Source organism: Apium graveolens, chromosome 9 (genome assembly GCF_009905375.1).
Source record: "Apium graveolens cultivar Ventura chromosome 9, ASM990537v1, whole genome shotgun sequence".
Taxonomy (NCBI): domain Eukaryota; kingdom Viridiplantae; phylum Streptophyta; class Magnoliopsida; order Apiales; family Apiaceae; genus Apium; species Apium graveolens.
In genome coordinates, this window is record NC_133655.1 from 77,669,220 (window position 1) to 77,957,577 (window position 288,358).

The window sequence follows — 288,358 nt, forward strand, 5'->3', positions numbered from 1 at the left end:
AATTATTTTTAATTCACAAATAAATCTAAATTAATTAGTTAATTAATTTCAGTTAATTTATAATTGATTAATTGGTCAATTAATTCGAAAATTAATTGATTAATTGATTTAATTAATTATTAATTGATTTTAATTAATTATTTAATTAGATTTAATTATTTAAAAATGATTTAAAAATTCTGAAAAATAGTTTCGAGCTTTAAAATATTATTCCAAATTATTTCCAAGGCTCGAGAATTATTCTAAAATTATTTCGGAGCCAGAATGGGCCAACCGAACCCTGTTTATTAACCCGAAATTGATCCAATAACCCGTTTTAATTTCGAAAAATGTTTTAAAAATCATTTTAAATACCAGAAAGCCTATTTATGACCCGAGACTTCTTTATAAATAATATATCATTGATTACGTGATGTATTATGTGCTATAAGTGACTTGTTAATTGACTATCGGTCTATATATTCGGTGTTTACTTGATTATTGCATAACTTTCAATCCGTTAATCGGATTTGGGTAAAACGAAGGGTAGATAGAAGTATGTGTTGAATAGAATTCCATGAGTAAATTATTGATAGATGCTTATGATATGTGAGCAGAAGAGGCAAGACGTAAGAAAAGGAAACAGATAGTTGAAGAGTAAGACGGTTGTGATTGGAAATGAGTGCAGTGTAGTAAGCTAATATCAGGCAAGTGTTCTGAACTTTCTCGAGATATTATAGTACTTGATAATCCTGTGATATTGCAAGTGCTTTGAAGCACAAAAACCTAAATCCTGATTTCAGTTATTATTCTTGAGCCATGAATCATATTCTTTCTAATCCATTGATTATTGTATACCCAAACAAGAATCACAAATCTACGATACTACTCCACAAATACATACAAACTAAATACCAAACACTGAAATGAACTATTATATACTCAACCCATGGTATCTTATACTTGGAAAGACCAAATCCTTGAAACCTTGAAATGTTGATTCATTTGTTATCCAATTCTTTCATTACCCAGCATCCAAGCTTTTAAATTGCCTTATTGATCCTTACAAGGATTGAAACCCTTTCATTGTTAAACATTTATTGTTGTTAATGATTTCGGTTATTGTTTATTATTGTATATTCTGTTATTATGTTAGAATTGGATTGTTTTTATAAAATTATGGACCAGATTCGTGGTCAGACCATATAATGGTCAAGTTAGGCCAATGTGTGCCTTGAATCCAGTAGTTAGAGCAATGTTGTGTGCCTTGCTCGGGGTTAGTGCGTGACTGATCAGCAGCCTAACCTTGGTTTTTAAATTAAAATTATAATATCCAATTCTAAATCATAATCCATTGTTCACTTGATATCATAACCATATTCATCTAATGATCATTATTCTCAGTTTTGTCATTGTGACTTGCTGAGCTAGTAGCTCATTTGTGCGATGTTGTTTATATTCTTTCCCGTTAAAAAGGAACCAATTGGTAAAGAGGATCCCCAGTCCAGCGCGAGAGCTAGGGGTTCAGGTTGAGAAATTGGAGCTAGTAGGCTTCTTTTGGAATAATTTAAGTTTGTAAAAGTTTGTAATAATGTTTAATACTCAGTTTGAGTTTGAAATAGTTGGGATTTGAACGGTTTGTAATATATTAGTGTGTTTGGCTTGTGTGCATACTTTAACCTGTTGCGGTCCATGGTGGTTGGTAAGTAGGGTCACTGCATATATTATTATTATCTTTATTATTGTTATAAACAAGTTATAATTAAGGTGTATCTGTGGACCCCAAACTTCTGACCCGGGTTTGGAGGGCGCCACAGGTTTGGTATCAGAGCTACAGGTTATAAGTCACTGACACAAGCCTAGGTTGACGGGAATGGGTAGAGGGATAGGATTAGAAGTAAGGTATAGGATGATAGAACGTCGAGAGGTTGAGTTTTATGGTATAACCGGTATTAGTATAGTTTATGTCGTGGTACGAGATTCTTATATTACGATATGATTTCAGATAGCAGAGATGGCCGACTCTTTTATTCCCGTATCAGCTGATCACTCAGAGCCTTCAGTTGGAGCACCAGCATCGGATCCACGTCCTGTGATTCCACCAGCATTAGCTATTCTACCTCCACCGATGTTGCAGCCCGTACCATTGCAGGCTATTCCACCTCCAGGCATGAGGCCACCTGTCAGAGGACCCCCACATACTAATTCAGGCTTTACTAGTCATTCAGTCACAGGAGTACCTTTCCAGTTCTCTTCCTATCCTGTCCCATATCATCAGTTTGAGGCTTGCCTTATGGAGCAGCGATTCCTACAGGGTCAGATCCAGGAGTTATTGCATATCATGCGTACCAGAGAGATGGGGAGTGGTGAGAGGCGACTTAGGGAGAGGCTCCAGGCGTTTCGTAGAACAGCTGTTGTGAGGATTGCTGAGGCTACCCATGGGGACATCACCTCTGATTTCCTAGTGGAGTGGGCTAAGTGGGTTCTAGAGGAACTTGAGGAGATAGGAGGTCCAGATTTGCCATGAGTTAGAGATTCTGAGATGGAGATGCTGAGCAGTGTTGTTATGGTTATGTAGTATGGACAGTAGTGTGTAGTGTGTATCAGTAGACTTTTGAGTTGTATTTATAGACTAGCGATGCTGACTAGTGAGTAGGTTGTTGTACCCTTTTTGATTTTACTTTCGAAGCGTCTTTACGCTTGTACTACCTAAAACTTTTGATCTATATATCAGTACCTTTTCTTTTTCAACACTGTCATTTACTTTATCGTACCTGTTTTACTTTACCTTATTTATTGCACCAGTATACCCTGTGATACCATGTACCCTGTTTTCCATAATTGTTTATATTCTATAAATAAGCATGCAATTTACTTAGTTACAACTGTTTTCAAACAGAGATATTTCTATTTTACAAAACTTTTCTTTTATACAAAGATTTGATTCAAAAGCTAAATAAATTGATTGATTCTTTACAGAAAATGCCTCCCAGAAGAAATACCCGCACCAACACCCAGAATGAAGAAACCAACAACAATAACAATAACAACCAAGATGAAACAAACCAGAATGTGAACCCAAGACCCATGGACCCAACAATAGCCCAGATTCTTCAAATCTTGGCCCAACAAATAGTTCACCTGGCACAACAACAGCAGAGACAGACCAATCCCCATGTAACTTTCAAAACTTTTCAGGCAGTAAACCCACAAGAATTCAAGGGTTCCTTAGAGCCAATTGAAGCAAATGTGTGGTTAAAGAAAATAGAGAAGGCATTTGCCTTGGTAAAAGTGAAAGAGGAGCAGAAGGTTGAATTTGCAAGTTACTATCTGAAGAATGAGGCCACCTATTGGTGGGAGATGGTGAAGACATTGGAAAGCACAGATGTTATTACTTGGGAAAGGTTTAAGGAATTGTTTTTAGAAAAGTATTTTCCTCAGTTTGTTCAGGATCAAATGGAGCTGAAGTTTTTAGAATTAAAGCAAGGGAACATGTCGGTAACAGATTATGAGGGGAAGTTTGAGGAATTGTCAAGGTATGTGCCGTCGTATGTTGATACTAATAGAAAGAAAGCTAAGAGATTCCAGCAAGGCTTGAAGCCATGGATCAGAGGGAAGGTAGCTATTTTTGAATTGGATACCTATGTCGGGGTTGTACAGAAAGCTATGATCGCAGAGACGGAGAGTGAGATGTTCCAGAAAGAAAAGGAAAGCAAGAAAAGGAAAGTTGAGGGAAGTGAAGGTCAGTCACAAACAGGGAAGTTTCCAAATTTTAAGAAGAGCAAGTTTCAGCCAGGGAGAAATTTTAATTTCAGGAGACAAAATGCAGGAGACGGAGGCCAGGGCAATCGTCCAGCTAATGTGAATCAGTCGAATCAGTTGAGATTAACTTTTCCAGATTGTCAAGTATGTGGAAAGAAGCATGAAGGAGTTTGTAACAAGTTGAATGTGGTATGTTTTAAATGCAACCAGAAAGGGCACTACTCGAGGGAGTGCCGAAATCAGCCAGCAAGAGAGCCAGCGAATAAGGATCAGCCTATCCGGAATCCAGCAGTGAAGGTTCCAGCCATTGGATTTACATGCTTTAAATGTGGGAAGCCAGGACATATGGCCAGGGATTGCAAGACACCAGTCTCAATCAGTAATGCATTAAGGATTATGGGATCTACCCCAACAGTGAATGAGACTCCGAGGGCTAGAGTTTTTGACATGTCGGTGAAGGATGCGATCCAGGATACAGATGTCGTGGCAGGTACGCTTAATGTGAATTCTTTATGTGCCAAAGTGTTAATAGATTCGGGAGCAACTCGATCGTTTGTTTCACAAGATTTTGTTAGTAAGTTAAATTGTCCAGTTGAGTGTTTAAATGAAATAATGACGGTGGAATTAGCAAATCAAGAACGTGTAACTGTTAACCAAGTTTGTGGGAATTGTGAGATTGAGATTTCTGGTAGTAAATTTTGTGTAGATTTGATACCGTTTAAGTTAGGAGAATTTGACGTTATATTAGGGATGGATTGGTTATCTAAGCATGATGCCCAGATAGATTATCGAAATAAGAAAGTAATGGTGAAAACGCCAGACGAAAGAATAGTATCGTTCAAAGGTCAGAAACAAGTAAAGAAGTTCTTAATGATGATTCAAGCCAATAAGTTACTACGACAAGGATGTGAGCATTTCATGGCATATGTGATCGACAGAAGTCAGGAGCCAGCAAAACTTGAAGATATTCCAGTTGTGATGGAATTTCCAGACGTATTTCCCGACGAGTTACCAGGACTTCCTCCAGATAGAGAAATTAAATTTACAATCGACTTAGCACCTGGAACCGAACCAGTATCCAAGGCCCCGTATAGAATGGAGCCCGTTGAGATGAAAGAATTAGCAAAACAATTGCAAGAGCTGTTAGAAAAAGGAGTAATTAGACCCAGCGTATCCCCGTGGGGTGCACAAGTATTATTTGTCAAGAAGAAGGATGGAAGCATGAGACTGTGCATCGACAATAGGGAGATCAACAAATTGACGATTAAGAATAAGTATCCGTTACCCAGAATTGATGATTTGTTTGACCAATTGAAGGGAGCCAAGTATTTCTCCAAAATTGATTTAAGATCGAGATATCATCAACTGAAAATCAAACCAGAAGATATACCAAAGACAGCTTTCAGAACAAGGTATGGACATTACGAGTTTTTAGTGATGTCTTTTGGATTGACCAATGCCCCAGCAGCGTTTATGGACCTGATGAATAGAATTTTCAAGGAATATTTGGACAAGTTCATTATAGTATTTATAGACGATATTTTGATCTATTCAAAGACGGAGGAGGATCATGCGGAACATTTAAGGACAACTTTGGAGATTTTAAGGAAAAAGAAGTTATATGCTAAATTGTCGAAGTGTGAGTTTTGGCTACAGGAAGTTCAGTTCTTAGGACACATAGTCAGTAATGAAGGGATCAAAGTGGACCCGGCAAAGATCGAGGCAATTACGAATTGGGAAAGACCGAGAACACCCACTGAGGTAAGAAGTTTCTTGGGATTGGCAGGATATTATCGACGATTCGTTCAGAATTTCTCAAGAATTGCAACACCATTGACAAAGCTTACACGAAAGAATGAAAAGTTTATATGGAATGACAAGTGAGAAGGAAGTTTTCAGGAATTGAAGCGGAGATTAATCACAGCACCTGTTTTGTCACTTCCAGACGATCAAGGGAATTTCGTAATTTATAGCGATGCTTCTTACAAAGGATTAGGATGTGTTCTTATGCAACACGACAAGGTGATTGCGTATGCATCAAGGCAATTAAAACCACATGAACAGAAGTACCCTACTCATGATTTGGAGTTAGCAGCTATAGTTTTTGCTTTGAAGATTTGCAGACATTATTTGTATAGAGAAAAATGTGAGATTTTCACGGATCATAAAAGTTTGAAATATATATTTACCCAGAAGGAACTTAATATGAGACAAAGGAGATGGTTAGAATTGATTAAGGATTATGATTGCTCGATTAATTATCATCCCGGTAAGGCGAATGTTGTAGCAGATGCGTTAAGTCAGAAGGAAAGGTTAAATGTGTTATCCGTACCTGAAGAGATATATAAAGAATTTCAAAAATTAGAATTGGAGATTAGAATTTGCAAGCCTGAGGAAGCAAAAGCGTACGGTATGATTTTCCAACTGGAGTTATTGGAGAAAATAAAGAAATGCCAGAAAGAGGTAATGGATCAAGATATAAATAGTTTGGTAGGTGAGGAATTATGCACGCAACAAGATGATCAAGGTATTCTTAGGTTTTCTTCACGAATTTGGATTCCACCAGTAACGGAACTGAAAAATGAAATTTTACAAGAGGCACATAGTTCAAGATATTCCATCCATCCAGGGAGTACCAAAATGTACAGAGATTTAAAGAAGAATTATTGGTGGCCAGATATGAAGAGGGAAATTGCAGAATGGATTAACAAATGCTATACATGTCAGAGAGTTAAAGCAGAGCATCAGAGACCAAGCGGATTGCTACAGCCATTGGAGATTCCAGAATGGAAGTGGGAACATATTACCATGGATTTCATAGTTGGATTACCAGGACAGGGACTAATCATGATGCCATTTGGGTTATAGTAGATAGACTTACCAAGTCAGTTCATTTTCTGCCTATAAATGAAAGATTTTCGCTCGATAAGTTAGTTCATATGTACTTGAAAGAGATCGTAGTTCGTCATGGAGTTTCAGTGTCTATTGTATCTGATCGAGATCCAAGATTTAATTCAAGATTTTGGAAGAGTTTTCAAGAATGTTTGGGAACAAGATTGAATATGAGTACGGCCTATCACCCCCAAACGGATGGCCAAAGTGAAAGAACGATCCAGACAATCGAGGACATGCTACGTGTTTGTGCTATTGATTTCAAAGGAAGTTGGGACGAGCATTTACCCCTGGTAGAGTTTGCTTATAACAACAGTTATCACGCCAGCATTGGGATGCCACCTTATGAAGCCCTTTATGGACGCAAGTGTAGATCTCCAATATATTGGGACGAAGTAGGAGAACGCAAAATACTCGGACCTGAATTGGTGCAGCAGACAAAGGAAGTTGTTGAAATTATCCAAAAAAGATTAATAGCCGCACAAGATCATCAAAGGAAATATGCAGACAAGTCAAGAAAAGACATGGAATTTGAAGAAGGAAGCTTGGTATTATTGAAAGTATCACCGTGGAAAGGACTAACGAGGTTTGGGAAGAAAGGGAAGTTAAACCCAAGATATGTCGGACCTTTTGAAATCCTAAAGCGTATTGGCAAGGTAGCTTACGAGTTAGCGTTATCTCCGCACATGGAGCACATTCACAATGTTTTTCACATATCAATGCTTAAGAAATATAATCCAGACTCCAGGCATGTAATAGAATATGAGCCAATAGAACTTCAAGCAGATTTATCATATGTAGAGAGTCCAATAGAGATTCTAGAGGAAAGAGAGAAAGTATTGAGAAATAAAGTGGTAAAGTTAGTAATAGTATTGTGGAGAAACCCAAAGGTTGAAGAGTCAACCTGGGAGTTAGAAAGTGATATGAGAGAAAAGTACCCTCATTTGTTTTCTTAGAGATTCTGAGGACAGAATTCTTTTAAGGGGGGAAGGATGTAATATCCGGGATATATCGTGTAATTATTTTTGCTATTATATAATTATTATGTGTGGTCAGTATCTATTCTGTGAGCTAATTGTTAAGTGTTATCTGTACTTGAATATTCAAAAATAATATTAATTGAGTATTTTAATTTTTATATGTCCAAAATAAAATATAGATAATTGTCATATCTTCCTAATTATTTTTATGTTGGTTTATGGATTTATAAGAATCATATGAAATTTCTAAAATCTTTTTCCGGGTAATTAAAATCTATTTTATAAAAACAGCAACCAACCGACGTCACCCGTTATTACATTTTTGAAACCCGAAACTCTTTCGAGAACTCCTTCTTAACCTAATTGTAATATTCCGAGCATATTCCATGTTTCGACTTTTTCGATCCGGCGTACGGTTTGTCCTGCGCGGGTCCCGGCGCAACATTTTCGATACAATATTCGTTTCGGTAAATCAATAAAACCCATATTTTCGATAAACGGGAGCTTTTTATTAAACTATCCCAATTATCACTTCGTAATACGTGTAACCAGGCGCTGAGACCAAGACCGCAGTACAAATTGTACTGATTTGGATAATTATCTCGAAAACCGATACCGTTTGGATCAGTTTTTACAAATAAACGTACCGTTTTATATCTGGAATGATCCAACGGGATACTAATTTTTCGTAAATATAAATAACCTTTTACCGTATTTTATTTCGTATCAAAATCATTTGCAGACAGATAATTATATAATTTTCAGAGAAAAGCCCTAATTACATAAACTGTTCTAAGAATCAAACAGCAAAACGAAGGCGTTACCGATCTCTATTTTTAAAGCTTGAGTAACCAAAACGAAGGATTTGAAGTGTTCTATCAGATTCTGAGTTTTGTTTCACTGCAGAAATCAAGGTTATTTTTCTAAAAATTTATTTATTTTCGAATTTATTTTATTAAAAATATGAATTTTTGTTCGGATGATTGTTTGTATGATTTGATGATTGCATGTTGTAGAGCTTGTTTTCTTGATGATTTTCATATGTCATACGTCTGATTTGGAGTTCAATAACATGTTCAAATTTGAGTTTGATTTTCGAATTTTAAAATTAGGGTTTATAACCCGTATGAATGTTCTTAATTGAAATTTGGGTGTTTCTTATTCTGTGATAGATTGATGGTTTGTTATAGTGGGTTGTGTTCTCTGTGAAATTTGCAATCTAGTCGTATAAGTTTCATGAACCAACGAGGTCTGTAGAGAAGGGAGTTGTGTTTTGAAGTTTTCCGATGTTCGCCGGAAACTGGGAAATTTCACGGACAAATTCCGGCCAACTCAGGGATTGTTAGGATGAATTGATTGCATGGTTGTATTCCTGGTGTTGTGTAGATGTGATCTGGAGGTGTTGGTGGGGTGAGGAAGCCGGGAACCTGTTCTCCGGCCACCTCTGTGTTTTCCGGCGACGGGGTGTAAAAATTACAGTTTGGTCCCTGGACTTTTGAAAACGATGCAGTTAGATCCCTGAAGTTTCCAGACTTTGCAAATTTAGGATTCCTGTTTATAAAATGTTTAAAAATCATATTTCCTATTTATTTTTATTATAAAAATTCATTTTTAAATTCTGAAAATTCTAAAAATTATTATTTTAATTCTGAAAATTATTTTTAATTCACAAATAAATCTAAATTAATTAGTTAATTAATTTCAGTTAATTTATAATTGATTAATTGGTCAATTAATTCGAAAATTAATTGATTAATTGATTTAATTAATTATTAATTGATTTTAATTAATTATTTAATTAGATTTAATTATTTAAAAATGATTTAAAAATTCTGAAAAATAGTTTCGAGCTTTAAAATACTATTCTAAATTATTTCCAAGGCTCGAGAATTATTTTAAAATTATTTCGGAGCCAGAATGGGCTAACCAAACCCTGTTTATTAACCCGAAATTGATCCAATGACCCGTTTTAATTTCGAAAAATGTTTTAAAAATCATTTTAAATACCAGAAAGCCTATTTATGACCCGAGACTTCTTTATAAATAATATATCATTGATTACGTGATATATTATGTGCTATATGTGACTTGTTAATTGACTATCGGTCTATATATTCGGTGTTTACTTGATTATTGCATAACTTTCAATCCGTTAATCGGATTTGGATAAAACGAAGGGTAGATAAAAGTATGAGTTGAATAGAATTCCATGAGTAAATTATTGATAGATGCTTATGATATGTGAGCAGAAGAGGTAAGACGTAAGAAAGGGAAACAGATAGTTGAAGAGTAAGACGGTTGTGATTGGAAACGAGTGCAGTGTAGTAAGCTAATATCAGGCAAGTGTTCTGAACTTTCTCGAGATATTATAGTACTTGATAATCCTGTGATATTGCAAGTGCTTTGAAGCACAGAAACCTAAATCCTGATTTCAGTTATTATTCTTGAGCCATGAATCATATTCTTTCTAATCCATTGATTATTGTATACCCAAACAAGAATCACAAATCTACGATACTACTCCACAAATACATACAAACTAAATACCAAACACTGAAATGAACTATTATATACTCAACCCATGGTATCTTATACTTGGAAAGACCAAATCCTTGAAACCTTGAAATGTTGATTCCTTTGTTATCCAATTCTTTCATTACCCAGCATCCAAGCTTTTAAATTGCCTTATTGATCCTTACAAGGATTGAAACCCTTTCATTGTTAAACATTTATTGTTGTTAATGATTTCGGTTATTGTTTATTATTGCATATTCTGTTATTATGTTAGAATTGGATTGTTTTTATAAAATTGTGGACCAGATTCGTGGTCAGACCATATAATGGTCAAGTTAGGCCAATATATGCCTTGGATCCAGTAGTTAGAGCAATGCTGTGTGCCTTGCTCGGGGTTAGTGCGTGACTGATCAGCAGCCTAACCTTGGTTTTTAAATTAAAAGTATAATATCCAATTCTAAATCATAATCCATTGTTCACTTGATATCATAACCATATTCATCTGATGATCATTATTCTCAGTTTTGTCATTGTGACTTGCTGAGCTAGTAGCTCATTTGTGCGATGTTGTTTATATTCTTTCTAGTTAAAAAGGAACCAATCGGTAAAGAGGATCCCCAGTCCAGCGCGAGAGCTAGGGGTTCAGGTTGAGAAAGTGGAGCTAGTAGGCTTCTTTTGGAATAATTTAAGTTTGTAAAAGTTTGTAATAATGTTTAATACTCAGTTTGAGTTTAAAATAGTTGGGATTTGAACGGTTTGTAATATATTAGTGTGTTTGGCTTGTGTGCATACTTTAACCTGTTGCGGTCCGTGGTGGTTGGTAAGTAGGGTCACTGCATATATTATTATTATCTTTATTATTGTTATAAACAGGTTATAATTAAGGTGTGTGTGTGGACCCCAAACTTCTGACCCGGGTTTGGAGGGCGCCACATCAAAGCCCAAGACAAGATCCCAAGTTGAGATTGATCCCAAAGATAAAGGGAAATGAAAAGTTGATGAACCAACAAAGCCACAGGAGATGAAGATTCCTCAAATCCTGACGAAACTTGTGTGCAAAATGGTTCAAGTTTATGATGATATTGCTGTTGAAGATGAAACTGTTCAAATTCTGAAAAGAAGGAAGATAACTGAAGAATCCAAGACAACCTCTGATAAAGCTCAAGTTGTTCAGAATGAAGAACAGCAAGCTACAGAAGAAACAGCAAATTCTGATCAAGTCATCCAGAAATCAACCTCTGACAGTGCTCAAGTTAATTTAGACAAGTTGAAAGTTGCTGATAAGAAGAAACTCCTATGGAAGAATGTCGAACCATCAAATCCAAAGAAAAGCCAATTGTTATCTGATTTCATGACTGTTGGATTGAAAGCCAGAGAAGCAAGAGACAGAGCTGGACTAGGTTCTGATGAAGCCAAAATCAAGACAGGAGTTGAAGTGCTTACAAGAGATCCATTCTTGTTGACTGACAAACCTCTTGAAGAAGTTACAGAGAAACACCTTGGTAAGGTTATATCTGTCAAGTGGTACTGGATGCTCATGATAAGCATAATAACAAAGAAAATCTGATTCTATTTCTTGAAGATGGAAGAACATATTAAATGTCAGAATCAGATGTGCTGAACAAATCTCTGAAAGAACTTCAATTCTTTTATTATCTTTTAGAGATAAAGTCTGAGATTACCAGGAGATGGTCAAATTTCATAATCAAGACCATAAGTGTAATAACCCCAATTTTTGGGAAATTTTTGAAACCCTTATGAATAGTGTTTTTGCTGAATGAGAAAACTTTTCATGCCACACTATGTAGGGGTTCTGATATGGATATTCTGGGATATTATTAGTACTCTATGAAGTATATAAGTGTATGTAAAGATCGTCAGAATCCAATTCCGAACACTTTGATTTTTCCCGGAAATCCACAATATACGGAGAGAATTGAGTATAAGGTAACAGGATAAAAAGGATTTAAATTAAAGGATTATAAAAGAGGATCATAGAAGGAATATAATATATTGAGAAAGGTTAAGGGAACCTAAGTAATAAGATCCCGGGTATGATCCTTCAAACGATAAAACGAGAACGAAAGTTAAGCGAACCGTATAGCAGATCAGCGGTCATTAGGCAAACGATTAGGAAGTTAATCAAAGGGATTAATGGGAATGATGTCATCCAACCAATAGAAAGAAGACAAGGAAGGAAGGATGACATCATGTGGATGAGATAAGCATGACATGGGAAGGAGGAGGTGTGGTGGCTTTGTAACCACACAAATCCAAGGGCAAGAAGGTAATTCACTAAATCAAAAACAAAACCAAATCAACCAACCAAAAGATCAAGACAAGGCAAAACACAAAATTCTTCTTCTTCTTCATGAAGCTCTCGGGTGAGTTTCTTAATTTTTGAAAGTCCAAGCTCCTCCACTTGTTATTTTCCAAGGTAATTATCCTAGCTTCTCCTAGTTAAGTTACATACTTCCTATAAGTTTAAGCTTCTAATTCCAAGCCAATCTTTTTCTATAAATCATCAAAGAAGATGGTGAATAGTGTTTTCAAGAACTAAAAATTGTGTTCTTGAAGTTGTGTTTAGATTAAGCTTGGATAAAGACTTTAAAGGTGATTCCAAGCCATCCCCTTGATTCTCCACTCTCCAAGGAAGGTATAAACTACAAACCCTAGCTTTAGTTTTGAGTAATTAGGATTGAATGTGTTTGATATAGCATATGTGAAGCATGATGCTTGATTGGTTGAAGTTTGGTTGAGTTTGTAGAGATTAGTTGGTTTTGTTGAATTGTTGGAGTTGTAGATCTTGGTAATTAGTTAAAGAACCTAAGTAAAGCTTTTAGTTCATGTGAGGAATAAGTATAAATGGTTAATGTGGATTTGTTGGGGCTGTTATGATGTGGTTTGGAGGGATATTGGTTGTATGATTGATTTGGGGTTGATTTGTGGTTGGTATTGAATGGTTTAAAATTTGGAAAACGCGTAAACATAGCCGTCGTAACGTCCGATTTTCTTTAGACTGTTTTTGTGCATAACATTAGGACCCGAGAACCCCCTGCTAGATTATGACCACTGCCATGATTAGATAGCTCATGTTACGAGCTTCGTTTTGATATGTAGTTCGTTCGATTCCGATGCACGGTTTAGGAGAAACGACCGTTTCAAGTAACGGCGTTTCGCGAACGAAACTTTTTCCCTCGCCTTACTTTGAAACATAGATTAAAGACCAAAAAGGGTTAATTAATGTATGAAACATTTATGGTAAGTGTGTTATGCAGTTGGTAAGACACTCGCGAAGGAATCGCTTTAAAACTCGTAAAGGTTAAATTATTAAAAATGGTGGAGCCGAGGGTACCCGAGTGACTTAAGCGAATCGGTGAGCGCAAAACGAGCGTTAGAGTCTAAGTTAGTTAAAGTAAAGATTTACAAGTGATTTTGGTTTAATTCCAACTTACTTGTTGCTTATAGGTTACCAGACTCGTCCCGAGCCATTCGTAACCCCCAGTCGCTCAGGCAAGTTTTCTACCCGTTATACTGTTGTTGTGATGTAAATATATTTATATGCATTATCTTGTGATATTGCATGATTGTTATTAGCAAATTTTGCGATATATTGGAGCATGCTAATATGGTATACATGCATGTCTGTTTCGTAATCTGGTTATCTATCTGTTGATTTCAATGCTTATAGTTGCATAATACCTATGCTAGAAATAAGCAAGTAGTTGTGTATACCCTTAGTATAGGGGATAAAAGGTGAACATATTTCTAAACCGGGAGTCGATGTTCCCGAGTATATATATATATATATATATTTATATATATATATATGGATATAGTTTTTAAAACTATTAATCGAATAAGGTTTATTCGATAACTTTAACTTTATTTTATTATTGAATATTATTTCAAATATTATTCGAAGGCGTATGACTCCTTTACATTATTTATTGAATATTATTTATAATATTCATTTGAGGATGTATGACTCCTTTATTTTATTTAATGAATATTATTTATAATATTCATTCGAGGTATTATGACTCAGCTTATTTTATTTATTGAATATTATTTGAATATTCATTTGAGGATCTATGACTCCGATTATTTGCTGAGATATATTCTTTAATTTATTAAAGAATAAGGTGTCGATAATCAAACTTATTTTTGATTATTCAAATAAAGATATTACTTTCGTATAAGTATATCTTTGATTATTTGCTATTCATTTCAAGTATAAGTTTTAATACTTCTACTTCAATTATTTTATAAAGATTATTTTTATGGGAATATTATTTAAATAATAATATTCAGACATTTTCTAAATATTCTGGGGACTGATTTACTTCATTAAATCAGTTTTACTCCAAACACTCTTTAAAGTGTTTTCGAGTCTTTAAAATGATTTTCAAAAGTTAGAGCGGATCCCAAAACTATTTTTTTTATATTTAAGATCTTCCTTTTGAAAAGGGGATTTAAATACTCGCTCAAAACCTGGGGGATCCGGCTCGGTGGTGTGTTTTATATTCGCAACAAGGTTGCTGTCTTGGTAAAAGAGTTTTTGATTACTTACCCAATATTCGGGAAGTAAAATTCTTGGAACAAGTTAATCCATTAACAGGCATCGCCTGGGAAATATCGGTGAGTTTTCCTTTCCAACTAGGTACGACTTCTTGGTGGAGCCGTATCAACAAGTTTCTACTTGGGGAAAGGGGGAAACGAGCTTTACGTTTCAGAGTCATGGATTTCATCTGAACTAGGAGTGGCGTAAGTGGTCGAGTAGCGCCGGCCCAGCCTTATTATATTGGCCCAAATGGCCTGGAAGTTCCGCTAAGGCGGTCCATTCCTTAGGAGTTCAGTGTTCGGTTGACAAGTAAATCCGACAGGTTCTCCTCTACATGTAGAAAATGGTGGGGTTGTACTACTACGACTGATCATCGTAAGTGGTCTTCCTGGCGCGGCAAACTCCCGTAATGAGTTCATCATCCAATTGGATAATTTCTGCAACACTACCCAGAGCACTTCGATGGAAAGGCTACGGTTGGGCGATTGTTGAGTGTTGGCAGGGTCAAGTTTTCAAAATGATGTTTACATCAAATGAAGTATCTCGTAACTTCATTTTATTTTGATAATATTTTAAAGATTTAATCTATTCAAATCTTGCCTTATAGTCTCATCTATGTGATGAACTTTTGAAGCTAATTATAACTTGAACGGTGGTAGTTCAAGTAGTATTTGGGAAAGATATAAGTATATTGGGGTATCTTGTAACTTCATCTTTTAAACTTATATCTAATTAATAATTGTCTTATGAATGACTAAGATTTTCAGAAAAACGTTGAGACAAGGTTAGATATATGAGATCACCTTGCAACGATATTTTTATACAGTTATACACTGGGACTTTGTGTATATTATGCATGGAAGAGGACTTCCAATATTTTGAAAAGTATATATGTATATATACTGAATATTTTGCGACTTCATCGCATTATGATATCAAACTTGGTTTATTTCTTTTGACCAAGACTTTCATGAGTATTATGAGTAGGCTCATATATTGTAAATCATTATACATATTATTTTGGTGGGCTTGCTGCTCACCCTTGCTTTCTTCTTTCATCACACAACAACAGTTAGGAAAGATGGCCAGACTCCAGCAGACCCAGCGCAAGCGCGTGGGAAGCATCCCGCGTCTTCCCGATGATGTTGTGGCTGCTATAGCTGCAAAGGTAGATCTATTGGTAGATCAGGCATTCTATTTTTGAGAATCAATTATGTATAATTATAACTTGTGGCAGATAATGGCAATTAACTGTAAATTTATCAAGTAATCATTTTGGGTTGTAATAACTTTTAAATTGTGGATTCAAAGACTTGTACTTATTTAAATTTCATCTCTGAGACTATAACGGGTTGTGGTGTGTGTTAGTGTGGGGTCACAGCATAAGGTTATTTATTAATTAAGTGAAGTGATATTGTGGAAAGAAAGACCGTGACGACCCGGATCCCCGACCCCGGATCTGGGGGTGTTACAGAAATGGTATCAGAGCCAAGCGTTATAAACCTCAGAGATGATGGGACGTTAAGATAATAAGTTCACTAAGATAATAAGAACTCTTGCCAAGTTCATAGTCGGGCTACCTAATGTAGCACTGACAGTTAAAACCCTTATGGGAACCCTTATAAATATCGTGATAGGAGCGTAGTTCGTTATCGTATATGGTAGCGGGACTCCGAACCCGGAGGTTGAGGAGCTACAGCGCGATGATGTTTTATTACTAATTGGAGATCGGATTGTGGATCCGATAGAGTGTCCTAATGCAGGACCGGATGATGTTGATATTGAGGATTTAGCGGTTGAGGATGTTATCCTAGAAGGGATAGTTGTTGAGGAGGATCCCATGGAGGATCCTGACAAGATTGGATAAAGGACCACTGATAAATTGATGACCATGGTTAGGTCGACTACCAGAGGTAGGATTGGCCGGTCACTACCGGAGGTTCGTTCAAGTTTGTAAAGATAGTAGCCCCTTTAACGCGGCTTACTCGTAAGACTGAGAAGTTCGAATGGACAGAGAAATGCGAGAACAGCTTTCAAGAACTGAAGCAGAGGTTGGTGATGGCCCCTATGCTGGCATTGCCGGATGGAAAAGGTGATTTTGTGAAGTGTAGTGACGCTTCGCACAAGGAATTAGGGTGCTTCTTATATAGCACAGCAAGATAATCGCGTCTGCGTCAAGATAATTAAGGGAATTTAAAATTCGATATCCCCACCCATGAGCTTGGGCTCGTGGTAATAGTTTTACCCTAAAGATTGGAGGCACTACTTGTATGGAGAGAAGTGCGAGAATTACCTAAGCCATAAGTGCTCTAGTACATTCTTACGTAGAAAGAGCTCAACATGCGCCAAATGAGGTGGTTAGAGCTAATCAAGGATTACGATTATGAGATTCTTTATCATACGGGGAAAGCCAATATGGTGGCTGATGCCCTTAGTAAAAAGGAGAGACTCAAGATGATAATGTCTTTTGGAGAGTTATAAGAGATTTTGAGAAAATGGAAATAGTAGTGAAGGTAACCGGAGCCGGTACCGAAAAGCTGTTTGAGATAGCAATACAGCCCGAATTATTGGAAAAGATCATATTGTGCCAGAAAAAGTTATGAATGAAGGCAGAGAGCCAACAAATAGATAAGAGGTTAATACCGAGAAAGATGAGAAGGGAATAATGAGGTATTCCTACAGAATTTGGGTTCCAAATGTTCAAGAGCTTAAAGATGAGATCTTAGATGAAAGCTAGTTTGAGGAATAAGATTTAGAGCAAACCCTGAACGTGATAGTCAGGGAGGTCGCCATCAAGATAGAAGGAACCCATGACATAATAGAGTGGAAAATGAGGATTTTAAATTAAAAGATGACCCCAATTATGGGGAGTAGGATGAAACATTTCATACTAAGAAAACAAAAAGTCGAGCGAGATAAGGAGACCCGAGACGGTACTCCTATACGGAAATTCATGGACCTGTCTAAAGAGAACTTAGACTATTATCCCCAACCACCACCCTGAGGAGACAGTGCGGTGGGAAATTCTTTCAGGACCTTTAAATCGCTAAGCTCTCAGAGTTCCAAGGAACAAGCTGACCCAGTCGAGGCAAGAGCCTGGCTAAAGGAAATATAGGAATCATTTGAGATTCTAAATGATTGACGAATCACAAAAGACTATTTTTATCACTTACCCTCCTAAGAGAGAGGCCACCCGCCGGTGAAAGGCCAAGGAAGGCACGGAGCAAGAGATTATAATAAACTGATTTAAGTTCAGTCAATTGTTTTCGGGAAAGTAATTCCCAAAGATAAGGAGATAGTGTAAAAGCTTTAGAGCCAGAACAAAGGCAGACGAGTATGATAAATTATGAGTCTAAGTTGTAAAAGTTGTCAAGATTCATTCTGAAGACACGAATCCAGAATGACGGGATATTTGAAATCAATGCTTATGTTGTGTTGGTTCATGAAATAATGATAAGAGAAAGGAAAATAAAAAGGAATTGAAGTGGAAAGGAATATAAAGGCAACAGAGTTTGAGGAATGATAAGGGAGTTGGGTATGAGGAAACCCTAAAGACTCATATTAATAGAAATAGAAAAGTATATGATCGTCAGGATGAGGGTGATTCACCATGAGTTAAAGTTGACGGTTGAAGGCATAAGAGATGCATATATTTTATCCCCTGTAAGTTGGGAGGATTCGAGGAAAACCTTGAGATAGTTCGAAGGATAAATATTGAGACGCGGATAGACTGAGGAGACAAGGAAGTAAGAAATTAAGAAAATTGGGTGAAGGAAGTGACCTTCAAGAAGGTAAAGTGTAAGACCGGTGGCATGATACCCAGAAAGGGAGACGCCAGATATGAAAGATATCTCAACATTGAGATGACTGTTGAGATAAACAACAAAAGTAAATAAGGAATTATTAAGAAGAAGTTCACGTTGAACATGACCAATATCTTCCAGAACATCCATGTTATCATTACCAAATCAAGAAAGAAAAGTGGATGACCATTGTTATCTTTTGGAGGCCATATGGATTGACCTCAATTTGAATAAGGATGCTATTATGAAGTTAGGTATAGACTATCGAGGTGGGAATGATTGAATAAGACACCCTTATCAGGGATATATGACTTGATTTATCCATGGAAGGATGCAGGTACCTTTTAAAGGTGGAATTAAGGATAGAACATTGGTAACTTAAAATGAATCCTATGGGAATGCATAAAGGTTGGAATTTCACCCTTAATAGGGACAGTATGAGTTTTGACAGTATGATTTGGAAAGGGTTAATGTAGCAACAACCTTTAAGAATCAGTGGAGAAATTTTTCAGAAGTATATAGACAATGGTTCTAGTAATAGTAAATGGTATTTTAATATGCCCTGTATCTAGGGAATACAGGAGGAACGATTGAAGGATAACCTTAGAGGTTTTACAAGGAGAAAGGTAATATTCAAAATTTTCAAGAATAGAAATGTTGATAAAGGAAATATGACGTAATTATAATGTTGCCAAGTGGGGCACGTGTTAAACCACGAGAAAGTATGGATCGAACCAGTAATGGTCGAAATTATTCAGGGCAATTAGGACTTAAGATAAAAGATGTTCTAATTATGATTGAGAGTCAGTCATGACAGTGATTAACCTCTAAAGACTGAGGCAATAACTTATGGAAAAAAAATGGTGATTTTTTTTTTTACTCATCAGATTTTAAGGAAAACATCTTCACATAAGCTGTGATTGAAATGAGGTAGAAAATTATTTGGAGGTGGTTAAAATGACATTGACTGTAAGGAAATTTTACTATCAGGAAAGGCCAAAGAGGTGGCCGACACTTTAAAGGTAAGAGGATAATTATAGGCGCTTGTGCCAAAAGAATACAGTGATGATGGTTAAAACTGTGAAGGTTGTATTATGGTTTGGAAGATTGACATTCCTTCTGATGACTGTGCAATACCCAACCGTAATAGTAGTTGGTAAAGGTTTAATTCGTGTAATCGCCATGAACGGGCTATCTATCTTAGAAGGTCCTATCTTGAGATAAGCCAGGACCATGTTTCAAAAAGGACTAGACGAACCTTTGAGTAAGTCTTCTATTTAAGGCATATGATTTAGAATGGTATTAACCTGCTATCGTTGCTTTGATTGAAACTCTTCTGCAATTTTATCTGCTTCATGTCATGTATGTATGTCAGGATCAGGAGTGTTCTTCATGAATCATGAATGGTGATTATGTTACCTCCTTAGAAGAATTCGATACGATATGTATAGACTCCGTATAGTTAGCTATTAAGACTTAAAGGAAAATGAATGACTACAGTAGGTCAGTGGTGGACCATAGTGAGGCAGCAATGATTCTGCGAGTATTGAGCTGATTACAACCGTGAGAGTTGTATTGGAATGGGTATTGAGATTGAGTACCACTAATCAGGTCGTGGTAGTGTATAAGTTATCATTGATAGACTAATTAAGTAGAGTATCTACCTAGTGAATATTTATTCTTTCTTATCAACAGAGAGTCGTATTATTATACGAGGAAGGTTGCGGTACAAGCATAGAATCCTAGTAACGGTGATATATAGAATGAGATCCCAGATTCGATTTTCGATGTCGAGGGAGTTTCAAAGGTGATTGTGTATAAGCTCGAGGAAGAGCATGGGTCCATAGAATGATGGACGGAATGGCAAAAATATTTAGGCATGTGAAATACGATGCTATAATACTTGATGTTGATATAAATACGTATATGTTTTGTTCTCCTATGACAAACCTCTATAGTTCAGAGGTAGATTCCAAGCCAGATATTTTGTGGCAGTATATTTTTTCATATATACAATTCTCTTCAGTTCGTTCTTTTCTCTTCTTTTCATTTCATGTAAGCTGAGAAGAACAACCCTTCCGGAAAGGGGAGGTATTGCCGAATGACTATCTATCTGTGTGATAGAAGCCTAGTAGGATACCAGCTATTGTTTAATTGCTTGTCAAGTACTAAAGGCTGGCCACCTTCTGTACTAACTATGCGATATAACAAGTGTTCATGATCTTAGTGATCTCTCAACAAATTCCTTTACTTCTATTTGATTGATCAAATTTTGGAAAATAGAAGCAACTGAAAAAGGAGTAATAAAGTGGTGGTAGTATGCGGAATGGGAACACATTCATGATACTAAGGTTGACGTGGTTATTAAAGGGTTATAGAATGCTAACGAGCAAAAGTATAACCAGTATAATATTAGGAACGGAAGGTAGTAGCGATTACGAACTGGAAAAGAATGGGTATTGAGAAGCAGAAGCTCTAATGTTAAAAGCAATAATGAGAGTCTGTGTAATAGACTTGAAAGAATTTGGAATGATCACTTAATTCGGATTGAGTTATCTTACGACAATAGATCATATGTCATTATCGAGATGTCGCCTTATGAGATCATTGAGGGAAGACAATGTCGATCTCCCTTATGTTAGGATGAAGTTGTAGAGCGCAAGATGCTCGGACCCGCAGTAGTCCAAAGGACCAAGGATATGATAGATCTAATCAGAGGACGGCTGGTAGTAGCCCAAGATGGTCATGATAAGTATGTTGATTTGACACGAAAGGATAAAGAGTATGAAATAGGGGACCTAGTAATGTTATAGGTATCCCTTGGAAAGGATTGATGAGGTTCGGAAAGAAAGGAAAGCTAAGTCTACAATTTGTTGGACCCTTGGATATATTAAGACGTTTGGGAAGTTAGCATATGAGCGCATAGATATGCAACCCGACGTAACCTATATGGAGCAACCAGGAAGGGTTATAGAGTGAAAAGGAACGAGTGCTTAGGAGAAGGGTTATCAAACTAGTAAGAGTTTGATGGTAGAACCACAATGTGGCAAAATTGACTTGAGAAGTTAGAAAGTGCAATACTAAGAAAGTATCCCTATTTATTTCTATCCGATTCCGGGACGGAATCCTTTTAAGGAGGGGAGACTGTAATAACCCCAATTTTTGGGAAATTTTTGAAACCCTTATGAATAGTGTTTTTGCTGAATGAGAAAACTTTTCATGCCACACTATGTAGGGGTTCTGATATGGATATTCTGGGATATTATTAGTACTCTATGAAGTATATAAGTGTATGTAAAGATCGTCAGAATCCAATTCCGAACACTTTGATTTTTCCCGGAAATCCACAATATACGGAGAGAATTGAGTATAAGGTAACAGGATAAAAAGGATTTAAATTAAAGGATTATAAAAGAGGATCATAGAAGGAATATAATATATTGAGAAAGGTTAAGGGAACCTAAGTAATAAGATCCCGGGTATGATCCTTCAAACGATAAAACGAGAACGAAAGTTAAGCGAACCGTATAGCAGATCAGCGGTCATTAGGCAAACGATTAGGAAGTTAATCAAAGGGATTAATGGGAATGATGTCATCCAACCAATAGAAAGAAGACAAGGAAGGAAGGATGACATCATGTGGATGAGATAAGCATGACATGGGAAGGAGGAGGTGTGGTGGCTTTGTAACCACACAAATCCAAGGGCAAGAAGGTAATTCACTAAATCAAAAACAAAACCAAATCAACCAACCAAAAGATCAAGACAAGGCAAAACACAAAATTCTTCTTCTTCTTCATGAAGCTCTCGGGTGAGTTTCTTAATTTTTGAAAGTCCAAGCTCCTCCACTTGTTATTTTCCAAGGTAATTATCCTAGCTTCTCCTAGTTAAGTTACATACTTCCTATAAGTTTAAGCTTCTAATTCCAAGCCAATCTTTTTCTATAAATCATCAAAGAAGATGGTGAATAGTGTTTTCAAGAACTAAAAATTGTGTTCTTGAAGTTGTGTTTAGATTAAGCTTGGATAAAGACTTTAAAGGTGATTCCAAGCCATCCCCTTGATTCTCCACTCTCCAAGGAAGGTATAAACTACAAACCCTAGCTTTAGTTTTGAGTAATTAGGATTGAATGTGTTTGATATAGCATATGTGAAGCATGATGCTTGATTGGTTGAAGTTTGGTTGAGTTTGTAGAGATTAGTTGGTTTTGTTGAATTGTTGGAGTTGTAGATCTTGGTAATTAGTTAAAGAACCTAAGTAAAGCTTTTAGTTCATGTGAGGAATAAGTATAAATGGTTAATGTGGATTTGTTGGGGCTGTTATGATGTGGTTTGGAGGGATATTGGTTGTATGATTGATTTGGGGTTGATTTGTGGTTGGTATTGAATGGTTTAAAATTTGGAAAACGCGTAAACATAGCCGTCGTAACGTCCGATTTTCTTTAGACTGTTTTTGTGCATAACATTAGGACCCGAGAACCCCCTGCTAGATTATGACCACTGCCATGATTAGATAGCTCATGTTACGAGCTTCGTTTTGATATGTAGTTCGTTCGATTCCGATGCACGGTTTAGGAGAAACGACCGTTTCAAGTAACGGCGTTTCGCGAACGAAACTTTTTCCCTCGCCTTACTTTGAAACATAGATTAAAGACCAAAAAGGGTTAATTAATGTATGAAACATTTATGGTAAGTGTGTTATGCAGTTGGTAAGACACTCGCGAAGGAATCGCTTTAAAACTCGTAAAGGTTAAATTATTAAAAATGGTGGAGCCGAGGGTACCCGAGTGACTTAAGCGAATCGGTGAGCGCAAAACGAGCGTTAGAGTCTAAGTTAGTTAAAGTAAAGATTTACAAGTGATTTTGGTTTAATTCCAACTTACTTGTTGCTTATAGGTTACCAGACTCGTCCCGAGCCATTCGTAACCCCCAGTCGCTCAGGCAAGTTTTCTACCCGTTATACTGTTGTTGTGATGTAAATATATTTATATGCATTATCTTGTGATATTGCATGATTGTTATTAGCAAATTTTGCGATATATTGGAGCATGCTAATATGGTATACATGCATGTCTGTTTCGTAATCTGGTTATCTATCTGTTGATTTCAATGCTTATAGTTGCATAATACCTATGCTAGAAATAAGCAAGTAGTTGTGTATACCCTTAGTATAGGGGATAAAAGGTGAACATATTTCTAAACCGGGAGTCGATGTTCCCGAGTATATATATATATATATATTTATATATATATATATGGATATAGTTTTTAAAACTATTAATCGAATAAGGTTTATTCGATAACTTTAACTTTATTTTATTATTGAATATTATTTCAAATATTATTCGAAGGCGTATGACTCCTTTACATTATTTATTGAATATTATTTATAATATTCATTTGAGGATGTATGACTCCTTTATTTTATTTAATGAATATTATTTATAATATTCATTCGAGGTATTATGACTCAGCTTATTTTATTTATTGAATATTATTTGAATATTCATTTGAGGATCTATGACTCCGATTATTTGCTGAGATATATTCTTTAATTTATTAAAGAATAAGGTGTCGATAATCAAACTTATTTTTGATTATTCAAATAAAGATATTACTTTCGTATAAGTATATCTTTGATTATTTGCTATTCATTTCAAGTATAAGTTTTAATACTTCTACTTCAATTATTTTATAAAGATTATTTTTATGGGAATATTATTTAAATAATAATATTCAGACATTTTCTAAATATTCTGGGGACTGATTTACTTCATTAAATCAGTTTTACTCCAAACACTCTTTAAAGTGTTTTCGAGTCTTTAAAATGATTTTCAAAAGTTAGAGCGGATCCCAAAACTATTTTTTTTATATTTAAGATCTTCCTTTTGAAAAGGGGATTTAAATACTCGCTCAAAACCTGGGGGATCCGGCTCGGTGGTGTGTTTTATATTCGCAACAAGGTTGCTGTCTTGGTAAAAGAGTTTTTGATTACTTACCCAATATTCGGGAAGTAAAATTCTTGGAACAAGTTAATCCATTAACAGGCATCGCCTGGGAAATATCGGTGAGTTTTCCTTTCCAACTAGGTACGACTTCTTGGTGGAGCCGTATCAACAAGTTTCTACTTGGGGAAAGGGGGAAACGAGCTTTACGTTTCAGAGTCATGGATTTCATCTGAACTAGGAGTGGCGTAAGTGGTCGAGTAGCGCCGGCCCAGCCTTATTATATTGGCCCAAATGGCCTGGAAGTTCCGCTAAGGCGGTCCATTCCTTAGGAGTTCAGTGTTCGGTTGACAAGTAAATCCGACAGGTTCTCCTCTACATGTAGAAAATGGTGGGGTTGTACTACTACGACTGATCATCGTAAGTGGTCTTCCTGGCGCGGCAAACTCCCGTAATGAGTTCATCATCCAATTGGATAATTTCTGCAACACTACCCAGAGCACTTCGATGGAAAGGCTACGGTTGGGCGATTGTTGAGTGTTGGCAGGGTCAAGTTTTCAAAATGATGTTTACATCAAATGAAGTATCTCGTAACTTCATTTTATTTTGATAATATTTTAAAGATTTAATCTATTCAAATCTTGCCTTATAGTCTCATCTATGTGATGAACTTTTGAAGCTAATTATAACTTGAACGGTGGTAGTTCAAGTAGTATTTGGGAAAGATATAAGTATATTGGGGTATCTTGTAACTTCATCTTTTAAACTTATATCTAATTAATAATTGTCTTATGAATGACTAAGATTTTCAGAAAAACGTTGAGACAAGGTTAGATATATGAGATCACCTTGCAACGATATTTTTATACAGTTATACACTGGGACTTTGTGTATATTATGCATGGAAGAGGACTTCCAATATTTTGAAAAGTATATATGTATATATACTGAATATTTTGCGACTTCATCGCATTATGATATCAAACTTGGTTTATTTCTTTTGACCAAGACTTTCATGAGTATTATGAGTAGGCTCATATATTGTAAATCATTATACATATTATTTTGGTGGGCTTGCTGCTCACCCTTGCTTTCTTCTTTCATCACACAACAACAGTTAGGAAAGATGGCCAGACTCCAGCAGACCCAGCGCAAGCGCGTGGGAAGCATCCCGCGTCTTCCCGATGATGTTGTGGCTGCTATAGCTGCAAAGGTAGATCTATTGGTAGATCAGGCATTCTATTTTTGAGAATCAATTATGTATAATTATAACTTGTGGCAGATAATGGCAATTAACTGTAAATTTATCAAGTAATCATTTTGGGTTGTAATAACTTTTAAATTGTGGATTCAAAGACTTGTACTTATTTAAATTTCATCTCTGAGACTATAACGGGTTGTGGTGTGTGTTAGTGTGGGGTCACAGCATAAGGTTATTTATTAATTAAGTGAAGTGATATTGTGGAAAGAAAGACCGTGACGACCCGGATCCCCGACCCCGGATCTGGGGGTGTTACAATAAGAGATAAAGAAAGAATTTCTGGTTCAAGGGATACATAATTCATTCCTAATATAGTTGAAGATGATGAAAGTAAAATTCCAATGAAGAAGGATTCTGCTAAACTTGAAATGATTCTGAAAGAGAAATATCTGTGCTACAATGAAGATTCTTCTCATCCAAGGATGATCAGACTTGGTGATGGTTTGGAAAGAAATCACATCTCAGCATTAAGGACTGCAATCTACCAGATTGGAAGTCAAGATGAAGAATTGAAGCAAGTAAAAGCTACACTAGCTCAAGTCCTGAGGAATAAAGAAGAAAAGCTGATATCAAACTTTGTCAAGAATCACTTTGGATTCAGATTGACTCAGTGAGATTGGTAAAAGCTACAAGGACTGTAAGTTGTAGTTAGTTGTCTAATTAAACTCTCATTGCATTTGTATTTAAATATTTTTGATATTATCAAATCTATTAACTTGTATATTTTTCATAATTTACAAGTTGGGGGAGATTGTTAGATATATTTGAGATGTCATGTCTAATCTGATTTGTATTTAGTTTTCAGAACTTAATAACAGGACTTATCAGGACTTACTGAAAATTAGAACTTACTGAAGTCAGAACTTAATATCAGAACTTAAGGCGTCAGAAGATATATATCAGGACTTAAGTTCGGGAAGACTTCAGATAAGGAATGCGGCTGATTTACAAGAGAAGATCTGGACTAAAACAAAAGAAGATATGCATGAGGAGTTAGAGGACTAGAATACTTGTAGAAGATATCTGATTGATATATTTTAGGAGACATAATTATATTCCATATCAATTAGAAGATATCTTGTAACTGTGTACTATATAAACACAGCTTAGAGTTTACACAATATGTGTTATCATTATCGAGAAGATTATATATTGTAACCTAGCAACTCTTAGTGATATTGTTCATCACTGAGAGAGAACAACAGTTCTATTGTAACAGAGTTTATTTGAATATACTTGATCTTTGTTACATACTTGTATTGAAATCGATTTGATTGTATAAACACTATATTCAACCCCCTTCTATAGTGTTGTGTGACCTAACATGGTATCACATATCATAGTTCAGACTATATAATCAAACACAACATATTTACCAAAATTCAAAAAATTAAAATCAGCTTTCTAAAAACTAAAAATCGCTGTTTCGAAGCCTGTAACGACATCCAATGGCTTAAATCCGCGAACCTGAATTTGTCAGTCTTTCTCAGTGACCCGATTCCAGTCAGAAAACACATATCGTTTGCAAAAATCGGACACTGGACTCAGATTTCACCAAATCTGTTCAACTTTTTTCAGAAATCGCATCGTATAAAATCTCCATAATAAAAGCAAAGTATATCATATATACTCACACAGAGATACATACAACTATCACATGATTATAAAATATATCATGAATATCATATATATATATAGGCATATACACGCACCAAAAATTATATACATGCTCACTTATATCAAAATTATAAACATACAACCGAATTAAAACATTTCGCAAGTAGCTCTAATGCCATTGTTGGGATTCATGACACAAACGTAGAGGAAAAATAAAAAATAAATATAAAAAATGAAACCCCAAATACAGGATCCATGTGAAATAAGACATTTAATTCGGAGATTAGATGTTTACCTTAATAAAACTTTTCTTCTGATGTGATGAATGTACAGATCTTGATGAACCAACACAGCAGCCCTCCTTTCGAAGATCTGTTCTCCAAGGTATCCACACGAACGGCCGATCGTCCAACGATAACCGAAGCCGGTACTAGCCGATTTGGTTGCCTCTTTTCTCTCTCTCTCTAGCCTCTCTAAGATGCAGAGCTGCTAGGGTTTTCTCAAAATGTGATGTATCAACTAAACCCTAAAAATATATATTTTAATGTATATATATATATGTGAGAGAGGATTTGGGCCTAATCCTAATCTTACTGGGCTTCTAAAAGGACCCATTCTGATTTTGGATTTATACTATTATTAAAGTCGAATTCTAATATATATAAAATTAATCAAGTCTCACTTAATTAATTATATAATTAAATTCGAATTAATAATAAAATATTTAAATTCATAATTTAAATAACACTCCGTTTTAAACGTTCTTTGTGTGTGACCCTTTAGGTTATTATTACGTTGGCAATAATTTTATTTTCTAAAAATAAAATTATAAGCAATTAGTGGCATCTAGTAATACATCATTGCTCCCCAAGTAGTAATAATAATTGGTGATTCAATTAAACCTTTCGTGAATAATATACAATATAATATAATCCATTTACCCTTATATTATAGATCAAACTCGAGGCATGCATTGTGTCATCCTCTGCAAGCGTTAAATCCTTCTTTCCTTGATCAATGAGTAAACTATTAAATAAATCACTATTTGAGCACGACCATGCATTTTATAGCCTTACTCAATCAAGGGGCCAGTAATATCACTTCTTTAATAAAGGAGGGCTAAATCCCATCTAGATCATTCATATTTCTCATACGATTCATAATATACCCAATGTCTACTTTTATTATTACCCGGTCAAGGATAACTTTTAATAGTATCAAAGTATATTAATTCTTGTATAGAAATATAATGATTTCAGGTCAAAGGACAAATACATCATTATCACTGTGAGATTAACTTATGACACTTTTAAACATATAGTATCATGTATTTAATACATGTGCCTGTGTTTTGACTTTAGTATCACCATACCTATGATCAATGAGATGTGATCATCAGTCAACAAACACACTAGTCTCAATGTATTTATTATCGTCCCTTAACAATAATACTTGACTAGGGACCATTAGGAATATCAATACTATTCTCATAATCTCATTTCTAAGTCACGTACTTAAAGATATAATAAATTACTAAAGAATAATCCATAAAATCATAATTAATAATCCATATGTTTCATAATATAAACATAATAGTGTTGTCTCTAGGACACAAACACTAACAAATTCTTCCTCTGGTGAATCCATGTTTAAGCAGAAATTATGACAATATGTTATACCAAGCTCTAGGTGCTTGCTTTATTCCATAAAGAGCCTTGAGTACTTGATAAACAAAATCTAGAAATTCTAGATCTTCAAAGCCAGGTGGCTGTTGCACATAAAACTCTTCTTCCAACTCACCATTCAGGAATGCACTCTTTACATCCATTTGATACACCTTAAACTTTGAGTGTGTAACAAATGCAAGAAAGATCCTTATTTTTTCAAGTCTTGCAACTGGAGCAAAATTTTCATCATAATCAATTCCTTCTTCCTGTGAATAGCCTTTTGCAACCAACCTTGCTTTTTTTCTTGTTACAATTCCACTTTCATCCATTTTGTTCCTGCATACCCACTTTGTTCCAATTATGCTTTTGTTCTTTGGGGCATGAACTTACTTCCAAACTTTATTTCTCTCAAATCGATTCAACTCTTCTTGCATGGCAGCTATCCAATCAGGATCAAGTAGAGCTTTCTCAGCTTTCTTAGGCTCAATTTGTGAAAGAAAGAATGCATGTAGACATTTATTTACAGTTGCACTTCTAGTCCTCACTCCAGCATTTGGATCACCAATAATTACATATCTTGTATAACTCATATCTCATTTTTTGGTGTGATTTTGTTGACTTGAATTTTCTGCATTTTCTTCACCATTGGCATGACTTGCAGAACTTTCTTCTCTTTCCCCCCTGAGTTTGTGCCATCAAATTCAGGTGTATGAGATAAGTTTTCATTCTCATGACTCACTTGCTCAGTTGACTCTTCATTCATTCTGTTGCTTGTTGATCCCAGCTTCATCTTCAGAATCACTATCAGTGTGTAGATTTTCAAACTTAAGGGCTTCAACTTCATTCTCATCAAGGCACTCTAAGTCTGGACACTTGTCATTATCAAAAGTCACATCTGTGCTTTTCATAATCTTCCTTTGTTCAAGCACATAAATCCTCTAGGAAGTTCTTTCCAATGAATATCCCAGAAAAATTGCTTCAAAAACTTTAGAGCCAAATTTTCCCACATATTCAGAGTTGTCTTTTAGAACAAAACACTTGCTTCCAAACACATGCAGATGCTTCACAATAGGCTTCTTTTTTGACAAGATTGAGTAAGGTGACTTGCCAAGACTTTTGTTGATGAGATATCTATTTTTAGTGTAACATGCAGTGTTGACAGCTTCTTCCCAAAAAACTTGTAGCCGAGTTGGCATCTTGCACCATTGTTCTAATAGCCTCAACTAGAGTTCTATTTTTCCTTTTGACTATCCAATTGTGTTGAGGTATCATTAAAGACGAGAACTCTTGAACAATACCCTTGTCTTTGCAGAATTCAGTTAAGATTGAATTTCTGAATTGTGTGCCATTGTCACTCCTCAATCTTTTCACACAATTTTGATCTTCAGTCTGCTTCTCAATTTTCTTGATGTGTTCAATAATGATGTGTGGTGTTTCATCATTTGAATGCATAAAATCTAACCATGTGTATCTTGAGTAGTCATCCACCATCATAAGTGCATATTTCTTTCTAGAAATTGATAAAACATTAACTGGTTCAAACAGGTCCATGTGAATATGTTGTAAATGTGCACTTATGGAATTCACAACTTTGCTTTTATGACTAGACCTTTTCAGTTTTCCTTTTTGACAAGCCTCACAAACTTCATCTTGAGCAAATTCCAGGTTTGGTATATCTCTCCCTAATTCCTTTTTCACCAAGGTATTAATAGCTTTGTAGTTGAGGTGAGAGAGTTTCTTATGCCACAACTTGCTTTGCTCAATAGATGCCTTGGTGTTGAAGCAATATAAGAAGCAATATACCATCCTTATTTGCTGAGTATAAATATGCAACAAACAAGCTTCCCTTTCTTGCTCCTTTCAAAGCAACGTCACCAGTGCTACATCTTCAATGACAATATTTCCAGAAATTAATTTGCCATATCCTATTGTGAACCCTTTGCTTTTGTCTCCAAAAGTCACCAATGGGCCAACCATCTCCTCAAACTGTGATAGCAGGGCCTTATCACCTGTCATATGTCTGGAGCATCAACTATCAATGATACATATGGCTCTCTTCATTTTGTCCTGCACACAATGAGGATTAAGTGTGTATAGCTACCCAAGCAGCGTTGGGTACTTTCTTTATTTTAACAAAAGTTGCATAAGTAGAATTTGATAATTTAGATTGAAGAGTGTTCAATGATTGATTTGCATTTTCCTTTTTGCTGTAGATCCAAGATTAACTTCTTTAAATCTACTCTCAATTTATGACAGCTTTTCATCACTTTCATATTGCAAGGAATGCAATCAAATTTATCACATAATGAATAGGTATCTTCATCCTTTGCTTCATTATATTTGCATGCTCCCACCTTTGACTCACTAACAGCCTTTTTAAATAGGCGAGTTAGGTGATTTGTAGAGCCACACTTCTGATATTGTGTCCTAGGAACATCTGCAACAATTGTAAAGTTATTGCTCTTGTTCACTCCAATTTTCCATTCCTATTCTTCTTCTTTTTTCTTGTATTATAAGTTTTGATCTCCTTTATTAGTGTCTTAGAAACTTGGTTGACTATGGGCTTCTTCTTAATTTCGGCAATAGGAGTGGTTTCTTCATTTTTTTCTCATTCTCTTTATCTACAAGTTCTTACTTGATGACCAACTCAACTTCACTAAAATTAACTTCACGTACCTTGAACACAGGTGCATCAACTTTCCTCAGTATTACTGGGACATCTTGATCAACAATTGCTTTCCTTTGTCACCTTCACTTTTCTTGTTGTTGTTCAATGCATCATAGTCCAAACCAATATCTATGTTAGCACATAATTTGTTCTTCTCATGGTACTATCCAACCAACTGAGATGTATTTATGAAAGACTTCAGTTTTACCTCATTCTTCTCCAACTTTTCCCTCAACACAGCTTCAATTTCACATGCACACTTAAGTTTTTTTTGCATGTAATCATTTTCTTGCTTGAATGTTTCAAGCTCAACAAGCCGCAATTCCAATTCTTGTTTTTTGGTCTCAAGCTTCTCATTTGTTTTTGACAGTCTACTAACTTCCTCAGTAGCTGCCACCATGCTTGTTTGGATATGAAACATCTCTACACTCATCTTTTCAACAAATCTTTATTTTGACTTATATCTAAATCAATAGTGGTTAGAGTTGGTACCTCTGATTTTGAAGAAGATGATTCTCCATGCTCAAGAGCCATGAGTGCATAATTTCTAAATTCTTCTTTGTCATCCTCTTCATCAGTGTCATCATAACTTTTACCTTCATCTATATAAGCTTTTCCCCGTTGTTTCTTCAAGATAGCTTCATATTTTGCTTCCTATTCCAGATAGGCTTTATCCTTCTTCACTTTCTTTGTCTTCCTGCACTCAATTGCAAAGTGGCCCAACTCATCGCAGTTAAGCACATTATCTTTGATCTATCAACAGATCCAGTTTTGTAACCACCTTTGCTAGCTGGGTTAAACCGAGTTGTTGATTTCCAGTTGCTGCTATTTGAAAATTGTCCCTTATTCTTGAAAAACTTTAGCTTTTTAACCCTAATGTTAGAGAATTTTCTATCCAGGTAAGTCATAGATTGATCCATTTCATCTAGCTCATCAAGGGTGTAGTATTCATCTTCCTCTAACTCTAAAACAATTTGTTTCTGAGGTCCCTTGTTCTTTTGTTCAACAGCACGACTAACTGGAGCCTGAGCATCTTGTTCATCTTCACTTGCTTCACTACCATTGACAACGAAGGCACTGGATCCATCAACTACATGTCCTTGGTTTTCCCTTAATGACTTCCTTTGCAGCATCTCAAGTTCATATGTCTGCAAGATTCCATACAATACTTCCAGTGTCATTCGGCTCAAGTCTCTTCCTTCTCTTATGGCTAATATTTTCTATTCAAGGTGGTTTGGAAGAGCTAGCAAAAACTTTAGGTTAACCTCCTCAGCTTCATAAAAATTTATCATGAAGTTGCAAGTCATTTATCAGTTTGTTAAACTTTTCAAAAACTTCAGTAATTCCTTCTTTAGGCTTGGCCATGAAACCCTCATACCGAGACGCCAAAATTCTCCTTTGATTAGACCTTACTTCCTCTGTACCCTCACACAGAATCTCAATCTTCTCCCAAATCTGTTTGGTTGTGTCAAAATTTACAATATTGTTGTACATAACATTGTCAAGTGACTTTATCAGAATTAGTTGCAGGCCATGTCCAGAGAGAATTTTTCCTTTACAGGTTCAATGTATTTTGAGGAGTCTTTAGGGGAAAAATGAGTTGGAATGACCATATCACCATCAGTAGATTCATCAACCCTTTCCATGGGAATAAAAAGGACGTTCTTGAGAATCTGTATGTACATGGGATTGGCCATCCTTATAAACAACATCATCTTCTTTTTCTATAATGTGTAGTCGGCTTTGTCAAAGGCTGGTATCTTGATGCTACTTAATTTTTGTGCACTCAAACTTCCAAGATCTTTATCTGTTTACTTTCAGATTTTGCTCTGATACCACTTGTTGCGTATTGAATGCAACACATGGGGTGAATATGTTTCTTGAATTTTTAGCCTTTTTAAAACTTGTTTGGATATTGTATGAACAAAGCAGTTTATATTTGCAGAGATATTGTTTTAGAGAAATAAATCAACAATCACAATATTTTAAAACTCACTTAATTTATATTAATTAAGTTTTCCTTGCTACAAATTCTGTGTTCTTAACAATATAAGAACTCGGCTTCTTTCTTGAGAGAATACAAGAAAATTATGAATCTTTTTTTTTATTTCTGAACTAAGGACCAGTGCATGCTTTATACACTAGAAGCAGGGGTTTACAAGACTTGCACTAAAATTTACTAAACTATTTTCTAAAGCAATCTTTTTATATTTCCATTTTTAACTTAGCAAATCTGTACATAATCTTGCAGGTCTGTGACCATCCTTTGTTCAGTTAATCTTGGCCCTTGATCTTGTAATCTTCCAGCTACTTTGTAGACTTTTCAATCTAGTGAATAGATCATTTGTTGACTAATAATCTTGAATCTTCAACTTGTCTGCATTCTCAATTTGAGAGGCATATCAAGATCTCCAGTTTGTTCTATAGAGAAGTGATATCTCCATAAGTATGATGACTTATCAAGATCTCTGAGTTCTCTATAAGTGTACTTGACTTGTCAAGGTCTCTAGATACTTGCATTTGAAATGACTTGTCGATATGTCTGAGATCTCTATATGTAAAAATGACTTGTCGATAACTCTGATATCTCTACATACATATTTTGACTTGTCGATATCTCTGAGATCTCTAATGAGAAATTGACTTGTCGATATCTCCAATTCTTCACATCTTCATTTATCTTGTCGATATTTCTGAATTCTCTACATGCATAAATGATTTATCGATATCTCCAGTTCTCTACATCTTCATTTGACTTGTCGATATCTCTAAGACTTCTCTATAAGCCATTTTGGACTTCTCGATAAGCCATTATGAACTTCTCAAATGACTTCTCCATATAACTTGATCTGTGACTTGTAGATATCTTGATTTATAACATTTTTCATATAACAGTTTTATTCAACTCCAAGCTTCTACACTTTTCTATGAGGCATGATCATGGCTTGATCTTCTTCCATAGTTTATTTCTTAGCTTTAACCTGTTCACAGAAAAATACTCCAGTCTAATCTTCTAACTTTTTTACAGACTCAAGAAATACAATACAGAATACAAAATTAATTATCAAACAACTAAATCTCAGGGTTGTCAAAGTGACTTAGTCTTTTTATTATACAAGTATGTCTTGCACAACATGCACCCATTGTATTTGCATAATAATGATCAACCAGGAATGGTCTTGATTTCTAAGAAACTAATTGGTTCTGAGAATTACGTATTTTGAAAATGCTCTATGCAAATAACTTTATCTGCTAAAAATAAGCTAGTAATTGTTACCGGTGAATCTCTCGCACCTAATGTCAAATCAGCTTTGTTTGCTCAATGGAGACGTGTTAATGACATGATAATAAACTGGATCCTGAACACTGTATATGAAGATATTAGAAATAGTATGAAATACTTAGATAGTGCACAAGATGTTTGGAACAAATTAAGTGAATGTTTCTCTGCTGTGAGTGGACATAAGTTCTATGAAACTCAAATGGAATTTTTCAAGCTTGAACAAGGAAATGAATATGTCCAGATATATTTTCACAAGGTGAAAGGTTTTTGGGATGAAATTAAGTCACTACAACCTATGGTTAAATGTACTTGTGGAGCAAGTAAGGAGTGTGAGGCTCAATTGGAGAAAACAAATCTGATACAGTACCTTATGGGACTTATTCAAGTTTTACTTTAATAAGGGGACAATTATCGATGATAAATCACTGGCCTTCTGTAAATCAGATGTTTATGTTAATCAAGAAGGAAAAGAAATATAGACAGTCTCAGCATATCAGTCTTATTGCTATGATGGTGAATTTACCTAAGTCACAACATAATACTCGTTTCCAGTCATCTAAGTTTTCTAATAGGACAACTGTTGAGTGCACATATTGTCATGTCAAGAATCATACAAAGGAAAAGTGTTTCAAAGTTGTTGGATATCCATAGGCTCATCCATATCACCTAAACAATAAGGGCAAGAAACAATCGTATACTAAGCCAGCAACATCTGGACAATAATTACCATCTGTGAATCCTAGATCTGGTCATGCCCTCCAAGTTTCAAATCATTCACAAGAATTGGCTTCACCTTTAGTTCAAGAGACCAGTATTGTTTCATTTTCAAAGCAGATGGAGACACTCCAATCTCAGATGAATGTGCTTATGCAAAATTTTCAGAAGACTTCACATTTGCGTCAAGGCTCTCAGAATCAGTTTACTTTTGGTCATCATAATATTGCAGGTACTGTCTTATCATGTACCACTATTTCTGATAATTCTCAAAATATTTGGGTCCTGGATACTAGTGCAACAAACCATATGTGTTGCAATCCAGCTTTGATGCACAATGTTACTTTTATCTTGTCCAATCACTGTGAAATTTCCTATTGGGGATTCCGCCTTAGTTACGCATACCGGTTCAGTCTATCTAGCACTAGTATGTCTAGTATCCAATTATGTGCTTTTAATTCCTTCTTTTAAATTCAATTTACTTTCTATTAGTAATTTGTCCTTATAACATAACTCTAACATTTATTTTACTCCAAATAAATTTATTCTTCAAAAGAGTGATGAGAAGAAGCTAGTTCTTGGAATTCTAGTAGATGGTTTATACAAGCTAGATTCTGCTTCATCGACTTCAATTTCTTGTTCCTTATATGTCCAAAAAAATCCTCCTTCTTTGTGGCACCAATATTTAGGACACATCCGTTTTAATAGTCTTATACAAATTCCTGAATTAGAGGTTGAATTAGAGGTTCCTAAAGATGAACATCTCCCACACTATTCTGTTTGCCCATTGGCTAAGCAGTGTAAACTCCCATTTCCTATCAGTTCTTCTCCATCGGCTAATACTTTTGATTTGGTCCACTATGATGTTTGGGGTCCATATCAATCTAGATACATAGTAGTTGTAGATATTTCTTTACCATCCTTGATGACCATGCAAGAGCTCTATGGACCATTCTTCTTCCTATAAAATAACATCTTCGAATTTTTGGTTGTTTGGCATACATGTCACAACATAATTCTGAAAAATTTGATTCTTTAGCCGTCTCAACTATTTTTGTTGGTTATCCTTTGGTTATCCTTTAAATCAAAAGGATTATAAACTTTATGACCCTGTTTCTCAAACTTTCTCAGTATCACACCATGTGGTATTCTAAGAGAATGTTTTTCCATATTCTGCTTCATCTTCACAGTCCACATCTCTTTTATATTTTCCGTTTACTCCTGGATTATCTGATGATTATGCTCAAAGTCCTCCAAATGTCACCATAGAGGCTTATCCTCCAAATGACAATACTTATTCTCCACCACACTCTGGTGATACAACTTTTGATCCCACTTTTCCTCAAGATGATTCTGATTCTCATATAATTGAATCAGTCCTGTAATTGATTCTGACCACATTTCATTGTCACCACCACATTTGAGAGTCTCTACTAGGGAAAAGATACACTTCTTGGATGAAATATTACCATATTTTCAGTTCTATTCCCACCTCTCATAATGTTGCTGTCAGTAATGCAGTTCTCCTTGATTGTCGAATAGATGCGGAGAAGTTCAAATCTTCTCATAACCCATATGCCTCCATTTTTTCTTGTAATGTTTCTTCATCCACACATTACAAGGAACCTTTTAATTATAATCAAGCTACTATTGACCAGAGGTGGATTGATGCAATGCATTAAAAGTTACAAGAATTAAAAACTAATTAAACCTGGCCAGTTGTTCCTTTACCACCTGGTAAGAAAATGGTTGGTTGGAAGTGGGTTTACAACGTCAAGTACCTTATTACTTGTGAGCTCAATAAATTTAAGGCTCGTCTTGTGACCAAAGGTTACACTCAGACTAAAGGGGAAAACTACCACCATACTTTTGCTCCAGTTGCCAAGATTGAAACTATTAGGACCTTATTATCCATTATAGCTATTAAATGATGAATTATTCACTAATAAGATATTAATAACGCTTTCCTCCATGGAGATCTTTATGAAGACTTCTATATGAAATTGCCAAAAGGACATCCCCTTATTGTACACCTAATTTGGTCTGTAACTTCTCAAGAGCATATATGGCTTACATCAAGGCAATGGTTTAAAAAATTAGGTTTTGTTTTGTTCAGCCTTGATTTTGTGCAGACTAAAGCAGATTATTCTCTGTTTACATTAACTTTCGGGGAGCATTTCATTGTTGCTCTTGTTTATGTTGACGATATTAAGTTAACGGGTAATGACACCTCTATTATTCTTCATGTCAAATATGTGTTGGATGCATCTTTTATTATTAAAGATCTCGGACTTATTAAGTATTATCTAGGCTTGGAAGTCAGTACTTTACCAAATTGTATTTTCATTCATCAACACCTCTAATTCATTAAATATGATTAATTAATTAATCATATTTATTCTACATCGTGAGGGATACTTCTCAGCATATCACGACTATCCGGATAATACGAATTCACTGCTTCGAATACCAAGAACCTATTCAGTGAGTAGTTACCATACAATCAATTCCTTCTACCCTGCAATGTCACGATTAAATAGAAGGCATGGAACTTGTGTCAAGCCAATCTTATTTAATCACTTGCTTTCCCATTCACTATGCTTAGTTCTATTTAATGTAAATTAGAAACTCCTTTCTAATTTCATTCACTCTGGCCAGAGATTCCTGAACTAGCATAAGTGGATCAGCCTTAAACATTCTCTTCCTTCACTGGAAAGGGTAGATCCTTTATTGATCATACACTATCTTCGTGTACAAATTCCTATACCTAGTAGAGCCCTTATAATTGTCCCTTGAGACTAAGAACTAAACCAAAGCATAGTTCACTGTACACAAGATGACTATGATGACCTCAAGTCTAAGGATACTTGTACAACTATCACTATGTGAACAACCGCTGACACGTGAGTGAACTCCATCAGTTGTTGAGCTGTGTGAGTCATGTTCAGTGAACTTATTCTATAATAAGCACCTACATACTAGCTCTAGTGTCACCACACAAATGTCTATGAGAACTAACATCCTTCATAATGAAGCAAGCATAGTCTGTACCGATCTTCACCTGGATTGGACTGATATCTGCTCGTCACACTAATTGAATAAGCAACATCAGGCCTTGTACACAACATCGCGTACATGATAGATCCTATTGCTGAAGCATATCGAATCTTACTCATACTCTCTCTTTCCTCAGGTGTTTTAGGAGACATTTTTTCGGAAAGGGACACTCCATGGCTCATCGGTATGAGACCTCTTTTGGAGTTTTCCATGCTAAACCTTTTAAGCACTTTCTGGATGTATGTACCCTGGGTAAGACCTATCATTCTTCTAGATCTATCTCTATAGATCTTCATACCGAGAATGTAGGATGCTTCTCCCAAGTCCTTCATGGTGAAGTTCTTTGATAGCCATACTTTGACTGATTGTAGCATCGGTATATCATTTCCTATAAGAAGTATGTCATCCACATACAATACAAGAAATGTTACCGTGCTCCCACTAACCTTCTTGTAGACACATGGTTCATCTATGTTTTTGATAAAACCAAACTCTTTGATTGTCTCATCAAAACGGATGTTCCATCTACGAGAACCTTGCCTTAAACCATATATGGTTCGCAGCAGCTTACACACTAGGTGTTCATTTCCTTTGGAAAGAAAACCCTCTGGATGTGTCATATACACTTCCTCCTCAAGTTCCCCATTGAGGAAGGCCGTTTTCACGTCCATTTGCCAGATCTTATAGTCATAGTAAGCAGCAATCGCAAGCAAAATCCGAATTGATTTTAACAGGGCTACATGCGAAAAAGTTTCATCAAAGTCAATCCCTTGCCTTTGTTTGAATCCTTTTGCCACGAGCCTGGCCTTATAGGTCTCCACCTGGCCATCTGCTCCAATCTTTCTTTTGTATACCCACTTGCACCCAATAGGCTTAATACCTTCAGGCGCCTCAACCAGAGTCCATACTCGGTTGGTATACATAGATTCCATTTCGGATTTCATGGCACTATGCCATTTCTCTGAGTCAACACTACTCATAGCCTCATTATAGGTCACAGGGTCGTCATCATCAATGATTGACAACTCATTGTCATTCTTAATGACAAGGCCATAATACCTCTCAGGTTGGCGAGACACTCTCCCTGTCCTACGAATGGGCTGTTCCACAGAAGGTTGTTCAGTCTGAACAGGTGTTTCCACTTGATCCGTAGTAGTTTGTGCTTCTTGAACTTCATCAACTTCATTTTTTCTCCCACCGTTTCCTTCAAGGATAAACTCCTTTTCCAAGAAGGTAGCATGTCTGGAGACAAACACCCGATGATCGGTGTAAAAGTAATACCCCAAAGTCTCTTTAGGATATACGAGAAAATTACATTTTACGGATCGAGATTCCAGCTTATCTGGGTCAACTTTATTGACATAAGCTGGACATCCCCAAATCTTAACGTGTTGAAGACTCGGTTTCCTTTCTTACCATATCTCATATGGTGTTTGAGGAACAGATTTGGAAGACACCTTATTCAGTAAATATGCTGAGGTTTCCAATGCATAACCCCATAGGAATACTGGAAGATTCGCATAGCTCATCATGGACCGAACCATGTCTAACAAAGTTCAATTTCTCATTTCAGATACCCCATTTAACTGCGGAGTATGTGGAGGAGTCCACTGGGAGATTATACCATTTTCTTTGAGATAATCTAGAAACTCTCCATTCAAGTATTCACCACCTCGATCTGATCGAAGAGTTATAATACTGTGTTTGGTTTGTTTCTCCACTTCATGTTTATATTCTTTGAACTTTTCAAAGGCTTCAGACTTGTGTTTCATCAAATACACATATCCGAATCTAGATCTATCATCTATGAAAGTAATGAAGTACGAAAATCCACCCATGGCTTGCGTAGACATTGGTCCACATACACCTGTGCGTACCAATCCTAGCAAATCTGCAGCCCACTCTCCATGTCCACTAAATGGAGATTTGGTCATTTTACCCAATAGACAAGACTCACATGTAGGATATGATTCAAAATCAAAGGGGTCAAGTAACCCTTCCTTATGCAACGTCCGCAGTCTATTTTCACTAATATGACCCAGCCTACAGTGCCATAAATAGGTCAGATTTTCATCATCTCATTTTCTTTTATTAGTTTGTTCAATATGAAGTAAATCATGCTCTACGTCACATACATATAGACCATTATTTAAAATCCCACGTCCAAAAAGAACATTATCTCTAAGGATAAAACATTCGTTATTCCTAATAATAAATGAAAAACCATCCACATCCAACATATGAATAGAAACAATATTCCTCACAATAGAGGGAACGTAATAACAATTATTCAAAATAATAGTCTTTCCCGTAGGCATATGTAAACTAAATGATCCTACAGATATGGCCGCAACCCTTGCTCCATTGCCCATACGTAGAATCACCTCATCTTTTTCAAGAGTCCTACTTCCCTTTAGTCCTTGCAATGAATTGCAAATATGAGAACCACAGGCGGTATCTAATACCCAAGTAGAAATTTGACCTAGTGGCATATTAACTTCGATCATGAACATGCCTGAATCAGAAGCGGTAGTCTCACTACCCTTCTTCTTCAATTCTGCAAGGTAAACCTTGCAGTTCCTCTTCCAGTGCCCCAACTTGTTACAGTGAAAACAAACAGCTAAATTAGGACCAGTCAACTTGTGAGCATCTAGTATGCTCCAGAGTGATAGTGCAGAAGATATGACGAATATAGTAAATCTGTAAATGATAAACACATAACAACACTTAGCAAATATTCAATTTCATTTCAAAAACACTATATGAATCGGGTCTTTATTTATAAGTGTCTCCCACTAGTTTATCTAATTTTTTCAACCCCTAAGTGAAAATTAAGCATTCATAATGCCAGTGGGAATAGGGATCCTACATTCCATCACACAACCTCGGCTGTGGCACGAAACGTCATGTGATGTTCAATAGGCATACAACTCTTGTCAATTATATCTTATGTTATTCCCTAATATAAGTTTAGCCTCTTGAATAATTGAGTCACGGTTGTGGCACAACAAACTCAATATTCTAAGTCAAGTCTAACCCAACTTTTCGTACAATTGAATCAGTCTCCAACGGCCCACGGCTGTAGCACGTACCGACCTTTAGATTCTAATTCAATGTACACATCTCTATGTAATAAACAAGTATTTCTTATTTCGAAATCAAAGCCCTCGGCTGTAGCACGAAACGACAATAATTTAAAAATAAGAACCACTTTCTACTATGTTGGAAGGCTATGACCGACACAAGCCCGTTGTGTCATTGGCCAATTACTACTTGATATTATTTAATTTTAGAGGGATTATATTACGTTACAATCATAATCATATTATAAAGAGATTCTTCCTTTTAAATTAAATATTTCAAATCAATAATCGATAATCAGATGATTCCCAGATCGGGTGGAGCATTGTCAAGAGGCGTCACTTAATAACTCTTTCTTACAGATAGAAATCTATTGTTGACAGAATCATCCTTTCTCTCAATATTGAAAATTCATATTCAATTACGTGTTTCATAAACACAAGAATCTCATGATCGTATTCATAATATTTATTGTTAAGGCAAGAAACGATTCCTATTCTAGATTTTCTAGAGCACGTCTTATATTGATTTAAGTTCACCTAAATCTATCATCGCATGGTAAACATAAGCATATATCTCATACATAAAATTAAATAAACAAGTAAATGTAAAGTGCAATAAAGTAATTGTGTTTGGTTATGGTCCCATCCTATGTGATCTTTATCAAGCTCATGATAAAGATCAAGGTCAATCTAATATGGTGATGGAAATAAATATAACTACTTATTACATAAATCTTCTTCTTTGTTTAGACTTCTTGTATGACTCATCTTCTTCTTTGTATCACCTCCATTGGATAGCCTTCTTGAGTCTTCAATTACATTACATGATTAAAAGTAAAACTAATCTAATGAACTTACAAGAATAACTCGAGTTACATTCGAGATTTATGATTACAAAGATTGACGACATGCAAGTCGTATTTAAAACCAAAACCAAAACCATTACACTAAGGTCGAAAGGCCATAACCATCCACCATGCTCATACAACACATAAAAGCATGTTAAAACACACAATCTGATCTTAACATATCATATTATCCATGATCTAATTATAAAAAGAAAATATGACAAAAATCAGAAAAATCAGAATCAAATCAGAAAAACAAGAATCACTGTTTACGGGCAGTAAACAACGTCAAACTCCTTACAGACGAGTTGTTGATAGCTTAAGCTATCAGTTTTGTTCAGACGCTCGTTTACCTATGGAATAGGGTATTCGTTTGCGTAAATCGGACACCAGACCCAGATTTTAGCAAATCTGCAGCAGCCAATTCAGAATCTGTATCTAATATGATTCTCATAATTAGAACAAACATAAATCATGTATATATCAGTATATATACAGATTACATAATCATCTTATGATTATACAACTCACATGAATATCATATATTCAAAACCATACATATATAAGCATATTATATCAACATCAAATCATGACGAATCACGTACATGCTCATATATCGAAAACAGTTAAACACATAAACGAATTAAAAACTTTTCGCAAGTAGCTCTGATGCCATTGAAGGGTTTTTAGCTCATAAACGCAGCGAAAATGTAAATTTAAATCTTAAAAAAAAAACGAAACCCTCCGCAGGATCCATGCGAAAAATAATATTTAATTCGTAGTTCAGTATGTTTACCTTAAGAAGCTTTAGGTTAATGGAAAGATCGAGGTCTTTAATGGCGATCCGAAAATGATGAACGGAGACCCTTAGCAGCTGCTCCTCAAGTGTGAAGCACTCCACCGGTATCCACCAAGAAAACGATGTAATGAAGGAGGAGGAGATGTAGAGAATTAGGGTTTGTAAATCTTTTTTTGTTGAGGCAAAAATAGGGTCTATAATAGTATATTTATAGGCAAAATTTTCAGCTAAAAATTTTCCCATAAAATATTATTATTATTAACCCTTCATTATTCTCACTAATAATTAAAACACCTTTTAATTATTAATACTTTTTCTAAACTCTTTAGAAATAATTCTCTCGCTTGATTTAATTTCCAAAAATTAAATTCTTAATTAATAATATTAAGAACCTTTTCTTAATTAATTTATAATCAATTAAATCTCATTTAATCAATTATTAAATTTGCCAATTAATTATTTATTTCATAAATAAATAATTATCAGCCATTATTAATTAATTCCTCCACCATTAAATCATTCTCTTTTATGGTGTGACCCTGTAGGTTCAATATTAAGCCGGTAGTAGAAATAAATAATAATAAAACTATTTTATCATTATTTATATAAATTCTCTAATTCATTAAATATGATTAATTAATTAATCATATATATTCTACATCGTGAGGGATACTTCTCAGCATATGGCGACTATCCGGATAATACGAATTCACTGCTTAGAATACCAAGAACCTATTCAGTGAGTAGTTACCGTATAATCAATTCCTTCTACCCTGCAATGTCACGATTAAATAGAAGGCATGGAACTTGTGTCAAGCCTATCTTATTTAATCACTTGCTTTCCCATTCACTATGCTTAGTTCTATTTAATGTAAATTAGAAACTCCTTTCTAATTTCATTCACTCTGGCCAGAGATTCCTGAACTAGCATAAGTGGATCAGCATTGAACATTCTCTTCCTTCACTGGAAGGGGTAGATCCTTTATTGATCATACACTATCTTCGTGTATAAATTTCTATACCCAGTAGAGCCCTTATAATTGTCCTTTGAGACTAAGAACTAAACCAAAGCATAGTTCACTGTACACAAGATGACTATGATGACCTCAAGTCTAAGGATACTTGTACAACTATCACTATGTGAACAACTGCTGACACGTGAGTGAACACCATCAGTTGTTCAGTTGTGTGAGTCATGTTCAGTGAACTTATTCTATAATAAGCACCTACATACTAGCTATAGTGTCACCATACAAATATCTATGAGAACAGACATCCTTCATAATGAAGCAAGCATAGTATGTACCGATCTTTGCGGATTATTAATTACCAGTTAGTAATCCTACGACTAGGAACTATTTAAGTTTAGAGTTATCATCTTTTAGGTCTCATTATTATGATCTCATCACAATCCATAAAAAGCTTTACTCTAAACTGTGGTATATCTTATTTAAACATTTAAATAGATAGAGCCCGCAATAAAAACAAAACAAGTCTTTTATTAATATCAATGAAATCAAAACAGATTACATAAAAGTTATTCCTAAATCCTCATACATGATTAGACTTAGGACATATCTCTTTCACCGTGTCTGGTTATTGCTTGTTACTTGGTACTTCTCTAGTTAGTTCGCAATCCAAGAACACATAAGGTTGTTTCATGATCAACTACAGAGTCTGAACTTTGTTCTTTAGCTGACACTACTTGTGAATTGTCTTGGATGCATCTCCTTTTATCTGAACTTACTGTTTCACAACATTGTCCTACTGTTATATATTGTGATAATCAGGCAACTTTGGATATTGATGGTGATCCGGTTTTTCACCCTAAGACTAAACACTTTGCTATTGATTGTCATTTTATCTATGAATTGGTCGAACTATAGAAGATTCATCCAGTTCATATCTTTAGTGCTCACCAGTTGGCAGATATCTTTACTAAAGGTCTTAACGGGAGAGCTCATTGGTTCCTTTCCTGATTAAATGTGCTTTCATCTAATCACATTTCATCTGTGGGGGGAATACTATCTAATACACAGTTAAGTAGTGATAATACAAAAGAAGAATGATGTCATTGCTAAAGTCACTGGGTCACTATGTCATTCTGTTAGTTACAACAACTGTTAAATAAGTTTGTCATGGTTTCAATTCTAGCTAGCTACTATATAAGTACTTCTCTGTAATCTCTCTGGATAAGTGGTTCATTTTTATCATTTTCTTTTCATGTAACAGAATATAGATATTGATTATATACAAGACTTACATCCTTGAATCTTCATCTTCTTCATTAAGTTTTCTGCAAATTATACACGAATACTTTACATTTCCGCAACTCTAAATATTTTTTGTCACTTCATAATTAAATGTTATTTGTAATTTATTAATACTTAGAAAGTAAAATGAATACAAGTGATTATGCATGCTTGATGTATAACAATCACTCTAAATATAAAAAAATTATTAATTTGTTTTTAAATTATTTAATGTATTTATGTGTTAGAAATGTGATTAATAAGTCATATTATATAGGCCAATGACGTTAAACAATAAGTTTACTCACTGAATGACATATGATAATCTCCGTTCCAATAACTTTTTATTTTGGGTTATTCCAATCAATTGTTAATATTTTCTAAAATAACATATAATCTTTATAATGGCTCCAAAATTTACCCCCCGCTTTCTTAATTTTTCTTCAACATAACTCATTTTTTTATTTCTATATCTAAAAACGATATTAACAACCTATGGGAAGGTGGGCGTTATGATATATGTCATAAAATGATTAATAGTGAAGTATAAATCATACATATATGTATAAATAGTTTATTTTATTTTTTTATTTCATTATTGTTTTTAAAATATTTCGCCATTTCATTATGTTGGAGGACGAGTTTAGATTGGTGACAAATAAAAATATACATGTATGTATATATTTGTGTATATCCTGTATTAATTTATATATATATATGTATATATTTATTATATGTTTGTATGTATGCACATATTAATTATACAATAATTGATAATTTCTAATAAATGAATAAAGAAGTAAAATAAATATTATATAAATATTAATGTAGGGGTATAGTTGTTATATGAATTAATTTGCTCAACAGGCCCCCTGACGATGTTAACAAACTATGGGAAGGTGAGAGTATATGATATATGTCACATAATTATTAATAATGAAGTGTAAATCGTATATATTTCTATAAATTGTTAATTATATTTTTTATTTCATATAATTTAATATAGTATTTGGACATTTCATTGTCTTGGAGTCCGGTGTTAAATTGATGACAAATAAGAATATATAAGAATGTATCTTTGTATTTATGTGTGTATATACGTGTGTGTATGTGAGTATATATGTGTGTATGCATGCATGCATGTATGTATGTTTGTATGTATGTATCTATGCATGTATTAATTTATATATATGTATATATTTATTGTATTTATGTATGCATGTATGTATATATTAATGTATGTATGCACATATTAATTATAAAATAATTAATAATTTTTAATTAATGAATGCTGAGGTGAAACAAATATTATATAAATATTAATGTAGGGGTATAATTGTAATATCCCATATTTTCAAATATTATTTTTATGATTATTTTGGAATTGTTTATGTGATTTTTATGTGAATTTTGGTGAATTATCGGATAATTGGAGTTGATGTTTTGGATGTTAAATATGATATTTTTTGAGTACTCTAATTTTAATATATCCAGAATAAAATATAGATAATTGTGATATTTTTCTGGTAATTTTTGGACTGTTATATGATTTCATAATGATTTATGAATTATTAATTATTTTCTGAATAATTACCAAAATTATTTTATATAGCCGGGAATCGTTCGACTTCAACTGTTTTTGCGTTTTTACAACCCGAAACTCTTCCGAATACTCCTTCCTAACCTAATCTGGTAATTCCGGACATTTTCCATGTTTTGACATTTTCGATCCGGATTACGGTTTGACCCGTGCGCGGCCCGGCGCAAGATTTTTGATACGGTACTTATTTCGATAAATCAACTAAACCCGTATTCTCGAGAGACGGGATATTTTTACATTATTTTCGTATATAGTGTTTTATGAACAGCTCGGTTTTGATAATTATCCAAATCTGATATTAAATTGTATCGTTTTTGTAGTTACTTAGCAGCTAAGTAATCTATTTTTGGATCGTTTTATAGTTATTTAGCGGCTAAGCAACTAATTTATCGATCCAAAATGATCCAGAACGAACCAATATTCCGTAAATATTAATAGCATATTTCTTATTTCATTTATTTCGTCTATTCATTTGCAACCAGTAAAAATACAGTAAATACAGAGAAAACCCCCAGCATCCGATACGTTCCTAAGAATCAAACGCGCAAACGAAGGCGTTATCGAACTCCGATTCGGGCGTGCAGCATATCAAAACGAAGCTCTCGAAATCTTTTTTCTGAATCAATCATCCGTTTTACCCAGAAATCAAGGTATTTTTCCAATTTAATTATTTTAATTCGAATAAAATATGGATTAAAATATGAATTTTTGTTCTTGATTTTGTTTGTGCGATTTGATGGCATAATTATGTAGATATTTTCTTCCTGGTCATTTTGGTATATTATATGATGAATTTGGAGTTCAATAACATATAAAAATTTGAGTTTGATTCCCGAATTCAAAAATTAAGGTTTATAGAGTTTGAATGTTTTTAATTGATTTTGGGTATTTCTTTGTTTGGGGTTATTCGTTAAAATTGATTGTGGCAACTGGTAGATCGTCAAAAGACGATTCGAATGATATATATTTGGTTTACAGACGATAGCCGGAAGGGCTTCGTCGGAAAATCGAACCCCGCGGCGGCGGGATTTTCAAGCGACGTTTCCGGGTGATTCTTCAGTTATTCAGGCGATTTGATTCTGCAGATGTGTTCCTGGATGTCTCAAGAATATCCCCTGTTAATTTTTCCGCGTTCTGGGTTGTTTTTGTGTCGTCGGAAAAGCTCCAGTCGCCGTTAATAGCGACTGGCCGGCTGGAAGGTGGCAAAACGAGGAAAACAACGAAATTACCATTTAGCCCCCTATTTTGCAGAATTTCTGTTTCAGTCCCTGAGTTTTTCAAAAATCCCAAAAATCATATTTCGGTTTTATAATTTTCAGATAATGTATTTTCTCTTTATAATTATTTTCAGAAAATGTTTTTAATTATTTTAAATTCCCAAAGTTTATTACTTTTAATTCTAAAAATTATTTTTTAATTCGAAATTAAATCCAAATTATTTAGTTAATTAATTTTAATTGATAATTAATTATTGAATTAGTCAATTAATTTAAATTTTTATTGATTAATTGATTTAATTAATTATTAAATAATTTTAATTGATTATTTAATTAGATTTAATTTTTTATTTTGATTTAAAAATTCTGAAAAATAGTTTCGAGCTTTAAAATATTATTTTAAATTATTTTCCAGGCTCGATAATTTTTATAAAATTATTTTTGGGTGTTCGAGCCCTATTATTTAATTATTAAATGAGTCGGAGACCGTTTTTAATTCCGAAAAATGTTCAAAAATTTATATTAAATCAACCTTTCGTCCGTTTAATACGAAACGAACGCCTCTAGACTCAGAAAAATATTCCGCCTTCAATAAAAATACTTTCGAGACCTAAATCCTCTTGTTTCGAAAGGTCGCTTATTTTACGAAACATTCTGAGTCAATTTTTGATCGATAAATCTTATTTTGACCAGATTTCTGTTTTAAACGTATCGAGTCGAACCTTTTGATGAATCGAGTCATATGTGATATGAATTATGTGATACGTGGCTTATATGATTATGTGTTTATAAGTTATGTGAAATACATGTGTACATGAGTCAAGAGTCCTGTGTTTGTCTGTTATATTTATGTGTGAGCTATCGTATGGGTAGACGATAGGCTTTTGACGCGCATTATATCAAGTTATTATCATTTAGATGATTAAATTGTGATCTTTTAATTATAGATGCGAGTCTTTCAACACGATCTGGACCAGATGGAATGGATGTGGGCTAGAGTTGAATTGTATGGAATAATGGGTTGCAGCACTACATGAGCAGCAGATCAGAGATTTAGCGAAGTAAAAGCGGTGATGCATTGAGATGCCAGACTGAGATAATTGCGTTTATACGAGTGTGACTAATTACTAAATCTCAAAGGCAAGTACCCCTGACTTCACTTATCGTTCAAGTGACGTTTATTTCGAATCATATTATGCAAGTATTCCTATCATCACTTATTGTTCAAGTGATATTTATTTTGAATCTTATCATGCAAGTATTGCTTTCCCTATTCTCAGTTTAGAATTGATAAATGTTTTACATATCGCTGAATTAAATGATTCTGTTTATGCAAGTACTCATCTGCTATTCTATGTTCAGAATAGCTAAGTGATTTTACTTATCCAATTATCGGATTTATAAATGTTTTGGATTTTGAGAAAAATGATTTAGTTGCGAGTTTCCTGCCCAAGTGAATGGGCGAATAAAATTATTTCGGGTGTCGATTATTATGACCCCATTTCAAAAAAAGGTTTTAAGATTGGATCATAATTGCGTAAGTGACCGGGATGGACGGTCCAGTGGAGGGCTATTTCTAAGTGTCATATGAAATATTATGACACAATTTTTGCCACAGGCAGGTATATTGCCTTTTTATTTGAGTACTCGTATTTTTGGGGTCATGTTTCTACGAATCATGACTCACTGCTATCACACGGGCTGATTAGCATGTGATAGTACGTCCGTCGGAGAATGATCCCAATCCAAATTATCATATCGTTTTTGATATTCATAGAATAAATGATTTATCAACTGTTTCTGTTTTGGATTAACGATGAAATGCAGTTTTGATTCAGATTCTGATTTATGCTGATACTTACATTGTTTTTAAATATCAGAGGTGGTATTAGTATAGATGATTGATGTTGATTTCAGTATGGGATGTTGTGAGCATCAAAGTTCGTATTGATATCTAATTTGATATGACAACAAAATAAGTATTAATTTCAAGAGTTCGGTTTTGAGTAAAGTTTATGATTCAATCCATAATCATTGTTTCATATTATTGTGGTTTACGATATTTCCGTAAACACTATTTTAAGTTTTATTCTCGTCAAGATTCAAAGTATTGCTGAAGCATTTCGCTCAAAAATATCAAAATAATTTTGAATACAATTAAGGAATCAATTCTGGGATTCCTCAACTAAAATTTTATGACTCAACAATTATGGTTTTAAATGTTCTGCTCTAATGCAGATGTTGGTTTTATATCAAAAGACCCTATATATATCATAATGATCTTGCTGAGCATTTCTTACGCTCATACTTGCCTGTTTTCAAATTTAACCTCCAGTGAGGATTAGCTTGCGCTGTTTAACTGCGTAATTCGAGGAAGCAAAGAAGAAGCTCTTGGAAGGTGGTTGGTCCAGGGTTTGCGGGCTAGTGTAAGTTCTTTTGTGTAAAGTTGTTTATATTATATTATATTATAATTGTGTTATTTTATAGTTGGGCCTAGTATACTTCTTTTCGAAGTTATACTAGCGGGTTAGTATTCAATTAGAATTTGTTGAAAAGAATTTTAAAAGAAAGTGAAAAATTTATTTGCGGAATTTGGATATCTTGTTTCTAAAACTGTAACCTTCAAAGATCTTGGATTAGTTTGGGGTCATTTTTGCTAAATATCTTCCGCTGGCATTTATTTATTGATTAAACAGGTTAATTTAGAGTGAGATTTTATAGTGACGACCAAATCATCTGACCCCGGATTTGGGGGCGTTACAATAATTGTCCTATTAATTAAATTGCTCATCAAATCCCCATGTTGTTGTATTATATATTTTATTCTTTGAATTTAATGTAATATTTTGTCATTTCATTATGTTGGAGGACGAGCTTACATTGATGACAAATAAGAATATACGAGTATGTATATGTGTGTGTATGTCCATGTATTAGTTTATATATATGTATATATGTATATATATATATATATTTTGTTGGATTTTAATCGCAGCGGAGCCATGGTAAAACACTTTTACACATATTAAATCCAAATAAAAGCATATAAATCGTGGTAAAAATATAGGGATCGATTACTAACCTTTAATATGCGATCCAAAAGCAACGATCGGAGATCCTTAGCAGCTGCTCCTCAAACGTGAAGCACTCCACCGGTATCCACCAAGAAAACGACGTTAAGGAGGAGGAGGAGGTGGAGAGAATTGGGTTTTATAAAATTTTTAGGGTTAGAATAAAAATAGGGTTTATAATAGTATATTTACAGGCAAAATTTTCAGCTGAAATTTTCCCATAAAATATTATTATTATTAACCCATTTATTATTCTCATTAATAACTAAAACACCTTTTAATTATTAATCCTTTTTCTAAACAATTTAGAAATAATTCTCTCTTTTGATTTAATTTCCAAAATTAAATTCTTAATTAATAATATTAAGAACTTTTCTTAATTAATTTATAATCAATTAAATCTCATTTAATCAATTATTAAATTTGCCAATTAAATATTTATTTCATAAATAAATAATTATCAGCCATTATTAATTAATTCCTCCACCATTAAATCATTCTCTTTTTATGGTGTGACCCTGTAGGTTCAATATTAAGTCGGTAGTAGAAATAAATAATAATAAAACTATTTTATCATTATTTATATAAATTCTCTAATTTATTAAATATGATTAATTAATTAATCACATTTATTCTACATCGTGAGGGATACTTCTCAGCATATCGCGACTATTCGGATAATACGAATTCACTGCTTAGAATACCAAGAACCTATTCAGTGAATAGTTACTGTACAATAAACTCCTTCTACCCTACAATGTCCCGATTAAATACAAGGCATGGATCTCGTGTCAAGCCTATCTAATTTAATCAATTGCTTACCAATTACTATGCTTAGTTCTATGCAAATTAGAAACTCCTTTCTAATTTCATTCACTCTGGCCAGAGATTCCTGAACTAGCATAAGTGGATCAGCCTTGAACATTCGCTTCCTTCACTGGATGGGGTAGATCCTTTATTGATCATACACTATCTTTGTGTACAAATTCCTATACCCAGTAGAGCCCTAATAATTGTCCCTGGAGACTAAGAACTAAACCAAAGCATAGTTCAGTGTACACAAGATGACTATGATGACCTCAAGTCTAAGAATACTTGTACAACTATCACTATGTGAACAACTGCTGACACGTGAGTGAACTCCATCAGTTGTTCAGCTGTGCGAGTCATGTTCAGTGAACTTATTCTATAATAAGCACCTACATACTAGCTATAGTGTCACCACACAAATGTCTATGAGAACAGACAGCCTTCATAATGAAGCAAGCATAGTATGTACCGATCTCTGTGGATTATTAATTACCAGTTAGTAATCCTATGACCAGGAACTATTTAAGTTTAGAGTTATCATCTTTTAGGTCTCACTATTATGATCTCATCATAATCCATAAAAATCTTTACTCTAAACTATGGTATATCTTATTTAAACACTTAAATAGATAAAGCCCGTAATAAAAACAAAACAAGTCTTTTATTAATATCAATGAAATCAAAACAGATTACACAGGAAGTTATTCCTAAATCCTAATAAATGATTGGACTTAGGACATATTCCTTTCAATCTCCCACTTGTACTAAAGCCAATCACTCTGGTATCTAATACCCATCTAGTCTTTATGACGATCAAAGTGACTTTCAGAAAGTAGCTTTGTGAGTGGGTCTGCTATGTTGTTATGTGTGTCAACTCTATTTCAATACAATACAAGAAATGTTACCGCGCTCCCACTAACCCTTTTGTAGACGCATGGTTTATCTACGTTTTTGATAAAATCAAACTCTTTGATTATCTCATCAAAACGAATGTTCCATCTTTCGAGAAGCTTGCTTTAAACCAAATATGGTTCGCATCAGCTTACACACTAGGTTTTCATTTCTCTTGGAAAGAAAACCATCTGGCTATTTGCCTGATATCATAGTCGTAGTAAGCAGCATTCGCAAGCAAAATCCGAACTGATTTTAACAGGGCTACAGGTAAAAGGTTTCATCAAAGTCAATCCATTACCTTTGTTTGAATCCTTTTGCCCCAAGTCTGGCCTTATATGTCTCCACCTGGCCATCTGCTCTAATCATTCTTTCGTATACCATATACATAGATTCCATTCTGGATTTCATGGCACTATGCCATTTCTCTGAGTCAACACTACTCATAGCCTCATTATAGGTCACAGGGTCGTCATCATCAATGATCGACAACTCATTGTCATTCTTAATGACAAGGCCATATTACTTCTCAGGTTGGCGAGACACTCTCCCTGATCTATGAATGGGCTGTTCCACAAAAGGTTGTTCAGTCAGAACAGGTGTTTCCACTTGATCCGTAGCAGTTTGTGCTTCTTGAACTTCATCAAGTTCAATTTTTGCTCCCACTGTTTCCTTCAAGGATAAACTCCTTTTCCAAGAAGCTAGCATGTCTGGAGACAAACACCCGATGATCGGTGTAAAAGTAATACCCTAAAGTCTCTTTAGGATATCCCACAAAACTACATTTTACGGATCGATATTCCAGCTTATCTGGGTCAACTTACTTGACATAAGCTGGACATCCCCAAATCTTAACGTGTTTAAGACTCGGTTTTCTTTCTTTCCATATCTCATACGGAGTTTGAGGAACAGATTTGGAAAGCACCTTATTCAGTAAATATGCTGAGGTTTCCAATGCATAACCCCATAGGAATACTGGAAGATTTGCATAGCTCATCATGGACCGAACTATGTCTAACAAAGTTCGATTTCTCCTTTCGAGATACCAATCTGGAGGCGTCCACTGGGAGACTATACCATTTACTTTGAGATAATCCAGAAACTCTCCATTCAAATATTCACCACCTCGATCTAATCGAAGAGTTATAATACTGTGTTTGGTTTGTTTCTCCACTTCATGTTTATATTCCTTGAACTTTTCAAAGGCTTCAGACTTGTGTTTCATCAAATACACATATCCGAATCTAGATCTATCATCTATGAAAGTAATGAAGTACAAAAATCCTCCCATGGCTTGCGTAGACATTGGTCCACATACATCTGTGTGTACCAATCCTAGCAATTCTGCATCCCTCTCTCCATGTCCACTAAATGGAGATTTGGTCATTTTACCCAATAGACAAGACTCGCATGTAGGATATGATTCCAAATCAAAGGGGTCTAGTAACCCTTCCTTATGCAATGTCCGAAGTCTATTTTCACTAATATGACCTAGCCTACAGTGCCATAAATAGGTCAGATTTTCATCATCTCGTTTTTTTTATTAGTTTGTCCAATCTGAAGTAAATCATGCTCTACGTCACAAACATACAGACCATTATTTAAAATTCCACGTCCATAAAGAACATTATCTCTAAGGATAGAACATTCATTATTCTTAATAATAAATGAAAAACCATCCGAATCCAACATAGGGATAGAAACAATATTCCTCACAATAGAGGGAACGTAATAACAATTATTCAAAATAATAGTCTTGCCCGTAGGCATATGTAAACTAAATGATCCTACAGCTATGGCCGCAACCCTTGCTCCATTGCCCATACGTAGAATCACCTCATCTTTTTCAAGATTCCTACTTCTCCTTGGTCCCTGCAACAAATTGCAGATATGAGAACCACAGGCGGTATCTAATACCCAAGTAGAAATTTGATTTAATGACATATTCACTTCTATCATGAACATACCTGAATCAGAAGCGGTAATCTCACTACCCTTCATATTTTTTAATTCTGCAAGGTAAACCTTGCAGTTCCTCTTCCAGTGCCTTACCTTGTTACAATGAAAGCAAACAACTTTGCTCTCGGGGTCTTCAGCTTTTGGTGGAACCGGCGTTTTTTCACCTACTTTCTTCTTCTTGGAAGGGTTCCTCTTCCTTTTCTTAGGATTGGAACCTTCACCAATTAGAAGAACAGAACTCTTCTTAGGGGGAAAATTCGATTCCGTAGTCTTCAACATGTTGTGGAGTTCAGGCAGGCTGACATCCAACTTATTCATGTGAAAGTTCACAACAAACTGCGAGAACGAACTCAGAAGCGATTGCAAGACCAAGTCTTGGCTCAGCTCCCCATCCATGGCAAAACCAAGTTGTCCAGGACATTCAATCAAATTGATCATCTTAAGTACATGGTCATTCACAGATGATCCCTCAGACATCCTACAACCGAACAGCTCCTTCGATATCTCATATCGAGTTATCCTCCCTGCCACATCATACAACTCTTGTAGATGCATGTGGATAGTGTGAGCATCCATATGCTCATGTTGCTTCTGTAGTTCAATGTTCATGGAAGCTAGCATGATGCATTGAGCAACATTTGCATCATCTATCCACCTACGATACACAACATGTTCATCATTATGTGCATCACTAGCAGGTTCAGTAGGCTTAGGTAAGTCAATCACGTATTCCAGCTTTTCAATCCTGAGAACAATTCTCAAGTTTCGAAGCCAGTCAGCATAATTAGGACCAGTCAACTTGTGAGCATCTAGTATGCTCCTGAGTGATAGTGCAGAAGACATAACGTACAAAGTAAATCTATAAATGATAAACACATAACAACACTTAGAAAATATTTGATTTCATTTTAAAATACTATATGAATCGGGTCTTTATTCATAAGTGGCTCCCACTAGTTTATCTAATTTATTCAACCCCCTACGTGAAAAATTAAGCATTCATAATGCTAGTGGGAATAAGGATCCTACATTCCATTACACAACCCCGGCTGTGGCACAAACCGCCATGTAATGTTCAATAGGCAGACAACTCTTGTCAATTACATCTTATGTTATTCCCTAATCAAACTTTAGCCTCTTGAATAATTGAGTCACGGCTGTGGCACGACAAACTCAATATTCTAAGTCAAGTCTAACCCAACATTCCGTACAGTTAAATCAGTCCCCAAAGGTCCACGGCTGTGGCACGTACCGACCTTTAGATTCTTATTAAATGTACACATCTCTATGTAATAGACAAGTATTTCTTATTTCGAAATCAAAGCCCTCGGCTGTAGCACGAACCGACAATGATTCAAAAATAAGAACTACTTTTCTATCATGTTGGAAGGCTATGACCGACACAAGCCCGTTGTATCATTGGCCAATTACTACTTGATATTATTTAATTTTAGAGGGATTATATTACGTTACAATCATAATCATATTATAAAGAGATTCTTCCTTTTAAAATAAATATTTCAAATCAATAATCAATAATCAGATGATTCCCAGATCGGGTGGAGCATTGTCAAGAGGCGTCACTTAATAACCCTTTCTTACAGATAGAAATCATTTGTTGACAGAATCATATTTTCTCTCATATCGAAAATTCATATTCAATTATGTGTTTCATAAACACAAGAATCTCATGATTGTATTCATAATATTATTATTAAGGTTATGAAACAATTTCACTATACTAGGTTGTCTAACAAACGCCTTATGTTCATTTAAGTTCACCTAAATCTATCATCGCATGATAAACTAAGCATATATCACATATATAAACATAAATAAACATCAAGGTAGGCATGTTACATCATCTAGCATATTGCTCTAAGCATTATACATCTCTATGTATCACATGAAGCATTTAAAAGCAATTAAAACAGTTAAAACAGCTTTAAAACACTTTCGGAAATATAAACAGTTCAAAACTTTTATGTAAACTAAAATTTGATCACACCATTAGATCCGTCTCGGAAAAACAAATCCAACGATATATTGCACGCCCAAAACGGAGTTACGAAACTCCCAGAAAATCAAATTTAATGTGGACAGTCGGGCTGTAACGCATTACAGGAACGCGTTACAAGCCCTGTAATGCATTCCGGTGATGCGTTACAGCCCTTTTAAGCCATTAAAAGGTGTAACGCATTCCGTGAATGCGCCACAGGGTGTAACGCATTCCCAGAATACGCGACACCCCCCCGCGCGCGCGTGCGCCACAGGCGCCTGCAGCAGCCGCACCTGATCTGTCTTCTTCTCGAACAGCGTGCCTGACAGCTTCTGTTCCTTGCTTTGCTTTTTCTCCGTGCAGCAGCATTCAACCGTACAGCAACCAACACAGCCATACAAGGAACAGCAGCAGATACAAACATATATATATATATATTCTATATATACATATATTTACTTATTTAATTACGAATTTTAATTACAAGAACTTCAAAAATTCATAATAAAAAATCTATACATCATAAAATTATGAAAAAAATATCCAGACGATCTACAACACTTGTAGAACCCAGATCAACATTCAAAATTATTCTGAGTAACGATTTCTCATCAGACAATATTAATCCATGATATAACTTGTAAAAATCATAATTAATTCATACAAGCACATAAAATTCTAAATTTTTTACCACAGATCTATATGCATACAACCTAAGCTCTGATACCATTGTTGGATTTTAATCGCAGCGGAGGCATGGTAAAACACTTTTACACATATAAAATCCAAATAAAAGCATATAGATCGTGGTAAAAACATAGGGATCGATTACTAACCTTTAATATGCGATCCAAAAGCAACGATCGGAGATCCTTAGCAGGTGCTCCTCAAACGTGAAGCACTCCACCGGTATCCACCAAGAAAACGACGTTAAGGAGGAGGAGGAGGTGGAGAGAATTGGGTTTTATAAAATTTTTGGGGTTAGAATAAAAATAGGGTTTATAATAGTATATTTATTGGCAAAATTTTCAGCTGAAATTTTCCCATAAAATATTATTATTATTAACCCATTTATTATTCTCATTAATAATTAAAACACCTTTTAATTATTAATCATTTTTCTAAACACTTTAGAAATAATTCTCTCTCTTGATTTAATTTCCAAAATTAAATTCTTAATTAATAATATTAAGAACTTTTCTTAATTAATTTATAATCAATTAAATCTCATTTAATCAATTATTAAATTTGCCAATTAATTATTTATTTCATAAATAAATAATTATCAGCCATTATTAATTAATTCCTCCACCAGTAAATCATTCTCTTTTTATGGTGTGACCCTGTAGGTTCAATATTAAGCCGGTAGTAGAAATAAATAATAATAAAACTATTTTATCATTATTTATATAAATTCTCTAATTTATTAAATATGATTAATTAATTAATCACATTTATTCTACATCGTGAGGGATACTTCTCAGCATATTGCGACTATCCGGATAATACGAATTCACTGCTTAGAATACCAAGAACCTATTCAGTGAATAGTTACCGTACAATAAACTCCTTCTACCCTACAATGTCCCGATTAAATACAAGGCATGGATCTCTTGTCAAGCCTATCTAATTTAATCACTTGCTTACCAATTAATATGCTTATTTCTATGCAAATTAGAAACTCCTTTCTAATTTCATTCACTCTGGCCAGAGATTCCTGAACTAGCATAAGTGTATCAGCCTTGAACATTCGCTTCCTTCACTGAAAGGGGTAGATCCTTTATTGATCATACACTATCTTCGTCTACAAATTTCTATACCCAGTAGAGCCCTAATAATTGTCCCTGGAGACTAAGAACTAAACCAAAGCATAGTTCAGTATACACAAGGTGACTATGATGACCTCAAGTCTAAGGATACTTGTACAACTATCACTATGTGAACAACTACTGACACGTGAGTGAACTCCATCAGTTGTTCAGCTGTGCGAGTCATGTTCAGTGAACTTATTCTATAATAAGCACCTGCATACTAGCTATAGTGTCACCATACAAATGTCTATGAGAACCGACATCCTTCATAATGAAGCAAGCATAGTGTGTACCGATCTCTGCGGATTATTAATTACCAGTTAATAATCCTATGACCAGGAACTATTTAAGTTTAGAGTTATCATCTTTTAGGTCTCACTATTATGATCTCATCATAATCCATAAAAAGCTTTACTCTAAACTATGGTATATCTTATTTAAACACTTAAATAGATAAAGCCCGTAATAAAAACAAAACAAGTCTTTTATTAATATCAATGAAATCAAAACAGATTACATAGGAAGTTATTCCTAAATTCTAATACATGATTGGACTTAGGACATATTCCTTTCATATTTATTGTATGTATGTATGTATATATATGTATGTATGTATGCACATTTATACTATTATATTAAAGATGAAACATTAAAAGTTTGGTCCTTGGTCACTCAATCCAGAGCTAGATCAAACTAGTGAGAACTGTTAGATATAATCTTAAAAAATATTATACAAGAAGTATAAGGTTCAAATCCTACCAACAATATATTAAAATTAAAATTTATAATATATAATGATAAAAATAACCGTGATGCATTATAGAATTATTATAATAGGGGTATAAGGTTCGAATCCCAACAACAATATATTAAAATTATATTTTACAATATATAATGATAAAAATAACCGTGCATCGTACGCGTTATATACTAGAATTAATTATACAATAATTGATTATTTTTAATAAATGAATGGCGAGATGAATTAAATATTGTATAGATATTAATGTAGCGGTATAATTGTCATATGAATTAATTTGCTCAAGAAACCCCTGACAATCTTAACAACCTATGTGACAGTGGGAGTATATGATATATGTCACATAATTATTAACAGTGAAGTATAAGTCGTACATATGTGTATAAATAGTTTATTTTATTTTTTATTTCATAATATTTAACATAATATTTGGCTTTTTTATTGTGTTGGAGGACGATGTTTAATTGATGACAAATAAAAATATATGAGTATGTATCTATGTATATACGCGTGTCTGTGTGTATTTGCATATGTGTGTGTATGTACGTGTGTGTATGCGTGTGTCTATATATGTGTCAGCATGTATATATGTATATATGTATGTATGTATGTATGTATGTATGTATGTATGTATGCATGCATGTATGTATTAATTTATATATATGTATATTTTTATTGCATATATGTATACATGTATGTATGTATTAATGTATACACATATTAATTATAAAATAATTAATAATTTTTAATAAATGAATGATGAGGTGAAATAAATATTATATAGATATTAATATAGGGGTATTATCGTCATATTAGTTAAATTGTTCATCAAACACCCATGTTGTTTTATTATATATATAATAGATAGATTATAATATTTTAATTTATAAAATAAAATTTATCGTGATATTTTTGGGAAGAAAGTGTTTTACTAGGGAAAATTAATAAGTTAACGTGTTTTAGTTGAAAAAAGGTATTTAATTCAGATACAAACTAAAATTAAAATAGATGTTATAAGTAAATTTATTATATTATTTTAGTAAATATAATTTGTTGTAATATTTTTTGAAGAGTCGGTGTTTTAGTTGAGAAAAATAAATTAGTTTATATGCTAGTTAGGTTATTATAGATTTAAAATAAATAGTTTTAAAATTAATTAAATAAGTATAACAAAGTTATAATAAAAATAATAATTAAGTAAGGATAATTAAATAAATTCAAGAAGTATTGTATGACCGACCTACCACAACACTTTTAATATTTCGTCTATTATAATAATGTAGCACTAGATGTACCAAATTGGGTCCCAGAATTTGGTTCCAAATGATGTGGCATTGGTAATTTGACAATTTGAGATGTTTTAATTGACGAAATATATGTCAATGTTGGAGGGTCCACTATTACTAATTGATTTGTAGTCAATCAGATAACGACACATGGCATTTGGATCCATTTTGGATACCGATTTGGGGCCTCCAGAATTATTCATTATAATAGTAAAGAGGATCCTACTCCACTATATATATATAATCCCCTTATAATAAAAACTAAAAACTAAATTAAATAAGTTCTAAATCGTGTCTAAATATAGCAAATATGGTATGAAAATTAATCGTTGGGAGATCGAGAAAAATACAGTGAAGTTGGAATTAAAAAAAAACCCACTAATTAAACGAAAAAATCAAAATTAAAGATGGACCGGATTAGATGAGATTTTTGTGAGAAGATGTATGTTAGAGTATCTCCAACATGATGCATTATTAGTTATCAATAAAATCTAGCTAGCAACAAAAAAATTGAAAATATACCTAATATGTAAAAAAGAGAACTCTCCAACGGAGGCACCTATTAGCAAATTTTCTAGATAATGAGAAAACAACACGCTACATATATTGAATCAGAACCCATCACTATATCAAATCCACCTCATTTCCCTCTAAAATGAATATATTCTCCCGCTATAACCCTAGTTATGTGTGTGAGTATACATGTATAAATATTTATAATTTAATAGTTATAATATATAAATATATGTGGTATTACTTTTTAATATTATATTTTAATTTTATTTAATGTTAAGCGTAAAATTATTTTATTATAAAATTATAAAAAAATTCATTGTTAACTAAATTCATTAATTACATTTTATAACTATTTTAGTGTACATTGATTATTTATAAAATCATTAAAATTTGAAAATAACAATCAATATAATTTTTCAAATATAGCTAACCATTATAGCTAAGTCCATTAAAGAAATTTTTTTTACAAGTTCAACAAATTTTAGATAATTTCTATTTTACACTGTTTTAGCTAATGAAAATATTTGCTCCCATTGGAGATACTCTTAATCTTGTGTGGTACTTATAGTAGGCCATTATTGGTATAAGGGTTTAGATTAGTTTTTAGTTTTTATTTTAATGGTTGTTTATATTTGATCATCTCTCATAATATAGATATGTTCCGTAACTAAATTAACTCTTTAGCCTGTGTAAGGCACGAACATGTTCCGAATGCGGAATGAATTATCAATGATATATATATATATATATATAATGTATTTGATGTGTTATAAATTTTAAATATATGATGTATCTGCATTCTTAAAGTGTGATAAAAGTTAAATGATTGTTGATATCAACGAAAGTATGTGTTATGAGATTCGAGATCTCCTAATTTGTTCATGAAAGTTCGATATCTCTTTTATTCATACAATATAATTTATGATTTCTTTTAAAATAATAACTTGTACTCACACGCACACATATGAGATTCAAGCTATCGATATGGAGTACACACACAACAATATATAATGCAGAAAAATCACGTCCCAACTTGTATTATTAATCAAAACAATTATCAATAATACATTCAATACATAAGACCTCAATGGTGTCCCAAACTTAATACTTAAGTCAAATAATGCTCAAACATACAGTCAATACGATAACACCTCAGTGGTGCCCCAAGCTGATATTTGAGCCAACTAATGCTCAAATATCTCCTGAATGATACCCAAGGTGGTATTTCTTGATTATATATATCAAACATAATATGGCTATGCATATATAGCCATACAAAACTTAGCCACCAAGACTTATTGATGTGTAAAATAATAAGAACTGCAAGCGCACAATGTTTAGTTGTAGCAATTACAGGTCGATCCACAGATACTATAAATTTTCGAAACCCTAAAAATTTAAATTAGGAAAACTAGATAGATAGATTTGAGAGGAGTTTTAATTAACCTAATTAGAAAATAACAAATAATATGGAAAACCTAGGAATCTGAATCCGTTAATCAATCACAATTAATATGAACATGCCCTAAAATCAATTCTTTTTTCTTTACAAAAATAACGTATATCAATTAACGAGACACGTATATACTATGAAATTTGTTATTTAACAATAACCCATCAAAACTTCATGGAGCAAGCATAAGTTATGAAAAATAAATCCGGTAACAATAATATATCAAAATAACTTTGTCAATTGTACAATTAAGCACCTAGAAAAATCATGAGAATCAAATAATAGGAACGAGAAGATATCAAAGCAATTAAATTAACTTCATCTTCATCCTATAGAACAAATTTAGCTATACATAATAAAAAGAAGAATAAAATAAATAACTAATTGGGTGTCTTGGGGTGTTGGGTGTCTTGGGGTCTGTAATATACAAGAGGGGAGACCCATATATAGAGGGAAAATATGAGGTTTTGGTTCTTGGAATACAAGTAGGATTCTAAAAGTATTTCCTTCTTCTTCGGCAATAAGTATTCTATTTATCTTCCAATTTCTTTGACTTCAAGAATAGTCCACCTCCTTCTTTATTTGCACCTTTTCCAACTCAAATTCTGATTTTATTATTTTTCATACAATACAAAGTAAAACAATTTATTTATTAATAAAATTATGAAAACGAACATAAAATATGTATTAATAATATGCAATTATTTGGACTTATCAAATGCCCCCATACCTATCTTTTGCTCGTCCTCGAGAAAAATCAAAAAGAAAAATGCTAACTAAGAAAAGTCGTGTGCTCCTTCTCGTAGGTGTGACGGGAAATTTTAGGTTTACCAACCCGTTAAACTCATAGACGATCTCTACAAGAGAAGTGTTGTCTCCTAAGGGTTTATAAAAGATATTCCCATAAAATCTGTGAAATACTTTAGTAAGTGTCCAAATTCTATCAACGATAACATTCATCAGTGTCAACACAATAATATTTTGGAAAAATACATGCCTTTAAGACTCTCCTAATTATAGCCAAAATGTAGGTATCAATAATCCACTTATATCGACTCTGAACTTTTACAAAAAATCCCAAAGTGTGTCATGAAAGTAGGTCTTTGAAGATTCAATTGAGTAAGTATTTCCTCTTTTTCAATCGATATTGAACGGACCTAATCTCTATCAAAATAAGTATCTAGCCAAAATTCACAGTTTTTTTAACTGACTATGCAATGTCTATTTTCTTAGGCTTTTTATGTTACCCATGTAGCGTGTTTTGGGTCAATGACTCCCAAACCAGTTGGTCTTAGGGCACTAGGTTTTAAAATACCCCTACAGACTTAATTACTCGAGTAACAAAGGCCACAAAACAAGACTAGTCAATTATACTACTTGTGCCCATCATCTCAATCTTTTTTGTATTTATGAGGAATATTGGGTATTGAAGTTGTTTATTCAAGCATTTTTTTTATTTTTCTCTGTTTTTTCTTTTTTTCCGCAAAATAATATTTGACATTGTCTCAACATGTGGGTTATGTCTCAGATATCGAAAACTTCCCTCAACAATCTTTCCTACAAAGACCTTGTGCAAATGTGCCGTCTTAGACTCTTAAGAAAAAAATCGTTCGACACGATTTTCATGAAGACAACTTTACTCAACTACGTTCAAATAATCTCAAGACATTATATATATAAGTTTTAAAAACTGCTAACACTAATTAGTATTAAAGTACAAGAGTGGACTGTACAACTTAGCTAAAATATTCCTGTTTTTTTAGATTTTTTCAGTATACATAAATCATGCATTGTCCTCAATGAATACAAATGAGAGAAAAATGATAAAGTAAAAGGACGAGAATACCCGATAAAGACATGACGGAGAATCATAATTACTTATAACACACACACACATTCCACACACATAATTAATCACCTATACCTACACATTATTATGGGAGACACACACACAAAACATTTTTTAACCAATACCAAAGCGTGGGAAAACTACCTTCGTAACACAATCAACACACATGTGAAACTCACCCATAAGAACATTATTATCCACTAGAGAGATAAGATCATGCATCAAAATAAAATTAATAGCACTAACATAATCTATAGACCAATTAGACACTTCTTTATATTATTTATGTAGATTAATGACTTGAAATTCTTGGTTATGAACTTTGCTATTAGAAATAAGAATATCATAAGTTTCATTATCAACTATCAAAGACTGATTAAGGGTGAAAAATGGTAGAATATGATCAAGAGTGGGTGGCTCATCAACAGTAGTATTAACAATGGCTCTAGGATTAAAAGAAATATCCTCTAGTTGAGTTTCATATTTAGAACAAATCACATTAAATATCTCTAACATCTCATCACAAGTGAAATTCTTATACAACTCATGAAATTCTCTATTGTTCTCATAATCAAGTGAAATATGTTCCTTAAGAAAAGAATCAATTGAACTATCATCAAGATTCGAGAAAGACACAACCTCATCTATCAAATTAACTCCTACTTCAAAAAGCTCATTAGGTTGATTTCCTACATTAAAGATATTCAAATCAATCGACATGTTTCCAAATGTGAGTTTCATCGAACCATCCCTACTGTTAATCAAAGCATTAGAGGTGGAAAGAAAAGGCCTTCTTAAAATTATAGGGATTTGATTTTTGAGATTTTTGACTGGTTCAGTTTCTAGAACAACGAAATTAAAGGGGAAGACAAAATCACCAATCTAAATCAACACATCTTCAACTATACTCTTTGTAATTTTACTGAAGAGTGATACAACTATTTTTCAATTCACCTAAACCCAAGGCTTGATAGACAGATAATGGAAGAAGATTCACACTAGCTCCTAAATCGAGTAAAGCTTTATCAATGAAGGTGTTAGGAGCAATTGATGATATCAAACAGAAATTATCAGAAGCATCAATGGATGATGATTACAAGCATCAACGAATGATGGTGATATCAACGGATGTTGATATTCGATGAATAATGGTATCAACGGATGATGATGTCAACGGATGATGAATTCAGTATTTGTCACATCAATTGATCTTTGAAGAGGAAAAGGAAATGTGAATTTTAAGTCGGTGGAGGACTTTATCTCAGAAGCAATAGTATAGGTTTCCTTGTTGTTAATAGAATAGGATTCCTTATACATTGGTAGTTGTGCTCTATATAAAGCATAGTTTAGGTTCATGCTATAAGCATTGCGACATTGTTATATCTTTCGAATAACCTAGCAGCTCTCAAGGATATTTATTCATCCTTTTGAGAGAGTACTTGTGTAATATGTTTTTATAAGACTGATATAAAAATTGTTGATTCTGTTTGTCTAGTTAATCATATAAAAATCGTTGATTCTGTTGAAGCTTTGTCTAGTGTCAAGAGGCTGCAAGGAAAAGGACTTTTTCCTGGATAAGCACACAAGAACCTATATCTCAAAGGGGTACAACAACTACATCTTCTGATCCAATCACACAAGAACCTGCATCTCAAAGTGGTGTAGCAGATATTGAAGCACAAGAGCCTCTGATTGAATCTACTCAGGAGTATATTACTGCAAATGTGGAGACGAGTACACAGGAACCTGGTTGTCAAAGTCATCCAGCAACTTCTAATTCTCCAGCTACACAAGAACCATTGCATCAAAGTTGCAATGCAAGCCTTACTCCTGCTGTAGTAACTCTTATTATTGATGCTAAAGGCAGAGTTCATTGGTCTCAAAGGTCTACTGATATTCTATCAGTACCACAGCTGAATGTTCGCACGAAATCTGCATCTTCAGATTCACAAGGTATAAATACCGGTGTTACTTAATCAATATTTGATTTAAATACTTATTTAGTTCTTTCAGCATTTATAATATGGTTTTAATGATATAAATCATGTTATTATGATTTTATCTAGACCTTAGTTAATGACTACCTATAGTTGTAAGATCATAGATCACCGTTCTTTAGCCACCTCTTATTTTTGTAGGACAATCTTTCTGGGCCTTTTTCTGTGAGATGTGTAAAAAGATTGAGAGAAAAAAAAATTAAGAGAGGCAGGATCCTTCCTCGCAAAAGGAGAGGTAAATGATATATATGATTTAGTAATCCTTGTGAGGAAACTCTGACTATTAAAAGTCATGAGATGTGTGGTGTGAGGAGTAGTGAGACTACTTTAAAAGAATAGAGAGATTAAGTTTAATTTGCTACATGTTTGCAGATGCTGAACAACTGTCTGTTGTATCTCAGGAACACTCTGATGTATCAAAGGCTATTGATCTCCCTGCAAGTCTAACTACTGATACTTTCTTGTAGTCCATACATTCTACTATTCCACCACATGAGATAATCCCTATTTTTGTCGAAAAATAGTCCATTCATTCTTCTATTCCATCAAATGAGATAATCCCTGTTGTTGTTGAAGATGTAGTAGCACAACAGTCCATTCATAAAGATTCATCCATTTCAGAATCACCATAACATTCTACATGACCTGAGCTCCTGGAAGTTCATTTTGAAGCTCTGATTCATTTATCTACAATACTTGAAGATGTGGAGATAACTGCTGAAGGTGTTGAAGCTTCTGAAGCCACGGGATCAATTTCTCATTCTATTCTACATACTGAAGCTGACGATAAAGTTCAGAAATTAGTGCAAGATCCAGCTGCTATTGAAGAATCTAATGATGGTAAAGAAACTCATGTATCTAATGATATATTAGATGTGACGGCCTCAACCCCGGGGTCAGGAGTTGATGTCACCAACAACAATAATAACAATCATAAATCAGTCCAACTCATTAATAATACATAACTTCGACCCCTTTACCAAGACCTTTTCTAGGTTTAAGTATGACTTAGGTTACTCATCTAACACAACTCGAATTACCTTACACAATCCTGGCCACTAATTTAATGCAGCAACTCAACATACCTCATCTGGTCTGAGCACAACTACCTCAGAGGAGCCTGATACAAAAGCAACTGGAACTCTGCCCTGACTACCGCGCAAGAATCTCCTAGGCATCTGCAATACATGTATAAAACATTCTGCAAGGGTAAGCAATTGCTTGCTCAGCAGCACCACTATATGAATAACAAGTAAAACAGTTTAAAGTAAAGCAGTTATAGGAACAGAATTCATATCTTGCCAGAAATATGTAAAACAGATATAAACTGGATATCAAAACTAGCATGCTCTCTAAAACAAGATCAACAGTCGTGTGTTGTGCATAAAAACCATAGTTCAATTTTTAGCATGCTATTCCATTTTCAAACCTTCCATTCCACTACAGGAACCATAACCATCTGTCCCATTACGGGGGCCCAAAGATATTTGTTCCATTACCGGAATCACCAAAAATCACAATCAGATATGTATTGTATGTTATCTAGGGACGGCTGATCAGGCCTCCGCACAAATTATCTAGGATAGTTGGCCGGCTATCACACAAAATGTCTAGGAAAGCTGATCGGGCTTTCACACAAAATAACCGGATCCGCAGAGACTAGCTAGGTCTCTGATTATCTATGCTGGACTAATCGGTTATGTAATGCGCGCAACCGAATTAGCCACTTACGCAACGTTATCCAATATCTGATTCGTTTTATCCAGTTTCAGAATCACTTTTACCTAACTCTTGTTAAAAATCAATTATATCACAGCACACTATTCAAAATCTCTTTTTTCATTTTCAATCACACTTGAGAGATAGATATTTTCAGAAGTTACTTTTCCCCAAAAACACATATTTAACAACATTTTCAAACATAGGGGATACGTAACTTAAAATGTTTCTGTTCCATTACGAGAATAAAACATTTAGTTATTCACATATACTGAACCATAAAAGAATGGTCAGGGGTACTTGCCTTGCAGAGCGATACAACTATCTCTGATTGACCTTGAACCGATTCGGGACACTCAGCTTTATCGCTTTACTGTTTGACTATCTGGATCCGACTTCAACGCCCAGGTCCTTCGCTTAGGAACCTCGCTGCGCTTGTCTACTGATCACTAGATTATCTTTAGTTCGATATCACTTTTTGAGTCCTTTGACTAATACCTACAGAGCGGAAATACCCTACGTTAGACGTCTAGGTATGCTTGACATATCCTCAATAACACATCTACCCATTCGATATCAAATCCCGACTCATACTTATATATATTATTATAATACACACATCAATTTAGGGTTCACGTTCTCAAAATCGGTTTGGTATTCATTTTCAGAAACTACGCATACTCGTCCTTTTACGAAATTAGGGTCATTGAGTTTTAACAAAACATTCACCACAACATACAATCACGTTCCGCACAAAATATATATTTATATATATTTATTTATTTATACTCGTTCGACCTTCCGATAATTACAGGGTATGTCCCGAATTTCTGAATTTAATTTCCAAAAATTCAGGCAGCACCCCCACTGTTTACCGGCCTACCCGTCGAACAACTCGACGTCTCAATCAGCAATCTCAAACCAACAACACAATCACAAGTCACAAATTCCCAAACGTCAATCCAAATCAATTAATTATTATTATCCAATTATTTACATCTCAAAAATAATTTACGAACTACATTAATATTTTAAAATTTTAGGACTCAGATATCGATCATCACGGTCCACCGTCGACTCGCCGAGGCTCATCGCCGACGGCGATAAAATATACGGGTTTTCGACTATATCGAATATCCTTCACGAATTTCATCGATTTTTAAATAAATAATATAATCCCCGCACAACACTTGTTTATATCACGGAATATGAATCATTTATGATTATAATTACAAAGAAAATCCAACTGTCTCAATTTGTTCAAGCCCAGCAGTCAACAATTAACATTAACAGGGGCAACATATGCAACCGAAATAGCAGTGATAAAACACGCAGCACAGCACCCACTCCTCTACCCCACCGGTCACCTTGCCGGAAGTTCAAAGCGATGGCAACCGGAGCGGCAGGGGCGGCACATCACAACATGCATAACTGATCACTATACGCCTCTACATACACATAAATATATGTACATAGGCCTAACAATCAACAAAAACCAAAGCAATCAAACTGAGAATTCAATAGTGACTGGAGGAGTAAAGAGACCAGGCGGCCGGAAGCTCACCAAACAGGGAAATCCGGGGAAACAAACGGGGAACCCAGGGAGAGATGGAAACAAAAAAAAGGAACGATGCAAATGGATGAATACTGATTGAGAGAGATTCCCAGAGAGACGAGAGCCAAGAGATTAGAGCGGAAAGGGAAAAACAAGAGAGAGAGAGAGAGAGAGAGATAATGAGAGAGAGATGTATAAAAATGATAAGAACGGGTATCTTTATCCCAATTTTTAATTTTATTTTTATTTATTCTTATAACAGCAATACACAACAACAAATAAAATGCTGCCACGATGTTATGAATTAACAGAGAAGCCACACGCGTCCCACTACTTACTGTAGGTCCAATTTCTGACCCGTGTTTTAAAATTAATAGACCGAGGTGAACTTAAAACGACTTCCGAAAATTATGGAAACAGTCTCAAAATATTATAAATATCCCGAAGTTCATTAAAACATAAATTTTGAAATTTTTTAAACAATTTCTAAAACACAACTTGTTCCCGCTTTTCTCAATTAGACGAACCAACGTGCGGGTGAAATTAATCTCAAAAATCCCTAAAATAATTTTAAAATTCTCAGAATAATATGAACTTAATAAAATATAAGTTTCATAATTTTTGAAGATTTCCATAATTAAATATGGATTTTACTATTAAACACACTCAGAAAATCATTTAAAAATAAATAATTACTAAAATATTGATTTCTCAATTTTATAAAGTCCTAAAAAATAATTATTGAAATTATAAAGTCATAAAAACAATTTAAGAGACAATCCAAGTATTTATGGAAATAAAACTGCAATAATACCCCTTTTTAACAACTATCCAAAATCATACAATTCATCAATTAACCACACAATTCAATTACATGCACTAGTAATCACATTCACATAGTGACAGAGTAATAACCCACTGACTGAACCCACACAAATATTTTATTTAATTATTTTTTCCATAATTACACATTTAAATAATAATAAAATATATGGGTCGTTATATTAGATCTTAAGAATGATCTTTTCTTTCTTGAAGATATGCCTATGCATGTGAGACAACAGAAAATAAAAGAGTTAGATGCTAAGAAAAAGCAGGATTATTCTGATAATCTCTGGAATGCTTATTGGAAAGATAATACATATCCTATTTCCAGAACACGTGCAATTGAACATCTGGAAATAGCTGAACAGAAGATTACAAATCCTAATATGCTGAATCATTTGAAAGCATCAACTTTGGTTGTCAGATCCCTACACACAGCTCATGAAGCAACTACTACTCAAATCAATCAGATTAAAGAATCATTGATTTCTTCAAAGCTGCTTACTCATCAGGAAATTCATAAATAAATTTCACCAATAGTTACCAGATAAACTGCAATTGAAGCCAGTCAAGCTAGATTGGAAGCTCATCAAACTCAAATGTCTGATCAACTTACCGAAGTACATAATTCATTGGAGCTGATTATTTCTCTACTACTTGGTGATGATGCCAAAAGGGGGAGAAAATTGATAAATCTAAATGCAAACAGCTGTCATTGATAGGTACTGATGATGAAAATCCTGATGGAGGCAATAAGGGGGAACATAAGGAGAGTAAAAGAGGAAGCAAGATGAATGAAAGAAGAGTTGAAGAATTGACTGTGACTACTAAAATGCTACAATCTTCACAAGTCACACCTGTTGCTGATGAAGACCAAGGTATTCTGGAGAAAGAAGCCAGTGCTGAAGCATGCCAATATCTTCAAACTCTGAAAGTTAAAGGAAGAAAGATAACTTTATTCTACAAGAATCCAAAGATTCAATTATTTGATTCTAAGGTGAGTAGAAGAATATTTACAAAGGAAAATCCTGGAATTGATCTTGAACAGCTAACGCAAATGGAGGAAGACTTTAAAAATTCTATGAAGATAACAAATGCTGATATTATTATTGTTTCTCAAGTACTTTATGAAGATGATCCTTCTAACAGACCAACCAGAGGTATAGTTATAAGGAAAATCAGTCAGGCAGAAGATGAAAGATCTCTCAGATCACAAGCTATTACAACTGCTGACATGAAGTTTAAAGGAAATGAGAAGATTGAAGAAAAGTGAAGGATTTCAAAGTCTAAAGCCAAAGATGGAGTCAGTATCTGAGGAATTTTAAAATCTTAAACTCTAATAGAGTAATTCTATACAGTAGTTCAAGATCTTAATAATGACATTTTTTTACTTGAAGCATAAATCATTCAAGCTAGTCAAAGAAGGAAGATTTCTGGAAGCATTCTGAGCTGAGGAAGTGAAGTTAACCTCTGACATTGCTCAAGTTAAAGAAGCAGTCCCGGATGAAGAGTTAAATTATGATATCCACTGAAGCAACATCATATAAACCATAATTTAAAGAGGCTTCCATATTGTTGAGGGCAGCTATATATAAATAACTTTAGGTCATTTTTAATAGATATCAAGTTAGAGATGGACCATAGTGCAAGGAGAAGACGACAAGAGACCTTTAGCACAATTCAACAAAGGCGAAGACGATCTAGTTTATTCTTGTGAATCTTTGTTTTGAGTTGTGAATTGGATGCTTGTTTCTTGTTTTTCTGAACCTATACTCTGGTTTGTACTTGGTTTTATTTATTTGTATAAATACTACGTTTGTTATATCATGTTTTCATCGGAACCTACGTTGATGATGAATCTGATTATGGGCTAATCATTATCGTGGGGTTCTAGCGGATTTATTTATGGATTTCTTTAGTTAAATTGTTTGATGCCTTAGTATATGGTGATTGTATGATATCCTAGTATTGGTTGTGCGTATTCGTCCTATGAGCGTCGCGAACTTATAAGATAGTGTGTTAATTCTTAATGAAGCGAAAGTGAATTTAAGGATTTAGAACTTGCCATGCTAGCATAGGTTCATGTATGTGTTTTGCATGATTCATAGGTAATTTTAACCATCTTACTTGCCATATATAATCAAGATCGATAACTTGTGCTTAAATCATTATGTTATCAAATTCTACAGATATATAGGGTCTCAATATAATTGGTGCCTATTCAGCTTCTATCTCTTTTATGGATGTCTGGTAGAATGGTACTCGTGCAACGAAAGTTGGCGTTTATCAGTTTCATGTTATCTGATTAGTGTCATCACCATTACATGCTAAGGTTAAGAATAATAAAGCTATTGAATGAAGTGTTTAATGAAGTTAGAATCCCATATTTGTCATATATATCAATTCAGTCAATTTTATTCTCGTAGTTATAATTGTTAGCGTAATTCTTAGTTATAAACAATCTCAATTTGTTATAGTCTTAGCATTGGATAATAACCATATATTGTTGCTTAGGTGCATAAATTAGATAGTTAACCAATACAGTCTATGTGGGAACGAACTAGAAAAGATTCTATACTACTTGCGAACTCGTATACTTGCATATATTATTAGCGCATGTTTAGCGACTAACAAGTTTTTGGCGCCGCTGCCGGGGACTGCAGTGTTAATTTATAGTTTATGCGCTTTCCATCAGTGGCCGTTAAAGTTTATTGACTCGAACATTGTTACTTATTTGTTCCTTGTCTGGTTTTAGGTACTCTAGGGAGGGTGTATGCATACGCGTTCGCGTACTCGTAAGAGAAGACTGGATAAAGCCGATGAAGAACTTGTTGTAGTTCGTAGGGAAGTTTCTGAGGAAGAAAAGAAGTTAAAGGAAGAATAGAAAGTTCAAGAGCCAATTGTAGTAGGTATGGGTGATCAAGCAGAAAATCTGAAGGCTTTGATGGACTATTCTAAGCCTAAGATTAATGACATACAGTCTAGCATCATCAGACCATCCATCAAGGCTAACACTTTTAAGATTAAGTTGAGCATGATTCAGATGATACAGAACTCAGTTCAGTTTGGGGGTTCTCCTACTGAAGACCCCAACATGCACATCAGGGATTTCATCGAGATCTGTGACACTTTCAAATTCAACGATGTGACTGAGGATGCTATTAAGCTACGACTCTTCCCATTCTCTCTGAGGGACAAAGCTAAGTGCCGGTTACATTCTCTACCAGCAGGGTCTATCACCACTTGGGAAGATCCTGCTTAAAAGTTTCTCACTAAATTCTTCCCCATGGAGAAGACTACAGCAATCAAGAATGCTCTTACTCAGTATGCTCAACAAACTGGAGAATCTCTGTGTGAGGCTTGGGATCGATATAAGTGCCCACACTATGGCATACCTGATTGGATGATTATAAACTATTTCTATAATGGATTGGGTCCTACTTCTAGGCCCATGCTTGATGCAGCATCAGGAGGAGCCTTGTTGGCTAAGAGCTACGATGAAGCTTATGAACTTATTGAACTGATGGCTGCTAATGAGTACCAGAATCCTTGCCAAAGACTGACTCAGGGAAAAGTAGCAGGAATTCTGGAGTTGGATGTAGCAACTGCTATCGCTGACCAACTTAAGGCTTTAACAATGAAGGTGGACACTTTGGCTAATTATGGAGTTAATCAAATCACTAGTGTCTGTGAGTTTTGTGCTGGTGCCCATGAGACTGATCAGTGTGCAATTTCTAGTGAATCAGCTCAGTTTGTGAGCAACTTCCAGCGATCGCAACAACCTGTGCCAGCCATCTATCATCCTAACAACCGTAATTATCCTAATTTCAGTTGGAGCAACGCTCAGAATGTGGTTCAATAGCCTTATTAGCAGTATCCAACTAAGCAGTACAACCCCCTGGTTTTCAGCAACCGCAGTATGCACCAAGACAACAACTTCAACTACAACAAGCTAATGAAAAATCTGAATTAGAGGAGTTGAAGCTTATGTGCAAGAGTCAATTTGTTTCTATCAAGATCTTGGAAAATCAGATTAGGCAAATTGCCAATACCTTGCTAAATCATCAACCAGGTACATTGCCTAGTGACACTAAAGTGCCAGGAAAGAAGTAAGCTAAGGAGCAGGTAAAGGCAATCACCTTGAGGTCTGGGAAGGTTGCGAATCTCGAACAAACTCAAGAGTTGACTGAAGAAGCTGGGGCTGAGAAAGAAGCAAAGGAGCAGGAGAAAGAAGTGGAACCAAGGAAGACTACTGTTGAGCACACTCCGCCTGAGGGTAATACAGAGGAGAAACGGATATATCCTCCACCACCTTTTCCTAAGCGGCTGTAGAAGAAAAAGCTGGATAAGCAATTTGAGAAGTTTTTGGAGGTGTTCAAGAAACTTCATATCAACATACCTTTCACTGGGGCTCTCGAGCAGATGCCTAGTTATGCAAAGTTTATGAAAGTTATTCTCTCTCGGAAAGTGAAGCTAGATGATTTAGAGACTGTCGCTCTCACGGAGGAATGCAGTGCTGTGCTGTAACAGAAGTTGCCTGCAAAGCTTAAAGATCCAGGAAGCTTCACTATTCCATGTACTATTGGAAAAGTGTCTTTTGATAGATGCTTATATGACTTGGGAGCTAGCATCAATCTGATGCCTTTGTCAATTTTCAAGCAGTTGGATCTACCTGATCCCAAACCAACTTATATGACCTTGCAGTTGGTCGACCGTTCTATTAGATATCCGCGAGGTATTATGGAGGATGTCTTGGTCAAGGTTGAAAACTCATCTTGCCTGCTGATTTTGTAATTCTTGATTTTGAAGAGTATAATAAGATTCCCATAATCTTGGGAAGACCTTTCTTGGCAACTGGCCGAACCTTGATCAATATGCAGAAGGGTGAGTTATAATGCGAGTTCTGGATCAGGATGTTACTTTTAATATATTCAATGCTATAAAATTTCCTACTGATAATGATGAGTGCTTAAAAGTAGAGTTGGTCGATTCGGTGGTTACATCAGAACTTGATCAATTGCTAAGGTCTGATGCCTTAAAAAAAGCCTTATTGGGAAATTCACACAGTGAAGATGACGAAGGTGAAGAGCAATTGAAATATTTGAATGCTTCTCCCTGGAAAAGGAAGATTGATATGCCTTTTGAATCTCTTGGAATGGAGGAATTGAACAAAGCTCCTAAACGCTTCAAGCCTTCTATTGAGGAAGCCCCCCCTCTTGAGCTTAAGCCTTTACCTGAGCATTTGAGGTATGTATTTTTAGGTGATGCATCTACTCTGCCTGTTATTATTGCATCTGACCTTTCAGGTAGTGATGAGGAAAAGCTTTTGAGGATTCTGAGAGAGTTTAAGTCGGCAATTGGATGGACTATAGCAGATATCAAAGGTATCATCCCTTCTCACTGTATGCATAAAATTTTGCTAGAGGAAGGTAGCAAGCCTAAAGTTGAGCAGAAAAGAAGACTTAATCCTATCATGAAAGAAGTAGTGAATAAGGAAATTCTGAAGTGGCTAGATCCAGAGATCATCTATCCTATCTCTGACAGTCCATGGGTAAGCTCGGTTCAATGTGTATCAAAGAAAGGTGGAATTACTGTGGTAGCAAATGAAAAGAATGAGCTTATCCCTACCAGAACAGTCACAGGGTGGAGGGTATGTATGGACTATCGAAAGCTGAATAAGGCCACTAGGAAGGACCACTTTCCATTTCCCTTCATTGATCAGATGCTTGACAGGTTGGCCGGTCATGAGTATTACTGTCTTCTGGATGGCTATTCGGGTTACAATCAGATTTGTATCGCCCCAGAAGATCAGGAAAAGACTATGTTCACTTGTCCATTTGGTCTATGTAGTGCACCAGCCATATTTTAGAGATGTATGATGGCCATCTTTTCTAACATGATTGGCCAGAATATGGAGGTGTTCATAGACGATATCTCAATCTTTGGTGATTCTTTTGATAAATGCTTGCAAAATCTTGGACATGTTCTCAAGAGGTGTGTTGAGACCAATCTGGTTCTCAATTGGGAGTAATGTCATTTTATGGTGCGTCAGGGCATTATTCTCGGGCACAGGGTTTCTAATAAAGGCTTAGAGGTGGACAAGGCCAAGGTGGGGGTCATTGAGAATCTTCCTCCAACAATTTCTGTTAAGGAAATTCACAGTTTTCTTGGTCATGCGGGTTTCTACAGGCGTTTCATCAAAGATTTCTCAAAGATGTCAAAGCCTTTGTGTAGTCTGTTAGATATAGATGTTCCTTTTAAATTCGATGATAAGTGCCTTGCAGCTTTTGAGACATTGAAGAAGAGTCTAATTATGGCACCTGTCATAACTGCACCTGATTGGAATGAGCCTTTTGAGATGATGTGTGATGCAAGTGACTATGCAGTTGGAGCAGTTCTTGGGCAGAGAAAGAACAATATATTTCATGTAGTCTACTACGCTAGTAAGACTCTAAATGGTGCTCAACTGAATTACACTACTACGGAGAAATAACTTTTGGCTATTCTCTGCGGTTTTAAGAAATTTCGATCTTGTCTACTTGGGACTAAGGTGACAGTTTTCACTGATCACGCCGCCATTTGATATCTCGTCTCAAAGAAAGACTCGAAGGCTATATTGATTCAATGGTTTTTTTTTGCTCCAAGAATTTGAACTAGAGATCAAGGACAGAAAAGGAACTGAAAATCAAGTTGCTGATCATCTCTCACATTTAGAGAATCCTAATGCTACTTCATTGGACAAGACATTGATAAATGAGTCTTTTCCCGACGAGCAGCTGTTTGGAGTGCAAGAAGAAGAACCGTGGTTTGCAGACATTGTGAACTATCTTGTGAGTAATATCATGCCTCCCGACTTATCTTATGCTCAAAGGAAGAAGTTTCTTCATGAGGTCAAGTGGCATTTATGATACTTTATTATGCTCTAATAAGCTTTGAATTGGTGTATTTATACTCAAGTTGTTATGGGTTTTAATATAATTTCTAGTGTTTTTGCATTTCAGGCACTATTCAGGTAATTAGGTGAATTAGCATTGTTTTGGTGCTAATTTGGTGTCCAGGTAGTGTTGGAATAAAAGCTCGTGGAAAGCCGGCTCGAAGTTGCAAGATTTAAGAAGAAATCTGAGTATTTCCAGAAGGACGGCGCGCCCGCGCTGTGATAGCGCGCGGCCGCACCGAAGCCGAATTTCAGAATCCTGTTTTTACTACAATTCTAAAAGGGAAGGCTTCCATATTGTTGAGGGCAGCTATATATAAATAACTTTAGGTCGTTTTTAATAGATATAAAGTTAGAGATGGACCAGAGTGCAAGGAGAAGACGACAAGAGACCTTTAGCACAATTCAACAAAGGCGAAGACGATCTGGTTTATTCTTGTGAATCTTTGTTTTGAGTTGTGAATTGTATGCTTATTTCTTATTTTGCTGAACCTATACTCTTGTTTGTTCTTAGTTTTATTTATTCGTATAAAGACTACGTTTGTTATATCATATTTTCATCGGAACCCACGTTGATGATGAGTCCGATTATGGGCTAATCATTATCGTGGGGTTCTAGCAGATTTATTTATGGATTTCTTTATTTAAAATTGTTTGATGCCTTAGTATGTGGTGATTGTATGATATCCTAGTATTGGTTGTGCGTATTCGTCTTATGAGCATCGCGAACTTATAAGATATTGTGTTAATTCTTAATGAAGCGAAAGTGAATTTAAGGATTTAGAACTTGCCATGCTAGAATAGGTTCATGTATGTGCTATGCATGATTCGTAGGTAATTTTAACCATCTTACTTGCCCCATGTAATCAAGATAGATAACTTGTGCTTAAACCGTTATGTTGTCAAATTCTATAGACATATAGGGTCTCAATATAATTGGTGCCTATTCAGCTTCTATCCCTTTTGTGGATGTCTAGTAGAATGGTACTCGTGCAACGAAAGTTAGCGTTTACCAGTTTCGTATTATCTGATTAATGTCATCACCATTTCATGCTAAGGTTAAGAATAATAAAGCTATTGAATGAAGTATTTAATGAAGTTAGAATCCCATGTTTGTCATATATATCAATTCAGTCAATTTTATGCTCGTATTTATAATTGGTAGCATAATTCTTTGGTATAAATATCTCAATTTGTTATAGTCTTAGCATTGGATAATAACCATACATTGTTGCTTAGGTGCATAAATTAGATAGGTAACCAATACAGTCTCTGTGGGAACGAATTAGAATATATTTTATACTACTTGCGAACTCGTATACTTGCATGTATTATTAGAGCGTGTTTAGCGACTAACACATTGTTATATCTTTCGCATAACCTAGCAGCTCTCAAGGATATTTGTTCATCCTTTCGAGAGAGTACTTGTGTAATAAGTTTTTATAAGAATGATATAAAAACTGTTAATTATGTTGAAGCTTTGTCTAGTTGATCATATTAACTGTATTCACCCCCTATAGTTGATTAAGGGCCTAACAGAAGGTATTACATATGACACAAGAGATGGTAGGACAACCAGGATCCTTATACTTCACAGGGATTTGATTTGACAATATAGAACTAACATACGAGGTTAGGAAAACTTTCTTAGATGAGTGGTTCTCTTATGAGTACAAAAATCTTTTAGACATTTAACATAAGAGGGAACTTTTTGAATTGCATCTAAAAGAGGAATGTTAATCTTGACTTGATTAAAGACTTCCAAAATCTTATCTAACTGAGCATATTATTTGTTTGATATAAGTCTTTGAGGAAATGGAGTTTTTGGCTTAAAGACTTTTTCACTAAACACATCAGAGTGGTGTTTTGAAGGTGGTTCTTTGGGTAGTGATGACTCATTAGATTCAGAATTTTCAGAATTTAAAGATTGTGGAAAATTATGATTCAAGAATAGAGGATTTGGTTCAGATGTTAGCTTATCTTCCTGATGTGTATTAACAGAAGTATGATTGTTGAATTGATTGCCAGACCTTAGAGATATGACGGAGTTCATATTTTTATGAGACTTTTGGTTTTGTTGAAATTTAGGATTAACCCCGGGTTGACCAGGGAAATGATTTTTCTCTCTCTCACTGATTTTGTTTGCCAGTTGACTAACTCGGACCTCTAGTTTAGATATGGCTTGTGTGTTTGAATTTAGCAACTGCCTATCTTGGGTCATAGCTTAGATGAAAGATTGTTGAGACTTAAGTAATGCCTCCATACTCTTTTCAATGGAATTCAATTTCTTATCAGATTCACTAAAACCAGGAGGATTCAAGGGGACCCAGTTATGATAATGACCAATATTTTGAGGAGGATATGGGTTGGGATTTTTTTGTTGGGCATGGACCAGGATTGGGCTTTTGAAAAGCAGGTTGAAAATTTTGTTAAACTGATTGTATTGACCTTGGTTCCATGAAAATTTTGGGTGATTCTTCCGACCAGGATTGCATGTGGGTGCATATGGATCATTCCTAACTTTAAGTTGAAACATGGCATTGACTTGTTCAATTTCAGGGCAATTGTCTATTACAAGATTATGAGAACTACAGTTTGCACAGATAGAAAATTGAGAAGACACAGTGTTTGTTTCTAAGGATTGTAGACGTATAGTGAGTGTAGCTAACTTAACTTTGGTTGTAATAGAATTACGAACTATGTGTAAGCCCTTAGTAAAGGGTTATGAGCATATAAATGCAACGTAAATGATGTAAAATTAAATTAAAACCAGTATAAAATCGAAACCCTACGCATGATTCATGCGAAAATAGATAATGAATTTGTAGTAAGAATATTTACCTTAAATAAGCTTTAACAGTTTATTAATGGAGGATTAATGGAGTTCCAAACTTTGTTGAATCACCACGTATCCTACTCTCTCGATCTACGCTCAATGGTATCCACAAGAATGCTTTTCTCGAAGTATTGATGTGTACTAGCACCTGAAAACTCCAACTCTACTTCTCTCCCTCTTTCTCCTCGAACGACTAGGATTTTGTAAATCATGTATCCTTATATATAAATCAGCCCTCAAAGAGTTTATATATAGAGAAAAATGAGTTTTCTAATTTTAATCTAATTATAATTAATACTAATCCGAAATCCATTTTATTATTTAATTAAGTCACACTTAATTAATTAATAACTTATTTCAAAATTAGTTTAAGTAATTTCTCTATTTATTTATTTAATTAATTAAGTCATACTTAATTAATATCATTAATAAAAAAATTACTTATTTATGGTTTAAATTCATAATTTAAATTATTTCTCCTTCAAGCATTCTTTGTGTGTGACCCTGTAGATTATTATACGTTGGCAATAATTTTAATATCTCATATTAAAATTATAAATAATGAGTGGCATCTAGTAATAAATCATTGCTACCATAGTAATATATTTAAATCGGTGATTCGATTAAACCTTTCGTGATAATGTACAATCTAATATAATACCTTTAACTAAATATGTTATGGATCAAAAACTAAGATGTATAATTGCTGTATTTATTACTAAGGAACGTGAGCTTCGAGGCTCGATTTGACTGTTCTTGTGTTTCGTGACTCAATCTGCCTTAACAAGATGCCTACGTACCTTGCTGATTGCCAATGATCAAGTCAAAAAACATAGTTCTGATCTGTGGGGTGAGGCCCCTTATATAGATGTTGGAAGTCCCTGAATTGGACTTGGTATAGGAGACTTGGTGGTCAAGTCTCTGAATTAGAATGGACTTTGGAGTCCTAGGAAGTAGGAAGCTGATTCCTTATCCTATGAGGTTCCGTGGAGTCCAATCTAGAAGGATTTATATCCCCACTAGGACTTATCTTACTAGCTGTTTTTCTCCCATATTAATTAATTACGAAATTAATTAATAATCAGGGTTTTGGGCCTTCTTTGTTCCATCAGGCCTGATCTGATCCATTAGGCCTGATCAACGTGTTTAACCTTTTTGGTCTGAATATCCTACATCTTCTTATTGGGCTTTGCAGCCCAATTCATACGTAATTAATGCAACATTAACTACGTAATCATGATTTATTTATCCCTATCATTTGCCCCCCAACTTTTGGGAAACAATGACTAGGTTTCGCAGAAGTTAAGTTCTTTCGTTCCCTTCCAGGGTGTCGTTTTTGCATAAAGTGTGGAGCGACCTACATATTTATAACGATTTTCTTTTATTCCTTTTATTCAGGAATAATCTTAATTTTCAGGCATTTTTCCCTAAATTCTGGGATTTTTCCTTGATTTTCTGGATTTTCCCCTTAATTCTGGGATTTATCCTTAATTTTCTGGATTTTTCCCTTAATTCTGGGATTTATCTTTAATTTTCTGGATTTTTCCCTTAATTCTGGGATTTATCCTTAATTTTCTGGATTTTTCCCTTAATTTCTGGGATTTATCCTCAATTTTCTAGATTTATTCCTTATTTCTGAAAATATTAACATTTTTCAGAAAATATTTTAAGGAATTTCCTTAATTTCTGTAATTTTCCTGGAATTTTTCTTCTTTTTCTTCCCCCTTTTTCCTTTTTTCTTTTTTTTTATACAAATTTTGACCAGGAATCCCATTCGACCAGGATCCTGGTCGAATTATCCTTCATTCAGCCCTGGTCGATGGTATTTCGAGGAGGATAGGTTCGAGCAAGAATCCTGGTCGAATTTCGGCCAGGATTTTTTCCTATATTTTTTTTTGAATTTTTGAGCAGAAAATTTTCGAGTAGGAAATTTTAATTTCGGTCAGGAGCCCTAGTTTTGACCGAATTAACTTCCCTTAGTTGCCCAGGTCGACAGAAATTCGGGAAGGATCCACTCGATCAGGATCTTCTCTTGATTTCTAGTCGAATGAGTCTCAATTCTGGTTGAATTAAGCTTATTTTTCAGCCTTGATCGACAAGATTTCGACCTCAGGAACTTCGATCAGGATTCCTTCGTGTTTCCTGGTCGAATGGGTCTTAATTCTGGTCGAATTAAGGCTATTTTTTTAGCCTTGATCGATAGGATTTCGACCTCAGTAGCTTCGATCAGGATTTCCTTATATTTCTGGTCGAATGGGTCTTAAATATATTAATTTCTTGCATATATTTCTGTAATTTGGATTTGGGTCCTTAAACCTGGGCTTGATTTTTTTGGGCCATCCTTTTTTTTTGGTTTATAACTTGGGCCCATTTCAACTGGGTTTTGTATTTTTAACTAATTGGGCCCTTTTCTGGGCTGGTTTTATTGGGCTGACCTTTGGGCCCACTGTCTTTATTAATCCTGGGCCTGAAGATTTCGCTTTTCTTAAAAATCATTTGGGCCTCAAACAAGGCTTTTTCTATTTGGGCCTTGGTACTGGGCCTTGGGTTTTTCAAGATATTTCTAGAATTGGGCCTTATTTCTGAGCCCAAATTCCAAACTCTTCTAAGGTTTTTCTGGATTCTTCCAGAATCTTCAAAAAATTCAAGTTTTTCTCTTGATTTTTCCAGGAATTTCCTGGATAATTCGAGAACCTTCTTATTTTTGGGCCCAAATGGGCTTTTCAAGGCCCAAATCACCTCCTTCTTGGCTATATAAAGGTGGGATGAGAGTGTGATTTCCTCACACCTCTCATTTCACCTCTTCACACGATCTTCAACTCTCAATCACTTCTCTTCCTTAAGTTTTCCAGCCACCTTTCTTTCCAAGGTTTTCAGGTTTTTCCCAGCTTTACTAATGGCTGACAAGAATTCCGAGAGGGCGGCCAAGATAGCCTCGGCTTCAAAACGAGGTAAGGATATCGAGATCCGTTCTTCATACATGTCTTTAATCGATATGATTAACACTTAGGGGGATGAATATCCCTCTACTGCACATCTCAATTCTTTAAATCATTGTAACACTTGGCACAACATTGATTTCGATAAATTAAATGCACGTTATAATGTTCTTCCTCCTCTTAGATTAGTTCCAGTTTTTGGTGGTGACCGTACTTGCCACTGGAAACCCAACACTCTCTTTATCTATACAGATGCCCTTGATGCTGGGCTTAGGTTCCCTTTTCATCCCTTCATCCCTCATCTTTTATCCGATTTACAAATCAACCCATGTCAGCTTCCTCCAAATGCTTGGAGGATCATTTTATGTTTTATGGTTTGTTGCCTTAGGGAAGGTTTTCCCCTTTCTGTAGCTATTTTTAGGAAGGTTTTTCAATGTTACAATAGTGCTTCTGGTAATTGTGGTTGGGTCTATGTCAAACAAAGACCCAAATGTAAGCATATCTTTAACGGCGCCTCCAGTTTTGGTTATTTTATTGGGTTATGTTGGGAGAATGGCGACTGGGGCACACTATTCAAATCTTCCTTCGGGAAGGTTAGTGATGGTAGCCTCAAATCCATTCACTTAACTCCCGAGGAAACTAATATCTATAATGAGCTAACTCGGGACGACGACACTACTACTAGTTGGACTCTCTTAGAGGAATTCTCCCTCATTCATGTGGGACTATCCTCTGTTTCTCAACAGGGTATTTTTCTTCCCTTCTCAATTTTATTTCATTTCATGCATTATTGACACCACTTATTTTATTTTTTATCTTGTCTTGCAGCTGCCAAGGAGATCAACGAGGAGAACGTGCCCCTTGTTGAGGAAACTGCTAGAATGAAGAAAGCTCGCCTTGCAGGCCTGGACACTCGAGGAAAGGCCACGGAGCCTAACTTCTTGAGGAAGCACAAGGAGCCCGTGGGGGAGGCTTCAGCTGAGGGAGCTGAGGGCCACAGTGCTCCTATTACTGCTGCTGCCCCTGCTGCTGCTGCGACAGGCGCCTTCCAGCCTCTCTGGGGATTCCGCCGAGGAGATACCGTGGTTGGATCCATGAAGCATGCTTGGGATTGGTCCTACCATGGAGTGACTCCCAAGGATTTTACTGATGTGGTGGCCACCCCTGATCTTGAGAGGATAAAGCTCATGGGAGCTCAGTCTCTGGCTTCGGTATGCCTCCCTTCTCTTTTTTTATCTTTCTTACTTGTAGCATTTTCCTGCCTTACACTTCGTCAATTGTTTTATTTTAGTCTAACGCCTATTTCCAAGGCACTGTGAGGCAAGCTGAGTCGTGGAAGCAGGCTTCTGACAAGGCCGACAATGCCCTCAGGAGGCAGCAGAAGAAGTATGCTGCTCTAGAGAATAAGTTCAAGCACAAGGAGGAGGAACTCGGAGAATCTAATGCCGAGCTGGTGGTACTTCGGGCAGAGAAGGATAAAGCTATAGATAACTACCTGGACTCGGAGGAGTTTGCCCAATCCATGAGGATTAGGGATGACTCAGTCTTCCCCGGGTTTTTTAGGACTAGTTGGGACACGGCCCTTGGGACAGTGAACGAGGCTTGTCCTGACATTAACCCGATGGACTATGTCTGCCCTGATGACGAGGCTTTGCTACAGAGGTTTCGTACTCGAGTAGTTGTCTCGGGTGACGTCCCTTAGGACCCGCTTCTCCCTCCTCCTGAGTCTTCTTCCAGACCTGCCGAGGATGACAGCTCTTCCTCCTCCTCCGAGACGATAGAGACATCTAGCGAGAACGGAGGGGATGACGATATGGATGCTGAGGGCACCTCAGCTCCTTAGAGCTTTTCCAGCCCTACGTGGCTTGTTTACTTCATCTTATTTTCGAGACTTTATTTATCAAACTCTTGTAATATTTGATCTACTTTATTTATCAGAATTTATGCATGCATTTCATGTATTTGGTTTTACTTGCCTTGCCATAGAGATTCAAACATATTTCGAAAACTTTATGAATTTTCATAAATTGTTTGGGATTCATCCCTTACATGAGTCTAAATAAATCTCAAAATAAAACTAGAACATATAAATCCTAAGCAAGCAAAGCTTCAAGGTGCTTTTTAACCTACTTGTCATCTTGACAAGTGAGAAATGTATTTAGCTGCCCTACACATAGTAAACCTTCAGGTTTTATACATGCCAAGTTCTCGGGACTTCAAAACCATCCATAGTCTCCAGCTTGTAGGTTCCTCTACCTTGAACACTCTTGACTTTGTATGGCCCCTCCCAATTCGAGGCAAGCTTCCCTTTCTATCCTACACCAGAAGCTTCTATCTTCCTTAAGACTAGGTCACCTTGTTTGAAGAACCTTTCTTTAACCCTTAGGTTGTAGTAGAATGAAGCCTTTTTCTGATATTCCATTATCTTCGCATGTGCCTCATCTCACACTTCATCAATTAAGTCCAGGGCTAACCTTTGTCCTTCTTCATTCTCCTCAGCATTGAAACCTTGAATCCTGGGAGACGAATGTGATATCTCCACGGGAACAACTGCTTCTGCCCCATATGCTAACATGAAGGGAGTTGCTCCAATCATGACTCTGCAGGTAGTCCTATAGGCCCATAGTATTGGAAGTATCTCATCCACCCAATTATTCCTCGATTTCTCGATCCTCTTCTTCAGTCCATCCAGGATTATTTGATTTGCTACCTCCGATTTCCCATTGGCTTGTGGGTGAGCCACAGAGGTGAACCGTAACTCAATTTCATTTTCTTCACAGTACTTCTTGAATTCCTCATTGTTGAATTGTGTTCCGTTGTCGGTGACTAGGATACGGGGAATTCCATACCGGCACATGATATTTTCGCACAGGAACTGTGCAACCTGCTTAGTTGTGATTTTAGCCAAGGGTTTGGCTTCAATCCACTTAGTGAAATAGTCAATGGCTATAATCAGGAACTTCCTTTGTGTCGTGGCCATGGGAAAAGGCCCCAGAATATCCATTCCCCACATAGCAAAGGGAATGGGCGAGTTCATAGAGGTCAGCATCTCGGGGGGTTGTTTAACAACAGGTGCATGCTTCTGACAGTGATCACACTTCTTCACATATTCTTTGGCATCAACCATCATTTCCAGCCAATAGAAGCCTAAACGGGTTATCTTATGAGCCAAGGCCCTGCCCCCCAAGTATTGCCCACAAATACCTTCATGTACTTCCTCAAGAGCCAAGAGTGCCTTATCGGGCCTGAGACAACTTAAGTAAGGAACTACGAAAGATCTTTTGTACACAATCCCCTCTATCAAAGAGTACCTTAGTGCCCGAGTAGCTAACTTCTGTGCTTCAGTAACATCGTTTGGCAACCAACTGGTTTGAATGTGGGCCTTAATGGGATCTATCCATGACGTCCCTAGGCCTACAGGAGCTACGAGCTTAATATAAATGCTTCGTGTCTTCAAAATGCGGAAGTACACACTTCCTGAACTTTCTTCTATCTCGGATGAAGCAAATTTTGATAATGCATCTGCCTTAGCATTTTCCTCCCTTGGAATGTGCTCAACATGGCATTCATTGAAATGGGTCATCACAGCCCTTACTAGGCGGACATACTTAGCCATCATATCATCCCTTGCCTCAAATTCTCCCTTTACTTGGGATATGACCAGCTTCGAGTCTCCACGGACTTTTAAGTTTTTGACTCTAAGTGTCCCTTCTAGGCCGAGGCCAGCTATCAGGGCTTCATATTCTGCCTCATTGTTTATGGTTGGGAAGTCTAATTTCATGGCATACTCAATCAAGAACCCATCAGGGCTTTGTAAAACCAATCCTGCTCCACTTGAGTTTGTTTTTGATGCTCCATCAAAATAGAGAACCCAATATTCTTTCTCCTTATCAGCCTTCTCTTTGTTCCCATTATCAATTTCCTTGTCTTGAGGTATGGTATCTTCCCACCCCCCGACTTCTTGGTTGGTTATGGTACATTCCACCATGAAGTCAGTTAATGCCAGGGCTTTTATTGCTGTTCGTGGCTTGTACTTAATGTTGAACTCTCCCAGCTCTATTGCCCACTTGATCAACCTCCCACTAGCCTTGGGACTATGAATGATATTTCACATGGGCTGATTTGTTAGTACCTCAATTTGATGAGCCTGAAAGTAGGGACGTAACTTTCTTGAATCCATCACCAAGGCTAGAGAAAATTTCTCAATAGTTGAATAATTCAACTCAGCACCATGCAAAATTTTGCTGACATAGTATACGGGTTTCTGGCCTTTCAATTCCTCCTTAACCAATACAGCGCTCAAGGCACTTTCTGAAACGGCTAAGTACAAGAATAAAATTCATTCAAAGCTGGCTTGGCCAACAACGGGGCCTGGGACATATATTTCTTTAATTCTTTGAATGCTTTCTGGTTTTACTCATTCCATACAAAGTCCTTAATGTTCTTTAGTGACTTGAAGAATGACAAGCACTTATCTCCTGACTTGGAGATAAATCGTCCCAGCGCAGCAACCCTTCCTGTGAGCTTCTGAACATCCTTGACAGTTTTTGGTGATTCCATGTCCAGGATTGCCTTTATTTTATCGGGGTTAGCCTCGATCCCTCTCTTGAAGACCATCAATCCCAAAAAATTTCCAGATCCTACTCCGAAAGCACACTTTGTAGGATTTAACATCATCTTGTGGTACCTCAGGATCTGAAAAGCTTCCCTCAAATGGGTTATATGATCAGTCTTTACTAGACTCTTGACTAACATGTCATCAACATAGACTTCCATAGTCTTACCAATAAGATCCTTAAAAATTTTATTTACCAACCTTTGATAGGTGGCTCCTGCATTCTTAAGACCAAATGCCATAACAAGATAACAATAAACACCAAAGTCAATGATGAATGATACCTTTGGAATGTCATCCTTGTGCATCTTAATCTGATTGTATCCGCTAAATCCATCCATGAAGCTCAGCATCTCATGCCCAACAGTGGCATCAATCAAAGTATCAATTCTTGGCAACGGAAAACAGTCTTTAGGACATGCATCATTCAGATCAGTGAGGTCTATACACATCCTCCACTTTCCATTGGCCTTCTTCACCATTATAGGGTTTGCTAACCATTCCGGAAATTGAATCTCCTCAATGAAACCAGCCTCTAAGAGCTTTTCTACTTCCTGTTTTATAGCCTCTTGTCTTTCCGGGGCAAAGTTTCTTTTCTTTTGTTTCACTGTCTTCCGGTTTGGGTCCACATTTAACTTATGAGTAATCAGCTCCGGATCTATACCTGGCATATCGGCTGCTGACCATGCGAACACATCACTATTTTCTTGTAAAAATCTCACCAACTTCCCTCTAAGGGGCTCCTCAAGTGTGGCTCCAATAAAAGTCATCCTCTTAGGATTCTTGGGGGCTAAAGAAATCGAAACCAAGTCTTCTGCTGGCTTTCCTCTTTTTTCATTATTCTCTCGGATATCCATATCTTCAATAGGAAGAACCTGCCCCCCAACTCCATCTGCCCTCAAGGAGGCTACATAACAGCTTCTAGCCATTTTTTGATCTCCTCTCTCTTCTCCAATCCCATTCCGGGTGGGAAACTTCATAACTGAATGGTAGGAAGAAGGGACTGCCTTGAAGGCATGTATCCCTGTTCTTCCCATGATAGCATTATAATTTGAACTGGCCTTTACCACCACAAAGTCCAACATCTGCGTTGCTTACCTTGGTTCCTGGCCTATGGTGGTATGCAACTTGATTATCCCTTCCACAGGACATTCTACTCCCGCAAATCCATATATCGGCATGTCGGTTGGGGTCAATTGGGAGTCGTTATATGCCTTCCTTAGAAAGACGTCATGGATCAAGATATCCACTGAAGCACCATTATCCACAAGGACCCTCTTGACCGGGCTATTTCCTATTATCGGTGTTCTGACCAGCGGGTCGTCATGAGGAAATTTCACACCCTCTAGGTCAGAATCATCGAAAGCCAATGTTACTTCTGTCCTGGCCCTCTTCGAGGCTTCTCCAACAATATGCATAACCTCTCTAGTATATGCTTTTCTGGAGTTTCTGGATAATCCAGCAGCGGTTGGTCCTCCAAAGATTGTGTTTATCACAGGCCCTTGAGGTCACGGCCCTCCATAAATTGTGTTTATAACCGGTCCTCTAGGCTAGGGATTCCGCCCCTGATCGTCTTGGTTCCTCCTACGATCTTCAAAGTTCTTCCTTCCATTGTTATTCCTATCCCCTCCTTCTCCAGTGTATTTGTTCAATCTTCCTTTTCAAATGAGGAACTCTATTTCATCTTTCAGCTGTCTACACTCATCGGTGTCATGACCAACATCTTTGTGAAATCTGTAATACTTGCTCTTATCTAGTTTGGCAGGATCAGCCTTCAAGGGCTTAGGCCAACAAATATCTCAATCTTTTTCGATTTCCATCAGGATCTAGCTTCTAGGAGCATTCAACTTAGCATATTCAGTGAACTTTTGCTCAGGTCCTCCCTTCTTGGGGTTTGAATCAGGGTTTTGTTCGGTTCTAGGATACTTGTCCTTAGCGATATACTCCAGATCAGTTTTCCGCTTCTTGCCTCCAGTTGGCTCATTACTCACTACGGTCTTCCACATGCTTTCTTCGACCTTGATATACTTCCCTGCCCTATCCTGGAGCTGCAACATGCTTTCAGGGGGACGTTTGGCCAAGGACATCTTAAAAAACTCATCTCTAGTTCTTTGTTGCAGTGCTATCATGGCTACCTTATCATCAAGGTCTGGGACTTTTAAAGCCTCCTTTGTGAAACGATTCAGGTAGTCTCTCAAGAATTCCTTTGTTCCCTGCACAATGCTCATAAGATATGCTGAACTTTTCTCGTGAACTCTCCCACTAATGAATTGCTTAATAAAAGCCTGACTTAATTCTCTGAACGACCCAATAGAGTTTGGGGGCAAGCGACTATACCGCCTTTGAGCCATACCCGACAAGGTTTGAGGGAAGGCCCGACACTTAATAGCGTCATTCACGGGCTACAACAGTAGTGCATTAGAGAATATCCTAACATGATTAGCGGGATCTCCCGTGCCATCATAAGCTTTGATAGTTGGCATCTTGAACTTCCTTGAGATATGGGCATTCATTATTTCTTCAGTGAAGGGGGGAGTAGGATTATCAGGATCCCCAAGGGGAAGAAGATTGCTTGGATCAGCCCTTGGGACAACAACCCTTCTCCGTAGTAGACCATCCAGGTCTATGACAGGAGGAGGATTTCTCCTGGGAGGTAGTGGGGGTCTGGTAGTCTGGTGCGCCTCCAAGTCGCGCCTCAACCTTTGAATCTCAGCCTCATGAGCCCTGATCCTTTCCTGCACTTCTTGAGAGTTTGTCACTTGGGTGCTTTGAGGACATTGGCTTCCATCAGCCATCGGTTCTTTCCCAGCACGTCTTCTTCTTGGGGCAACTTCATCATCCGAAGATTCAGAGTCTCTCTCAGTGTAAGGACCAGAAAACTCCTGATCCTTAGGAATAGGAGCCAAACCTCGTATGTAGGGGGCGATCACCCTCGTGCTTCAGTCCGTCCAGCATGTCCACTTCCTCCCACCTCAGGGTGAAAGGGCATCCCATAAGGGGGTTAGTGGTCACAACAGTTGAATACTCGTACCCAATGGGTCGAGAGTTCACAGGTGCATGTAGTTGTTGAACTTGGGGATTCGTACCTTGAATAGCCGGGGGAATCGTCTCTTATGGCTGAGGTTGAGTTGTCCCTGTCTGGGCTTCCCCTTGGGTAGGTGCATAAGTTGAATGAGGAGGTATCTCCACGGTTGATGAAATCACCAGAGATGTCCCCGATGGTGTTCCTTCCTCCAGAGCTCTAATTGTTCTCCGTGTTCTCGCCATGGTTGTTGTTGTGCTTCCCCATAGTCGGCGCCAAATGTTATGGATCAAAAACTAAGATGTATAATTGCTGTATTTATTACTAAGGAACGTGAGCTTCGAGGCTCGATTTGACTGTTCTTGTATTTCGTGACTCAATCTGCCTTAACAAGATGCCTACGTACCTTGCTGATTGCCAAGGATCAAGTCAAAAAATGTAGTTCTGATCTGTGGGGTGAGGCCCCTTATATAGATGTTGGAAGTCCCTGAATTGGACTTGGTATAGGAGACTTGGTGGTCAAGTCTCTGAATTAGAATGGACTTTTGATTCTTTATCCTATGAGGTTCCTTGGAGTCCAATCTAAAAGGATTTATATCCCCACGAGGACTTATCTTAATAGATGTTTTTCTCCCTTAATAATTAATTACGAAATTAATTAATAATCAGGGTTTTGGGCCTTCTTTGTTCCATCAGGCCTGATCTGATCCATCAGGCCTGATTAACATGTTTAACCTTTTTGGTCTGAATATCATACATCTTCTTATTGGGCTTTGCAGCCCAATTCATACGTAATTAATGCAACATTAACTACGTAATCATGATTTATTTATCCCTATCAAAATATTATAGATTAAACTAGAGGCATGTACTGTGCCATCCTCATCACAGTTTAATCCAAGTTTTCTTGATCAATGAGTAGACTATCTTATCAAATCAATATTTGACGGTGGCCACACATTTCATAGTCTAGCTCACACAAGAGGACAATAATATTACTCCTAAAATAGGGAGTTAAATCCTATCTAGATCATTCAAATTTCTCATACGATTCATAATATATCCGATGTCCACTTTTTATCATTACCCGGTCAAGGATGACTTTTAATGGAATCAAAATATAGTAATTCTCGTATAGAAATATAATGACTTCAGGTCTAAGGACCATTTACATCATTATCACTGTGAGAATAACTTATGACACTATAAACATGTAGTATCTCACAACGGATCAATCCAACACCATGTATCTAATACATGTGCCTGTGTTTTGACTTTAGTATCATCATACCTATGATCAATGAGATGTGATTATCAGTCAACAAACATACTAGTCTTAATCCATTATTATTGTCCCCTATAATAATACCCGACTAGAGACGTTTAGGAATATTGATACTATTCTCATAATCTCATTTCTAAGTCACGTACTTAGAGATATAGAATTGCATATCATATTCCAAGGACATTTATTAATCTAACATTTATATTGTAGTAAATTAAGAATTAATAAATTATAAAAGAAATAATCTATAGAACATAAATATTAATAATCCAAACGTCTTAAACTAAAATATCATAGTGTTGTCTCTAGGGAAGAAACACTACCAATCTCCTACTTGCACTAGAGCCAATCACCCATTTATTTGATACTCATGGAACTAGTATGACCATTGTGCTTCTACTATGACAAACCCTTAGTTAGTGGGTCTCCAACGTTATCATTATTATACACTTTACATTTATATCTCCTTGATTATTAATCTCATTAATAAGGCGATATCTCGTTCGAAAGCATCGTTATATCTGGCTTACATTATAGAATCATCAATGTTCTTGCTGTGAACTATTCCATCTAACATCACTTATATTTAGACAAAATACAAAACAGACATAAACACATAATCATCTTTGTCTATCCAAAAATTAGGTTCAGAAACCAGCATCAGTGTAACCCTTCACAACTAGTTCCTTATATTCTCCATACACCAAAAATAAATCTTTAGTCCTCTTTAAGTACTTAAGAATATTCTTGAAAACTATCAAGTGAGCCTCACCTGGACTAGACTGGTATCTGCTCGTTGATAAGTGGAATTTATATCCACTTGGAACGCTTCATATCGGCTTAATTTGGTGTCTTGGACTTAAGTATGTGGTGTTTTTAATGTGTTTTTGCGTTAAGTCATTACAGGGCTCTAGTCAAAAGGAAGGAAGGAGTTTTGTAATGTTTTTATGCTAATAAGAGGTCAGGAATGGAGTTTCAGAAGATCGCACGAAGAAAGGAGCGCAAAACAGCAAAAATCAGTATTTTTGTCAGAAGCACGGTGCGCCCGCGCCATAAGCGGGGAGGCCGCGCCAAGTGATCCAGTAAGGTAGCGCGCCCACGCCATAGGTAGCGCGCCCACACTATTGCATTTCTGTAGAATCCTGATTCTAATGCGATTCTGATTGTTTGAAAGTCCAGGTCCATTTGGGGCTTATATATAATGATAAACAGACGTTTTTAATAATAAGGAAGCCATGGAGAACATTAAGAAGACCTAGAGCACACGAGAAGGATAAGGAGAAGAGGATTTAGTTTCATACTTTTGTATTCTTCAATTTAGGAGATACTTTTGGATGCTTGTTTTTGCTTTGTTCTAAACCCTAGTACTTTTATATTATCTCGTAGAATTCTGAACTTATTTATTACCATGTTTTTATTGGAACCCATGGTGACGATATGCTTGATCATGAACTAATCATTGTCATGGGGTTCTAGCGGATTTATTTATGGATTTCAATAGTTGATTGTTCTAAGTCTTTAGTGTGTGGTGATTTATGATTCCCTAGTTTGGTTGTGCTTATTCGTCTTTGATGCATAGCTAACATCTAAGATTGTTTGTTAATATCTATTGAAGCGACGGTGAATATAGAAGTTTAGAACTTGCCATGCTAGCATAGGTTTATGTATGAATTGACATGCATAATTCATAGTGTAATTTAACCATCTTACACACCCTATGTAATCATAATAGATAACTTGTTCTTAAACCATTATATTTTCAAATTCTATAGACATTTAGGGTCTAAGCATAATTGGTGTCTATTTGGCTTCTATCTTGATTGTGGATGCTCAGTAGTATGGTATTTGTATATCGAAAGGTAGCGTATAATAATTTTGTGGTGTTATCTAATTAGTTATCATCACCATCGCATACTATTGATAAATACATAAACTTTGGATGAAGTATTTAATGAAGTTAGAATTCCATGTTTTATTCTCATATAAGTATATCACTTTTAATCACTTAGTTAATGCATGCTAGTATAATCTCTTAAGTAGTTAATCAACTCAATTTTTATACTTGTCTTAGTTGTGAATGATAATCATACATTGTTGCATATGTGCATAATCTAAACTTAACCTAAACCAGTCTCTGTGGGTACGAACTCGACTTACATCTTATACTACTTGTGATCACGTACGCTTGTATGTATTTTCGCGTGTGTTTTAGTGCGAATACTCGTCATGCTCAAAGCATACAAAACATCAAGATAAATACATATTATTGTACACATTATAGATCCAATTGCTGAAGCATATGGAACTTTCTCAAACAGCCCTTATCATCTAATGATTTAAGGGGAAATTATATTCTGAGATCACTATCCTATGAGACATCGAAATATATCCTTTCTTTGTCTCCTGCATTCTAAAATGATGCAATACTTTATCAATGTATGTACTCCGGATAGGTCGATTAATCTCTTCAATTTATCTTTATAGATCTTGATCCCTTGTATATAGGTAGCATCGCCTAAGTCTTTCATCAAGAAACTAATTCTCAACCAAGTCTTAACAGCTTGTAGAGAAGGTATGTCATTCTCTATTTGTTATATGTCATCTACATATAATACTAGGAATGTCACATGGCTCCCACTAACCTTCTTGTAAACACATGGTTCATCTTCGTTTTGAATAAAGCCAAACTCTTTGACAATATCTTCAAAATGAATATTCCATCAACTTCAGGCATGCTTCAATTTGTAAATAGATAGAAGCAACTTACAGACCATCTTAGCAAACTTTGGAACGAAAAAACCCTCAGATTGTATCATATATACATTCTCTTTAAGGCTCCCATATAAGAAAGTGGGTTTGACATCCATTTGCCAAACCTCGTCATCAAAGTAAGCAGTTATTTCTAGCAAAATTCTGATGGAGTAGACCACAGTAACTAGTAAAAAAGTCTCATCATAGTCTATACCATGAATTTGTTTGAAACCTTTTGCCACTAGTCGCGCCTTATAGGTCTATACTTTACCATTCATGTCAGTTTTTTTCTTGAAAATCTACTTGCACCCTATAGGTTTTACCTCTTCGGGTGGATCAAAAGTCAATACTTTATTTTGATATATGGATTCCATCTCAGATTTCATGGCCTTCATCCATCTCTAGGAGTCTAGACTGTTCATAACATCTTGGTAGGTGAGAGGCTCATCATTATCCGTAAACATCACATCACCATCTTGAGTCAAGAGATATCCAAAATTTCTCCCGAGATCATGGTGAATCCTACTAGATCTACGAACAACTTTTGTTTCTTGAACAGGGTTACTTTTAACATTTTGATGTACATCCCGATCTTGTTCCAACTCTGGTTCAATATTATCATGTGGTTCTTGATCATCATCGAGATACATTATCCTCCCACTGGTGTACTTGATGATAAGCTTAACAAAACACCTTAGTAGATTTAACTTAGTGAATTTTGTAGCACCCGATGGATGATCAGTTATAGTCCCGATGGATGATTCAATATAGTCTCGACGGATGACTAATTGATATTCATCTGGTGAGTAGCTTATGTAACAATAAATCATGTAGCACATTTCTGCAAACAACTTTGTATAATATTCTGTAGTAGCTTATGAATCATGTAGACTACTAGTAGATGTGCAGAATAGGTTGATTAAATGTAAATATAAGATGTCTTGTAATTCTGCACAAATGAAATGGAGTCAAGTGATAAATGACTACCCGAAGGATGATCAACAAAGCTACCCGACGAATGATCAACAAGGCTACCCGACGGATAACAAGCATGTACCCGATGCATGATCAATTCAAATATCCGTTGACAGTGACAACACAGTCACATGCGTCGAGTGTTTGTAAAAGGAATGTAGCAGCCTATTTAGCAGGATTTTGAGAACGAAGAAGCATTACCATTTCCATGCAAGTTATGATGATTTTCAAAGATGCTGGAATAGAGTAGTGAAGCAGCATGGAGTTAGACTTGATAGGTTTTGTTTTATTATCTTGTCTTATTCTATGTAAACTTGGTGATATATAAACCAAGTGTAGCAAGTAGAACAACAACAACTAACAAACTAAGAAAACACATTTTTAGCAGAGAAACATTTGTAAGCTGTATTCTGTAGAATTTCTCTATAGTTTGTTTGTTCACTTGTGAAGCAGCTGTGAGCTATTCAAGCTTCACAGGGTTCTCTTGATATATATATATATATATATATATATATATATATATATATATATATATATATATATATGGTAGATACATTCAAATCCACCAGAAAGTTTTAAAGACTTGAGTTTTTATTACCTTATATTTGATTAATTTAACTATGTATTCCGCACTTTGCAAATCAAACAGGTAGATATAAATTGAGTTAGAACCATTTTTCATAAATCTCAAAAAGAAGCCAGAATTACATTCAACCCCCTCTTCTTTAATTCTTTTTGTATTGTTAGGGAATAACAATTGGTATCAGAGCAAGCTCTTGAACTACAAAGAGTTTAAAGATCACAACAAAATAACAAGATGAACAAGAAGGATATTGTAGTCAAGATTCCATTTCTGGACAAAGACAATTATCACCACTGGAAGGTGAAGATGCACCTACATCTTCTTTCTCAAGATGAGGCCTATGTGGATTGCATAGAGAGAGGTCCTCATGTGCCAATGAGAGCTGCAACAGGCAATGAACCAACTGTTCCCAAGCCTAGGCATGAATGGTCAGATCCTGATATTGAGCAAGTCAGGAAAGACAAGAAGGCCATGAATATATTATTCAATGGAGTTGATGGTGATATGTTCGATAACATAATTAACTGCAAAATAGCCAAGGAGGTTTGGGACATAATTCAGATTATCTGTGATGTTACTGAGCAAGTAAGGGAGAATAACATGCAGCTGCTAATTCAGCAATATGAGCACTTTCATTGTGAAGATAGTAAGTCTCTCACTAATATTTTTAGTAACTGCTAAATGCTCTGAAGTTGCATGGAAGAGTCTATCAGACAAAAGACTCCAATCTCAAGTTCCTTAGATCTCTTCCAAAGGAATGGAAACCAATGACAGTCTCATTGAGAAACTCTCAAGATTACAAGGAGTTTACTCTAGAGAGACTGTATGGCATCCTGAAAACTTATGAGCTTGAAATAGAGGAAGATGAGAGGATGGAGAAAGGAAGGAAGAAAGGAGGGTCCATAATACTGGTTGCTGAGTTGGAGAAAGAGAAAGAGGTGAAGGTAGAAGCTGTTGAGTCTACTTCAAAGGTCTGTGACAACAAGGGCAAGGGGCTGGTAGCTGAAAATGAAGATTCTTTGAGCCAAGATGATATGGATGATATTGATGAATGTTAGGTCACACACACTGTAGAAGGGGGTTGAATACAGTGTTTACCACAATCAAATCGAATATAAGAACTCAAGTAACAGAACACAGATTTTATTCAACACAATAAACTCTGTTATAAAGAACTATTCTCTCTCAGTGATGAACAAATTATCACGAGAGCTGCTAGGGTTACAATGAATAATAATTTCGATTAAGATAACACATATAGTGTAAACCCTATGTCTGTGTTTATATACTACACAGTTACAAGATAATCTTCTAATTGATATCGAATATAATTCTGCTTCCTGATATATATCTAGTTATCTTTTCTTCCAAGTATTCTATTTTTCATAGAATTCTTCTTCATGCATATCTCTTCTTATATTTGTCTTGATCTTCTTTCCTTTGAATCAGTCGCCTTCCTTATCTGAACGTCTCCTTAAGTCCCGATATTATCTCCTGATAAATATCTCCTGATAACTTAACTTCTGATAACTTAAGTTCTGATAGCTTAAGTCCTGACTTCAGTATAAGTACTGATTTCCAGTTAAGTACTGATTTGTCTTGTTAAGTAAGATCTGAAAACTAAACACAAATCATATTAGACATGACATCACAAATATATCTAACAATCTCCCCAACTTGTAAATTAGCATAATATACAAGTTTAACAGATATTTGATGATGTCAAAAACATTAAGTACAAATGCATGAGAATTTGACTACAACTTACAGTCCTTATAGCTTTACCATCCTCAAAGTCTGATAACAGCTTCAGTCTGTACATCCTTCAGAATTTAAGCAGTTGTAGATCTTTGACTTGGCTTCAATTTCTGATCTCTTTGATACCAGGAGTTGTTCTGAGATAGTTCTTCAACAGACATCTCTCAGCATATTCAAGTTCATTGACTATCCTCCTTTTATCAATTTTTAGTTCAACTGTATCTTCACCAGTTTGAAAGATAGCAGCCCTGAGATCATTTATTTTAGCTTTCCTTATATCCTGATCTAGTCTGATGATATAGGCTTTATCAGACTCTAGATTGAATTCAAGTCCCTTAATACCAGAAAATGTAGTGATGATTTTAGCAGTATTAGGCTTCATTTCAACAATTTCTCCACTGTGAGATCTGTACTTAGGACAGTATGGGATGTCAGACTTTACAGAGTAAAGCTTCTTCTGTCTTTGAATATTTGATTTTAAACACCGTGCAGCACTATCTGTTGATCTGTTTTTCACTTGAAGTAGAAATAGAACATGTTCCAGTTCTTCAAAATACTTCAATGAAATAGCATTCTCCCTGATCTGGAATACCCTCCTATCTGTCATAAAGTATAACATGATATCTTCTTTCAAAACAGAGTGGTAAACCATTTGTACAGATTCAAGTTGATTCAATCTCTCAGGAGTTGCTCCTACACCTGGTTCACTTAAGGAAGTTGGATCATTGGTAGTGTTGGGTATTCCCTTCTCTTTAGAACTACCCAATCCTGATTTGTCTCTTGCTTCCTTTCCTATAACAACTCTTAATTCAAAACCACTTGATGTAGTCTTCAAAGGTTGAGTCTCTTGAGCTTCGGTGAATCCTGGTGGTAGAATCTTTGAAGGTTTAACATGAGCAATGTTAGAGGTTTCCTTTTTCTTATCTTCTGATATCAAGCCAACTTGAGCTATATCAAAGGTTGCTTGCTTCACTGTCATATCAGAACTTACTACATCTTGACTCTAAACAACTTGAGCCATGTCAGAGGTTGGTTGAGTAATCTTCTTTTTCATCAGAGTAAGACTATCATCTTCTTCATCAATTATTTCTTCATCCATGATTGGCACATATACCTTTACAGGTTCACCAATTTTTTCTTTGCCCTTGGATTTTGGATCTACCTCCACTTGTGATTTAGCTTTGGTTGCCTCATAATTTGTCCTCTCCTTAATCACAATACCCTTAGGTTTTGGAAGTTTCTTTTCAACAACAGAAGCTTTAGACTTGGAGTTGACATTTTCTGCTTTAAGTCTAGCTTCTTCTTCCTTTAGACTTTCAAAGTCCATTCCTGGATTTTCTTTGAGAAATAATCTTTTTGAAATTTCTTCATCAAGCTCCAAATGTCCAGTAGAACTTATCCTTTTACCAGTATCAGAACTTATTCTTCTCCCAGCATCAGAACTTGTTCTTTGTGTAGAAATTTCAGTTGTGTTTGATGAAGAACCTTTACCTTGACCATGACCTCTACCCTTTCCAGAGTTTCCCTGGTCATCATTTCCATTATCCTTACCCTTCAGTACTTGACTAGATTTGCATTTCGACTTAATTACTTTCTCCCCCTTTTTGGCATCAGCAGGTAAAAGAAGAGAGACAAGCAACATCCAAATTTTGATGCCCACCCAAAATCTGATCTTCATCATCTAGATTCAGAACTGGTATTGATGGAATATCTGTATTAAAATCAGCATCCAAAAGTGGTGTTGTTGGTGGAGTGAGTTGAGTTGGTGGAGCTTCCAAGTACAGAACCTCAGGCACAATCAAGTTATGAATATCAATTTCAGCACTTGTACCTGGATCTTCAGTATGTACAGGATCAATTATTAGAGACACAGGAGGTGTAGACACTTGGTCTGGAATATCCTCTTGCTCATGAATAGGAGACTTTGGAGCTTGAGTAAAGTCTGATTCGGCCGTGGGAAGTAATACAATGACTATAGGTTCTGTTGGGATCAGAGATTCCTGACCCCCTTCCTTAGCTTTTGCTTCCAGAATTTCTTCAGAGTGTGATGATACACTTACAGCCCTCCTGGCTATTTGCTTTTTAAGTCTCTTTACAGAATTGGAGACTTTGGGAGCTTCATCATCAGAATTTAGCTTTCTAAGCCTTTTGAGGGGCCTAGAACTCCCAGTTTCAGTATCTTTCTGAGAAGAGATCTTCTCAGGTTCTACAACAACATGTTCTGATATTAGAACATGTTCCTCATTATCTGACTCATCTCTTAGAACAATTCTCCTTCTCTTCTATTGAGACTGAGGTACTATCTTAGTCCTCTTGGGTTTTGAAGATGAAGGCTTCACTGGATGTGCTGAAGGTTGAGGTTGAGATGACTGTGTTGGTTTGTAATATGTCCTGATGGAGGGTTGAGTTGTTTGAGGTTGAAAAGTTTGAGGTATTTGTGTAATTGTAGTATGTTCTGATGGCTGTTGTGTTGGTTGTGATGAGTTGGTGGGTTGAACATCAGGATAGACAGATGTATAAGTTTGTGGATCAGTATTTACCAAGATCTGTTTTACTAACTGAGGAATCTGTAAGGGTCTCAGCACTGGTTTCTTATTGTCAGCATTTAACAAATCATTAAAAGCCCTTTTTGCAAGCTTAAAGGGTGGAATTAAATCACTGGCTAGTGGGGTCTCATCAGCACAACAAAAAGTATATATAAGCTGACAGAATCTAGCAAAGTATACTACATTCCCATCCTCTGTCATCCTATCCCCTATGAAACCTAGCACAACACTTGCAAAATCAAAATGAGTTTGATGAATAAGGGCATACCCGATTTGCTGACTCATGATGGGAATAACATCAAAGTTGGAGTATTTATTGGTGAATGCCTTTGTGATACAATCAAAGAAAAAGCTCCATTCCTTTTTGATATTTGATCTTTTCAGTTGACCCAGCTTTCCCAAACTCTTCTCATAGCCCAGACTGGCCATAAGCTGCTGTAAAACAGGATCCTCCACTGTTGAGAATGTGCAACCTTCAGGTAAGTGGAGAGCTTTCGAACTGCTCCAGGAGTAACCATATGCTCGACATCTCCTGATGTGAAAACAATGCTTGGACTACCAGTAGCACCACCATCATCAAAAAGCCCAGTTCGCCAAAATGTCAGCACTTGTTTGCTTGAAATAGTTTGAGGTTGGGTCAAAGCATACCCAATCTCACTATTGGCTAATAAATCTTGCACAAAGTGCAGATCTGATGGAGCTTTAGCCTTATTCAAGATTGCAGCATAGTTATTTGGTACCAACTTGGCTCCATCAACAATTAAATCCTTGGGCGCCATTAGAAATAAGTGAGAGGTTAGAGTGCCTGTAAGGTGTTTGAGAAAATGTTTGTAAAGAAAAATGTCAGAAAATGTGAGAGAGAATAAGAAAAGAGAGACAATGAGTAGAATAAAAATGAAAATAAAAGATTTGAAAATCTTTTATCTCTTTTATTTAGACACCCCACGTGACAGCAGTTAATGAGAAGTGGAATAGACCTTTACACCTGTCAGGCATGCATCCGTTAAGGCAAAAGTTAATGGGCACGGTAAATAAGTAATGATAATATTGCACGTTCAGTTTTTAAAAAAAATTGTTCCCACTAAACAAATGATTATTACTGCTTTATCTCACATAAACCAATATTCTGAGAAAATATGACCGTTCAAGTAATGACCAAAAATAAACCAAGTAAATAAATACTGTCACGTCAGCATCAGAACTTGATTATTATTAGGATTTAAAAGTCATCAAAATATGGCTCCTTAACTCGAAAAGTGAATGTGTATTTCTATAATTCTTCACATAAATACTGATATGATTTCATCAAAAATTAATCATCAGAACTTCCATCAGAACTTGTCCTCTAAAATAACATTTATCACCACAGTAATTTTCATCATTCATATGGTGTGTAAGTGTGTGCAATAAGCTAAATATCAGACAAAGAGTAAATCTGATTCACTTCAGTACATCTTAGAAATAAGGAATAACTAAGAAATTTACTTAAAAACTGTCATTAGTCTGAAGCCTACGATAGAATGAGTTCATGCATGAGTCCACCTCAACTGTTTTGTGCTCATTTTATGCATCTTTTGAAATTCCTTTTTACAGTGGCTTCACAGTGTAAGTGAGTCACGACGGCTTATCAGAATTTATGCTATTATTAGAGTATTTCTCCAATAATCAGAGAATGTGAAAAGTCACCAAGAAAATTTTATTTTGATTTTCTAATGCATATTACTTAATACCGGCAATGCACTTGGGTCTTCCCTTCCACATATATTTTTCTCTAGATCTCAAAGGAGTACCTGATATTTATTTATTTTCTTTTCTTTTTCTTTTGATAAGTGAGGCTTATCAGCACTTAGTACATCCATCAGATTTACTAACATCAGAACTTAACAGATAAGAAGCACAATTCTAGTTTTTGACTTAGTAATAAGATACACAAAGTAAACTTTAACCAAGCTCAATATCAGAATTTGTTTGTGTTAAAAGATTTCCACATAAACAATTACTTCAAACATGGGATTATTAGTATATTAAAGACTACTACGGCAACATCTAGCACAATTATCCTTATTGGATTGAATAGTCACAAAAACATTCATATCACTATCAGAGTTTAGAAATTCACATCAGACAACAATCAGCACTTAGAAAATTTCAATTTTAAGCACATAATACACAAAGATAGTAATATTTGTAAATACTGATCATAAAGTCTGATGTATCAGAACATAAACTAAGTAGATTTAGAGAAAGAACCTGAAACCATTCCAAGTTCATTTACCAATCTTGTAAAAGTAGCTTCACACAGTGGTTTTGTGAAGATATCTGCTAGTTGTTGATCCGTTAGAATAAAATGCAATTCCACTGTACCTTCATCCAAATGTTCCCTTATGAAGTGGTACCTAATGCTGATGTGCTTTATCATTGAGTGCTGAACTGGATTACCTGTCATAGCTATAGCACTTTGATTATCACAGTAAATAAGGATTTTAGAATATGTTAACCCATAATCCAGTAACTGATTCTTCATCTAAAGAATTTGTGCACAACAGCTTCCTACATCAATGTACTCTACTTCTGCAGTTGATGTGGAAATTGACTTCTGTTTCTTGCAAAACCAAGAAACTAATCTGCCTCCAAGAAATTGGTAGCTTCCACTTGTGTTTTTCTTGTCAATTTTGCATCCTGCAAAATCTGCATCTGCGTAACCTATTAGCTTAAAGTCTGATTCCCTAGGATACCACAATCCTAGATCAGCTGTACCCTTAAGGTACTTGAAAATTCTTTTTACAGCTGTTAAGTGAGGTTCTCTTGGATCTGCTTGAAATCTTGCACAAAGATAGGTAGCATATATGATATCAGGTCTACTTGCAGTTAGATAGAGTAGTGAGCCAATCATACCTCTGTAATCAGTAATATCTACTGATGTACCAGTATCTTTATCCAATTTTGTTGTAGTGGCCATAGGAGTGGATGCACTTGAACAGTCTTGCATTCCAAATTTCTTTAACAAATTTCTGGTGTACTTAGATTGACAAATAAAAGTTCCTTCTTCATTCTGCTTGACTTGAAGGCCTAGAAAATAGCTAAGTTCTCCCATCATACTCATTTGATATCTTGACTGCATTAGCTTGGCAAACCTTTTCCAAAGTCTGTCATTTATAGAACCAAAAATGATATCATCAACATATATCTGCACCAAAAGTAAGTCCTTTCCATGGATGAGATAAAATAATGTTTTCTCAATAGTCCCTCTGTGAAATCCACTTTCCAGAAGAAACTGAGCTAATGTCTCATACCATGCTCTTGGAGCTTGCTTAAGGCCATAAAATGCTTTATCAAGTCTGTAGACATGATTAGGAAATTTTGAATTTACAAAAGTTGGAGGTTGTTCAACATATACTTCTTCTTCCAATTCTCCATTAAGAAAAGCACTTTTTACATCCATTTGAAAGACTGTAAACTTTTTGTGAGCAGCATAAGCCAAAAATATCCTTATGGCTTCCAATCTAGCAACTGGTGCAAATGTTTCATCATAATCAATTCCCTCCTGTTGAGAATATCCTTTTGCAACCAGCCTTGCTTTATTCCTTGTAATTATGCCATCACTATCAGTTTTGTTTCTGAACACCCACTTTGTACCAACAACAGATCTGTTCTTTGGTCTTGGCACCAGGGTCCAGACTTTATTTCTTTCAAATTCATTTAACTCTTCCTGCATTGCTTGCACCTAATCAGCATTTTGAAGAGCTTCTTCCACTTTCTTTGATTCAGTATAAGAAAGAAAAGAGTGATAGAGACATTCATTTGATGTTGCTGTTCTAGTTCTTAAACCTGCTTCAGGATCTCCAATAATCAAGTCAGATGTATGTGCTTTAGTCCACTTCCTTGCAGATGGAAGGTTATCTCTAGAACTGGATGCTCCCCCATGATCCATGTTGTCTCCATCAATATTTTCTAATGCTCCCTCTGAAACAATGCTCTCTGAGTTGGATCCTTCAGAATTTGAGTTTCCAGAATTATCAGAATTTGGCCCATCAGAACTTGATGAATCAGAATTTGAGTTTCCAGAATTATAAGAACTTGGCCCATCAGAACTTGAAGAGCCTGTTCTAGATTCTGATTCTTCTTGAGATGTGGTTGTATCTTCAATATGCCCCCCTGCACAAGTGCATTTTCCTTTGGTGTAGTTACCACAGTTTCAATAACATCAGAGTTTAACCCATCAGAGTTTGCAGTATCAGGATTTAGACTGTCAGGATTTACAAAATCAGAATTTAAAACTTCATTCTCAAATCTCAGCTTATCATGATCATTGAAATCTTCAAGTCCAGTAATCTTCTTATCATCAAAAGAGACATTGATAGATTCCATGACAACCCTTGTTCTTAAATTGTAGACTCTGAAGGCTTTTGTGGAAAGTGGATATCGAACAAAAATTCCTTCATCAGCTTTTAGATCAAATTTGGATAGCTGGTCAGGATGAGTCTTAAGAACAAAACACTTGCATCCAAATACATGAAAGTACTTCAGATTTGGCTTCTTTTTCTTCACCATCTCATATGGTGTCTTTCCATGCTTGTTGATAAGTGTTGCATTCTGAGTAAAATAAGCAGTCTGCACAGCTTCAGCCCAAAAATAGGTTGGTAACTTTGCTTCATCAAGCATAGTTCATGCAACTTCAAAAAGAGTTCTATTCTTTCTTTCAACAACTCCATTTTGCTGTGGAGTTCCAGGAGCAGAAAATTCCTGCTTAATTCCTTGGTCTTTGCAAAACTCTTCCATGATCAAATTCTTGAACTCAGTGTCATTATCACTTCTTATGATTTTCACAGAGTCTTTAACCAATTTATCCAGTTGTTTGACATGATCAATCAAGATAGATGCAGTTTCACTTTTTGTCTGGAAGAAATACACCCATGTGTATCTGGTGAACTCATCCACTATGACCATAACATATTTCTTCTTTACAATAGATATGGCATTCACTGGACCAAATAGATCAACATGTAGTAGGTGATAAGGCTCAAGAATCGAAGATTCAGTCTTGCTCTGGAATGAAGATTTTCTTTGTTTTGCCTTTTGACATGAATCACAAAGGCCATCAGGAGCAAATACTGATTTTGGCAGTCCTCTCACAAGATCTTTCTTGACTAGTTCATTTATATTGTTGAAATTTAAATGAGAGAGTTTCTTGTGCCAATTCCAGCTTTCTTCAATTAATGTTCTACTTAACAGACAGATTGCAGACACTCAGCAAATTGTGTTTAAGTCCTGAGACTAGAGCTACTTTTGCAATGATGACATTCCCCAGATTTATATTGCCATATCCCAAGGTTTTTCCCATGTTTCCATCTCCATAAGAAACACTTGGGTCAGCTTTCTCCACAAAGTCTGATAGCAGGGCTTTATTTCCAGTCATATGTCCTGAACATCCACTGTCCAGAACTAGGATGTTTTTCCTGTTGCCCTGCAATCACAAAGACCACTAATGATTAGTTTTAAGGACCCGGACTTGCTTGGATCCTTTGGCCTTATTAAGTTTGTTAACATTTGCAGCGGATTTAGCATCAGAGTTTATGTTAATAGTTTTCTTATCAGAATTTACAATATCAGATTTTGCATCAGAACTTACACTAGAAGGAATAATGCTAACTTTTTTAAAGAAGGTTTTATTTGATAATAATTATAGTACAAACTATGATATTCCTTACAAGTATAAATGAAATGCCATAAACTACCATAATGAAAACAAGGATTTTGTGGCCTATATCTAACAGACTGACACTTAACTCCTAATTTTGAAGGTAAGGAGTTTATGTTCTTATTCTTCCTGCAAAAAGAAGCCAGATGGTTAGAATTTCCACAGTTATAACATTTCTTTCTAGGAGCATTAGGAACAGGCTTATAATCATTGCTTTTATTCACACCTACCTTTCCATTCCTATTTTTCCTAGGTGGCTTTACCTTATTTATATTTTTAACATCTTCCAGCTTATGCTTAAGCTGCTTCTTTGTCATTAAGCCTATGTTAACGTCAGTTGGCTTATCCTGTTTTGGTTTGTCAGAAGTTAATTTCTCTTTAACTTCTGATTTATCAATATCAGATTTTACAGCTACAAACTTAACAGGATTTACCTTTGTCTTTTGTTTAACAACTATAGGCTCAATTTCTACAGTTCCTTTATTATTCTTATCATCTCCCTAACCTTAGCCCTCTTTCCAATTTCCACTACTTAACAAATTCTGAGTTGTTCTACCAGAGTTAATCCCAGTCCTGATAATCTCTCTTTCCTTTTCTAACTCAGTTTTTAGAGATTCATTCATTTTAAGCACTTCATCTCTAACATAGTAAGCATCATCTCTATCTTTCGGAGTTTGATGGAACATAACTAACTCTTTTTCTAAATAATCATTCCTCTTTTTATAAGCAAGATTTTCAGAAGTTAATCTTTCACATGTTAAAGTTTGATCTCTATAACTAATGAACATGGTTTTAAGATATCTTATCAACTCAGTAATATCATCAGTATGAAAAGCATAAGTTGTTTGAGGTACCTTTAACTCAGCAGCTTCAGAACTGCTATCAGCATTTGCCATCAAGGCATAGTTCACCTCTCTTTCAGAATTTGAAGTGTCTGTCCAGCTTTTCTTCTTTGTGACAAGAACCTTGCCTTTGTCACTTTTTCCTTTCTTGCAATCAGGAGATATGTGGCCTTTCTCACCACAGTTATAGCATTTGACATTTGAGTAATCTCCTCTATTAGACTTTCCTCCTTTGCCTTCAGATTTTCAGAAACCTTTCTGATCAGAACTTGCACCTTTCCTGGAAAACTTCTTTCCCCTTCTGAATTTCCTGTATGCAATCTTTGAGATTCCTTTCACCATAAGATCACACCGCTTCATCATCTCTTCATCAGGGTCCATCTCAGATAGACTTTCGGTTTCTAAATCCTCATCACTATCAGGACTTGATGACTCAATATCAGACTTTGTGATGAGAGCCTTTCCTTTGCCTTTCCTTGAGACAACCACTTTAGGGGATTCCTCCTCAGCCTTAAGAGCAACTGTTCTTTATTTTCTCCCATGCCTCTTGCTTCTTTGATCCATCTCAAGTTCATGAGTTTTGAGCATTCCATAAATTTCATCAAGAGTAGTTTCATCAAGAGCATATTTGTCTCTTATAGTTGTGGCCTTCAAATCCCAACTTTCAGGAAGAGCTAAAAGGAATTTGAGATTAGTATCAAGATCATATTCCTTATCCACCAGTGACAGATCATTCAAGAGTTTGACAAATCTATCATATAAACCAGTTAATGACTCATCAGGTTTTGAGTCAAAGTGCTCATACTCTTGAGTGAGTATAGTCCTCCTGTTCACCTTAATTGAATCAGTTCCCTGGCATCTTATCTCCAAGGCATCCATATCTCCTTTACAGTCTTGTAGTTAATTACCCTGTTTGACATGACATTATCAAAGGCACTGTGCAGCAAATGTCTTACCTTTGCATCCTTTGCAATAGATGAGATATCTTCAGCTGTATATTCACTTTTCTCCTTTGGTACAGTCTGTGCTGGCTGATCTGCAACTATAACAGAGAGCTTGGTTGGCTTATGTGGTCCTTCATTAATTCTGTCAAGGTATTCTGGATCTGTAGCTTCCAAAAACATAGACATCCTCACCTTCCATATGGCTGATTTGAGTCTTTGGAGTTTCTTCAGTTTTAGTGGGCTTGGTTGGAGTTTGTTCTTCTTCAGACATGATTGTTTTTGGATCTTTACTGTATGTATGTTAACAGATTGCTCTGATACCACTTGTTAGGTCACACACACTATAGAAGGGGATTGAATACAGTGTTTACTATAATCAAATAGAATATAAGAACTCAAGTAACAGAACACAGATTTTATTCAACACAATAAACTCTGTTACAAAGAACTGTTCTCTCTCAGTGATGAACAAATTATCACGAGAGCTGCTAGGGTTATAATGAATAATAATTTCGATTAAGATAACACATATAGTGTAAACCCTATGTCTATGTTTATATACTACACAGTTACAAGATAATTATCTAATTGATATCGAATATAATTCTGCTTCCTAATATATATCAACTAGTTATCTTTACTTCCAAGTATTCTATTCTTCATAGAATTCTTCTTCATGCATATTTCTTCTTATGTTTGTCTTGATCTTCTTTCCTTTCAATTAGCCGCCTTCCTTATCTGAATGTCTCCTTAAGTCCCGATATTATCTCCTGATAACTTAAGTTCTGAAAACTTAAGTTCTGATATCTTAAGTCCTGACTTTAGTATAAGTACTGATTTCCAGTTAAGTACTGATTTGTCCTGTTAAGTAAGATCTGAAAACTAAATACAAATCATATTAGTCATGACATCACAAATATATCTAACAATGAACATCTTGCATTTCTTTCCAGAAGATTTGCCAAGCTCAAGTTCAAGAAGAACTTTGGAGTTGCTAAGCCAAATAGAAACATGGTGGATAAATCAAAATTCAAATGTTTCAAATGTGGCTTAGCATGGCATTTTGCCAGTGAGTGTAGAAAGTCAGATTCTGGAAAAAAGAAGTTTGAGCATGTGGATTATAAACAGAAGTATTTTGAGTTGCTCAAACAAAAGGAAAGGGCTTTCATTACACAAGATAATGACTGGGCAGCAGATGGACTGGATGAGGATGAAGATGTCAGCTATGTCAATCTAGCCCTAATGGCCAAGTCTGATGAAACAGAAACAAGCTCTTCAAGTAATCAGGTAATCACCACTAACCTAGCACATTTATCTAAAGCTAAGTGTATTGATGCAATAATGACATGTCTACTGAATTATATCATTTGTGTGTTACACTTAAGTCTCTCACTAAGGAAAATGCTAAAATCAAAGAAACCAATCTATTTTTAAGTGAGAGGAATAACGTGCTAGAGTCTCAGTTTATTGATTTTGAGAAATTGAGAATAGAATGTAAGATTGCTAAGGAGGAATTAACTGAGATCTTGAAGAAAGAAGAGATTTTGAAGAAGCAACTTGAATGAGAATATGAGGTGATTAAGGCATGGAAATCATAGAGATGTTCATGCTCAAATTACCAAAGTTCAAGGTATTGAGTCCTTTTGTGATGCAGCCTGGAAAAAAAGTAAGGAGAAGCTGGAATCCAATTTGCTTGAAGGATTGCTAAGAGATGTGGACTCGACGGATGATGAGAGTCACCCGTCAGATAATCAAAAGGATTATCCGTCGAGTGACGCAAATCCTCATCCGTCGGATGTGGGCAAACCTGTGAGCAAAGCCAAACTTGCCAAGTTAAATGAAAAGTATGGATCAGTCTCCAAAAAATTTGTTTCAGGAGAACCTAGTCAACTGAAGAAGGAGAAGAAAGTGAATGTTGGTCATCTGTCTATTAAGCAATTGAATGACATATTAGAAAAGATCAAGGTTAAAACAGAAACTAAAAAGAAAAACAATAGAAATGGGAAAGTAGGGATTAACAAATATAACAACTACACACCTGATAAATATGCTCCAAGAAAAATCTGTGTTAAGTGTGGTAGTGTTAATCATCTGTCTTTTAATTGCAAACTTGCTATGCCTACTCTTATATCTGTACCATCTTCTTTTCCCAACATGAAAGCCATGCCTTCTATGCCTATGAATGCTATGTCTGCACAGAATATGAATGCACAATTTGTTAATATGTCATTTGCACCTAATCCTTATTATGTTGCATTTAGTATGCCTCAAATGTCATTTAGCATGCCCTACTGGAATAACATGTTTGCAAACAACATGCCTTTTCCTGTTATTGAAAATATGCATGATAATTCTATTTTAATGACTGGTTTCAAAGGTCCAACTCAGATGACTAAGGATAAATCTGATATCCCCAAGTCAAATGAGATCTAACCTAAGAAACAAAAGAAGAAAGCTAACAAGGCAGGACCCAAGGAAACTTGGGGAGCAAAATCAACTTGATTTAGTTTTGATGTGTGCAGGGAAATAGAAAGAATTTGTGGTACTTGGATAATGGCTGTTCAAGACACATGACTGGAGATTCTACCCTGCTCACAGAGTTCAAGGAGAGAGCTGGCCCAAGTATTACTTTTGGAGATGACAGCAAGGGTTATACTGTGGGATATGGCTTGATTTATAAAGATAATGTCATCATTAAAGAGGTTGCCTTAGTGGATGGTCTCAAGCACAATTTGTTGAGTATCAGCCAGCTTTGTGATAAAGGCAATTCAGTAACCTTCAATTCAGAAGCCTATGTTATGACAAACAAAAGGAGCAACAAAGTGGTTCTCACTGGAGTGAGAAAAGGAAATATGTACCTAGCTGACTTCAACTCATCAAATGCAGAATCTATCACTTGTCTTCTCAGTAAAGCAAGTCAAGATGAAAGTTGGATGTGGCACAAGAAGCTGTCCCATCTAAACTTCAAGACCATGAATGAGCTTGTCAAGAAAGAACTGGTTAGAGGTATTCCTCAAGTGGAGTTTTCTAAGGATGGACTGTGTGATGTCTGCCAGAAAGGAAAGCAGATTAAAGCATCATTCAGGAAGAAGCTTGATTCAATAATAGAAGAACCTCTGCAATTGCTACACATGGACTTGTTTGGACCAGTCAATGTGTTGTCCATCTCAAGGAAAAGATTTTGCCTAGTAATTGTAGATGATTTCTCAAAGTTCTCTTGGACATATTTCCTAAAGTATAAAGATGAGGCTAGTGAAATCATCATCAGTCACATAAGGCAAGTCAACAATCATCCAGATTTCAAAGTTAGAAGAATCAGGAGTGACAATTGAACCGAGTTCAAGAATTCTGTTATGAGAGCATTTTGTGAAGAGAATGGGATTATGCATGAGTTTTCAGCAACAAGAACTCCACAACAAAATAGAGTAGTGGAAAGAAAGAACAGATCACTTATTGAAGCTGCAAGGACAATGCTTGAAGAATCAAAGTTACCAACATACTTTTGGGCTGAACCTGTAAATACTGCATGCTACACTCAGAATATTTCTTTGGTTAATCAAGTAAAGTGTATGACACCCTACCAATTGTTCAAGAACAAGAAGCCAACTCTAAATTTCTTCATGTCTTTGGCTGCAAATGTTATATCTTGAGAAATCAAACTAATCAAAATGGAAAGTTTGATGCTAAAGCAGATGAAGGAATTTTTGTTGGATATGCTGTTGGTAAAGCATATAGAGTCTACAATCTACGAACAAACATTTTTATGCAATCAATACATATTGTGTTTGATGATAAGAAGATTGAAGGACTGCAAGATTGAGATTACCATGACAGCCTCAAATTTGATAATGTAGAGATGGTTAGTAATGATAGTGATGATGAAAGTGATCAAGAAACAGTATCGAAGGATAATGCAGAAAAATCTACTACCAATGTAGCACAAAATTCAGCATCTGTAGCGAAATGCTTCATCCATCGGGAGACAATCTGCCTTATCCATCGGGAGATAATCAGCTTCATCTGTCGGAACTCAAAATGCACCATCCATCGGGTCATCAAAAGAAGCTGAAAATTAGAATAGATCACTTATAAAAAGTTCCCCTTTCTCAAATCAAAGATCCATAAACTCAGGGGGAGTTTCTAATATTCAAAACTCAGTTACACATCAAGACAACAATGAGGCCTCTTCATCTAGAGCTAATCTACCTCAACAAAGAAAATGGACAAAATATCACCCCTTTGAGCTCATAATTGGTGATGTATCTTCTAGAGTTCAAACAAGGAGAGCAACTCAAGAAGAATGTCTATATAGCAGCTTCATATCTAAGGAAGAACCAAAGAAGGTAGAAGAAGCTTGGTTGGATCCTGATTGGATTTTAGCTATGCAGGGGGAGCTAAAGTAATTTGAAAGGAATAAAGTATGGAAGCTGGTACCCAAGCCTAAAGGAAAGAATCCAATTGACACCAAATGGGTATACAGAAACAAGATGGATGAAAATGGCATAGTGGTCAGGAACAAAGCTAGATTGGTTGCTAAGGGCTATTGTCAACAAAAAGGAATAGATTTTGATGAAACTTTTGCTCCTGTTTCCAGACTTGAAGCCATCAGAATTTTTTTTAGCCTATACAACCCATGCCAATTTCAAGGTCTATCAAATGGATGTCAAGAGTGCTTTTCTAAATGGAGATTTAGAGGAGGAAGTCTATGTCAGTCAGCCTCCTGGTTTTAAAGATCCAAATTTCCCGAATCATGTCTATTATCTTTTGAAAGCACTCTATGGACTGAAGCAAGCACCTAGAGCGTGGTATGACACTTTATCAAAGTTCCTTTTGGAAAATCACTTCACAAGAAGTACTGTGGATAAAACTTTATTATTTAGAAATGTTAATGGCCCTAGTATACTTGTTCAAATTTATGTAGATGATATTATATTTGGCTCTACAGATAAAAAACTTTGCAAAAAGTATGCCAAATTTATGCAAAGTAAGTATAAAATGAGCATGATGGGAGAACTAACTTACTTTCTTGGTTTACAAGGTAAGCAAGTTAGTGATGAAATATTCATTAGTCAAACTAAATACATTCATTATCTTTTAAATAAGTTTGATCTAATGGATTGCACATCTGCAAAAACTCCCATGGCCACTGTAACTAAGCTTGAATTAAACACTACTGAAAAGTCTTTGGATATTTCAAGTTACAGGGGCATGGTTGGCTCACTTCTATACTTAACAGCTAGTAGGCCAGATATAATGTTTGCTACTTGTCGTTGTGCTAAATTTCAGTCTGACCCTAGAGAATCTCACCTAGTGGCTATTAAGAGAATTTTCAGATATCTCAAGGGAACACCAAAACTTGGCATTTGGTACCCTAGAGATTCTGGTTTTGATCTAACTGGTTATTCAGATGCAGATTATGCAGGTTGTAAAATAGACAGAAAAAGTACAACAGGAACCTGTCAATTTCTGGGAAACAAGCTTGTGTCCTGGTTCAGCAAGAAGCAAAATTCAGTTTCTACTTCTACAGCTAAAGCTGAATATATTCTGCTGGTAGTTGTTGTGCACATATTTTGTGGATGAAAAACCAATTGTTGGACTATGTATAATGACTCGTGTATTTTTGAATTATCTAAAAATGTGATTATAGAAATTATTAAATGAATAAAATATGTGTATTGGTTTTGACCGCTATATGTTGTCTGATTAATGTGTGATTTATGGTGTATCGGGTTGTCCGCGTGATTAATTATGGAGTTGTATTGATTTATTTCAAATTTTAAAAGTGGATTTAGTGCAAATTTATTTGCATAAATTTTTGGAATGTCTCTAAAATTGTTTTTATGGTTTTATAATTACATTAATTATTTTTAGGGTTTTATAAAATTGAGAAATCAATATTTTATTAATTATTTATCTTTAAACGATTTTCTGATTATATTTAATTGTAAAACCTGTATTTAATTCCAGAATTCTTCATAAATTATGAAACTCATATTTATTTAAGTTTGAAATATTTCGAGAATTTTAAAATTATTTTGGAAATTTTTGGGATTAATTTCACCGACGTGTCGATCCGTTTAATTGCTAAAAGCGGGTATAAACTACCTTTCAGAAATTATTTTAAAATTACGAAATTTACGTTTTTATAAACTTTGGGATATTTATAACATTTTAAGATTACTTTCGTGATTTTATGAATTTGTTTTAAAGTGCAGCTCGGTTCGTTAATTGTAAAATACGGGTATGAGTTACGTTTCAAAAATGTTTTAAAAATTATGAAAATTTCATTTTCTTAGTTTCGGGATTTTTTAGGAAATTTTAAGACTATTCTTGTAATTTTCTGAATTCGTTTTGAGGGCAATTTAATTCGTTATATTGTAAATTTTGAATTAAAAACCGGACTTTCGGGAAAGACGGGACACGCGTCTTGTTTTTTTTGTTGAGCAGCAGATACGTGGCAGCCTCATAAATAAAAAGATAGAAAGAAAGAAACAACACAGACCATGTGGTCTTTCCTCCCTCACTTCCATTCTCATCCCTTTTATTTTTTCAATCTCTCTTGCCTACATCTCTGCTCTCTCTCCCTAGGCTTCTCGCTCGTTGTTCTCCTGATTCCCTATGGTTCGAGGTCACCGCCGCCGTTTAAACTCCGGTGAGGCTGGTGGTTTCACCCGATCGTATATATATATACTGGTGTATCTATATATGTGTGCAATTTTCTGTGTGTGCGGCATGTGTATGTGTGTTTCTCTGGGTATTGTGTGTGTTCAGCGGGTGGGTGGACTCTGTGTTGTGGCCGTTCACTAATTTTCCGGCGATACCCTGTGTTTCCGGTTGGCGCGTGTAGCGCGTGTGTGTTGTGTGTTCTGTTGGTTAATTCCCTGTGTTGATTTGTACAGTTAATTCCAAACGGAATTTTTAATTCTTATTACAGAAAATTATTGATCAATTATTCGTGATATAATTATTCTTCATGCGGAATATTTATTTTATCGGTGAAATTTTGTTGGAAACCCGAAACTGATCGGGTACCCGTAAATTTTACCGCCGTTGACGGTGAACTTCAGTGAGTCGATGGTGGACCGTGATGAATTAATTCTGACTCCTATAATTATAAAACAATATTTAGTAATTGATTCATACTGTTACTTTCGATTTGTAAATAGTCGGATATAATTATTAAGGTCCGAACCGAAATGCGAATAATAGTAATAATAAAGTAGTTCAATCGGTGATTGGGATTTGTGATGTGGATTTCAGTTATGGTACTGGTTGAAGTAATTATTTTATTGTTTGCTGTTGAATTGACGTCGATTGATGTTTCGACGGGTAGTCCGATAAACAAAGGGGACGCTGTCCGATTTCCGGGGAATCGAACTATGGAAATACGGAAGCGTATTCGAGGATTATCGGGACGTCAAGCGAGTACAAGTAAATACATGTACGTATGTTTTATACCAAACCTGATTGTATGTTGTAGTGATACGTTTTTCCAAAACCAATAACCCTAATTTCATAAAATGACGAGTATACGTATTTTCTAAAAACGAACACTGAACCGATTTTGAGAATATGAACCCTAATTGTTGTCTGTGTTATTCTAATATGAATAATTACGAGTCGGGTTTGAATATCGTTCGGTAAGAATTATTATCGAGGATATGTCATGCATACCTAGACGTCTAACGTAGGGTATTTCAACCCTGTAGGTTATAGTCGGGAACCTGAAAGAGGATAATGAACTAAAGATAACCTAGCAATCAGTTGACGAGCTCAGTAGAGTTTCAACAGAAAAACCTGAGTGTCGAAGTCAAATCCAATAGAATCTAGTGGTTGGACGTTAAAGCCTGAGCGACAGAGTTGGTTCAAAGTTGATCAGTAATAGTTATAAAGCCCTGTAAGGCAAGTATTTCTGAACTGTACTTCAAGATTTATTACCAATGTTTTCGAACTATTCCATAACATGTCACTATTAATCAAAATAACTCTTGTTTTATATTGCAAGTACTTTAAACTATTTAACCTTGTACCCTGATTTTCTTGATCTTGAGCCATATGCCTTATTCTTTATAAACCGTCCTTTGTTGCCAAATCATACAAATATAATACTACTCCCCAAAGGTATAACTACCAAACACCAAACACTGGAAGAGAATGGTTTGAAAACACATAAACTTTTATACTCCAATCATTCTTTATAACATCAAAGAACCATATCCTGAAAAATCATTACTGGTCTAATACCTGACCCTTATGCAAACTGAAAACCGTTTTTTATACATACCCTGATATACCCTTGAGATATCCATGAGTTTCCTTACGTTTTTATTCAAGTGTTTAACCATCATTGATTATGATCTTGTTTTATCAAATTATATTGTTTATCATATTGAACTGCTTAGGATTGGATAGTTTTTATATATGTGGACCAGATTCATGGTCAGACCATACCAATGGTCAAGTTAGGCCAATGTGTGCCTTGGATCCAGTTATTAGAGCAGTGATGTGTGCTTGCTCGGGGTTAGTACGTGACTGATCAGCAGCCTAACCTTGGTTTTTAAAACTTAAAATGAATTTCCAATTCTAATGATTAGTTAAAAAGAAACTTGATTCCTTTGAATCATCTCATTTGATCATTGTTTAACCTCAGTTATCATTATCATGACTTGCTGAGCTAGTTAGCTCACTCTTGCGAATCTTTTTGATATATGTTACAGTTGAAAAGGATATGGATGATAGTGAAGTTCCTCAGTCCAAAGTGCGGGCTAAGGTTCCAGTTGAGTTGGATCGAGCTAGCAGAAGCTTCATGCGGTAGCGAGATAGTTAAATTGTAAGAATACTTTTATTATTAGTTGTAAGTTAAATAAAAGGGGAATTTGGTACGTTGTAATAAAAATTAAGGTTGTGGCTTATTTTCATACTTTAACCTGTTGCGATCCGTGGTTTTGTGAAGCAGGGTCATTATAAATAATATCTCTTATACAGGTTTGTATATTGTGTATGTGTTGTGGACCCCAAACTTCTGACTCGGGTTGGAGGGCGCCATAGGTTGGTATCAGAGCTACAGGTTATAAGTCACTGAAACAAGCCTAGATTGTCGGGATTGGGTAGAGGGTTAGGATTAGGAATAGGAAATATAAAGATAAGACATTGTAAGGATGAGTGCGATGGTATAGTAGGTCTCCGGCACGGTTCATATTGCAATTCAGGATTCTCAGCTTGCGACGTGATTTCTAGACAACGGCAATGGCAAATCCTGATTTCCCGATGTCATTTGATCGTTTGGAGCTTTCCATTTGAGGATCGTCATCTTCTCTCAGATTTGATTTACACCTTGTTCCTCCACCAGTATTAATAGCACTACCTTTTGTTATAACGGTTGCACTTCTTCAAGCTATTCTATGCTAGTTTTCCACCTCTTGATATGAGATTACCTATTCAAGAACCTCCATCTTTTTATTCTTATTTCATTGGACATTCGGCTGTAAGTGTATCTCTTTAGTTTACCCTACATCCTGTTCTATACCACTAGTTTAGAACTTGTCCTATGAAGTGATTGTACCTACGAGGATGGATTCGAGAGTTGCTGTAAATGGTGAGCGCTTGAGATATAAATAAAGGTGAGAAGAAGTTTAGAGAGAAGATTTAAGTGTTTCAGAGGATAGCTGTTATCGGGTTAAAAGAAGCCATTAGTGACTAAGCCACCCGTGAATAATTATGGGATGAATTAGCTGAATTTTGAAAGAGTTAGAGAGAAAGGTATAAATCTGGAATTTTTGGTGGAATTAAATGATGGTGCTATGATAAATGCGATATGTAAAGTAGTGATGTGATGTGATATGAGCAAATTTTGTTTTATAAAATAGACTTGTTGACTATTGAATAACCTGTTCTACTTAACGACTGCAAAGTTGATGACGGGAGCATTGCCAGGATATAAATTTTGATGTGAAGCTACGAATAAGATAATGTGTGACAACAATTGAAGTTTCGTCGATTAAGGAAGGTAAAGTGGACACGATGAAGGAGAAAAGGTAGATTGAAGTAAACGGACTTTTATGTGATCGTTTCTTAAATTTGGTACCTTGTTATAGGTCGGACGGACAACAACCAACTCATATAGTAAGGACAACCAGGTTTGTGATTTTCCAAACTTTTTAAACAAGTTTTTGAAAAAGATTTTCCTTTACAAATTTCTAAAAGCCTTTTCGAATAAAATGATTTTTAAACATTGGTTGTCAAGTTACTATTTGAGTTTTTTTGTTTGTTAGAAAGCCCAGATTACCTGGAAGGATACTGTTTCAGACTTAGTATTGCTAATTTCGAGAACGAAGTAACCTATGATTATGAAGAAGTTGATTATTCCTAACAGTAAAGTGCAAGTATTGTTTGATAAAATTTACAACAGAATCAGCGTACGGAGTAACTATACATTCAATTACTAGGACTATCAGAGTTCGAAGAATTCATTGATTTAACAGAAGCCAGAGTGTGATCGAAGAAGATTGGAAAGATTTCCAGACCTCTCTAAAAGCAGAATATTATTAACAAAAGGATCTTTATGTCGAATAGTATGTGGTTATTCTAAATTAAAAGAGGAATCTTGAAGTTACCTGGTAGGAACGCCATTATGATCGAATTATTAAGGTATTATAAGTGTAAGTGCGATGTTAAAGACGCAAAACTTAGCAAGTAAGAATTCATTATAATGCTTGGTTTGCGAAGACATTTCAGCGGACTTTCTAAAGTTGTTATATGACGTAATTGGGATATGATCGAACGAGCTCGAAAGATGAATATAAATGAAATGTGGATGGTGACCAATGGTATCGTTCTTGCCTTCAATATTACAGCATATATTCCTATTCAATTCCTAAAAATGTATGAACTTCTTTTCTTAAATAAACTCTTTGCTATGATATCGAAAAGGAGGATATTGCATTCCTTTCAAATTTAATTATTTCCTTAAGTTTTGCTTTCTGATTGGGACAAACAGTGTTATGGTGAGACACTTTGTCGGAATGACGAAGAGTCGGGTGGGACGCCACCTAATCATGTGCTGTATGCCAAATGGTATGAAAGACTGGTCATCTTAAGTACCAATGTGGTTGTCTCATTCATATTCAAATCCTTGTTTCTTCTTTCTTTTCAACTCTAAATTTTGTTGAATTATGAATCCTTCTAGTTATTTCATTGTATTGTCGTTCTTTGCAAGAGTTTTTCCAACAGAAATTAACGTATTATGGACCAAGCGGGAAAAGTTCCATCAACTTCTCACGCATGGAAAGAAAACAAGGGCATATGGCGAGAATTGCAAATCACTAACCCAGTCAGGGATGCACTAAGAATCAAGAGAATCTACTCCAATTAGGATACGTCTTCGAGAATGAGAATATGCGAGTTTCCTGTGAAATATGTTGTTCAGATTATGGACGTGACAACATGGATGATGATGGTAAGTACCTTATGTGTTAAAGTATTAAAAGATGTGAGAGAAACTTAATTGTTTATCTCTCAAGGTTTTGTTAATAAGATGAATTACCCTGTTGAATTGATAAGATTATGGTTAAAAGGATTAGCAAGTCAAGAACGTGTAGTTGTTAAATAAGTAAGTACTAATGGTGGAATTGAGGTTTCGGGCAATAAGTTGTGAAGAATTGATATCATTTGAGATAAGAGGATTTGACATTATTCTAAGGAATGGATTAACTATTAAAACGTGATGCCCAGACAAACCGTCGTGATGAAAAGATAGTCCTAAAGACGTCAAATGAGAATATAAGGAAGTATAAAGGAAGAAGGAGGGTAAAGAATTTGTCAACGATGGTTATGGTGATCAATATGTGAGCATTATAGTGATTAGGAGATAAATAAAAGTTAGAAGCAAACAAAATTTGAAGATTTTATAGCAATTAAGGAGTTTCAAGATATGTTTCCGGATGAGTTATCAACATTTCCTCCAGATAGAGAAATGAAGCTCGCGATTCACTTAGAACTTGAGATGAAGCCAGTGACTACGGCCTTGCCCAAAATGGCACCAGTTAAAATGAGGAAGTTAGCAAAGTAGATGCAAGAGATGTTCGAAGAAGAAGCGATTAGACCCAGCATATCCCATAAGGTGCACCAGTACTAATTATTAATAAGAAAATGGAAGTATGAGATTATGCGACGCCTAGCAAAAGTTCAACAAGTTTATTATCAAAAGCAAGCATCTGTTACCTTGACCCAATAATTTATTTGATCAGACGAAGAAAGCAAAGTACTTTTATAAGACTGATTTAAGGTTTGGTATTTCACCAATTGAAGATTAAACCTATGGACATATCAAAGATAATTTTCAGAACTAAGTATTGTTCTCGTATTGTCATTTGGATTAACCAATATACCCGTAATATTTGAACTCGATGGACAAAAATATTTAAGGAATATCTGGATAAGCTGTAGCATAAAACTTAAAGTCAACGGAGAACCATGCAAAACATTTAAGGATAACTGAGAAGTTGGAGAAGAAAGAAGTTGTATGATATATAGTTCTTAGCATAAATAGTCAATATGGAGAAGATCAAAAGAGATTCAGCAGAAATTAAAGTTACTATGAATGAAAAGAGACCAGAAACACCAACAAAAGTAAAAAGTTTTATCAGGGGCCGGTTACTATCAAAAATTTGTGCAAGATTTCTTAAAAGTTGCAATATCTTGGGTGAAGCTAACCAGGAAAAGCAAGAAGTTTATATAAAATGGAGAAGGGTGAAGAAATTTTTGCGGAAATAAATGAAAGAATGGTTACAATACCTGCTTTATCATTTTGAAAGTATTAAGGAGATTTGGTAATATATAGTAATGCTTCTCGTAAGGAAGTAGGAAGTATGTTGATGTAGCACCATAAAATTATTATATATGCGCCCAGACAACCGAAATCTTATGAGCAGAAGTATCCTACTCATCATTGGGACTAACAGTAATAATATTTGTGAGATATGATATGTATGGAGGAAGGTGCGAGATCTATATGGACCGCAAGAGTTTGAAGTAGGTATTTACGAGGAAAAGAAAATGTAGTGGCAAGCGAACGAACATAGATACTACACCAGAAGAATTAACTATAGGATTCTGCAAGTTGGAATTGGAAGCTAAAGTTCATAATCCAAAGGAGGAAAGATGGATTGTGTGACCTTTCAGTTGAAGTTGTGAAGGGAAAGATAAGATGTCAAGAGAAGATAATGGATTACGATGTTAGTAGTTAGAAAAAGGAAATTTATGCACCCAGGAGAACGATCACGATATCTCCAGATTTTCTTCCAGCACTTGGATGATATAAGTAGAATAATTAAGAAATGAGATCCCACAGGGAATTCACAATATTAAGTATTTAAGTTATTGAAGAGACGCCAAGATATATGGAAATTTGAAGAAAAATAGTGATAACCAGGTATAAGAAGCGGATTTCAAAATAGATTGGGAAGTGTTAGACTTGCCAAAGAATTAAAGCGAATTATCGGAAGCCTAATAAACAAGGCAGACCAAGGAGTTGTTTTACAAGAAGCGAATTGTAAAATATATCATTGATGTTGTCGGAGAAAAGGAATAAAATTATGAGATTATGTACTGATTATCGGAAGTTTAAAACAATGAATAAGAAGAAGTGAGACCCTATAAAGATTGATTACCTATGAGACCTAATCTAAGAAGTGTGTTATGTCTCGAGGATTAACTTAAGATCCAACCTGAGAACATATTAGAGATTATGATTAAAGTGAGTTAAGAGCATTACAAGCTCTGGTGATATTATGTGAAATAACAAGTGTATTAGGTGGCTATAAAGAATTAAGAAACGTGGTGTATAAGGAGTACTTGGATAAGCAAATTGTATTTATTGATAACATCCTCAACTATTCAAAGAATAAGAAAGCCTGCATGGAATACCCAAAGATTTTTCTCCAAAGATCAGAAGGAAAGCAACTATACGTTGAGTCTTCAAGAATGAAATTTTGACCAAGATCAACAAAAGATTCTGAATTAATCCATTTACAACTACCTAAGCAAAGCCGTATGGTAACAGATGCCTTATGCCGACAAAAAGGATTAGATGTAATGAAGACCACCGAGGAGTTAATAAACAAATTGGAAAGAGTGGAATTTGAAGTTCAAATACTTAAAGGTGATAATACGTGAATATATGAGATTACTTTTCAGCCTTAACTGAAAAGAGTAAGAAATGTTTAAATGTTTGGAAACCAAGCTGAAAACGAGCACCGCCTATCATCCTTGAATGGAGAGTCAAGGTACGAAAGTGATTCAGGAAATGTAAAATATGTTGAGAGGTTGAGTTTTAAGGAAACACTGGAATGATCATTTATCATCAATGTTAGCTTTGGGATGCCATTTTATCAAGCTTCATGTGAACACAAGTGTAGGTCCCCATTTTTATTGAAATAAAATGGGAGAAAGAAAGTTGGCAAATTCTAAGTTAATTCAGCACACCAAGAACGTAGTAATATTGATTAAAGCAGCTCGGAGTAGACAAAGAAAGAAGGCGAAATTGTATCGAGAGAGAATATGAGCATAGAAATAGGACCAATAGTGTTAGTACAAGTTTCATCTTGAAAGAGACTGGATAAGTCTAAGTAGAAGGAACAGGTTAAGTCCTAAAAGTAGTGAACCATTCTCGAAGTATTGATAAATATAGATAAAGTTGTTCATGAGTGATGTAACCGTCACACCAGTGTGTACACCTAATATATTTTACTTGTCAATGTTAAAGCGATAAGTATTGGGTTTGAATTAAGTGATTGATCAGGAGCCAATGGGGCTCTTGTCCAAGTTGTTCTGCATATAGTGATCAATCCAAATTCTTGATCGTTAAAGGCAAATCCTTGGAAATGAGTGCATATCTATTGTGAGTATGTTTGAACCCTTGAGTAGAAATGTCTACTTGGGAATTAAAGTCAGATATGCTTGACAGATATCCTCATTTGTGTAATTAAACCAGATTCTGAGGACATAATCTTTTTAAGGGGGGAAGGATATAACGACTCGTGTATTTTTGAATTATTTACTAAATATGATTATGGAAATTATTAAATGAATAAAATATGTGTATTGGTTTTGACCGCTCTGTGTTTTCTGATTAATGTGTGATTTATGGTGTACCGGGTTGTCCGCGTGATTAATTATGGAGTTGTATTGATTTATTTCAAATTTCAAAAGTGGATTTAGTGCAAATTTATTTGCATAAATATTTGGAATATCTGTAAAATTGTTTATATGGTTTTATAATTAAATTAATTATTTTTAGGGTTTTATAAAATTGAGAAATCAATATTTTATTAATTATTTATCTTTAAACGATTTTCTGATTATATTTAATTGTAAAACCTGTATTTAATTCCAGAATTCTTCATAAATTATGAAACTCATATTTATTTAAGTTTGAAATATTTCGAGAATTTTAAAATTATTTTGGAAATTTTTGGGATTAATTTCACCGACGTGTCGATCCGTTTAATTGCTAAAAGCGGGTATAAACTACCTTTCAGAAATTATTTTAAAATTACGAAATTTACGTTTTTATAAACTTTGGGATATTTATAACATTTTAAGATTACTTTCGTGATTTTATGAATTTGTTTTAAAGTGCAGCTCGGTTCGTTAATTGTAAAATACGGGTATGAGTTACGTTTCAAAAATGTTTTAAAAATTATGAAAATTTCATTTTCTTAGTTTCGGGATTTTTTAGGAAATTTTAAGACTATTCTTGTAATTTTCTGAATTCGTTTTGAGGGCAATTTAATTCGTTATATTGTAAATTTTGAATTAAAAACCGGACTTTCGGGAAAGACGGGACACGCGTCTTGTTTTTTTTGTTGAGCAGCAGATACGTGGCAGCCTCGTAAATAAAAAGATAGAAAGAAAGAAACAACACAGACCATGTGGTCTTTCCTCCCTCACTTCCATTCTCATCCCTTTTATTTTTTCAATCTCTCTTGCCTACATCTCTGCTCTCTCTCCCTAGGCTTCTCGCTCGTTGTTCTCCTGATTCCCTATGGTTCGAGGTCACCGCCGCCGTTTAAACTCCGGTGAGGCTGGTGGTTTCACCCGATCGTATATATATATACTGGTGTATCTATATATGTGTGCAATTTTCTGTGTGTGCGGCATGTCTATGTGTGTTTCTCTGGGTATTGTGTGTGTTCAGCGGGTGGGTGGACTCTGTGTTGTGGCCGTTCACTAATTTTCCGGCGATACCCTGTGTTTCCGGTTGGCGCGTGTAGCGCTTGTGTGTTGTGTGTTCTGTTGGTTAATTCCCTGTGTTGATTTGTACAGTTAATTCCAAACGGAATTTTTAATTCTTATTACAGAAAATTATTGATCAATTATTCGTGATATAATTATTCTTCGTGTGGAATATTTATTTTATCGGTGAAATTATGTTGGAAAACCCGAAACTGATCGGGTACCCGTAAATTTTGCCGCCGTCGACGGTGAACTTCGGTGAGTCGACGGTGGACCGTGATGAATTAATTCTGAGTCCTATAATTATAAAACAATATTTAGTAATTGATTCGTACTGTTACTTTCGATTTGTAAATAGTCGGATATAATTATTAAGGTCCGAACCAGAATGCGAATAATAGTAATAATAAAGTAGTTGAATCGGTGATTGGGATTTTTGACGTGGATTTCGGTTATGGTATTGGTTGAAGTAATTATTGTATTGTTTGTTGTTGAATTGACGTCGATTGATGTTTCGACGGGTAGTCCGATAAACAAAGGGGAAGCTGTCTGATTTCCGGGGAAGCGTATCCGAGGATTATCGGGACGTCGAGCGAGTATAAGTAAATACATGTACGTATGTTTTATACCAAACCTGATTGTATGTTGTAGTGATACGTTTTGCCAAAACCAATAACCCTAATTTCATAAAATGACGAGTATACGTATTTTCTAAAAACGAACACTGGATCGATTTTGAGAATATGAACCCTAATTGTTGTCTTTGTTATTCTAATATGAATAATTATGAGTCAGGTTTGAATATCGTTGGGTAAGAATTAGTATCAAGGATATGTCAAGCATACCTAGACGTCTAACGTAGGGTATTTCAACCCTGTAGGTTATAGTCGGGAACCTGAAAGAGGACCATGAACTAAAGATAACCTAGCAATCAGTTGACGAGCTCAGTAGAGTTTCAACAGAAAAACCTAAGTGTCGAAGTCAAATCCAATGGAATCTAATGGTTGGACGTTAAAGCCTGAGCGACAGAGTTGGTTCAGAGTTGATCGGTAATAGTTATAAAGCCCTGTAAGGCAAGTATATCTGAACTGTTCTTCAAGATATATTACCAATGTTTTCGAACTGTTCCATAACATGTCACTATTATTCAAAATAACTCCTGTTTTATATTGCAAGTACTTTGAACTATTTAACCTTGTACCCTGGTTTTCTTGATCTTGAGCCATAGGCCTTATTCTTTGTAAACCATCCTTTGTTGCCAAACCATACAAATATAATACTACTCCCTAAAGGTATAACTACCAAACACCAAACACTGAAAGAGAATGGTTTGAAAACACAGAAACTTTTATACTCCAATCATTCTTTATAACATTAAAGAACCATATCCTGAAAAATCATTACTAGTCTAATACCTGACCCTTATGAAAACTGAAAACCGTTTCTTATACATACCCTGATATACCCTTGAGATATCCATGAGTTTCCTTATATTTTTATTCAAGTGTTTAACCATCATTGATTATGATCTTGTTTTATCGAATTATATTGTTTATCATATTGAACTGCTTTGGATTGGATAGTTTTTATATATGTGGACCAGATTCGTGGTCACACCATACCAATGGTCAAGTTAGGCCAATGTGTGCCTTGGATCCAGTAATTAGAGCAATGCTGTGTGCTTGCTCGGGGTTAGTGCGTGACTGATCAGCAGCCTAACCTTGGTTTTTAAAACTTAAAACGAATATCCAATTCTAATGATTAGTTAAAAAGAAACTTGATTCCTTTGAATCATCTCATTTGATCATTATTTAACCTCAGTTATCATTATCATGACTTGCTGAGCTAGTTAGCTCACTCTTGCAAATCTTTTTGATATATGTTACAGTTGAAAAGGATATGGATGATAGTGAAGTTCCTCAGTCCAAAGTGCGGGCTAAGGTTCCAGTTGAGTTGGATCGAGCTAGCAGAAGCTTCATGCGGTAGCGAGATAGTTAAATTGTAAGAATACTTTTATTATTAGTTGTAAGTTAAATAAAAGGGGAATTTGGTACGTTGTAATAAAAGTTAAGGTTGTGGCTTATTTTCATACTTTAACCTGTTGCGATCCGTGGTTTTGTGAAGCAAGGTCATTATAAATAATATCTCTTATACAGGTTTGTATATTGTATATATGTTGTGGACCCCAAACTTCTGACCTGGGTTGGAGGGCGCCATACTATGGTCTACAAGTGGATAGGATTCCAATTTTTTGTGATAACACAAGTGTAATTGCCATCACTGAAAATCTAGTATAACATTCAAGAACAAAGCACATAGACATCAAGTACCACTTCATAAGGGAATATGTGATGAATGGTACTGTAGAACTGCATTTTGTTCCAAGTGAAAAATAGCTTGCAGATATATTTACCAAGCCACTGGATGAATCCACCTTTTCAAAGTTGGTAAGTGAATTAGGTATGCTAAATTTTTCTTGAATCATTCCAGATAATTTGCAAGTTGTTATGTAGCCAAAAATTTAATTGATTTTTCTGTTTTGGATGAAATTTTGGCTAAGTTAAAATTTACATCCCGACGGATGATCATTATCCATCGAGTTTGATCATCCGTCGGAATACAATTTGTCAATAAAATCAATTATTTTTTGGGAATATTTTATAACTCGACGGATAACTGATTTATCCTCATCCGTCAAATTATCTTAATCCTAGCCGTTAATTCCCTGAATATTATCCATCGAGTATACTTACAGCTTATAAGCATGACACGACGGATAAGTAACAGAATTTTTACAGTTTATTTATTTTTAAACGGCTATTTTGGGCAATTTTTATTGGTTACTTTATTTTACTTTATTATTTTTGACAGTTATTTTCTGAGATAGTATAAAAGCAAATTCACTTTTATTCATTTCTTTTATCATTCTCAAGATTCAATTGCTATAATTTCTTTCTTCTCAAAAGAAAACTCTCTCTCTGCAAAATCCAAACCTCTAACAATGGCACCTGTAGTAAAAATCATGTCTCAAACCAGTTATATCTATGAGAAAAACAATTTCTCAGCTTTGGTGAACAAGGAGATTCAACAGTCTGGTGACTATCACAACATGATGGATTTTGTGAAGAACTGCAAACTCAACTATGCCATGCTGGAATCACCCACCATTTATTGTGAGGTTGTTGAAGAGATATGGACAACTTTAGTGTACAACTCGACATATAAGACCATCACATTCACTCTAAAAGGTAAGCAGTTTTGTATAAATAGTGATATTGTTAAAGCATGCTTCAAGATCCCTGATAATACTGTAACAGCTCCACACACAGACACTGACATTGTTAATATGCTTAATTCCATGGGCTATGCACTCACCACTTCTAAATTAAGTGAAATTAGGAGGTTGGGTCTTAGGAAAGAATGGAGTTACCTGTATGATGTAGTAACTAAGGTGTTTCTGGTAAAATTAGTAACTTTGAATCTATAAACATTTCTATGCTTAACATGCTTTACATGCTAGTTACTGATAAGTACTTTAATTTCAGTGATTTGGTTTTGTTTGAGTTAGGCTTTAAGTTAGAAGAGATCAATAAGAGCGGTAAAAGTATCTATTATGCTAGATTCTTTATGATGCTTGCTAACCATCTTATTGAAGAAATTATAATTGAGAACCCAACCAACAAGTTAAATTATTGGGTTCAAGAAAGAAGGATCATTGCAGATTTAAATAGAGCAAACCATCACAAGGAGGTTCCCTTATACTACTTTCCAGTAATGGAGGGACCTCAGGTAAGTGAGGTAATTTCTTCTGTCTCCACTCTTCCAGCCTCACAAACTTCTTTGCTTCCTAGTGTAGCTATGACAACTGTGTCAATGACCCAACAGTTGCCTACCCAAGCTACCAAACCAACAAAAGTTCCTAAATCCAAAGCTAAAAAAGCCCCCTATGATTTCTTTCAAATGAAATCAGTTGTAAAATCCACCAAACCTAAAGAGGGGAGTGTGAAGGTGCGCAAGAAAGGTGAGGGACAGGGTGAAAATCAAAGAAGCCCTAAGGATAAGGCTGGTGAGAAGAATGTACCCAAATCCATACCATAATTTCCCATTAAACTATGGGTATTAATAATGATATTAGCTCATTACTCTCCCAAAAGGATGTTACCATTGAAACAAGCTCCCAACCAGGAGTACAGGCCAAGAGGGGTAGAGACACTAGCTCACCATAAACTTATGCCAGAAAGAAAAGATCAAAAACCCTTGGGGATGCACATGGCTCACACACTGTACAAACTGGTGCAAAAGACCCAGTCACTACACCTTCTCAAAGTCAGGTTGATGTGGCTCCAATAAATGTGGAGTCATAGCCAAAATCTCTTATAATTGAAGCACTTGAAATACCAAATTCTCCCACACACTCATTGGATGTTGACATAATAAACACATCACTTCCAAATTCTCCATCTTCAACTCTCTTGGAGAAGCTAAAAATCTATGCAAGTGAGCATCATCTTCTAGATTATTTATTGGCTCACTTTCCATTTCTTTCTGAGACTGTTGAGACATCTGTGCCAAAATTTTCATCAATCTGCACAAAGTCTACAATAGTCTCCACCCCAAACTCAATTATTTCTTCTATCCCGATGGATATTTATCATCCGTCGAGTAGTGATTGTATCCCGACGGATAAGCTTAATAGCAGTCATCCGTCGGATAGTCAAACTGCTAACGCGATGGATATTCCTCATCCGTCGGGTGTCTCTGCACAGCTTCAAATTTCATATATTCTTACAAGTTTAAAAGTCTTAGTAGTAGTGAAATCACTCATAGGACTAGCAAAAGTGAGTGAGAGAAGTCCCACCTTAGATGGTGAAGGTGAGGGTGTGAGGGTGGGGCGCCAAGGTGAGACCTTGATGCAAGAAAAGAGAGATAATGAGAGAAATGCAGGTAGAGGAGATATAAGGGTGGATGTCATTGCAATTGAGTTAATGAATGTCCAGGATGCAAATAGGGAAGGACTATTTCAGCAAAGTCAAGATGTTATAGATTCTACCTCCTTGGATGCTGAGACATTTACTCACCCTGTTCCAGCATATCAACTTCTAGCTGGACAGACAATTACAATGTAGAAAGGATGCTAAATTTGGTGCACACCACACAGTCTATGCAAAGAGCAAAGGATGCAATCAAAGATCTACCCTCTAAAACTTGTGATATTGACTATGAGACTGGTGGTTCAGAAGATTTCTTTGGTGGTGAGGATGAAGAAAGTGAAGAAGAGCCAATGGACATAGGGGAGAAGTAGGCCCTAGTTCCAGATCAGGCATGCCATCATGGGCCTTCTCCAAGAAATATGATGAACATCATTTCAAGACCACACTCATCCACCTTATCAGTCAAACACAGTCTGTTCTTCAATCATCCAAAAATGCTAGCACCAAGAAGCTTCTGCAAGCACATCTTGCTTCTCTCCAACTACAATAAATCCAAGGTTTCCAACAAAATCAGGATATCACTTATATCAAAACAGAGATCACTCAAGTGAAGAAGGATATAGCTGATAGATTAGATGCAAAACTTCCAGAAGCTACAATGCTTGAAATCAAAAGACAACTCAGGAAGAATTCTGATCTTGCCAAAAAGATAGATTCCTTGGATACCAGAATGACAGCAATGGAAGCCTCTCTAATAGCTATACATCTATATCAGGCACAACAAGCAAACTTGCTTCAAAGGCTAGTGGTAGCACAAACCTCTTCTTCTACTTAACTTGCTGATAACAAAAAGGGGAAGAAAGAAACCTCTTCTAAGGGGGAGAAAGAAAGCTCAATTGTCTTATTCAGTCAAAGGGAATCAAGAAGTGAGGGGGAGCAAAAAGTGCTAAACATATAAGTCAACAAAGTGATTGTGCCAACAATTGCTTTCACAAAGCCACCAGTATTGGATAACATTGATCTAATCCAAAGAGCAGCTGAAAAGCTTGAGTTGAAATCAAATCCCAAGATGCTTGATGTTACAGCTCTAGAGAAGGAAATAAAAGAAAAATGGAGAAAAATAGATGCAGACACTCAACAAAAGTTTGGGCCAATTCAGAAGTCAGACAAAGTCTTCGATCATCATTCTAAAGTCATGAAAATTTCTGTGAATGATATAAGTATAAACTATTTGGAAAGGGATCAAACTTCCTGCATCAAATCTCCAAAGAAAGATCTCATCATGAAGGCCAAAAGGAACTATCCTAAGTTTTCAGACAAGAATCCTATGGATATAGTGTTTGAGACACCAAAGCCAAATGAAAAGAAACTATTGTCAAGATCTATTGCATTCTACAAGAATCCAACTGATTCAGCATTGAAAAGGAGAATAGCCAAAATTTACAGAAATGGTAAGGAGATCTGTGTGGTGGTTGTCCATCCACTGTTTTTGGAAGCTAAAAAGGAAGAGAAAGAAAGAATCAGGCTAGAAAAGAAGTAAGCTGCTTTGGATGCTAAGAAGCAAAAGCAAAAGAAAGAACAAGCTGCTATCTTAGCCAAGCTTTAATCTGTAAAAACCACAACAGAACTTCCAGTACTACCAACTGTAAATACTGAATCTAAGGATCTGAAAATGCAAGAAGAATCACAACAGAAAAGAAGATTTAGATACAAACTCCACTCAAAAAGGAAAGTGAACTTTAATGATGAGGAATTGGAAGATCAAATTCCCAAAAAGCCTACAACTACAACTCAGACATCAAAACCCTCAATGGTATTTAAGGAATTTAAAGTGGTTGATCCAACAATAAATATTCATGGTGAACCAATTGTTCCCAAGGATGAGCCAGTAGACTGGGATAGTTTACCAATTCCTGAGCTAAATTTACCCATATTCAAGACAAAGAAGACAAAGACAAGAGGTAGCAAGAAACTGAAGCCTGTATCTCTCAAATCCAAAGCTCTAACCAAATCCCAAACCATAGTCAACAAGAGAGATCTCATGTACATTTATGATATCAAGGAATTTTCAGACTTGAATCTCTACTTGGATGAACTAGAATAAGTAAGAGGAATTGATGCTTACAGACATCTTTCTGAAAGACTGGTATTTAGATACAAAGGAGGGAAAGAGATGACATGGCCTCTTCACATGATTCTCCAAGAAAGCCAATCTGTTCTGATTAAAGTCTACTCATCCTTCAAAAAGAACTTTGGATATAATGTGACTGCAAGAAGAATAGTTCTAAAGATGATTGAGGAACTAAGGAGCATTAGAGCCAAAGATGCACTTCCAAAGACTCTATATATTCCCTTTATAGGAAAAAGAGTGCATCTAAGGCCCTATTGGCTGATGGAATTCATGGATGAAAAATGTGTTAGAAGATTTTTCAGATTGGAGGACCAATTGAGTATCTCTAGCAATGAGACTCTTTTGGAAATGCTAGAAATGCTAAATCTCTCAGAAGCTGATGAACTTGAATTCCACAGACAACTTCAAAATCAAATTGAAGAAAACAACATAAGGCTTGGGAAGAAATCCAGACAATCAAGGAAATAGATTTATCTGCTCAGACTAGAGGAGCATCTTGATAACAATTGTGAGCAATTTCTTTGTGTACTTTGTATTGTTCATCTTTCAGCAAATTGCAGCACTTATTAGTTTTATCTACTATTTTTCAATCTGTATCTTAAGGATTTTTTGTTATCATCAAGTTTCTCTTAATTTATGGCTACAATTCCAGTAGACATAAATTGGGGGAGATTGTTAGGAATATGTTGTGTACTTGATGATAAGCTTAACAAAATACCTTAGTAGATTTAACTTAGTGAATTTTGTAGCACCCGACGGATGATCAGTTATAGTCCCGAAGGATGATTCAATATAGTCCCGACGGATGACTAATTGATATCCATCGGGTGAGTAGCTTATGTAACAATAAGTCAGGTAGCACATTTCTGCAAACAACTTTGTATAAGATTCTGTAGTAGCTTATGAATCATGTAGACTACTAGTAGATATGTAGAATAGGTTGATTAAATATAAATATAAGATGTTTTGTAATTCTGTATAAATGAAATAGAGTCAAGTGATAAATGGCTACCCGACGGATGATCAACAAAGCTACCCGACGGATGATCAACAAGGCTACCCGACGGATAACAAGCATGTACCCGATAGATGATCAATTCAAATATCTATTGACAGTGACAACACAGTCACATGCGTCAAGTATTTGCAAAAGGAATGTGGCGGCCTATTTAGCAGGGTTTTGAGAATAAAGAAGAATTACCATTTCCATGCAAGTTATGAAGATTTTCAAAGATGCTGGAATATAGTAGAGAAGTAGCATGGAGTTAGACTTGATAGGTTTTGTTTTATTATCTTGTCTTATTCTATATAAACTTAGTGATATATAAACCAAGTGTAGCAAGTAGAACAACAACAATTAAAAAACAAAGAAAACACATTTTTAGCAGAGAAACATTTGTAAGTTGTATTCTGTAGAATTTCTCTGTAGTTTGTTTATTCACTTATAAATCAGCTGTGAGCTATTCAAGCTTCACAGGGTTCTCTTGATATATATATATATATATATATATATATATATATCTGGTGGATATATTCAAATCCACCAGAAAATTTTAAAGACTTGAGTTTTTATTACTTTATGTTTGATTAACTTAACTCTGTATTCCGCACTTTGCAAATCTAACAGTTAGATATAAATTGAGTTAGAACCATTTTTCATAAATCTCAAAAAGAAGCCAGAATTACATTCAACCCCCCTTCTGTAATTCTTATTGTATAGTTAGGGAATAACATGCCGTTTCTCAGTCCATATCTCATATGGAGCCTTTTCAACCACTTTTGTCGAAACTGGGTTAAGTGTATATGCAGCCGTTTCTGGAGCATAACCCCATAAACTGATTGAAAGATCCGCTTGACTCATCATCGATCATACCATGTCCAACAAGGTATAATTTCTCCTGTCGGAATCTCTATTCCATTGAGGTGTTTCAGAAGGAGTAGATTGTGATACAATATCACACTCCTTCAATAAACTATTAAATATAAGGCTTAAGTATTTCCCTTCAGGATCTATCTTAAAATTTTTATACTTTCCCCTGCTTGCTTTTCTATTCGGCCTTATATTCTTTGAACATTTTAAAAGAATAAGGTTTATTGTTCATAAGAACCATATATCCATATCTACTGAAATCATCAGTAAATAATATGAAGTAGTATAAGCCACCCATTTCCATCATACACATTTGACCACATGCATCATTATATATAAGTTCTAATCATTCGGTGGCCCTTTCACTGAATCAGGTAAAAGAAGCTTAGTCATTTTATCAATGAGACAAAGTTCGTATCTTTTGTATGATTAATATCAAACTTATCCAAGTATCCATATGTATGTAACTCAGAATTGTGTTTCTCATTAATATGGCTTTAGAGGTAATATTTGATTTGGGTCATCTTAGAACATATAAATTATTAATTAATTATGCAACATTACAAGTCTTATCATTAAAATAGAATAAACAACTATTGTTTATTTATTAAAATGAAATACCTTTCTTATCCTGACAAGATACTGATATATGTATCCGCTAAAAGAAGGCACGTAATAACAATTTACCAAGTTCTCAACTTCGCCTTATGGATGAAATTAGATATCGAGTTCCTCCAACTAGTGCAACAACTTTTGCTCAAATTTTAACCCGATACCTGAAGCTTAATCATTGTTGGTCTTCTTCTTTAGATCTTCCAAATTAGCTCGACAGTTTAACTTCCACTCATTCGGTTATTTCCACATAAGCGATAATCATCTTCTTTAGCAATACCACTGTTAGGCTTTAAAAGACCTTTTGGAATTGGAATTTTGTTTGGCATTGAATAAAATCAAATCTTAACCTTGCCTGTCCACTTTCCTTTCATATTTTCATTCCATGTGTACACCATCAATAGGGACGTAGTTCATGCCTTTACCGTGTTGCTTTCAGCAGTTCTAAACATGCCTAACAACTCAATGAGTGTTTTGTCTATCTCATTCCTTTTGTTTTTAACAAATTGAGAATAAAAGTTGTTCAAATATTATTTGATCAAATTAAGCCGAGTCTTTAAAAAATTCTTAAAACCCAAAATATCAAGGTACGTATACCTATCATGTAACGCCCTCCAAACCCGGGGTATAAGTCTGGGGGTTATGAGCTAATCACCAAACCTGTACAATCTTATTAACAAATAATAAATAAAATGAAACTAAACCCCTTTAACACTAACCAGGACCTTTTTAGGTTGAAGTATGAAAACAAGAACCACTAACTACTTTTATTACAAACCAGCATTCAAAATCTCACAAACTCTTTTTTTTTCAAACCATTGTCTAATTCATTTTAAACTAAGTTCATCTTTTATTCAAACACACATACTATCTATCAACACTCCACCTGCTCGGGCAACTCAAAGCTTTCTTCCTGGATTGGGATCAGCACCTTGGGTTTGAGAGGATCCCGAGGCTTGACCCGCTTCTTTACCACTCGAGTCCTGATGGGTTTCATATTCCTTCTTAACTGAAAACAATAAGGTGAATAACAACAAAAGGGGTGAGCCAAAAATTGCTCAACAAGTCCACAAAATATAAATAGTGTTAAAGCAATTTAAATGAATCTGTAACCCAGGTATATCTGCAAAGATATAACCTCACGAGAATAGAAAGAAGGCCATTACTGGAGAATATAAACGAACTAAACTGGACTCAAGTTTGCAGCTATACCCAGCTGATCAGCCAGGATACAGTGCAGATCTATATCTCACCATATAGATCCCGTCGGGCACCCAGGCACTACGGCCTATCTCAAGGATCCGGTTTTGTTCTGGTCCTTAGGATTAAGTAAACTTAATCCCCAAAGTAGTATTATCCAGTCCCTGGAATAGCAACCAGAACAATCGGTATGCTTTGATATATTCTACTCACCAGAATATATCAATAATTGTGAATGACAATTGGAATATGAACAATGAATTCAAATGAAAAGAATAAATCAAGAATCAAAATGGAATATGAATAAGAGAATTAAAAGAGTATAAGCGTAATAAAAATTTGAAATGAATATTACTATTCTGAAAGTAGAATAGGGGAGAAACTTGCCTTCTGCGCGACTTACTGCAATTAAATCACTTTCGTCTATCACTTACTTGACCTGCCTTGCTGGCTTAGCTTCTGTTAGCAAAATAGACTGGTTAAGTCATTTTGTACTTAAATTACATCTTGAATCGACTTCATTTCGTTCCTATTATCTACCCATGCGCTCATGACTGACTCTTATATTACATATAAGCAAGTAAGACTCGATTAACCAGATAGTACACATAAGCACATAAGCACATAAGCACATAATCATTTTTTTATAGTTAAAATAAATTTTAGAATCAAAATCGACTCGCTGATTACTCCGCTGATCACCTTTTGCCTCATTTCCCATTTTTTCCGGAATTCTTCGGACTCGTCTCGGCACGCATTTCGACTGATAATCAAGTAATTAATAAATTCAACTAATTTCTAGAAGAAATTAGGTCTTCATATTATTTTTAATGAAAAGAATTCATTTTTCTGAGTAAAATGGCTTTTGTTTCGCTCAATTCGGACTAACGGTTGAATTATTATCAATTAAACACTGATAATTCAATTTATTATTCAATATAAGTAATTATTACAAATTTTTAAATCCTAAAATAATTATTTATGAAAAATTGAAGTCAAAAATAATTTTTTTATAATTTTTGGAGTTAAAATAAGTTATGATTTATTGAAAGTTATTTGATTAATTATCGGAATAATTAATCACTTTAATGATTTAATAAATAAATAACTAATAAATAATTAATAATTAATTATTTAATAATTTTAAATAATTAATCCCTAATTATTAGGATTAATCACAATTTATTACAAATATTTAGAACTTATCGTTATTTATTCGATTAGATCGATTATTTATAAATAAATAATCGATGTCATTAACCGGTACGTTAATTATTGAATAAATGAGTTATTATTCGAATCATATTTCAACTCAACGATCCACTACTTGTATTTCTACGAGTTATTCGCGTTTCTCGCATAATTATCGAAACATTATGGTTATTATTACAGTTTATGCGACTTAAATTAACTATCTGTATTTAATTACCTGCTACGAGTAATTATTACGATATTTTACGAACAATTAACTATCGTCTGAATAATAATAATAATATTAATAATCGAACTTATCGTTAAATTACTCGTATAATTACGAATTATTCATTTTATTCCCCTAATTATCGAATCTTTAATCATAGTATTCGATTAATTTTAATACTTAATTATTAAATAATTACTTAATTACTAAATAATAAATAAATAAATAAGTAATTAAATACTTAATTAAATCACTAAATTCGAATTTATATATTAAGAAAATAATTTAGAAATTATTAATAATATTTTTCAGAATTTAAAACTGATTTTTAATTGATTTTCAGAATTAATAAAACTAATTTTATTTTATAAAAATATAATTAAATAATTAAAAATACAGAAACATTTGTCAGAAATCAACCATCTGACAAAACAGATCAAAACCGGGTCAACCATACGGGTCAACCGGGTCACCATCCGGGTCATGAAGAACATGACCGGATTTTTCCAGAATCCGGCGACTTCACCGGATTCCGGTGAATCAATTACAGCCCCAAATCAACACTGTTTGATACGGTTCTTGGGTGCTTTTCATTGCAAATCAACACAACAATCTAATCATAATCAAAACATCCCGGAATCATCTCTGTAACAACTTCTCCGGCCAAAATCGATCAAACACCGACTTCAACTCCGGCCAAAAACCCATCTTTTGATTCTGTAAACGAAACTTAACGTTCTATGGTGCAAATTAAAGCTAAGAACATATACAATCAAAGCCCAAACCTTTCAAGAACCAAAGATTCACAGAAATCATCGAGTTATAATTTGAAAATTCGGTATAAACCCTAATAATCGAACATTGCTATTTAGGTATCGTTTCATCAGTTAAACACCATGAATCAACTGTAAATCACATAACCAAGCTATATCAATCATCAAAACATCAAAATAACCCTGAAATCAAAAAGGCCTAATTCGAACATAAACCCTAGAAATCAAAAATCAAAAACTACGAATTAAAACTTGAAATTGATGCTAGAATTGGAAAGAACAGATCAAAACCTTTGATTTGGTTACTGGAATCACACGGTTTGATGAAGAAATCAGCTGAAAATCTCGCTTTGATTCTCGACCCGATTCAAGTTCTTCCCGACCCGAATTTCAGAGAAAATTCTGATTTTTAATGATTTATTAATTATAATTAATTAATAATTAGGCTATTTATAGTAGTAAAATTAATACTCCTAAATAAAATTAAGGGGCTAATTATACATCTAATAAAAATATTTGGCCCTAATTTTCATAATTTTTGGGTATTAAAATATAATTTATAATTATTTTATATATACAATATATATATATGTCAAAATTTCCCAAAAATTGTGAATAATTCAAAAATACAAAGAAATGGTATAAATAAAAGTCCTATAATTTTATAAAAATAAAAATGTGATTTTTGTGGGATTTTTAACACCCAATGGGGCCCGAAAAAGTCATTTTTCGTAAAACGAGAAAATTTATAAAATATTTAGATGTTCAGAATAATGCGATTGTAAAAGCCGTTTGATGAAAAATAAGGCCCATTATTTTATTTGAAATACTGGCTTTAAAATCATTGTTTAGGTCGTAAAACGTTTGAAATGTAAGCTATGAATGTGAAATAAAATATCTTGAAAATACCTTAAAAATACAGAAATGACACGAAATACACATAACACATAATAATTAGGGTTTAACAGATAATCACACATAAATGACACATTAACATACCACATTTATTATAAATATAATATAATACAGACGTAAATTTCCCAGTCGTTACATATCATCTTTAGAACATGTGGTCCAACTGGATATCATTCTCCCATTAATGCAAAAGTATCATTGTCAAATCTTTCTGACGAGCCTATCCTTTAAACATTCTTTGAAGGTGCTCAATCACATCATAAGAATCACTATGCTCTTGTTGCTTCTAAAGCTCAGCACTCATAATTACAAGCATGAGACATGAAACATTAGTTGCATAATCAATTTGCTTCTATTAAGCATTTTGTTCAGTACATCTTTCATTCTCATCTAGAAGAAATAATAGAGGGGTTTGAGTGACATCCTTGAACCTGAGGACAATCCTCAAGTCCCCATGTCAATTGAGGAAATTATTTCATGTCAGCTTGTCCTTCTCAAGGACTATTACATAGAGAAGTTATTTGGTTATTTGTCATTTTATATCCACAATATTAAAGTACATAAAATGAATTAGTCTACACATGATCATTAAATTATGTTCAAGTGATTATTCATCTATATATATTCACAATATATATCTCCCACTATTTTTATCAAATCAATAGCCCCAACTATTAATTCGGAAAGAATATCTTCTATATCCTTTCTAGTGATCCAAGATCCATATTTCACCATGCGTTAGTTCATCTTTGGCTTTTCTCCTAAAACGTGATTATTTAGGTAGGCAACATTTGTCAATTATATCAACTTTATAACTCTTGGATAGCTTGGTGGAACAACATCTGTTCATATTTATCTAATAAATCTCGTCAAACTCTATGCCTTTAAGTTTACAATTCTATTGTGGTAACTTAGTTAAGTCAAATCCAATAGTAAAAAAGTATTAATATACTTCAACACATCTCCCACGATAGATGGGAGTACTTCGCTTTAGCGAACCCACTCCGTATCGATCTAGGGGTTAACGCATTGGACTCATGAGAAGGCATCTGATCAACTTAATATTAACTTTAGGAGTTTATTAATTTTAAAAAGATCATGATCCCATCATAAAAAGATTCCCAATTTTTCTTGAATAAAATACTTCAAATCAATATTCGTCAATGGTTTGATTTCCAGGTAGTGAGGGAGTCACAACGGTCTCACTTAAAACTCATAACCTTACAAGTTCAATGAACTCGCTAATCATTTGTTTATTTTAAAATCTTAGATCGTTACAGATTTTATCTTGTTTAGCAAGCATGACATGGGTGTCGTATCTAATACATACATCTTAATTTAATTAAACATGTATTATTAAACTACTCTACACATACATTCATCATATGAGCATATATATGTAAAGTACAATAAAGTCAACGTGGTTGGTTATGGCTTCATCCTATGTGATCTTCATCAAGATAATGACAAAGATCTAGGTCAATCTAAGGTGAAAAATAAATACAAGCTAACTATTACATGTCTTTTTTCTTGAGTTTTCTCTTCCTTGTATTGCTTCCTTGGATGGCCTCCATGTAAGATTACCCTTCCTTGATATTAAATATTTATGTCTTAATGTACACTACAAGAATGAAATATAAAAACTAATCTAATGAACTTACAATAAGAACTCGAGTTACATTCAAGATTTATAATTACAAGATCAAACGACATGCAAGACGTATTTAAAAAACCAAAATAATTAACCTAAGATCATAAGCCATAACCATCCAACATTCTGATTAACATATAAGAACATGTTAGAACACATAATCGGATCTTAACATATCATACCCATCATGATATAATCATAAAAACAAAATATAAAAAAATCATAAAAATCAGAATCAAATTCTGAAAACATTAAATCGCTTTTTATAGACAGTAAACGACGTCAAACACCTTACAGGTGAGCCGATGATAGCATTAGCTATCAGTTTTGTTCATACGCTCGATTCCCTATCGAATAGGGTATTCGATCGCGAAAATCGGACACAAGAACCAGAATTCAGAGAATCTACAACATCTTATTCAGAATCCGTATCTAATACGATTCTCATAATAAGAACAAATATAAATTATGTATATATCATGTTAGGTCACACATACTGTAGAAGGGGGTTGAATACAGTGTATACTATAATCAAATCGAATTAAGAACACAAGTATGAAACACAAAATAATCTTATTAATAAAATAGTATTACAATGGAACCGTTCTCTCTCAGTGATGAACAAATATCACGAGAGCTGCTAGGGTTATAATGAATAATATTCTCGATTGTGATAACACATATAGTGTAAACCCTATGCCGTGTTTATATAGACACATAATTACAAGATAATCTTCTAATTGATATCAAATATAAGTCTGCATCCTAAAATATATCAATTAGTTATCTCTTCCTCCAAGTCTTCTATTCTTCATAGAATTCTTCTCCATGCATATCTCTTCTTGTGTTTGTCTTAATCTTCTTTCCTTCAATCAGCCGCCTTCCTTATCTGAATGTCTTCTTAAGTCCTAATATTATCTCCTGATAAATATCTTCTGATATCTTAAGTTCTGATAACTTAAGTTCTGATATCTTGAGTTCTGACTTCAGTATAAGTATTGATTTCCAGTTAAGTCCTGATTTGTCCTGTTAGTCAAGATCTGAAAACTAAACACAAATCATTATTAGACATGACATCACAAATATATCTAACAATCTCCCCCAACTTGTAAATTAGCATAATATACAAGTTTAATAGATATTTGACGATGTCAAAAACATTAAGTACAAATGCATATGAGAATTTGATTAAATAACTACAACTCACAGTCTTTAGAGCTTTTACCATCCTTAAAGTATGATATCAGCTTTCACCTGTATATCCTTTAAAATTTATCAGCTGTAGTTCTTGACTTGGCTTCAGTGTGTGATCTCTCTAATGTCAGGAGTTGTTCTGAGATAGTTCTTTAACAAACTCCTCTCAGCATATTCAAGTTTATTCTGTATCCTCCTTTTTGCATCTTTTAGTTCAACTATATCTTCTCCTATTTGAAAGATAGAAGTCCTGAGATCATTTATTCTTGCTTTCCTTATCTCCTGATCCAGTCTGATGACATAGGCTTTATCAGACTCTAGATTGAATTCAAGTCCCTTAATACCAAGAAATGTAGTGATTTTGGCGGTATTAGGCTTCATCTTAACTATATCACCATTGTGAGCTCTATACTTAGGATAGTATGGTCTGTCAGACTTTACAGATTAAAGTTTCTTCTGCCTTTGAATATCAGATTTTAAGTAACTGGAAGCACCATCTGTTGATCTGTTTTTCACTTGAAGTAGAAATAACACATGTTACAATTCTTCAAAGTACTTCAAACAAATAGCATCCTTTCTTATCTCTAATACCCTCCCATCTGTCATGAAGTATAGCATGATATCTTCTTTTAGCACAGAGTGGTAGACCATTTGTACAGACTCTAGTTGATTCAATCTTTCAGGAGTTGCTCCTACTCCTAGTTCACTCAAAGAAGTTGGATCAGAGGTAGTATTATTTACTCTCTTTTCTTTAGAACTACCCAATCCTGATTTGTCTCTAGCTTCCTTCCCTTGAATAACTCTTGCTTCAAAACCACTTGATGTAGTCTTCAAAGGTTGAGTAGATTGTTGAGCTTTTGTAAACCTAGGTAGTAGAATTTTTGAAGGTTTAACATGAGCAATGTCAGAGGTTTCCGTTCCTTTATCTTCTGATATCAAGCCAACTTGAGCTCTGTCAGAGGTTGCTTGCTTCATTGTAATATCAGAATTTACTAAGTCCTGATCTTGAACAACATGATCTCTGTCAAAGGTTGTTTGAATATTCTTCTTTTTTAAAATTAGACTAGTATCTTCATCATATTTTGCTTTTAGATCCATGATTGGCATATATATCTTTACAGGTTCATCAACTTTAGCTTTGCCCTTGAACCTTGGATCTACCTTTACTTGTGATTTGGCTTTGGATTCAGATTTGGTTGCCTCGGAGTTTGTCTTCTCTTTAATCACAATGCCCTTAGGCTTTGGAGGTTTTTTTGCAGTAATAGAAGCTTTAGACTTGTATTTGACATTTTCTGCTTTAAGTCTGGCTTCTTCTTTCTTCAGACTTTCAAAGTCCATTCCTGGATTGTCTTTGAGAAATAGTCTTTTTGAAATTTCTTCATCAAGCATCTGTAACTTGGGGTCTTGATAGTAGACTGTTGTTTCCTTCCCCTTAAGCTTCAGTGTCTGCATTAACTTTTGTGATTCTTGACTTTCACCCTGTATCAGAACATCAGGCTTAGTCAGGGTTTCTTGAATTTTGTTCACCTTGGCTTGAGTTATTGAGTGCTGACCTTGAAGGTTCCTGGTACTCAATGCATTAACTCTGAGCTGTGCTTTGAAGTCATCATTCACCAACATCTCATCAGCTTTAGCCAGGTGCTCAGCAAGAATATTTGCAGTAGGAACAAAATCAACTTTGTTCCACTCCTTGATCCATTCTTTTCCTCTTGGAGTTTCACTCCAAGGTACTGGTGCATCCTCTCTAACAAAGTTCTTGATTAGATCAGCTTTGCCTAGAACTTGTTGAGGTGCATGTCCTGAAGGACCAGCTGCATCAGCATATAGATTTGTAGCAGCTTCACTGGTATTGTCAGCATTTGCAGCATCAGAACTTACAAAGCCTGCGAAATCAGCTTCCTCTGATAAAATGATAGTGTGTGAGGCTGTAGAGGTTTCAAAATCATCCTCTAAGTTCTGATCAACATCCAAATTTTCATGCTCACCAAATATCTGATCTTCATCATCTAGATTCAGAAGAGGTGCTGTTGGAATATCTACATTGAAATCAGCATCTAAAATTGGTGTTGTGAAAGGAATATGTCCTAAGTCCAATCATGTATGGGGATTTAGGAATAACTTTTATGTAATCTGTTTTGATTTCATTGATATTAATAAAAGATTTGTTTTGTTTTTATTACGGGCTCTATCTCTTTAAGTGTTTAAATAAGATATACCATAGTTTAGAGTAAAGCTTTTATGGATTATGATGAGATCATAATAGTGAGACCTAAAAGATGATAACTCTAAACTTAAATAGTTCCTGGTCATAGGATTACTAACTGGTAATTAATAATCCGCAAAGATCGGTACATATTATGCTTGCTTCATTTTGAAGGATGTCTGTTCTCATAGATATTTGTGTGGTGACACTATAGCCAGTATGTAGGTGCTTATTATAGAATAAGTTCACTGAACATGACTCGCACAGCTGAACAACTGATGGAGTTCACTCACGTGTCAGCAGTTGTTCACATAGTGATAGTTGTACAAGTATCCTTAGACTTGAGGTCATCATAGTCATCTTGTGTACACTGAACTATGCTTTGGTTTAGTTCTTAGTCTCCAGGGACAATTATTAGGGCTCTACTGGGTATAGGAATTTGTACACGAAGATAGTGTATGATCAATAAAGGATCTACCCTTTCCAGTGAAGGAAGCGAATGTTCAAGGCTGATCCACTTATGCAGTTCAGGAATCTCTGGCCAGAATGAATGAAATTATAAAGGAGTTTCTAATTTGCATAGAACTAAGCATAGTAAATGGTAAGCAAGTGATTAAATTAGATAGGCTTGACACAAGATCCATGCCTTGTATTTAATCAGGACATTGTAGGGTAGAAGGAGTTTATTGTACGGTAACTATTCACTGAATAGGTTCTTGGTATTCTAAGCAGTGAATTCGTATTATCCGTATAGTCGCGATATGCTGAGAAGTATCCCTCACGATGTAGAATAAATATGATTAATTAATTAATCATATTTAATAAATTAGAGAATTTATATAAATAATGATAAAATAGTTTTATTATTATTTATTTCTACTACCGGCTTAATATTGAACCTACCGGGTCACACCATTAAAAGAGAATGATTTAATGGTGGAGGAATTAATTAATAATGGCTGATAATTATTTATTTATGAAATAAATTATTAATTGGCAAATTTAATAATTGATTAAATGAGATTTAATTGATTATAAATTAAGTAAGAAAAGTACTTAATATTATTAATCAAGAATTTAATTTTTGGAAATTAAATCAAGAGAGAGAATTATTTCTAAAGTGTTTAGAAAAAGGATTAATAATTAAAAGGTGTTTTAATTATTAATGAGAATAATAAATGGGTTAATAATAATAATATTTTATGGGAAAATTTCAGCTGAAAATTTTGCCTATAAATATACTATTATAAACCCTATTTTTATTTTAACCCAAAACAACCCAAAAATTTTAGAAAAACCTAATTCTCTCCACCTCCTCCTCCTCCTTAACGTCACTTTCTAGGTGGATACCGGTGGAGTGCTTCACGTTTGAGGAGCAGCTGCTAAGGATCTCCGATCGTTGCTTTTGGATCGCTATTAAAGGTTAGTAATCGATTCATATGTTTTAATCACGATTTATATGCTTTTATTTGGATTTTATATGTGTAAAAGTGTTTTACCATGCCTCCGCTGCAATTAAAATCCATCATTGGTATCAGAGCATATGTTGTATGCATATAGATCTGTGGTAAAAATTTCAGAATTTTATGTGCTTTTATGAATTAATTATGATTTTTACAAGTTATATTATGGATTAATTATGTCTGATGAGAAATCGTTTCTCAGAATAATTTTGAATGTTGATCTGGGTTCTATAAGTGTTGTAGATCGTCTGGGTATTTTTTTCATAATTTTATGATGTATAGATTATGTATTATGTATTTTTGAAGTTGTATCATTAATAATTCGTGATTAGATATGTATATATATAATCTGTTGTATATATATATTGTGTGTGCTGTTGTTGAATGGAACGGAAAGAAAGAAGACAGACAAGCATAGATGTCAGGTACGGCGCACGGCAGAAGCTACAGGCGGTAGCTGCAGGCGCGTGTAGCGCACGCGCGCACGGGAGGGTGTGGCACATTCCGGGAATGCGTTACACACTGTGGCGCATTCACGGAATGCGTTACACCTTTTAATGGCTTAAAACGGTTGTAACGCATTCGCATTACCAGAATGCGTTACAGGGCTTGTAACGCGTTCCTGTAATGCGTTACATCCCGTCTGTTATTTTTAAATTTGATTTCTGGGAGTTTCGTAACTCCGTTTTGGGCGTGCAATATATCGTTGGATTCGTTTTTACGAGACAGATCTAATGGAGTGATCACATTTTAGTTTATATAAAAGTTTTGAACTGTTTATATTTCCGAAAGTGTTTTAAAGTTGTTTTTAATTGTTTTAACTGCTTTTAAATGCTTCATGTGATACATAGAGATGTATAATGCTTAGACTAATATGCTAGATGATGTAACATGTCTACTTTGATGTTTATTCATATTTTTATATGTGATATATGCTTAGTTTATCATGCGATGATAGATTTAGGTGAACTTAAATGAACATAAGGCGTTTGTTAGACAACCTAGTATAGTGAAATTATTTCATAACCTTAATAATAATATTATGAATACAATCATGAGATTCTTGTGTTTATGAAACACGTAATTGAATATGAATTTTCGATATGAGAGAAAGGATGATTCTGTCAACAACAGATTTCTATCTGTAAGAAAGGGTTATTAAGTGACGACTCTTGACAATGCTCCACCCGATCTGGGAATCATCTGATTATTGATTATTGATTTGAAATATTTAATTTAAAAAAAGAATCTCTTTATAATATGATTATGATTGTAACGTAATATAATCCCTCTAAAATTAAATAATATCAAGTAGTAATTGGCCAATGACACAACGGGCTTGTGTCGGTCATAGCCTTCCAACATGATAGAAAAGTAGTTCTTATTTTTGAATCATTGTCGGTTCGTGCTACAGTCGAGGGCTTTGATTTTGAAATAAGAAATACTTGTCTATTACATAGAGATGTGTACATTGAATTAGAATCTAAAGGTCGGTACGTGCCACAGCCGTGGGCCGTTGGGGACTGATTCAATTATACGGAATGTTGGGTTAGACTTGACTTAGAATATTGAGTTTGTCATGCCACAGCCGTGACTCAATTATTCAAGAGGCTAAAGTTTGATTAGGGAATAACATAAGATGTAATTGACAAGAGTTGTCAGCCTATTGAACATTACATGGCGGTTCGTGCTACAGCCGGGGTTGTGTAATGGAATGTAGGATCCCTATTCCCACTAGCATTATGAATGCTTAATTTTTCACGTAGGGGGTTGAATAAATTAGATAAACTAGTGGGAGCAACTTATGAATGAAGACCTGATTCATATAGTGTTTTTAAAATGAAATTGAATATTTTCTAAGTGTTGTTATGTGTTTATCATTTACAGATTTACAATATATATTATGTCTTCTGCACTATCACTCAGGAGCATACTGGATGCTCACAAGTTGACTGGTCCTAATTATGCTGTCTGGCTTCAAAACTTGAGAATTGTTCTCAGGATTGAGAAGGTGGAATACGTTATTAACTCACCTAAGCCTACTGAACCTGCTAGTGATGCACATAATGATGAACATGTTGTGTATCGTAAGTGGGTAGATGATGCAAATGTTGCTCAATGCATCATGCTAGCTTCCATGAACATTGAGCTACATAAGCAACATGAGTATATGGATGCTCACACTATCCTCATGCATCTACAAGAGTTGTATGATGTGGCAGGGAGGATAACTCGATATGAGATATCGAAGGAGCTGTTCGGTTGTAGGATGTCTGAGGGATCATCTGTGAATGACCATGTACTTAAGATGATCAATTTGATTGAACATCTTGGACAACTTGGTTTTGCCATGGATGGGGAGCTGAGCCAAGACCTGGTCTTGCAATCGCTTCCGAGTTCGTTCTCGCAGTTTGTTGTGAACTTTCACATGAATAAGTTGGATGTCAGCCTGCCTGAACTCCACAACATGTTGAAGACTGCGGAATCGAATTTTCCCCCTAAGTAGAGTTCTGTTCTTCTAATTGGTGAAGGTTCCAATGCTAAGAAAAGGAAGAGGAACCCTTCCAAGAAGAAGAAAGTAGGTGAGAAAATGCCGGTTCCACCAAAAGCTGAAGACCCCAAGAGCAAAGTTGTTTGCTTTCACTGTAACAAGGTGGGGCACTGGAAGAGGAACTGCAAGGTTTACCTTGCAGAATTGAAGAAGAAGAAGGGTAGTGAGACTACCGCTTCTGATTCAGGTATGTTCATGATAGAAGTGAATATATCATTAAATCAAATTTCTACTTGGGTATTAGATACCGCCTGTGGTTCTCATATCTGCAATTTGTTGCAGGGACTAAGGAGAAGTAGGACTCTTGAGGAAGAGGAGGTGATTCTATTGATGGGAAATGGAGCAAGAGTTGCTGCTGAAGATGTAGAATCATTTCATTTACATATGCCTACGGGCAAGACTATTGTTTTTTAAATAATTGTTATTTTGTTCCCTCGATTGTGAGGAATATTATTTCTATTCCCATGTTAGACTTGGCTGGATTTTCATTTATTATTGAGAATAATGAATGTTCTATTCTTAGAGATAATATTCTTTATGGACGTGGTACTTTAAATAATGGTCTGTATAAATGTGACATAATTTACTTCAGATTGAACAAACTAATAAAAGAAAAGGGATGATGAAAATGTCACTTCATTATGGCACTGCAGTCTCCATTTAGTAGACTTGGAGAGAGGGCTGCAAATTTGCTAGGATTGGTACGCACAGATGTATGTGGACCAATGTCTACGCAAGCCATGGGAGGATTTTCGTACTTCATTACTTTCATAGATGATAGATCTAGATTCAGATATGTGTATTTGATGAAATACAAGTCTGAAGCCTTTGAAAAGTTCAAAGAGTATAAGTATGAAGTGGAGAAACAAACCAAACATAGTATTATAATTCTTCGATTAGATCGAGGTGGTGAATACTTGAATGGAGAGTTTCTAGATTATCTCAAAGAAAATGGTATAGTCTCCCAGTGGACTCCTCCATATACTCCACAGCTGAATGGGGTATCTGAAAGGAGAAATCGAACTCTATTAGACATGGTTCGGTCCATGATGAGCTATGCAAATCTTCCAGTATTCCTATGGGGTTACGCATTGGAAACCTCAGCATATTTACTGAATAAGGTGCCTTCCAAATCTGTTCCTCAAACTCCGTATGAGATATGGAAAGAAAGGAAACCGAGTCTTAAACACGTTAAGATTTGGGGATGTCCAGCTTATGTCAAGAAAGTTGACCCAGATTAGCTGGAATATCGATCCATAAAATGTAGTTTTGTTGGATATCCTAAAGAGACTTTAGGGTATTACTTTTACACCGATCATCGGTGTTTGTCTCCAGACATGCTACCTTCTTAGAAAAGGAGTTTATCCTTCAAGGAAACAGTGGGAGCAAAATTGAACTTGATGAAGTTCAAGAAGCACAAACTACTACGGATCAAGTGGAAACACCTGTTCTGACTGAACAACCTTCTGTGGAATAGCCCATTCGTAGGTCAGGGAGAGTGTCTCGCCAACCTGAGAGGTAATATGGCCTTGTCATTGAGAATGACAATGAGTTGTCGATCATTGATGATGACGACCCTGTGACCTATAATGAGGCTATGAGTAGTGTTGACTCAGAGAAATGGCATAGTGCCATGAAATCCGAAATGAAATCTATGTATACGGGATACAAAAGAATGATTAGAGCAGATGGCCAGGTGGAGACCTTTAAGGCCAGGCTTTTGGGAAAAGGATTCAAACAAAGGCAATGGATTGACTTTGATGAAATATTTTTACATGTAGCCCTGTTAAAATCAGTTCGGATTTTGCTTGCGATTGCTGCTTACTACGACTATGAGATCTGGCAATTAGCCAGATGGTTTTCTTTCCAAGAGAAATGAAAACCTAGTGTGTAAGCTGCTGCAAACCTTATGTGGTTTAAAGCAAGCTTCTCGTAGATGGAACATCCATTTTGATGAGATAATCAAAGAGTTTGGTTTTATGAAAAACGTAGATGAACCATGTGTCTACAAAAGGGTTAGTGGGAGCGCGATAACATTTCTTGTGTTGTATTGAAATAGAGTTGACACACATAACAACATAGCAGACCCACTCACAAAGCTACTTTATGAAAGTCACTTTGATCGTCATTAAGACTAGATGGGTATTAGATACTAGAGTGATTGGCTTTAGTACAAGTGGGAGATTGAAAGGAATATGTCCTAAGTCCAATCATGTATGAGGATTTAGGAATAACTTTTATGTAATCTATTTTGATTTCATTGATATTAATAAAAGACTTATTTTGTTTTTATTACGGGCTCTATCTGTTTAAGTGTTTAAATAAGATATACCATAGTTTAGAGTAAAGCTTTTATGGATTATGATGAGATCATAATAGTGAGACCTAAAAGATGATAACTCTAAACTTAAGTAGTTCCTGGTCATAGGATTACTAACTGGTAATTAATAATCCGCCAAGATCGGTACATACTATGCTTGCTTCATTTTGAAGGATGTCTGTTCTCATAGATATTTGTGTGGTGACACTATAGCCAGTATGTAGGTGCTTATTATAGAATAAGTTCATTGAACATGACTCGCACAGCTGAACAACTGATGGAGTTCACTCACGTGTCAGCAGTTGTTCACATAGTGATAGTTGTACAAGTATCCTTAGACTTGAGGTCATCATAGTCATCTTGTGTACACTGAACTATGCTTTGGTTTAGTTCTTAGTCTCCAGGGACAATTATTAGGGCTCTACTGGGTATAGGAATTTGTACACGAAGATAGTGTATGATCAATAAAGGATCTACCCCTTCCAGTGAAGGAAGCGAATGTTCAAGGCTGATCCACTTGTGCTAGTTCAGGAATCTCTGGCCAGAGTGAATGAAATTAGAAAGGAGTTTGTAATTTGCATAGAACTAAGCATAGTAAATGGTAAGCAAGTGATTAAATTAGATAGGCTTGACAAAAGATCCATGCCTTGTATTTAATCAGGACATTGTAGGGTAGAAGGAGTTTATTGTACGGTAACTATTCACTGAATAGGTTCTTGGTATTCTAAGCAGTGAATTCGTATTATCCGGATAGTCGCGGTAAGCTGAGAAGTATCCCTCACGATGTAGAATAAATATGATTAATTAATTAATCATATTTAATAAATTAGAGAATTTATATAAATAATGATAAAATAGTTTTATTATTATTTATTTCTACTACCGGCTTAATATTGAACCTACAGGGTCACACCATAAAAAGAGAATGATTTAATGGTGGAGGAATTAATTAATAATGGATGATAATTATTTATTTATGAAATAAATAATTAATTGGCAAATTTAATAATTGATTAAATAAGATTTAATTGATTATAAATTAATTAAGAAAAGTTCTTATTATTATTAATTAAGAATTTAATTTTTGGAAATTAAATCAAGAGAGAGAATTATTTCTAAAGTGTTTAGAAAAAGGATTAATAATTAAAAGGTGTTTTAATTATTAATGAGAATAATAAATGGGTTAATAATAATAATATTTTATGGGAAAATTTCAGTTGAAAATTTTGCCTATAAATATACTATTATAAACCCTATTTTTATTCTAACCCAAAACAACCCAAAATTTTTAGAAAAACCTAATTCTCTCCACCTCCTCCTCCTTAACGTCGTTTTCTTGGTGGATACCGGTGGAGTGCTTCACGTTTGAGGAGCAACTGCTAAGGATCTACGATCGTTGCTTTTGGATCACTATTAAAGGTTAGTAATCGATTCATATGTTTTAATCATGATTTATATGCTTTTATTTGGATTTTATATGTGTAAAAGTGTTTTACCATACCTCCGCTGCGATTAAAATCCATCATGTTGTTGGTGGAGTATGTTGAAGAATGGTTGGAGCTTCTATGTACAGAACCTCAGGCACAGCAAAGTTGTCAATATCTATTTCAGCACTTGTACCTGGGTCTTCAACATGTACTTGTTCAATGATAGGAGACACAGGAGGTGTAGGCACTCTGTCTTGAATAGTTTCTTCAACTTGAACTGGAGACATTGGAGGTGTAGATTCAGTGGCTTCAGCAAATTTTGGTTGTGTAGATGGAAGGGATTCAATCACAATTGGCTCTTTTGGGATTAGAGATTCCTGATCCCCTTCCTTAGCTGCTGCTTCCACATCCTCTGAATCTGACTCAGTTGTGTCCCTGTTAGCTCTTTGTTTCTTCCATCTCTTCAAGGATGGAGAGACTTTGGGAGCTTTGTCATTAGAATGTATCTTTCTAAGCCTTTTCAGGGGCCTAGAACTCCCAGTTTCCTTTGTTTTCTGAGGAGACACTTCATCAGCTGCTTTTGCAGCAGGTTCTGATGTTTGAACCTATGCCTCATCTTCTGATTCATCTCTCAGAATCATCCTCCTTTTTTTCTGATGTGACTGAGGTACTATCTTAGTCCTTTTTGCTCTAGAAGAAGCAGGCTTCACTGGAGTATGTGCTGATGGTTGAGTGGCATGTTATGATGTGAGTGGTTGTTGAGTGACAGGAATAGGTGTTGATGGCTGTTGTGTGTTGGTGGGTTGGACATCAGGATATAAAGGTGTATAGGTTTTTGGATCAGCATTTACCAAGACCTGTTTTACTGATTGAGGGATTTGTAAAGGTCTCAAAACTCTCTTCTTGATATCAGAGTTTAACAGGTCATTAAAGGCCCTTTTTGCAAGCTTAAAGGGTGAAATTTAGTCACTAAATAGTTGGGGTTCATCAACACAACATAAACTATATATAAGCTGACAGAATCTAGAAAAATATACTACATTCCTATCTTCTGTCATCTTATCCCTTATAAAACCTTGCACAACACTTGCATAATCAAAATGAGTTTGATTTATAAGAGCATACCCGATTTACTGACTCGGAATGGGAATAGCATCAAAGTTGGAGCATTTATTTGCGAATGCCTTGGTGATGCAGTCAAAGAAATAACTCCATTCCTTTCTGATATGTGATCTTTTCAATTGACCCAACTTTCCCAAGCTTTGCTCATAGCCCAAATTGGCCATAAGCTGCTGTAATACAAGCTCCTCTACTGTTGAGAATGTACAGTCTTCAGGTAAATGGAGAGCTTTACGAACAGTCGATTTAGTAACCATATACTCGACATCTCCTGATGTGAAAATTATGCTTGGAGAACCAGCAGCACCACCATCATCATATAACCCAGTTCGCCAAAACATCAACACTTGTTTCCAAGAAATAGATTGAGGTTGAGTCAGAGCATACCCAATCTCACTATGAGTTAAGAAATCTTGTACAAAATGAAGTTCCGAAGGAGCTTCACTCTTAGTGAGAATGGCAGCATAGTTGTTGGGGAAGAACTTTGCTCTATTAAAGATTATATCCTTGGGTGCCATTGAAAATAGGTGAGAAGTTAGAATGCCTGAAAAGTGTTTGATAAAATGTCTGTATTATAAACCGTCAGAAAATATGAGAGAATAAGAAAAAGAGAGAGAGTGAAGAGTATAGAAATGTAAATAAAAGATTTGAAAATCTTTTATCTCTTTTACTTAGACAACCCACGTGACAACAATTATTGAAGAATGGAACAGACGTTACACCTGTCAGCCACGCAGTAGTTAAGACAGTAGTTAATGGGCACGGGAAATAAGTAATGATTACTATGCACATGTAGTTTTTCAAAAAAAAAAAACTGTCCCCACTAAACAAATGATTATTACTGTCTTTATCTCACATAAACCAATATTCTGATAAAATATAACCGTTCAAGTATTGACTTAAAAATAAATCAAGGAAATAAATACTGCCACGTCAGTATCAGAACTTGATCATTATCAGAATTTAAAAGTCATCAGAATATGGCTCCTTTACTCAAAAAGTGAATGTTTATTTCTGTAATTCTTCACACAAATACTGATATGGTTTCTACAGAACTTAATCATCAGAACTTCCATCAGAACTTGTCCTCAGAATTTATGCAACTGACACTTAAACTGTTCATCTAAAACAACATTGATCACCACAGTGATTTTCATCATTCATATGGAGTGAGTGTGTGCATTAAGCTAAATATCAGACAAAGAGTAAAGTCTGATTCACTTCAGTATATCTTAGAAATAAGGCATAACTAAGAACTTTGCTCAAAATCTGTCATTAGTCTGAAGTCTACTATAGAATGAGTTCATGCATGAGTCCCCCTCAACTTTTTTATGCTCATTTTATGCATCTTTTGAAATTCCTTTTTATAGTGGCTTCTCAGAATTTATGCTATTATCAGAGTATTTCTCCAGTAATCAAAGAATGTGAAAAGTCCCCAAGAAAATTTTATTTTGCTTTTCTAATGCATATTACTTAATACCAACAATGCACTTGGGTCTTCCTTTCCACATACATTTTTCTCTAGATCTCAAAGGAGTACCTGATATTTATTTATTTTAATTTTTTTTTACTTTTTCTTTTGATAAGTGAGGCTTATCAGCACTTAGTACATCTATCAGATTTACAAATATCAGAACTTAACAAATAAGAAGCATTATTCTAATTTTTGACTTAGTAATAAGATACACAAATTAAACCTAACCAAGCTCAATATCAGAATTTGCTTGTGTTAAAAGATTTCCACATAAACAATTACTTCAAACATGGGATCTTTAGTATATTAGAGACTACTAGGTCAGCATCTAGCACAGTTATCCTCATTGGATTGAATAGTCACAGAAACATTCATATCACTATCAGAGTTTAGAAATTCACATCAAACAACAATCAACACTTAGTAAATTTTAATCTAAGCACATATTACATAAAGATAGTAATATCTGTAAATACTGATCATAAAGTCTGATGTATCAGAACATAAACTAAGCAGATTTAGGGAAAGAACCTGAAACCATTCCAAGTTCATTTAAAAGTAGCTTCACATAGTGGTTTTGTGAAGATATCTGCTAGTTGTTGATCTGTTGGAAAAAAATGCAATTCCACTCTACCTTCCATCACATGTTCCCTTATGAAGTGGTACCTAATGCTGATGTGCTTTGTCATTGAGTGTTGAACTGGATTACCTGTCATAGCAATAGCACTTTGATTATCACAGTAAACAGGGATTTTAGAAAATTCTAACCCATAATCCAGTAACTGATTCTTCATCCAAAGAATCTGTGCACAACAGCTTCTTGCAGCAATGTACTCTGCCTCTACAGTTGATGTGGAAATTGACTTTTTTTTCTTGCTAAACCAAGAAACTAATCTGCCTTCAAGAAATTGGCAGCTTCCACTTGTGCTTTTCCTGTCAATTTTGCACCCTGCAAAATCTGCATCTGAGTAACCTATTAGCTTAAAGTCTGATTCCCTAGGATACCACAATCCCAGATCAGCTATACCCTTAAGGTACTTGAAAATTCTTTTCACAGCTGTTAAGTGAGGTTCTCTTGGATCTGCTTGAAATCTTGCACAAGACAGGTAGCATACATAATATCAGGTCTACTTGCAGTTAGATAGAGTAGTGAGCCAATCATACCTCTATAATCAGTAATATCTACTGATGTACCAGTATCCTTATCCAATTTTGTTGCAGTGGCCATAGGAGTGGATGCACTTGAACAGTCTTGCATTCCAAATTTCTTCAACAAATTTCTGGTGTACTTAGATTGACAAATAAAAGTTCCTTCTTCATTCTGCTTGACTTGAAGGCCCAGAAAATAGCTTAGTTCTCCCATCATACTCGTTTGATATCTTGACTGCATTAGCTTGGCAAACCTTTTACAAAGTCTGTCATTTGTAGAACCAAAAATGATATCATCAACATATATCTGCACCAAAACTAAGTCCTTTCCATGGTTGAGATGGAAGAAAGTTTTATCAATAGTCCCTATATTAAATCCACTTTCCAGAAGAAACTGAGCTAATGTCTAATACCATGCTCTTGGAGCTTGCTTAAGGCCATAAAGTGCTTTTTCAAGTCTGTAGACATGATTAGGAAATTTTGAATCTACAAAACCTGGAGGTTGTTCAACATATACTTCTTCTTCCAATTCTCCATTAAGAAAAGCACTTTTTACATCCATTTGAAAGACTGTAAACTTTTTGTGAGCAGTATAAGCCAAAAATATCCTTATGGCTTCCAATCTAGCAACTGGTGCAAATGTTTCATCATAATCAATAACCTCCTATTGAGAGTATCCTTTTGCAACCAACCTTGCTTTATTTCTTGTAATTATGCCATCACTGTCAGTTTTGTTTCTGAACACCCATTTTGTACCAACAACTGATCTGTTGTTTGGTCTTGGCACTAGGGTCCAGACTTTATTTCTTTCAAATTCATTTAACTCTTCCCGCATTGCTTGCACCCAATCAACATCTTGAAGAGCTTCTTCCACTTTCTTTGTTTCAGCCTGAGAAAGAAAAGAATGATAGAGACATTCATTTGATATTGTTGTTGTTCTAGTTCTAATACCTGCTTCAGGATCTCTAATAATCAAGTCAGGTGTATGTGCTTTAGTACACTTCCTTGCAGATGGAAGGTTATCTCTAGAACTGGATGCTCCCCCATGATCCATGCTGTCTCCATCAACATTTTCTGATGCTCCCCCTGAAATTATGCTCTCTAAGTTGGATCCTTCAGAATTTGAGTATCCAGAATTATCAGAACTTGGCCCATCAGAACTTGATGAATCAGAATTTGAGTTTCCAGAATTATCAGAACTTGGCCCATCAGAACTTGATGAATCAGAACTTGAAGAGCCTGTTCTAGGTTCCGATGCTTCTTGAGATGTGGTTGGATCTTCAATATGCTCCCCCTGCATAGGTGCATTTTCCTTTGGCTTAGTCACCACAGTTTCAATAACATCAGAGTTTAACCCATCAGAGTTTGCAGTATCAAGATTTAGACTATCAGAATTTACAGAATCAGAATTTAAAGCTTCATTCTCAAATCTCAGCTGATCATGATCTTTGAAATCTTCAAGTCCAATAATCTTCTTATCATCAGAAGAGACATTGATAGATTCCATGACAACCCTTGTTCTTAAATTGTAAACTCTGAAGGCTTTTGTGGAAAATGGATATTCAACAAAAATTCCTTTATCAGCTTTTAGATCAAATTTGGATAGCTGTTCAGGATGAGTCTTAAGAACAAAACAATTGCATCCAAATACATGAAAGTACTTCAGATTTGGCTTCTTTTTCTTCACCATCTCACAAGCAGTCTGCATAGCTTCAGCCCAAAAGTAGGTTGGTAACTTTGCTTCATCAAGCATAGTTCGTGCAGCTTCAATAAGAGTTCTATTCTTTCTTTCAACAACTCCATTTTATTGTGGAGTTCCAGGAGCAGAAAATTCCTGCTTTATTCCATGGTCTTTGCAGAACTCTTCCATAATCATATTCTTGAACTCAGTGTCATTATCACTTCTTATAATTTTCGCAGAGTCTTTGACCAATTTATCCAGTTGTTTGACATGATCAATCAAGATATATGCAGTTTCACTTTTTGTGTGCAAGAAATACACCCATGTATATCTGGTAAACTCATCTACTATGACCATAGCATATTTCTTCTTTGTAATAGACATGACATTCACTGGACCAAATAGATCAACATGTAGTAGGTGATAAGGCTCAAGAATTGAAGATTCAGTCTTGCTCTTGAATGAAGATTTTCTTTGTTTTGCCTTTTGACAGGAATCACAGAGGCCATCATGAGCAAATACTGAATTTGGCAGTCCTCTCACAAGATTTTTCTTGACTAGTTTATTTATATTGTTGAAATTTAAATGAGAGAGTTTCTTGTGCCAATCCCAACTTTCTTCAATTGATGCTCTACTTAACAGACATATTGAAGAACCATCAAAACTTGTTGAAAGCTTGGCTTCATAAATGTTACCATGCCTGTATCCCTTTAGAACAACTTTGCCGGTAGATTTGCTTACAACTTCACAGTGTTCTTCAAAGAAATCCACATGATAACCTTTGTCATAGATTTGACTAACACTTAGCAGATTGTGTTTAAGTCCTGAGACTAGGGCTACTTTTTCAATGATGACATTCCCAATATTGATATTGCCATATCAATATCCCAGAGTTTTTCCCATGATGCCATTTCCATAAGAAACTCCTGGGCCAGCTTTCTCCACAAAGTCTGATAACAGGGCTTTATTTCCAGTCATATGTCCTGAACATCCACTATCCAGAACTAGGATGTTTTTCTTGTTGCCCTGCAATCACAAAGATAACTAATGATTAGTTTTAAGGGCCCAGACTTGCTTGGATCCTTTGGCCTTATTAAGTTTGTTAACATTTGCAGCAGATTTAACATCAGAGTTTATGTTAACATTTTTCTTATCAGAATTTACAGTATTCGACTTTGTATCAGAACTTACACTAGAAGGAATAATGTTAACTTTCTTCAAAGAAGGTTTTATTTGATAATAATCATAGTACAAACTATGATATTCCTTAAAAGTATAAATGGAATGCCATAAACTACCACAATGAATACAAGGATTTTGTGGTTTAAACCTAACAGACTGTCTCCTAACTCCTGATTTAGGAGGTAAAGAATTTATATCCTTATTCTTCTTGCAAAAAGAAGCAAGATGGTTAGTGTTTCCACAGTTATTGCATTTCTTTCTAGGAGCATTAGGAACAGACTTATAATTACTGCTTTTGTTCACACCTTCCTTTCCATTCCTATTTTTCCTAGGTGGCTTTACCTTGTTTACATCCTTAATCTCTTTCAGCTTGTACTTAAGCTACTTCTTTGTCATTCCTGTTTCACTTTTTGTTGTATATATGTTGTGTATTTGATGATTACTTGAACAAAACACCTTAGTAGATTTTACTTAGTGATATAATGTAGCACTCGATGGATAAGATTTATAGTCCCGGCGGATGACTCATTATAGTCCCGACAGATGATGTCTTATTATCCATCGAGTGAGTAGTTTATGTAACAATAAGTCTGTAGCACATTTCTGCATTAACCATTGTGTAGATTCTGTAAGTAGTATTCAAGTCATGTTGACTTTAACTAGATATGCAGAATAGGTTGATTAATTGTACATAGATGATATCTTGTAATTCTGCATAAGTGAAATGAAGTCAAGTGCCAGTTTGCTACCCGATGGATAACCTACAATGAAGTCGACAGATGATCAAATAGACAACCCGACAGATGATCAATATCCCGACGGATGATCAATATCTCGACGGATGATCAATCTCGATGGATGATCATGAACCCGATGGATGAAGAATTCAAACATCAGTTGATAGTGACAACACAGTCACATGCGTCGAGTGGATGCAAATGGATTGTGGTAGCCTATTCAACTGGGTTTTCCAGAACAAAGAAGCATTACCATTTCCATGCTATTATGAAGATATTCAAAGATGCTGGAATAGAGTAATGAAGTAGCATTGTATTAGATTAGATAGTTTTTGTTTTTATTATCTTGTCTTATTACTTTGTAATCTTGGTGATATATAAACCAAGAAGTATGAAATAGAAACAAGAATCTGAGAAACAACAAGAGAAACATTTGTGAGCAGAATTCTTAGCATTTCTCTGTATTCTCAGCAGTTCAATATTTGTAAGCAGCTGTGAGCATTCTTGCACACAGGGTTCTCTCGATATATAATATATATCTCTGATGGAATCAGTCAAATTCACCAGGAAGTTTTTAAAGACTCTTGTTTTTAATTACTTGTGTTTTGATTCACTTAAGTTTTATTCCGCATTATGCTAATCAATACACTTATATTTATATTTGAGTTAGAACATTTTATTTTAAGAAAAAGTTTCAAGAATTCCATTCAACCCCCCTTCTGTAATTCTTGTCATATTGTTAAGGGACTAACAATTGGTATCATAGCAAGCTCTTAACTTACAAAGAGTTTAAAGATCAAAACAATACAGCAAGATGAACAAGAAGGATGTTGGAGTCAAGATTCCTTTTCTGGATAAAGATAATTACCATCATTGGAAGGTAAAGATGCATCTTCATATGCTTTCTCAAGATGAGGCCTATGTGGACTGCATAGAAAGAGGCCCTCATGTTCCAATGAGAGCTGTAACAGGAAACGAGCCATCAGTTCCCAAGCCAAGGCATGAATGGTCTGATCCTGACATTGAACAAGTCAGGAAGGATAAAAAGGCCATGAATATTCTGTTTAATGGAGTTGATGGAGATATGTTTGACAATATTATCAACTGCAAAACTGCCAAAGAAGTTTGGGATACAATACAGATCATCTGTGATGGCACTGAGAAAGTTAGAGAAAATAAGATGCAGCTCCTGATTCAGCAATATGAGCATTTCCATAATGAAGTAAGTGAGTCTCTCACTGACATCTTTAGTAGGTTTCAGAAACTACTAAATGCTCTAAAGTTGCATGGAAGGGTCTATCAAACTAAAGATTCCAATTTGAAATTCCTTAGATCTCTTCCAAAGGAATGGAAACCAATGACAGTCTCATTAAGAAACTCACAAGATTATAAGGAGTTTACTTTGGAGAGACTGTATGGCATCCTGAAAACCTATGAGCTTGAAATAGAGCAGGATGAAAGGATGGGGAGAGGAAAGAAGAAAGGAGGATCCATTGCACTAGTTGCTGAGTTGGAAAAGGAGAAGGAAGTGAAGATGGAAGCTGTTGAATCAACTTCAAGGGTCTGTGAGAACAAGGGCAAGGGGCTTGGAGTAGAAAGTGAAGATTCATTGAGCCAGGATGACATGGAGGACATTGATGAACACCTAGCATTTCTTACGAGGAGATTTTCCAAGCTCAAGTTCAAGAAGAACTTTGGAGCAGCCAAGACAAATAGAAACATGGTGGATAAATCCAATTCAAATGTTTCAAATGTGGCTTGGCAGGGCATTTTTCCAGTGAGTGTAGGAAGTCAGATTCCAGTAAGAAAAAGTTTGAGCCAGTGGATTATAAGCAAAAATACTTTGAGCTGCTCAAACAAAAGGAAAGGGCTTTCATAACACAAGAAAATGACAGGGTAGCAGATGGTCTGGATGAAGATAAAGATGTCAGCTATGTCAATCTAGCCCTAATGGCCAAGTCTGATGAGACAGAAACAAGTTCCTCAAGCAATCAGGTAATTACTACAAACCTTGCACATTTATCTAAAGCTGAGTGTAATGATGCCATTAATGACATGTCTACAGAGTTATATCATTTGCGTGTTACACTTAAGTCTCTTACTAAAGAAAATGCTAAAATCAAAGAAAACAATTTGTTTTTAAGTGAGAGGAATAATGTGCTTGAGTCTCAGTTTATTAATTTTGAGAAATTAAAAATTGAGTGTAAGATTGGCAAGGAGGAATTAACTGAGTCCTTGAAAAAGGAAGAAATTTTGAAGAAACAGCTCGAGCGTGAACAAGAGGTGATTAAGGCATGGAAAACATCCAGGGATGTCCATGCTCAAATCACCAAAGTTCAAGAAATCGAGTCCTTCTGTGATGAAGCCTGGAAAAAGACAAAGAGAAACTAGAACCTAATTTGGTAGATGGACTGCTAACAGATGTAGACTCGATGGACGGATGATGAGGATAACAAAAAGTGTTATCCGTCGAATGATGAAAATCATCATCCGTCGGCTGTGAGCAAGCCCATCAGTAAAGCCAAACTAGTTAAGCTGAATGAGAAATATGGGTCTGTTTCCAAGAACTTTGTTTCAGGAGAGTCGAGTCAAGTTAAGAAAGGGAAAAAGGCTAATGTTGGTCACATGACTGTCAAACAGTTAAGTGACAGACTTGAAAAGATTGAGGTAAGAACAGAGACTAAAAAGAAAAACAATAGGAATGGTAAAGTAGGGATTGACAAACACAATAACTACACACCTGATAAATATGCTCCTAGAAAAATCTGTGTCAAGTGTGGTAGTGTAAATCATATGTCTGTTAATTAAAAATCTGCCATGCCTACTTCCATGTCTGTGCAACCTCAATTTCCTAACATGAATGCCATGCCTCCCATGCCTGTTAATGCTATGCCTACACAGAACATAAATGCACAGTTTGCTAATATGCCATTTGCACCTAATCCTTATTATGTTGCATATAGTATGCCACAAATGCCATTTAGCATGCCTTACTGGAATAACATGTTTACACACAGCATGCCATTTCCTGTTAGTCATAATATGCATGATAATTCTGTTACAATGAATGGTTTCAAAGGCCCAACTCAAATGACTAAGGATGAATCTGAAATTCCCAAGCCAAATGAGATAAAGCCTAAGAAACAGAAAAAGAAAGCTAACAAGGCAGAACCCAAGGAAACTTGGGTACCAAAATCAACTTGATTTTATTTTGATGTGTGCAGGGAAACAGAAAGAATCTTTGGTACTTGGATAGTGGTTGTTCAAGACACATGACTGGTGATTGTACCCTGCTCACAGAGTTTAAGGAGAGAGTTGGCCCAAGTATTACTTTTGGAGATGACATCAAGGGTTATATTATGGGATATGGCTTGATTTCAAAGGACAATGTCATCATTGAGGAGGTTGCTTTAGTGGATGGTCTCAAACACAATCTGTTGAGTATCAGCCAGCTTTGTGATAAAGGCAATTCAGTAACCTTCAACTCAGAAGCCTGTGTTGTGACTAATAAAAGAAGCAACAAAGTGGTTCTCACTGGTGTGAGAAAAGGAAATGTGTACCTAGCTGATTTCAACTCATCTAATGCAGAATCTGTAACTTGTCTTCTCAGTAAAGCAAGTCAGGATGAAAGTTGGCTATGACACAAGAAGCTATCCCATTTAAACTTCAAGACCATGAATGAACTAGTATAGAAAGAACTGGTCAGAGGCATTCCTCTAGTGGAGTTTTCTAAAGATGGATTGTGTGATGCCTGCCAAAAGGGGAAGCAGATTAAAACATCATTCAAGAAGAAACTTGATTCAATAATTAAAGAGCCTCTGCAACTGCTTCACATGGATTTGTTTGGACCAGTCAATGTATTGTCCATCTCAAGGAAAAGATTTTGCCTAGTAATTGTAGATGATTTCTCAAAGTTCTCATGGACATATTTCCTAAAGTCTAAAGATGAGGCTAGTGAAATCATCATCAATCACATAAGGCAAGTCAATAATCATCCTGATTTTAAGGTTAGAAGAATCGGGAGTGACAATGGAACTGAGTTCAAGAATTCTATCATGAGAGCATTTTGTGAGGAAAATGGGACTCTGCATGAGTTTTCAGCAGCAAGGACTCCACAACAGAATGGAGTAGTGGAAAGGAAGAACAGATCACTTATTGAAGCTGCAAGGATAATGCTTGAAGAATCTAAGTTACCAACATATTTCTGGGCTGAAGCTGTAAATACTGCATGTTACACTCAGAACATTTCTCTGGTTAATCAAGCAAGATGCATGACTCCCTATCAATTGTTCAAGAACAAGAAGCCAACTCTAAACTTTCTTCATGTATTTGGCTGTAAATTCTATATTTTGAGAAATCAAACTGATCAAAATGGGAAGTTTGATGCTAAAGCAGATGAAGGAATTTTTGTTGGATATGCTGTTGGTAAAGCATATAGAGTCTATAATCTAAGAACCAACATTGTTGTGGAATCAATACATGTTGTGTTTGATGATAAAAAGATTGAAGGACTGAAAAATGGAGATTACCATGAGAGCCTCAAATTCGACAATGTGGAGATGGTTAGTGATGACAGTGTTGATGAAAGTGATCAAGAGAATGTATGAAAGGATAATGCAGATAAATCTACCACCAATGAAGCACAAAACTCAACATCTGTCAAGTTGTATAATGCTTCATCCATCAAAAGGCAATCTGTGTTATCCGTCGGGAGACAACCAGCTTCATCCGTCGGTACTCAAAATTCACCATCCATCGGGTCATCAAAAGGTGCAGGAAGTCAAGATAGATCACCTATAGAAAGTTCCCTTTTCTCAAATCAAAGATCCACAAACTCAGGGGGAGTTTCTAACAATCAAAAATCAATCACACATCAAGACACCAATGAGGTTTCTTTATCTCTAGCTAATCTACCTCAACAAAGGAAATGGACAAAAGATCACCCTTTTGAGCTTATTATTGGTGATGTTTCTTCTAGAGTTCAAACAAGAAGAGCAACTCAGGAAGAATGTCTATACAGCAGCTTTCTTTCCAAGGAAGAACCAAAGAAGGTAGAAGAAGCTTTGTTGGATCCTGATTGGATTTTAGCTATGCAGGAGGAGCTAAACCAATTTCAAAGGAATAATGTATGGAAGCTGGTGCCCAAGCCTAAAGGAAAGAATCCAATAGACACCAAGTGGGTATTCAGAAATAAGATGGATGAAAATGGCATAGTTGTTAGGAATAAAGCTAGATTGGTTGCCAAAGGCTATTGTCAACAAGACTTGAAGCCATCAGAATCTTCTTAGCCTATGCAGACCATGCCAATTTCAAAGTCTATCAAATGGATGTCAAATGTGCCTTTCTGAATGGAGATTTGGAGGAAGAAGTTTATGTCAGTCAACCTCCTGGTTTTGAAGATCCAAATTTTCCAGAACATGTCTATTACCTTCTGAAAGCACTTTATGGACTGAAGCAAGCACCTAGAGCCTGTTATGACACTTTATCAAAGTTCCTTTTGGAAAATCACTTCAAAAGAGGTACTGTAGATAAAACTTTATTTTTCAGAAATGTTAATGGCTCTAGTATACTTGTTCAAATTTATGTAGATGATATTAGTTTTGGCTCTACAGATGAGAAACTTTGTAAAAAGTTTTCCAAATTAATGCAAAGCAAGTATGAAATGAGTATGATGAGAGAACTAACTTACTTTCTTGGTTTACAAGTTAAGCAAGTTAGTGATGGAATATTCATTAGTCAAACTAAATATATTTTTTGATCTTTTAAAGAAGTTTGATCTAATGGATTGCACATCTGCAAAAACTCCCATGGCCACTGCAATTAAGCTTGAATTAAACACTACTGAAAAGTCTGTGGATATTTCAAGTTATAGAGGAATGGTTGGCTCACTTCTGTACTTAACAGCTAGTAGGCCAGATATAATGTTTGCTACATGTTTATGTGCTAGATTTCAGGCTGATCCTAGAGAATCTCACATAATAGCTATCAAGAGAATTTTCAGATATCTCAAGTGAACACCAAACCTTGGTATTTGGTACCCTAGAGATTCTGGTTTTGATCTAACTGGCTATTCAGATGTAGATTATGCAGGTTATAGAATTGATAGAAAGAGTACAACAGGAACCTGTCAATTTCTAGGAAACAAGCTTGTGTCCTGGTTCAGTAAAAAGCAAAATTCAGTTTCTACTTCTACAGCTGAAGCTGAATATATTGTTGCTGGCAGTTGCTGTGCACAGATTTTATGGATGAGAAATCAATTGCTAGACTATGGTTTGCAAGTTGAGAGGATTCCTATTTTCTGTGATAACACAAGTGCAATTGCCATCACTGAAAATCCAGTACAACATTCAAGGACAAAGCACATAGATATCAAGTACCATTTCATAAGGGAACATGTAATGAATGGTACTGTGGAACTACATTTTGTTCCCAGTGAGAAGCAGCAAGCAGCTTGCAGATATCTTTACCAAGCCACTGGATGAATCCACCTTTTCAAGGTTGGTAAGTGAGTTAGGTATGCTTAATTATTCTTAAATCTATCTGAGTTAATTTGCAAGTTAAAATGCAGCCAGAAATTTAATTGATTTTTCAGTCTTGGATGAAATTTTGGCTAAGTCAAAATTTACATCTCGACGGATGACCCTTATCCATCGAGTTTGGTCATCCGTCGAAATGCAATTTGCTAATAAAAATCAATTACTTTTCTGGAATATTTTAAGTCTCGACGGATAACAGTTTCTCCTCATCCATCGAATTGTCTTAATCTCAGCCGTTAATTCCCTGTATATTATCCATCGAGTATACTTACAGTTTGTAAGCATAACACGACGGATAATGAGTGAAATTTTTACAGTTTATTTTTAAACGGCTATTTTAGGCAATATCTATTGGTTACTTTAATTTACTTTATTATTTTTATCAGTTATTTTTGAGATAGTATAAAAGCTTATTTCATTGCAATTGCTTTTCTTTTATCATTCTCAATTCAACTGCTCTAATTTCATTCTCTCTCAAAGCACTTACTCTCTTTCTCTTCAAGCTCTTATTCTCTAATAATGGAACTTGTTGTAAAGATTATGTCTCAAATTGGGTTCATTTATGAGAAGAACAATTTCACTGCATTAGTGAACAAGGGTATTCAGCAATCGGATGACTATCACAAGATGATGGACTTTGTGAAGAATTGCAAGCTCAATTATGCCATGTTGGAATCACCCACAATCTTCTGTGAAGTTGTTGAAGAGATGTGGACCACTGCTACCTATAACTCTATAGATAAGACCATCACTCTAACCATTAAAGGTAAAGAATTCTGTATAAATAGTGATGTGATAAAAGCATGTTTCAAAATTCCTGATAACAATGTGACTTCACCACACACTGACACTGATATAGTCAATATGCTCAATTTCATGCACTATGCACTTCCTACTTCTAAACTGAGTGATATTAGGAGAATGGGTCTTAGGAAAGAGTGGAGTTTCTTGTGTGATGTAGTTATAAAGGTTTTTTCAGGAAAGATCAACAATTTTGATTCAGTGAATATTTCCATGCATAACATGCTATACATGCTAGTTACAGATAAATTTTATAATTTCAGTGATCTTGTCTTGTTTGAGTTAGGTTTTAAATTAGGGGAGTTAAATAAAAGAGGTAAAAATGTGTATTATGCTAGATTTCTTATGTTATTAGCTAACCATCTCTGTGAAGAGATTGTGCTTGAGAACCCTAATAACAAACTGGATTGTTGGGTTCAAGAGAGAAGGCTCATTGCAGATTTGAACAGGGCCAATCATCACAAGGATGTGCCAATGTTCTACTTTCCTGTAATGCAAGCACCTCAGGTAAGTGAGGTAAGTTCATCCATCCCTACAACTATTCCAACCTCCACAATTTCTTTGAGTTCAAGAGTAGTTATGGCAACTGTGCCAATGACCAAACAGTTGCCTACCAAAGCTGCCAAACCTACTATTATTTCAAAATCCAAATCAAAGAAAGCCCCATCTGGTATCTCCCAAAAGATGCCAGTTGAAAAATCCACTAAAGCCAAAGAGGGGAGTGTGAAGGAGGGTAAGTTAGGTGAGGGAAGGGGTGAACATAAAAGAAACCCCAAGAATAAGGTTGGAGAGTTGAGTGAATCCAAGCCTAGCCACACTGTAGTTTCCCAACAAACTGCAGTGCTTAAAAAGGACAAAAGCTCATTTCTAGCTGCATCCTCCCAAAAGGATGTAGCTATTGAACAAAGCTCTCAACAAAGAGCACAGGCCAAGAGGGTTAGGGACACAAGCTCACCCCAAACTTATGCCAGAAAGAAGAAATCAAAAATGTTTGGGGATGCACAGGGTACACACACTGTACAAACTGGTGCTAAAGACACAGTCACTGCACCTTCACAAATTCAGCTTGTTGTGGCTCCAATAAATGTGGAGTCACAACCAAAATCTCTAGTTATAGAAGTACCTCAAACACCATACTCACCAACAAATTCTCTGGATGTGGATATGATAAACAAATCAATTCCTGATTCCCCTTCTTTAACTTTGTTGGGGAAGCCAAAATCTAGTGCAAGTGAGCATCATCTTTTAGATGATTTATTGGCTCACTTGCCAATTCTTTCAGGAACTGTTGTGTCATCTGTGCCTAAAATATCTTCAATCAGAACAGAGTCAACAATAGTTTCTATTCCCAGCTCATTCATTTCTACTCTTTCGACGGATATTGCTCATCCGTCGAGTAGTGATTGTATCCCGACGGATAAGACTAACAGCAGTTATCCGTCGGATAGCAAAACCACTCACTCGATGGATATCACTCATCCGTCGAGTATCTCTGCACAGCTTCAAACTTCAATTCTTTCAAGTGCAGAAGATTTAGTGGTTGTACAGTCACTCTTAGGATTGAGAGAGAAGAGTGTTTTGAGTGAGAGTCTGGGTTGCTCCCAGGAAAAAGGAGAGGAAATGAGTGAAAATCTGCAATCCATTTCTTCAGGATTGGCAAAAGGGAGTGAGAGGAGTCCCACCTTAGTAGGTGAAGGTGAGGGTGTGAGGGTGGGGAGCCAGGGTGAGACCCTGATGCAACAAAAGAGAGAAAATGAGAGAAATGCAGGTACTGGAGCAATAAGGATGGATGTCATTGCTAGTGAGTCAATGAATGCCCAGGATGCAGACAGGGAAGGACTATCTCAGCATCCTAAAGCTGTTATAGATTCTACTTCTCTTGATGCTGAGGCATTTACTCACCCTGTTGCAGCTTATCAAATTCTAGCTGAACAGGGCAATGACAATGCAGAAAGGATGCTCAATCTGGTGCATACCATCCAGTCTATGCAAAGGGCTAAGGATGCCATCACAGCTTTACCTTCTACAGCTGGTGACGTGGACTATGAGACTGGGGGTTCAGCTGATTTCTTTGGAGATGGGAGTGGCGATAGTGAAGATTAAGCAATGGATATAGGGGGAAAAGTAGGATCAAGCTCAAGGTCAGGTATGCCATCATGGGCATTCTCAAAGCACTGTGATGAGAATTACTTCAAGACCACCCTGATCCAGTTAATTAATCAAACTCACACTGCTCTTCAAACCACTACCAATTCTAGCACCAAGAAGCTCCTTCAGGCACACTAGCCTCCCTGCAACTTCAGCAAATCCAGGGCTTCCAGCATGCTAGAGATGTGAACACCATAAAGGGTGATATTGAGGAGATGAAGAAGGCCATTTCAGATAAAATAGACTTTAAACTTCCAGACACTGCAATGATTGACATTAAGAGGCAATTAAGGAAAAATTCTGATCTTCCAACCAAGATAGAATCCTTAGATACAAGAGTGTCAGCGATGGAAGACTACCATTCATCTCCATCAAGCCCAACAGACTGATCTACTTCAAAAACTGGTGGCAGCTCAAACCCCCTCCATAACTCAACTTGATGATAACAAAAAAAGGGAGAAAGGACCAAGTGAGGGGGAGAAGCTTCAGATACAAATCAGTAAAGTAATTGTGCCTTCAATTACTATCTCAAAGCCACCAGTCACAGATGATATAGATCTGATTCAAGCAGTAGCAGCCAACTTGAAAGTTGCTGAGAAAGAAAAGTTGAGTTTGGTCAACTGGGAGAAGATTGATGAGGAGATACAGAAGAAGTTTGAACTTGTCAAGGAGCTAGTTAAGTCAGCCATCCATCACTCTCAAGTCAAGCAAATTAGTGTGAATGAGATGAGCATGAACTATCTGGAAAGAGGACAATTTCTTGCATCAAGTCTCCAAAGGCTGAAATGATTGTTAAACCAAGGGCAAACTACTCAAAATCATCTTTGAAGAACCCCTTGTACACTGTGTATGAGACACCCAAGCCTGATGAAAAGAAGCTTCTGTCAAGATCAATTGCCTTCTATAAGGATCCAGCTGATTCAGCTTCTAAAAGGAGGATTGCTAAGATTTTCAGAAATGGGAAAGAAATTTGTGTGGTGGCTGGACACCCTCAATTTGCTCAAGCAAAGAGAGAAGAAAAAGCTAGATTGAAGCAGGAAAAGAAGCAGGCTGCTCTAGATGCTAAAAAGGCTAAACAGAAGAAAGAGCAGATTGCTATCTTGGCCAAGCTACATGCTGTAAATTCATCACAACAAATTCCCTCTCAACCATCTGAAGCTCCTGAATCAAGGAAGCAAGTTGAAGAACAGAAGAAATCTCCAAGAAAGAAAGCATTGGCTAAAAGAACTAAAAGGAAACTGGATATTGTTGACAAGGAATTGGAAGATCAATTTCCTAAGGAATCCACACCAGCTACAACTCAAGCATCAAATCCCTCTGTGGTATTTGAAGACATAAGGGTGGTGGATCCCTATAGGAACATTCATGGTGAACCTATTGTGCCCAAGGATGAGCCAATAGAATGGGAGAACATACCAATTTCAGACTTTGATCTACCAATCCTTAGCAAGCCAAAAAGGACAAAGTCAAGAGCAGTCAAGAAAGTGAAGCTGTCACCTCTCAAATCCAAATCTATAGTTAATGCTCAGCCCAAAGTCAATAGGGGAGACTATCTGTACTTGTGTGACATCAAAGAATTTTCTGATCTAAATCTCTATCTGGATGAACTAGATGAAGTAAGAGGTATTGATGCATACAGAAACCTACCTGAAAGGTTAGTGTTCAAGTACAAAGGAGGAAAGGAGATTCAGTGGCCACTTCACAGGATTCTTCAAGAGAGCCAAGTTGTACTGATTAAAGTTTACTCATCCTTCAAGAAGAACTTTGGGTTCAATGTCACTGCAAGAAGACTAGAATTGAAGAAGATTGAAGAACTAAGGAGTGTTAGAGCTAAAGATGCACTCCCAAAGACTCTAATCATCCCTTACACAGGGAGAAGAGTGCATCTAAGGCCCTACTGGCTGATGGAGTTCATTAATGACAAAGGTGTGAGAAGATTCTTCAGATTAGAAGACCAATTGAGTATCTCTAGCAATGAGACTCTTTTGGAAATGCAAGGAAAGCTATATCTCTCAGAATCTGATGAACTGGAATTCCACAGGCAGCTCCAAAATCAGATTGATGAAAACAACAGAAAGCTTGGAAGAAGATCTAGACCTTCAAGAAACTAGATAAATCTGCTCAGACTAGAGGAGCATCTTGAAAATGACTGTGAGCAAAACTTTGTACATTTCTGTTATTTGAAGCACTTTTCAGTATTATCTACTTTTCTTTAAAGTTATATTTTTAGGGTTTTTTGTTATCATCAAGTATCTCTTAATTTATGGCTACAATTCCAGTAGACATAAATTGGGGGAGATTGTTGTGTATATGTAGTGTACTTGATGATTACTTGAACAAAACACCTTAGTAGATTTTACTTAGTGAAATAATGTAGCACTCGACGGATAAGATTTATAGTCCCGACGGATGACTCATTATAGTCCCGACGGATGATGTCTTATTATCCATCGAGTGAGTAGCTTATGTAACAATAAGTCTGTAGCACATTTCTGCATTCACCATTGTGTAGATTTTGTAAGTAGTATTCAAGTCATGTTGACTTTAACTAGATATGCAGAATAGGTTGATTAATTGTACATAGATGATGTCTTGTAATTCTGCATAAGTGAAATAAAGTCAAGTGCCAGTTTGCTACCCGACGGATAACCTACAATGAAGTCGACGGATGATCAAATAGACAACTCGACGGATGATCAATATCCCGACGGATGATCAATATCTCGACGGATGATCAATCTCGATGGATGATCATGAACCCGACGGATGAAGAATTCAAACATCAGTTGACAGTGACAACACAGTCACATGCGTCGAGTGGATGCAAATGGAATGTGGTAGCCTATTCAACTGGGTTTTCGAGAACAAAGAAGCATTACCATTTCCATGCTATTATGAAGATATTCAAAGATGCTGGAATAGAGTAATGAAGTAGCATTGTAATAGATTAGATAGTTTTTGTTTTTATTATCTTGTCTTATTACTTTGTAATCTTGGTGATATATAAACCAAGAAGTAGCAAATAGAAATAAGAATCTGAGAAACAACAAGAGAAATATTTGTAAGTTGAATTCTTAGCATTTCTCTGTATTCTCAGCAGTTCAATATTTGTAAGCACCTATGAGCATTCTTCCACACAGGGTTCTCTCGATATATAATATATATCTCTGGTGGAATCATTCAAATCCACCAGAAAGTTTTTAAAGACTCTTGTTTTTAATTACTTGTGGTTTGATTCACTTAAGTTTTATTCTGCATTGTGCTAATCAATACACTTATATTTATATTTGAGTTAGAACATTTTATTTCAAGAAAAAGTTTCAAGAATTCCATTCAACCCCCCTTCTGTAATTCTTGTCATATTGTTAAGGGACTAACACTTTTATCATCTCCATAACCTAAGCCCTCTTTCCAGTTTCCACTACTTAGTAAATTCTAAATTGTTCTGCCAGAGTTTGTCCAAGTCCTGATAATCTCTCTTTCCTTTTCTAACTCAGGTTTTAGAGATTGATTCAATTTTAACACTTCATCTCTAACATCTAAAACATCATCTCTATCTTTCTGAGTTTGATGGAACATAACTAACTCTTTTTCTAAATAGTCATTCCTTTTCTTAAAAGCCAGATTTTCAGAAGTTAACCTATCACATGTTAAACTCTGATCTCTATAGCTAATGAATATGGTTTTAAGATAAGATCTCAACTCAGTAATATCATCAGTATGAAAAGCATAAGTTGTTTGAGGTACCTTTAACTCAGCAGCTTCAGAACTGCTATCAGCATTTGCCATCAAGTATAGTTCACCTCATGTTCAGAATCTGAAGTGTCTATCTAGCTTTTCTTCTTTGTGACAAGTGTCTTGCCTTTGTCACCTTTTCCTTTCTTGCAATCAGGAGATATGTGGCCTTTCTCACCACAATTGTAGCATTTAACATTTGAGTAATCTCCTCTGTCAGACTTTCCTGCTTTGCCTTCAGATTTTCTGAATCCCTTCTTATCAGAACTTCCACTTTTCCTGGAAAATTTATTTCCCCTTCTGAATTTCCTGTAGGCTTTCTTTGTGATACCCTTCACCATAAGAGCACACAATTTAATCATCTCTTCATCAGCATCCATCTCAGATAGACTTTCAGTTTCTGAATCCTCATCATCATCATCAAAACTTGATGAATCTGAATCAGACTTTGTGATGAGAGCCTTTCCTTTGCCTTTCTTTGAGGGATTCCTCCTCAGCCTTATGAGCAACTGTTCTTGACTTTCTTGTCTCTTGCTTCTTTGATCCATCTCAAGTTCATGAGTTTTGAGTATACTATAAAATTCATCAAGAGTAGTTTCATCAAGAGCATAGTTGTCTCTTATAGTAGTTGCCTTCAATTCCCAACTTTCAGGAAGAGCTAAAAGGAATTTAAGATTAGTATCTTCAAGATCATATTCCTTATCCACCAGTGACAGATCATTTAAGAGTTTGACAAATCTGTCATATAAACCATTTAATGACTCATCAGGTTTTGAGTCAAAGTGCTCATACTCTTGAGTGAGTATAGTCCTCTTGTTCTTCTTAATTGAATCAGTTCCCTGGCATCTTGTCTCCAAGGAATCCCATATCTCCTTTGCAGTCTTGAAGTTAATTACCCTGTTTGACATGACATTATCAATGGCACTATGCAGCAAATGCCTTACCTTTGCATCCTTGGCAATAGATGAGATATCTTCAGCTGTATATTCACTTTTCTCCTTTGGTACAGTCATTGCTGGCTGATCTACAACTACAACAGAGAGCTTGGTTGGCTTATGTGGTCCTTCATTAATTCTGTCAAGGTATTCTGGATCTGTAGCTTCCAGAAATATAGTCATCCTCACTTTCCATATGGGATACTCAGAAGGTTTCAGTATGGGAACCCTAATAGTCTCATATCGATTATGGATTTGAGTCTTTGGAGTTTCTTCAGTTTTGGTGGGCTTGGTTGGAGTTTTTTCTTCTTCGAACATGATTGTTTTGGATCTTTACTGTATATGTGTTAACAGATAGGCTATGATACCACTTGTTAGGTCACACACACTGTAGAAGGGGGTTGAATACAGTGTATACTACAATCAAATCAAATTAAGAACACAACTATGAAACACAGAATAATCTTATTAATGAAACAGTATTACAATGGAACCGTTCTCTCTCATTGATGAATAAATATCACGAGAGCTGCTAGGGTTATAATGAATAATATTCTCGATTGTGATAACACATATAGTGTAAACCCAATGTTGTGTTTATGTAGACACACAGTTACAAGATAATCTTCTAATTGATATCAAATATAAGTATGTATCCTAAAATATATCAATTAGTTATCTTTTCCTCCAAGTCTTCTATTCTTCATAGAATTCTTCTCCATGCATATCTCTTCTTGTGTTTGTCTTAATCTTCTTTCCTTCAATCAGCCGTCTTCCTTATCTGAATGTCTTCTTAAGTCCTGATATTATCTCCTGATAAATATCTTCTGATATCTTAAGTTCTGATAACATAAGTAATGATATCTTAAGTTCTGACTTCAGTATAAGTACTGATTTCCAGTTAAGTCCTGATTTGTCCTGTTAGTCAAGATCTGAAAACTAAACACAAATCATTATTAGACATGACATCACAAATATATCTAACATATCAGTACACATACAGATTATATAATCATTATATGATTATACAACTCACATGAATATCGTATATTAAAACCATACATATACAAACTGTAACGACTGTAAAATTTTAATATAATGATTATTTGTTTATGTGTTATTTATGTGAAAGTAGAGAATAAATATATATAATTATATATTTATTCCAGTCTGATGTATTTCAGAGGAATTGTGATAAAGTGAATTGTGGATTTATTGATGCTATAATAGCATAATAAAATTTAAAGATGGAAATTTAAATGTGAAAGTGAAATGTGAAAGTGGAAAAAGTGGGAATTATGGAAATATAAGAAGTTAGTTAGAAAAAAATAAAATATGTGATATTTATATGCTAAAGTGTGGTTTAAGTGATTATTAGTATGTTTGAAATTTATTTATGTGATTATTAGAGTGCTTGGAAATTTATTTATGAAATTTTAAGTGAATATTGAAAAAATAAAGTGTGAATAAATGTTTATTTAAATTTCTGAAAAATAGTTGGAAAACAATAAAATTTTTATTATTGTTCTACAATCATTATTTTGGTATTAAAAACTTTATAATAATGTGAAAGTGAGTATTTTGGGCTATTTCCTATTTTTAATTCGAATTAAGAACTGTTTTTGCACTTTTCGTAGTTAAACTTGTAAAATTCATACAAAAATAACCGTGCATCAGAAAAATATTTTAAAAATATGCACGCAAAGCTAATTTCGTGCTCTACATTTTAAAAATATAAAATTTATAACTTACAAAACTTTCAGAACAGTTTGTATTTTATTAAAGAAACGTTTTTGCATTCATTTATCAAAAGAAAACTATTAAAACAAAAACTTTTATACGTGAAATTACCAAAATACCCTTGTTTTATTAAATGAAACATCAGCCTCCCTCTTTCTTTCCTCATTTTACCCAAGATATCATCCTCCCCCATCTCTTCCTCTCGGTTTTCTTTTCCCCCGGCCAAAAACCACACACACAAGCACACAACTTTTTCTTCTTCCTTTGTTGCTAGGTAAGGATCTAATCTTTTCTCTTCTTTTACATTAAACTTGTACTTTGTATGCTGGTATCCGTGTGTATGTATAGGTGTGTGTATATTTGAGTTTGGTGTTGTTGAGGGAGAAACTAGAGTTTCATGTAATTTCACTTGAGTTTATTGAGTAATAGAGTGTTAGTGTTAGTTAATTCGAATTGCATGTCATGGATTATAGTTGCATGTTGGAAATTGGTCTCTTATGTGTGTTGTATACATGCTGGTATATGTATATGTGAAGAATGTGTATGTATATGGTGTTTCTTGGTGAAAATAGTTGTTAATTTAGTGGTTTAAAGTACTAAAGTTTTGTATCATAGAAGTATATATATATATATATGCGGGCTTGTGTATATGTATATATGAGAGAATGGATTGCTTGACTTATGTGATGTAGTTGATGGTGATAAGAGTGTTTAAATGAATCTAATTGTTTAAAAAGTGTTGTATGTAATTAATCTCTTTTGCATGTAGTGTTCTTTTATGAATTTAAGTTTTAAACATAATTATGGCAATAAATTAGTAATGCATGCTAAGATATCTTGATGTATATTAGTTTTGATATATGTATGTCATTGTTTTGTTGTTTCTGAGAGAAACATGTGTTTAAATGGCTTTTATGTGTGAAATTGATTGTTAATATAGTTATAAAGATATAAGGTTTGATTTGAAAGTATAAGGTTCTGTTTTCTTGCTAAATTCGTATAAAATTCATTACAGGTCGGTATGTTATGATTTCAGAGTCTCTAGAAAGATAATTCAATTCTCTACAACTTTGATTCTTTAAGTTTTTTGAAATTCTGCTTATAAGGAGGTGATTTCTGCAGTTTTTCTAACCTACCAGAAAATTTTCAAAACTGAGAGGCAGATTTTAAAAATTTATAGTAAATTAAATATTTATCAGAAAATTTTGAAGAATACCATTCTGAAAAGATCTTTTCAAACTCTACATTTTGTGTTCACAACTCAGAGTCATATTCTGGGATTTAGGAGTCTTAAATGTCAAATTACTTCTGCGATCAGGGCCTGACTCTGTTCAGGCAGCCCACATTTATCCAATTTCCGAATTCGTTATTTATCCGTTTTTAATGGGCCTTACCCTTTTGGAAAGATTTCAAAAGTATCTACAACTTTCATGTTTTATGATTTTTCATTTGACTTTAATATAACAGAGTAAATTGGCATTCTTTCGAGATGGTCGGGTTATAATTTAAACTCTTAATAGTCTATGTATAAGACATTTTTGATGAGTAATCTTGTATCTAGCTTTAATATGGTAAATACGATAGAATATAAGTGTTTGTGTGATGGCGTGTGCTAGTATGTGCCTTATTGAAATTGGTTTATGTCCTTGGTTGTTAAATGTGTTTGGCTATTTGGTTTGTTTTGATTGTAAACTAGTATCCATAATAATGTACTAGTTGTGTAAAGTGTTTATAAGTCAATGTACTTAGTTTTTATAGAATGGTTTATTATTTACTTGTTTATTCTTAAAATAGTATAAAGAGCAAGTAAGTTGAATGGTATGTTTGTGATGAAGTTTGTATAGTAGTATTATACTACCATAATATAGTATTGTGATTGTATATGAGGCTGATTGCTTGTGTTTGGGTGTCGACAATGGTCGACTGGTATGTTGGAAATACAGAGATTGCTGCCGAAATTTCGTTAAAATCTTTCAAAGATCTAATGTAGTTTGGCTAGCTATCCAATGTAGTTTCACTTGTCGAGTAACTAGATTATCTTCGAAAAGCGATTACATTTTCAAGATGCTTAAATACTATTATAGTTTCACTAGATTAGTTGCTAGTCGAATTAAGTTATCAAATGACGATCAGTTATTCGAATCAACTTAGTTTGACTTACAATTAATTCGTCAAACTATAATTTGGATTTCAAATTCTTTTAAACTTAAAGTTTGTTTTCTAAACATGATCAAATAATTTGCAAGAGAGTTTTAAATTTAAAATTTTGTTTCAAATAAGGAATTATTTCCTAAGTTTAAAATTGAAGATCGGATAGTGACTATATGTGAAATATGTGTTATGTGCTATGTGATTTGTTTATGATATGTGTGCTATATATATATATATATGAAATAATAGTACATATATAAGTATAATGTAGGTATTGCGAAAGGGGTAGTTAAGGTAGACGTTTAAAGTGAACGTCGAACTGAATTTAGAATGATTCTGAAATAGAGTTCTTACTCGTGTAGAGTTAAAGAGTGAGTACGCAAGCGTAGGAAAGGAAAAAGTTAAAGCTAAGATCCAGTGAAGATTGTGGTTAGGCAGGACTGTGATAGTGTGATACTTTTGAGAGGCAAGTAACGAAACCTCAACTGCTCTCTCTCTTACTTATATTCCTGCCTGTTGATTTAAATTTTGAATACCATATCTCAACCATTGATAAATAAGCCTGTTTCCTTTATATTTTCAAATGCTCGCAATTTCATTCATTATAAGAACCTTTTGGTTCATTGTTGATAATACCTATGTTTGAACCCATTGCGTTCTTTTTGATACCTAATACTTGACATGATATCCCTGAGTTTCAAAAATGAACTTAAATATGATTTCAGACTTTCCAATAAGGTCTTATTTCATCAAAAGGTTGGTAAAGCTTAAAATTGAAAGATATTTTCATAATTGATATAGTCAAAAATGTTTTCTACGGATTCCTATAGATTGGAGGCGTAAGTGGCCGAGTGACGCCGGTCCAGCATTTTTTGGTTGTGTTGCGCTAGCAATGGCAATAAGTCTAGCTGACTAGTTTTGGAACTAGTCTTAGGGGACCCTATATACATGGAAGCTCAGAAGGACGATTAGGTCCTAATGGGAGGCATTACGTGGCTGATCACCCGTATTGTCTATGACGTTGTGGGAAAACTCCAATCAAAAGATTTTTTTTGAAATAAAGATTTCCTTAGAAAATATTTGCTTGAAATGGTTTTTGAAAAGATGTTAGAAAGAATTTTATGAAGAGTTTTGAAAGAAAACTTGAATTTTGAATTGACGATAAGGAAATTTTCTATAATTCCTTTCCTTATTCCTTATATTGGATTTCCATTTGAATATCATAGTTGGCCTTGATACCTATTGATCCCTGATAACTTAACTGTTTTAATGTTATTGTTATTTGCTGAGCTTTTGTAGCTCATGCTTTGTTATCTAAATTTTACAGTTAAGCTCGAGTATGGTTGGATTTAGAAGGTCAGCTAGGAAGAATGCTAACTTCAGACCTTCGCGCATAGTTAGATTCGCTATGACATCGCAGGTAGCTAGAAAGGGGGTAGATCAGTGGCAGCTTCTATATGAAGTTATCTTTTGTATTTAGAAAAGATTTTAATAGCATCATGTGGTGTAGTTAGATGTAACTAGTTTCATACCTTAATCTGTATTAGATCCTGTAGTAGTGCAAGGGGCCATGGCATTATGTTTATGATTCTGTTTTATATTATTATAATTTGTAGCATGGTGACTCCACAATCTAGGCCCCTAATTGTGAGGGTGTCACACAAACATATTGTATCAATATCAAAACAGGACAAATCACGTACATGCTTGTATATCAAAAATGGTTAAACACATAAACTAATTAAACACTATCGCAAGTAGCTCTAATGCCATTGAAGTTCAAGCATATAAACGCAACAGAAAAGATGTAAAATTTAATTAAAATCAGAATAAAATCGAAACCTTACGCATGATTTATGCGAAAATAGATATTTAATTCATAGTAAGAATATTGACCTTAAAGAAGCTTTAATAGTTTATTAATAGAGGATTAATGGAGTTCCAAATCTTGTTGAATCACCACGTATCCCGCTCTCGCCATTTACGCTCTACGGTATCCACACGAACACTTTTCTCGAAGTATTCGAAGTATTGATGTGTACAAGCACCCGAAAACTCCATCTCTACTTCTCTCCCACTTTCTCCTTGAACGACTAGGGTTTTGTAAACCATGTATCCTTATATATGTATCCTTATATATAAAGCAGCCCTCAAAGAGTTTATATATAGAGAAAAATGAGTTTTCTAATTATAATCTAATTATAATTAATACTAATCCAAAATCCAATTTATTATTTAATTAAGTCACATCTAATTAATTAACAACTTATTTCGGAATTAGTTTAAGTAATTTCTCTATTCTATTTATTTAATTAATCAAGTCATACTTAATTAATATCATAAATAAATAAATTACTTATTTATTATTTAAATTAATTCTCCTTCAAGAATTATTTGTGTGTGACTCTATATGTTATTATTACGTTGGCAATAATTTTAATATCTCATATTAAAATTATAAACAATGAACAACATCTAGTAATAGATCATTGCTACCCAAGTAATAATAATTAAATCGGTGATGCGATTAAACCTTTCGTGATAATGTATAATGTAATATAATCCCTTTAACCAAATATTATTGATTAAACTAGAGGCATGTATTGTGCCATCCTCATCATAGTTTAATTTAAGTTTCCTTGATCAATGAGTAGACTATCATATCAAATCAACATTTGAGCGTGGCCACGCGTCTAGCTCACACAAGAGGCCAATAATATCACTCCTAACATATGAGGGTTAAATCTCATCTAGATCATTCATATTTTTCATACGATTCATAATATATCCAATATCCACTTTTATCATTACCCAGTCAAGTATATTAATTCTCGTATAGAAATATAATAACGTCAGGTCCAAGGACCATTACATCATTATCACTATGAGAATAACTTATGACACTATAAACATGTAGTACCTCACAACGGGTCAATCCAACACCATGTATCTAATACACGTGCTTGTGTTTTGACTTTAGTATCACCATACCTATGATTAATGAGATGCGATCATCAGTCAACAAATATACTAGTCTTAATATATTATTATTTTCCCCTATAATAATACTCGACTAGAGACCTTTAGGAATATTAATACTATTCTCATAATCTCATTTCTAAGTCACGTACTTAGAGATATAGAATTGCATATCATATTTCAAGGACATTTATCAATCTAATATTTATATCGCAGTAAATTAAGAATTAATAAATTATAAAAGAAATAATCTATAAAACATAATATTAATAATCCAAATGTCTTAAAGTAAAATATCACATTGTTGTCTCTAGGGCACAAACACTAACACTTAGATCTTTCAGGTTCTGGATTATGTTCCCTAGTTGACTCCCATAACAATGTTTTTTCAGCTAACTCCTCAAAATATTGCCAAGCTTCTTCCTCATTTTTATCCATAAACTTACCTTGGCACATAGATTCTAACAAAGAAGTGGTTTGACTATCTAACACTTCATACAGAATTTTACAAACTCTCCATTTTTCTATACCACGTTGAGGACACTTAGACAAAAACTTTTTAATATCTATCAAAATATTTCTAAAAAGACTCATTTCAATTTTGTTGAAATTGGTTGATTTCATTCCTAAGTCTGTTTGTATTATGGTTTGGAAAATATTTTTAAAGAAAGATAGACACAAATCCATCCCACGTGGAAATAGAGTTAACATGTAGACTATACAACCATTGTTTAGGCTCTTCTTTTAAAGCAAAGTTAATAAGTCGGAGCCTAATGGAGTCTTCACTAAGTTGTTAGAGTTTTTGTAAAGCACACACTTCCTTAAATAAAAAGATATGGATCCTCTCCCTCTACCCCAGCAAACCTAGGTAACATACTAATATTGTGATGTTTAATTTCAAAATTATTCGCGGTTACTTCAGGTAGAACTATGCATGATGGTTCAGCAGAACGAGCGGGATAACAACAGTCTTTGAGTGAGACAAACATGACTATAAGTGGAATTTCTATTTCTTTTGATTCAATTTTAGTGGGTGAAGAAAAGTCGAGTTGCCTTACTACTTTAGGAGATGAAAGGTTCGAGTATCTTATTGATCCAGATGAATGGTCTCGAACTCAATTACTTTGCATATAAGACAAGTAATCACGTAGCAGATAAGAGCTATAAATAAACAACCAAGAAAAATTGAAAAATCAAAAAGAAAAAAACTTAGATCTAGGGGTAATCCTAAAAAAATCTAGACAAATCCTAACTTTTGGACAACCAAAAAGTCTATAAATCTAGATTTATTCCGATTAGGCAGGTAAGCGGGGGCCCTTCCTTGTAAACAAGGCATTGAATTAGAGAACCTCTAGCCTAGTCAGCAATCCAAATTGGCCATGTAAGTAATACACTTGCCTTGTCACCAAAAGTTCAAATAATTCTAAATTTACTTTCTCTTTTAGGTACCGTCCTATTTGAGCTTGAAATCATAGGGGCTAACGTCTACTTAATTTTAATTATGTAGGTGAATTCAAGATGAAGGAATTAGTGATTTATGGGCCAAAGAAAGGGTGATGAAATTCCTCACTTTATCTTGTAATGCGGTGGCGCCCTTAAGATTAATTAGATGATGCAACACACAAAGAACGAAATAATAAACACTTATGGATGCACTAGACTATGTGTATTATACTAAATTGTACGTACCTCTTTAATCCAGCAATCACCAAAATCGTATATGTAACACCCTATTTTTATGACAATAAAGCTACAAGATATAAATTAAGTCTAAATTATATTAAACTGCAATAATGTAGCAAGGCCGAATAACATAATAAAATCCATGGTCTAATCCTCCAATATTGATAGAAATATGATGTAAACTCCACTAAAAGATGTTTTCAAATTTATTAAATCCACTAGTCTGAATCTCGATTAAATACTGGGTGTCACACATCACTCTTCCTGCTTTACCCCTATTTACCTGCGGAAAGGAAAACAATAAAGAGTGAGCAAAATGGCCAGTACAAATATAATCTAAACAAATTATAAAATATAAATACGAATAGATTGTGTCTTACCAACACAGAGATTTAAACTGAAAATGACAAAAAGTCAACAATTAGTTCTGAAACAATTTATCAATATTTTATCGAATCAGTAGGGTAACAATTTAAAATAATTAGCTAGCAATGAATCATAAAGTAAGGCTGAATAACAAATAAGGTGGGTACAAATATGAGTCTCTTACACAAAACTATACTCGCCAAACTCCAATCACCGGCGAAGTATAGGACAATGATTCCTTCCTCGGTAAGCCAGAAGAAGGAATAAGGAATGCAAAATACATCCCAACAATACAATAGCAATCATGATCTAATCGCATCTCATACCCCAGAGACGCGCTCGTATACTCACCCACCGATACGAGTTGGTGCCTAGTTCACCTTTACTCCGAACTCCATGTGAACATTGTCCGTGATTAACCCACACAGATCGGTCTAAGAGCCCAACAAATAGGTTACAAAAGTCGTTTGACTCGTTGCACGAATTGAAACAAAGTAAAACAAAGTTGCAAGAAAAATGCGCAATAACAATATAAACGAGTCAAGACAATAATAATCCAAGAATAGGTAATTCGAGATGAAAATGAGGTTGCGTACAAGTACACAATGAGTGCAATAAGCTCACAACTTTAGAAAATGGATTAACAATAAATTTAACGAATATTTTATTATTTAAAAAGGAGAGAAAATAGGAAATTCGTACCTGCTACAAATATAGAGATAATTCTATCTAACCGGAAGGAGGCGTGCCGTTAATACTCTATACGTAAGTCTAGAAACAAATTTATAACGAGATATCAGTATAAAAATATATTTAATTATTGAGCCCATAACTGCACATTTAATTTTAAATTAATATACTACATCCTATACATGACTATACCCCGCAAAAGTATATTAATAAAATAATAATAATAAAATGGAAGAGTGCAACCTAACCACATGGAAAATGAGTGCAAGTTTGTAGCTACAAACAATTCATATCCCAGGTTTACGAAATTCAAAATTAATAAAATATGATTACTACCAAAGCTAATAAAATACTTACTTTAATAGTAAATATTTGCTAACAACTAACAAGTATATAGTCTGATAAGTGAGTAGCACAACACCCGAGAGCCTTCCGAGCACCAAATTTGAGTCGAAAAACAGAGGACCAAAAACAGAGTATTCGAAACGCAATTAATTGAATTTAAGTAAAATAAATTAGTAACCATAATTATTACTATTAATAATTATAACAATATTAATAAATTAGTATATTAATAAATTATTTCAAAATGAACACAAGAATAATAATATAAGATATCGATAACTACTAGTACAAGAAATGAATCATAACTCCAAGATATTTTACAAATATGAAAATAAAATAGTTTGATAAATTAATAAGTAAGAATCATAGAGTAAATATTATAATTACTCTTGTTACCAAATGGCCATATTATTGCATAAAGAGAACTAATATGTTAGTAGAGGCAACTTAGTACATGATCATGCATCTATAACAATAGAAACTGAGATCAAGTCAGGGTATACTAACACTAGTAAAAATGATATTATAAAAAAATTGAAACTCCTCTATTTTTTTATCAAGAAAACATATTATTTTAAAGTGACAAAGATAGCATAGTGACATATAAAATCCGACAAGCTAACATTCAGAATTTTGGAGATTAATAATTCTGAAATTAATAAAAGAAAGATAATTAATTACATGCTACTATCAATCTAAAAAAAATAATAGAAAATTAATACGAAAGTAGGCTCCTTATTATTTTTTACTATTATTATAATACGCACATATCCATCAAAATTAACACAATTACTTAAATATAAATTATGAACACCAATATCATAAATTTACAGGTGAGCATGAAGATGATAAAAAAAATGTTTAACTTACAATTATATTATGTGTCCCGGAAAATTCAAAAGTAGAGTGTATGGATAGTACAGGTGCCACGCTAAAAAATATATATACACACAATATTTAATCACTATTATATAAAATTATGATATAGTATATTAGCCAACAAAGTGAAACTAACATACCTTTATCTTCAGTACAAAACAATGCCCAAATAGATTATCACTCAGGTTGCCTAGTACATGGATGATAGGTTAGCATGAATATATAAATTATATATTCATAAATCTATTCACTCATTCACTTACAAATAATTTGTTAGAGGATTACCTGAGTTTCTCTCTCACCGATGCCCTATATAACTTATGTGAGGCTGTACACCTCAAAATAACTATACTATCTTATATTTATACTATTAATACGATAGGTAGTATCCTACTAGAAGTAGGTTAAAGAAAATATATCTTCTAAACAACCTTATGCTTATCCCTAATTTCCGGGAATTAAAATTCGTCAATAAGTAGATTCTGGATGTTTCTAGAATTATAAAAATAAATATATTTAATTTAACACAAAATTAAAGTAACATGAATTGTTATAATAAAATAATTAAATAAAATATTGGGGTATTATATTCTTCCCCCCTTAAAAGAATTTCGTCCTCGAAATTTAAGTAACGCACCTGATTCAAATAGATAAGGATATTTTGTTCGAACGGAATCTTCCATTTCCCATGTTGCCTCTCGAGGATCGTGATTTTTCCAAAGAACCTTCACAAATGGGATAGTCTTTTTACGCATAACTCTTTCCTCTCTCTCCAATATAGCTTCAGCTTCTTCCTCACAAGATAGATCCCGTTAAATGCGTCTAAAGGATACTGAACAATATTGTATGGATGATAAACATACTTCCTCAAAACTGATGCATGAAATACGTTATGTACTCGAGACAACTGAGGCGGAAACACAACTTTATATGCCACTGCTCCAACTCTCTCGAGAATTTCAAATGGACCAATATACCTCGGACTCAATTTACCTTTCTGACCAAAACGCTGAATGCCCTTCGTCGGAGATACCTTAAGAAATACCGTGTCCCCAACCTTAAACTCATATTCTCGCCTACCCTTATCTGCATAACTTTTTCGCCTAGATCGAGCTTGTTTAAACTTCTCCAGAGCAAATGTTACCTTATCAGTTGTGATCTGAACTAAGTCGGGACCTTCCAAAAGTTTTTCTCCTACTTCATTCCAACATGTCGGTGTTCTGCACCTGCGTCCATATAATGCTTCAAAAGGAGCCATACCAATGCTCGTCTGCCAACTATTGTTATACGCAAATCAACCAACGGTAAATACTCATCCCAATTTCTAAACCATTCTAATGCACAATCTCGTAACATATCCTCCAAAGTCTGAATCATCCGCTCTGACTGTCCGTCTGACTGTGGATGAAATGATGTACTATAGTTCAATGTGGTGCCCCATGCTTTTTGAAATCTCTGCCAAAATTTTGAAGTAAATCTCGGATCTCTATCAAAAACAATAGAAACTAGAATACCATGAAGTCTAACAATCTCATTCCTGTATGCTAGTGCTAAACTCTTCAAAGAAATGTTCCCATAAATCGGTAAAAAGTGAGCAGATTTAGTAAGCCTATCCACAATCACCCATATCACATCATTCTTCTTCAAAGTTTTCGGCAACCCAATAACAAAATCCATGCAAATATTTTCCCATTTCCATGTAGGCAATTCCAATGGCTGTAATAATCCACTTGGTCTCTGATGTTCAATCTTCACCTGTTGACAAGTCAAACACTTTGAAACGAACTCAGCTATGTCACGCTTCATACCACTCCACCAAAAGTGTTCCTTCACATCATGATACATCTTCGTCTCACCTGGATGAATTGAGAATGGAGATCCATGGGCTTCCTCCAATAATTCTTCTTTAAGTTGCTTATTATCAGGCACACACAATCGGTTACCCTTCCAAATAATACCATGTTCGTCAACGCGAATTTCTGGCTGCTTTCCTGATTCCATGCTCTATATAGGATACCATATGTCACCATCACCGTCCTGAGATGCCTTTATTCTAGAGGTAAGACTAGGCTCGACATGCATACTTGCTAATATACCATATGTGCCTTCATAATAAAAATCCAAGCCAAATCTTTCAATCTCATGCTGAAGAGGTCATTGATGTGTCATTAATGCTGCCAGATTTCCAGAATTCTTCCTACTCAATGCGTCTGCAACCTTGTTAGCTTTTCCAGGGTGATACTGAATACTCACGTCGTAGTCTTCAAGAGTTCAATCCATCATCTTTGTCTCATGTTAAGCTCCTTCTGTGCAAAGATATACTTCAAGCTTTTATGGTCGGTAAAGATCTCGCACTTATCACCATACAAGTAATGCCTCCATATCTTCAATGCAAATATAACAGCAGCAATTTCCAAGTCATATGTCGGATAGTTTACCTCATAAGGCTTCAATTGCCTCGAAGCATAGGCAATCACCTTTCCATGTTGCATCAGTACACATCCAAGTCCCTTCTTTGAAGCATCACTATAAATCACATAACCACCCATTCCAGATGGTAGGGTCAAAACTGGAGATGTCACAAGTCTCTTCTTCAATTCTTGAAAACTAGTCTCACATTCCTCGGTCCATATGAACTTGTTACTTTTTTGAGTCAATTGTGTCAATGGCATGGCAATGGTCGAGAAACCCTCAACAAAGCAACGATAATAACCAGCAAGTCCCAAGAAACTCCTCACCTCAGTCACAGTGCTAGGTCTTGGCCAATCGGTAATAGCCTCAACCTTAGCTGGATCCACTTTAATTCCATCTGCTGATACAATATGTCCCAAAAAGGTAACCTGATCAAGCCAATATTCACACTTCTTGTACTTTGCAAACAACTTATTCTTCCTCAATATCTCCAATACAACTCATAGATGCTCCTCATGCTCTTCTTTAGACTTCGAATACACCAAAATATCATCGATAAATACAATCACAAACTTGTCGAGAAAATCTTTGAATACCCTGTTCATCAAGTCCATGAAAACTGCTGGTGCATTTGTCAACCCAAAAGACATGACAAGAAACTCGTGATACCCATAACGAGTCCTAAATGCAGTCTTCGGAATATCTCTTTCCTTCACTCTTAACTGATGGTAGACGGAACGCAGATTAATCTTTGAAAAATATTTTGCTTCTTGCAACTGATCAAATAAGTCATCGATCCTCGCAATGGATACTTATTCTTCACTGTGATTCTGTTCAACTCTCGATAATCAATACAGAGCCTCATCGAACCATCCTTCTTCTTCACAAACAAGACAGGTGCACCCCAAGGTGAAACACAAGGCCTGATGAAACCTTTCTCAAGAAGTTCCTGCATTTGTTCCTTTAACTCTTGCAATTCCAATGGAGCCATGCGATACGGAGCCTTAGAAATCGGTTGCGCACCGGGAAGCAGGTCAATAGAAAATTCCACCTCTCTTTGTGGTGGTAGTCCATCCAAGTCCTCTGGAAACACATCTGGAAACTCACAAACTATGTTGACATCCACAAGTTCAGGCGATTCCATAGAAGAATCAATCACATGAGTTAAATATCCTTCACATCCATGTGTAAGCATCCTCTTGGCCTTGATGGCCGAAATAAATTTCCCCAAACCACTAGGCGTAGAACCCTGGAACTCGAACTCGGGTGAATTTGGATCACCAAAAATTATTTTCTTCCTTTGACAATCAATAGTGACCTTATGTCGCTCTAAACAATCCATCCCCAAGATGACATCAAAATCTTGCATTGGAATAGGTAAAAGATCCACAAATAATTTCCTATCATCAACTATGACTACACAATCATGGTACAGAGAGTTCACATATGTATTTACCCCAATAGGGTTACCAACAAAATTTTTTGATGAAAGTGTAGTAGGTGCAATGCATAAATGTTTAACATAAGATGTAGAGATAAATAAGTGTGTATCACCAGTGTGAAATAAGACCGTAGCATTCCTATTGCCAATCAAAAGTGTTCCTGTAATGGTACCTGGGGTATTTGCAGCATCCTTTGCGGTAATACAAAAGACACGTCCACCAGTCTTCTGATTATTTCTCCCATTCTGATCGTTCTGGTCCCTAGACTTCTTTAGTGGTTGCTTGCAATCTCGAATAGTATGGCCCTTCTGGCCGCAGTTGAAGCAGGATCTAGTAATCCAATAACAAACACCACTGTGCATCTTCCCGTAGTGCTCACAAGATTTTCCTCCATTCTGATTTCCAGCTTGAGTCCCTGACTTGTTCTGCTGATTACCTTGGCTTCCATTTCTCTGTTGAAAACTGCGAGTGTTGTACCTCTGTTCATTCGATTTAAATTTGCCTGCAGATCCGTCATTTTTCTGAAACTTAGAGGAATCATCATCTCTCTTCCTTTTCTGATTCTGCATGTCTCGCTGTTTACGAAAATCAACCTGATGAAGTTCTTGATCTCTGGCACCGTTCACTAAACTGTCCATGGTAGTGCAGCGATTAGCTATGATGTGGTTACGAATAGAAGTCTTCAAAGCCCACTTGAATTTCATTATCTTATCCTCCTCAGTACCTGCAACAGATCGAGCATACCCAGCCAATCTCTGAAATCTGACCTAAAAGTCCGCCACAGACTCATCCTCTTTATGAGCTATACTCTGATATTCTCGAGCATACTTTTCACGAATACTAGCAGGAAAGTACCGCTGATCAAACTGTGCCTTGAACATATCCCAATTTATAGTATTCTCATATCCAGCTGCGTGAGAAGCCACCACTGACTTCCACCAAATGCTAGCATCCCCCTCAAGACGGTATATACGAAAACGAGCCTTTTCCCGAACAGAACAATTCAGATGTTGAAATATTTTCTCCATGTGATCAATCCACGCTTCAACATCCATCGGGGTCTTAGCTTCCTTAAAACAATTAGGCCTTTGCTTCATGAACCGATCAAACATAGTCTGGCCCTCATGGTCCTGCCCATTATTATTACCACGAGAATTCTGTTATTTTCGAGCTGCAACTTCCTGTACCATGTCCATAAAAGTAGCTTGATCCATCACAATTTGATGATGGGCATTTCCAGCATTATTCTGACCTCGCTCCATCCTGTAAAACTTTTATATAAGTGCACAAATAACACACATAAGTATTACGATATTCAATTCAAGAATCAAGATATTTTAATCTACCCATGCGAAGTCAACCCAAAACTCACAGGTCAATGCCTAAAAGACAGTCTACGGAATCTATAACCGTAGCTCGGATACCAAAACTGTAACACCCTATTTTTATGACAATAAAGCTACACAATATAAATAAGTCTAAATTATATTAAACTGCAATAATGTAGCAAGGCCGAATAACATAATAAAATCCATGGTCTAATCCTCCAATAATGATAAAGATAGGATGTAAACTCCACTCAAAGATGTTTTCGAATTTATTAACTCCACTAGTCTGAATCTCGATTAAATACTTGGTGTCACTCATCACTCTTCCTGCTTTACCCCTATTTACCTGCAGAAAGGAAAACAATAAAGAGTGAGCCAAATGCCCAGTACGATTATAATCTAAACAAATTATAAAATATAAATACGAATAGATTGTGTCTTACCAACATAGAGATTTAAACTGAAAATGGCAAAAAGTCAACAATATAGTTTTGAAACAATTTATCAATATTTTATCGAATCAGTAGGGTAACAATTTAAAACAATTAGCTAGGAATGAATCATAAAGTAAGGCTGAATAACAAATAAGGTGGGTACAAATATGGGTCTTTTACACAAAACTATACTCGCCAAACTCCAATCACCGGCGAAGTATAAGACAATGATTCCTTCATTGGTAAGCCAGAAGAAGGATTAAGGAATGCAAAATACATCCCAACAATACAATAATGATCATGATCTAATCGCATCTCATACCCCAGAGATGTGCTCGTATACTCACCCACCGATACGAGTTGGTGCCTAGTTCACCTTTACTCCGAACTCCATGTGAACATTGTCCGTGATTAACCCACACAGATCGGTCTAAGAGCCCAATAAATAGGTTACAAAATTCATTTGACTCGTTGCACGAATCGAAACATAGTAAAACAAAGTCGCAAGAAAAATGCGCAATAACAATATAAACAAGTCAAGACAACAATAATCAAAGAATAGGTAATTCGAGATGAAAACGAGATTGCGTACAAGTAGGTACACAATGAATGCAATAAGCTCACAACTTTAGAAAATGGATTAACAATAAATTTAACGAATATTTTATTATTAAAAAAGGAGAGAAAATAAGAAATTCGTACTTGCTATAAATATAGAGATAATTCTATCTAACCGGGAGGAGGCGTGCCGTTAATACTCTCTACGTAAGTCCCCGGTAGCGCCACCAAAAACTTTATGTGTAAAATAATAAGAACTGCAAGCGCACAATGTTTAGTTGTAACAATTACCGGTTGATCCACAGAGATTTTGAATTTTCAAAATCCTAACAATTTAAATCAGGAGAACTAGACAAATAAATTTGAGATGAGTTTTAATTAGCCTAATAAGAAAATAACAAATAATATGGAAAATATAGGAATCTGAATCTGTTAATCAATCATAATTAATATCAACTCGCCCTAAAATCAATTCTCTTTTCTTCACAAAAATAACGTATATCAATTAACGAGACAAGCTGTTGTGCAAGACATGCTTGTACCTTAACAAGACTAAGATAATTTGTCAACCCTAAGTAAGTTATATTGTAATCTAAATTTGTATCTTGTACTTGTAACATTTAAAGTCTGTAAAAATGTCAAAGGAGCAGACTGGAGTCTTTTTCTATAAACAATGTCAAACCTAAGTATTCTATCTAGGAGAAGATCAAGAAGATCATGCCTCAGAAGACTTATAAAGAAGCTTGGAGTTGAATAAATCTGTTTTAGGAAAAATATTTTAAGTCAAGATCTCTAAAAGTCGCAGATTCAGTGTTATAGAGAAGTCATTCGAGAACTCAAAATGACTTATCGAGAAGTCAGGAAAGGCACTAGAGAACTCACAGAGATATCGACAAGCCAAATTGAAGACATGGAGTTTGGAGATATCGACAAGTCATTTTTTCACTAGAGAACTCAGAGTTATCGACAAGTCAATATTCATTAGAGAACTCTGAGTTATCGATACGTCAAATTTCACTAGAGAACTCAGAGATATCGATAAGTCAATATTCACTAGAGAACTCTGAGTTGTCGATAAGTCAAATTTGTCTAGAGAACTCTGAGTTATCGATAAGTCAGTACACCATTAGAGAACTCAGAGATATCGATAAGTCAAAGTGAAGATATGAAGACTAGAGATCTCTACAAGCCAAATTTTCTTATAGAGAACTCAGAGACCTCTACAAGTCAAATTCCCTATGGAGAATTAGAGATCTCGATAAGCCAATATACTTATCGAGATATCAAGTTCTCTATAGACCAAATGGAGATCTCGAGGTACAATCTCAAAGTTCAAAATTGCAGATCGGTTCAATATCCAAGATTAACAATCAACAAACAATCCAAACAGCTGGATTGACAAGTCTACAAAAGCAGCTTGAAGAATGTACAAGATCAATGGTGAAGATTAACTGACAAAGGAAGATCAAGATAATCAAAGGATGCTAAATATATGCTAAGCCAGAAATAGTAGATATACTTTTCTATAAATGGAAATGACAAGTTACAGTTTATTAAAGCTAATATCATGTCTCATTATACACTTTGTAAACCAGCAGTTAACTGAGTTATAAAGTTAACACTGGTCCTTTAGTCAGTTGCAACAATTAAGATAGAAAATCTTGTAACACTCTCAAGAAGAAGCTAAGCTCTTTATCAACAAAGAGCCTAGAAATTTTGTAGCAAAAAATTCTTAATTTTAATATATAATTAAGTGAGTTTTGAAGATTTGTGTTCTTTATTTTCTGCAAGCTTAATTTCTGCATGAACACATTTTTACTACAAGATTTAATTTACTTTGTTCAACCATAAAAGATCAAGAAAAGCTCAAAAACAGTAAAACACATTCACCCCCCCTCTGTGTGTTATTCATTTCCTAACAAGTGGTATCAGAACAAAATCTGAAAGTAAACAAATTCAAGATCTTGGAAAAATGAATACACAGAAAATCAGTAGCATCAAAATTCCTACCTTTGACAAAGCTAACTACACTCTTTGGAAAAAGAAAATGTTGTTGTTTATCAGGATGGCCAATCCACTCTACGTTCAGATCCTCAAGAATGGGCCCTTCACTCCTATGGTTAGAGTTGAGGAATCTACAGATGAAGACATGGTTATCCCAGCTCATTATGCTCCAAAAGACCCTTCTGCGTATACTGAGCCTGAAAAAGAGATAGTTTTCCTAAATAGTGGCTTGCAACTAATATTGATTGAGTCACTTGACAATGTGATGTACAATAAAATTGTCAACTGTGACACTGCCAAACAAATATGGGAAAAGATTGAAATACTCTGTGAGGGTACTGAAGAAGTTAGATCTAATCAGAGAAGGATACTGATTTCATAATATGAGGGTTCCATGGTTAAGCCAAAGGAAAGTATAACAGATGTGTTTGAAAGGTTCAACAAGTTGATAAATGACTTGCAGCTCCATGACAAATATTATGAAGCTGAAGAAGTGAACTTAAAGTTCTTGCTTACTCTCCTTGATCATTTGGAATAGAAAATCTCAGCAATTAGGGAAGGAAGAGATCTGAGCAGAATAATACTGGAAGTTCTATATGGAATTCTCAAAACATATGAACTAGAAATTATTCAAAGAAAATTATTGAGATCTGGTCAGGGACATGTTGTAGATGGCTCAAGTGCTTTAATTGTCAATGAAAGCCAAACATCCATTGATGAGCCAAGATCTCAAACTCCAGTTTCCTCAACAAGTGAGCAAAGAATAAATGATTCACAGGAACAAGTCATTCTGGAATTGAAGAAGATGAGTTCTACACTCTTGATGAACTGGATGAGCTAGATCAGTCAATGGCCTATTTGACTAGAAAATTCTCTAACATTAGAGTAAAGAAGCCAAGATACTTCAAGGGTAAAGGACAGTCTTTCCACAAAGACAGAAGCTGGAAAGAAAAAGGGAAGTACACTTCTGAAAGCAAAACTGGCTACAAAACAGGATCTGTTGACAGATCTAAGATAAGGTGCTACAACTGTGATGAGTTGGGCCATTTTGCTATACAATGCAGAAAACCCAAGAAAGCAAAGAAGGATAAAGCTTATCTTGAATTGGAAGCAAAGTATGAAGCTCTTCAGAAGAAACATCAAAGCAAAGCTTATATTGGAGAGGGTAAAAGTTAGGATGACTCCGAAAATGATGAAAATGAAGAATTTTAAAATTATGCACTCATGGCCTTAGAGCAAGGAGAATCATCCTCATCTAAATCACATGTACCAACTTTTACCACCATTAATTTTTATGTGAGTCAATATAAAGAAACTGTAGAGAAGATGAGCACAAAAATGTTTCACATTCATGCAAGCATGGTTGCTGCTAATGAAGAGGTTAGAAGATTAACAAAGATAAATGAGAAGCTTGAAAGTGAGAAGCAAGAAACTGAATTATTGCTGGTAGAACTTGAAGCTGTAAAGCAAGAGAATGCTTATCTCAAGAACAAGCTCAAGTGTGCAAATGAAATTGAAGCAGTGCTAAGGGAGAAGCTGGAAAAGAATAAGGTGAAGTTGAAGTCTTTCAAGAATGCATCTGAATTAATTGGAAAGTATCATGAGAAAAATAAACCATATGCAAATATTGCTATTGGTCTTGACTATGATGCCTTTAATAGCAAGAAGAAAGAGACAGGTGATAAGGGAAAAGCAACAATCAATGAAAATGTTCCAACTATGCTGAAAAAGTTGCATCACTTATGTTCAAGGCATGTGAAGTCAACTTCAGTGAAGAAGAATTGATTATCAAGCAAGAAATTATTGATGAGGACAAATAGAAGAAAACTGCAGAATCAACTCAGTCTTCTAATACTAAAGAAAAGCTCATGGACAAGCAAAGTCCCAAGACACCTGTCAAAGAGACCAAAAATAAAGATGGAAGAAAGAAAAAGAAAAATAGAAATGGAAAAATAGGGATAAACAAAAGCAACAATTTTGCTTATGTTACAGATGCTCCAAGAAAGAAATGTGAAAAATATGGCTCTGTGAATCACCTAACTCACCTTTGTAAAAAGGCAGTTAGCAAGCCAACTAAAGGAGTTTGTAAATACAATGAAGTAAATGCAAATGATCCCTACTCTTTCTGTGACAAGTTTGACTGCATTCCTTGCAACATAAAAGTAATGGAAAGTTGTCACAAACTGAGAGTAGACCTAAAAGAAACAAGAATTGGGTCTACAACAGAAAGGGAAAATGCTCAACAGTCAATGAACTCTATTTTATCTGAAACTACTCATTCTACTTCTGCTAAATTAGTTAACAAGAAGAAAGTACCCAACACCGTTTGGGTTGCTAAACACACTTAAAACTCATTGTGTGCAGAGCAAAGTGAAGAAAGTCATCTGGATCATAGATAGTGGATGTTCCAGGCATATGACAGGTGATAAAGCCCTGCTATCATAGTTTGAGGAGAAAGCTGTCCCTTTTGTGACCTTTGGAGATAACAACAAAGGATTCACAATGGGATATGGCAAGATTGTTGCTGAAAATGTTGTCATTGATGATATAGCACTCATAGCTGGTCTTGATATGAGTCTTCTCAATGTTAGCCAATTTGTAGACAAAGGCTTTGAAGTTTTATTCAACAAAGAAGAATGCACCTTTATCAGCAAGAAAACTGGTAAAATTGCTCTGAAAGGAGAAAGAAAAGGAAGCTTGTTTGTTTCAGACTTGGACTCAACAAATAAGGATGGTATTTGTTGCTTCTACACCAAGGCATCAGAAGAACAAAGCAAGCTTTGGCATAAAAAGCTGTCTCACCTGAATTTCAAGGCAATTAACACCTTGGTCAAAAAGGAATTAGTAAGAGACATGCCTAAACTGGAGTTTGCTGAAGTTGAACTCTGTGAAGCTTGTCAGAAAGGAAAAATAAAGAGATCAAGTCACAAGTCAAAAACTGTGAATTCTATAGGTGCACCATTGCAACTTATTCACATGGACTTGTTTGGGCCAGTAAATGTCTTATCAATTTCAAGAAATAAATATGCACTTATGATGGTGGATGATTTCTCAATACATACTTGGGTAGAGTTCATGCACTCTAAATATGAAACTCCACACATCATAATTGAGCACATCAAGAAGATAAAAAATAGGCTGAAGATTACAATTATGTGAAAAGATTGAGAAGTGATAATGGAACAGAATTCAGAAATGCAACATTAAGTGAATTTTGCAAAGGCAAAGGCATTGTACAAGAATTCTCAGCTGCTAGAACACCTCAAAAAAATGGAGTAGTTGAAAGAGAGAACATAACATTAGTTGAAGCTGCTAGGACAATGCTACAAGATGCCAAGTTTCCAACAGGTTTCTGGGAAGAGGCTGTTAACACTGCATGTTACACTCAGAACAGATATCTCATTAACAAGGCACATGATAAATCACCTTACTCAATCATGTCTAAAAGGAAGCCTATTGTAAAGCATCTTCATGTGTTTGGAAGCAAGTGTTACATTTTGAAAGAAAACTCTGAATATGTGGGAAAATTTGACTCAAAAGTCTTTAAAGCAATTTTTCTGGGATATTCATTGGAAAGAACAGCCTACGAAGTTCATGTGATTGATTAAAAGAAAATTATGGAAAGCACAGATATGACTTTTGATGATGACAAGTGTCCAGGTTTGAAGTGCCTTGATGATAATGAAGCTGAAGCCCTTGCATTTGAAAACCTCAACATTAATAGTGATTCTGATGGAGAAGATGAAGTTGATGCACAACAGATGATAAATGAAGAGACTACTCAACAGGAAAATCATGGAAATGGAAGCTCATCTCAAACACCTGAATTTGATAGCACAAACTTAGGGGGGGAAAGAGAAGAGGGATCTAGTAGTCATACTAACAATGAATAAAATGATGAAGGCACAAGTCAACAAACTCATACAAGGAAATAGGATAAAAGTCACACTAGAGAAACAATTATTGGTGACCCTACTACTGGTGTGAGGACTAGAAGTGCAACTGCTAATGAGTGCTTACATGCATGTTTTCTGTCTCAAGTAGAGCCTAAGAAAATTGATGAAGCTCTACTTGATCCTGATTGGATATCTGCCATACAGGAAGAGCTGAATCAGTTTGAAAGGAACAAGGTTTGGGAATTGGTTCCTGCACCAAAGAATAGAAGCATTATTGGAACAAAATGGGTGTTCAGGAATAAGATGGATGAAAATGGTATAGTCACTAGAAACAAAGCAAGGTTGGTTGCAAAAGGATACCCACAAGAAGAAGGAATTGATTATGATGAAACTTTTGCTCCAGTTGTAAGACTTGAAGCAATAAGGATTTTTCTAGCATTTGCTGCACACTCAAATTTCAAAGTGTATCAAATGGATGTCAAGAGTGCCTTTCTGAATGGTGAGCTAGAAGAAGAAGTTTATGTGTAACAACCACCTGGCTTTGAAGATCCAGAATTTCCAAATTTTGTGTACAAGTTAATCAAGGCTCTATATGGACTAAAACAGGCACCTAGAGCTTGGTATGACACACTGTCAGTATTCCTCCTGAAGCATGGTTTTACTAGAGGTACCATAGACAAGACTCTCTTTTATAAGAAACATGGTGAAGATATGATCCTAGTTCTGATCTATGTGGATGATATCATCTTTAGTTCTACTAATGAAAAGCTTTGCCAAAGATTCTCTAATCTTATGCAAAGTGAATATGAAATGAGTATGATGGGGGAACTAAGTTACTTTCTTGGACTTCCAGTCAGTCAAAGAAGTGATGGTATATTCATCATCCAAACTAAGTATGTCAAGGATCTATTGAAAAAGTTTAGTATGGTTGATTGTTCACATGCATCTATACCTATGTCTACTGTAACAAAGTTGGATGAAGATAAGAAGGGCAAGAGTGTAGATATCTCAAGCTATAGAGGGATGATTGCATTATTGCTTTACTTAACTGCTAGTAGACCAGACATCATGTTTGCTACATGTCTATGTGCAAGATTTCAAGCAAATCCAAAAGAATCACATTTGATGGCTGTAAAGAGGTTTTTCAGATATTTGAAGGGAACTCCAAACCTGGGATTATGGTATCCTAAGGGAACTGGTTTTGAAGTTGTTGGTTAGACAGATGCAGATTTTGCTGGATGCAGGGTTGACAGGAAGAGTACTAGTGGAAGCTGCCAATTTCTTGGACAAAGACTTGTATTCTGGTATAGCAAGAAATAATAATCTGTATCAACTTCTACAACTGAAGCTGAATATATAGCTGCAGGAAGTTGTTGTGCTCAAGTGCTTTGGATTAGAAATCAGCTAATGGATTATGGCCCAGTGTTACACAATATTCCTATTATGTGTGACAATACTAGTGCTATATCTATAGTAGCTTGTTAGGTCACACACACACTGTAGAGGGGGTGAATACAGTGTATAGTACACTCAAATCGAACTTTAAGATCTTAAGTAACAGAAAACAAACTTTATTGAAACAATAAACTCTGTTACAGTATGGAACTGTTACCTCTCAGTGATGAACAAATATCACGAGAGCTGCTAGGGTTACAATGAATAATCTTTTCTAATAATGATAACACTTATAGTGTAAACCCTATGTCTGTGTTTATATACTACACAGTTACAAGATAATCGCTAATTGATATGGAATATAATTCTGCTTCCTAAAATATATCAATCAGATATTTTTTCTTCCAAGTATTCCATTCTTCACGGAATTCCTTCTTCATGCATATCTCTTCTTATGTTTATCTCGATCTTCTTTCCTTTAATCAGCTACTGTCCTTATCTGATTGTCCTTCAGCACTTAAGTTCTGATATCTATCTTCTGATGATTATCTCCTGATAATATAAGTACTGATATCCTTAAATCCTGACTTCCAGTATAAGTACTGATCAACAGTTAAGTACTGATTTATCCTATTCATGTAAGATCTGAAAGCTAAACATAAAACATATTAGCCATGACATTATCAAATATATCTAACAATCTCCCCCAACTTGTAAATTAACAAAATATACAAGTTTAACAGATATTTGATGATGTTAAAAACATTAAGTACAAATGCATGAGAAATAGACTAGATAACTACAACTTACAGTCCTTAAAGTTTTTTTTTTTACCAATTTCAACTTCTGATAACAACTTCAATCTGTATAAATGTCAGAATTTAAGCAGTTGTAGATCTTCGACTTGGCTTCTTCATTTTCTGATCTCTCTGATGTCGGGAGTTGTTCTGAGATAGTTCTTCAACAAACATTTCTCAGCATATCTTAGTTCATCAATCATTCTCCTTTTAACACCTTTAAGTTCTGCAGTATCTTCACCAGTTTGAAAGATTGCAGCTCTGAGATCATTAATCTTTGCTTTTTTCAACTCCTGATCTAGTCTTATGACATAAGCTTTGTCAGACTCAAGATTGAATTCAAGTCCCTTAATACCAAGATACGTTCTGATCTGTGCAGTATTAGGCTTCATATCAACAATATCACCATTGTGATCTCTGTACTTTGGAACATATATGCTGTCAGACTTAACAGAATAAAGCCTTTTCTGTCTCTGAATCTGTTCTTTTAAGTAGTTTGCAGCAGTCTCTGTTATTCTGTCATCCACTTGAAGTAAGAAAAGTACATGCTCCAATTCTTCAAAATACTTCAAAAGAATGGCATTTTGTCTTATATGATAAACCCTGCCATCTGTCATGAAATACAACATGATGTATTCTTTTAAGTAGGTTTGGTAAACCATCTGTACAGATTCCAGTTGATTCAATCTCTCAGGAGTTGCTCCAATACCTGGTTCACTCAAGGAAGTTGGATCATTGGTAGTGTTGTGTACTCTTCTTTCATCAGCACTTCCCAATCCAGTTTTATCTCTAGCTTCCTTTCCAGTAACTACTCTTGCTTCAAAACCACTTGCAGTAGTCTTCAAAGATTGAGTCTGTTTTGCTTTAGTGAATCCTGGTAGGAGTGTCTTTGATCTATTTTCTGATATCAAGTTAACTTGAGCTCTGTCAGAGGTTACTTGCTTCTTCTGAATATCAGAACTTACAATTTCTTGACTCTGAACAACTTGAGCCATGTCAAAGGTTGTTTTAAGAACTTTTCTTGAAGTCAGAGCAAGATCATCTTTTCCATCAGTAATTTCTTCTTCTTCAGGAGGTACATAAGCCTTGATAGGTTCACCAATCTTTTCTTTACCCTTGGATCTTGGATCTATCTGTGGTTGTGATCTAGCCAATGTTGCTTCAGTATGTGTCCTTTCTTTGATCACAATGCCTTTAAGTTTTGGAAGTAACTTTTTACCAGAAGCTTCAGATTTAGATGTGACTTTCTCTGATTTAAGTCTGGCTTCTTCTTCCTTTAAACTTTCCAAGTCCATCCCTGGATTTTCTTGAAGAAATAACTGTCTTGACATTTCCTCATCAAGATCTAGAAGTTCATCAGAACTTATTCTTTTACCAGCAACAGAACTTATTCTTTTCCCAGTATCAGAACTTGTTCTGTGACTAGCTTGTCTTGATGTAAACCTTCTACCTTGACTATGACCACTACCCATTCCAGACTTTCCTTGGTCATCTTTTCCATCATCCTTTCCTTGCAGTGTCTTGTTGGTTTTGCATTTGGACTTAATTACCTTCTCCCCCTTTTCGGCATCAGCAGGTAATAAAAGAGAGATAAGTAGTTCCACTGAGGTCTGGATTTCAGTAAGTTGCGATTGCTGAGAAGCTTGATTTGTCAGAATTTGATCAATCTGAGCTTGTTGTTTTTCTTGAGTTTTCTCAATATAAGCAATCCTGTCAATGGTAGGTTGAAAGAACTTTTTCTTATCAATTTTCCAAACTTGTTCCTGTTTGATAAAGTTCTCCTGAATCTTGTGTAGCTCTGCATGAGTATCAGAATGAAGACCTTGTAGATGTTTAGTACGCAATGCAGTGACTCTAAGCTGGGTTTTAAAATCATCAGAATTTAACATTTCATCAGCTTTAGTCAAGTGCTCAGCAAGATGTAAAGCATTTGGAACACATGAAACTGAATTCTATTCCTTAGTCCACTCCTGACCTGCAGTAGTTTCACTCCAAGGCACTGGTGCATCCCTGATAACAAACTCCTTTAACAATTCAGACTTAGGAAGAGTCAGTGGAGGAGTATGTCCTGAAGGACCTGCTTCATCAGCATCTACAGTTGTAGCAGCTTCACCAGTATCTCCAACATTTGCAGCATCAGAACTTAAAGAATCAGTATCTTCTGATAAGACAACAGTGTGAGTAACAATGGAGGCTTCAGCATCCTCTAATTACTGATCTGATACTAAGTTCTGATCAACAGCCATTCCTGATGCTCACCTAAAATCTGATCATCAGCATCTTGATGCAGAGAAGGTGTTGTTGATAACTCTGGAGTTTGAACAGCATCAGTAACAGGTGTTGTGGAAGGATTATTTGCTGTTGGAGCTTCTAAGAAAAGTATTACAGGCACATCCAGGTTCTGAATATCAATTTCAGCACTGGTGCCTGGATCAACAAGAGACACAGATGGTGAGTTAGCCTTGTCAGATACAGCTTCCTGAGAAGGAGTTGATGGAGAAGAAGTGACTGGAGCAAATTCCTTGTCTTGTGAGATCAGAGATTCCTGATCCCCTTCCTTAGCTGCTTCCTCCTCATCATCTGAAACTGGCCTTTGCGCCCTCTGTTTCTTGTACTTCCTTGTTGATTTGGATTCCTTGGGAGTTTCAGGAACTATCATACGTCTAAGCCTCTTGAGAAGCCTAGAACCCCCAATTTCAGAATCCTTCTGAGAAGTTGCTTTCTCAGCTTCAACCACCACAGGTTCTGAAGAAGGAATCTGTTCCTCAGAATCTGATTCATCTCTCAAAGTAAATCTCCTCCTCTTTTGAGGTGTTTGAGGAACAGTCTTTGTTCTCTTTGGCTTAGAGGATGGAGACTTCACAGTAGGTGCTGAAGAAGAAGGTTGAGCAGTCTGTGAAGTGGAGAGATAGGATTTGAGATAAGTTCTGAGGGTAGGTTGAGTAGAATGAGAGGTAGGTACTGAAGTTGATGGATTTTGGTTATGGTGAGTTGGTTGAACATTTGAGTAAACAGATTTGTAAGTAGCAGGATCAGCATTTACCAGAATCTGTTTCACAGACTGAGGAATCTGTAATGGTCTCACCATTGATTTCTTTGTGTCAGCATTTATCAGGTCGTTAAAGTACCTTTTTGCAACCTTAAAAGGTGGGGTTTGAGTGCTGACTAACTGGGGTTCAGCAGTACAATACGTGTAAATAAGTTGACAGAATCTAGCAAAATAAACAACATCTCGATCCTTTGTCATCCTATCCCCAATAAAACCAATTATTCCAGTTACAAAATCAAAATGAGTTTGATGGATAATAGCATACCCTATGTGCTGACTCAGAATTGGGATAGCATCAAAATTTGAACATTTGTTCCCAAAAGCCTTGGTGATGCAATCAAAGAAGAAACTCCATTCTCTTCTGATATTAGGCCATTTCAACTGTCCAAGTTTCGTCAGACTCTTTTCATATCCCAATTCAGCCATTAACTCCCGAAGGGCTGAGTCCTCTGGAACTGAGAAAGTACAATCCTCTGGAAGATGTAAAGCCCTGCGTACTGTACCAGGAGTGACTACAAAGGATGAATCACCCACTTGGAAGATAATACTGGGAGTTCCACGGTTACCACCATCATCAAAAACTCCAGTCCTCCAGAACCTCAGAACTTGTTGTCTTGAAAATAATTCAGGCTGAGTTAAGGCGTACCCAACCTCACTATGTGCAAGAAGATCTTGCACAAAGTGCAATTCAGATGGAGCGTCAGCATAATCAAGAATTGCAGCATAGTTGTTTGGAACAAACTTTGCTCCATCAATGATTAAATCCTTTGGTGCCATGTGAAAAAAAAAATATTGAGTTTCAAGGATGCCTGTTAGGTGTTTGAGATAATGTCTGTATGAAAAACAACGGAAAAAGTAAAGTGAAGGAGAGTAAAAGTAAGAAGAGAGATAAAAGATGAAGAAATTAAAAAGATTAAAGAAATCTTCTCTCTGCTGTACTTATACAAAAAAATATTACCGTTGGACACCTGTCAGACATGCAGTAATAACAGATAGTTACTGGGCTCGAGAAAACAGGAATCATTACTTACCCAGTTGCCTAATTTCAAGGAAAAACCGTTCCATTTATCAAGAGAATCAGTTTTAATTCAAAATTTAAACCGTTAGCACTGATTGAATTATTTTTCATTGCATCATTGAAATTCTGAAAATACATCACATGAAAATGACCAAGATAAATTAGATATATAAGTGCTGAAAATGAGTCAGAACTTAATATAAAACAAAAGTTATATGGTCATCAGAATATCAATCAGGATTTATCAACACAAGATAGAATAACTCAGAGACAAAATCTTGAAGTAAAAACAATTTTCATTAATATATCAAGTCAATACATTTATGAAATGGAAATTTACATCAGTACTTATACAAGATTTTCCCTAAGCTCCTAATCCTAACGTCAACAGCTTTAGTCCTAGCTAAGAAGCCTGACAAAGCTGAGGATGAAGAAGAACAGGAAGAAGACAAGATTAAGTCATCTTCCTCTTCCTATCTTCGACGAACAAGATGGCGAGTCGTATAATTCGCTCTTGCTAACGGATAGCTTCCCGCCTTTCCTCCTCCAATCGCTCCAGATGGCGATGGTAGTCCATATAGAAGAACAGGAGGCGTGTCAGTACCTCCTGTGGGACAAAGTCCCATATCTCCTCAGGAATGGCTGTGACATGCCATTCCTGCTGCCACTCGGCACAACTTAGCTCCATATTGAAGGTTTGGTAGTTCAAAAACATGTTGTATCTGACCATTATGTTTTTGAAAGAAAAAGTATGAAGATAAGTGTGTGAGAAGAATGTGATGGAAAGACTGATGTGAAGTGGTTGCTTATATAGGCAAGAGAATGCCAAGAGACGCAAAGATATTTAATGCTGACAGGTAGAATTAATTCTACCTCATCTCCCTAGACTTTGAAAAAGAAAACAGTCATTGGAAAGAGGAGTCATGGTCTAGACCGCACAAGACACAAGAAACAGTGGACTGTTCAAGGGCAAATACCATTAATCCTAATCATAGTGACTATTACTCTTCCACTTCAACATATTCTAGTTCGAACTGAGACTATTATCAAATTTTATTCATAGATAAGCCGAGTAAAGGATTAGACTGAGAAATCAGAACTTAGACCTATACCAGAACTTAACAGTCATCATAACATAATTTCTTAACTCAAAAAATGAAAGCCCATCTTAGCAAATACTCATACAAGTTCTGAGTTATGGACGTCAGAACTTAATCATCAGAACGTGTAACTTAGAACTTGTCCTCAGAATTTGTGCAATAATGACACAATGACTGTTTATCTAAAATAATATAGACCACCACAGAATTTTCATCATTCAGATGGAGTGATTAGTGTGTGCATTAAGCTAAAAACAGACAAAGAGTAAAGTCTAATTCACTTCAGTACATCTTAGAAATAAGGCATAACTAAAATTTTGCTAAAGATCTGTCATTGTCCTGAAACCTACTGAAGAATGAGTTTATGCTTGAGTCCACCTCAGCTGTTTTGTGCTAATTTTATGCATCTTTTGAAATTCTATTTTACAGTGGCTTCTCAGTGTAAGTGAGTCACGACTGTTTATCAGAATTTATGCTATTATCAGAGTATTTCTCCAGTAATCATAGAGTTTAAAAAGTCACCAAGAAAATATTTTGCTTTTCTAATGCATATTTACTTAATACCAGCAATGCACTTGGGTCGTCCCTTCCACATTTTTACTCTAGATCTCAAAGGAGTACCTGATTTTAATCTTTGATCTTTTTGCTTTTTCTTTTGATAAGAGAGGTTTATCAGCACTTAGTACATTCAGCAGTTTTACTAGTATCAGAACTTAACAGATGAGTAGCATTATTCTAATTTGTGACTCAGTAATAAGATATACAAAGTAAACTTAACTAAGCTCAGTTATCAGAATTTGCTAGGGTCATAAGATTTCCACTGAAATAATTACTTCTTCCATGGAATCATTTGTTTATTGAAGACTACTAGGTCAGTATCTAGCACAGTTATCCTCATAGGATTGAATAGGTACTAGAACAGACATATCATTTATCAGAGTTTAGAAACATATATCAGACAACAGTCAGTACTTAAAGACAGTTATCAATTAAGCACAAAATACACAATGAGATTAATTCTGTAAATACTGAGCATAAAGTCTGATAATACAGAACAAGTCTAAGTAGATTTAGAGAAAGAACCTGAAACCATTCCAAGTTCATTTACCAATCTTGTAAAAGTAGCTTCACATAATGGTTTTGTGAAGATATCTGCCAATTGTTGATCTGTGGGAACAAAATGCAATTCCACTGTACCTTCATCCACATGTTCCCTGATAAAGTGGTACCTGATGCTGATGTGCTTTGTCATTGAGTGTTGAACTGGATTACCTGTCATAGCAATAGCACTTTGATTATCACAGTAAATGGGGATTTTGAAATATGTTAACCCATAATCCAGTAACTGATTCTTCATCCAAAGAATCTGTGCACAACAGCTTCCTGCAGCAATATACTCTGCTTTTGCAGTTGATGTGGAAATTGACTTTTGTTTCTTGCTGTACCAAGAAACCAATCTGCCTCCAAGAAATTGGCAGCTTCCACTTGTGCTTTTCCTGTCAATTTTGCAACCTGCAAAATCTGCATCTGAGTAACCTATTAGTTTAAAATTTGATTCTCTAGGATACCATAATCCCAGAGCAGCTGTTCCTTTAAGATACTTAAAGATTCTTTTTACAGCTGTTAAGTGAGGTTCTCTTGGATCTGCTTGAAATCTTGCACAAAGACAGGTAGCATACATGATATCAGGTCTACTAGCAGTTAGATAGAGTAGAGAGCCAATCATACCTCTGTAGTCAGTAATATCTACTGATTTACCGGTATCCTTATCCAGTTTTGTTGCAGTGGCCATTGGAGTGGATGCACTTGAACAATCTTGCATTCCAAATTTCTTTAGCAAGTTTCTGGTGTACTTGGTTTGACAAATAAAAGTGCCTTCCTCATTCTGCTTGACTTGAAGGCCCAGAAAATAGCTAAGTTCCCCCATCATACTCATCTGATATCTTGACTGCATAAGTTTGGCAAACTTCTTGCAAAGTTTATCATTTGTAGATCCAAAAATGATATCATCAACATAAATCTGGACCAGAAGTAAGTCCTTTCCATGGTTGAGGTAGAACAGTGTTTTGTCTATTGTCCCTCTGTGGAATCCACTTTCCAGAAGAAACTGAGCTAAAGTCTCATACCATGCTCTAGGAGCTTGCTTAAGTCCATAAAGTGCTTTGTCATGTCTGTAGACATAGTCTGGATGTTTGGTATCTACAAAACCTGGAGGTTGTTCAACATATACCTCTTCCTCCAATTCTCCATTGAGAAAAGCACTTTTCACATCCATTTGAAAGACAGTAAACTTTTTGTGAGCAGCATAAGCCAAAAATATCCTTATGGCTTCTAACCTAGCAACTGGTGCAAATGTTTCATCATAATCAATTCTCTCCTGTTGAGAATATCCTTTTACAACCAGCCTTGCCTTATTCCTTGTAATTATGCCATCACTGTCAGTTTTGTTTCTGAATACCCACTTTGTACTAACAACAGATCTATTCTTTGGTCTTGGTACTAGGGTCCAGACTTTGTTTCTTTCAAATTCATTCAACTCTTCCTGCATTGCTTGCACCCAATCAGCATCTTGAAGAGCTTCTTCCACTTTCTTTGGCTCAGTCTGAGAGAGAAAAGAATTGTAAAGACACTCATTTGAAGTACCTGTTCTAGTTCTGACACCTGCATCAGGATTTCCAATTATCAAATCAGGTGTATGTGATTTTGTCCACTTCCTTGCAGATGGAAGGTTTTCTCTAGAACTGGATGCTCCCCCATGATCCATGCTATCTTCATTTTCATTTTCTGATGCTCCCCCTGAAACTATGCTCTCTGAGTTGGATTCTTCAGTATTTAGATTTTCAGCACTATCAGAACTTGACGAATCAAAACTTGAGGAGCCAGATGCATGTTCGGATGTTTCTTGAGATGTGGTAGTATCTTGAGTATGCTCCCCCTGCATAGGTGCATCTTCCTTTAACGTAGTCACCACAGTTTCAATAATATCAGAGTTTAATCCATCAGAGTTTGCAGTATCAGGACTTAGACTGTCAGGATTTTCAGTATCAGAATATGAGTCTTCATTTGCAAATCTCAGCTGATCATGGTCAATGAAATCTTTAAGACCAGTGATCTTCTTGTCATCAAAAGAGACATTGATAGATTCCATGACCACTTTTGTTCTCAAATTATAGACTCTGAAGGCTTTTATGGAAAGTGGATATCCAACAAAGATTCCTTCATCAGCTTTTAGATCAAACTTTGATAGCTGTTCAGGATGAGTCTTGAGAACAAAACACTTGCATCCAAATACATGAAAATATTTCAGATTTGGCTTCTTTTTCTTCACCATCTCATATGGTGTTTTTCCATGCTTGTGAATGAGTGTTGCATTTTGAGTAAAACAAGCAGTCTGCACAGCTTCAGCCCAGAAATAGGTTGGAAGCTTTGCTTCTTCAAGCATTGTACGTGTAGCTTCAATGAGAGTTCTATTCTTTCTTTCAATAACTCCATTTTGCTGTGGAGTTCCAGGAGCAGAAAATTCCTGCTTTATTCCATGGCTTTTACAGAACTCTTCCATTATCAAATTCTTGAACTCAGTGCCATTATCACTCCTTAAAATTTTCACAGAATCTTTGACCATTTTATCCAACTGTTTGACATGATCAATCAAGATAGATGCAGTTTCACTTTTTGTGTGCAAGAAATACACCCATTGTATCTGATGAACTCATCCACTATGACCAACGCATACTTCTTCTTTGCAATAGACATGACATTTACTGGACCAAATAGATCAACATGTATAAGATGATAGGGCTCAAGAATTGATGAATCAGTCTTGCTCTTGAATGAAGATTTTCTTTGTTTGGCTTTCTGACATGAATCACAAAGACCATCAGGAGCAAATACTGTGTTTGCCAATCCTCTCACAAGATCTTTCTTGACCAGTTCATTTATATTGTTGAAATTTAAATGAGAGAGTTTCTTATGCCAATTCCAGCTTTCTTCAATTGATGCTCTACTTAACAGACAGATTGCAGAGCCATCAGTACTTGTTGAAAGCTTAGCTTCATAAATGTTACCACGTCTGTATCCTTTCAGAACAACTTTGCCTTTAGATTTACTCACAACTTCACAGTGTTCTTCAAAGAAATCAACATGATAACCTCTGTCACAGATTTGACTTATACTCAGTAGGTTATGTTTAAGTCCTGAGACCAGAGCTACTTGTTTAATTATGACATTTCCAAGATTGATATTGCCATATCCCAATGTTTTTTCAATGTTGCCATCTCCATAAGAAACACTTGGGCCAGCTTTCTCCACAAAGTCTGATAGCAGGGCCTTATTTCCAGTCATATGTCCTGAACATCCACTGTCCAGAACTAGAATATTTTTCCTGTTGCCCTGCAATCACAAAGACCACTAATTATTAGTTTTAAGGACCCAGACTTGCTTGGATCCTTTGGCCTTATTAAGTTTGTTAACATTTGCAGCGGATTTAGCATCAGAGTTTATGTTAACATTTTTCTTATCAGAATTTACATTATCAGACTTTGAATCAGAATTTACACTAGAAGGAACAATGGAAACTTTCTTCAAAGAAGGTTTTATTTGATAATAATCATAGTACAAACTATGATATTCCTTACAAGTATAAATGGAATGCCATAAACTACCACAATGAAAACAAGGATTTTGTGGTTTGTATCTAACAGACTGACTCTTAACTCCTGATTTTGAAGGTAAGGAGTTAATATTCTTATTTTTCCTGCAAAAAGAAGCCAGATGGTTAGAACTTCCACAGTTATGACATGTTTTCCTAGGAGCATCAGGAACAGGTTTATAATCATTGCTTTTATTCACACCTTCCTTTCCATTCCTATTTTTCCTAGGTGATTTTACCTTGTTTGCATTCTTGACATCTTTCAGCTTATTCTTAAGCTGCTTCTTTGTCATTAAGCCTATGTTTACTTCAGCTGTCTTTTCCTGTTTTAGTTTGTCAGAAGTTAATTCCTCTTTAACTTCTGATTTCTCATTATCAGACTTTACAGTTACAAACTTAACAGGTTTTAACTTTGGCTTTTGCTTAACAACAGGCTTAATTTCTTCAGTTCCTTTATCATTCTTATTCTCTCCATAACCTAAGCCCTCTTTCCAATTTTCACTACTTAGCAAATTTTGAGTTGTTCTGCCAGAGTTAGTCCAAGTCCTGATTATCTCTCTTTCCTTTTCTAACTCAATTTTTAGAGATTCATTCATTTTTAGCACTTCATCCCTAACATAAAAAGCATCATCTCTATCCTTCTAAGTTTGATGGAATATAACTAACTCTTTTTCTAAGAAATCATTTCTTTTCTTAAAAACAAGATTTTCAGAAGTTAATCTTTCACATATTAAGGTTTGATCTCTATAACTAACAAACATGGTTTTAAGATATCTTCTCAATTCATTAATATCATCAGTATGAAAAGCATAAGTAGTCTGAGGTACCTTTGTTTCAGCAGCTTCAGAACTGCTCTCAGCACTTTCTTTATCAGCATTTGCCATCAATGCATAGTTCTCCTCACTTTCAGAGTCTGAAGTGTCTGTCCAGCTTTTCTGCTTTGTGACAAGAGCCTTGCCTCTGTCACCCTTTACCTTCTTGCAGTCAGGAGATATGTGGCCTTTCTCACCACAGTTATAGCATTTAACATTGGTGTAATCTCCTCTGTCAGACTTTCCTCCTCTGCCTTCAGATCTTCTGAAATTCTTCTTATCAGAACTTATGCTTTTTCTGGAAAACTTCTTTCCCTTCCTGAACTTCCTGTATGCAATCTTGGTGATTCCTTTCACCATAAGAGCACACAGCTTCATCATCTCCTCATCAGCATCAGTCTCAGGCAAGCTTTCAGAATCTGAGTCATCATCACTCTCAGAACTTGATGACTCAGTATCAGACTTTATGAAAAGAGCTTTACCCTTGTCTTTCTTTGAGGAAGCTACGTTGGGGAATTCTTCTTCAGCCTTAAAAGCAACTGTCCTTGACTTTCCTCCTTTCCTCTTGCTTCTTTGTTCCATCTCCAGCTCATGAGTCTTGAGCATTCCATAGATTTCGTCAAGAGTTGTTTCATCAAGATTGTAGTTGTCTCTTATTGTCGTTGCCTTCAAATCCCAGCATTCAGGAAGAGCTAACAGGAACTTAAGGTTTGAATCTTCAAGATCATACTCTTTATCAACCAATGACAAATCATTCAAAAGTTTGACAAATCTATCATATAAATCATTCAATGACTCATTAGTCTTTGAGTCAAAGTGTTCATACTCTTGAGTGAGTATTGTCTTCCTGTTCTTCTTAATTGTGTCAGTTCCCTGACATCTTGTTTCCAGAGCATCCCATATCTCCTTAGCAGTCTTGCAGTTGATTACCCTATTTGACATTACATTATCAATGGCACTATGCAGTAAGTGTCGTACCTTAGCATCCTTAGCAATTGATGCTATGTCCTCAGCAGTATAATCACTTTTCTCCTTTGGTACGGTCATTGCTGCTTCACCTGCAACTGCAACAGCGAGTTTGGTTGGTTTGTGAGGACCTTCCTTGATTCTATCCAGGTATTCTGGATCTGTTGCTTCCAGGAACATGGTCATCCTTACCTTCCATATGGGATATTCAGATGGTCTCAGTATGGGGACTCTGATGGTCTCATACCGACTCTGAATTTGTGTCTTTGCTGGTTCCTCAGTTGTGGTAGGCTTAGTTGGAGTTTCTGTGTCCGACATGATTGTGTTTGGATCTTTAACTGTATGTAAGTTAACAGATAGGCTCTGATACCAATTGTTAGGTCACACACACACTGTAGATGGGGTGAATACAGTGTATAGTACACTCAAATCGAACTTTAAGATCTTAAGTAACAGAAAACAAACTTTATTGAAACAATAAACTCTGTTACAGTATGGAACTGTTACCTCTCAGTGATGAACAAATATCACGAGAGCTGCTAGGGTTACAATGAATAATCTTTTCTAATAATGATAACACTTATAGTGTAAACCCTATGTCTGTGTTTATAAACTACACAGTTACAAGATAATCGCTAATTGATATGGAATATAATTCTGCTTCCTAAAATATATCAATCAGATATCTTTTCTTCCAAGTATTCCATTCTTCACGGAATTCCTTCTTCATGCATATCTCTTCTTATGTTTATCTCGATCTTCTTTCCTTTAATCAGCTACTGTCCTTATCTGATTGTCCTTCAGCACTTAAGTTCTGATATCTATCTTCTGATGATTATCTCCTGATAATATAAGTACTGATATCCTTAAGTCCTGACTTCCAGTATAAGTACTGATCAACAGTTAAGTACTGATTTATCCTGTTCACGTAAGATCTGAAAGCTAAACATAAAACATATTAGCCATGACATTATCAAATATATCTAACATAGCTAATCCAGTTAACCATTCTAGAACAAAGCACATCGATGTAAGGTACCATTTTATTAGAGAACATGCTACAAATGGTACCATTGAACTCATTTTTGTTCCAACAGAAAAACAATTAGCTGGCATTTTTACTAAACCTTTGGATGAAGCAACTTTCATTAGACTTGTTGGTAAAATTGGAATGCTTAATTCTTCATCCTAAGGCAAGAACTCAGCTAATGTTTTGCAGTAGATTAATTTCCAATCAATCAAAATTAATTTGATTTAATTGAAAATTAACTGAAATATGAATTATAAATATTTCAGAAATTTCTACATATTTATTTTTCAAAATTTAAAATTTAACTTGGAATTTTTCAAATTCTAAGAAAACTGCTTAGTGTTAATTTACATTCTTAATATGTAAAATTAACACAAGGCAAAATTAAAATAATCAAAAGTATATAGAGAACCGAGTTCTTGATAAGTCCTTGTAGAGTTCTCTAATAATGTTAATTCACAGAGTTCTCAACAAGTATAATTTTTGACTTATCAATAACTCAGAACTGAAATAATTTAATTTAATAAATTATTTTGGTAAAATACCTTTGGAAAATTTATTCTAATTTTATTTTGAATATATTCAAATAAAAGTTGGAATTAATTTAGTCCACAAACTGGGTATTTATTTGACATCTCGATAAGTCAATTTTTAGTTCTCTATGAGAATAATTTAAAATGACTTCTCGATATGTACTTCATTTCTTAAAATGACTTCTCGATAGATAAATTTCAAATATCTATTTTTGAGTTCTCGACAAGTCATTCACTTTTACTATAAATACCAAGACTTCTCGATACATATACATACTTACAATTTTTCGAGATCTCAAGTGACCTAGCCTTTCAAGCAAAAACCGATTTCTCTCTCAGTTTTACTCCATTCTCACAAATTCTTCTTACCCATTCTCACTTACTAAACTACAATGGCACAAAATACTTTTAGAGCAACTATCCCAGATAAAGGAACAAACTATATGGCTTTTACTGATGCTAACAAGCCCCGGACAGTTTCAAGGGGTTTGTGAAATTTTTACCTGAATCTTACATTGCAGGAGCCTTGACTGCTAATCCAGTGTTATACCTGGATGTATTGCATGCATTTTGGACTACAGCTGTGCTGAGGACTGTAATGAATGATAATTTTATATCCATGGTGGTGACTTGCTCAGTTGGAGGACAATAAATTGAGTTTAATGAGTAGGATGTGAACCTAGCTCTAGGATTGCCCACTGCAAATATGGTGGACGAGCCAACTCCTGATGAGCTGATTGAGTTTCTAGACTTCATCAACTATGGTGGAAGAATGAACTTATCAAGCCTAAATAGAACTAATCTAAGGAAGGAGTGGTCATTCATTTTTGATTCACTGGTGAGAGCCTTCACATGCAGGAAGACACGATATGACAATATTTCAAGTGTGGTGCAAAAGTTGGTGTATTCAATTGCCCACAACAAACACTTGAATGTTGGTCTGTTGATCCTGGAAGAACTTGCAACCAAGCTAACTATACCCCTGTCAGCTAGAGGTAAGGAAATTTTCCTCTCTAGATTTATTATGTCCACTTTAAATAATAAAGTAGCAGACATACACCTATTGAATGGTATAGATAGTACTAAAATAGGCAATTGTAATCAAGTGTCCAAAAAAATATTTGGCTCATTTACTACAAAGAATAAGGTAAATGTAGGTCTGAAAATCACTCCATTTATGTTGGAGAGGTTTAGGACTTACCCTTACCCAATGCCTGACATGAGTTCTAATATACAATCTAGCACAGCTATGATCCCTGAACCTGTGGAAGCACAAGCATAGGAACACCAACATGGATCTTCCCAAGCTGCAACCATTCTTTTAAAACCTTTAGAAGCTAGGGAACCAACCACCTCATCTTCTCAAAAGGATGAGATGAGTAAAAAGAAGAGAAAGGGGGCAACCTTAACTGTGGTAACTGAGAGTGGTGATGATATAGCTAAAAAAGTGTCACCTCTGGTCAAAAGATCCAAAAGGAGTAAGCAAACTGAGCTGACCACTCTAGCCTCCTATGTATCCTCCCAACAGGATGCAGTTGTAAAAGCAACCAATAGTGAGTCTGCACAGCCTGCACAAGAAGCAATTCAAGTGTATGGAAGGAGAAATAAGGAAGGCACACACGGTGAGGACACATCTCTTGAAGCTCCCTCATTCATTCAGGGGGAGCTGCCAACACTCACAACTGAGCAACAAATTCTTGTGACTAATATTTCTTCTATTCCAATTCCACTTGAATCCACTTCTCAAGTGCAACAAAAATCAAGTGACTTAGCTCAAGAAGCTTTGCTCACCACCCAGAAACTACATTTACATGGTAAGAGGCTACATGCTAGGGTAGACCTTGATGACACAATCTAAACCATGGGGGTTTTATCAGTTTTTACTGAAGACCCCATGGATGTTTCTAATGCACCTTCAAGTGCAAAACAGTCTTCACAGACTGCAAGGTTTGAGGGTAGTACTCCTGAGGGGGAGCTATCTAAACCCTCTCCAATTAAATTAGAGGCTCTTCATGTAGGTACAACTCCCCTCACAACCCTAGCAGAAATTGCCTTGGCAGTTGAAGCTAGGAGTACAATTACCAATAATCCTATCATAGGGGAGGCAAGTATAACACATTCAAGTGCCAGTGTGTTGCAAGACACACAAGGGTTTGAGACTGGTGTACATGGAAGTAACCCATTCAAATCCCCTCCAATTTAATTGGAGGTTCCCACACTTAGTGAGGAACAACAACTAGCCATAACCACAAAGCAATTTGTGAGTAAAACTGTGACTCCAGTCACAGGTGTTTGTGAACCTTCAACCTCACAACCATCTACTTCACAACCTCAACAACCTCACATTCTCAGGAACTGGCTGCAAGAATCTGTCTCTGAACCCACATCTGTAGATGATCTCTAAGTGGAGCAGATTTCTGGACTGGCAAATATATCTCAACATCTACTCACTTCTGATATGAGCAATCAGGACTATCAGTCCATCATGCTCACCTATAATGAAGATGTGGAGAAACAGAAGGAGAAGATTGTAAATGATGAAGAACAGGATGGCAATGTGGATGCATGGCTATCTCAAGACTTTGTGTTGGAGATGGATCAAGCCTTGGATAGATTCAGGGAAGAGTATGTTACTATCCTTTGAAGCAATGCAAAGGACTTGACTCCACAAGAAGTATATGATGCAGTCAGAGAAGTGCACAAAGCTTAACTCAAGGCTTTTCACCTTTTTGGTAAAGCTCTTGAAGTCAAATTGACTGGTCATGAAGACAGGATCAAGAAGATGGTAAGGGAAAAGATGGATAAAATCATTCCCTCTCAAACTGAGATCAAAAATCAATTCAAACACTTCTCAGACCAAATGTCCAGATATGATCTCAGTGGTATAGATAAAAGCATGACACAACTCAAGGACTCCTTTGTTGCCTTGCACAATCAAGTTCAAAATCATATCACCAACTATAATAACACAAGGTTGAAGTTGGATCAGATGCACAGTGCGAGATACACTCCTTCTCCTTTGGTCATGGATGAAATTCAAAAATTTGTGCAAGCTACATTTGGGTCATCTACTGTTGTCTCTACATTAAGCTCCCATCAACCTGCATCTACTTCAACAAATCTACAGATTCAATCTCTATAAGGTCAAGTCACAACATTGCAAGACTCCAACTCTTCTCTTACTGCACAAGTCCAGGCCTTAACTTCTCTAGTCAAGAGTCAACAGACTGACATCCAGACCCTGGTGGATTCTCACAGGCATCTTTAAATGTAAAACTCAGTTGCCTTGGGTGCCATCATGTGGAAGCTCAACATTACACTACCTGCCTTACCTGAACAGATTAGACCAGAAATTCCATCTCCTCTTCTCATGCCTGTTTCCAAGACTAAGGGGGAGATTGAGGCTAGGATTGCACAATCCAGGGATGCTACACAATCTCAATAGTCTGTTCAGGAGGGACAAAGCTCACATACTCAAGTTGATGTTGGCAAAGAAAGACTATTGAGAGCTGCAAAAGGACCTAATCAAGATCAGGAATTCAATGATCTTCTGGAAGCACTAAGAGTGTCTCTCTAACAAAACTAGATGAGTTGCAAGAAAGCTTTAGGCAAGAATATAAATTTTGTAAGAGCAGTGGTGGTGAAGATTTACAACTTTCTTCAGAAGAGAATTGTGATGAACATCAATGATGGTGGGGTAGACAGATGTCTTCAGGTTACTTTGGAATGCCTACGGATATTGAGGGCATCTGAATTGGATGTTATGATTGACAAAGTCCACCAAGTAATTCCCGAAGACACTCAACTATTACATGAGCTTAAAAAGGCACATATAGCAGCTTTTCCAGAAGCCTATTTATCTCCAAACAAGGAAATTGTTTATGTCTGTCCCTCCACCAAGCATGCCAAGTATCTCTACATTCCCAAGCATTATGTCAGATCAAACTTAACGCTGTTCATGACTTTACAGTCTGACTTAAAGATCAAGAAGATCAAGAAATATGAAGATATTGAGATGATAAAAATCTTGGAAAGATACCTGAGATATTATAACAATATGTTGCCAGCTACTAAGTACAATCTAAGGAAAGATGAGGATGATGATGAGCAGAAAGATGATCAAAAACCTTCTGGCTCAAATCCAAGTCAATCCAAGACAACTGGCAGCAAGGACAAGAAGCAGGAGAAGAAGAATGATGAGATGAAAAAGGGAAGTGAGAGGAGAACTAAAAAGGCTCATGATAGCTCAGAATCTTACCAATCCCTAAAAATCTAAACACAACCAGCTCAACCTAAAACATCAACTATATCAAACATCAAACCACCTCAAATCTCAAAGCCAAAGTTTCTGTACAAAAAAACAACCAACTCTTTTCTAAAAATTCCAATCACCACAAGCCAGACACATCTCAAGAAAATAACCCTACCCTTAACCAAGCCTTCACTTAAATTCAATCTCAAATCTGTTAGGAGAAAGCCTAAGAAAGCCAAGCTTGCAGAAAAGGAGAAGTCACTGGAAGGGCCATCTAAAACTGTTTCAAGCAATCTGACTTTCTACCTCTAAATTGGTGCATCTCAGATGAAGACCGTTTTCAACAACTTGCTGAGGAAATAGTCAAAGTCTAGATTGTATCTCTTAGGGAAGCTAGAATTTTCTATGAAGATGGTTCCTTCACCTTTCTTGGCAGCAAATTAATGGACTCTCTTTCAACCATAGAAATTAAGAGAATAATAAGCTTGGTAAAGGACAAGGATACTGCTACAAGGGCATGGAGATCAGTTCTAGCTGAATGGTTGATTGAAAGGGAGGCAACAAAGAAAAGAGATGAAGCTGAAGCTGAAGAGAGAAGGAGGAAGTATGATGAAGAAATAGAGATGTATATAAAAAGATCAGAAGAGCTAAAGGCCAAAGGAATGAGCATAATCTCCAAAGATGGCAAATTTCTAAACATTAAAGATGGTCAATTCTCAAGGTTCAGAATAGATTTGCTAAGCAGTGGTTATCCCAAGGTAGCAAAACAAAAACTTGTAGAAGCTCTAAGTGGAACACCTATCATAGAAGAACTTGAAATTCTAGATCACTTGAAGGATTTACTTAGAGAAGAAGCAGACACAAAAACTGTCTTTACATGATACTTGTAATCATTGAATCTTGTAAATCATATGTTATTCAAAAGTTGTAATTCTATCTAGCTTTGTGTATTAATTTTATTTTCCATCATTTTAAACCTGGGGTTAGTCTTGTTAACAGGCATGAATTTGTGTTAAGCAATCTTCTCACAAACTGGGGGAGATTGTTGTACAAGACATGCCTATACCTTAACAAGACTAAGACAATTTGTCAACCCTAAGTAAGTTATATTGTTATCTAAATTTGTATCTTGTACTTGTAACACTTAAAGTCTGTAAAAATGTCTAAGGAGCAGACATGAGTCTTTTTCTATAAACAGTGTCAAGCGTAAGAATTCTATCTGCAAGAAGATCAAGAAGATCATGCCTCATAAGAATTATGAAGAAGCTTGGAGTTGAATAAATCTGTTTTAGGAAAAATATTCTAAGTCAAGATCTCTACAAGTCACAGATTTAGTGTTATAGAGAATTCATTCGATAACTCAAAATGACTTATCGAGAAGTCAGGATAGGCACTAGAGAACTCATAGAGATATCGACAAGCCAAATTGAAGACATGGAGTTTGGAGATATTGACAAGTCATTTCTTTCCTAGAGAACTCAGAGTTATCGACAAGTCAACATTCATTAGAGAAATCTGAGTTATTGATAAGTCAAATTTCACTAGAGAACTCAGAGATATCGATACGCCAAAATTCACTAGAGAACTCTGAGTTTTCGATAAGTCAAATTTGACTAGAGAACTCTGAGTTATCGATAAGTCAGTAAACCATTAGAGAACTCAGAGATATCGATAAGTCATGTTAGATATATTTGTGATGTCATGTCTAATAATGATTTGTGTTTAGTTTTCAGATCTTAACTAACAGGACAAATCAGGACTTAACTTGAAATCAATACTTATACTGAAGTCAGAACTTAAGATATCAGAACTTAAGTTATCGGAACTTAAGTTATCAGAAGATATTTATCAGGAGATAATATCAGGACTTAAGAAGACATTCAGATGAGGAAGATGACTAATTTAAGGAAAGAAGATTAAGGCAAACACAAGAAGAGATATGCATGGAGAAGAATTTTATGAAGAATAGAATACTTGGAAGAAAAGATAACTAGTTGATGTATTTTAGGATGCAAACTTATGTTCGATATCAATTAGAAGTTTATCTTTTAACTGTGTGTCTATATAAACACAACATAGAGTTTACACTATAAGTGTTATCTTAATCGAGGATATTATTCATTGTAACCCTAGCAGATCTCGTGATATTTTTCATCACTGAGAGAGAACAGTTCCTTGTAATACTGTTTCATTAATAAGATTATTCTATGTTTCATACTTGTGTTCTTAATTCGATTTGATTGTACTAAACACTGTATTCAAACCCCTTCTACAGTGTGTGTGACCTAACAAGTGGTATTAGAGCAGTCTGTTAACACATATACAGTAAAGATCCAAAACAATCATGTCTGAAGAAGAGAAAACTCCAACCAAGCCCACCAAAACTGAAGAAACTCCAAAGACTCAAATTCATAATCGATATGAGACTATTAGGGTTCCCATACTGAAACGTTCTGAGTATCCCATATGGAAAGTGAGGATGACTATGTTTCTGGAAGCTACAGATCCAGAATACCTTGACAGATTTAATGAAGGTCCACATAAGCCAACCAAGCTCGATGTTGTAGTTGCAGATCAGCCAGCACAGACTATACCAAAGGAGAAAAGTGAGTATACAGCTGAAGATATCTTATCTATTGCCAAGGATGCAAAGGTAAGACATCTGCTGCATAGTGTCATTGATAATGTCATGTCAAACAGGGTAATTAACTGCAAGACTGAAAGGAGATATGGGATGCTTTGGAAACAAGATGCCAGGGAACTGATTCAATTAAGAAGAACACGAGGACTATACTTACTGAAGACTGTGAGCACTTTGACTCAAAACCGGATGAGTCATTAACTGGTTTATATGACAGATTTGTCAAACTCTTGAATGATCTGTCACTGGTGGATAAGGAATATGATCTTGAAGATACTAATCTTAAATTCCTTTTTGCTCTTCCTAAAAGTTGGGATTTAAAGGCAACTATTATAAGAGACAACTATGCTCTTGATGAGACAACTCTTGATGAAATTTATGGTATGCTCAAGACTCATGAACTTGAGATGGATAAAAGAAGCAAGAGGCATGGGAGAAAGTCAAGAATAGTTGCTCTTAAGGCTGAGAAGAAATCCCCAAAGTGGATGTCTCAAAGAAAGGCAAAGGAAAGGCTCTCATCACAAAGTCTGATTCAGACTCATCAAGTTCCGATGATGATGATGAGGATTCAGAAACTGAAAATCTATCTGAGATGGATGTTGATGAAGAGATGATGAGATTGTGTGCTCTTATGGTGAAGGACATCACAAAGATAGCTTACAAGAAATTCGGAAGGGGAAAGAAGTTTTCAAGGAAAAGTGGAAGTTCTGATAAGAAGGGATTCAGAAAATCTGAAGGCAAAGTTGGAAAGTCTGACAGAGGAGATTACTCAAATGTTAAATGCTACAATTATGGTGAGAAAGGCCATATATCTCCTGACTGCAAAAAAGGAAAAAGTGAAAAAGGCAAGGCACTTGTCACAAAGAAGAAAAACTGGACAGATACTTCAGATTCTGAGAATGAGGTGAACTATGCCTTGATGGTAAATGCTGATAGCAGTTCTGAAGCTGCTGAGTTAAAGGTACCTCAAACAACTTATGCTTTTCATACTGATGATATTACTGAGTTGAGATCTTATCTTAAAACCATAATTATTAGTTATAGAGATCAGACTTTAACTTGTGATAGGTTAACTTCTGAAAATCTGGCTTTTAAGAAAAGGAATGACTATTTAGAAAAAGAGTTAGTTATGTTCTATAAAATTCCGAAAGAATGAGATGATGCTTTTTATGTTAGAGATGAAGTGTTAAAACTAAATCATTCTCTAAAAACTGAGTTAGGAAAGGAAAGAGAGATTATTAGGACTTGGACTAACTCTGGAAGAACAACTCATAATTTGCTAAGTAGTGGAAACTGTAAAGAGGGCTTAGGTTACGGAGATGATAAAAGTGAAACATGAACTGAACAAATTAAGCCAATTATTGTTAAACAGACTACTAAGCCAAAGTTAAATCCTATTAAGTTTGTAGCTAAATCTGTAAAGTCTGATTCTGAAAAAATGAAAGATACTGAGACAGAAGTTAAGGCAGAGTCAACTTTTGACAAATTGAAACAGGATAAGACAATTGAAGTTAACATAGGCTTAATGACAAAGAAGCAGCTTAAGTATAAGTTGAAAGAGATTAAGGATGTAAACAAGGTAAAGTCACCTAGAAAAAATAGGAATGGAAAGGAAGGTGTGAATAAAAGCAATAATTATAAGCTTGTTCCTAATGCTCCAAGAAAGAAATGTTATAACTGTGGAAATTCTAACCATATGGCTTCTTTTTGCAGGAAAAATAAGAACATAAACTCCTTACCTTCTAAGTCAGGAGTTAAGAGTCAGTCTGTTAGGTTTAAGCCACAAAATCCTTGTTTTCATTGTAGTAGTTTATGGCATTCCATTTATACTTATAAGGAATATCATAGTTTGTACTATGATTATTGTCAAATAAAACCTTCTTTAAATAAAGTTAGCATTGTTCCTTCTAGTGTAAGTTCTGATGCAAAGTCTGATACTGTAAATGCAGATAAGAAAAATGTTAACATAAACTCTAATGTTAAATCCGCTGCAAATGTTAACAAACTTAATAATGCCAAAGGATCCAAGCAAGTCTGGGTCCTTAAAACTAATCATTAATGGTCTTTGTGATTGCAGGGCAACGAGAAGAACATCCTATTTCTGGACAGTGGATGTTCAGGACATATGACTGGAAATAAAGCCCTGCTATCAGACTTTGTGGAGAAAGCTGGCCCAGATGTTTCTTATGGAGATGGCAATATGGGAAAAACACTGGGATATGGCAATATCAATCTTGGGAATGTCATCATTAAAAAAGTAGCTCTAGTCTCAGTACTTAAACACAATCTATTGAGTGTTAGTCAAATCTGTGACAGAGGTTATCATGTGGATTTCTTTGAAGAACACCGTGAAGTTGTAAGCAAATCTACAGGAAAAGCTGTTCTAAAGGGATACAAGCATGGTAATATTTATGAAGCTAAGCTTTCAACAAGTTCTGATGGTTCTGCAATCTGTCTGTTAAGTAGAGCATCAATTGAAGAAAGCTGGGATTGGCACAAGAAACTCTCTCATTTAAATTTCAACAATATAAATGAACTAGTCAAGGAAGATCTTGTGAGAGGACTGCCAAAATCAGTATTTGCTCCTGATGGCCATTGTGATTCATGTCAAAAGGCAAAACAAAGAAAATCTTCATTCAAAAGAAAGACTGAATCTTCAATTCTTGAGCCTTATCACCAACTACATGTTGATCTATTTGGTCCAGTGAATGTCATGTCAATTGCAAAGAGGAAATATGTTATGGTCATAGTAGATGAGTTTACCAGATACACATGGGTGTATTTATTGCACACAAAAAGTGAAACTGCATCTAACTTGATTGATCATGTCAAACAAATGGATAAGTTGGTCAAAGACTCTGTGAAAATTTTAAGAAGTGATAATGGTACTGAGTTCAAGAATTTGATCATGGAAGAGTTCTGCAAAGACCATGGAATAAAGCAGGAATTTTCTGCTCCTGGAACTTCACAGCAAAATGGAGTTGTTGAAAGAAAGAATAGAACTCTTATTGGCTACACGAACTATGCTTGATGATGCAAAGTTACCAACCTACTTTTGGGTTGAAGCTATGCAGACTGCTTGTTTTACTCAGAATGCAACACTTATCAACAAGCATGGAAAGACACCATATGAGATGGTGAAGAAAAAGAAGCCAAATCTGAAGAACTTTCATGTATTTGGATGCAAGTGTTTTGTTCTTAAGACTCATCCTGAACAGCTATCCAAATTTTGATCTAAAAGCTGATGAAGGAATTTTTGTTGGATATCCACTTTCCACAAAAGCCTTCAGAGTCTACAATTTAAGAACAAGGGTTGTCATGGAATATATCAATGTCTCTTTTGATGATAAGAAGATTACTGGACTTGAAGATTTCAATGATCATGATCAGCTGAGATTTTAGAATGAAGTTTTTAATTCTGATTCTGTAAATTCTGATAGTCTAAATCCTGATACTGCAAACTCTGATGGGTTAAACTCTGATGTTATTAAAACTGTTTTGACTACGACAAAGAGCAATGCACCTGTGCAGGGGGAGTATATTGAAGATCTAACCACATCCCAAGAAGCATGAGAACCTAGAATAGGCTCTTCAAGTTTTGATTCATCAAGTTCTGATGGGCCAAGTTCTGATAATTCTGGAAACCCAAATTCTGAATAATCCAACTCAGAGAGCATGATTTCAGGGGGAGCATCAGATAATGTTGATGGAGACAGCATGGATCATAGGGGAGAATCCAGTTCTAGAGATAATCATCCAGTGCAAGGAAGTGGACTAAAGCACATACACCTGACTTGATTATTGGAGATCCTGACGTAGGTATTAGAACTAGAACATCAACATCAAATGAATGTCTCTATCATTCTTTTCTTTCTCAGGCTGAACCAAAGAAAGTAGAAGAAGCTCTTCAAGATGTTGATTGGGTGCAAGCAATGCATGAAGAGTTAAATGAATTTGAAAGAAATAAAATCTGGACCTTAGTGCCAAGACCAAAGAACAGATCTGTTGTCGGTATAAAATAGGTGTTCAGAAACAAAACTGATAGTGATGGCATAATTACAAGGAATAAAGCAAGGCTGGTTGCAAAAGGATATTCTCAACATGAGGGAATTGATTATGATGAAACATTTGCACCAGTTGCTAGATTGGAAGCCATAAGGATATTTTTGGCTTATGCTGCTCACAAAAAGTTTACAGTCTTTCAAATGGATGTAAAAAGTGATTTTCTTAATGGAGAATTGGAAGAAGAAGTATATGTTGAACAACCTCCAGGTTTCGTAGATTCAAAATTTCCTCATCATGTCTACAGACTTGATAAAGCACTTTATGGCCTTAAGCAAGATCCAAGAGCATGGTATGAGACATTAGCTCAGTTTCTTCTGGAAAGTGGATTTAACCGAGGGACTATTGACAAAACATTATTCTATCTCAACCATGGAAATAACTTACTTTTCGTACAGATATATGCTGATGATATCATTTTTGGTTCTAAAAATGACAGACTTTGTAAAAGGTTTGCCAAGCTAATCCAGTCTGAAGGGTTTTTAGCACATAAATGCAGCGAAAACGTAAATTTAAATCTTAAAAAAAAACTGAAACCCTCCGCAGGATCCATGCGAAAAATAATATTTAATTCGTAGTTCAGTATGTTTACCTTAAGAAGCTTTACGTTAATGGAAAGATGGAGGTCTTTAATAGCGATCCAAGAACGACGAGCGGAGATCCCTAGCAGCTGCTCCTCAAGTGTGAAGCACTCCACCGGTATCCACCAAGAAAATGATGTAATGAAGGAGGAGGAGGTGGAGAGAATTAGGCTTTTGTAAATCTTTGGGTTGAGGCAAAAATAGGGTCTATAATAGTATATTTATAGGAAAATTTTCAGCTGAAAATTTTCCCATTAAATATTATTATTATTAACCCTTTATTATTCTCACTAATAATTAAAACACCTACTAATTATTAATCCTTTTTCTAAACTCTTTAGAAATAATTTTGTCACTTGATTTAATTTCCAAAAATTAAATTCTTAATTAATAATATTAAGAACATTTTCTTAATTAATTTATAATTAATTAAATCTCATTTAATCAATTATTAAATTTTCCAATTATTTATTGATTTCATAAATAAATAATTATCAGCCATTATTAATTAATTTCTCCACCATTAAATCATTCTCTTTTATGGTGTGACCCTGTACGTTCAATATTAAGCCGGTAGTAGAAATAAATAATAATAAAACTATTTTATCATTATTTATATAAATTGTCTAATTCATTAAATATGATTAACTAATTAATCATATTTATTCTACATCGTGAGGGATACTTCTCAGCATATCGCGACTATCCGGATAATACGAATTCACTGCTTATAATACCAAGAACCTATTCAGTGAGTAGTTACCGTACAATCAATTCCTTCTACCCTGCAATGTCACGATTAAATACAAGGCATGAAACTTGTGTCAATCCTATCTTATTTAATCACTTACTTTCCCATTCACTATGCTTAGTTCTATTTAATGTAAATTAGAAACTCCTTTCTAATTTCATTCACTCTGGCCAGAGATTCCTGAACTAGCATAAGTGGATCAGCATTGAACATTCTCTTCCTTCACTGGAAGGGGTAGATCCTTTATTGATCATATACTATCTTCGTGTACAAATTCCTATACCTAGTAGAGCCCTTATAATGTCCCTTGAGACTAAGAACTAAACCAAAGCATAGTTCAGTGTACACAAGATGACTATGATGACCTCAAGTCTAAGGATACTTGTACAACTATCACTATGTGAACAACTGCTGACACGTGAGTGAACTCCATCAGTTGTTCAGCTGTGTGAGTCATGTTCAGTGAACTTATTCTATAATAAGCACCTACATACTAGCTATAGTCTCACCACACAAATGTCTATGAGAACAGACATCCTTCATAATGAAGCAAGCATAGTATGTACCAATCTTTGCGGATTATTAATTACCAGTTAGTAATCCTACGACCATGAACTATTTAAGTTTAGAGTTATCATCTTTTAGGTCTCATTATTATGATCTCATCACAATCCATAAAAAGCTTTACTCTAAACTGTGGTATATCTTATTTAAACATTTAAATAGATAGAGCCGGCAATAAAAAAAAATCTTTTATTAATATCAATGAAATCAAAACTGATTACATAAAAGTTATTCCTAAATCCTCATACATGATTGGACTTAGGACATATCTCTTTCAATCTCCCACTTGTACTAAACCCAATCACTCTGGTATCTAATACCCATCTTGTCTTTATGACGATCAAAGTGACTCTGAGAAAGTGGCTTTTTGCGTGGTTCTGCTACGTTATTATGTGTGTAAACTCTCTCGACGTTGACATCTCCTCTTTCAACAATCTCCCTAATCAGATGAAAGCGTCGTAGGACATGTTTGGAATTTCTATGAGACCTAGGTTTCTTGGCTTGTGCTATTGCTGCGTTGTTATAACAATACAACACAATAGGCTCTTCAACGCTAGGAACAACTCCCAACTCAAAAACAAATTTCCTCATCCAAACGGCTTCTTTTGCATCCTCACTTACAGCTATATATTCTGCTTCCGCTGTGGAGTCAGCCGTTGTAGACTGTTTGGAACTCTTCCAACTAATCGCACCACCATTTAGAGTAAACATGTACCCTGACATGGATTTGCTATCACTTTCTGATTGAAAACTAGAGTCAGTATAACCCTCTATTTTCAACTCAGATTCACCACCAAAAACAAGAAAAATGTCCTAAGTCCTTCGCAAGTACTTAAGGATATTTTTCACTGCTTTCCAGTGGTCTTCACCTGGATTGGACTGATATCTGCTCGTCACACTAATTGAATAAGCAACATCAGGCCTTGTACACAACGTCGCGTACATGATAGATCCTATTGCTGAAGCATAAGGAATCTTACTCATACACTCTCTTTCCTCAGGTGTCTTAGGAGACATTTTTTCGGAAAGGGACACTCCATGGCTCATCGGTATGAGACCTATTTTGGAGTTTTCCATGCTAAACCTTTTAAGCACTTTCTGGATGTATGTACCCTGGGTAAGACCTATCATTCTTCTAGATCTATCTCTATAGATCTTCATACCGAGAATGTATGATGCTTCTCCCAAGTCCTTCATGGGGAAGTTCTTTGATAGCCATACTTTGACTGATTGTAGCATCGGTATATCATTTCCTATAAGAAGTATGTCATCTACATACAATACAAGAAATGTTACCGCGCTCCCATTAACCTTCTTGTAGACACATGGTTCATCTATGTTTTTGATAAAACCAAACTCTTTGATTGTCTCATCAAAACGGATGTTCCATCTACGAGAAGCTTTCCTTAAACCATATATGGTTCGCAGCAGCTTATACACTAGGTGTTCATTTCCCTTGGAAAGAAAACCCTCTGGCTGTGTCATATACACTTCCTCCTCAAGTTCCCCATTGAGGAAGGCCATTTTCACGTCCATTTTCCAGATCTCATAATCGTAGTAAGCAGCAATCGCAAGCAAAATTTGAATTGATTTTAACAGGGCTATAGGCGAAAAAGTTTCATCAAAGTCAATCCCTTGCCTTTATTTGAATCCTTTTGCCACGAGCCTGGCCTTATAGGTCTCCACCTGGCCATCTGCTCCAATCTTTCTCTTGTATACCCACTTGCACCCAATAGGCTTAACACCTTCAGGCGCCTCAACCAGAGTCTACACTTGGTTGGTATACATAGATTCCATTTCGGATTTCATGGCACTATGCCATTTCTCTGAGTCAACACTACTCATAGCCTCATTATAAGTCACAGGGTCGTCATCATCAATGATTGACAACTCATTGCCATTCTCAATAACAAGGCCATAATAGCTCTCAGGTTGGCGAGACACTCTCCATGTCCTATGAATGGGCTGTTCCACAGAAGGTTGTTCAGTCTGAACAGGTGTTTCCACTTGATCCGTAGTAGTTTGTGCTTCTTGAACTTCATCAAGTTCAATTTTTGTCCCACTGTTTCCTTCAAGGATAAACTCCTTTTCCAAGAAGGTAGCATGTTTGGAGACAAACACCCGATGATCGGTGTAAAAGTAATACCCCAAAGTCTCTTTAGGATATCCCACAAAATTACATTTTATGGATCGAGATTCCAGCTTATCTGGGTCAACTTTCTTGACATAAGCTGGACATCCCCAAATCTTAACGTGTTTAAGACTCGGTTTCCTTTCTTTCCATATCTCATATGGTGTTTGAGGAATAGATTTGGAAGGCACCTTATTCAGTAAATATGCTGAGGTTTCCAATGCATAACCCCATAGGAATACTGGAAGATTCGCATAGCTCATCATGGACCGAACCATGTCTAACAAAGTTCGATTTCTCCTTTCAGATACCCCATTCAACTGTGGAGTATATGGAGGAGTCCACTGCGAGACTATACCATTTTCTTTGAGATAATCTAGAAACTCTCCATTCAAGTATTCACCACCTCGATCTGATCGAAGAGTTATAATACTGTGTTTGGATTATTTCTCCACTTCATGTTTATATTCTTTGAACTTTTCAAAGGCTTCAGACTTGTGTTTCATCAAATACACAGATCCGAATCTATATTTATCATCTATGAAAGTAATGAAGTATGAAAACCCGCCCATGGCTTGCGTAGATATTGGTCCACATACATCTGTATGTACCAATCCTAGCAAATCTGCAGCCCTTTCTCCATGTCCACTAAATGGAGATTTGGTCATTTTACCCAATAGACAAGACTCGCATATAGGATATGATTCAAAATCAAAGGGGTCAAGTAAGCCTTCCTTATGCAATGTTCGCAGTCTATTTTCACTAATATGACCTAGCCTACAGTGCCATAAATAGGTCAGATTTTCATCATCTCGTTTTCTTTTATTAGTTTGTTCAATCTAAAGTAAATCATGATCTACATCACATACATACATACCATTATTTATAATACCACGTTCATAAAGAACATTATCTCTAAGGATAGAACATTCATTATTCTTAATAATAAATGAAAAACCATCCAAATCCAACATAGGAATAGAAATAATATTCCTCACAATAGAGGGAACATAATAACAATTATTTAAAATAATAGTCTTGCCCGTAGGCATATGTAAACTAAATGATCCTACAGATATGGCCGCAACCCTTGCTCCATTGCCCATATGTAGAATCACCTCATCTTTTTCAAGAGTCCTACTTCCCTTTAGTCCTTGCAAGGAATTGCAAATATGAGAACCACAGGCGGTATCTAATATCCAAGTAGAAATTTGACCTAGTGACATATTAACTTCAATCATGAACATGCCTGAATCAGAAGCGGTAGTCTCACTACCCTTCTTCTTCAATTCTGCAAGGTAAACCTTGCAATTCCTCTTCCAGTGCCCCAACTTGTTACAATGAAAAAAAACAGCTAAATTAGGACCAGTCAACTTGTGAGCATCTAGTATCCTCCGGAGTGATAGTGCAGAAGACATGACGAATATAGTAAATCTGTAAATGATAAACACATAACAACACTTAGCAAATATTCAATTTCATTTCAAAACACTATATGAATCGGGTCTTTATTCATAAGTGTCTCCCACTAGTTTATCTAATTTTTTTTCAACCCCCTAAGTCAAAATTAAGCATTCATAATGCTAGTGGGAATAGGGATCCTACATTCCATCACACAACCTCGGCTGTGGCACGAAACGTCATGTGATGTTCAATAGGCAGACAACTCTTGTCAATTACATCTTATGTTATTCCCTAATATAAGTTTAGCCTCTTGAATAATTGAGTCATGGTTGTGGCACGACAAACTCAAAATTCTATGTCAAGTCTAACCCAATATTTCGTACAATTGAATCAGTCTTCAATGGCCCACGGCTGTAGCACGTACCGACCTTTAGATTCTAATTCAATGTACACATCTCTATGTAATAGACAAGTATTTCTTATTTCCAAATCAAAGCCCTCGGTTGTAGCACGAAACGACAATGATTTAAAAATAAGAACCACTTTCTATCATGTTGGAAGGCTATGACCGACACAAGCCCGTTGTGTCATTGGCCAATTACTACTTGATATTATTTAATTTTAGAGGGATTATATTACGTTACAATCATAATCATATTATAAAGAGATTCTTCCTTTTAAATTAAATATTTCAAATCAATAATCGATAATCAGATGATTCCCAGATCGGGTGGAGCATTGTCACGAGGCGTCACTTAATAACCCTTTCTTACAGATAGAAATCTGTTGTTGACAGAATCATCCTTTCTCTCAATATTGAAAATTCATATTCAATTACGTGTTTCATAAACAAAAGAATCTCATGATCGTATTCATAATATTTATATTAAGGTCATGAAATAATTTCACTATACTAGATTGTCTAACAAACGTTTTATGTCAATTAAGTTCACCCAAATCTATCATCGCATGGTAAACATAGGCATATATCTCATATATAAAATTAAATAAACAAGTAAATGTAAAGTGCAATAAAGTAAATGTGTTTGGTTATGGCCCCATCCTATGTGATCTTTATCAAGCTCATGATAAAGATCAAAGTCAATCTAATATGGTGATGGAAATAAATACAACTACTTATTACATAAGTCTTCTTGTTTGTATCACCTCCATTGGATAGCCTTCTTGAGTCTTCAATTACATTACATTATTGAAAGTAAAACTAATCTAATGAACTTACAAGAATAACTCGAGTTATATTCGAGATTTATGATTACAAAGATTGACGACATGCAAGTCGTATTTAAAACCAAAACCAAAACCAATACACTAAGGTCGAAAGGCCATAACCATCCACCATGCTCATACAACACATAAAAGCATGTTAAAACACATAATCTGATCTTAACATATCATATTATCCATGATCTAATCATAAAAAAAAATATGACAAAAATCATAATCATAATCAGAAAAACAAGAATCACTGTTTACGGGCAGTAAACGATGTCAAACGCCTTACAGACGAGTCGTTGATAGATTTAGCTATCAGTTTTGTTCAGATGCTCGTTTACCTATGGAATAGGGTATTCGTTTGCGTAAATCGGACACCAGACCCAGATTTCAGCAAATCTGCAGCAGCCAATTCAGAATCCGTATCTAATATGATTCTCATAATTAGAACAAACATACATCATGTATATATCAGTATATATACAGATTACATAATCAACTTATGATTATACAACTCACATGAATATCATATATTCAAAACCATACATATATAAGCATATTATATCAACATCAAATCATGGCGAATCACGTACATGCTCATATATCGAAAATAGTTAAACACATAAATTAATTAAAAACTTTTCGCAAGTAGCTCTGATGCCATTGAAGGGTTTTTAGCACATAAACGTAGCGAAAACGTAAATTTAAATCCTAAAAAAAACCGAAACCCTCCGCAGGATCCATGCAAAAAATAATATTTAATTCGTAGTTCAATATGTTAATCTTAAGAAGCTTTACGTTAATGGAAAGATGGAGGTCTTTAATAGCGATCCAAGAACGACGAGCGGAGATCCCTAGCAGCTGCTCCTCAAGTGTGAAACACTCCACCGGTATCCAACAAGAAAAAGATGTAATGAAGGAGGAGGAGGTAGAGAGAATTAGGCTTTTGTAAATCTTTGGGTTGAGGCAAAAATAGGGTCTATAATAGTATATTTATAGGCAAAATTTTCAGCTGAAAATTTTCTCATAAAATATTATTATTATTAACCCTCTATTATTCTCACTAATAATTAAACACCTTTTAGTTATTAATCCTTTTTCTAAACTCTTTAGAAATAATTCTCTCACTTGATTTAATTTCCAAAAATTAAATTCTTAATTAATAATGTTAAGAACCTTTTCTTAATTAATTTATAATCAATTAAATCTCATATAATCAATTATTAAATTTGCCAATTAATTATTTATTTCATAAATAAATAATTATCAACCATTATTAATTAATTCCTCCACCATTAAATCATTCTCTTTTATGGTGTGACCCTGTAGGTTCAATATTAAGCCGATAGTAGAAATAAATAATAATAAAACTATTTTATCATTATTTATATAAATTCTCTAATTCATTAAATATGATTAATTAATTAATCATATTTATTCTACATCGTGAGGGATACTTCTCAGCATATCGCGACTATCCGGATAATATGAATTCACTGTTTATAATACCAAGAACCTATTCAGTGAGTAGTTACCGTACAATCAATTCCTTCTACCCTGTAATGTCACGATTAAATACAAGGCATGAAACTTGTGTCAAGCCTATCTTATTTAATCACTTGCTTTCCCATTCACTATGCTTAGTTCTATTTAATGTAAATTAGAAGCTCCTTTCTAATTTCATTCACTCTGACCAGAGATTCCTGAACTAGCATAAGTGGATCAGCATTGAACATTCTCTTCCTTCACTGGAAGGGGTAGATACTTTATTGATCATACACTATCTTCGTGTACAAAAAAACCTATACCCAGTAGAGCCCTTATAATTGTCCCTTGAGACTAAGAACTAAACCAAAGCATAGTTCAGTGTACACAAGATGACTATGATGACCTCAAGTCTAAGGATACTTGTACAACTATCACTATGTGAACAACTGCTGACACGTGAGTGAACTCCATCAGTCGTTCAGCTGTGTGAGTCATGTTCAGTGAACTTATTCTATAATAAGCACCAAGATACTAGCTATAGTGTCACCACACAAATGTCTATGAGAACAGACATCCTTCATAATGAAGTAAGCATAGTATATACCGATCTTTACGGATTATTAATTATCAGTTAGTAATCCTACGACCAGGAACTATTTAAGTTTAGAGTTATCATCTTTTAGGTGTCATTATTATGATCTCATCATAATCCATAAAAAGCTTTACTCTAAACTGTGGTATATCTTATTTAAACATTTAAATAGATAAAGCCCGCAATAAAAACAAAACAAGTCTTTTATTAATATTAATGAAATCAAAACAGATTACATAAAAGTTATTCCTAAATCCTCAAACATGATTGGACTTAGGACATATCTCTTTCACAGTCAAGATATCAAATAAGTATGATGGGAGAACTTAGCTATTTTCTGGGCCTTCAAGTCATGCAGAATGAAGAAGGAACTTTTATTTGTCAATCTAAGTACACCGAAAATTTGTTGAAGAAGTTTGGAATGCAAGACTGTTCAAGTGCATCCACTCCTATGGCCACTGCAACAAAATTGGATAAGGATACTGGTATATCAGTAGATATTACTGATTACAGAGGTATGATTGGCTCATTACTCTATCTAACTACAAGTAGACCTGATATCATGTATGCTACCTGTCTTTGTGCAATATTTCAAGCAGATCCAAGAGAACCTCACTTAACAGCTGTGAAAAAAATTTCAAGTACCTTACGGGTACATCTGATCTGGGATTGTGGTATCCTAGGGAATCATACTTTAAGGTAATAGGTTACTCAGATGCAGATTTTGGAGGGTGCAAAATCGACAGGAAAAACACAAGTGGAAGCTGCCAATTTCTTGGAGGCAGATTAGTTTCTTGGTTTAGCAAGAAACAAAAGTCAATTTCCACATCAACTGCAGAGGCAGAGTACATTGCTACAGGAAGCTGTTTTGCACAAATTCTTTAGATGAAGAATCCGTTACTGGATTATGGGTTAGAATTTTCTAAAATCCCTATTTACTGTGATAATCAAAGTGCTATTGCTATGACAGGTAATCCAGTTCAACACTCAATGACAAAGCACATCAGCATAAGGTACCATTTCATAAGGGAACATGTGATGGGAATATTGGATTGCGTGAGATAAAGCAGTCATAATCATTTGTTTCGTGGGAACAGTTTTTTTTGGAAAAACTTAATGTGCATAGTAATCATTACTAATTTCCTGTGCCCATTAATTCTAGCTTTAGATCATTTAGTTACTGTTATTATTACAATTTGGTCTAGGGAGACGAGGTATCATTATTTTTACCTGTAACTATTAATACTCCTCGCGTCTCTTGGTATTCTATTGGCTATTTAAACCAACTATTCATTCCAGCCAATACATCTTCCATTTTCTCACAAACTCGGTCTTTTTATATATTCATCAAAAACATGGTTCATTTCAACTTACTCCTGAACTATGATACCTTCAATATCGAGTTGAGTTGTGATGATTGACGACATGAGTGGCATGTAAGTGACATTCTTGAAAAAATCTGGAACTCAGTTCCACAAGAGGTTCACACAGACCTCTTATTCTTTTATATGGACTATCATCTCCATTGTGATCGTCTGGAAGAGGAAATGAGAGAAGCTCTCCGTCAGCAAGAACGAATTAGTCGTCTTGCAGTGCACTTCGTTAGCAGCAGAAGAAGCTAGTCGTTAGGTCTTCTTAGACTAGGACTAAGGCTGTTGATGTTAAGAATCCTAAGAATAGGACTGTCTTGTAATTTTTGAATGTAATTGATAAATTTCATGAAATGTACTCATCTGATATATTAATGAAATTTCCTTTAAAATTGCAAGATTTGGTCTTTGGTTCTCAAATTATGTGACTATGTATGTTTTAATTGTATTTTGTTAATCTTTACTTCATCATTTTTTTAACTTTATCCTGTGATGAATGTTTTGATTTAATAATGGTCAATAATAAATTTTGATGATTTGAGGAAACAATGGAGGTACAGGTTCAACAATCAGAACCTTTTACTAAAGTAGCTGAGAAGGTTTCTTCTCAGAAAGTTCAAGAATCTGGGAGTTCTAGGCCACTCAAAAGGCCTAGAAAGATAAATTCTGATGATAAAGCTCCTAAAGTCTCTCCACCCTTGAAGAGGTGGAAGAAACAAAGAGCTAACAGGGACACAGCTGAGTCAGATTCAGAGGATGTGGAAGCAGCAGCTAAGGAAGGGGATCAGGAATCTCTGATCTCAAAGGAGCCAATTGTAATTGAATCCCTTCCTTCTACACAACCAAAATTTGCTGAAGCCACTGAATGTACACCACCACTGTCACCAATTCAAGCTAAAGACATTGATCAAGACAGAGTACCTACACCTCCTGTGTCACCTATCGTTGAACAAGTACATGCTGAAACTTCAGGTACAAGTGTTGAAATAGACATTCAAAATTTGGTTGTGCCAGAAGTTCTGTACTTAGAAGCTCCAACCATTCTTCAACAAACTAACCAACAACACCAATTTTAGATGCTGATATCAATGCAGATATTCTAACAACACCTCATCTGAATCCAGATAATGAAGATTAGATATTAGGTGAGCATCAGAATTTGGATGTTGATCAGAACTTAGTGTAACTCCTTAGTTTTGATGATCACAACACAGCAAGCCATCATGTTGTTATTTGAGAATGTTTGCAGGATATAACAGCTTGATATCAGTGCTGTTTAAGTATCATGACAGCAAGCTATCATGAGACAGCAATCTATTTCAGCAAGCTATGATCAACAGTGTCAGAATAACAGCAAGCCAAGATGCACAGTCCAGATTCAACAAGGAAGTCGAATTTCTTGGAGATTTTATAGGATCTTCATATATATCAGTTGTAAGGACTTCTCTAATATAATAAACGTGCATTATATATATAGAGCTCTTTTATAAAATGTTTTAATCATTCAAATTGATTTCCTAAAGAATAGGAGTTTGTTTCTCTTTCAAACTCTTTCTTCTATCTTCTGATTAAAACGTTTTATCCTTTAGTAAATAGAAGAGATATTTTCTGAACGTTGGACTTCTGTGTTTCTCTTCTATCTAACGTACACATGAACGTTGGAAACCATCCCAACGATCTTACACGGTAGAATTGGATTCTAGCCGTTGTAATTTGTTGAGGCTGTTTTCAAATGTTAATGTATGGTTATATATATATGTGGTTTCTTGCAGTTTTTAAAAGAGGACGACTTTGCAAGCAAGAACACATACAACTCCTGATCGTTATTGTTTTCAAAATACTCTCGAGCTCTAAACATATATACGTATTTTATTGAAGAGAGTTTATAGTTTGAGTTGTAAACTTTATCACTGATTTGTATTGTTCAATTGTATTGATTAGTTGCTGGATAAGTTGGCTAGGGAAACAAGGGTTTAGTGGTACTTGCTAGAGGAGTTTGTACTACGGGGTAGTATAGTACTTAGAGAGCAGGTTCTTAAACAGGGTTTCAGCAAGCCATTATCAGCAGCTGGGATAAAGGGAGATATATTGTTATATCTTGTAGTTGTAACCTTCATTGATCAATAATATATTCTCTTACCAAGTTGGTAAGGGACCAGGACGTAGACCATAGGGGCTTAGGGGTCGAACCTGGCTAAAATTCTTGTGTGTTCTATTTACTTTCCTGCACATTATTTTCTGCATTGCATTTAGTCATCTCAGCTTACTATCATTGTCAGATTATAGTTCAGTTGATAAAATCTCAGTAAGCTATTATCGGGTAAAATTTAAAAGTAATCCTAGTTAGCCATAATCACCTATTCACCCCCCCCTCTCGGTGTAATTTCAGTTGGTATCAGAGCTTTGGTATACTAATCTTTCTGTAACAGGAATAGTATTCGATCGAAATGGCTGACAAATATCCCGAAGGAACCTCAGATTACCGAGCACCTCTCTTGCTTGGTACAGAAAACTATAACTGGTGGAAAGGTCGCATGGAAGTGTATCTATCCAGGGAGCCACTAGCTTTGAGAGTTGTTCAGAAGGATCCTTTTGAGTTTAAGGACAAAGAAGGCAAAGTGAAAGACGTTGATGATCTCACAGAGGCTGAACTAATCAAATACAGCTTCAATGGAAAGGCTAGGAATTCTCTCATGAATGGGTTATGTCCTAGTGAATGTGATAAAGTTTCTTCATGCAAATCAGCTAAAGAGATATGGGATACTTTGGAATTGTATCACGAAGGATCCAAGAGTTTAAGAAAGGTGAACTTGAGTAAACTAATGAATGAGTTTGGAAATTTCAAGCTTCAAGACGGAGAAACTATTCAAGAAAGTCAAGCTAGATTCCAGATAAGTCTGAATGCCTTAAAGCAGCTTGGCAAACATATCCCACAAGAGGAAATCAACATGAAGATACTTAGTGCTGTGCCATTTATCTATGAACCAAAGGTAATAGCTCTAGAATCCTCTCCAACTATAGATACTATGGATCAATTGGCTGTTTTTGCAGAATTGGAACAATTTGAAAGCAAAATCAAGGAAAGCCAATCAAGTTCTATCCAAGCTCCAGTTGCTCAAATGAAGCAATTAGCTCTTCACACTAATGATAGCTTACTGGAATCTGAAGATGAGTCAGACGAAGAACTAGCTTTAATATCCAGGAAGATCAGAAAGATGATCGAGAAGAAGAACAAGCTGAAAAGAGATAAAGGGAGATTTTCCAACAACAAGAAGCCCAACAAGGATTCTAAAGATCAGACATGCTTTGAATGTGGAAAGCCAGGCCATTATAAGCGGGATTGCTACAAATTGAAGTCAAAACAGCAAACTGTCTTTAAGGATAAGAAGAAAGCTAAAGCTCTAATGACTTGGAGTGATGATGACTCGGTTTCAAGTGATGATTCAAGTGGAGACATGGTCAATCTTGCCCTAGTTGGACTTGATGATGATTCTGTTCAAGGAAATTCAGAAAGTGGATACCTAGAAAGTGATTCAGAAGAAGATCAGAGTGAGGTAAACTCTTGTAAATATAATTTATCTTCTGAAAATATTTTTTTGGAACCACTAACCATGCAGGAATGTAAGAATGTATCTATGGGTGAATATTATTCTCTTAAAGCTGAAAATAGCAAGCTAAAAGAGAAGAATAATTATCTCAAGACTATGGTTCAAGATTTGATGAGCAAAGTAGATACTTGGATTGACAAGAAGGTACCTACACAAGCTGACAAAGAGGCTGAAATCAAGGATCTTCAAGCTAAAGTTAGTCATGTGGAAAACTTCAACAAAATTCTCCTCAAAAGAAACAAGACTCAATTAATGGAGATCACAGAGTTAAAGAAGGAGATTGAAGCAAGGGATGAATGTTTGGAGTTGTTCAAACTCAGAGAATCAATAGATGCAACACCTTCAAATCAAGCAGAAGAACCATCTCAGCAAGCTGAAATCATAAGTCAGCAAGCTGAAAAGATTGATCTGCTCACAAAGGAAGTGGAGGATCTGAAAAAGGGCATGGGATCGTTTGTTCAAGGAGAAGAAAGTCTCAAATCTATGATGAACAACACAAATATTCCATTGGTCAGAGAAGGAATTGGAATGAATGCAAACAAGAAGGACAAAGCTCTAAGATATGAAGGAAAACATGGCATACCCTATGATTATGCTATGCCTTGGAAGATATGCAACAGATGTGGAAAGAAAGGGCATCTTGAAAAGCATTGCAAAGTTCAGAATGGACAAAAATCATACCATGGTGGAAACAAACAGAAAACAGCTTACTATGATCAGAATGGCAGAACAAAGACAGCTTACCATCATCAGGCTGGCAGAGTTAAATCACCTAGATTTATCCAAAAATGGATAAAGAAATCTGATTTACATGTTTTATATGTTTTATCTGCTAACCATGTCGGACCCAACAAACTTTGGGTACCAAAAGGTTGAGTTGTTTTATGTATTTTGTAGATGTGTCTTGCCGCTCGAGTCAAATCAACTCAATGGATTTTAGATAGCGGATGTACTAGACATATGAGTGGAGACAAAGCACAATTCTTGAGTCTTCAGATGAAAAAGGGTGGAAGAGTGACTATTGGTGATAGCAAAACTCTTCAAATTCTTGGAAAAGGTAAAATAGGTAATAAACACATTTCAATTGATAAAGTTCAATATGTTAAAGGCCTTAAATATAATCTGCTTAGCATAAGTCAGTTATATGATGATGGTCATACTGTTAACTTTGGTATTGATAAGTGTATTATTACTATTGGTACTAACAAAGTCCCCCTAGTTGCTAGAAGGGAAGGAAATATATATATATTTTGGACTTTGAGTTGCAGAAAACAGCTTGCTGTCTTGCTGTAATAGACACTGATCCTTATGTTTGGCATAGAAGATTGGGTCATGCTCACATGGACTTACTTAACAAGCTTTCAAAGAAGAAGCTAGTCAAAGGTTTACCCAAAATCAAGTATGTCAAGACTGAGGTGTGTTCGGCATGCCAATTAGGCAAGCAAATTAGAAGTACTCACAAAGCAAAGAAAATGGTATCTACTTCTAAACCCTTAGAACTTTTACATTTAGACTTATTTGGTCCAGAAGCTTATAAAAGTATAGGAGGTAAGCAATATGGTTTTGTAATTGTTGATGATTATTCTCGTTTTACATGTGTATTGTTTCTTAGAACTAAAGATGTTGCTTTTAATGAGTTTGAGAAACTAATTAAATTACTTGAGAATAAGCTCAATACAAAGCTTGTAGGAATAAGGAGTGATCGGGGTGGTGAATTCCAAAAAGACTTTGTTACTTATTGTGAAGAAAGAGGAATATCACATGAATTCTCGGCTCCAAGGACTCCACAACAAAATGGTGTGGTGGAACGCAAGAATAGGTCACTACAAGTGACAACAAGGACTTTGTTGCAAGAAAGCAAGTTACCTAGAAGTTTTTGGGCAGAAGCAGTCAACACAGCATGCTATGTTCTGAATAGAGTATTGATAAGACCTATTTTGGACAAGACTCCATATGAATTGCTCAAGAAAAAGAGGCCCAACATCAGTTACTTCAGAATCTTTGGCTCAAAGTGTTTTGTGCTCAAGACAATTGGTAATGATGGTAAATTTGATGCTAAATCTTATGAAGCTATTTTTCTTGGTTATTCTATGAATAGTAAAACCTATAGAGTTTATAATTTGTCTAAGCATATTGTTGAGGAATCTATAGATGTTACTTTTCAAGAACCTAACAATGATCTTCCAAGAGACGAGGAAGATGATGTAGGTGAAGCTGGACAACAGCAAGCTGAAACAGAGAAGGCTTCTCCAAAACAGCAAGCTGAAACAGAGACTGATTCTGGAAAACAGCAAGCTGAAATTGAAACTGCCTTAGGAAATCAGCAAGCAGAACCTTTTACTCCAGTAGATGATGCAATTGTAAAGATGGCAAAGATGACTCTTGATGGTCCTAGAGGAAATAGAGCAAAGGATAAAATGCCAATCTATGATGGTGAAGACTTAGCTCCTCCATCTAAGATAAGGAAGACTTCACATGAAGATATTGCAAAGCATTCATTTCCAAAAGCTACACGGACAGTGAAGAATCACCCTCCAGAACAGGTTATTGGTGATATTTCTGATGGTCTCAAGACAAGAAAAGGCACTGCAAACTTTTGTGCTTATGCTGCATTTTTAGCTCAAGAGGAACCCAAAAATGTCAAAGAAGCACTTGAAGATGAAAATTGGATCACGGCTATGCAAGAAGAACTCAATCAATTCGAACGATGTGATGTTTGGGAACTGGTCAAGCCACCAAAGGGTGCTTCAATCATTGGTACAAAATGGATTTTCAAGAATAAAGTGGATGAATTTGGTACTGTTACTCGAAATAAAGCAAGGCTCATAGCACAAGGGTACAACCAACAAGAAGGCATTGACTTTGATCAAACTTATGCTCCAGTAGCTAGATTGGAATCAATTAGGATGCTTCTTGCTTATGCATGCTACAAGAAGATCAAGCTACATCAAAAGTGCTTTTCTTAATGGATTTCTGGAAGAGGAAGTTTATGTTAAGCAACCCCCTGGTTTTGAACATGAACAACATCCGGACTATGTTTACAAGCTCAAGAAGGCATTATATGGCTTAAAGCAAGCACCAAGGGCTTGGTACAAGAGGCTTAGTAAGTTTTTGATCAAAAATGGCTTCATTCGAGGTAAAATTGATCCTACTTTATTTACTAAGCAAAATGGTAATGATATTTTGATTGTCCAGATATATGTAGATGATATAATCTTTGGATCCACTAATGATTCTATGTGTGAGTGGTTTTCTAAGTGTATGAGCAGTGAATTTGACATGAGCATGATGGGTGAGCTCAATTATTTCTTGGGGCTCCAAATTAAACAATCTAAAGATGGAATTTATGTGCATCAATCAAAATATGTCAAGAATTTGCTGACCAGATTTGGTTTTGACAAAGTCAAGCCGAAATCTACTCCCATGAATCAAAATAGCAAGCTGACATCGGATGAAAAAGGTAAAGATGTTGATATCAAGAAGTATAGAGGTATGATTGGTAGTTTTTTATATCTTACTGCTTCTCGGCCAGATATTATGTATAGTGTTTGTGTATGTGCTCGTTTTCAAGCTAAACCTAAGGAATCACACTTAAATGCAGTTAAAAGAATATTTCGATATTTAAGTGGGACTATTAATCTTGGGTTATTTTATCCTATTACAAGCACATTTGATCTTGTGGGGTATAGTGATGCTGACTATGCAGGTTGTCAAACTGATAGAAAGAGCACAAGTGGTGTTTGTACATATTTAGGACAAAGTCTCGTATCTTGGCAAAGTAAGAAACAAACTTCAGTTGCATTATCCACAGCAGAAGGTGAGTATTTGGCAGCTGGTAGCTGTTGCTCTCAAATTTTGTGGATGATTCAGACTCTACGAGATTTTGGAATCAATTGTGGCAAAGTTCCAATCTATTGTGACAACACTAGCACCATCAACATATCAAAGAATCCGGTTAATCACTCAAGACAAAGCATATTGATGTTCGTCATCATTTCTTGAGAGATAATTCTGCCAAAGGTAAGATTGAATTAGTTTTTGTACCTACTGAATATCAATTGGCAGATATCTTTACAAAACCCCTTGGCGAAGCAAGATTTTCTACCATTCGAAGGGAACTTGGCATGTACAGTGTATAATCGCAAGCTATCATTGGAAATTTGGTAATGTTGGCTTACTATCATTTTTAATGTTAGCTTACTATGATGGGTTATTAAAATGGCAATTTTGTGTTTAATGTAATTTTTTAATTATGATATGTCATTATCTGTTTATTGCTGCTTACATGTTTGTGTGTTTTGATGCTTTATCTTATAATTTTTATCAGCCATCAACCTAGATCTTTTTTATGCTTTAAGGGGGAGAAATTTAGGAGACTTTTGTCTATGTTTATGTTTGGTTATTAAGACTATTTTCTGTTGACTTATGGTTAAGACTTTCTGTTGACTAGTTGGCTTATGTTTAATCTGTGGTTTGCTACTTGCTTATCTTTAATCTATGGTTTGCTACTTGGTTTGTTACTTGGTTTAAATTGACTTTTGGTTTTTTAAGACTTGATGTAATGATTTATGCTGGTTGTTAGTTATGATTGGATATTTTGATATGCATATGTGTCATTTATTTTAATTGCAGTAACATGTTATAAGTTTTTGAGATATGCATAAATTTAGGGGGAGTTTTTATAATTCTCCTAAATGTGTGTAATCATCAAAAAGGGGGAGATTATAACTCCTTAGTTTTGATGATCACAACACAGCAAGCCATCATGTTGTTATTTGAGAATGTTTGCAGGATATAACAGCTTGATATCAGTGCTGTTTAAGTATCATGACAACAAGCTATCATGAGACAGTAATCTATTTCAGCAAGCTATGATCAACAGTGTCAGAATAACAGCAAGCCAAGATGCACAGTCCAGATTCAACAAGGAAGTCGAATTTCTTGGAGATTTTATAGGATCTTCATATATATCAGTTGTAAGGACTTCTCTAATATAATAAACGTGCATTATATATATAGAACTCTTTTATAAAATGTTTTAATCATTCAAATTGATTTCCTAAAGAATAGGAGTTTGTTTCTCTTTCAAACTCTTTCTTCTATCTTCTGATTAAAACATTTTATCCTTTAGTAAATAGAAGAGATATTTTCTGAACGTTGGACTTCTGTGTTTCTCTTCTATCTAACGTACACATGAACGTTGGAAACCATCCCAACGATCTTACACGGTAGAATTGGATTCTAGCCATTGTAATTTGTTGAGGCTGTTTTCAAATGTTAATGTATGGTTATAAATATATATGTGGTTTCTTGCAGTTTTTAAAAGAGGACGACTTTGCAAGCAAGAACACATACAACTCCTGATCGTTATTGTTTTCAAAATACTCTCGAGCTCTAAATATATATACGTATTTTATTGAAGAGAGTTTATAGTTTGAGTTGTAAACTTTATCACTGATTTGTATTGTTCAATTGTATTGATTAGTTACTGGATAAGTTGGCTAGGGAAACAAGGGTTTAGTGGTACTTGCTAGAGGAGTTTGTACTACGGGGTAGTATAGTACTTAGAGAGCAGGTTCTTAAACAGGGTTTCAGCAAGCCATTATCAGCAGCTGGGATAAAGGGAGATATATTGTTGTATCTTGTAGTTGTAACCTTCATTGATCAATAATATATTCTCTTACCAAGTTGGTAAGGGACCAGGACGTAGACCATAGGGGCTTAGGGGTCGAACTTGGCTAAAATTCTTGTATGTTCTATTTACTTTCCTGCACATTATTTTCTGCATTGCATTTAGTCATCTCAGCTTACTATCATTGTCAGATTATAGTTCAGTTGATAAAATCTCAGTAAGCTATTATCGGGTAAAATTTAAAAGTAATCCTAGTTAGCCATAATCACCTATTCACCCCCCCCCCTCTAGGTGTAATTTCACTTAGAGGATGATCTTGAAACCTCTATAGCCTCACACACTATCATTTTATCAGAGGAAGTTGATTTTGAAGGCTCTGTAAGTTCTGATGCTGCAAATGCTGAGAATACTGGTGAAACTGCTATAAATGAAAATGCTGATGCAGCTGGTCCTTCAGGACATGCACCTCTACCAGCAGTTAGTAAAGCTGATTTGATTAAGAAGTTTGTGAGAGAGGATGCACCAGTACCTTGGACTGACACTCCAAGAGGAAAGGAAATGATCAAGGAGTGGAACAAAGTTGATTTTGTTCCTACTGAAAAAATTCTTGCTGAGCACTTGGCTAAAGCTGATGAGATGCTACTGAATGATGACTTCAGAGCACAGCTCAGAGTTACTGCATTGAGTACAAGGCACCTTCAAGGTCAACACTCAATAACTCAATCCAAGGTGAACAAAATTCAAGAAACTCTGATTCAGCAAGAAATGAATGTCAAATTGGAAAAGAACAGGTTTTTTAAACCAGTCTTTGACCGCATTGGGTATATTGAGAAAGCTCAGGAGAAACAGCAAGCTCAGATTGCTGAAGTACTGAAGAACAAGATTCTCAACAAGTTCAACTCAATGAAATCCAATCTTCAGTGGAATTACTTCTCTCTCTCCTATTACCCGATGATGCCAAAAAGGGGGAGAAAGTGATTAAGTCCAAATGCAAATCTGATTTAGCAATGAAGAAAAAGGATGATGGAAATGATGACCAGGGAAACTCTGAAAGGGGTAGAGGTCATGGTCAAGGCAAAGGTTCTTCATTCCAGAAAGCAGGAACTTCTACACAGAAATCAAGCTCTGATGCTGATAGAAGAATAAGTTCTGATAAGCAAGTTCTGACTAAGCCTGGTGTTCTGATATAGGGTGAAAGTCAAGAATCACAGAAGTTTATGCAGACACTGAAGCTTAAGGGGAAGGAAACATCAGTATACTATCAAGACCCCAAGTTACAGAAGCTGGATGAAGAAATTTCAAAAAGACTATTTCTCAAAGACAATCCAGGAATGGACTTTGAAAGTCTGAAGAAAGAAGAAGCGAGACTTAAAGCAGAAATTGACAAATTCAAGTCTAAAGCTTCAATTACTGCAAAGAAACCTCCAAAGCCTAAGGGCATTGTTATTAAAGAGAAGACAAACTTTGAGGCAATCAAATCTGAATTCAAAGCCAAATCATAAGTGGAAGTTGATCCTAGATCCAAGGGCAAAGCTAAGTTGATGAACCTGTAAAGGTATATATGCCAATCATGGATCTGGAAGCAAAATTTGATGAAGATACTAGCCTGATTTTGAAGAAAAAGAATATTCAAACAACCTCTGACATATCTCGTGTTGTTCAAGATCAGGACTTAGTAAATTCTGATATGACAATGAAGCAAACAACCTCTGACAGAGCTCAAGTTGGCTTTATATCAGAAGATAAAGAAAAGGAAACCTCTGACATTGCTCATGTTAAACCTTCAAAAATTCTACTACATGGATTTACTAAAGCTCAACAATCTACATAACTTTTGAAGACTACATCAAGTGGTTTTGAAGCAAGAGTTAATAGAGGAAAGGAAGCTAGAGACAAATCAGGATTCGGTAGTTCTAAAGAAAAGAGGGTAAATAATACTACCTCTGATCCAACTTCTTTGAGTGAACCAGGAGTAGGAACAACTCCTGAAAGATTGAATCAACTGGAGTCTGTACAAATGGTTTACCACTCTGTATTGCAATATGTGCTATTTCTACTTCAAGTGAAAAACAGGTCAACAGATGGCGCTGTCAGTTACTTAAAACTTGAGATTCAAAGGCAGAAGAAACTTTACTTTGTAAAGTCTGACAGGCCATACTAACCTAAGTACAGAGCTCACAATGGTGATATAGTTGAGATGAAGCCTAATACCGCCAAAATCATCACTACATTTCTTGGTATTAAAGGTCTTGAATTCAATCTAGAGTCTGATAAAGCCTGTGTCATCAGACTGGATCAGGATATAAGGAAAGCAAAACTAAATGATCTCAGGGCTACTATCTTCCAAATAGGTGAAGATACAGTTGAACTTAAAGATGCAAAAAGGAGGATGAAGAATGAACTTGAATATGCTGAGAGAAGTCTGTTAAGGAATTATCTCAGAATAACTCCTGACATTAGAGAGATCACACACTAAAGCCAAGTCAAGAACTGCAACTGTTAAATTCTGAAGGTTATACAGGTTAAAGCTGATATCAGACTTTAAGGATGGTAAAAGATATAAAGACTGTGAGTTGTAGTTACTTAGTCAAATTCTCATATATATTTGAACTTAATATTTTTTGACATCATCAAATATCTATTGAACTTGTATATTATGCTAATTTACAAGTTGGGGGAGATTGTTAGATATATTTGTGATGTCATGTCTAATAATGATTTGTGTTTAGTTTTCAGATCTTAACTAACAGGACAAATTAGGATTTAACTGGAAATCAGTACTTATACTGAAGTCAGAACTTAAGTTATCAGAACTTAAGTTATCAGAATTTATCAGAAGATATTTATCAGATGATAATATTAGGACTTAAGAAGATATTCAGATGAGGAAGATGACTTATTGAAGGAAAGAAGATTAAGGCAAACACAAGAAGAGATATGCATGGAGAAGAATTCTATGAAGAATAGAATACTTGGAAGAAAAGATAACTAGTTGATGTATTTTAGGATGCAGACTTATGTTCGATATCAATTAGAAGTTTATCTTGTAACTGTATGTCTATATAAACACAACATAGGGTTTACTTATCTTAATCGAGGATATTATTCATTGTAACCCTAGCAGCTCTCGTGATATTTGTTCATCACTGAGAGAGAATGGTTCCATTGTAGTACTGTTTCATTAATAAGATTATTCTGTGTTTCATACTTGTGTTCTTAATTCGATTTGATTGTACTAAACACTGTATTCAACCCCCTTCTACAGTGTATGTGACCTAACAAGTCAAAGTGAAGATATGAAGACTAGAGATCTCTACAAGCCAAATTCTCTTATAGAGAACTCAGAGACCTCTACAAGTCAAATTCCCTATGGAGTATTAGAGATCTCGATAAGCCAATATACTTATTGAGATGTCAAGTTCTCTATAGACCAAATGGAGATCTCGAGGTAAAATCTCAAAGTACAAAATTGCAGATCAGTTCAATATCCAAGATTAACAATCAACAAATAATCCAAACAACTGGATTGACAAGTCTACACAAGAAACTTGAAGAATGTGCAAGATCAATGGTGAAGATTAACTGAAAAAGGAAGATCAAGATAATCATAGGATGCTAAAGATATGCTAAGCCAGAAATAGAAGATATATTTTTCTATAAATGAAAATGACAAATGACAGTTTAGTAAAGTTAATAGCATGTCTTATTGTACACTGTATTAACCAGCAGTTAACTGAGTTATAAAGTTAACACTAAGCCTTTGGTCAGTTGTAACAATTAAGATAAAAAATCTTGTAACACTCTCAAGAGGAAGCTAAGCTCTTTATCAACAAAGAGCCTAGAAATTTTGTAGCAAAACATTCTTAATTTTAATATAAAATTAAGTGAGTTTTGAAGATTTGTGTTCTTTATTTTCTGCAAGCTTAATTTCTACATGAACACATTTTTACTACAAGATTTAATTTACTTTGTTCAACCATAAAAGATCAAGAAAAGCTCAAAAACAGTAAAACACATTCACCCCCTGTGGGTTATTCATTTTCTAACACAAGCATATACTATTAAATTTGTTATCTAACAATAACCCATCAAAATTTCATAGAGCAAGCATAAGTTATGAAAAATAAACCTGGTAATAATAATATATCAAAATTACTTAGTCAATTGAACAATTAAGCACCAAGAAAAATAATGAGAATTAAATAATAGGAACGAGAAGATATCAAAGCAATTAAATTAAATTCATCTTCATCCTTAGAAACAAATTGAGCTACACATGATAAAAAGATGAATAAAACTAATAACTAATTAGGTGTCTTGGGGTGTTGGGTGTCTTGGGGTCTGTAAAATACAAGAGGGGAGACCCATATAAATAGGAAAAATATGAGGGTTTGGTTCTTAAAATACAAGTAGGATTCTAAAAGTATTTCCTTCTTTTTCTCCAATAAGTATTCTATTTATCTTCCAATTTCTTTGGCTTCAAGAATAGTCCACCTTCTTCCTTATTTGCACATTTTCCAACTCAAATTCTGATTTTAATAATTTTCCTACAAAATAAAGTAAAATAATTTATTTATTAATAAAATTATGAAAACGAACATAAAATAGGTATTAATAATATGAAATAATTTGGACTTATCACTTACCATACTATTTCTATAAGTCTTTCGATACCTCTTATACAAGCCTTCATTTTTTGATGTTCAATCTTCAAATTTTATGACCAAGACATATAATAATTATTTACAAACAATTATTATTCAACCCAATTATGTTAATTATATACCCATAAATTTATTATAAAATTCAGTTATATTTTATATCATCAAGTTCATACAACGTATTGGGTTGAAACCCAACATAACTTATAAATATAAAAGACGACATGTTAAGTGAGATATTTGCACTGTTATGTAAATATTTTTTTATCTAGTATATAATTACTATTTAATTTAATTCCACATGTGTACTTTAGAAACAACATTTTAAATTAGATAGGGACCTTATTAACCTTGCAATTATCAGTCATCATTGTCACAATCATTTTTTTATCGTAGGTAACCCGCAGTCGCTACCCTTCAGGTGTGCACCGGGTAAACCCTATAGGCTCACGCAATAACCTGCAAAATACGTGAACCAAGGTAAACCGCATAAATTCTCCTCCTGTGAGATTCGAATATGTGACCAAGAGGATAGTTATCCCCTCTTTAACCAACTGACCCAACCCTTGCGGACTCAATTTTATGTTTACAAGTTTCAAAATTATATCAAATATATATTTAAAAATTTGAAGGTGATATTTTTCTACTAGGACAATAACTCTAATTTCTTATCACAGTTCCTGTACTATTAGTTAGAATACAAAATGACTTGTAAAGTTCTGGGTTAAGTTCTCGAGCATTTTTTCTAATAATAGACGGTGTATTTGAGATATCTGCACTGTTATTCAAATGTTTTTTCTGTAGTATATAACTATTATTTACTTTGATTCTGTATGTGTACTCTAAAAATGCTTTTTTAAATTAAATATTTAGCTTATTAACCCTTGCAATGATACATCACTATTGTCACAATCAATTATGTGATTAAAAATTTCAGAATTATATCACATTTATATTTGAAAATTTCATGATGATCCATGAAGATAACTCTATTTTTTTCTGGGTTAAGTCCTCGTGCATTTTTTTTCTAATAATAAACATTGTATTTGATATTTTCAGTCAAAATAACAAATTTTAATATCTTTAATCATATTTAATATTAAAATATAATAATATATATATATAATTAATATATAGTCATAAATAATGAATTAGTGAGTTAGCCTAATTAATAAATGCATATTAAATTAGATATTATAACTACATGAATATTAAAAAATGGCATTAATATAAGTGCCCGTTTGGTAACCTGGATTTCATTTAAAATTCTAGATTTGATCAAATAACATGTTTGGATAAGTAAAAGAATTTGAATTTGGATTTCATTTGAAATTCAAAACATTCAAATTTTAGTGCAAATATGAGAATTTGAAATGACAACTCAAACCATGTCATTTGAAACCTATCATTTCAAATGAAATGTTTATTTCCAAACATGGCATAAGGGAATTTATATTGAATAAAATATTTTACAAACCCCTAATTGCTCTAATATATATATATATATATATTTAATATATATATACACACACAAACATATATAATAGATATAAATTTAAGATAATTTAGTCATATGTGTTTTTTTGTATTTGTTGAAACGTATATCTTATAATATGGCATTTCTAACTTTTCTTAAATCATTTAATAATTTCAAATTGTTGTTCACAAACTATGTCAATAATAAATTAAAAATATAGATGAGTTAATTGTTCTTTTCGACATCTAACTGACTTCAATATCATTTTCTACTTACTTTGCAAAAATATATCTATTATTTTTTCAAAAGTTGTACGCTTGAATAATAATAATTTTCAAAAGTTTAACTCCATAGGTTGAATGTCTAGCTTACTACGAAACCAATTTATAAAATAATATTAAATTACCATTCCAAATTATTTATAGGAAAATTCTTACCGTTACATGTAGCATCCTCAAATCCGGGGTCAAGGATAGGGTGTCACTAAACACTCTTTACATAATATAAACCTCTATATTAAAATAATATACAGATGACCCCTCAATTCCGGATCGTTTACAGGTTATGGTATGAAACAAGAATATAACATTCTAAGATCTACAACAACTAAATAAAAGTTGATTACCTCTGTACTAACTCCCTTGACTTATTCATTATTACATAAATTTTGAAGGAGCAGTGGTGGAAAAGATTGACAACTTTCTAGATAAAAAGGATTGTAATGAATATCAATGATGGTGGTTTATACAGGTGCATTCAGGTGACTCTCTCAATTATCCAAACTCTAAGAGCATCTGAACTTGATGTAATGATTGAAAGATTAAATCCAGTCATTCAAGAAGACACTCAACTACTCCAAGAGCTCAAAAAGGCACAGATAACAGCTTTCCCAGAAGCCTATCTACATTCACACAAAGGAGTAGTTTATGTTTGTCCAACAACAAATCAAGCAAGGCATCTCATTGTTCCCAAACATTGTGTTAGATCGAATATGAGGTTAATCATGACATTTGTTAGGTCCCAATGTGTTTTTAGAAGGGGGGTTGAATACAAACAATACCGAATAATCAAATTTAGTGCGGAATAAAAATATGAAACAAAATTCAAGATAAAAAAAAATATTATTAAACTTGAAAGGTGTTACAACAACGGTATCGATTACAAGGGATTAATCTCAAATTAATTATCACAAATCTAGAATAAATTCAACATGAACTTTTTCTATTTTTGCAATAAAAAGAATCAAATGCTAAACGCAATTTGAGATTAAGTTTTAGGGATTTTGATCCGCTAGATAGTTACACAAGAACAAGAGAATAATTTCTAGTTATTTGTATTTAACCTTAATAACTAGAAATGTGATCTTGAATTTAGCAGATGAAAAAAAATGTTTTCTGCGGCTGCTTTTCTTTCTGTGTTCTTGGTTGTTGAATTCTGTTGGATGATTAAGAATGAATTCAGCTGCTTCTTTCTTTATAATTCAATTAGCAGACCTACTTGAACTGGCAAGACAATCCATTGAGCTAGCAAGACTTTCGATGAGACTATTGAATGAACTAGCAAGACTATCAGAATGAACTGGCAAGACAATCTTCCTCCCAGTGTAACTTTCGGTGAGACTATTGAAAATGGCCTGGCATGACAATCGGTATGACAATCTAGATTGTCATGCTAGTTCATTTTCAATTGTCTTGCTGATTTAAAACAGATTTTAATCCAATTAAAATTCTGAAAATCCTTAATATTAATTCAGAATTAATTAATCAATTAATTCAATTAATCAATAAATTAATCTTTGCAGATATAATTTATTTTCTTAATTAAATTATATGACTTAATTAATTAATAGAGAATTAATACTAATCTTGAGCAGCAACCATTCTTCTGAAAATCTTTTGAAAATCACTGAGAATTATGAATCAATTCCACCACTTCAATGTTGACACTCGATATACTGTCTGGTTCATGAGTGACTAACTTCCATGACGTTTCTTCATGTCTTGACTTTGACAACTTGATTTTCTTCAGATTAAATCCTTGTAATTCTCTGATACCCTGACGAGATCTCTGTCACTTGATTAAATCCACAATCTTGATTTGTATCACTGAGGTTTGATCAATTTCTTGAGCTTCTTCCAGTGAAGTAATTCCTCAAGTCTGTAGATGAACATTGCTTCTGAATCCTTTGATAGATGTTACTTTGTGGGATCACTCTGACGGTAGATCCACTATTTACTTGTTACATTCTTATTTGAGTTGATTTAAATCCTCGAATAAACAAATAGGCTATGACATATGCCTTTCAATCTCCCCCTATTTGTTTGTTAGACAATAACAACAAATACCTAGAGGATAACTCAACTAACAAATAAGAAAAAGATATAAACAGAAATGCAAAGTAAATAGCAAAAAAGTTCTGGATAACATTTAACATTTTCCAGATTCCAAATAGATGTTCCTCTAGACTGAACATATCTTCAAGTAGTTTCATCTTCATTTGTACAGCCGCATTTCCTGTTGAGAAGCGCATATCTCTCTTGCTTCTCCCCCTATGAGAATCAATTGATTAAAGAAGATCACCTTCATTTACCACATCTCCCGTACAATAGGATCCGTAGATAAAAAACCAATGGTACTCCCCTTTTAAAAACAGCTTCTTCCCTTACTAGAAAATCACCTTGTGTTTACCACCTTTCCCGTACAATAGGATCCGTAGTTACAAACAACAATGGTGTGGTGTAGTGTACATATGTAGGATCTTTTTTCTTTCTCCCTGCTATTTCTCCCCCTTAGTTGAGGAATCCTCCAAACTATTTCTTAAGCTTTTATCTCCCCCTTAGAGAAGGAATGTATACCATTGTCTGAAGGAGTTCTCATATTTCACTTGGTTAGAAAATAAATAACAAGTAGTTTCTCTTTCTTCCTCACTGTGAGTGTGTGATTCTGTTTTGTGTACCTCACATGTGTTTCACTCTTCTCTCCACTCGTGTTTACACTCATTCTCACAAGTGTATCACTCCTCTCATAGCTCCAACATTCAGCTGTATCTGCAAGGAAAATCACCTTAGCCATCCTTAAGGAGGTCACAGGTGGTGCAATGAGAGTTCGCAAATCCCCATCCTTGTTAAACTCGTCAGATGAATCTGAGTCATAATCTATAAGTTGCTAGTTTCCCTCTTAGGGTTCCAGATTTGAATTCTGGGAAGGTAAACAATGATTCAACGAATTTAGCATACAGATCAAAGTTCCCTTCTAATGTCTGTGAAGACATTTCCTTGTGACTCATCAGGTAATATCTGAATCATTGTCAACAAGTTGGTGATCTGCGCCTATGTCAGATCCACTATCCGCATATGCATCCAGGGGATTTAAGCCTGGAGAAGTAGACACTGACCACCGATATATGGTTTTTGGATCAGTATCCTCTCCCAACACCTGTAATGGCAATTGGTCCATTAACGAACCTTGAACAATCGAATCTGACCTTAAAATGGTCGAAACTTTTGTTTCCGTCAACTCGTCCTTTGTGTGTATAACCTTTCCTTGTGCATCAAGAATTGTTTATATTTGAGGTGGTGACACTACATCGGATACCCTGGCCGACAGGCAAATTTCAATAGACACACCCTTTTGAGAGAATGAATCTAGTAAGTGTTTTTGAGCCTTTTCAGCCATTACATCTTTTTGAGAAGATGTATGGGGGCTAGCAGTTGTCTCGGTTTAAATACTACTCATCTATGTAGGAGACAGAGTTGCTGGGTTGACTTCAGAACCTTTCTTATGTGGTGCACTAAGGCACTATCTCCCTCACGCTCATTCATACTTCATTTTAGTGGTAAGAGAGTGTTGGTTGGTTCTATTTTTGTGTTTGTCTTTACAGTCTGGGATAGATGCTGTGGGTTTTCAACCTCATGACTGTCAATGAAAGAAATCCATTGGAGACTGAACCTGTATCACAGAACATATGGCAATATAGAGATAAAATGTACTTGAGATCTTTAAGGAATGAAAATTATACATTTAATCTTTTGAGAGAAATGATGTACACTAGTGATTTCAAAAGATTTTAATGAAATAAGAAATCACTAATGTAGAAAGAAGTTTGATTTTCTGCTAAAACTCACTGCACATATAAAACAATATGTTTGTACCTAGTAATAAGAGAGTTATTAATATGACGACTCTACTAGTTCATATTAAACTGAAACTTCAGTTAGAGTGTCATACCATGTTCTTGACGATTGCTTGAGTAGTACACTAGTTCATACCAACCTGAAGTGAGATTGTGAAGAAAAGATTGCATAGTCCAATAGATCTGCAGCTGCAAAGTCCATGAACTGTGGTGCACTGACTTCCTCTTTTGACTCACCAACCAGGAGTACACTTGTACACATCTTACTAGAGTCCAATTCCAAGTGTAATGTGCATCAGGTGCGTGATATGTCGTAATATTCTCAAGTCTCGTCACTGGTGCTATATGTTAGATACTGCTTCCTGATAATAACCTAGCATAATATACAAATTTACAATGATAACATTTCCAGCTTGCAAACGGCCATATCCCTCAGATACACCTTTGCTGTTATCTCCAAAGGTAACCAGTGGGCCAGCTTTCTCAATCACATTTGATAGCAGGGCTCTATCTCCGGTCATATGTCTTGACGATCCACTGTCAAGAATCCACATTACCGGTTCCACCTGTTTACTGCCCTACACTTTAAATGGATTAGACCTTCTTCGGAACCCATACTTGGTTGGGCCCGACATACTTGTAGAATTGACCTTTGTCAGGCAAAACAATATTCTTAACTTTAATGGTCTCAACTTTCTCAATGACTGAACATTTGACCTTGTAAACAGCCTTAACAAATTTCTGTTTAGGCTTAGGCACAAATGTCTCCTTTCTAGCCTTAGAAGGACTAGCAGTCTTAGACCTATCATGCTTCTTATTATTCACATGCTGACGAGGAGTAGTCTTATCACTAGAAACATGCTTACCATTAAAATAAGCATACATCAGATTAAAAGCACAAGACATACAATTAGAAACACCACATGCTTTATGAAAGAGATTAACAATAGGCAAATTATGCATGGTAGACATGGCAGTTTTGTTATCCAACTCATGTGTGTCTGAGTTAGTCTCAGTTGCTTTCACAACTTTGACTGGAACTTTCGACACACTTGACTTGGAAACAACCTTCTCATTAGCATGATCTTCAGCACGCATTTCTTCTTGAATAATAGAAGAGGTCGCATCAAATGGTTCAGCAATTGATGCTTTATAGAGGGGTTCATCAACACCCTCAAGCACATGTGGTACTTCCCCACGTTTAGCACACACATGAGGAGGGGAGTTCATGCCTAATTCTTCAATAGCAACATTGTAATCATAACCTATTCCAGATGTTTGATTAGCAGCTTGCTTACTGTAGAACTCTTTAGCCTTCGAACAAGAATTGAAGTAGGATCTAACCTTAGTCTCAAGACCGGTGATCTTGTCTTTGAGAATAGTTTCGAGTTGTCTATAACAGTCAACTCTATTCTCTAGAAAAGATACTTGTTCTTTTAACTTGTCTTGATTAATGTGCACAAGTCTTAATTCATTGACCTCTTTCTCAAGGTCTTTGATCTGCTGACTTAACAGTTCATTATCATGACGAGCACAATCTAAGGAACCTCCTAGATGATACACTAATTCAGCATCAGTAAATTTTACCTCTTTTCTTGACGATGAAGCTTTTCCATCAATAGCCATAAGAGCAAGATTCTCATCTTCTTCATCTTCACTATCAGTATCATCCCAGCTTCTTCCCTTTTCCAGGTAAGCCCTTTCAGAGTTACTCTTCTGATTTGAATCATAAGAGTTCTTCCTTACTTGCTTTGGCTTCCTGCATTCTTTGGCAAAGTGTCCCAACTCATTACAGTTATAGCATCTAATGGTGCTCTGATCAACCATCCCTATTTTGTATCCACCACTACTGGTGTTAGAGGATGAAGATCCACCTGTCTGGAATCTGTTGTAGTTGGACTTGTACTTGAACTTGGGATTTCTCTTGAATCTGACATTGGAGAATCTCTTGACAATTTGGGCCATTGACTCATCTTCCAATTGCTCCAGCTCTTCCAAGGAATAAAAATCATCACTGGATTGATTTGTAGTAGGAGGATCATATTCTACTACTATCACATTTTCCTCAGCCTTGGAAAAATTTACCATTCTCTCCGACTGTTGAGATTGTTGTTGTTGTTGACCTTCAGCTACAAGAGTAGTAGATGTGCTGACCACTCTATCTTTCCTGTAGACTTCCTTCTGCTGAATCTGCTCCAACTCATAGGTTTTTAACACACCATAGAGTCTATCCAAAGAAATCTCACTCAGATCTCTAGCTTCTCTTATGGCAGTGATTCTATGTTCAAGATAAGTTGGCAATGTTAAAAGTGACTTTTTGTTGACCTCCCTGATTGAATAATATTTTCCATTTATTTTCAGGTTGTTGATCAACGCATTGTACCTCTCAAACACTTCAGTAATTCCATCTCCTGGATTGAATTTAAAATGTTCATACTCAGAGGTTAGGATCTCCAACTTGTTCTCCCTAACTTCCTTTGTGCCTTCATTAATCACCTCAATAGTTTCCCACATGTGTTTGGAATTTTTACAGTTCATCACATGTCTGTTCATCAAGGGATCAACGGAATCAATTAATATTAATTGAAGGCTGGCATCCAAGGAGGCTTCTTCTTTTTCAGCAGGAGACAAATCCCTAGGCTCTTTTGGATAGGTTCTAGCTTTGGTAATCACAACATCATCTACTATCTCCTCTGGTTCAATAACCATTGGAGTTGTTGGACCCTTCTTTAACAAGTTCAGATATTTGGAATTTGCAACTTATAAAAACAAGAGCATCTTCTTCTTCCACATGATATAATTTTCTTTATCAAATAGTGGAATTTTAACGGTTCCAAAAGTCAAGGAGTTGAAAAATCACAAAAGTCTAGGATCTTGATTTGTTCGTTAATCAGAAGGCTCTGATACCAATTGTTAGGTCCCAATGTGTTTGTAGAAGGGGGGGTTGAATACAAACAATACCGAATAATCGAATTTAGTGCGGAATAAAAATGTGAAACAAAATTCAAGTTAAATAAAAATATTATTAAACTTGAAAGGTGTTATAACAACGGTATCGATTACAAGGGATTAATCTCAAATTAATTATCACAAATCTAGAATAAATTCGACATGAACTTTTTCTATTTTTGCAATAAAAAGAATCAAATGCTAAACGCAATTTGAGATTAAGTTCTAGGGATTTTGATCCGCTATATAGTTACATAAGAACAAGAGAATAATTTCTAGTTATTTGGATTTAACTTTAATAACTAGAAATGTGATCTTGAATTTAGCAGATGAAAAAAAAATGTTTTCTGCGGCTGCTTTTCTTTCTGTGTTCTTGGTTGTTGAATTCTGTTGGATGATTAAGAATGACTTCTGCTGGTTCTTTCTTTATAATTCAATTAACAGACCTACTTGAACTGGCAAGACAATCCATTGAGCTAGCAAGACTTTCGGTGAGACTATTGAATGAACTAGCAAGACTATCAGAATGAACTGGCAAGACAATCCTCCTCCCAGTGTAACTTTCGGTGAGACTATTGAAAATGGCCTAGCATGACAATCGGTATAACAATCCAGATTGTCATGCTAGTTCATTTTCAATTGTCTTGCTGATTTAAAACAAATTTTAATCCAATTAAAATTCTGAAAATCCTTAATATTAATTTAGAATTAATTAATCAATTAATTCAATTAATCAATAAATAAATCTTTGCATATATAATTTATTTTCTTAATTAAATTATATGACTTAATTAATTAATAGAGAATTAATACTAATCTTGAGCAGCAACCATTCTTCTGAAAATCTTCTGAAAATCACCGAGAATTATGAATCAATTCCACCACTTCAATGTTGACACTCGATGTACTGTCTGGTTCATGAGTGACTAACTTCCGTGACGTTTCTTCATGTCTTGACTTTGATAACTTGATTTTCTTCAGATTAAATCCTTGTAATTCTCTGATACCCTGACGAGATCTCTATCACTTGATTAAATCCACATTCTTGTTTTGTATCACTGAGGCTTGATCAATTTCTTGAGCTTCTTCCAGTGAAGTAATTCCTCAAGTCTGTAGATGAACATTGTTTCTGAATCCTTTGATAGATGTTACTTTGTGAGATCTCTCTGATGGTAGATCCACTATTTACTTGTTACATTCTTATTTGAGTTGAGTTAAATCCTCGAATAAACAAATAGGTTATGACATATGCCTTTCAACATTACAATTTGAATTGAAACACAAAAAGAATAAGAAGCCTGATGATATTTAAATGATAAAAATCTTGGATAGGTATCTCTTGAATCCTAACACCATGTTGCCAAATACTCAGTACAATCTAAGGAAAGATGAGGAAGATGATGAGCAGAAGGGTGACAAGAAAAATCCTTCTGGCTCAAATCAAAGTCAACCTTCTAAAGCAACTAGCAGTAAGGATGAGCAGAAGAAAGGAAAAGACAAAAAGGATAAGGAGATGGCAGTAAGAATCAAGATGGCTCAGGACCACACCAAACCCTAAAAATCCAAACACAATCAGCTCAAACCTCATCTCAACCTTCAACATCAACTATCTCAAACATCAAACCACCTCAAACTTCAAAGACTAGATTTTTATTCAAGCAAACAGCTAACTCCTTCCTAAAAATTCCAATCACCACAAGCCAGACAAGTCTCAAGAAAATTAAAACCTTACCTTTAGCCAAACATTTACTAAAAGTCAATCTCAAATCTGTTGGGAGAAAGTCTAAGAAAGCCATGCTTGTAGAAAAGGAGAAGTCACTGAAAGGGTCATTTGGAACTGTTTCAAGCAATCTAACTTTCTGCCTTTGAATTGGTGCATCTTGGATGAAGATCATTTCTAACAACTTGATGAGGAAATAGTCAAAGTCTGGGTTGTATCTCTTAGAGAAGTTAGAATTTTCTATGAAGATGGGTCTTTCACCTTCCTTGGCAGTGATTTAATGGATTCTCTTTCTCTCACAAAAATTAAGAGAATAATAAGTTTGCTAAAAGACAAGGATACTGCTACAAGGGTGTGTAGATCAGTTATAGTTGAATGGTTGATTACAAGGGAGGAAACAAGAAAAAGAAATAAGGCTGAATCTGAAGAAAGAATGAGGAAGTATGATGAGGAAATAGAGATGTTCATTAAAAGATCAGAAGAGCTCAAGGCCATAGGAATGAGAAGAATCTCTAAAGATGGGAAATTTATGAACATCAAAGCTGATGGATTCTCAAGATTTATGATTGATTTACTAGACAATGATTATCCAAAGGTAACAAGACAAAAACTTGTAGAAGCTCTAAGTGGGACACCTATAACAGAAGAACTTGAAATTCTTGATCACTTAAAGGATGTTCTTAGAGAAGAAGCAGATAAAAAATAGTCTTTACCTGAGACTTGTAACCATTAAACTTTATAAATCTCCCAATGTATAGAAGTAATTATATCAAGCTTTGTGTATTAATTTTATTTTCCATCATTTTAAACTTGGGGTTAGTCTTATTAACAGACATGAATTTGTGTTAAACAATCTTCTCACAAATTGGGGGAGATTGTTGTGCAAGACATGCCTGTACTTTAACAAGTCTAAGTCAATTTGACAACCCTAAGTAAGTTGTATTGTTATCTTGATTTTTATTTTGTACTTGTAATATTTAAAGTCTGTAAAAATGTCAAAGGAGCAGACTGGAGTCTTTTTCTCTAAATAGTGTCAAGCCTAAGAACTCTATCTGGAAGAAGATCAAGAAGATCATGGATCAGAAGAATTTTGAAGAAGCTTGGAGTTAAATAAATCTGTTTTAGGAAAAATATTCTAAGTCAAGTTCTCTACAAGTCACAGATTTAGTGTTGTAGAGAAGTCATTCGAGAACTCCAGAATGACTTATAGAGAACTCAGAAAAGCTACTAGAGAACTCAGAGATATCGACAAGCCAAATTGAAGACATGAAAATTGGAGATATCGATAGGTCATTTCTTCACTAGAGAACTCAGAGTTATCGACAAGTAAACATTTATTAGAGAACTATGAGTTATCGATAAGTCAAATTTCACTAGAGAACTCAGAGATATCGATAAGCCAAAATTCACTAGAGAACTATGAGTTGTCGATAAGTCAAATTTGACTAGAGAACTCTGAGTTATCGATAAGTCAGTAAACCATTAGAGAACTCAGAGATATCGATAAGTCAAAGTGAAGATATGAATACTAGAGATCTCTACAAGCCAAATTCTCTTATAGAGAACTAAGAGACCTCTACAAGTCAAATTAACTATAGAGCACTAGAGATCTCGATAAGCCATTATACTTATCAAGATATCAAGTTCTATATAGACCAAGCTGGAGATCTCGAGGTAAAATCTCAAAGTACAGCATTGCAGATCAGTTCAATATCCAAGATTAACAATCAACAAATAATCCAACCACGTGGATCGACAAGTCTACAAAAAGCAGCCTGAAGAGTGTGCAAGATCAATGGTGAAGATTAACTGACAAAGGAAGATCAAAGTTAACACAGTGTGCAAAGATATGCTAAGCCAGAAATGGAAGATATAATTTTCCTAAAATGGAAATGATAAGTGACAGTTTACTAAAGTAAAAAGTGTGTCTTATTATACACTGTGTAAACCAGAAGTTAACTGAGTTATAAAGTTAACACTGGTCCTTTGTTTAGAAGTAACTATTTAGATAAAAAATCTTGTAACACTCTCAAGAAGAAACTAAGCTCTTTATCAACAAAGAACCTAGAAATTTTATAGCAAAATAGTCTTAATTTTAATATAAATTAAGTGAGTTTTGAAAGATCCGTGTTCATTATTATTGCATGTTTAATTTCAGCAAGTAACATATTTCACTACAAGATTGAATTTACTTTGTTCAACCATAAAAGGTTTAAGAAAAGCATAAAAAATAGTAAAACACATTTACCCCCCCCCTCTGTGTGTTTTTCATTTCCTAACAAGTGGTATTAGAGCAAATTCCGAAAGTAAACAGATTCAAGATCTTGGAAGAATGAATACACAGAAAATCAGTAGCATCAAAATTCCTATCTTTAATAAAGCTAACTACACTCTTTGGAAAAAGAAAATGTTGTTGTTTATCAGGATGGCCAATCCACTATATATTCAGATTCTCAAAAATGGGCCCTTCACTCCTATGGTTAGAGTTGAAGAATCAAAAGATGGTGATATGGTCATTCCAGCTTATTATGCTCCAAAAGACCCTATTGAGTACTTTGAGCCTGAGAAAGGGAAAGTTTCCCTGGATAGTGGCTTGCAACTGATATTGATAGATTCACTTGACAATGTAATGTACAACAACATTGTCAACTATGACAGTGCTCAGAAAATCTGGGAAAAGATTGAGATACTCTGTGAGGGAACTGAGGAAGTTAGATCTAATGAAAGAAGGATACTGATTTCACAATATGTGGGTTTCATGGCCAAGCCAAAAGAAAGTATAATAGATGTGTTTGAAAGGTTTAATAAGCTGATAAATGACTTGCAGCTCCATGACAAATATTATGAAGTTGAAGAAGTGAACTTGTAGTTCTTACTTACTCTCCCTGACCATTTGGAACAGAAAATTTTAGCAATCAAAGAAGGGAAAGACTTGAGCAGAATAACACTGGAAGTTTTATATGGAATTCTCAAAACATATGAACTAGAAATGATTCAAAGGAAATTATTGAGATCTGGTCAAGGTCATGTTGTAGATTGCTCAAGTGCTTTAATTATCAATGAAAGCCAAACATCTAATGATGAGCCAAGATCTCAAACTCCAGTTGCATCAACAAGTGAGCAAAGAACAAATGATTCAGAGGAACAAGTCATTCTGGAAATGGAAGAAGATGAGTTCTACACTCTTGATGAACTGGATGAGCTAGATCAGTCAATGGCCTATTTGGCTAGAAAATTCTCTAACATTAGAGTAAAGAAGCCAAGATAATTCAAGGGTAAAGGACAGTCTTTCAACAAAGACAGCAGCTGGAAAGGAAAGGGGAAGTACACCTCTGATAGCAAGAATGGTTACAAAACTGGATCTGTTGACAAATCTAAGATAAGGTGCTACAACTGTGATGAACTAGGCCATTTTGCTACAGAATGCAGGAAACCAAATAAAGCAAAGAAAGACAAAGCTTATCTTGAACTCAAAGCAAAGGATGACGCTCTTCTGAAGAAATAGCAAAGCAAAGCTTATATTGCAGAGGGAAAAAGTTGGGATGATTCTGTTAATAATGAAGATGAGGAAGTTGGAAATTATGCTTTAATGGCCTTAGAGCAAGGAGAATCATCCTCATCAAAATCACAGGTACCAACTCTCACTACCATTGGTTTAAATGTGTCAATATAAGGAAACTGTAGAAAAAATGAGCACAGAAATATTTAACATTCATACAAGTATGGTTGCTGCTAATGAAGAAGTTAGCAGATTAACAAAGATAAATGATAAGCTTGAAAGTGAGAAACAAGAAACTGAATTGTTGTTGGTAGAGCTTGAAACTATAAGACAAGAAAATGCATATCTTAAGAATAAGCTCAAGTGTGCAAGTGAAATAGAAGCAGTGCTAAGGAGAAGCTGGAAAAGAATGAAGTTAAATTGAAATTCTTCAAGAATGCATCTGAGTTAATTGGACAATACCATGAGAAAAACAAGCCATGTGCAAACATTGCCATTGGTCTTAATTATGATGCTTTGAACAGCAAGAAGAAGAATATAGGTGACAAAAGAAAAGCAACAGAAGTTATGTTAGTCCCTAACAATACAACAAGAATTACAGAAGGAGGGTTGAATGTAATTCTGGCTACTTTTTGAGATTAATGAAAAATGGTTCTAACTTAATAATATATAAGTGTTTGATTTTAGAAGTGCGGAATGAAGAGTTAGATAAATCAAAACACAAGTAATAAAAACACAAGTTTTTAAAAACTTTTTGGTGGATTTGAATGTATCCACCAGATATATATATATATATATATATATATATATATATATATATATCAAGAGAACCCTGTGAAGCTTGAATAGCTCACAGCTGCTTACAAATATGAACAACTAAACTTACAGAGAAATGATATAGGATTCAGCTTACAATTGTTTCTCTGAGAATGTATTTGCTTAGTCTCTTTTTTTTTGCTCTACTTGCTACTCTTGGTTTATATATCACCAAGATTACATAGTAATAGGACAAGATAATAAAACAAAACTTATCAAGTCTAATACCATGCTGCTTCACTACTCTATTTCAGCATCTTTGAATATCTTTATAATAACATGGAAATGGTAATGCTTCTTTGTTCTAAAAAATTCAATTGAATAGGCTGCCACATTCCTTTTGCAAATACTAGACGCATGTGATTGTGTTGTCACTGTCAACAGATGTTTGAATTGATCATCCATCGGGTACATGATTATCATCCATCGGGTTGCCTTGTAGATCATCCGTCGGGTAGCTTTGTTGATCATCCGTCGGATTTCCTTGTTGATCATCCGTCGGGTAGCTTTGTTGATCATCTGTCGGGTAGCTTTGTTGATCATCCGTCGGGTAGCTATTTGACACTTGACTTCATTTCATTTATGCAGAATTATAAGACATCTTATATTTACAATTAATCAACCTATTCTGCATATCTAATTAAAGTCAACATGACTTATATGCTACTACAGAATCTGTAACGCCCCCAAATCCAGGGTCAGAGGATTTGGTCGTCACGAAGAAACCTCAATCCAAAACAACCTATTTAATCGATAAATAAATGTCAGCGGAAGATATTTGACATAAATGACCCCAATTAATCCAAGATCTTTTAAGGTTACAGTTCTAGAAACAAGAATTCCAAATTCCATCAATAAATTTTTTCATTTTCTTTTAAAACTCTTTTCAATAAATTCCAACTCAAAACTAAACCCACTAGTATAATTCGAAATGAAGTATACTAGGCCCAAATAAAATACACAACTATAATTTAATATAATATAAACAACTTTACACAATAAAACTTACACTAGTCCGCAAACCCTGGACCAACCACCTTCCAAAAGCTTCTTCTTTGCTTCCTCGAATTACGCAGCTAACTAGCGCAAACTAATCCTCACTGGAGGTTAAATTTGAAAACAGACAAGTATGAGCGAAAGAAATGCTCAGCAAGATCATTATAGCATATATAGGGTCGTTTTGATATAAAACCGACATCTGCATCAGCGCAGAACATTTAAAATCATAATTGCTGAATCATAAAATTTTAGTTGAGGAATCCTAGAATTGATTCCTTGATTGTATTCAAAACCATTTTGATATTTTTGAGCGAAATGCTTCAGCAATACTTTGAATCTTGACGAGAATCAAACTCGTAAAACAGTGTTTACGAAAATATCGTAAACAACAATAACATGAAACAATGATTATAGAGTGGATCATAAACTCATTAAAAACCGAACTCTTCAAGTTAATACTTACTTTGCTGTCATATCAAATTAGATATCAATACGAACTTTGATGCTCACAACACCTATACTAAAGTCAACATCAATCATCTATACTAATACCACCTTTGATATTTAACAACAACGTAAGTATAAGCATAAATCAGAATCTGAATCAAAACTGCATTTTACCATTATTCCAAAACAGAAACAGTTGATAAAGCATTTATTCTATGAATATCAAAAACGATATGATAATTAGATTAGGATCATCCTCCGACGGATGTACTATCACATGCTGATCAGCCCGTGTGATAGCACAAGGTCAGTATTCATATAAACGTGACCCCAAAACACGAGTACTCAAACAAAGGCAATATACCTGCCTGTGGCAAAAGTTATGTCATAATATTCCATATGGCACTTAGAAATAGCTCTCCGCTGGACCGTCCGTCCCGGTCACTTACGCAATTATGATCCAATCTTAAAACCTTTTATTGAAATGGGGTCATAATAATTGACACCCGAAATAATTTTATTTCCCCCAATTCTTGGGTAGAAATATTCGCAACCAAATCACTTTTCTCAAAATCCAAAACATTTATAAATCCGATAATTGGATAAGTAAAATCACTTGACTATTCTGAACATAGAATAGCAGAGGGTACTTGCGTAAACAGAATCATTTAATTCAGCGATATGTAAAACATTTATCGATTCTAAACTGAGAATAGGGAAAGCAATACTTGCATGATACGATTCAAAATAAATATCACTTGAACAATAAGTGATGATAGAAATACTTGCCTTTGGGTTTTAGCAGTTAGTCACACTCGCAAAACCGCATCTATTCTGACATTCTGTCTCAAAATATCACCGTCTTTATTTTCAACATTTTACTGATATGTTGCTCCTGCGATTGCTAGAAGCCAGATACCCAATACCATTCCATCTCATTCTTTATCCAACGTCTTGTCCTGATCAACTCGAAAGATCCGCATCTATAATTAAAATGTAGAACTTTAATCGCCCAAATGATAATCACTCAACGAACTGCGTGTCAAAAGCCTATCGTCTACCCATACGATAGCCCACACATAAAGAAGATAGTCAAACACAAGACTCTTGACCCACGTACACACATAATTCACATAGCACATAAGCACATAACTCATGTATCACATAATTCATATAACACAGGACTCGGTTCATCAGAAGGGTCGACTCGATACGTTTAAAATGGAAATCTGGTCAAAAATATGATTTTATCGATCAATAATTGACTTAGAATCATTCGTAAAACAAGCGACCTTTCAAAACAAAAGTATTTGGGTCTCGAAAGTATTTTTAAATGAAATCGGAATATTTTTCTGAGTCTGTACGCGTTCGTTTCGTATTAAACGGATGAACAGTTTATTTATTATGAATTTTTGAACATTTTTCGGAATTAAATCGGGTCTCCGAATCATTTTATAACTAAATAATAGGGCTCGAAAACTCGAAAATAATTTTATAAGAATTATTGAGCTTGAAAAATAATTAAAAATAATATTTTAAAGCTCGAACTATTTTTCAGAATTTTTAAATCATAAGAAATAATTAACTCGAATTAAATAATCAATTAAAATTCATTAACTAAATAATTTGGATTTATTTTCGAATAAGAATAAAAATAATAATCTTCAGAACTAAAAATAATATTTTCTTGGAAATCGGACAGCACCTCCTCTATTTCTCGGACTGTCAGTTGATATCATATCGACATAACCAACAACAATCAATACAATAATTTATATTTACGCGTATAAACACGAATAACACGGCTACCTGAACCAAAACTCGGACCAAAAGTGACTTCTCCAATAATTTCTAAAAATTATGAAATAAATATATAAACACTAACATGCTATAATATACACAAGTACGAAAGCGGAATTTCGGAATCGTTACCCAAAATAAATTTTGATCACCCCGAAGAGAATATCTGATGTCCGGAAAATATCTTCAGAAAAATCAGAAATTAATGGTCATAGACATATACACGCTGAGATGCCATGTGGAGTAATCAACGCCTTCAAACTCCTTTTCTATGTCCCGAAAATAAATTAAAACGGAAATATAACGGAAATATGCCCCGTAAATTTTCTTCTCAAAACCTCGCAATATATATACTTATGCGTAGGTATCGAAGCGCTGATCGTTTATATATATACCAATTGAAATTTGGATGAACGGTTTGTAAGATATGAATTTTTGAAAATTAAAAGTATATAAATATACTATAGAGAGGAGAGAGAGGAGGGGATGGAGTAATTTATTTTGTCCCGCATTTCTCAACTTATCGAATAAACGCGCCGGTAAATAAAATCAGAAAAATTATCAAATAAATTCTAAAATTCTCAGAATAATTAGAAAACTAGTAAAACAAAATTTTCATAATTTTTAAAATATTTTTGACTTGCGCTCTATACCCGCATTATACGATTTAACGATCCGAGCTGCACTTAAAACAAATTCAGAAAATCACTAAAATAGTCTTAAAATGTTACAAATATCCCGAAGTTTATAAAAACATAAATTTCAAAATTTTAAAATAATTTTTGAAACACAGTATATACCCGCTTTTAGCAATTAAACGATTCAACGCGCGAGTAAAATTAATCCTAAAAATTCCCAAAATAATTTTAAAATTCTCAGAATATTCCAAACTTAGATAAATATGAGTTTCATAATTTTTGAAGAATTTTGAAATTAAATACGGATTTCACAAATAAATGAAATCAGAAAATCATACAGGGCTAAATAATTGATGAAATATTGATTTCTAAATTTTATAAAATCCCAAATATAATTATTGTAATTATAAAACCATAAAAACAATTTTAGAGACAATCCAAGTATTTATGCAAATAAATATCTGAAAATAGATTACTTAGATGCTAAGTAACTATAAAAATGATACAATTTAATACCATATTTGGATAATCATCAAAACCGAGCTTTTTATAAAACACCATATACGAAAATAATGTAAAAATATCCCGTCTCTCGAGAATACGGATTTTGTTGATTACCGAATAACTATCGTATCGAAAATCTTGCGTCGGGCCGCGCACGGGTCAAACCGTAATCCGGATTGGAAAAGTCAAAACACGGAAAATGTCCGGAATTACCAGATTAGGTTAGGAAGGAGTTTTCGGAAGAGTTTCGGGTTGTAAAACCGTAAAAACGGTTGAAGTTGGACGATCCCCGGCTTTATAAAATAATTTTGGTAATTACTCAGAAAATAATTAATAATTCATAACTCAATATAAAATCATCTAACAGTCCAAAAATTACCAGAAAAATATCACAATTATCTATATTTTATTCTGGACATATAAAAATTCAAATACTCAAATAATATCACATCTAAACACCCAAACATCAATTCCACTTATCAGATAATTCACTAAAATTCACCTAAAATCACATAAATAATTCCAAATAATTATAATAATAATATTTGAAAATATGGGATATTACAGAATTCATACAAAGGTGTTTGTAGAAATGTGCTACATGACTTATTGTTATATAAGCTACTCACTCGATGGATGTCAAATCATCATCCGTCAGGACTATATTGAGTAATTCGTCGGGACTATATTTGATCATCCATCGAGTGCTATATTTTTCGCTAAGTTGAATTTACTAAGGTGTTTTGTTAATGTAATCATCAAGTGCACAACATATTCCCAACAATCTCCCCTAATTTATGTCTACTAGAATTGTAGCCATAAATTAAGAGAAACTTGATGATAACAAAACACTCTAAAAATACAGATTTAAAAAGTAGTAGAAAAACTAAAAAGTGCTGCATTAGTTACTGAAAAAATTACAAGACAAAGTGTAAAAATATTTGCTCACAATCATTTTCAAGGTGCTCCTCTAGTCTGAGCAGATTGATCTATTTCCTTGATTGTCTGGATTTCTTCCCAAGCCTCCTGTTGTTTTCTTCTATCTGATTTTGGAGCTATCTGTGGAATTCAAGTTCATCAGATTCTGAAAGATCTAGCATTCCTTGCATTTCCAGAAGAGTCTCATTGCTAGAGATGCTCAAATGGTCCTCTAATATGAAGAATCTTCTAACTCCCTTATCATCCATGAATTCCATCAGCCATTAGGGCCTTAGATGCACTCTACTCCTTGTGTAAGTGTAACGCCCCCAAATCCGGGATCAGAGGATTTGGTCATCACAATGAAACCTCAATCCAAAATAACCTGTTAAATCAAAATACAAATGCCAGTGGAAGATATTTATCATTTATGACCCCAAACTAATCCAAGATCTTTTAAGGTTACAGTTCTAGAAACAAGAATTCCAAATTCCATAAATAATTTTCACTTCCTTTTAAAAACTCTTTTCAACAAATTCCAATTCAATACTAACCAGCTAGTATAACTTCGAAAAGAAATATACTAGGCCCAACTATAAAATAAAAAAATTATTATATAATATAATATAAACAACTTTGTACAATAAAACTTATACTAGTTCGCAAACCCTGGACCAAGCACCTTTCAAAAGCTTCTTCTTTGCTTCCTCGATTTACGCGGCTAAACAACGCAAGCTAATCCTCACTGGAGGTTAATTTAAAAACAGGCAAGTATGAGCGGAAGAAATGCTCAGCAAGTTCATTATAGCATATATATAGGGTTGTTTTGATATAAAACCGACATCTGCATTATAGTAGAACATTTAAAATCATAATTGTTGAATCATAAAATTTTAGTTGAGGAACCCCAAAAATTGATTCCTTAATTGTATTCAAAATCATTTTGATATTTTTGAGCGAAATGCTTCAGCAATACTTTGAATCTTGAAGAGAATAAAACTCGTAAAACAGTGTTTACGGAAATATCGTACACCACAGTAACATGAAACAATGATTATGGATTGAATCATAAACTTTACTCAAAACCGAACTCTTGAAATTAATACTTATTTTGCTGTCATATCAAATTAGATATCAATACGAACTTTGATGCTCACAACATCCCATACTGAAGTCAACATCAATCATCTATACTAATACCACCTTTGATATTTAACAACAACGTAAGTATCAGCATAAATCAGAATCTGAATCAAAACTGCATTTTACCATTATTCCAAAACAAAAATAGTTGATAAATCATTTATTCTATGAATATCAAAAATGATATGATAATTTAGATTGGGATCATTCTGCGACGGACGTACTATGTCACGCCACCAACTTAAGCGGCAAATTAAATATAACTATTACAACATTTTAAAAAGAAGTAAACATAACCAACTCCAAGATCTTACAGTTTAGGGTTTGGAACAGCCCAACACTACCATCTATTACAACTGATTTTAAATAGCGAGTCCTCACACAAAACTACTATCTCTTATTCTACCTGAGCTCGAACATAAGCATCAGCATCACAGGTCTTACTGGTAGTCTGCTTGAATCTAACCATAGCTGTTAGCTGTAATATCAGGGTAAAGCAAGGAGTGAGCCAAATGCTCAACAAGTGCTAAACTGTACGATACAAAACATAAATCGAGATATACATTAAAGAATGACAATGGAAAGACGTAACCAATGATAACGAAAGATAAAACTATGGGTGATGGCATCATTTTGCTTGTATCAAACAATTTTAAAATCATATCTTAATCAAAATCATTTTATGACGCTATGGATTACAGCCGGTGATCAGCCGTGAAGTAATCCCGAACCTCGCTGGGTTCTAAAACATTACTGGGATCCCTAGGCAACTTTTAAGCCTAAAATAAGTGTGGAAAGGACTCGCGTCTCAGTCCAGATCCACTATTCAAAGAAAACATTTATCCCCCTTTGGGACTGAAAATCCATATTTTATTTATTGCAAAAACTGATGCCGATTTATGACCAAAATCTCTTTTAATAGTAAACATTTTTATCAAGGGATTATAGTTCAACTCGAAACATAGGAAATATGGTACTAAATCTCAGGGCCATGATCCACTAAACTTTACTTTATTAGGGTAACTGAAAGGATTTCATATATAAAACTTGGACACGGAAGTTTAGTGAGGCTATTGGATATTATGAAGGGGTAGTGCCAAACTGGGCTTAAAGCAATGGTTTCTCGTCAAGGTGCAAGTGCTAGATCATCAAGAAGATAAGCTTCATGAATACTAAGGGTGTTAAGGTATGAAGAATGATCTTTAACTCAGGATATATCAGAATTGTCAAGCTTTAGGATAAGAAAGAGGGGTATCAATCAATTAGGGACAACTTTGATAAATATCTGGCTTTCAGGTATCAAGGTAAGGTTCTATAGGGGTTCAAGTATCAGGATGAGATATCAATACTTAGGAATCATTAACATATTAATCAAGAGGATCAATCAAGTATTATAACAACTCTTTATTTTATCATGGCATTCAACTATCATGAAAAAGACTTTTGAACTACTTGCAATACGTACTCGAGGGTTCATGGCATTTCTATATGATTCAAAGATGAACATAAGATATGTTGATTTAAATATATTAAAATGACTCAGGATAGTTGCGTCAATATATATGAACTATTTGTTACACAATTGCAGTGAATACGAAGATAGGTTGAATCACTTGCCTTGAGAAAGGCTGGTCTGGTCTGACTGGTAGGAGCAACTGGAAGCTTCACTCGACCTTTATGGAAAGTTTACCCTCGTCTCGAGATCCTACATAAATAATAATAATCCTCATTATAATATATTTTCACCAACTTAACCTATCTACAACCCAAAATTAAACACGGATGGCACTTAGGCCTATATGCACTTAATTTATATTCACCTTATAAATATAATTGCACACACATAGCCACATATACTCACATATCATATATTAATACCAAATAACACCATATACACCATAATGCAACACTAGGCTTGGATGATCTCGATCCCCCAACTTAAGTCACTTGGTCGCTAAACTAGACAAAGTCTTCTAATTTTGGCTTCCTAACTCGAGGTGCCTTTACTAAAATATCCAAGACCTATTGACCCTCACTTGGGCCTTTTTCTCTACTGACCTTATACTATCTTACAACTATGGTGGTCAACCTAGATCTCACTCCTAAGTGTTCTAAAACTATGTGTTAAGTGAAGGTGTTCACCGGTGTAAATTTCAGAATGACAACTATGGTTTTTTGAGTGCATTAGACACTCTTAATCTACAAGTTTTCCTTCAAAACTCTTACACAAGACTCTCCTGACCTTAGGGCATCTCCCAAACTTGATGTGGCTCAAGGGCCTAGCTTGGGCCTTCTTGGGCCTAAGCTTAAAGTCCAAGGTTCCCCTGTCTTCCTGGGCAGAAAACGCCCTGACTTGAATTAACTTGTGACACATAGTTCTAACTCATATCCTATGAACTATGACTGGAACAACATCTCTGACACTCACTCTAACTAAGGCCCAACAGGGACTAATGAGGGCATACCCATGACATGGTCAAATCTCCCTATTTCTAAGTTGCAATAAAACTGTCCCCTGCTGGACAGATTTTGTGATTCTACTTGTGCACCTAACCAAACGACATGCAAACCTCCAACCAACTCCTAAAACCTTTTATATACTCCCAATACTAACTTCTGGTGGCTTGGGCCTCAAAGTGCACAATAAATGCTCATTCAAAACTTCCCCATAAACTAGTGCATCAAATCTGGAAAAAATGAAAACACCAACTAATCCCTTTCCACCTTAACTCCCACTTAAAAACCAAGCACCCAACTCTTTCCAAAGCAAACCTAGTGTCTTAATGTCCTAAAATAGTGTCTCAACAGAAGGGGAGATCATCCATTCCCAAAAACAACAACATGCAACTAAATATATAACATGCAACTCATGGAAAACACATATCAAGATTTCGGCTAGGCATAAAGTTTTAAATGCTTGCAAAATCGACTTGCACCTATTACTCATCCTTAATAATCATGAAATATAACTTATTTTAACTATTAATAAGAAATTTATCATGGAAACAATCTATTTTAAGCACACATATTTCGAATTTATAGATTTTAAAACATAACAACATGATTTCGAAAAGAGTAGCATGCAAAACATGGTTGATCATCATTTTAATGTCTTAAGACTAGCATGCATGGCTAAACATAAATATATAATGAAATTTCAGTAGCATGCAAAGGATTTTAAAGCATGATATCTCCATAAAACACTTAGTTAGCACATATACATAATATATCTCATAGAGAGCTCTTGAATTCACAAGAATCAAGAGTTTCTCTTTGGAGATCACATAAGAACTACACATGCATCCATGGAACTTCAACTTCCAAGTCACAAAACACTTGGAAAGTATATAAGATGAATGTAAGTAGAAGATTTACACTTGGGAAGATGAAGAATGAATTGAAAAATGGAAGGGGGTGAGGAATTTGGCCTTCGGCCGAGAGCAAGGGTGGGAGGGGGGAGGAGAAAAATTTGTGGGGTGTTGGAGTGTGGAATGAGGGGAATGACTTCTCCCACTTAAACTTTTGTTTTATGCTTTTTGGTTGACAAATAATGAGTGGAAGTGAGAACTTACAAAAATATCCTTTAGCTAAAGTTAGGCCATTTTGCATGCAAGGCTAATGTAGTAATTTGGTAATAATCAAATGAGTTAGTGGGGTTGGAAAAGTCTTATTTGCCTTTTGAGAGAATAGAAGGGTGATTTGCATGCAAGGTCTCTTATGTAATTTGATAATTATAACCAATAAAATTTGTAAAGATTTATTTTTATAAAATAAAATACAAGTTCAAAAATTATAAAATTTATACCATAAAATAACTTAGATTTTTAGAAATTTTATAAAATCACTTTTGAAATTTGTTAATAAAATAACTTTTAAAAGAAAATTTCTCCAAGGTTTAGAATATTCCTTATATATTAAAAATAGGGGAAATAAATAAACTCTCGCTTTGAAAAATCATATACTACATAAAGCAAATTTAAAATGCAGAAATTTTTCATTCACACAAGGTACAACCATTAAGTATATTCACTTACGGCTTTAATATCACACAAAATCCACATATAATATTACATAAAATGCCGGTCGTAACATACTATCACATGATGATCAGCCCGTGTGGTAGTACTTAGTCATGATTCGTAGAAACATGACCCCAAAAACACGAGTACTCAAACAAAAGGAAATATACCTGCCTGTGACAAAAATTGTGTCATAATATTCCATATGACACTTAGAAATTTCCCTCCGCTGGACCGTCCATCCCGGTCACTTACGCAATTATGATCCAATCTTAAAACCTTTTATTGAGAAGGGGTCATAATAATCGACACCCAAAATAATTTTATTCCCCCACTTACTTGGGTAGGAATATTCGCAACCAAATCATCTTTTCCCAAAGTCAAAAACATTTATAAAACCAATAATTTGATAAGTAAAATCACTTAGCTATTCGGAACATAGAATAGAAGAAGAATACTTGCATAAACAGAATCATTTAATTCAGCAATATGTAAAATATTTATCTATTCTGAACTGAGAATAGGGAAAGCAATATTTGTGTAATAGGATTCAAAATATATATCACTTGAACAATAAGTGATGATAGAAATACTTGCCTTTGGGTTTTTAGCAGTTAGTCACACTCGCAACGACACATCTATCTTAGTCTGGCATCTCAAGGCATCAACGTCTTTTACTTCACTAAATCTCTGGTCTGCTGCTCATGCAGTTCTGCAACCCAAGATTCCATACTATTCAACTCTACTCTTCATCCATTCCATCTGGTCCTGATCATCTTGAAAGACTCGTATCTATAGTTAAAATATACAACTTTAATCGTTTAAACGATAATTACTCGACGAATTGCGAGTCAAAACCCTATTGTTTACCCATACGATAGCCCACACATAATTACAACAGTCAAACACAAGAATTCTGACTCTCATACGCACGTAATTCACATAACATATAAACACGTATCCACGTATCACATAATTCATATCACATATGACTCGATTCGTCAAAACATTCTACTCGGTGTGTTTAAAACTCAAATCGGGTCAAAAATATGATTTATCGATCAAAAATTGACTCAGAATGATTCGTAAAACAAGCAACCTTTAGAAACAAAAAGGATTTGGGTCTCGAAACTATTTTTATTGAAAGTGGAATATTTTTCTGAATCGGTACGTGTTCGTTTCGTATTAAACGGATGAACGATTTATTTGGAAAATATCTTGTCCCAACAACACGTAATTAGGTTTCGTAAAATTTAATTACATATCCTCATTCGACATCTCCGATAATTATAGGTTACGTCCCGTATTTTCGGAATTAATTTCCCGAAAATAGGGCAGCGTCTCCTTTGTTTATCGGCCTACCCGTCGAACAATTCGACGTCAAATCAATCACAACCGGAAACAATCGCAATCATCCAATTCACAACCAATTTCACCACTCCCAACCACCAATACGACCTCAATTTATTAATTATTATTTGTTTTCGTTTCGTAATTAATACCACGAACTAATTTATTTAATTTATAAATGTAGGACTCAGATTAAAATCATCATGGTCCACCGTCGGCTCGCCGAAACTTATCGTCGACGACAATAAAATTCGCGGGTTTCCATTTATTACGGACGTCCGACACGAATTCCATCGATTAATTCTTATAATTTTTTTCAGCACGAAATTATTTATTTCACAAACATTATTCAAACGATTCCCTGCAAAAATAAATAAATAAAATAAAAATTCCGTCCAAAGTAACCAAGTTAACAACAACAACAGAGTCGAGTATAGCACAGACACACGCGCAAAGGCACGCGGCCCACGCGCCGGTCACCTCGCCAGAAAACCGGCGGTAACCGGAAAATGCAACACAGTCATATTACCACACAACAATCCAACTGTACATACATATGCGTGTATATACACGCGCATATACACGAAAATCGGAAGAAAGAGACAAGCATCAACTAATACCGGTAAAGGAAGAAGACAACGGCGGCGATGGCTGAAAGAACAGGCGGCACCGGAACAGGGGAGAAGCACCGGCGATAGGAAGAAAAAGAAGAGAGAAAAAGAGGAAAACAAGAGAAGAAAGAGATAGGAGAGAGATCGATTGAAGAGAGAGACATGAGAGGTCGAAGAGAGATGCGAGAGAGGAGAGAACAGAGTCGGCTAGGAGAGAATCAAAATAGAGATAAAATTGAGTATATTTATCGGGTTGTGTACCCCGAAAATCTAAATTGGCCATAAAGCTTTAATATTTTAACGAATAATTTGCAGGTAAAAGTAACCCAAAAATTCACAAAAGCAGTTTTAAAAATCTCGGGTTAATTTATAACTATTAATGTAAAATTGTCAAAAAAATTTAAATCATTTTTAAAACGCGCACCCGACCCGTGTTCTGCAAATTAACGAAAAGATGGGCGGTTAAATAAAATCCAGAAAATTTCTGAAATAATTTTGAAATTCTTTAAATATTCCAAACTTAATAAAAAAAATTCATGATTTTTGAAGCATTCTCAAATTAAATACTGATTGTATAATTTAATGAAGTTAGAAAATCATTTAACGATAAATAATCAATAAAATATTGATTTATATATTGTATAAACTCCTAACAAAATACTAAATAAAATTATAAATCAACCAAAATAATTTTTGAAATAATTTTAGTATTTATAAAAATAAATATTCAATAAAATCATTTAAAACCAAATAATGTCATACAGCTCAAAAATTAATTATAAAATTAATCTTCGCATCCAACAAATCACAAAATTAATAATACAGCAACACATAGCTGACAGAACCATCACCTAATTTTATTTATTTAATAATTTTATAATTACACTTACATATCGGATCCATAAATAGATTACTTAGCCACTAAGTAACTATAAAAACGATACAATTTAATATCAGATTTGGATAATTACCAAAACGAAACCTCTTATAAAACACTTTATACAAAAATAAGGTAATATTATCTCGCCTTCCGAGAATACGGGTTTTATTGATCTACTGAAATGATTATCGTATCGAAAATTGTACGCCGAGACGCGTACGGGTCAAACCGTAATCTGAATCGAAAAAGTTAAAACACGGAAAATGTCCGGAATTACCAGATTAGGTTAAGAAGGAGTTTTCAGAAGAGTTTCGGGTTATAAAAACGCAAAAGCAGTTGAAGTTGGACGATTCCCGGCTTTATAAAAATAGTTTTATAATTACTCAGAAAATAATTAATAATCTATAAATCATTATAAAATCATATAACAATCCAAAAATTACTAGAAAAATACCATAATTATCTATAATTTATTCTGCACATATAAAAATTAAAATACTCAAATAATATCACATATAAACATCCCAACATCAATTCCAATTATCATATAATTTACTAAAATTCACATAAAATCACATAAAATAATTCCAAATAATAATAATAATAATATTTGAAAATATGGGATATTACAATCTACCCCCTTATAAGGATTCCGTCCTCAGAATCAGTAGAAGAAAACACTAAAGGTCTTCTAACTAACTTCCCAATATTGCATACACAATTTTTCTCAAAATTTCCAATAACACTGCAATTCCTTATACCACACAGTTATCACAGAAGCTTCACTTTGCAACATTGTTCCATCCACACCCTTTGACCAATTTCTCAATGGAATCACCTTTACTGATTGCGAGAAAGAAGAATAGAGTGGAAGACAGAGAGAAAGAAAAAAAAAGAGATAGAGATAAATAGAGAGAGAGAGAGAGAGAAAAATAAAGAAACAGACCGACTTCGTTGTACGCCACTGATGACTTAATTGCATCGCAGTCCACTGTTGCTATTGGTAATCCCATCAAATAACCCTGCTTTGACTTGATCAGGAGAACTCATCTTAACTTGATTGGTATACCTTCGAATGTTTGGGATGATAAAATCATGGAATTTCAAAAAGAAAAGAATTTGATACCATAACGGGACCAAAATTTGAATTTGAGAAAAAGTATTGTTGAAATAAAAGAATAACTGAGAGATCAATATGATCAAACGAACTTGGTGTTGCGTGCCAAAATCAAGACACTACTAAAGGTTGTTAGCCTTCATGTATTCACAACACACATACAAGTGATGGCATCCCATACAACTCCTATCACACAGACAGGTATACCTTATGTCCCCTAAAGTTAGGGTTGTTCATCTCAGTCTGAACAAAACAATATGAAATGAATTCAAAATCAAATGAATAAAACTGAAAATATTTCAAAGCTGATATTTCTGAAGGAAATGAAATCCAGAGAACAAAATTATGGCATAAAATGACTAAACGAGTGTTAGGGAATATATCCTCTAACAAATACCCTTTTTTTTAGAGATGACAAAAGAATTTTTAAATAGAGAAGGTATTGCCAAGGTCTTAATACTTATCTTCTATTTGAACTCTTTTATTGCCTCGCTATCCGATTGTAGACACTTCTTCATGTTCCAAGGATATCGATAATCTTCATCGTCATCGAATCATAGTATCGGAAGATTCCACAATAGAAGTTTATAGCTTCCCGGAGTTCCATCCAGCTGAACATAACCATCTCGAACGAATGCGCCTATCCTAACTTACTCGTTGGTACTATATACAATAGTCCAACAGGAACTCGATATGAGCTCAAACATCCTCACATAGCTATACACACTCCTACACACTCTCGTTTCTAGTTTACTATAACCTCAGCTCTGATACCAACCTGTAACGCCCCCAAATCCGGGGTCAGAGAATTTGGTCGTCACAATGAAACCTCAATCCAAAATAACCTGTTAAATCAAAATACAAATGCCAGCAGAAGATATTTATCATTTATGACCCCAAACTAATCCAAGATCTTTTAAGGTTATAGTTCCAGAAACAAGAATTCCAAATACCACAAATAATTTCCACTTCCTTTTTAAAACACTTTTCAACAAATTCCAATTCAATACTAACCCGCTAGTATAACTTCGAAAAGAAGTATACTAGGCCCAACTATAAAATAATAAAATTATTATATAATATAATATAAACAACTTTATACAATAAAACTTACACTAGTTCGCAAACCCTGGACCAACCACCTTTCAAAAGCTTCTTCTTTGCTTCCTCGAATTACGCGGCTAAAGAGCGCAAGCCAATCCTCACTGGAGGTTAAATTTAAAAACAGGCAAGTATGAGAGGAAGAAATGCTCAGCAAGTTCATTATAGCATATATATAGGGTTGTTTTGATATAAAACTGACATCTGTATTAGAGCAGAACATCATTTAAAATCTTAATTGCTGAATCATAAAACTTTAGTTGAGGAACCCCATAATTGATTCTTTAAGTGTATTCAAAATCATTTTGATATTTTTGAGCGAAATGCTTCAGCAATACTTTGAATCTTGAAGAGAATAAAGCTCGTAAAATAGTGTTTACGGAAATATCGTAAACCACAGTAACATGAAACAATGATTATGGATTGAATCATAAACTTTACTCAAAACTGAACTCTTGAAATTAATACTTATTTTGATGTCATATCAAATTAGATATCAATACAAACTTTGATGCTCAAAACATCCCATACTGAAGTCAACATCAATCATCTATACTAATACCACCTTTGATATTTAACAACAACGTTAGTATCAACATAAATCAGAATATGATTCAAAACTGCATTTTACCATTATTCCAAAACAGAAATAGTTGATAAATCATTTATTCTATGAATATAAAAAATGATATGATAATTTAGATTAGGATCATTCTCCGACGGACATACTATCACATGCTGATCAGCCCATATGATAGCACTGAGTCATGATTCATAGAAATGAAAGGCATATGTCATAGCCTATTTGTTTATTCGAGGATTTAACTCAATTCAAATAAGGATGTAACAAGTAAATAGTGGTTCTATCGTCAGAGAGATCTCTCAAAGTAACATATGTCAAAGGATTAAGTAACATTGCTCATATACAGACTTGAGGACTTAATTCACTGGAAGAAGCTCAAGAAATTGATCAAGCCTCAGTGATATAAATCAAGATTGTGGAGTTAATCAAGTGACAGAGATCTCGCTAGGGTATCAATTAATTACAGGGATTTAATCTGAAGAAAATCAAGACATGAAGAAACATCACAGATGTTAGTCATTCATGAACCAGACAGTACATCGAGTGTCAACATTGAAGTGGTGAAATGGATTTATAAGTTTCAGTGATTTTCAGCAGATTGTCAGAAGAGTGGTTGCTGTTCAAGATTAGTATTAATTCTCTATTAATTAATTAAGTCATATAATTTAATTAAGAAAATAAATTAAATCTGCAAAGATTAATTTATTGATTAATTGAATTAATTGGTTAATTAATTCTGAATTAATATTATGCATTTTTCAGAAATGATTTTGAATTAATATTCAAAATTAAATTAAATCAGTAAGACAAATATTTGAACTGGTATGACAATTGGATTGTCATACCGAAAGTCTTTCCAAGCCTTTTAGATAGTCCTACTGAAAGTCCTACCAGTTCAATCGATTGTCCTACCGAAAGTTCTACCAGTTCAATCGATTGTCCAACCGAAAGTTCTACCAGTTAAAAGGATTGTCTTGCTAAGCTAAAAGGATTGTCTTGCCAGTTAAATCAAGGATTGATTTAATATAAAAGAGCAGCAGCTGATTTTCAACAGACAGTGCATTGAATATCAAATATACAGAAGAACACAGAATCAAGAAAACAGCAGATAACTTATTGCAATTTCTCAGATCATTAATTTCTAGTATTCATTGTTAAATCTAAACCACTAGAAATCATTTTCTTGTTCTTGTGTAACTATCTAGCGGATCAAAATCCCTAGAACTTAATCTCAAATTGCTTTTAGCATTTGATCCTTTTTATTTCAAAAATAGAAAAAGTTCATGTCGAATTTATTCTAGATTTGGAATAATTTATTTGAGATTAATCCCATGTAAATGATACCGTTGTTGTAACACCTTTCAAGTTTAATAATAGTTTTATTTAACTTGAATTTTGTTTCATTTTTTTATTCTACATTTTATTCGATTAAACGGTATAGTTTGTATTCAACCCCCCTTTTACAAAGATATTGAGACCTAACAATTGGTATCAGAGCCTTTTGATTAACGAACAAATCAAGATCCTAGACTTTTGTGATTCTTCCACTCCTTGAATTTTTATTTACTCAAAAATTCATAATGACTACACAAAAAGTTGGAACCGTTAAAATTCCACTATTCGATAAAGAAAATTATGTTATGTGGAAGAAGAAGATGCTATTGTTTTTACAAGTTACAAATCCCAAATATCTGGAAGTGTTAAAGAAGGGTCCAAAAATTCCGATGGTTATTGAACCAGAAGTGATAGAAAATGATGTTGTGATTACCAAAGCTAGAACTTATGTAAAGAATCCTGAGGATTTTTCTCCTGCTGAAAAAGAAGAAGCCTCCCTGGATGCTAGCCTTCAATTAATTTTAGTTGATTCCCTTGATCCCTTGATAAATAGACATGTGATGAACTATAAAGATTCCAAACACATCTGGAAAACTATTGAGGTGATTAATGAAGGCACAGAGGAAGTTAGGGAGAACAAGTTAGAGATCCTAACCTCTGAGTATGAATACTTTAAATCCAATCCAGGAGAAAGAATCACTGAAGTGTTTGAGAGGTACAATGCATTGATCAACAACTTGAACATGAATGGTAAATACTATTCAATCAGGGAGGTCAACAAAAAGTTCCTTTTAACACTGCCAACTCATCTCGAACATAGAATTACTGTCATAAGAGAAGCAAGAGATCTGAGTGACATTTCTTTGGAAAAGCTCTATGGTGTGTTAAAAACCTATGAGTTGGAGCAGATTCAGCAGAAGGAAGTCTACGGGAAAGGAAGAGTGGTCAGCACATCTACTGCTCTAGTAGCTGAAGAACAACAACAACAACAATAACAACCACAACAACAACAACAATCTCAACAGTCAGAGAGAATGGTACAGTCTTCCAAGGCTGAAGAAAATGTGATAGTAACAGAATTTGATCCTCCTACTACAAATCAATTAGGAGATAATTTTTATTCCTTGGAAGAACTGGAGCAATTGGAAGATGAGTCAATGGCCCTGATTGTCAAGAGATTCTCCAATGTCAGATTCAAGAGGAATCCCAAGTTCAAGTACAAGTCCAACTACAACAGATTCCAGAAAGGTGGATCTTCATCCTCTAACACCAGTAGTGGTGGGTACAACACAGGGATGGTTGATCGAAGCACCATTCGATGCTTTAACTGCAATGAGTTGGGACACTTTGCCACAGAATGCAGGAAACCAAAACAAGTTAGGAAGAACTCTTATGATTCTAATCAGAAGAGTAAATCTGAAAGGGATTACCTGGAAAAGGGAAGAAGCTGGGATGATACTGACAGTGAAGATGAAGAAGTTGGGAATCTTTCTCTCATGGCTAGTGATGCAAACACCTCATCGTCAAGAAAAGAGGTAAAATTTACTGATACTGAATTAGTTTATCATCTAGGAGGCTTCTTAGATTGTGCTCGTCGTGATAATGAAATGTTAACACAACAAATCAAAGACCTTGAGAAAGAGGTCAATGAATTAAGACTTGTGCACATTAATCAAGATAAATTAAAAGAACAAGTATCTATTCTAGAGAATAGAGTTGACTGTTATAGACAACTCGAAACTATTCTCAAAGACAAGATCACCGGTCTTGAGAATAAGGTCAAAGCTTACTTTAATTCTTGCTCTAAGGCTAAAGAGTTCTACAATAAGCAAGCTATTAATCAAACATCTGGAGTAGGTTATGATTATAATATTGCTATTGGAGAATTAGGCATAAACTCCCCTCCTCATGTTTGTGCTAAAGGTAGGGAAGTACCACATGTGCTTAAGGGTGTTGATGAACCCCTCTATAAAAAATCAATTGCTGAACCATTTGATGAGACCTCATTTATTATTCAAGAAGAAATCCGTGCTGAAGATCTTCCTAATGAGAAAGTTATTTCCAAGTCAAGTGTGTCAAAGGTTCCAGTCAAAGTTGTGAAAGCAACTGAGACTAACTCAGACACACATGAGTTGGATAACAAAAATGCCATATCTACCATGCATAAATTGCCTGTTGTTAATCCCTCTCATAAAGCATGTGGTGTTCCTGATTGTATGTCTTGTGCTTTTAATTTGATGTATGCTTATTTTAATGGTAAGCATGTTTCTAATGATAAGACTACTCCTCTTCAGCATGTGAATAATAAGAAGCATAATACATCTAAGACTGCTAGTCCTCCTAAAACTAGAAAGGAGACATTTATGCCTAAGCCTAAACAGAAATTTGTCAAGGCTGTTTACAAGGTCAAATGTCCAATCGTTGAGAAAGTTGAGAACATAAAGGTTAAGAATGTTGTTTTGCCTGATAAAGGCCAATTTTACAAGTATGCCGGACCCAACCAAGCTTGGGTTCCGAAGAAGGTCTAATCCATTTGTATTACAGGGCATTAAACAGGTACAACCCGTAGTGTGGATTCTTGACAGCGTATCGTCAAGACATATGACCGAGATAGAGCCCTGCTATCAAATGTGGTTGAGAAAGCTGGCCCAATGGTTACCTTTGGAGATAACAACAAAGGTCTAATTGAGGGATATGGCTGTTTGCTAGCTGGTAATGTTATCATTGAAAATGTGTATGTTGTACAAGGACTTGAACACAACCTGCTTAGTATTAGTCAGTTCTGTGACAACGGCTACAATGTTTTATTCGACAAGCTGAAGTGTCAGATTCTGCACAAGAAAAATGAAAAACTCTCCTTGATGGGAATTCTGAAAGGAAATCTATTCATAGCTGACATGAACTCTGGAAGCAATCCTGAAGTTAATTATTTCTATTCAAAGGCATCATCAGATGAGAGTTGGCTCTGGCACAAGAGACTTTCCCATCTCAATTTCAAAACAATGAATTCTCTTGTCAAAAGAGAATTGGTCAGAGGTCTGCCTCAGCTGGAATTCTCCCCAGAAGGACTATGTGAGGCTTGCCAGAAAGGAAAGTCAAAGAAAGCAAGTCACAAAGGCACTGACACATCCTCCATAACTGGTGTTCTGCAATTATTGCACATGGATTTATTTGGACAGTTAATGTTCTTTCGATGTCAAAGAGGTGTTACTGTCTTGTGATAGTTGATGACTATTCCAAGTATACGTGGGTTTTATTCCTTCAATCTAAGGATGAAACACCACAAGTTGTGATTGATCATATCAAGTTGATCGAGTTAGATTCTAATGTCCCTGTTAGAGCAATAAGGTCAGATAATGGAACATAATTCAAGAATTCACTTCTCAATGGATTCTGTACAGACAAAGGGATTACCAGACAATTTTCAGCTCCTAGAACCCCTCAGTAAAATGGAGTGGTAGAAAGGGAGAATCGTACATTGATTGAAGCTGCAAGAACTGATGTTAAGTGAATCAGGTCTTCCAATATACTTTTGGGCTGAAGCTGTCAATACTGCATGTTATACTCAGAATCAAACTCTAATCAACAAAGACTTCATGAAAACTCTTTATGAGATTATGAATGAACAGAATCCTTCTATCAAATACTTTCATGTATTTGGTGCCAGATGCTTCGTGCTCAAGGATGGAGATGATCGTCGTGGTAAATTCGAGGCAAAGGCATATGAGGGTATTTTTGTTGGATATGGAAGAAGATCATACAGGGTGTATATCATTGATCAACACAAAGTAACTGAAAGTATAAATGTTATATTTGATGACACTAAACTCCCTAGTATCCAAACTGAAGATCCTTCTGAGAAACTGAAGTTTGATGATATGTCAGATTCAGAATCAGAACATGATCAAGAACCTGAGGTTGTTGCTGGTGAAGAATCTATTAATCATGATGATACTCAAGGTAATGGTGATGGAAACATTGGCAACAATGGAGATACCACTGCTACTGACGAAGAATCATCAAGTCAACCTGACAACAACTCAGGGGGAGATGCTGAAGGATCAACTAGTAGGACACAACATCCCAATGTGTTTCGAGGCGAATCATCAAGATCAAATCTTCCAAGACAGACTGTCTGGAATAAAGCTCATCCTTTTGAGTTGATTATTGGTGATCTAGATGTTGGAGTCAGAACTAGACGTGCTACTCAAAATGAATGTCTATTCTCAGGATTTCTTTCTGAGATGGAACCTAAGAAGATTGAAGAAGCACTGACTGATCCAGATTGGGTGATTGCTATGCAAGATGAACTCAATCAGTTTGAACATCAACAAGTCTGGAAACTGGTACCTAGACCTACACACAAGAAAGTTGTTGGTACTTGGTGGGTATTCAGGAATAAACTAGATGAAGATGGTGTGGTTACAAGAAACAAAGCAAGACTGGTAGCTAAAAGGTATTCTCAAGCTGAAGGCATTGATTATGATGAAACCTATGCTCTAGTGGCTAGACTAGAGGCCATGAGGATATTTCTGGCATTCGCAGCATCCTCTAACTTTAAAGTTTATCAAATGGATGTCAAGAGTGCCTTTCTGAATGGAAAGCTGGATGAAGAGGTGTATGTAGAGCAACCTCCTGGTTTTGAAGATCCAGATCATTTGGATTTTGTCTACTTTCTTTTCAAGGCTATTTATGGACTCAAACAGTCTCCGAGAAAATGGTATGACACTCTCTCTGAATTTCTTATTGAAAATAGCTTTATTAGAGGTGTCATAGACAAAACTCTCTTTTCTAAAAAGCATAAGAATGATACTATATTAGTCCAAGTCTATGTGGATGATATAATATTTGGGTCTACTAATGATAATCTCTGTAAGAGGTTTGCTAAGTTAATGCACATCAAATTTGAAATGAGCATGATGGGAGAGCTGAAGTTCTTTCTTGGATTACAAGTAAATCAAAGGTTAGATGGAACTTTTATTTGTCAATCCAAGTATCTCAAGGAACTCCTCAAAAAGTATAATCTAGAGGATTCTGCATCAGCAAGGACTCCGTCAACTACAGCTGTCAAGCTTGGACCATGTGAAAACTCCATTAAGGTAGATGTCACAAGCTACAGAGGTATGATTGGCTCGTTACTCTATCTTACTGCAAGTAGACCAGATATTATGTATGCTACATGCTTATGTGCAAGGTTCCAAGCGGATCCTAGAGATATTCATCTCGTTGCTATTAAACGAATCTTGAGATATCTTAAGGGAACACCAAATCTAGGTATTTGGTACCCTAAAGAATCTGGTTTTAACCTTGTTGGATATACAGATTCAGATTACGCAAGAAGTGTTATTGATAGGAAAAGCACTTCAGGGAGTTGTCAATTCCTAGGTAGCAGACTAGTCTCATGGTACAACAAGAAACATCAAACAGTTTCCAATTCAACGGCCGAGGCTGAATATATTGCTGCTGGAAGCTGCTGTGCTCAGATCTTTTGGATTAGGAATCAGCTACGGGACTATGACTCTGTATTGAATAAAATACCTATTCTATGTGACAATACAAGTGCAATAGCCATCACCAACAACCCTGTGCAGCATACAAGGACCAAGCACATTGACATCAGGTATCATTTTATTAGAGAGCACGTCATGAATGGTACTGTTGAACTATTTTTTGTTCCAACAGAAGAACAAATAGCAGATATTTTCACTAAACCTCTTGACGAATCCACATTTACCAGATTAGTTGGTAAATTGGGTATGTTGAATAGCTTTAGTGATTAAACTTGTTAATATCTAAAATCTGTTCTTGAATGAATTTATAAATGAATTTTTCATAAATAAAAAATTCATTTGCAAATTTATTTTATCATATTTTCCATAATTCTTGCTTATTTCTATGTAAGTTTTATTATCTTATCTTATTTATTTATTCTACTTGTTAATTTTAATATCTCAGAATATTTTATTTTCCCTAAAAATATTTTTCTATGAATTTTATTTGCTAAAATTCAACAGAAATCTACTTTTGGAATAAAATATAATTACTTCTGAAATATTTTTTTTTGTATATAAATTCTGTAACTGTGTATATACAAATTCTGTTAATAATTATTTTATTACTGTAATGACAATTGGCAAGACAATTGTAATTGTCTTGCTGAAAGTCATTTCAGTATATATATGTGTTTAATTTTGTTTTTCAGTTTAATTTTATACTGGCAAGACAATCGGTATGACTATCAATAGTCTTGCCAGTAATAAAATTTATATCAAATTTATTTGTTTTTATTTTTTTATACTAGAATGACAATCGGTATGACTATCGATTATCTTTCTAGTTTACTCTGTTTTAATTCATCTATTTTATACTGGTATGACAATCGGTATGACTATCAGATTGTCATACCAATTATATTTTTAGTATTTTTTTTGTTATTTCCATTAGCCTGGTATGACAATCGGGAAGACAATTGGTATGACTTTCCTCGATTGTCATACAAGTTGTCCTACTTAAGTTCTTTTTTGTTTTTTTTATTTGTAATCAGTTTACTTGTTTTCTTTCAAATTCCAGCAGTCTTGTTTCTCTCTCTCTCTATTCGATCAAACACAAACCGCCATTGTTGTCTTCTTGCTCGAGTTTTTACTCAGCACACTTTACTGTTATATATATACATATTCGTGTGTATACATACAGTAAGGAAGTGCTGTCGATTTTTTGTTAAAACTATTTTCACTTCATTTTTTTTGTTCCCTTCAAAATTAGTTTATGTTTGTTTATCTTTGGGTATTTTTAGTTAATTTTGTTTTGTGTCTTGTGCGTTTTTTAGATCTTTTATTGTGAGTTAAGAAAATTAACGAGATACATTACTTTCTAAATTTTTCGGATATAATTGATTTAATTCAAATTATTAATTTTTTTTTAATTAATTCGAATTTTCTTAATATTACTCTTAAAATTCTTAAAGTGTGTGTTTTATTATAATTTTTAATGGCTCTCAATTTCCAAATTGTCTCGCATAATCTTGTTGGTTATTTTAATCCAGAAAAGTGTGATGTGGAAAAATTTAAGCCGTGGATTAGATTTTTAAATGACCACTCAATTGTTAGCTCTGCTATTAAATCAAATGTGCTTTTAAATGTCGATCTGCTCAGACTGATTTGCACAACCTCTACTGTGGCCGATGATTTTAAATCTTTTTCATTCACCGTGGCAAACACACAGTATGTAGTTAATGAAACAGTCGTCAATCGAGCGTTAAATTTTCCAATGGACAATTTCTGTAATTTACCCTCTGAAAATGATATTTCAAACTTTTTCCATGCTATTCACTATCAGGGGGTGATTAATTTAACCAAGTTGTCTAAATCCAATTTGGTTTCTGAATGGGATATTTTCTTCGATACACTTTCCAAAGTGTTTGCCAACTGCACTAAATCCAACTTTCACAACATCACTTCCATTCTGCAGTATATTGATCTTGCGGTTGTTTTCAATCAAAGGATCAATTTTGGCAAACTACTTTTACCCATTCTTCTGAGACTTTTCACTACTGCTTTACGTGATCATTCTACAAATCGTAGGGTTTCGTGCTACTACGCTCGTTTTCTTATGCTTATAGCAGAACATCTTCTCACACGTGAGCATAAGGCTCTTTTTGCTAACTCTTCAGTAACTGAAACCCCTCCAGTAAGCAAAAAGATTTACACACGCTAAGACACAACCTTCAAATTCATGCAAGTTCCAGTACTTGTATATGCTTTCATGGCCACTTACATTCCTTTACCAATTTTCAATCTTCCCGGTCATGAACAGCAAGCTCAACCTCCAGTGGTTCAAGCCACTCAGGCTCAAACATCAGATGCTCTTCCACTGCAGGTAATAATTCCTCACCCTCAAACTATTCCTACTTCTGTTGAAAGACCCCCAGTGGTTGATAGGGCTGACCATGAAGTTGTAGAACCACAGCTTCAATCCCAGGTCATAGAGCCAAACACAGAGTCACAACCTTTCTCAACCTCTCCCCCACTGTCTAAAATGTTATCTAAAAGGTTAGTAGGAAGTAGTATGTTGTTGGATGTGAATGAACCCTCAGCTCTGCCTCCTCCCAAGAAAAGAAGAACATTTACTGAGGCATCTGAAAGCCCATCCTTGTCCTCCCAACAGGACATGGACTTTGATATGGCCAGTGTACAGTTACTAGAGACATTCTATCAACAGGATAAATCTATTGAAATTCGCCATAGGGCCATGGCATCCTGTACTGAGTCAAGCACACTTCCATTACTCACAATGGAAGCATACAGACTAATAGATGATACTCAGGACACAGAGCGAGGAGTGCACATTGAGTCGGTTACAGTGCCTGCCACAGTTACGGCAGAAGAGCAGTCGCATGCTTCTGAGGGAAAATCTGACTCTCAGCCACCTTTAATAGAGTCATTTTCTCCCCTCCCAGATCCAACACCTCTGGCTCCCTCACGGGATTCTCCACTCGCAGATTTATCTGGAGAAAGTGGAGGGCAACTCGGTCAATCTATCCCTGAAGCAATTCAGACATCTATTTCACATGAAAAGATAGGTTTGACTGAGGATCGGGACTCGCGAATTCCCATTGCACCACCACTGACCTCTCTTGAAGAGGCTAGGGTGATTTCAATTGCAGGTACAGAAGATCAGCAACAGCAAGGCTCCTCACGAGCAATATAATTGAGAGATACACAAGCACGTGAGTTGAGTGAACCAAACAGGAGAGATATTCAGGTGAGCGCACACACAGACACAAACACTGAAAATCTGTTAGCTCAAATTAATGATCTGAAAGAACAACTTGCAAAAAGTCAGGCTGAGGCTCAATCATTCAAAGCACAAGTGGTTGAACGGTCTTCTTCTTCCACCTCTGTCAATAATCAGCTGGCTCTCATCAGGACTGAGATATCAGATTTGAAGACCTCTGTTGTACCAAAGCTTAACTCAATCCAGGCATCTCCAACTTTATCAACTGAAGACATTTCAAACTTCTGCTCTCTTCATTCAAGAATGACTTCTCTTGAAGACTTGGTTGAAATGAATCATTCACTGGACTCCTCCCGATTTCTGAAGATAGAGACGGGCATGGAACATCTCAATGAAGGAATGAAGCACTTGTGTTTCATGATCAAAAATTCTCACTGCCCTAATGAAGAACAAAGGACTTTCTTTGAAGGGCCGTCTGGTGGAGGCTCAGGCTCTGGAGGTGATGGAGGTCATGGAGGGTCTAGAGGAAAGTCTGTAGAGGATTCCTCAACTAAGGGGGAGAAGAAAGGGAGAAGTGGAAAGGGAAAAGATAAAGATTCTTCTGCTGGAGACACAGAGAAGGCTGACGATGTCTACTATAGTGGAGAACAGGATGACTTTGATATTTTTTACATTCCCACTGAACCAGTCTTGGAAGATAAAGATGGTTTCTTTGAAGCTGAGGAGGAAAGTGATTTTGGAGAATGGGAAGAGGAAGCTCAAGTGGATCCTGTTTTTGAGAAAGAGTTTCAGCAGCAGCAGTCAGAGTTGAAAAGAAAAGAAGTTGAACTCAAAAAGGTATCCCAGATCATTGACATGAGGAAAAACATTGAACGAACAGAAACTCTTGAAAAGCAACGTCTTCATGACATTAAAGCTAAAGAAAGGAGAAGAGATGTCAAACTGAAGATTGGTGAAAAATGGGATGAAGCTATGTATCAGCTAAGCACAAACAATGATAGGCAGTTTCTACATCTTCTTGACAAGCTGGAGATCTCTAATCCAAACAATGACGTGTACATGAATGCTATCAAGACTGAAGTCTCAAGGATCACAGCTGCCTTTGACAGATCTCTAAATGAAATGAGCATATTTTTATATTGTCAGAGCAAAGGATCTTTCAAGGTATCACTTCATTTTTTTGAGAATCGTTCTTTATCAGAGATTTAGGTTCTTCTCAACAAAGTCAAAAGAAGCTC

At 35.1% G+C, this 288,358-nt stretch overlaps 1 long non-coding RNA gene across 1 annotated transcript; it reads right to left on the minus strand.

Moving 5' to 3' along the window:
• Window positions 1-181,802: 181,802 nt before the first annotated feature.
• Window positions 181,803-184,279, minus strand: LOC141687500 (uncharacterized). The gene is made up of 4 exons (XR_012561031.1): window positions 184,243-184,279; window positions 184,098-184,147; window positions 182,746-182,814; window positions 181,803-181,960 (listed from the first exon to the last, which is right to left on the minus strand). It is a non-coding gene; the product is annotated as an uncharacterized LOC141687500 (long non-coding RNA).
• Between the last annotated feature and the right edge of the window lie 104,079 nt (window positions 184,280-288,358).